Below are 288,358 nucleotides of genomic sequence, written 5' to 3'. Positions count from 1 at the left end.
TGCCACACAGCCTTCATCACTGTGAAATCCAACACGTGGTATTCACACCTACATACCCATTCCTTGCAGTTATTTGCACTAGCGGGTACATGTTCCATGTAGCATTCTCCTTTTTGTAATGTAGTGGTATATATCACAACTTCTGCCACTTCGTCGTCTTGGAACTGTACTCTATAACTAAGGGGTAAGTTAGTGGTAAGACAGGGGACACTGTTCGAAACCCCCCCCCCCCCCCCCCCCCGAGTGTTGAATGCATATTGAAAGATCATGTTATCTGTGTGCTGTAATATTTCTATTGAGATGGCTTGGTGGCAGTTCAGGTGTACATATCCAATTCAAAGCCCACTGTATTATCCACTAAATGTTCCATGGCCTAGCTTCATGAGCAACCCCAAAGAGGTTCACCCACTGTGCTGGTAAGAAAAGACACGGCTGGTTACTGCCCCTTGCTTCAAGAAGAAACACGGGGGGGGCCTCTTCTTTAGCCACCGACTAATGTGACTATGCCCACACAACTCTCCAAGTTGAAAAACTATCGGACTTTGTGGAAACTTATAAAAACATATGACCAAGTAAATGTTGCATCCCTAGAGGACCGGTTCTTGAGTGTGGCACCGACATGATTTAATTTCTTATATAGCACTTCACTGACAGAGGCCTCAGTGACCACAATAAAAACAAGGGATAAACAGATATAAAAAGGACTAGGTTTTGGGTCAGATCCAGAATAGAGGGTTAGTACTTGGAATTAAAAAGGTGAGCTTTTACTGCCTTCTTAAAATTGTTGAGGCATGGACTATTATACAGTTTGAAATTGAATTCCAGAGAGTGGGTGCACATGCACAAAAGCTGGTAGAGTCTTCTGTTCGGGTGCCTTATCTATACGCTTTATCCAGGTACTACGATGCTTTCCCAGATATGCATTTTTGAGTAAGAGAAAGGATTTTGTGAGTTATTCGCTGGCAGACAAGGAGCCAGTGCAGAGACCTTCTAGCCTCTGTTATGCAGGCGCTTCTGTTTATTCTCCATACAGCCCTCACATCTCCGTTCTGAGCCACCTGAAGGATATTAACATAGTTCTTTGTAGTGCCGAAGGGTAAACTGTTGCAATAGTCAATATGTTTAATGACCAGAGCAGAGGCCACTGAAGACAGATGAGTAGTGGTTAGGTAGAGTTTGATTTGCTTCAGAAGTTTGCTTGCATAGGCACAAGAGGCCTTCACCCTCAAGGCGTGTTTGTCATATCGAGCCCAGAATCAAGAACGACTCCAAGTGTTTTCACCTGGAAGCTGACTTGAATGTAACAGTAGGCCACTCTCAAATGGCTGTATTTTACATCCATCCATTTTTTGGAGCCGTTTGTCTGAATCTACGAGCATCAGCTTGTTTTGTCATTATTAAAAGGCAAGAGAATTTAACGATCATCCAGTTTTGGATGAGGTTGTATTCTCAGATATTAGTGGTATCAAGATCGGAGTCTCCTGTAAGTTCAAAGACGACCTGAATATCGTCTGCATAATTAGTGCATTTAATACGGACTCCATTCAGTCGGTCAAAAAGTGGGTGTGTATAAACATAGAAACATGTAGGTGAAAGGCATGTGCCTTGTGGAACGCTGCATGCTAGTATCTCCAGTTGGTCCTGGAAACTTCCAATGGCGCCCCTAGCTGATCTTGGGCTCAAGAAAGAAGCCATCCAAACAATTTGAGTCTTCCCAGCCTCTCAAGCAACAGCGAGTGACCAGCTAAATCAAAAGCTGCTGAGAGGTCTAACAGCATGAGCAAGGAGGCTCTACCCTTTTCAACAAATGCAACCAAGTTGTCTCTCCGGTTCAACATCGCAGTCTCAGTGCCATGCATTGCATGAAAACCAGACTGATGTACACCCAGTGGGTTGTTGTCATTGCTATGTTTTTGTATTTGAAGGTAGACATCCCTATATCAATAGCATTTGGCGGTAATTCCCCAAAACCTCTGGGTCAAAAGTAGCTTTGAGTATTGGTGTAATAAACACATCCTTTAGGCATTGAGGAACCACGGTAGTGGAAAAGAGGAATTGATGTCAGTAATTAAGGCGGCAAGGCACTGTATAGACTCTTTATGATGGTAGCCGGGCAGGTATATCAAGCACAGGCTGTGGGTTTTAGCCCAGTGACAAGGTTTATAAGTTCATTGATAAGTTCATCTTTGGTACCAGATGTCGCTTTGTTGTCCCATGTGTGGACTTGTAACCCCTCCCCGCCCACCACCCTCCCTCATCTCTTTCAGAGTCGTAAAAAGCTCTGGCCTTAGATATTCTAGAATTATAGCTACCCTTTTTTTGCAGAAAGGATAGCTTGTTTATAGTCTGCTCTGCAGCTGCAGTTTTATATTTGACAAGGATGCTGGGACAGGGATTTTTCCTCCATAGCCTTTCTTGCAACCTCTTGATTGTTCTGCAGTTTATAAAATCTGGCAAAAAACAGGTTTTGCTAAGGACTTGAGTTTTTATGATTTTTAATCAGCAAAAGGAAACAATTTATTGGTAACTGTTGTGGTGATATCCATAAAATTGTCGATGAGGAAGTGTGTCATTAGTTGGTAGGGTATTGGAAGACATTGGGATGGCACATTCAGCAAAGGCTTCAGGGGTAACCCTGGGGGTAAGGTTTTGTACTCTAATTTTGTGTCTAGGATTTTTGTTAGCCTTTTTGTATGGAGCTGGCAGTAAAAAGATCACTACTTTATAACCTTTTGATCTCTTAATGGAGAAGGAATAATTTGAGAATCGGAGTCTGAGGAGTCTGAAGGTTACGAGTTAGTATCCAGTCCAAGGTGTGTCCTGCTCTATGTTTGGGTTCACTAACAATTTGGTTGAACCAATTAGCCTGGAGGGCCGTGCAACGTAATGCTGCGTTATGGTCTTCGTTGTTGTGCTCTCAAAGATTAAAGTCTCCTAACATGATGGCCGGGGTATTAGATTTGGAGAAGTCTGCAATGAAAGCTAGAAATCGTTTTTTTCAAACATAGGTAGGGGTGGAGGGTGGCCAATATAAAATCTGTATACTAATAAAAATATATTTCGGTCGGTATGTAGTTTAATCAATACATATTCACAGCTGCCGCGGGCATTAAGAGCGAGAGTATTGATGTTATGGTATTCTTTCACAATTGCAACCCCACCTCCCCTAACTTCAACCCAATCAGTGCGAGCAATTTTATAACCAGGTGGGTTGGCTAGCAGGGCTGCAAGGTTGGTGGTACCAGAAACATGGACCCCATTTGCGCATGCATGCAGAACAGATCTGGAACAAGACTACTCTGTGGCCAGTGCTAGTTAATAGTCTATACCTGTAAAGCAGTTGGACCCAGTTGACATCCATAACTTCCCGGCTTTCACTGCTGTATATGCAGGGAGTCTGCGCCTAGTTCCATCATGATGGGTCAGAGACGGCTAGACCCTTTCCAGTTGTCAGGAAGTTACTGTGCCCACCCTCCTGGGTCTGCAATCCCTTCCTCGCTCCAAGATGCAACTTTTGTTAGGTCAATCCCCTCTACTATATTTGGTAAGCTACTGTACCATGCAGCTCCTACATTACTTATTTGCCTCCCATATGCAGCATCATCACCTACTATACCTGGCGGCCCTCTTTGAACCACCACTGTGTGTGTGCTACACCTTTTCCACCAACTCAACCCACCCTCACTTTCTGGGCAGGCCTTGTTTGTAGTGAGCTGAGTGGTATGGACCAGTTACTTGCGTTTAGTAGTTTATCCTCCTTTTTAACGATACTTCAAGCTATTGGCTGCTATAATTTCATAAATCTCTTATTGGTCTGTCATTGAGCTTCTGCAAAAATTCCCTTCTTCATTTCTTTGGACATAGGTTTGTGAATGATAGCAAATACCACATTTAGAAAGAATTTTGTGAACACTAGCCCGTGCCGCTTCTAGATAGAATTGTGCATGTTCGCAAGTACCACATTTAGATTGAATTGTGAACATTAGCCTGCGCCGGACCCAAACAGAATTGTGAATGATAGCAAGTGCCACACTTAAATAGAAAAGTGAGTTTTAGCCTGCGTCACATCTAGACAGGATTATGAACAGCAGCCAATGCCACATCTAGATAGAATAGCGAATACTAGCCATTGCCACATATAGACTGCATTAGGAACATTACCAATGCCACATTTGAATGTTAGCATGTCCCACATCTAGATGGAATCTTAGACATTAGCATGCATTGCATCTAGATAGGATCGTGAATACCAGCATGGGCCACACTTAGATGACATTGTGCATGATAACTTGAGCCACACTTAGTTGGAATTGTGAACATTAGCCAGAGCCACATCTAGATCGGATTGATGGTGACATATACCACACCCGGACTGAGCTGTGAATGTTAGCATGTCCCACACTGTTAGAAACGGAATGTTAGCTATGCCAATTAACCAATCCACTAACAACTTCACCCCTCTGCATACACCTTTATAAATGTAACCAAACACAACCACAAGCCTATAAACAATCCGCACAAACTTCACTACACTGCAACAACAAAACAAACCACACAGACTTGCACAACAGTACACAACTGCTACCGACCGGAAAACACCCCAAGTCCAGCCAACTGTATTAACCGGGGTGAGACTGCCAACAGCACATCACTGCTCTCTTGCACTTTTCCAGCTTATTCCCACTAACCCCCCCGTCACTTTTTTTTTTCACTTGAGAGACAGCGGTGGGTGAGGGATAGGATTTTGAAGGCAAAATGGTTAAATCAGTGATTTTCCGGTTAATGTGATGATCCAATTGGACAGTAAGCTGGACTACATTTTCCCTACCATGTAATAGGAGGGGCCATGATCGTGCCGAAATCATGATAGGCACTTTTTTTTTACTTTAAAGAGATGGTTTGTCTTCTCACTCGGCCTACTGAAGGCGATATTAATGACCATTCCTTTTTTACAGAGCTCCATATTGTAAGATGCCACATATTCAAGGGAGGAAAATGAATTAAAGTGCACTTTAGAAGTAGTATTGTGTGCTTCCTTCATGTTATTTTACTATGGCAATATCATCCGAGGAAATACTGCGCAAGGGTATAACGCTATGAACAGTTGCAATATAGGTGATCGATTTAGGTGCTGCGGTTTAGAAAGGCAAAAGAGACTACAGATTTTTAGAGCGAGTTTAGCCTTCGCTGGATGCACATCTGCTTCATTGGTGCCTAGTGTTAAGTTGGCAGATCTAGCTTTGTGTAGGTTAGTAATCCTCATGGTAATCAGGTGGTCCCTTTGTTGAAAAGAGCTCATCTGGGGTGAAGCAATATTGTGAGAAGGCTTGGCTTCCTCCAGATGCGGAGCTCTGCCACACCATCAATTGTCTTGTGTGTGTTCGCTTACTTTAATGGCACTTAGTGTTAAGATTCTGAAACAGCCACAGTGACTTTGTGCAAGTATGTTCGAATACAGGTGGTGGGTTTATTGTTGAACTCGGTAGCTGTGATGACTTCCGTTACTTCCAAGATGTGCAAGGTTACAGGACTGGGTTCCTTTTTGTCTAGAGTTTTTTTTCCCCTTTAAGTCCTTCTTTGCGTGTTCCGTTTCAGACAAATAGTGATGTTATATGCCCAAGCCATAAGTGTATAGTTTACAAGACTGAGAACAGAGTTATAAAACCTTGTCTACCATTTTGTTTCTTGGGCTTGTTAGTAGTTGACCGTATAGGCCGCTTTTTTTGTTGTTTTTTTACTTTTCTTGCCTGGTTTAAATTTAGCAGCCAGAGTATTACACGTTTGGAGGCAAGGCATTGGTCAAACCCCGAGCTTCAAAGCATACGTCAATAGTCGTGTTAGCCCCAAAAGTGGTTGCCCGAGTCTGGCTGGGAATCAGCTACTTCAATAGTGGTAGTATTTATGTTACATGTCACATTGAGCGATTGACACTACACAGGCCGCTTGTCAACAAGTGTCTAAAAGTGTAGTTTGAGCCGTATCCGTGCATTGGAGTTCTTTTCAATTGTTAACCAAGGTAGTCAGTCAATAAGCAATCGAGGTATTGCATTTGCAGAGTGGACGAGAGGCTTGGCTTGCTCAGGTAAGAACATGTGCGTTGAGTTAAGCATTTTAAAAAGGGGAGTCAGATTGTGTACGGTAGAACGTCCACTTTTAATTTGAGGAGGGAGCCCTAGTACTTTTTGGGCTCTTCTGGGCTTTGGATTATTTTGCCTCCCCACCAGCCTCAACTTATGCCTCTGTTTTTGTTTGATCCGCCTTAAGAAATCTTATGACCCCTAAAACAGCAGCCCTCCCCCCCAAAGCTATGCAAAAGCATCCCCAAGAGGTTACCATCCTTTGTTAGTCGTGCGGCTTTGGTTGGCGACTTTCCCCTGTGAAATATAGTTTCACATGGTGGAATCCATTTTACCTCGTTGGTCCTTTTTTAACCTACTCCATTGCACAAAATGAATGTTGATTGTTTGCCTTGAAGACCAGAGGGGCCACATGAAAATATCTTGTGAGAGTCATGTTTGACACAATCTCATCTCCGTGTATGGGAAAGGTGGCCATATTTGGCCATTGGGGTGCCTGTAACCCAGGACTGGGCGCTTTATTCAGTCGGAAACCACTTCTGACTTGCATAAGTAGATGTCGTCTGCGACAGTGTGGACTCACTTCAATTGTGTTATTGCACTTCTAGAATACATGGTTTGTTTGGTGGGATGGTCTGCCATTGGCCGACAACCCATCCGTTTGAACAATGCTGGTGTGTTATTGAGTGTTCACTTACTGCCTCCTGTAGTGGATGAAAGCAGACCCCTCCTCCTACCCCACAGCAACTCACCTACTGCTGAAATTCTTTACCTGCTTGAGAAAGGACCTAAGCTGTGCAACAGCATCCTTTGTTGCATCACCAAATCAGAGGATGGAGCTCTGCCTTTAAAGAATACCAGAAAGAACAAACTGCAGCACTCCTTCCCCCATATCTGGATCACAACTCGTGTTTGAAGGCATACTCTTTGTCTCTTTGTCACAGAACATCAGGCAGGCACTCTGGTTCCATCTTCCTCATCGGGGAAGCGGCAGGACACTGTGCTGCTCCTTGCAACAGCTAGCCCTTTTTCAGTGCCACTTAAGCTTTTCTTTAATAAATGTTTCTCTGAGGTCTTCTCAAGCCAACCTCAAAATCATGTGTAAAATGCAGTGCCCATGCCTTTTCGTTTCTCTGGCTTGGGCCGTCAATCTAGGAACCACCAAATGTCCAAGAATCGTCCTTCCAAAGTGTCTTGGGGCCCTCCTGCACCAGTGTTTCATCACTGGAACCTAAAGTGGTCGCCAACTAATGTCCTCAGTGACCGCCTGTGGAAACCACCAACATCCTGTTGCAAAACTGCTTTTTCAGACCCACACTATTACTCTGCCAACTCTCTGGCATTGCTGGCAAGTCCTTTCTTCATTGGTTTCGTTTGGAACCCCAGAAAGTGCTGCTATGGATACTTTTGCAGAAGGTAACTCTCTGGCTAAAGACTGTCCCAAATCTGCACAAGTGGTTCCCTTGGACTCTATTTACTGGTCTAGGTTAAGAAAATTGTGTTGCTTACCAGTTAGTAGATTGTCCTTTCTATGAAAGACTCTTACTGAACTCAATCTCTTCTTGAAGCGATTTTACTTACTTGATGCCGTGAGGCAAATCTTGCCTTTTCTTATATAAAGAGGTTATGTTTTTCGAAAATTCTTCACTCATTCCAGTGTTTACAAAAAGTGTAGACTGTACCCGAGAACCACCCCACTCTTCCAGGGAGTTAGGCCTATGCTCCTATGTTACAAGACCACTTAGAGGGCCTGGTGAGCTGGGGGAAATCATGGGTACCCCCTACGTCAGGAACATATACCTAAAGACCCTGAGCACAGGTATTAAGGAAAATTCTTATAGGAAAGCATTTTAACAACAAAACAAACCACACATAGCCTCCCACCACAGCACATGACAGCTACTATGCTCCGTGAATGTTGTAAACCGAACTGAAGCTGCCAACAGCACATCACAGCTCTCGTTGCCCTTTTCCCCTCTCAGTCCTAACTTACACTGCCTTACATGCTTGCTTTACAGATCCAGCAGAGCGCCAAGGGACCATGCAGGTGGTGACAGTGTACGGTAGAAGAACTTTTAACATAACAGTGTGAAACATCTGCAAAACAGTGCATTTTAAATGCTTTAGTGTGCCGGCTGTTCTAGGGCTGCAGCTGGGTAAACTACCGATATATGAAGGACTCCGACATCCTGTCCAGTAATTGGAATACTTGGTCAGTCCATTCATAACATCGCTCTTAAATATACTGGGAAGGATATACTGTGTGGTATGTACACTTGCACTGGAAAGGTATATCTCACATGGTTAGTAAGCGTATAAAACACACTTTTTAAAGTACCGGCTAAACAAAATGGAACTGCTGACACAGATTTTGTGGTTTTAAAAGCATTTTATGAAGACATGTGGTTCTTTGGTATCATACTCAGGTTAAAAGGTCGTACTGTAACCAGCACGAGAAGATGGGGTGAGACTGCTGGTATCAAATTCTGTGACCAGTCCACTCCCCAATCGATATCACTTTATGGGTACTGGCTGAAAACCCAATGAACCGTAATTAAGCTGAACGACACCTACAGTGATGTTGGGACAGCTTCTCCACAGCTACCTTTTTTTCAGCTCACTAGATCACTCTTAAATACTCAATATCACCATAATATCTGCAGATAAAAAGCACAGGGGTGTAGGCAGCTTAAAGACTAGACCAAAATGCAAGGCATAAAATAAGCAGTGTCGCATAGCAATTTGCTATGAAATTCTGTAGGTTGGCACTTGTGTGGCAAAGTTAGATATTTAAGTTATCCTGTTCAATGAAAGCACTGCTCAGCCTGAATTTCTCTGTGGCTCTCACAGCTCTCGTTACCCTCTTCTCCGTTCTCTGCAAGTTCAAAGGGGCTAATGGAGACAGAGTGCAATAGTAATCATCTCCTTCACTCATGTGCCAAATGCCTGTGTGGGAGTGCTAGGCAAGATTTATTTTCTTTTTCAAATAATTGAAAACCAGAAGTAATATGGTTGATAGCTTGCTACATCCTCTTAGGCAAAGACCAGCATGTGTAACTTTATTAAAAACAGTCATGCAATTCCATTTCTAACCATTTAAGTTGTTGCATAATGCAGAACTACTGTATTGCTTCTGTAAAACACCTCATTGTCTCCATGGTGTACAGTAAAGTTTTGGTTAGTGTCTCTAAATCTCATAGTGTCAACTAGATTATTGTTTTTGTTGGAGAAGATGCATCACATTGATGAATGAACACTTTTGAAAATGTGCATGATCACACAGTCAACTGCTTTTAATGGCAAATCTAGTTCTGTGACTGGTTGCACTTACTGTGCATCTGGTGCACAATGCATGAGCGGTTTTATACCAGTTACCCTGAAAGTGAGATGTCAGAAAACTACATTATTCCACCTAGACTGACCAGTTCTCTGCCTGCTATGTTAGCTACTCTGCTTAGCCTTACATTCCTTTCCTCTCACATAATTATTACACAAGGCTAACTAGATGTTTATGCAAATGAATGATCAATAATTCCTTCCAGACTGTAAATTGTCACATCTACAGCAATACCACAAACTGTATTTAGCCTCCAGAGGTCACTTTACACTAATCATGACTTGACCAAGGACTACACACATGGTGCCAGGAAATCCATAACGGGTTTATAGCTCAGACTGCAGTTCATAACAATTAGCAATATTCAGGTATTATCTCAAGGGTGTAACACCCATGCAAATGTCACTCAGGACTCTGCTCGCACACCTAATAACATCCCCTTATTTAAATGTTCTCACTGCACAGAGGATCAAGTTTCTAAAGTAATCCGTGATCTGAAACCCACGTCATGCCTCGGCAATTGCTGTCCAGCAGATGTCTTTAAGGGCTCTCACTTGAGCTTCTGGTTCCCTGGATGACAAAGCTCATCAATTTCTCTTTCGACAAAGGTTCGCTCCCATCCTCCCTTACGGAGGCACGGATCACACCTCTACTAAAAAAAAGAACAATGCAAATCCAAGACTTACTTTTAACTATCAACCAATAACAAATGTTCCATTTATCCTTAAGATCATGGACAAATTGGCATATTTGCAGCTGCAGAAACACATGGAATATCACCACATTTTGGGGTCCCGTCAGTCGGGTTTCAGAGCTCAGCGTGGGATGGAAACCACTATGCTGGACCTTAAATCCACCTTGGCTGACTTATCGGATAGGAGTCATCCCGCCATGCTAATGCTCCTAGATCTCTCAGCGGCCTTTGACCTAGTGGATCGCTCTCTCCTGGTAACGAGGCTCATGGAGCTAGCACACTGCTCCGACCAGGCATCACATTGGATCTCCTCGTTCCTTGGCCTTCTGACTGTTTGGGTAGCAGTCTGCTAAGCAAGCTCCTCTCAAACGTGCAGCGTTGCCCAGTACTCATGCACATTACCCACCCCGTTTAATGTCTACATCATGCCCCTGTCCGACGTAGTCGACGACCTGGGTGTTCAGTACACGTATTATGCCGACAACACCCAGGTCGTCCTTAAGTTGAGCAGGAAGTATGAACAGGATCTAGCTGCCATAAATAAAATCTACAATCCAGTGCAAGCTTGGATGGCAGGCAATTTGCTTGCCTTGAACTGCAACAAAACTGAGCCCCGGATAGTAGCATCCAGAGTCTGTCTTCAGAAACTGAATCCGGCCTATGCACATTTTTGTATTCCCGGCCACATCATCAATGTGTCCAAAAAAGTGAAGACACCAGGGGTCATTCTTGATGCTGAACTGACCATGAGACCACACGTCTTACATCTGATCTTCCTGTGGCCTCATCACCAAATTACTGAACTACTTCCGCCCATTTCTCTCAGTCAAGAACTGCGCGTTTCTAGCTGCGGGGTTAATAAACTCTATTTGACTTGACTATTTTAAAAATTAACAGCCTGCTGGCTGGAACCGCACTCTAAAATGAGAAATTGCTACAGGTTGCACAGAATGGCGCAATTCGTGCCATTTATGGCATGTCCAAATCGCCCATGTATCTGATACTCGGAGGACACTACACTGGCTACCAGTACAACACAGGATCACTCAAAAGATTCTCACGCGGTCACTCAAATGAGAGCCTAATGCCGACCCAACATACTTAAAGGATCGTGTGAAGGCCCACACACCAGGGAGACAACTGCAGTCCTCGCCTACCCCCACCCTTGCACAGCCCAGATACAAGCTGGCATGCTTTGTGTGGGGCGGGACATCGTTTGATATCCAGGCTCCCTTACACTGGAACGTGCTTCCCGGGCTTATACGCCTGGCCAACAATCTTTCGCTGTTCAAAAAGCAAATCAAAACCTACCTGTTCGATCTTAACCCAGGTTAAGTACGGCTCTGCTCCCCCCCTACACTCCCTGGATATTTAACTCCCCCCCACCCCTACCTGTGTTTGTCTCTTTCGGTGCGCTCTGAGGCCCATGGCCATGTGGCGCATTATAAATATTAAAATAAACATTAGCAGCTGTGGGAGAGAGTTGGCCAAACTGTGTTCAGGTTTTTTATCATATCTATTGGTGTCCATTCATGCAGCTAACCACTGACATTTAAAGACACTCAGCCAGAGCCCACAAAGCCGACTCGCCCACTCGCATAGTCAAGTAGATTGTATGAAGGGCAAGTACCACTTGGCGGGGATGTTTCAAACTTTTATATAACATTTACTTTTTTGCAGTAAATGTCAAATAAGTTTCACTGATCATAGGTGGTAGCAGTGTGCCAAACAAAGTGGGTTTGTGGTGACATGCACGATTTTACAGAAAGTGCATTTAAATTGTGTCACACGTGGCTATAAGTCGAGTGCATATATTTTAGATTGAGTAGGTAAACTTAATTATTTAACCTGCAGGTCTATTGGAATATTAAAGAATGTGCAAGGCCTGAGCAGTGACCAAAAAAATTGCTGTATTGAAGCTCATTGTTTGGATGCAAACGACTTCGGATGACATTAAAAATATTAGTACAGCATTGCTAATCAAATGGATGTTTACGCTAATCAAGACATTTAATTAGCAAACATTGCTAGTCAATTTTTGAAAACTAAGGTATGCCTTGATATGTCACTGCTGTCCTCACATAGACGTGTGCGATAGGAAATTAATATTGTTTCCTATTGTCAAAACTCTGCTGCTGACCCAAAACATTTCAAAGTATTATGCAATCCCAGGATTCTCAAGCCATTAGATCACTGAGGCAGGTTCTAGTTTCTTTTTAAAGGTGGCTAACAGAAAGTGTGGATTTGGGACACAGGAAACAGTAGGATGGCCATTGCTAATTTCTCTGAAAGTGCAAGAAAGCGAAATAGCTTCTTCTGCTCTCTCCCTCATTGACTAGGCGTATACACCGGAGGAGCATGAGGAACTTGCATTGCTATGGAGGCCTTTTGCCCCACCACCCTCAATATGTCACATATTGGCCTCGGATAACATGCAAATGAAAAGCATACACCACTACTTTAAGTGTAGTGACATGTTAATGATGTACAATTAGGATAAACCACTAGTTGATAAGTGAGATATTTTAAAACACACTCCCCCCGCCCCCAGCCCGACAACTAATCCTTTCAATCCTCATTCCTACCAGCTTCCAGCCGTCACTCAAACTACTGTTTTCTCGAGCACTTGCATGCATGTTCTACTCTAATTAAATTATACATACAGGAGTCAGACACACCTAGACTCGCACACCAGTATTTCAGAACATACATACACACAACTAAAATGCACACAGGACCGTCCCACAACACAATCAGAGGATTGAGAATGGTGGTGGGGATTGGGATAAAATTAAAGATACATATTTTAAGAACAAATTGGAAGGATTTAAAAGGTGTATTAGGTGGTCAAAGAGCAAACATTCTTCTGGAATGCCAACGCAAAGGTAAATGGTTAGGTTCATTCCAAAACAGCTCTGCAGCAGTCAGTTGTAACAAAGTTCAAAAACAAGAAGCTACACCAACGAAGGGACATTATGCAGAAGGCAACAATTAGGAGACACTGCTTTGATAAAGTAAATAGGGTACACCATCTACTGGCAACGTGGTGGTGTCATGTCAAGACAGTATCAGTGCATTTGGGAAAGCTGTAGGAGGGGCCTGATGCTGTGCTCCATTCTGGGTGTCTGACAGGTTCCACAAGTAGCCATTTTATTAAATAATAAGGGTGTGATAAACGCCTTGCTTTCCCGATCCCAACAAGGATTTCACTACCTATTAAACTAAGACTAAAGGAAAACACTAATAAAAAGGTAGCTGCCCTTCACACTATACATACAACAAAATCATAGTGGTTTCATATGGCCATTCAAGCTCAGCAAAATAACAGTCATTAAAACAAATGTAACCATGCATCCTTAAAACCAGGGTAGGATCCCCTTCCCCGCGATGAATGCAGTATTTTCCAAATCAAAGTTCCAAATCAAGAAAGTTATTTTCAATAGTCAAGTTCTGTTGCAAGGGTAACGCAGAGTTCCTTCCACCCCATGAGTCTTTCACTTTGTTTGTCTTATTGCTAATCCTGATTTATCAATCTTCAAAATGATTGCGTAAAGTTTCCACAAAACCTCCAAAAGACTTTGTCTACACACGTTGCGAGTATACAATACAACCTCTCCTCTGAAGAATAACCACTTCCTTTTGGTTTATCAAGAAGAAATGTGGATTTGTCAGGATGGTTTTACAACAGTTCATCAAAACACATTAGTGGACTTGCCACTTTCTTTTCACAACAACATTCCACCACAATACAGTACTTCAATGTCTTCTTCCTGGTCCACTAACCGGCCAGGACTAACCTCCAATAGTCCCTTTCCTGGTGTACTCGCCTGCCAGGATAAAACTCCTACCACTAGTTTAAGTACTGTGCGGGGAGGCTTGCTTCCACCTTTAGAACAGTCTTTGACTTTCAACATTGAGATTCCCAACTTCCTCCATTAAGGTACAATACACATTGATATGGTTTGTTTCACCGATTTGGTTGCCACATGCAATGCAGGTTATGTTCCTCTCCCCCGTGATTTCTCCAAGGAGGGCTTCTCTCCCGTCACCTTTGGGTTCCTACTATCACACCGGTTTACTTTCTGGTAATGTCTCTTGTTCACATTTCTCAAGCTGTTCCCCCTTTTATTCATAAATGCCCTTCTTTGGCTTACGCAATGCTGGTTATCTTGTTCAAATATTGGCTCCGCTTTACTTTGGTAATGATGGTTGTAACCTTGTTCAAATACTGCCCTCTTTAGTTTGGCAAGGAAGGGTACAATCTTCCCCCTCCCGCTTTAGCCCAATAGGAGTATCATGGCAAAAATGCTTTATTTCATTAGTTCAGAATTCAAAACGGTTGCAGAGCACCCCAGTGTCACCCAATGAAGACCAACTCAGTGGTCGTTCCCCACACACCCGTTCAACCGGCTGCTGCTGTCCTCTCTTCTTTCGCCAGGCCCTCAAAGCTGCCAGCTCCGGTCACACTCCTGCAACCCACACCTTTCAGAAAAGGAGCCTCTCTGACTCTGCATATACTCCAAGCAGGACGCCAGACTAGGAGAACCACTTACTCCTATGGAAAGGCCAGTAACAGCATCACTTTCTGCTGCGCATCCTCTGCACTTCGAAGCCTTCACTTCAACGAATCTCTCGGCACTACGTTCCGCTACAAACACAGCGGCAGCCCCAGCGTCTTCTCCTTTTGGTTTCTGCAGCTCTAACTGCTGCGTGTTACTACTACTTCTACTGACCTGCACGTGAAGGGGCTTTAAAGATTTAAAAGTCCTGCCTAGGTGTGGGTCATTAGAAGCACTAGACTGCACACTACAGTTCTGCCCCTCAGAGCAGAACTGTCCCAGTACCCAGAGCATTATGGGATTTGAAGTCCCTAATGTTCTTGTTACTTTTGCCATCTAATTCACACCGTTTAAATGATTTATAAATCACAAAAGTACCCACTCTCCGGGTTCTGTGGATGGACATGACAACACCCTCATCAATTGTTGAAAATTAATTATCCTGTATATCGCCGTTACGATCTGCCTAATGTGCCTTGCAATCTGAGGTTAACTGCACTGGGCATGTGCGTGTGTGGTTGGCTGACATACCCCAGAGCAGACTTTGGAGAGAGGCAAGAGTTGGTGTGCTGCTGCACACTCAGACCTACTGTACTCTCTCCCCATCTGTTCTCACCCTTTCACGGTGCAAATGTTCGAGAAACCGTGCATTTTAGGGTTGAGGACTGGTCCTTCTACGACAATATTGATGTTTCACCGATTTCAGGCAACCGTCTCATGTGTGAAGGTCCTGAAAACCGGGGAAAAGGGTGGTGCCCACATTTTATGTAGCCAGTCATGCCCGGAGGGTCCGAACAGGTAGCTATGCAAACATTGGTGCAGATTGGTGAAACAGTGTGGAATTGTAGAAGGAACAACGCTTTGCCACAAACCCAGACATACACACATTTTCACGTTTATAAATATAATTATATACTTATGGGGAGTTTTTATTTTTAAAGGAGTCAACGGTTGGTTCTTGACTTTATAGTTCAAACCCTAGGGGGAATCATAACTATTAGAAGTCGTAGGGGGGGCGTGGCTTGATGGCCACGTAGAGGGACGTGCTCTGGAGGAGCTCTCCTGATCCGACATCGATCCTTGGGAAAAACGCATGCTTTTAGGGAAATAAAGCTTGCCGGCAACACACCTGCAGATGCATGAATGGATGGTGTCTGCACCGAGCGCAAAACAGGAACGAAACACAGCGGGACGAGGAAGCTACGACGATCGAAATACTAGCAGGGAACCTGAGACCTGGAGGCCAGCAAGATGACCGACGCAGAACAAAGGGCCATAAAGTAGCCGCGAGGTCGCCGCTGCCACACCAGCTGGTGAAGCTGAGACTGCAGCCGCGGTGACGGTGGATCCCTGGAGCAACCTGGCCGGTCTGCGACCCTAGGCACCCAGCTGGAGGGGGCCTGGGAGAAGTTTCGCTGCCGCGAGAGAAGCAAAGGCGGGGGGAGACGAGCCCGCCCGGACATCGGACCTCTGAGGATGCCCGGCCCGTGAGCTGGATTTGGGTCCCGACTGGAGCAGAACGGAGGGACGCGCACGGAAACCCGGGACATCCAGGACACAGGGTGAGAGACCATACCTGCATCTCTCACCCCACTGTGGGGTGCCGAGGCAGAGTGCCCCCGCCACGGCGATCGTTGCAGAGGGGCAGCGGGTGCAGCCAACCGGCCGTATCCCGGGCCTCTTAGCGGAGAGGAGGCAGGAGAGGGGCTAGAGGACAGGGGCCGAACTCTGACGATCGTGAGGGGGCCCACAGGTGTGGGACCTGGTGAACGCCTGAGCGGATTGGGCTGTGACCTTGGATCGGGGCGGGGGAGTCCCCGGAATGGGGCGCTCCCTACGAGGCCTGAACAGGGGGTCCCGGGAATGAGGCGCACCTGGAGGCACCGCCGCCACTAAAGCTGAGACGGCGGGACAGTGGGCGCAGCGCGCCCAGAACTTTTTGGTGGATTTCGGGCAGGTTGGTGGGGCGAGGGCACCTCAGAGGTGGGGCCCAAGGTGGGTGAGCTGGCCGACGGAAACCCCTAATTGCCGGTAACTGAGGTCGGCACCAGGGGGGGGATCCATGAGTGCGGGCCCCAGGGGTCAACTGGGCAGGCTGGGCCAAGACCCAGGTGCTGAGGAAGGAGGCTGGAACCGGAGTAATCCCTGGACACTCCGGGACCCGACAGCAACCAGAAGACCCCCCCCCCCGTTCCCTTGCCGGGGGCAGTAGACTGATTGTGTCCCCTCTCTAGGTTTCAGGCAATCAGGGCGAGAAAACCAGAAGGCCAAACCCAGATCGGAGAGGAGATGCACCGGAGTAGGAACACTTGATAGGTGCCAAGGCCCACACCGATTCCACACGCACCCAATTCAAATGGGTGCACGTGTACGGGGGAGGACACAGCCCACTCTGGGTGCGAGCGGAGTAACAAGCGCACGTCTGGATCGCTGGACTTGTGACCACGAGGTCATTGGGGTGGTGAGAGGCACGAAAGGCTTCCGCCCCGTTGACACAGTAGGATGTCCTCCAAAGTGGTCAGACCCAGGATCAAGCAGCCCACGATGGAGGCCTATGCCAAGTCGCCCCCAGGAGCGGAAGGGGGCAAAAGTAAGGAGACCCCCACGGCGGCAGCGGAAACACCGGGCACGATCCAGGAGGTGCTGGCTGCGATCGCCGATTTAAAGATGGCCTGGGAGACGAAGTTGGGCCTTGCCATGAAAGAACTGCAGGTGGGTTTGGACCTCAAGATCGGAGCGGTCCAAGATGAAGTGAACCTGCTCCGGCATGACGTGCGGACAATCGCGGAACGCACCGGGGCCCTGGAGAAGGAGATGGCCCTGACTACGGAGGCGTGCGCCGCGCATGCAAAGGAGCTACATGCCCTAGTGCAACGTGTGGGAAATCTGGAAGATAGAGCTGAGCAAGCAGAGGGGCGCGCTAGGCGCAATAACATCCGCATAGTGGATCTACCGGAAGGAATTGGTGGGCCAAACCGCACAGAATACGTGGAAACCTTGCTTTTGCAGGAGATAACGGGAGGGGTGTTGACCCAGGGGTTCGCGGTGGAGAGGGCGCACAGGGCCCCGACAAGGAGACCGGCCCCAGGAGCCCCCCCGCGACTGATGATCGCAAAGATCCTGAATTACTGGGATCGGGAGAAGATCCTTGAATTTTTTCGCAAGGGAGGAACGATTGAGAGAGGATCAGCAAGGATCACGGCATACCCAGACTATAGGCTGCTTGTACAGCGTAGTAGGATGAACTTTGGGTCGGTGAAAAGAAGACCGAAAGAAGCTGGCCATCGTTATAAGTTGCTCTATCCGGCCAAGCTGAAAATGTTCTATCAGAACAGATCCCTTTTCTCTGAGACACCGTCCGAGGCGATGGATTGGCTGGACATGCAGGGCCGACCTCAGGAATCGGATGCCCAGACGGAAGCCACGGAAGCTAAGGAGCATGCTGTTGCAGCACCCGGGTGACAGACATTGGGACTTGAATATAGAGTTGTATAATGCTCCTGGGAAGCGAGTCATGGTGTCAGCCGGCTGGACCTGTTCGATGCACTTCCCCTGAAATAAATACTTGGGAGCTCCTGGGAGGCACCCCCTGATCCCAATAGCTGTATATTTAGTTAGGCCCCTGTTAGATCGGTGACGCCCCGCGGGGTCCTAGTCCTCGTATACGAGACAGGACCAGATGCGGGTGGGCCTGAGATCCAGGGATGGAGCTGGGCATTTGTTGGGGAAGGGTAGGGTGGGGGGAGGGGTTGGGTTGTGTGCTGTGGTGTGAAGTTGAGAAACAGGGAGGGGGGGCATTGTTGGGAAGGGGAAAGGAGAGAGCCGGTGAGAGGATCGTTAAAGGGAGCATTAAGGGGAGGGGAGGTTGGGAACAGACCGAATAGATGGCATCGGGTAATCTCCGTATAATGACCGGGAATGTACGGGGCCTCAATAGTTATCTGAAACGGAATAAAGTAACGCTGCATTTAAAAAGGATGCGCGTTGACATAGCCCTGCTACAGGAGACTCATCTTACCAGGGAGAAGTTGGAGATGGTCAAGAAGAAATGGAGGGGTAATGTGGTGGGAGCTACGTACTCAGCGTACGCTAGAGGGGTTATCACCTGGGTGGCGCCGCATGTGCCGTCTCAGGTGCTTAGCTCAACGGTAGACCCGGAAGGCAGAATGGTGACGTTAACAGGGCTCCTGGAAAACAGGGAAGTGCACATCTTAAATCTGTACGCCCCCAACCACGATACTGCAGCTTATTTTAGGTCCCTTTATGGTAAACTTGGCCCCCTGGCTGGGGGTGCGATGGTGTGGGGTGGAGACTTCAATTGCACCCTGAATCCCAGAATGGACAGGTCCGTTGATAGGACCGGGAAAATGTCACCGGCGGCCAAAGCGCTTGGGACATTGTTGGGAGACCTTGGCCTGGAAAATGTGTGGAGAAGACTCCACCCCACGGATAAGCAGTACTCGCACTACGCAGCGCCACATAACTTGTACACGAGGCTAGATTATGTGTTTGTGGCAGCTGAGATAGCGGGAGAAATGGTGGGAGCGGAATACAAAGCCCGGGTATTATCTGACCATTCACCTCTGGTGGTGGAATGGCGACAGCAACCCCCTCAGGCCTCGGATCCCAACATGGAGACTTAGGACACAGGCACTGCAGGATGAGGGGTTCCGGGAGGATTTGAGGGATGCCATCGAGGAATACTTTGATATAAACAAGGGCAGTGTGCGCTCTGTGGGGACGCTGTGGGAGGCCTTTAAGGTGGTGGTGCGACGAGTAGCCATTTCCAAATCTAAAGGGCTCCAAGGGGGTATCGAAAGGGAACTTCAGGACACTGAAAGGGAGCTGGAGAGCCTCGCACGACGCGAGGACGCCGCCCATGATGATAGTTAAGAGACCTTCAGTTAGCCTGTAGCGCACTCTGGGATCAACTGTGTAGATTAAACTACAAGAAATATACAGAGCGGTTACACGCTGGGGGCGACAAGCCAGGCAGATTGCTGGCCTGGCTGTACAAGAGTGAGACCCCCCCCCCCGGTCAGTGATCAATGAGATTAGCGGTGAGGGAGGTCGCATCTGCAATACCCAGGAAGGGGTGAACGAGGAGTTCCTCAAGTTTTACAAACACTTGTATGAGGACACCGGGGAGGATATGTGCCAAGATATACTGAACACACTAGAGGATATTGAGCTGCCCACCCTGGATGACCTAGAACGTGAGGAGTTGGACGCCCCTGTCACCTCGGACGAGTTGGAGGTGGTGATCCGGAACCTCCCCACGTGTAAAGCGCCTGGGTCGGATGGGCTGCCCAGTGAGTTTTACAAGACATATAAGCAGGAGCTGCTTCAGCCACTACTTGCCAGGTTTAATGAGGCCTATGAGCAGGGAGAACTTCCATTGTCCCTTCGCGAGGCTGTGATTAACCCACTACTGAAACCAGGTAAACCGGCCGCGGAGTGCGGGTCCTATAGACCTTTGTCCATGCTAAACCAGGACAGCAAAATATTCACGGCAGTGCTGGCTAATAGGTTGAAGAAGGTGATCGGTAAGCTGATACACCCAGATCAGAAGGGCTATGTCCCAGGTAGAAACATTATTGATAACCATAGGAGGCTGCACCACATTATTGACCAAACTGAGGAAGACACGGGCGAGCTGGCTATCGAGTCGCTAGACGATGTCAAAGCCTTTGATTCGGTGCGATGGCCTTGGCTTAAAGCGGCCCTAAGGGGATACGGTATGGGACCTGGGTATATCAGGTGGGTCCAGTTGTTGTATAGCACCTCGATGGCGAGAGTCAAAACAGGAGCCACAGTCTAAGATGTCTGGCAACTCAGCAGGGGGACCAGGCAGGGATGCCCCTGGTCACCCATGTTATACATACTTGCACTACAGCCGTTGGCGATATGCCTGCGGCAACAGTACGGGGAGGTGGGTATTAGCACAGTGAGCGGTAGACACCTGATATCACTGTATGCAGATGATATGCTCCTTTATTTGCGTTATCCGGAGGAGAACCTGCAGTATGTACTGGAGGTGCTGGACCGCTACGCCACTCTCTCAGGCATATCAGTGAACCATAGAAAGTCTAGTCTGTTCCCCCTGGGCATATATAAGTATGTCCCATTGGAAAGGCTGCCTATCCTGCCAATACCATGGCAGACCGAGACATTTAGGTATTTGGGAGTAAGCATCTACCACAAGATTGAGGCGGAGCACAAACATAATACAGAGAGAGCCGTAGAAGGGGTCAGGAACAGCATGGTATTTTGGTCTAGATTGCCCCTGTCCATGATGGGGAGGGCGGCCTTGCTTAAAATGGTGGTCCTGCTCAGACTCTTGCATTTCTTTGTGAATGTCCCGTTTTTGATTCCCAGGAGCCTATTTGTGCGACTCCACAGCATGTGCAGGGGCTTCGTGTGGGGTAACTCCAGAAACAGGGTGGCTTTGTGGAAACTTCAGAACCCGTGCGATAAGGGGGGCATAGGCTTGCCAAACTTTGAACTTTATTATCTGGCGGGGCAGCTGCTGTATGTGGCCAGGTGGCTGTCAGATGAAGATTCGGCGGAATCTAGGCTGTTGCGGGAAGACTCGGCCCCATACTTCCTGAGGGAAGTGGTGTGGTTACAAAAGGATAAACTGATGGGAAGGGTGCGGCTATTGAGGCTGGGATGGGAGGTCTGGCACAGAACATGGAAAATGATGGGTGAGTCGGAGCCGCTCTCCCAGCAGGCCCCACTGGTGGCGTTGTGTGGTAACGACTCAATTATTTGAGTCAGTCCGTAGATATTGGGAATCAGTGGGCCTGGCCACCCTTGGGGACATATGGCAAGGAGGGGAGGCATTGGACTTCCAGAGGCTGCAAGACGAGACAGGGGTGCACAGGGGCCAATACATAACCTACGCTAGGCTTGTGAAACGGGTAAGAGAGAGATGGCCTGAGACGCATTGGCAGATGACCCTGATGCCTGATGCCTCCCTGGAAACCGAAATATCGAGGATATACGAGCTCCTGAGAGCAAAGGCTGGGAAGGAGTTGCTCCAATTGAGACAGGATTGGGAGGAGGAGGTGGGTGGACCCATGACGAATGGGCAGTGGGAGAGAGTCCAGAGGTACCATAAAAAAGTGTCCCGAAACGCGAGACTCCAACTCCAGCTGTATGTTACTCACAGGGCTTATCTGACTCCCCAGAAGATTGCAAGGTTTGGAGGCTCGGTTACGCAGAAATGCCCCAGGTGTGGGGAGGTGGAAGTGGGGCTACTACAAATGTTTTGGGCCTGCCCGGAAGTGTGCAGATTTTGGGAGGAGGTTAAAATGAAACTGGCTGGTGGGGGAGTGGTGTTGGACGTAGGATCAGCTTGGTCATGTATGCTTGGGATCTTTCCCAGACCCCGGGACTTAAGGCACACACGCAAGATGAAGGATTTGGCTTATGTTCTGGCCAAGCGCAGGATTGCTATGAGCTGGAAGGCGGCCCACAGGCCCAGGGTGGAGCTATGGTGGGTGGACCTCTTGAGGTGGGCGGAGGCAGAATCCGTAGTATGGTTTGAAGCGGTCACTAGAGGGGGTGAGGAGGAAATGGGGCCCCTGCTGGCCTGGCGGCAACTGGTGGCCTCTATGGCTAATCCACACCAGGGTCATAATGAATCTGAGGACTCGGACAATGAGCGCATAAGCACTGTTCCACCCGATAGTGCTCCAGCAGACGACACAGAGGAGCCGGCTCTAGTTTGGAGGGGGGAGGGGGGAGTTGGGGAATTATGTTATGTAATATGATGGTTTGATGATGCTTCTACATGCAGAAACAGTTGTATTGTGCGGTGTTTTGTTTGTTTTTTTCAAAAATAAAATTAAAAAATGTTTTAAAAAAAACTATTAGAAGTCGTAATATTTATTCTCTGACCCTTGTATATATCATTCTCCTGTTGCGCATAAGTGTTTTCACTACTAACAATTTGGGTAACTTTGGCAAGAGAAGCCTTACTTTGACAACAAGCCATTAGGTATTCCGGTATACGGAAATCTCACCCTCCAAAGAAGATGAATACTGCGTCTCTCCTAACAGAGCCATCCCATTCCCTTGGTGGCCTTCTCCCCCCAGGTGATCTACCCGGCTAATACCACCCCTAGTGTTAGCATCAGGTAGCGGCTGCCTTCCCCCTGGGAGACTTTAGAGAGGGATTCTGTGAGGACTCTGCAGGATTCATCACAATAGTTTCTATTTCGTACACAATGCAAATTGGTTTAATGATAGCATGAGGGGAATATCTGTAACACATTAGGAAAGATTTGTCTTTTGACAACTTTTCTCCCATAGTTCTATGGACCCCAAAACATTTTGCTTTTGGACCTGTCCTGACTTTTCTTTTTTACAGGGAAGTAAAGTGTTCAGCTTCGCTCCCCTGGCTATTTGCTCAATTTGCTATGGGGAAACTGATCAGTCCTTCAGTACTGGGAAACTAGGTTTCCCTTTAGTCTTCTCCCTTTACTTTTTGTCTAAAAGCTGCTGTATCTGAAGGATAGGATCATCATTTTATTTACCAGTAACTTTGTTGATTATCTCACTAACACAAAAATGCATACAACAGACACTTTTCCTAAGAAGAAGCTTTGTGACTTTTGGACATAAAGCCCCACTCATCAGAGGGATTGAACTTTTAAAGTTAAGGTATATTTCTTGTGACAGAGTTCCATTCTACTGCATCCCTACTTGCCTTCTTTTTGTTCAATAAGTTATTGAATGCATTTCTAAGAACTCAAAGGTGACTGTATATGCGTTTTATAATTGGGTGCTGTGCAATATGATCACACGCTAGCTTCATTTCCTAGTGTGTGTTTTGGACCAAGAATAAATGTATTTTTTTACCCATCTGTCTAAATTGAATCATTGTCTGCTTCACTGCGAGGGCTCGTTGCGGACCCCTGGCCCCACTCTCCTGAGAACAGCCTTGACTGCTCTTTTTGCTTAAATTGACTGGGCTTTGGCTAACCTCTTAAGAGTTACCTCTTTCACTACGTTAAGTAAAGCAGCAAAGAGAAAAGGTGATAACTCCTGATTTTGAGAATATGATCATATCAAAATTCGATTTGAACATTAACCATAAAATATACAAAACCCCATTAACATTAATCTCAGGGCCCATATTAACTCATCCATGAACACACCAAATTCCTATTGAAATATAACCCCACAAATCCACCTCCACTCAAATAAAATCAGCAAAGTTTACCCCTAACCCCATAAGCAAAGTGAGACAAGCCCTACAATATATAAATGCACTACAACAATTTTGTCACAAAGTTATTGGAAAGTTATATTGGACGCTGGTTAAGGTGTTTAAATTGGGGCTACGACCTGACGATTTGTGTTGTAACATGGATAGAGGTACATTATTGCATTTACTATGGGATTGCCCGAGAGTGCGAGAGTTTTGGACGGCAGTAATTGACCGGATTGATTTGATTTTTGGTGTGGTTTTGCGGAGGTCGGCAGTAAATATTATTTTACTTTCCCGTAAAGACAGAGGTGGTAGAGCTAAGAGGCATTCTTGCTCGATTGACAGGGCCATAATGGTGGCGATTAAGTTAATACTTAGGGTTTGGAAAACGAGGAAGAAACCTAAGGTTGATGATTGGCTGACGGAATTGCATATTTTGGCACAATATGAGAAAGTTTCATTTCGTAATAACGATAGAGAAGATTATATGAAGTTATGGGGTCCGTTTATGGCTCTTTATGATTGACGTGCAGAATGGGTTGGTACAGTTGATGGGGCTCCTTCCCCCCCTTTTTTATTTATTTTTTCCTTTCTTCCCATTTGTGGTGTCCTTTGTGTTGTTTTTGTGTTGTCTTTTCTGTATTAATGTTATTTGTTGATTGTGTTTCACTTGGATTGGTCTTTTATGGTCTGAACTGTTTATGATGCTTTTGTTATACTGTATATTTTACTTTTTGTTGAATGTGGAACATTGTTACTTTTACTAATGTTATTTATGTTCTGTGAAAATTAATAAAGTGTTTGTAAAAAAAAAAAAATAGAAAATTCGATTTGAGATTACACCAAAACTGACAGAGCTTACAAACACCGGGACAGGAGTCAGTTATTGATTTGTAAAACTGTGCAACTGAGACAACTTAAGATTCATAACTGAATATTGAAATAAAAGAGCAATAATAAAGATATGAATGAAAAATTGGCATATAGTACAAATGGATGGGGACATTGAAAAAAATAACAAAGATGAGAAGAAGAAAAAATACATTGGAAAGCACCAACCACTCAATTATTCACCAGCTTTATTCCTGTTCAGACTTTGAATAAGAACCGGGTTGCATGTTGAAGGTTCTTGTAAACGTTGAACATGTTCAACAGTTTTAATATTTGTACAACTATTGAAGGACTGACATCTATCATCAAAGATAAACTACAGAACCACATATGTGGGTTATGGAATAAAATGTGTTTGTATTAAAGTTGATTTACATTGATAGCAGCATTAGATAATGCAGGACTCCTATGAAGGGAACACGTTGGAATGATTGCAGCCAAGATTAAAAATTACCATCGACATCCCACTGGAACAAAGAGGGCCTTAATGAAGATATAAGATTTATAGGACTACTTCCCATTAAATCCAACGACAGGGGTAGAAATAGAGAACTTATATTGTGCCAAGAGGAAGCTAAGCTTATATGCATGCTAAGAACAACATTCACAGGTTTAAACATTGAGTATGAGATTAATGGTTTTCATGAAGATGAATTTGCTTTAGGACCCCAGAAACTGTTTCTTGACAAGAATTGCTAGAGTTGATGTAACCCTCTATGCAATTGAGTGGGATATTTCATAAAAAACAGTGTGCTGTCTCCTGCTTATTACAACATAACAATGATATAGATACATATATAATGAGAAGGCAAGCCATATATTACAAAATATCTCAAATATATTGAACACCACCACCTAGTTACTATATATTAATATGCATACACATTAGTCTACACCATCTCAAATATATTGAACACCACCACCTAGTTACTAAATATTAATATGCATAGACATTAGTCTACACAAATATAAAGGACTTTTTTGTACTAAGAAACCTTAATCTGTACTGTATAACAATTCACAATATAGGGGAGAAAGATTATGTATACACCTAAATTGTACCTCACATTGATATTTTATTAAAATAACTTTTCGCATTAAACAATGCTAGATATCATGTGTTGAGAACCAAGTAATGCATGCTACCACCAAGTACGATACGCCCATATTTCACCTACTTTGGCTCAGCTTCATTGGCTCCCAGTAGACAGGATTACATTCAAGGCTTTGTGTTTGGCCTTTCATAAACCAAGTGCTTTTTTTCTTAATGCGAAAATCATCCCTCATCTCCCTACCACAAATCTTGGCTCTGCGAATCTTGGCCACTTAGTTGTGCAACGGTTCAAAAGTCAGTTGCAACAGAGCATTTTCAGTTACCGCCCCCTCTGCTCTGGAATACTCTTCCTCCAGCATTGAGACTGATGGAAGATCATAGTTCCAGAAACATCTCAAAACCTTCCTGTTAGGTAAGACTCGCACAGAACTGGTAAATCTTCCTGACCTGGGTAAACCCCAGAACTTTTTGCTTTACTGGTGGGATATGTTTCCTTAATACAGAAAGTGGGAACATTTTTCCACACTCACATAATCTTTAACTCTTTTATGGGTGTCATTTTTTTAACTCTCCATAGAGTATTTTAAAGTTATCCTCTTTAACAACTTACTGGCAATAAGTGCCTGTTGTTGCTGAGTTGCCCTATGGGCTGCCCTTTTAACTTTCTTTTGCTAATCTTTATTTTGCTAATCTTGAGAGAACTACAGTTCCCATGGGTAGAAAGGATCTTTGGATCCCCTTTACATTTTTAATTCTGTGAAGCCAGCACATCTCACCTTATGTGGAGTGCTGGGGAGATACAATGTATCCCTTTTCACATTAAAACTTTAACAATTCTGTTACAGTGACAAGCTTACCTTCAATGGCTGGTGGCAATGATACCTTGTATTGATTTGGTGCACCTATACCGCAGGCTGTGTTCACAGCTGCAGCAAAGGCACCTAAGGGTGCTCATTTTACCAAAATGGCCCATCTTTTTTTTTGCCATTTTAGTGTTTCAGGTCGTTTCTTGTTCCTTCCCCCAACATCCACGGCGGGAAAGTCCTTTGTGCGATTTTTATCTTCGGCGGGAGTCTCCTGGACTCCCTGTCCAGGCTCCAGTCTGCCTGAGTGCAGGAAGCGAGGGAGGAGTCCAGAACTCCAGAGCCCTTTGTCTTACGCCTTGCCTGAATGGGGACAAATCCCAGTGGGGGGCTGGCTGTCCTGATTGGACAACCGGACCACCCCTTCTTGTAAAATGCGAGGAGAGAAGGCAGAGGTTGTGCTGTAGTTCCTGATAAATACTGCGAACCTGGAAGCTGAAAAAAGTCAACCACTGGAACCGAAACCGTAGAGGATGAAGGAAAAGCAGCTAAAAAGATTTCCAGCGACCGGAGAGCCTGCTGTGTAACCAGAGCCTGCTGTAGCCCTTCCTTCCAATCGACCTGGGGACTCCGAAAACGACAACCCAGAGCCTGGTGAGACCCAATAGACTCAAGAAGATCTGCATTTTGAGCCATCCCATGTGTTGCTGCGACCTTGCGTTGTTGCAATAACCCAATACCCTGGGACATCGAGCCACTGTGCGGTGCACAGTCTTCCGAATTCCGAATTGTGGATCTCCAGACACAAATCGAGTCCGAAAAGGCCCCTCAGAGTGCTGAACCTTTGTAACAATGAGAATTTAACTGTGATTTTCTGTCTTCACCTGGGCTCCTTAAAAAGGCACCAAATCCGCAGAACTGCATTCAGCCGTGAGGGAAACCTTGACCCTTCAACATCAATCCTTGCTGCAACGTTCCTTCTGAGGGCTTGTTTTCAGTCACCACGACAGGGAATCCATTGACCGGGTATTTGGCTGCAGACCCTGAAGTCCTCCTGCTGCAAAATCATCTTCAATGCTGAGATACTGCGTTGGCTTTGGTATGTACTTAACTTAAGCCCATTAGGATTTCTGTGTAGCTGTGGGTTGTTTTCTGTGATGTGAAGGCCTTTCATCCAGTGCACCCAGTGCCACTGCTAGAATCCTGCTAGGGTGGCTTCTGCGAAGCCCCTGGACCCTCTTCTAACCCTAGAAGTAAAGTACTCAACTGATTGCCCAGTTTTCATAAATAACTGACTTTTGCTACTAAAGACCCTATCCATTTTGCTACTAAAGAACCTATCCTGGCACTGCCTGTTGTTCACTAGTCCTAGTGACCCCCCTTTCCGCCACTGAGAACACGCATGCTCCAAGAATAAGGGAAAGACATTCAAGGGATTGGGACTTTTGCCTAGAAAAGAAAATAAGTGTTTAAAAGTTACTTGTAAAGAGTTGGTTGGTAACTGTAATTCTAAGAGTGAACAGTTACAAAAGTTCATACTTATCTTGAATGCGTGATGCACTATTCTTAAAAGGTGAACATCTTTTCTTTCCTTAGACACTGTTTTGCCATTCTAATAGAAAGCAGGTGTGTAGGTATTTTACTCTCCTGTGATTATGTTGTGCCTCTTCCCAAAAGTAAAGTGTTGGTTTCACCAGATTAATCCGGCAGGGTAATTGTATGAGTGTCCTCCAACTGTTGGTATCACCAGATTAGTCCTTTGACGATAATTGTACGAGTGTCCTTCAAGTGGGTCTTGCTTCCCCTGACTTGCTGTTAGCCTGTCCGGAATAAGTCTGTATTGGGTTGTTGCCTACCTAGAATAACAGTCATTCAGTAAAGTGTAAAATTGGGTTTTACTTTCCTCTCCATTGTGAGGTTAAAAAAGTAAGTGGGTTTACTTACCTTGTGTTATCTGTGTGCCATCCAAAAAGAAGTTACATGAGTTACTGCTCATCTATATCCGTGTTCCACTGATCTCAAAAGGACCTGTAATTGAATATTACATCCTTTACTCACCTAGTATAACTGTGTTATCACAAAAGAAGTTATAGGTTTTTACTGCACCTGACATAAGTGTTCCACTAGTCACAAAAAGTATACTGTCCAGTTTACTGATTAAGTGATTTGTACTAAGAGTCAGTGTATAACCGATAGGCTCTACTGCCCTTGTATTACTGAATGTAATTGTAAAAGTAACCATTGGTTTTTACTCCCCAACAATAGTTGTGACCTATACTGAATGTGTATGACTTTCCTAGAACTACTGTTAAGTATTTCTACTTGGGTCTGTGTGCCTTCAAGTATAGTGTTGTGTTTTTATATTGGGATTTCATATAATGTGCTAGTACTTACTTATCCCCTATATTTATCTATGCCTATGTCATTTATGTTTACATACATAGTGTTTCTTTGGAACATTTGTATTACAATTTCATGTGTACTGATTCTACAGCCTTCTCTCCCTCCTAAGATAAGCCTAGCTGCTCTGTCTACGCTACCATGAACACAGGTGGTACAGCAGTGGAGTCTTGTACTGACTCAGTTGAATGGTTTTACTAAGCCCTTAGTTAGACTTAAGAAAAAGTGTCCCAGCACTTCCTCTTCCTGGGGAGCTTGCACCCCCAAGTGCCTTTTTTCAGGATGTTTCCCCGGAAACGTCAGGATAACTTAGGGTGGCAGAGCACTCTACATTACCATTAAGATTATATAAACGTGGCTGCATGAATAAAAGGACACCATTTTTTTAGTTCAATTTTAACAAGTCATACTTTACAACAAAATATTTCTCTTGTACAGTTCAATTTGTATCATGACCTACGTAAAAAACTGGCAACCAAGCAACGAAAACGTTCATATTGAATTGATCCACGTAATAGCATGCAACTACACAGCCAATGCAATCGTCTCAAATTTTGGAACAGTGCGACATCCGACATGTACACATTGACCTTATAGTTGAATATATAAATATACAATTTTTGAAAAGGAGTGTTGGAGCCCCCTATTGATATAGCACAGCGAGCAAGGGGTCCCCGTCTGGATTACCCTTAGTTACTTAGGGTGAGTAGAGGGGCTCCCGCAGCATACATTTGTAAAACTTGGCGATTCACCCTAAGCAACCAAGGGTAATCCAGATGTGGACTACTTCCTCCCTGTGACCTAGAGGCTCACTTTCACTTCACTGAGGAGGCCACTTGACTTCAGCTCACTGAGGAAGCCCAACAAGGCCAAAATATGGGTTTCGAGTTGCTGATGCTACCCTTATTCAGAGGCGAATTGCCTAGCATTTCGGTGCAGGGCTGCCCTTTTGGGTGGGACAAAGACTGATATGCAAACTCTTACTTCTCTGAGAAGTGAGCTAAAACGTGGTTGTAGACTCTCTTGAGTGGAAAAAATTCCATATAACAAGGTATTTGACCCATGTTCGTTCTCAGCAGAGGGGCTCCCACACTTCCTTTCAATTATATAAATATACCAAATTGCTACTGCACACATTTGGTACGCAGACTTTAAAGATGAATCAGCAAGAATGTTTAGAGTTAAAACGGGTTCAACTTATATTTTATCATCACCTTCAATCTTCACAAATCTATCAAAATTGGTAGATCATAATACTTTGAGCTATTATTCAAATAAAGGATATGCATGCTCTACGGGAAACCGGAGATGAGATCACAGAAAGTAACAAGACATTTTTAAGGAAGCACTCGTCTACATACTCGAGAAAAAACGCACAGGTTGCCTCGGATAGCAACACAGGAATCATCACAAGGACCATCGGCATACATTTCATATGCTGATTATCTGTCTGGCAGATGCCAAGCAAAAGCTGAGCTGTCACATGAAAATGCAGGCTTTTATCCACTCATGTGCAAGACAACAAGTCACACAGATGCGCAGCAGAGGTACATAGATTAGCATACACGGGAGCGAGAGGTGAACAGAATTCTCCTACTCGGCGATCCTATCGCACAAGAAAAGTTTCCAACCAAATTAAGACCACTTTTTTTTTAAATAAACGTGATGATAGAACTTTGTAAAGAATAAACACATCCTTACTGCACGATAACATGATTACTTTATTACACTGCACGAAAACATTACCCTGTGACCTTCCTCTTGACAGGTAGGAAGGACGTTCCTGCCGTGAACTGCAGCAGGTCAGTGAGAGATGGTAGTCCCCATTATCTTGTAGTTTTCATTAGTCAAGAACCACCATCGACTTGCAGTGTAGTGAGAGATGCGCCCCTCGCCTCGTCAGTTTCCATGTTAGATGAGGGACAGATGACCCCCACCGCCCCCTGGTCAGTGCAATGTACGTGATGCCACCCATCGCTCTGCATGGTTGGTGAACTAGAAATGCCCCCATCTCCTTGCCGCGTATGTTGGCGTGAGATGCCCGCTCTTCTTGAACCGTGGGAAAGCGCAATCCGCTCCTCTGCAGTTTATGAAGCTGCTCCCTCTTGCCGGGGTTCATGACAGCGTTCTCACCACAGGCCTCCAAACTTACCTATAACCACTGCGTTCTCCAGCCCGCGGAGCTGTCCCAGGAGCTGCGGTCGGGCCAGATAAATGGGAAGCTGCCGGCGTTGCACCTCCAAGGGTACAGCGGGAGGCTTTCGCGGGGTGCCGGCCTGCATTGCAGGTCTGTGGGGTTGGCTGAGCGGAGAGCCCGCCTTGAACCTCTTGGGCGGAGGAAAACCCGGCTCCTGCGGCATGGTCCCAACTGGCAATGCGCTTTCACCGCTAGGCACAGGGAGTCACACGAGGCTGTGGCTCAGCCGAACCAGCCGAGCCACGCCTCCCACACACAGAGGTAAACATGACAGCCTGCTACATCTCGTGACATGCGGCCGGCTAGTCGCTGGGCGATGACGTCATTGTGCGCGTCGTAATAATTGGCGATGGGAAATCCGGTCCACTAAAGAACGTATTGACCGGTTGTTTTAAACTACTAACTATGAACTTGTATGCTACTCGTTTTTCTAAATAATGCCTTTAATTTTCAAATATAAAAACAATTTGTAATGTCTTCACTAAAATATACTTTTCTCTGTGTACAGATTCGGATAATTTTCTTTGCATCCCAGCTGGGAAATGTACCGTTGAAAAATCGTTCGTGGACCTCCTCTCACTCGTGCGCCGCTCTCTCACTCATGCATACCAATGATAGAGAGTCGGAGCACGGAGCTGGGAGCTGGGGTACAACACTTCTTTATTGATCCGACCCCGGCTTCTTACTGCCCCTTGGGTGGTAACCCCGCCCCTCAACATACGCAGGTCTCAGCCCGCAGACCAAACATAAACAGAGGACTGTTGTCCTTGGATTGAGGAAGTGAGGACATCACATCCTCCCGTCACTAAACCTTAAGTCCAAGCTCAGTTCATTTCCTCGATGAGGCGGTGAGGCTTTTTCTTCGTCCTTGTTGGTCGTCCTTCTCTTCTTGTCGAAAAGTCTGTCCCCGTCCTAGCATTCACCTCTCCGTCGGAGTCTTCTCTGTCTCCTTCATATGGAGCATCCCATGGAGTGGGCTCGTCACTCATGTGAGTGTCACCTAAGGCTGGGGCTCTCGACACCTTTCTGAAGTGGGATGAGTTTCTTGTTATGGTCTTGCGATCTCCTTCCGCGGTGATGAGTGATCCTTTCTTGCGGATGATGAGGAGAGGCTCCTCGCTGAATGGGGCTACGTTTTTCCGAGGCTAAGGCTGGCGGACTATCACCATGTCTCCTGGCACCAAGTCATTTGTCTTGGCGTGCCGTTTTGTGTCCGCGGCCCTTTTCATGGTTTCCTTCATGCGTGCATCCTTCTCCCTCATTTCTGCGTCCCTTGCATAGTGATCTTTCTCAATGGCCGCATGAGGTATTCGTGTTCTTATTGTTCTCCCGAACATCACTTCTGAAGGTGCTTTTCCCGTGGTGCTGTGTGGCGTATTCATGTAGTCTCGCATGAGTTGGTATAGTAGTTTCTCGACAGGCTCTCCCGTGATGCGAGCAATTTACGTGGTGCGTTTGATGTTGCTCATGAACCGCTCAACGGTCCCATTGGCTTGTGGCCATAGAGGTGTTACTTTTCTGTGTCTGAAACCCATGTATTCGGCGAATCTTTGGAAGTCCTGTCCTGTGAATGGAGGTCCGTTGTCAGATTTAACTACCTTGGGTACTCCGTACGTTGCGAACATCCGATCTAGGACTGGTATGGTGTGGTGTGGTGTGCAGATGTAGATGGGACTATCTGTAGATCGGGGTATCTCGAGTATTCATCTACGGCTACCAGAATGTATTCTCCTCCTTCCATGGGCCCAAAGTGATCAATGGCTATCTCTTCCCATGCCCCTTCAGGTAGTGCGGTCATGCTTAGAGGTTCTGGGGAGGTGTGTGGCTTCACAAGTGCACAGGTGGGGCAGTCTTGTAGTAGTTCTTCTACTGCGGTATCTAGCTGTGGGAACCATAGCTTCTGCCTCAGCATCCTTTTAGTGGACACAATGCCTCGGTGTCCTTCATGAGCGAGCTCGAGTACCTTCTGGCGCAGACTGCGCGGTATCGCTAGCTTTGTTCCTTTTAGCAGCATCCCTTCATCTGATTTTGCCAGTTCTTCTTTTACAGCTAGGAAACAGGTGAGATCCCGCTTGACGTCTTCGTTCATGGTTTCACGAATTTGCTTGGCATGCTTCCATCGCCCTGTCTCTAGGCATCGGAGGATAGTTTGTATCCCTTGATCAGTGTTTGATTCACTAATGATGTGATCCATGTCCAGTCCTTCTGGTGTGTTGCTGTGAATAACATATCTTATGTTCTGGTCAGCTATAGATGGTTCTGGTCCACACGTGTCCTTCGGGTGCCTCGAGAGGAAGTCGGCGGGGTTCTGCTCTTTTCCGGGTCTATGAATGATGGAGAACTGATAGTCTTGTAGTCGGAGAGCCCATCGAGCTATGCGTGGTGGCATTTTTGCTTGAGAGTTGCCATAAATGAAGGTGAGGGCTTGGTGGTCCGTTACAACTACGAAAGGTTTTCCGTATAGGAACAAATGGAAATGTTCACAGGCCCATACAAGGGCCAGACCTTCTTTCTCCGCCTGGGAGTAGGCTTGCTCTGTCTTGGAGAGGCTTCGACTGGCATAGGATATGATGTATTTTTTGTTTTCTTCTCTGTCGTCGAGTTGTGTCAGGATGGCACCTAGGCCTACGGGGCTGGCGTCGACAACGAGTTCTGTCGTTCTCTTGGGGTCGAAGTATGCCATATTCCGGGCATCAGATATGCGATCTTTGATCGCTTGGAATGCTTCTTGGCACTGGGGGGACCATGTGAAGTCTGTGTTGAGTTTGGTGAGTGCTCGGAGGGGTTCACCGATGGATGCGAAATCTCGTATGTATCTGGTGCAGTAACTCGCAAGGCCTAAAAAAGACCTGATGTCTGAAGTGGTGGTGGGTGGTGAGGCTTCTCGGAGTGCGCTCACTTTCTCTGGGTCGGGTGTCATTCCCTTCTCAGAGAATATGTGTCCAAAGAAACTGAGTGTTTTCTTGCGAAATTCACATTTGTCTTTATTTAGTGTGAGTCGTGCCTCTTCCAGGGCCATGCACACTCTCATCAGTGTATCGTCATGTTGCTCTTGAGTTTGACCGAACACCAGGATGTCGTCGCTGTAGTTTAGGCAGTTGGGTATATGTTTGATGATATTGTGAATTTCTGCTTGAAAGATTTCAGCAGCGGACGACACACCGAAACTTAGCCGCTTGTAGCGGAAGAGTCCTAGGTGGGTGGCGAAAGTGGTTATATATCGGGAGCTTTTGCAGAGTTCCAGCTGATGGTACCCTTTGTTAAGGTCCAGTTTAGAAAATACGGTTGCCCTGTTTAGCAGATGTACCATGTCCGTTATCCTAGGGGCTTGATGGCGTTCCCTTAGTATGGCCTCATTTGGCCTTCTCATGTCCACACATATTCGGATGTCTTGGGAGTCCTTTTTGGGTACGGGTACAATTGGGGAGACCCATGGTGTGGTCCTTCTGCCGGCTCAATGATCTCTGCATCCAGTAATTTTGTTAGTTCCTCTTCCACTTGTTTTTGAATGTTTATGGGTATTCCTCGATAGTGTTGGGCTATGGGTGGGACCTTGGCGTCAATGCGTAGTTCTATTTGCCTGTCCTTCAGCTTCCCGAGGCCTTTGAATAGGGATGGCAACACTTGTTCTATGCTTGCTGTGGGGTCTAGGTGTTTGTGTACCATGAGGCGGTACAGTATGTGTATTAGTCCCATTTCAATTGCTGCTTGATAACTCAGTATACACCCACTCTCCGTCGCTGCCTCTAGAACGTGCATGGGTATCTTCTTTTCATGTTCTTTATATCGGCACGAAGCCATGAAGAAACCTTTACATGCAAGCGGGGTCTTTGATCCATATGGGAAAATGAGTGTTCGAGCTGGTTGCAGGCGGGGGGCGTTTGGTATGCTCTCGTATACTTTCTCACTGATCACGTTTACGGTTGCCCCTGTGTCAATTAGAAATTCTGCTGCCGTTTGATTCACTTGTATTCTGAGGATTGGGCTATGCTCTTTTGCTGTGCTGTTTCCTAGAGCATATAGGTATCCCTTCCTTCTTGGTACTTCCGGGTGTTTTCCCGATTTGGATGTTTTCTCATCCGACGAGACACTGGACACGCTGTCAGATTGTGACTGTTCGATGAGGCACCGTACGTATCTTCGTGGTCTTCTTCTCGTCCTGGGAAGTGGAGTCCTGTTCTCCCTCCATTCTCTCTTGTCATGCCTTTTTTTCGCCTGGTCGTCATGATGTTTGTGGCGCCCTTGTTCGTGGGTCTGGTGTGATCCTCGAAGATAGCGGTAGGATGTCATTTGATTTTGTTCTGGTTCTGGCATGGGCTTGTGGCTCCTTCCAGCCCCTCTCATCTTGCTGCGGAAGATCAGACATACGGCTTTGTGGTGGTCTTCACCACCGCACGCTGAGCAGTTTTGTCCTATTGCAGGGCACATTCCTTCATGGGGGTATTCATGTCCGCACCGGTAGCAGAACGGATCACTGTTTCTTGTAGTCCCTTCCAGTTTGTTGAGGCTTTCATGTTTCCCATGTGTTATCTTTATGTCGTCCAGACCTTCCACTTGTGCGGCCAGGGCCGCATCCGAGCGGGCCAGTCGAAGGATTTCTTTAAGGCTGCGCGGTTGTTGCAGGAGTCGTTTGCGGAAGTCAGCACTTTCACATCCCACTATGATTTGTGACCTGAGGGCCTCCTCATTTGAGTAATTATTGAAATCACAGTGTTTCATTTTTGCACGTAGTCTCATGACGAATGCGTCTATGGTTTCACCCTTTTGTTGTTTTGTGGTGTGGAATATGTGCCGTTCATCATCCACATTGGTGTGAGGTGTGAAGTATTCCGTGAGCGTTGTTTTCAGTTTGACGTACGTGTCTATGTTGTTCTCGGGAATTTCGTCCAGAATGTCTCGGACATTTGGTCCTACAGCATGATTTAGAAGATTGAGTTTTTGTTCATCTTCCAGTGCGCCTGCCGCCTTTAAACATACCTCAAAGTCCCTCAGCCACCTCTTCCACCTTGATCCAAGGGTGCCAGTGTCAGTGAGGTCGAAATTTGCTGGTAACTGTGTTAGGAGGCTGTCTGTCTTTTTTTTTTTGGCCTGTGTTGCTTGGTGTCACTGGGATGGTTAATGAGTCTTCCTCTGAGTTACTCATGAAAATGTTTCTGTGGCTACTTGGGCTGAGCCGGGTGTAATTGTCACTCTGCAGCAAGGGCGCTGAACATTAATTCTTGGAATTGATGAGATAGTGCGGTACTTGGAAGTATTAGAACATGGAATTCTCAGTGGACATTCTTGGCGCGGTGGCGCCTGGTTGTCAGCAGGGGGCGCTGTAATTACTGTTCTTAGCGCAGTGGCACTTGGTTGCCGCTAGGGGGCGCTGCAAAATGGGGCCTTTGCTGCCGATGTCTGTAGGTGCGTGGTGTGGTTTGATTTTAATTTACCTATATTTTTTTTTTCTATTTCCCGTGGCAGAGGGGAAGCGGGTTCGCTCTTACCCCTTTGTGTAGGATTGTTGGAGCGGGAGGTTCTTCTTTGCCTCCTCCGCGTTGCCGTTGGCGGGAGGCCACTCCTCCACCGCCCGGTGATGATTTCGCGGGGAGCCGGCACCTGCTCCACCCGCGCGGGGAGACGTTGCTCCACCCGCCGATGTCTTCTTGTGCTGGGCCGGGCCTTCAAAGGCGTTGCCGTTGGCGGGAGGATGTGTCCTCCACCGCCCGGGAAGAGTGTTTATGCGGGGAGCTGAACGGCTGTTCCTGCTCCACCCGCTCGAAACACTTGCGCCGGAGGTTGGGGAAATGGGGAGCCGTCGCGCTCCACCCACTGCTATGGGCCCGCGTGGAATCGAGGTCCGGGCTCCCAGTGGTGACAGGGGACGCACCACGAGCAGCGGACCGACGATTTCGGGCACGGCGGGAACTTTCTTTCCCTCGTCGCCAGTGTGATGTGGTCGTTCGTGGACCTCCTCTCACTCGTGCGCGTACGCCGCTCTCTCACTCATGCATACCAATGATAGAGAGTCGGAGCACGGAGCTGGGAGCTGGGGTACAACACGTCTTTATTGATCCGACCCCGGCTTCTTACTGCCCCTTGGGCGGTAACCCCGCCCCTCAACATACACGGGTCTCAGCCCGCAGACCAAACATAAACAGAGGACTGTCGTCCTTGGATTGAGGAAGTGAGGACATCACAAACGGCTTAATAATGTAATCTCAATAAGTTAATAGCCTTATAGGCTTTGTATATACAGATATTAAAAACATTACAAAGACAACATGATTCTTAAAATATTTCTATAGAATGTTGGGAGCTTACAAATCGGTGTTACTGTGCATATTCTATGTATCCTCAATGCTCCTCAATGCATCTTATCGTTTAAACAGCAATTACTATGTCGATTATTGGCAGTGTGTAAACCTATTTCACCATTAAAAAGACTCCATAATATATCCTAAAAATTACATAGTCAAATTTCAATATTCAAAAACATAAAACACAGAAATTCTATCTATGATGCGTAGATAAAATGATACCATAAAATAAATCAGATTGCAATTATTCATAAAATGTGGCCATATATTGGAAAGAATATTAATATCTATCTTGTTATCATACGACTTTAGATATTTTAAATCGCAGTTCCAAAAGGTTCTCGCATTAAACCATCAAATGCTCCAGAGCTTCCAGTACGTCATTTGCGCATAAGCGGCACATACGCATCGGTTTAGGTAAGCCCAACCGAACACCTTTTGTTTCTAATGCTTCACTATTATTGAACTTCATTAGCAAATAGTAGCAGAGCATTTTAGGGCTGGGGTATGCACAGATATATTTAAGTTTCAAAACACGCTCGGATCGATATTGGAAAAAGACACCACTATGGAATTTTGTTGATAGTTCAATGATATTGCTTTCATAACCTAGTGCAGTCACGCTCTTCTTTAGCCAGCCTTTAAAATATTGTTCCCCACAGTATACTTGATTAGCTGATACCAATCACTCCATGCCTGGTACACTGATTGAATTTTACCCAAAATACCTATTTCTTTACTTTTCTCAATTTGGGCAAATGCCTCCATATACTTAACAACAATGGTGTTGTTTGTTAAATTGCTGAGATTAAGATAGCACATTACCAATCTTCTTGTAAACTCAAACTCAATAACGTGGACATCAAATTCCAAATATAAGTACTCCACAGAAGTGCATTTAGGAAGCCTCAGAAGCTTATGCAAATTCATTGCTTCAAATTTCTTCAGTTGTTTAGTGTATTTATGGCCTCAGACCTCAATAGCATACATAAGCATTGCGCATATTTTAGAGGTATATAACATCAATGCAGTGCTAACCGAGTAGCCATTATTTTTACCAACAGAGGAGCTGATCTCACATACAGTAGCACTGCATTTCCTGCCAATGGTGGACCATTGATTCACCCAACTCAATTTATCATCATCATTTGTCACGCCTAAGTAATTATATTGATGTACTTGTTGCAACCTCTCACTATTCATGCACCAGATCTTATTACATGATTTAGGTTTTTTTTTTAAAGGAAAGGTCATGACTTTGCTTTTTCCAATGTTAATCGTGAGACCATTTTCTTTGGAGTACTCTGCGAGTGCAGTCCGCATCTTTTGGAGGCCGACCAGGGTATAATCCAACAACACCAAGTCATCAGCGTAAGATAACCAGCCACAAAGATACTTCCAACTTTAATGGGATTCGCTATTATTAAGGAAAAGGCTTGTTGCATGACAGCTAATTATAAATTAAAGAGGGTTGCCGCCACCATGCATCCCCGTTTTACACCACAACAGGTAAGAATCAAACCTGATAAAGTTCCCTTTGTGTCTAGTCTGATACATACATAAGTTTCAGAGCACAATAACATTAACATTTTTAAGAGACCCAATGGAATTTTCTACTCACCCTTTTCCATAGCCGATTTCTCTGGACTGAGTCGAACGCCACTGTGAAATCAATGAAAGCGCAGTGGACGCTCGACTCTCTCCGTTTCCAAGCATATTCAATCCCCGATGTCAGTAGAATCAGATTATGCACAGTCCTTGCCTTTTTTCTAAAGCCAATTTTATTCGGGGGCAAGATGGAGTTGGCACTTATCCATTCATTAAGTTCTAATAGCAGGAGTCTTGTGAAAATGTTTTTGATGGGACATCTAACATGGCCAACATTCTAAAATGTTGGGGTCATCCCAAGCACCTTTTTTATATACAGTTAGGATGTGTCTGACTTTCCAAGTATTAGGAATACAACCTATCACTCCTATTTCACAGAATAGTATATACAGGGCATTTGCCGATAGGGCAGGAGCTAATTTTAGGAGACTATTGCACACCCCATCCGGGCCTGCTGCTCTAGAGTTGTTTAGGTGTGTAATTATGTCAATAATGTCAATAATGTCGGACACAGTTGCCTTACAATGCCAACTTTGAGATGGAAGTAAGAAGATATGACTAGGTTTTTCTTTACGACCTAGTGTGGCATCTATATGGGTTGTCCAAACTTGTTTAGTGATACAGTTAATACTTAGTTCCCTTTTTTTCAAACTGTGAATCACTTGCCAAATACCTGTATAGTTTCTCGACTGGGCTAACAGAGCTATTCTTTTGCAGCACTCCACTTTGCAATTGAAATGGTGATCGCGAAGCCAGTATCTGTAGGATTTTTATGGTTTTAACCCTTTCAGTGACAACTTTCCAGGCAAAGCCACTTGGGCCACACATGGTTGCTTCAGCCATCTCCTTCCGCATAGCCTTTTTGACTCTACTAATACATTTATCATTACCTTTATTATTAGTTCTCACCATGTTAGTTCTTTCTAAAGGAGGATCGATAAATTCTATTTTCTTGTATGGATAAGCTGATCGTTTCCATCATGGTACTAAAATGAACAATAATATCAGTGGAATACTGCCGCTTTCTGGGCTATTCCCGAATATATACTGTGGTAATAATTGTGTTGCCAGAAGGTTAGCTTCATTTAGGTTCGTTTGGTGCCACATGATACGGTTTCCACCTTCATTAACAAATATGTGGCCATTCATATCAGTTTTAGCAGGCAGGTTTCTATTTACAGGAAGTGTCAAGGAGACACATAAAGGGAAGTGATTACTTTCTTCCTGACTAACAATGCCCATATCAAGAATATATTCAAGACCTCTACTATTAGCAATTACATAATCAATAGTGGAGGCAGAACGGCCATCAACCCGAGTGTATGCCCGTAATGCATCACTCTTAGTACATCCGTTCAATATAGATTGTGTTTAGTCAACGCCTTTCCCCATTCTTGCCCTTGTTTGTAAAAATCCTGCTTAATGGTGGGAGTAGACTTATGTTTAATATACCCTCCCTTTCGTTCCTACCAATTCTAGCATTTAAGTCAACCACAATCCATACAGGGTATTTATGCTCGTATTGCTTAAGTATATGTCAACCACCTTCACATTTCTTTTAGTTGCTGCCATATTCGGGGATCACACACATTTATTAGTAGTATTACAACCTGCTGATTAGATAACATGGCAGCTAATACATTTGGGGTGGAGTCATCAAGTTTAGTCACTACCTCAGGAGATCTTACAGTAATCATCAATCCACCCTTTGGCCTACCTTTCAGACCCTGTTCTGCTACAGACTGTATGGTACTACGGCCATCAAATTGAATGTTATCAGTGCATCAAGTCTCCTGAAGAGCTAGAATCGATAGGTGTTCAAGTACAGTTACAAGGCCTTCGGGTTCGACTATATGAGCGTGCCCCCTAGTGTTCCATGAATATAACAGGGTTACATCATCAATGTTCTGTCATGAAATGGGCCTGAAGGCGAGGGGAAGCCATTGCCACTAACCACTATCTTCCAAGTCTCATACTTCTAATAGCTTTTCACAACAACCATTATCAAGGGGTGTTCGAACCGGGATTGTGGCTGTATTAGTTTTATTATTAGTTCTATTATCATTCTTTCTTATTTGTTGGCGAGCAGTTACTACCACAGGGTTCACACCGGGATGGCTAATAGGTGTGTAATTATTGGGTGGTTCCAGGTAACTTTGTTTTATGGTTGGCATCATTACCACTCTACACATATAGCCCATTCTTAATAGCTCCACTTCATATGTCATTATGAATCCCAAGATTGACTCTGAAAAAACCCAGATATTAATGGTATACTCATTAGCCACTTCAGTTTGAACTACACTCTTTATGTTGTGAGATGTGATGGTACGTAGGGGCACTACAGAGTGCAAGATTCTTAGTACTGCTGCTCTATTAAGTGGCTTCTGAATGTCTTCTTTGTGTACTTGGGGAATTTGTAAGGCTTTTATTTGACCGCTTTCATCGCTACCTGTGGTCGTTTTAACAATACTGGCAGATATCACTATGGGTTTACTGTGAGGTGCAGTCCATGTGTTGGGTAGGGTACTTTGAATTTTCATATGATTAATTTCTTTGACTCTTACTTCCCTATTAGGGACTTTTTCTAATATTGAGCTCTGAGGTTCTACCATAACCACACTACAATCAACTTGCTGTAAATCCACTTCTTCACTTATTGCGATATTTTCATTTCTTGCTGCCTGAAAGATACCATCTTGAGAGGATGGCCCCTTCTTGCTTCCAATAGAAGTAATAGTGGGCTTTGGAATTCTTTTGTATCTGTGTAGTTTGACCTTATTATACATAAAGGCCTGTTTTAAGGATGATTGGTTTGGTTTGATGTATACCTTACCTCTGTTGTTCTTACTTAAATCGAATTGTGCGGTATTACTACACATCGGTGCAGAGGATTCAGTAGAATCAATATTAGTCCCTGTGTATAATAAGAATGACGGGTGCCCTTTTGATCTACTTGGTGATGTGTTCACTGCTCGATTACACACACTCTTCTGTATCGGATTCAAGTTTTTGTGCAGTAGTAGTGTCTGGATATTCATTTTTTGTTCAATGCTTTCGCACTTTGCAATCAATGTTTTGATTAAATATTCAAATGCCTTAAACATATCGTCTGAGGTCATACTTTGATCATTATCAAATTCACATGAGCAGTTATGTTCTTCGCTTGGGTCATTAGAGGTTTTAGTCGTAATAGTTTTTACCTTTGTGTTATTACCTGAGAAACCAAATACTGGGGTACTAAATATGGGTTCAGGGCGTCTTACACTATGCTCTACTTGACCAATTGCTGCCTCATTTAATATAATCTGATTAGCAGAATGACTAGGCTGCACAGACATTTCCTTCTCATCAGTTATGCTTAGTAATTTGTCAGTCTGCATTTCCATAATATTCCCCAAATACTCAACATCATGTTCTTCCAACACACCACTAGACATATCAAGACCGTTCACAATATGGTGATCATCACTCTCAATTGCGTTGTGGACTATTGCTGGTACAATATGTGTACAGCCCACTACTGAAAGATTAGGATTATGTTCCATTGATACATGGAGAGTTTGCCGGCTACTATCCTTATTATTCAGCATTACACCCTCATTACATGGTAAAATGCTCTCGGTCATAACAACGGGTTTACTCGTGAGGTATTTTTCTCCCTCGAGATTCATATGACTCCTTGGACTCCCAACATTGGTACTTGGTAGGGCCAAACATTAAGTCATCTAAAAGCTTTGCGCTAACACAGCCCAACTGTGACGTTAAATCAATCACTAGTTCCCTTGTTGGCTTAATTGCAGCTTGTCCATCAGGGGCAGGTTTTTTTGGAAAATATTCAGTAAGAGGCTTACACACTACACCTACCGTTATAGCGTTGGTAATTATTTTAGGTAGGCACACACACCTTCCGCGCAATAGTTTATGTTCATTTGTGTCGTTTGTTTCATCATGTTTCTCTCTCCCTATTTGACACTTCATTTTTTTCCCTTTATATTCAAGATGGTTTGTTTGTTGTTAGATTGCAATGATGTTGTATAATAGTGTTACAGTAATAAATGTATTGCTCCAATTATCCGGCTCACCAGTATACTCGTCTTTGTTCCTTTTTTTAACACAACACCATAACACGGGTTGTGCCTACAGTTTCACAGTTTTCCTTAGGTGGTTCCTATTTGCGGCTAAACACCCCACAATTCTCACAAATACCCCACAAAACCCACAACACCCACAACTCACAAAGAGTACACCACACCGCTTCGTCTATAACCCTCTGTAGAGACATCGCGAGAGCCCGTGCTCTCGCGAGATCTCACGGCAGGCGCGCATTACGGGACGAGAGGAGGACGCGATAAGTAGCGTCCTGCTTAGCCCTTCTGCTACGGGCCCGCTCCTTACAGATCTAGGACAGAGACTCCGTCATACATTCTCCCAGCCACCTTAGGCCCGTTGGCCCTTAGCATTAAGGCACACACGTTGTGTGCACGCTGCATAAAGCTTGTGAGTTAATAAATACAACGTCACAAGATCAGAGGCTCCTGTCTTCATTGAAAGCATTATACTACATAAATTGGCGATGAGGATCACCACCAGGACCCACAGAGGAACATGCAAGGAGCAACGCCACCGCCACCATTTCTCCAAACTCCAGGTAGGCCTGCCATTCCATGGCCACAATGGCAGCCCCTATTCACGACATATGTGGAGGCCCTAGGTGGGGCGGGGTTTTCAGCGGCAAGGCGCAGGGCCATGCTACTAAATGCCCTGGGAGTGGAAGGACAGAGAATATTCGAGAGTCTCACCCCGATACCGGTGGCTGACGACAATGACGATGTTTTCAAGGAGGCTGTCACGAGAATCATAAAAAGGTTTGCCAGTAAAGAGAACACAGTGCTCCACCGAATACGCTTTTACACACGAAGGCAAGAAATATCTGAACCAGTTGACGATTACGTCACCAAGCTGAGGGAATTAGCGGCGCTGTGCAATTTTGGCAACAACGCAGAGAGTCTCATATGTGACATGTTGGTCGTCCACACTAACAGCCGGAAAGTCCAAGATAAGTTTATTGTCGAAAAGGAACTGCAGTTGGAGAAAGCGATTGAGATCGCCAGGGCAGTCGAGGAAACGGCGGGAAGACGTAAGGCGCTTACTGGGGCCCAGAGTTCTGCAGAAATACAAGCAGTGGGTTTCCATGCAAGAAAAGAGAGGCTGGCTGCTGACACGAAAGAAGGGAGAGGGAACAGAAAAGAACCCCTAAAGTGTCACAGGTGCACCAGCACGAAACACCTGGCGTTTGACAGGGAGTGCCCGGCCAGAGACAAGGAGTGCTCCATTTGCAAACGCATTGGCCATTTCTCCATTGTGTGTCGGTGGAGGAACAAGAAAGTCTCCAGCCTCAATGCAGATCGCAATACGGAGAAAGAGTCATCCTCAGAAGATGAAGGTAGACCCACTGTCATCATGGTTAACAGCACAAGAGTGAGGAGAGAGAAGCCTCATTGCGTGATCAAGATTGATGGCATGGAAACTAAGGTCATGGCAGATTCAGGGTCCGATCTAACGATCATTCCCCTTCGCACGTATAAGGACATGGTGGGGAAGGAAAAGGTGCAATTGCTAATAACGAAGCACAAACCCACGGTGTTTGGAGGGGCGTCAGTCGAACTGCTAGGATATATCAAAGCCAAAGTTGAATTCAAAGGAAGGGAAACCACGACCAGGGTCTATTTCAGTCACGAAGGCCCAGCAGTGCTAGGGTGGGACGACCAAGACAAGCTGAAAATCAGACTGGATCCCAGCACCGAAGAACAAGTCCTGTCGGTCAGGGTGACGGGAGGACCTGTTGTCAAAAGCGACTACCCAACACTTTTCTCCGAGGAGCCGGGGCACATCAAGGGTTTTCTGCACAAAATACTCAAAAGGAATGCGGTCCCTGTAAAGCACCGAGTGAGGCCAGTACCAGCCACGGCAAGGGACATCCTTAGAAGTCAGTTGGAAAAGATGAAAATGGAGGGCGTCAGAAGAAATCGAAGCATCTGAATGGCTGAGCCCTGTCGTGCTCATAAAGAAACCCCAATCACAGGAACTCAGGGTATGCATAGACCTACGCAGCTTAAACTTGGAAGTCATCACAGATAACTACCCCCTTCCAAGCATAAATGAACTCATTCTGTTAATGAAAGAAGCCAGGATATTTTCAAAACTGGACATGAGGAATGCATATCACCAAATACAGCTACATGACGAATCGAAACCCCTCACGGCATTCATCACTCCATTTGGCACATACCAATTCACCAAAATGCCATTCGGGTTGTCATCAGCAGCGTCGGCGTTCCAACGCATGATGGATGTCTTGCTGAAGAAAGTTAAAACGTGGCGTACTTCCAAGATGACATCCTCGTGTATGCGGAGGATGAACAAACGCACGACGCCACGTTAAGAATTGTCCTAAACAAGCTACAAGAAGCAGGGGTGCGGTTACGCTATGAGAAATGCCTGTTCAGAGTGAAAGAAGTTGAATACTTAGGATATAAGATTTCAGAAAAAGGGATCAGTCCCAAACAGAATCTCATGCAAGCAATCATTAAAGCACCGGAACCAATCAGCAAAGAGAAAGTAAGGTCATTTCTGGGTCTGGCTGAGTACTATGCGAAGTTCATACCGAAGTTTTCCGAAACCACGGCACCCCTTCGCGATGTACTCAAAAAGGGCTCGGAATTTGTATGGCAAGAACCCCAAAAGACAGCGATGGTGAAGATAAAACAGCATATCATAGATGCACCATGCCTTCAACCGTTTAATCCGGCGTGGGTAACAGTCGTCACCACCGACGCCAGTGCTTATGGACTGGGAGCAGTGCTAACACAAAAGAAAGGCGACACTGAACACGTTGTGGCCTTTGCATCGAAGGCATTATCGGAGGCGGAACAGAACTATTCCACCATTGAAAAAGAAATGTTGGCCTGCGCATGGGCGGTGGAACATTTCAGGACCTATGTATGGGGCACCAAATTCAAGTTGGTGACTGATCATAAGCCCCTTATCCATATGCTTAGCCCGGGAGGCACAAAAGTATCCACGCCCAGATTGGCACGCATTGCAGCAAAGCTGCAAGAGTACACGTTTGAGATCCAGCATATCTCAGGCTGGAAAAATTCACAAGCCGACTGCATGTCGAGACTGCCGGAGGGTAAGGATAAAGCCACCACGTTCCTCCATGGAGAATGCATAGTTGCATCCATTATGGAATTGAGAGCGCCAGATTACCTGGAACTCAGTGAGAGACACTGGGAAGCGGAAGATGGGAGAGACCCCACCATGGCCATGATCCGCAAATGGACCAAGGAAGGCTGGCCAAGTGAAAAGGCGTTACCCGAGGGCATGAGACCCTACTGGAAGGTGTCGGACGAACTATCAGAAACGGAGGGGATAATCATGAAGTCAGACCAGATTATTCCTCCCACAGGAATGAGAAGAATCATCCTAGGTAGAGCCCACGCGGGCCACTTGGGAAACACCATGACCCGTCGCAGAGTGAGAGAAGCCTACTGGTGGCCATCCATGGACCAAGAAATTCGATCCATGATAGAACGTTGCCATGAATGCCTCAACAGCGACAAGAGACTCAAGGTCCGCCAAGCACCCCTAATACCCACAGAAATTCCAGAAGCTGTGTGGTCAAAGGTCGGCATTGACTTCATAGGGCCTTTGGAAGCAATGGCACCCGAACACCGGTACGGTATAGTACTGGTCGATTACCTATCCAAGTGGGTGGAGGCCACGTTCGTCCCGAACATAACCACGGCAACCGTTATAGAAGTACTTACAGAAATTTTTCAGAGGGAAGGCCTCCCCAAGGAGGTAGTCACAGACAACGGGGTGCAACTAGTCTCAAAAGACATGGAGGAATTCTTAAAAAGGAATCACATATAACAAAAGAAAGCGGCCCTGTATCACCCCCAAGCAAATGGGCTTGTTGAGAGGGCCAACAGGTTCATAAAAGGCACCATCCAATTGGCAACAGCTTCGGGCATGGACCCGCTCAAAACCACCAAGGAGGCCATAGCAGCCCACAGACTCACACCAAATGGGATCACCCAAATATCCCCGTTCAAAATGTTGAGAGGGAGGAGTGCGGCATCCACGCTGATCCCACCATGGTTGTCGAAAATACGAGAAGATGAAGCGGTGGACATGGCAGAAGTAGTCTGGAGAATCGAAAGCGATAAGGCACGCATGAAATCATGGAGTGATCGGAGAAGAAGAACCAAGCAGACGTCAGACATCGGAAAGGGAGACTTGGTTAAAATCCAGTTACCGAAGAAAGATCAAAGCACAGGGTCTCGGTTTAGCCGACCCATCAAAGTGATTCACAAAGGAGCAAACCACATCCGCACGGAAGATGGGCGAGCGTGGAATCTTGAAAGAGTGGCACTATACCAGAAGAATCGAGGAAGAGCGAAGACCCCGGAGAGATCACAAACGGAAACCGAAAGAGACTATGGAGCAGGCGAAGAAGGAGAACCAGAAAGAGACGACAGAGAGAGGGTTGAAACCGAGGTTGAACCGGAAGCACTGGGTGCAGATCCCGATCAGGAGCAACAAGAGAATCGCACCCAAACTGATGATCGTCCCAGAAGGGAACACAGAAGACCGGTGAGATATAATGACTATGTTTTACAATGAGTTCGGTGTGCGTTGAAAAAGGGAGATGTGTAGAGACATCGCGAGAGCCCGTGCTCTCGCGAGATCTCACGGCAGGCAAGCTCCGCCCCCGCGCGCTTCCCGCGCATTACGGGACGAGAGGAGGACGCGATAAGGAGCGTCCTGCTTAGCCCTCCTGCTACGGGGCCCGCTCCTTACAGATCTAGGACAGAGACTCCGTCATACATTCTCCCAGCCACCTTAGGCCCGTTGGCCCTCAGCATTAAGGCACACACGTTTGTGCACGCTGCATAAAGCTTGTGAGTTAATAAATAAAATGTCACAAGATCAGAGGCTCCTGTCTTCATTGAAAGCATGATACTACACCCTCCCTGAAACAGGAAGTCCTCAAACATTCAAACAATCGAAGAATCGAGGACCGACATTAAGTGGCGCCAAAGTAAAACACTCGATACTCGATCCAAATACAAGGTACAGATATAGAGTGTAAAGAATATTTTTAGGCACCACCGTCTCTATCCAAACACTATGCGATAGCGAAAACAATAGCGAGAGCAAGGCAAACCAAAAGCACATGCAAGTGCTAAAAGAAAGACGAGGAAACACGACTCGTGAGGACCGAGCCACTTCGCCCTGGACTCTGAATACTAACAGAATAGTTAAAAGGCTAGTTTGCCAAGATTCCTTGGTGAAAGAAAGCAGACGGCACATGTCCACGCCCCCCATTACCTACGTTGCCGAAGTCGCCAAACAGCGACTTGACAAGCGGCTTCACACAAAGCGCGCATGCAAGTTGAATATATACACTAGTGCTTCCTGGGTAGCAAGGGGTGTGTCCACACTTTCTGGGGGGAATAAAGAAAATAGATATAAATATACACTAGTGACCGTAGTCAATAGTCAAGGTACAAATCAGTCCACTTTGCTGCACGTCGTACCTCGCAGCGAGGGGTGTGTCCAAACATGTACTTTCCACGGGAATAGCCGGACCTGCCAGCAAACAGCGACTTGACAAGCAGCTTCACACAAAGCGTACGCACTACTTCCCTGCTTACGTAGAGTATCTTTAGATAAGTGAGCAACTAGGATTATTAAGGATGGAATAAGAACATTTATTGAAAAAGCCACACGTCACAGGCTAACTAACCTACTAGCAGTGGCAGATTTAAGGCAAAGGGCCCCGTGGGGAGCACCTGGTGTGGGCCCTAGGTGGGCGGGTGATGGAGGCGGAGCTTTGGGTGGGCGGAGTTAAGTGTGGTCACAAGAGCAGGACTATGAGAAAGAGGGGCGAGGGAGACAGGGGCAAGGGAGAAGTGAGATGAAGGGATGAGAACGAAGGAGAAAGAAATATAAGTAAAGACAGGGAGGCTGGGAGAGGTAGTAAGAAATATTATATAAAGTGAGTAAAGAGAAAGAAAGATGGAACATAGGATGGAAGAGGAAGTCGTGGGGCAAGGGCGATGGGGTTAGAGAAGAACACACAGGTGAGAGAATGGTAGAGAAACAGATGAAAAACGAGATAGGGCGGGCGATGGAGGGGAAGGGAGAAGAAGGCGGGCAGGACAAGAAAGATAGAGAAACACACTCAGTTAGAGAGCCACAGAGGTAATGAGGTGGACCCCTGAGGGCAGCTTGTGTGCTGCAGTGGAGCCGTGCAGCTGCTATACGCAGTGCTGCGGTCCATGAATTCCCCTCTGAGCTGAGCCCTGAGTCTGACTCACCTGTCCAAGGACGGTCCCTCTCCTGGGGCTTCCTTTGGGGCAGCCCCCAACTTCAGGGCGCACATCAGTGCAGGCGGCACTGTACGGGGCCGCAGCCTGTGTTCACTCCATCCAGCCAAAGGCAGGCATTTCCCTTCACTGGTGGTGGTCGTGATGGGGAAGTGGGATGGAGTGAGGCTTTCTCATTCATGATTGTCCCCAGCTCAGGGTGCTTTTCAGAAGAAAAGCCCACCAAGAAATTCAGTCCCCTTCACGGCTTCGGACTGTAGTATAGCGCCTAGGGAAGGAAACCGCGGCGCTAGCGAATAAGACAAGAAACTTGGCCCATACTTGGTGCCCTGCCTCCAACACAGCCAACATGTAACTCATACCTGGTGGCCTGCCTCCCCATTCCCAAAATAACAAGCGCACACCCTAAACAGTTCTGCTCTTCTTTCACAATTTTAGGCTAAACTTTTGACACTGTGAAAGAAGGGCAGAACAAACGCACACACGACTCAACTCGAACTGGAGTGACATCACAACAGAAATGGCCTTTTGCTGTGTGGAAGGGGTGGGGCCTGGGAGAGGGGCCCTGTCGCCATTTGTCCGCCTGGCGACCGTTAGATCCGCCTCTGCCTACTAGCAAACACCTAAAGTTCAGAGCCACATGAGCTAGTTGACTAACAGAAAGTGCGTTGCATACATGGCTTTATCAGCACAAGACTTAATCATAAACATGTGCATTGCTCTCAGCAACACTCCAGCATACATGCAAACATTATGCATTCCATTCGGGCGACAGAAGTCCAGACCTGTTTTAACTTTGCATTGTAGGACCTGCAGTCCTGGATTTATAATGGAGAACTATAGGACTACAAGTCCCAGAACACACAGTTAAAACCAGGACTAGCCTATTCCGAATGAAATAGTTTTGGCATCTATGCTTCCAACAATCATTTTTTAGCCAAGCCATTACAGAAGAGGAAATAACATATGCTGCCTGAGGTTGCCTGTAGAGCCCAGGGGACCTACAAGTACCAAGGCAGGTCGATATATGCGCTGATCACGGGACCTCTGACCCCGAAATCGCCATCTTTGAAGGGTCTTTCCATCCTCAGAAAGGGCTTCAACTGGACAGAGGAACACGAAGCTCAGCACAGCCTCCTCCAGAGGTCAGGATACCTGCAAGAACCAAAAAGAGTCGAGCTACAGGCTGATCATGTGATCTTGGACAAGCTTTATCGATAAAATTACTTAGGGGCAGCAAATCCAGGGCAGAAGCAGTGGTCAAAGCCACCCATTATCTCCTAGAACTCCAATCAGCAAACAATCATAAACAACCTATTCAACATTCTCAAATCCCCCTCCAACCAACATCCACTGCAGGATACAACACACTCACAGACTACTTCAACTGCAAAGTACACATCAGGCAAGCCCTTTCTCTACCCTTTCCCAAACACTCCATAACATGGGACACCATTGCTATCGAAACAAAACCTGTACACTTCCTGGATGGTGTTTGCCCACTTCAAGCCACATCAAATTGTATCACCACTCTCGTTCCCCACTGGCTCAACATCAACTCTTGCCTCTCACATGGTACCTCCCCCTCTACACTCAAAACTGGACAAATCTGACCACTTCTAAAAAGAACCATCTCTGAACCCCAGCCTATTCTCCGTAAAAATGACTGCCCCATTACTATCCTGCCATAACTCACCAGAATCATCGAATGCTTCGTCACTAGCCAACTGCAAAACCACATCACCACAAACAACCTACTCAACCCCGTCCAATCTGGCTTTCAGCATGGACAGAGCACTGAGACTGCAGCACTTCACATGCTCGATTAACTTTACATCACAGGCAAAGGGCTCTTGGCATTACACTTACTCCTCGACCTCTCTGCAGCCATCAACAACATTGACTACACCATTCTACTCAACATCCTATCTCATAGGATGAAACTCTCAGGCACAGTCCTATACTGGTTCACCTCCTTCCTCATTGACATGACCTTTGTTTCCATGCCCACTTTTCAATATGACCCCATCCCGGTCAAGTAAAGTCACGCAAGGATCCTCCCAGTCTCCACCTCTTCAACCTACATGTTGAATCCCTTGGACAGACCCTTAGCAAATATCGTTTTCCATCAATACGCAGACAACACTTCCAAATCTCATCCCCCTCACAACTCTACATCTCTCCACTATGACAACCTGGAGGGTCACCCACTTCCTCAAGCTCAACCATTCCAAAATTGAATACCCCCTCATCTACCTTCCCAGACACATACCCAAACTCACCCCGTGATCAAAGAACCTGCCACGGACAACCAACACATATCCCTCTCCACACCTTTAAAAACCGATAAACCCCCACTTTTTTCACACAGCTGCTATCAACAAAACATGCAACCAACAACTACACCGCCTACGTAAGATCATACACACCCTTCCTCCTGAAGACTTCTGCACCACAGTCCAAGCACTAGTTCTCTTCAAGCTGGACTACAGCAATGCTCTTCTCACTGTGCAAGCCATACAAAACACAGCAGCCAGACTTATCCTCAACCTACCCAATTATTCACACATCACCCCTGCTCTCGCTCATCTCCACTGGCTCCGCTTACCACAAATTATTATTATGGTATTTATTGACCGCAGATCTAGCTTCGAGAAGCAACAGAGCGTTTTACAGAGGTATACACCAATACAGATGCATAACAGAGTGCTTTTCAGAGGTAACAGCAGAACAGATATACAGCGGGGGTTTGGGGTGTAGGATACAAAGGGGCACAGAGGAGGGGTACAGCTTGCCTCCAAAGGACTCTGCATTCATCACAAAACCTCATCTTATCTTCAAGACAAACTCAACCCAATCACTCGCACATACACCAGACAAGCAAGCCAGCCAGCATATCCTATACACTCCACTCTGCAAACTAACATGCACAGAAAAATAAGCATTTAGCCATTGGGCACCCAGGGCATGAAACGCCCTACCTCTTCACATCAGCACTGCACTCTCCATTACCACTTTCAAAAAGAGCCTAAAAACATACCTGTTTCTGGACACATAACCACTCCCCTTCACCCCCCCCCCCCCACAACCCCGCCGCTACCACTTGGCTATCCTAATCTTTCCATTCTATCCTGAAATAATTGTGGAACTTTGTTGCACCTCCCACCTTTTCAACCTTTGAACCATGTAAGGCACTCCGAGACCCTATGGGTAGGGCCAGTGCTGAACAAACATTCTAATGAATACATATGCAAATCAAGCTTGGTGCTACCCCAAAAGGGGCTGTGCAACCTGAACTCCTAGGCCACATCTCTTCTGCACAAGCAACCCCAAACATTGTTCATGCTAACTGGATATCATCAGTGAGGTGTAGCTGGGGTCTCTAGGCCCAGTAGACTTGGAACCCAGGTCCAGGGATACAGGTCCCGCTCAGGGTGCCTGTAAGCAAAACTGAAGGGCGATGGCTGGAAGGTTCATAACCAAGGGCATTGCTCTGGGCACGCTCCCAACCATAGTTTTATAGATTGCCAAGCCATTATAGAGGGGGGAAAGACCACATGCAAACCATGCTTAGTCTCACCCTAATGGGGGCAATCCAGGCTTTGCTCTGGTTAACCCTCCAGACCATTGGTTTTCAGCTTGCCAAGCCAATACAGAAAGGGAAAGACCATATACAAATCAGGCTTGGGGCCAGCCCCAAAATGGGCAGTCTAGCACAAATTGCTTGGTCACATCCTTTCTGAGCAAGACCACAAGCAACCACAGACATTATTTGTGCTAGTTGGCCATAGTCAGTGAGGTGTAGCTTGGGTCTCTAGACACAGCAGGCTCAGAATTCACATATGGGCATACCCAACCCACTCATGGTGATTAGAACCAAAACTGAAAGATGAAGGCTGAAAGGTTTGGCATATTCATAACACATGCATTGCTCTGGGCAACCCTCAAGACCATCATTTTTCAGCATGCCAAGGTATTACAGACAGTAAAGACTATATTCAAATGAGTCTTTGTCCAGGCGTAAAAAGGGGCAGTCCACCCCAAACTGATACATCACATTGCTTCTGCACAAGACAACAAGCAATACGTTTCAGACTCATTGGCCATGGTCGGCGAGGTGTAGCTGGGGTCTCTAAGACCAGCAGGATCGCGATTCACATGCGGGCATGTCCTTTCACTCACTGTGATTATAAGCAAATTGCAAGGTGATGGCTGGGAGGTTTGAACTATATCTTAACCCCTGCATTGCTACTGACAACCCTACAGCCATGTTCTTCATTCTGCCAATCATTCACAGAAGTGAAAAGGACCCTATGCAAATCAGGCGTGGTCCTATCCTAAAAGGGGCAGTCCAACCCAAACCGCTAGGTCATTTCCCTTCTGTACAATACTACAAGCAGCCAGAGTCCAGTTTCAAGCTCATTCTGCTGCTATGTGGTGCAGCTGACATCCCTGTGCTGGAGGGGCATGGTTACCAAACATTATAATGGAGGGGGGTTAAAAAAAAATAAAGAAAAAGAAAAGAAAAAAAGAAAATCGTTCCTGCAATACGAGCACAGAAAAGGAAATTTCAGATGGCAATCCATTCATGTCATAGAGCCAACTAGTAGCAATCTCCAAATCCCCACTTCAAGGCAATGTTGGCTTGAAAATTTGATGAAATGCATAAATGTGTGCTCCATAAGAGCCAATTGCCATTGTTTTATGGGGCAGTTAATGTTCCAATTAAAGATATTTCACCTACACACAAATAATCCCCAAAGAGGCGGAAGACACATGGGGTTGCGTCCCCGAGAGAGCTTTGTAGGTCTTGGTCAGATGAAGCTAGATATAAAATAACACTGGACTCATATGGAGCAAAAAGGCAACCTTTTCAGCTAGTTTTCATATGCGTAGTCCCTTGCTGTGGGACTCTGGAGGTGAACCTCCATGCACGGCTAATAAGTGGTTCTGAGACCTGTGGCTTGTTAGCTCAAATGGTGAATTCTAGGGGCTTTCCTTGCATTTTTTTTTTTTTTTTAAATGGACCAGAATATGGAGGGTTTTTGGAAAAAATGCTCCAATCGATTGGAAGGATAACTATACAGCTCAGATTTCCCCAATGAGTGTGAAATTGGTATATACGGGTTGCAGCTTTGCAAGAGGTCCGTCAGGCTAGGTATAAGATGGCACTGCTCTATAAGACGATGACAATTTCCTCAAATGGCGCAAATATGCACATTTTAGGCTGATTTGCATACTCCCGATGCCTTGCTTTGAACTGGAAATGAACTGCCAGGGATGCCAGTTAGGTGGCCTTTGTGGCTTTGGTAACTGAAATGGCTCATTTTACTCTTGTATTGCGAGAAGGGCTTTTTTGCATTTCTCAAACCCACCAGAATATTGATGGCGTTTGGTAAACATGCCCCAATACTCCACAATCACAAAATGTTAACTACACCACACTGTTCATCTCCAGAGATGGCAAAACAGGTTTCTGGTGGTTTATCCTTGAGAACGGCCAGTCAGTTTTGGGCAGATAAACCAATGTATACAGGAGTACTGCCCAAAAAGAAAATGACATCTATTCCATATGGAGCAAAACGGAAGTATTCAGCTCATTTGCATTCCCATTGCTCTGAACTGGAGCGGATCTTCCAGCGATGGCTATTATGTGGGACATGTTACCCGAAATGTCCCATTCCATTTTCACATTACAGGTGAAAGTGTCTCTTCTTGCGTATTTTAAACCCACCATCATATTGATGGTGTTTGGTAAGTGTTTCCACTTAGAAAGACATGCGATGATACCCTCTGGGACATTGTGTGCTTATTCTCAAATTGGCTGCTCCTAGAGCCTATCCATAAAGATGCCCATGCCGAGTGGTATAGTGTTAGACCTCACGAGCAGCAGAATTTACAGTTTACCACTGCGTTATTCGATGCAACTGAGTTCCCATTCACAGCGGTCGTTGAAAGTGTTTAAGGACACAGGTTATATTTAGCATTTTTCGAAAAAGCAGTAGACACTTTTAGCACAACTGATCAGACCGTAAGTATAGCTGCCAATAGGGTAACCAGCAGTCACAGACTTTGCAGGTCTGCTGTGTTTTAAGGGACTGGTCCTGCAGCAAGTGCGTGGCTGAGCAGTGTCCTCGTCTCGCATGAGTTTGAAAATAGGCGATTTCAGTGCAAGAACATGGACAGGACACATGTTTGCTTGTCCTGGCAAGCTTTCGGTTTCTCAGTAGCCTGTCTGCATGCTGCCTCTAACGCCACCTCAACTTCACTCGAGCAAGTCCCACACTGGTGAGCTTTGTTGCAAACAATGAATACTATTGTGTGGGGGTGAAATGTGGAGAATCCTGGGGAACGCTCAGACTTGTGTTAAATGACAGAAGGCGGGAGGGAGGCAAGGGAAAATCAAATTCTAGGTTTTGGCCATCTGACTTGTTTATGTTATAGGCTCACAATAGTGGGCTGATGGACTGTTTGAAACCATGTTACATATACAAGGTTATGGTTTCCAAGTGTTTAATCAAGCCAAAGCTGGTCTATACCACAAACATGACACGGGTTACATTCCAATTATTTGTTCCATACTTGCAAAGAAATTAGCCAACGACTCAGCGCAGAAGCCTGCAACAATTCTACCAAAAAGACTTTATGCCTGGAAGTAAAGGTTGAATAAAGCATCCCAGAGACAAAGTAAAATGTGATATTCAAGGAGGCGGCGGGGGGTGGGGGCGGCACAGGGAACAGTCTTGAGGAAAACGGAAATAACTTCTTTTTGCCCACTCTAGACAAGAACATTTTGAACGCCTGAAATTTCTGTAACATGAGACAATGTGTGCCCCTCCTCTTCCCCATTAATTCATGATGAAATTAGGACCAACATGAGAGTGCATGTGTTCACATGCACATTTCCTGTATACTGAACTGTATGTGCAGATACCTGACCATAGTTCACGCTGAGAGCTCAAAAACCAGGGGTTAAAGAATATGTATATCTTAATACCACAAAATGCATTATGGCTACCCAATATGGTTAAAGTGATGGGCATATCTTCAGTACTGTTGACCATGAGTTTTTGCAGAGCCCAGCCGACCATCAAATCTTGCTGTCTAGACTAGATCAGGTGGGAATCTTAAACTTGGAAAAGGGTTGGATTTAATACTGCTTAAAGAACAGAGCAAAAGCAGTAGTAACCCGAGTATGATTTCAATCCAGCTTCACTAATACAACTTGTGGAGTCCCTCAGGGTTTGGCACTTTCACTCCTATCGTTTCATATTTACATCCACTGATGAAATTATTCCAACCAACAATTTTGATGAGGGGGAAGAATAGCAGGCTCTACAAAAGGCTCACAAACCACATATCACAAAATGATCGACAACCTGCTTGTGGAACTGGTTTTGTAAAACACTTGTAAAATTGGCCATCATCACAGGCTCTTATGTACCTGAATTGCAATTATAATATGCAACCCAGGAGAATAAACTGTATATGGGCACGAGAAAAAAAATGCAACCTAGCCAACAGGCCTAAACCCCCAATCCCCAAAAAAACAGAGCAGAATAAGAGTGTTTTCAATGCTCTTCTAAATGGGAGGTATTGATCAATAATACACGGACAGCAGCACATCATTGCAGAGATGAAGGGCAGCTGCAGAAAAATAGTAGTCTACTCTGAATTTGATAGGTTTGGATACTTTTCACAAATGCAGATATGCTGAACCAGGGGCACGAGTTAAGAAAACTCTAGATTCCATGTGTTTAGACAGCCGCCCATGTACACATTTGAAGACAAGACACATCTTAAAAGGCACTCTAAATCTCACCAGAAGCCAATGCAAAGATTCACTAAAAGATGTAATAGGATCATGTTTTGCAGAGCCAAAAATCATTTTCCCAGCAGCATTTTGAACACATTGCAAACGTTGAAAAGACGTCAGAATTGCCAAAATACTAAGCGTTTGCATAGTCCAGGTTTTGAATGAATAAGTGCTCTTAGCATCATAGTATGATCCTCTTTGGGAACGAAGGAAGAATACGTCTGAGCAGCCGAAAATTATAAAAAACACAAACTCGATATGGGCCGACAGTTTGTCTAAAGAGGACCGGGACCATTTTAGTGAGTTCTCAAACACTCCTACTGTGAAAGTCGTGCAAGATGACAAAAATCTCATGCTCTACTGTATCGAAAGTCACCAAAAGGTCCAACATCAACAATAAGGTGGATTGTCCGTCATTGTTAAGTAGAATGTCTTCCCCTGCCGACAAAATTATGGTCTCTGTTCCATGTTTCGACAATAGGCCATACTGACTTAAGTCATGCATTGCATCTTCATGTACATGGTTTTGTAGTTGTTAAGTCACAATCTGCTCTAAAATGTTCGCGGTTCATGAAAAACAAGCCACAGTTAGTTTCCAGTGCTCAAGGCTCAACATTCGGTTTCTTCAAAACAGGAGCACAACCGATTCCTTCAGGGGTTCAGGCATTACTCCTTCACATAACGATAGGTTGATGAACAGAGCCAAGGGTTAACTAGCAAATCTGAATATTGTTGGACTACCAAAGATGGCAATGCGCCCTGCGAACGACATGTGGGGGTGCAGGGCAGAATGTCATTGCGATGGACGAGCTTAAAAAGAAACCGAAGATGCAACGTAAGGCAGAAGTTGCGGAAGTCCCAACTGAGCTCGTGTGTGAAATATCTGGGTTACTTTAGAGTGAAAAAAGAATATTAAAACATGTGTCCACAACTGGTTTTCAAAAAGGGTCTGAAAGGCTTGGAATAATTCCCCAGGTTTATTTTCAGTTTGCCTAATCACATTTTTAATAAATGTCCCTTTTGCTTCAAAAATTGCTTTTTTTTTTAAGTTTTAGGAAATTTCTTTGCCTGAATTAGCATTACCTGCGGCTTTGTTTTTTGCAAGCGTTTTTTTCTAATTTATGAAAATGAGATTTCGTTTGCCTCACGATGCAACGAAACAGGGAACGACTTTTCTTCTCTTGACAGGAAGGTACCATATTGCAGAGACAAGGATACACGTGTTGTGATGATTCATAAGAGGCAGAGGAAGGGAGCTCCTTACCAATTTGTGTGCCTAAAGAGAGCCTCCTACTGAAAACTTAGCTGGGCTCTCAACATACGGGCATTCAGCCTTTGTGGATGAGAAAGTAACAGTAATTACACTATTTGCTCTTTCATCATCAAAGTCCCACCCGCCCCCACTTCACATTGACCAGACCTCAATCCTCAACCTGTGTGGTGGAAACATCCATACTGTTGTGCCATGACGCCCCGTCTGAGCTGCAAGGAATGCAGTTAAATATTCTGAACATGTCCCACGGGGAGGGTGGTGGCATTTTTTCGTGCACATTGTAGTGGGGTTGAGCAATGCCACGGTACAGATTGTGGTTAACCATAAAAGCTTTGATGGTGTGGATTTCAGGGTTGGCAATAGGAACTATCCTTCTACAAATGTTTATCGAAACAGTGTCAGGACAGGAGTAACATAAAGGGAGGCATCGCTCTAGATTCAATTGCGTCACCTACCTTATAAGACCTTGCCACTCCCGGGACTCCTTAGTCTATAAAACAATATCCAAAAGATGAGGCCTCAGCAACACAAAGCAAGTGATGGTTGGCAGGTTTAGAATGAATCTTAACCCCTAGCATAGCTCTGTGCAACACCATCATTCTTCACCTGCCAAGCCATTACAGAAAGGGGAAAGAGCATAGACAAATAAGGCTTGGCCACTCCCCAAAAGCGGGTGGGGCAGTCCAGCCAGAACTGCTTGGTCACATCCCTTCTGCAGACGACCACAAGCGACATGTTTAGGCATCAACATTAAGGTGCATCTTGGGTCTCTAGGCCCAGCAGGTACAGGATCCACATCTGGGCATACCTGTCCCACCTGGGGTGACATCAGGAAAACAAAGTTGATGGCTGCTAGGCCAGTGTGAATTCCTGTGCACTGCGCAGCTCCCCTGCTTATTATTTATCTCTCTCTCCACCTACCACCATGGCACTCTCCATCCCTCCTATCTTTTTTTTATATTATTTATTTATTTACAAATTTACATCAACAACATGAAAGTATCTCAAACTATCTCCTATCTAACTGCTGTTCTATCACTTATTCTCCCTTTCTCACGAAATCTGGAAGAAGAAAGCTGAAATAAACCTCTCCTGCACTCTTAATCCAGGCATACCCATCACTGACACATCAATGCTACTTCCAGACATCGTCTTCACGGTCTACTCTCCTGATGCAGGACCCAACGCCACCCCATTCTGGTCTCCACTCTCTCCTTTTGCCTCCTCACCCATTAATGGTGCCACCAAGTGGGAAGTACTCCTTGCATACTGCTTATCCTCTAGGTATATAATTAATGTCCATCACAATGGCACTATCATGGCCCGATGTTCTCAACCTACCCTTCTACTCGACCGGCGCCTGCCTTCTCCCAAACTTCCTCCCCTTCTACTGCCCCCCCTGCTACCTCACCCCTCACTTCACCACCAATGAAGGGAGTATCACGCCCCTGTACATTTCCTCGGAAAATCTTCAAAAGGTGGTAACCAGCTTCACTTAGCTACTCTGAATGCTCACTCTGCGGTCACACATCTGACATCTGCCTGCTTCTTGAAGACTTTCACCTGGACATCCTCGCTCTTACCAAGACGTGGTTCAATGCCAGCACTGTCACTGCTCTTGATACTCTCCTTCCTAAGGGCTACAAAATCCTCTCCAAACCCAGACCCAACAGGCCTGTGGGTGGTGTGGCCCGGATCTTCCTTGAGTGGGTCCCTGCTTCCATCAATCATACTGCTCTTTTGAAGGCCTTGTCTGTAGGCCTGGAGTCTCACCTACTCTCTCCCTCACCCTCCACAGATCCCCTGACCCCATCTCACTCTTCCTCTCCAAATGGGCTGACCTTGCCTCATCCCCTTCAACCTTCTTCTTCCAAACTCCTCCTCCTTGGCGACTTCAACATCCACCTCAACTCTCTTTAATCATCCACCTCTCAGTTCCCGGTCCTTTGCCACTCCCTCTCACATTATTCTTCCTTCCGGCCACACTCACTCTGCCAGCCACACACTCTATGCCCTTATCTCTGGGACATCCCCATTACGAATCTGGTCTCCACCCCCCTCTCCCGGTCTGACCACTCTCCTTTCCTCCCACCTGAAGCACCTGGCCCTCTATCCGAGCCACCCTCTGCATTGCCAGCCTCCTTTGCTGTCATTCGACCGATTAAGCAAGTGTCAGTTGCTGCTTTTGCCTCCACCTTCACCCCCCTTTCTACTCCAGATCCTGACTCTCCCGTTAACTCTTTCCTTGCTAACCTGCACCTTGCCATCTCCAACACCCTTGATATCCTTGCCCCTGCCATGAGGATCCACCTAAAACGCGCCACAACAGCTGGTCTGACTCCGATCTAGGATCTTTGAAACACAGAAAGTGCAAGGGCCTACCCCAACAATCTGGCCCGCCGCCTGCTATAAAGGCAACATTGCTTCTCTATTTCTAATTGCTCCAAGAAGCGGGCCCACATCAAGGCCTGCATCTCTGGAGCCACTAACACAGCCGAATTTTGCAAAGTCTGCAAGAAACTTGCTAATCCACTTACAGTTTCCACCTCTCTCCTTCCTTCCCAGGCACTCTAAGCTGTCTTGGCCTCTCACTTCTCATCCAAAACTCAGGACATCCTGTCCTCACTCTCCCCCACCTCATCTCCCACTCCCCTGCCTCCCTTGGCCCACCTCCCTAACTCTCTTCCCTCCTGCCCATAGCACCAGACAAGGTCTCTGAAGTGGTCCGCTCTATGAAGGCCTCCTCCAAACAGGTGCTCCCCTGCTCCTCCAGAACCATCAAGGACAACATTTCCTTTCTAGCCCCAGCTCTTTTTGACTTCTGTAACAATTACTTTGCTACTACTGGCTCTTTTCCTCTATCCCTCAAGCACTCCCTTGTGCACCCTCTCCTAAAACAAGCCATCTGATGACCACTCCTGCCTGGCTAACTATCACCCTATCTCCACTACCCCTTCCTGGGTAAACTCTTGGAAAAGTTGGTACTCCCCTAACTGACCCTCCACACTGATCTTGTGGGTTGCCTGCATGACCATCAGCCTGGATTCTTAGCATCCAGAGGCACGGTAACTGCTCTTCTGAACACCTGTGAAAACTGCTTGCAAGTCTTTACTCCACCTCTCCTGCTGTTCTCATTCTTTTAGATCTCTTCTCTGCCTTGACATGGTCAATGATTCCATTCTCATAAAACTGCTCTGTGCCACCCTCAGCATAACTGACCAAGCACTGGATTGGCTGACCTCCTTCCTCACTAATCGCCCTTCCCAAATGCAACTGGGCCCTTTTTCCTCCACCACCACCCTCTCTACTTGTGGCATCCCCCAGGGTTCTATGCCATCGCCATGGCTCTTCAGTATCCATCTTGCCCCTATTGCTCACCGAATCACCTTCCCTCCTGATTTCCAGTGTTATGCCGATGACACACAGCTTTCCTTCAAACTTCCCTCTACTTTCCCACTCTTCCTCCTTCCTCATCCCGACTGTCTCCGCCATTCAGGCATGGTGTGCAGTGAATGATCTCCATCTCTTTGCCAGTAAAACGGATATCTTTCTCATCTGGACGCCCATTCCCTCTTTTCATCCTACCCTCTGGCCACCCTCTTTGGGCCCTCTGCCTCCACCTTCTTGTGAGGCCAAACACCTCGGGGTCATCTTCGACTCCTCTCTCTCCTTCACCCCTCACATCATGGACCTTACCAAGAAGTCCAACTCTCAGCTCCAACTCCTCAGCGGCATTCTTCCTTTTCTTACCTTCCCCCATGAGCTCAATGTCTCCAAAGCTCTGGTCCTCTCCAGGCTGGACCACTGCCACAGCCTCTCTCAATCTCCCCCTTTCCCCCCTTCGCCCCGTCCAGCTAATCCAGAACAGGGCTGCAAGACGCATCATTGGCTTCAAGCCCAGGGACCGTATCTCTCCAGCTCTAGAATCTCTCCACTGGTTCCAAGGCTCAAATTCAAGCCCCACTGCATCCTCCACATAGTCTTCAACTTCGTGCCCTAAAAATATTCCCCTGCTAGAGCCCTACATTACTGTAGTTCAACTCTATCAAACACTTCTCCAAGCAGAGAGTGGGGGGCAGGTTTCTCCTCAGCTGTTGCCTCCCTTTGAACAACCTCCCTGCCCCTCAGACTTGAGCCAGACCTCCTTAAGTTCCTGAAACTGGTCAAATTTCTGCTCTACCCTTTTCCCTTCCCTGCTAATCACCCCACTGCTGCTGTGACTGTTGGCTGATACTTATGACTCTTACAGTATCCCTGGCCCTTCCTCCCAGTCATTACCAGCACTGGCCCTCATCAACACTGCCCTGCGGGCCAGTCTTGGTGGTGCCACACCCCACCTTGAGAGTCACCAGTACCAGCATTTAGCCTGAGGTTCTCTTCCACAGCTCCCCTTAGCTCTTCCCTCCTGGGCCCTCCTCCAACACTTGCCCACTGCTGTGTCCCCCGTCCCAACCCCTGCACTTCTCCTCAATGCACTTGCATGGCCGAATGCCACAAGGTCTTGTAGGACCACAACTGTATATTACTGTTTGCAATGTTTTTTATTTCCCCTGTTCCCTTCAGATTTAGCCTTTTGGCGCCCTGAAACACAATTCTGTTGTATAAAGCACCTTAAAAATACTAAATAAAATACATTTGAAAAATGCTGGGTCTTCCCACATGCACTGTATGGTGTGAGGCTTTCAATGCACTGCAACGTGTCTGGCACATCACTTCTTCACCCTGGACACTGCATCCTTTATCTGCAGTCACGCAGATGCTCTTGAGGTATATTTACGCTGCAGTAGACCTGCTTTTTCCCTGTCATGTAGTGCTGTCCTGCAGTCTGCTTCTCCCCCGCCCCCAATTCCCAGTCTTCCCTTGCCTGCCTCTCCCTTTCCGCTTCCTAGCTTTGTGTCGTCTCCTTGAATCTCTCTTGCCTTTATGTGTTGTCCAGTCATCCAGCCTGCTTAGTTGTATTGGGCTTACATCCAGCTGCCTTTTGACCATTGATGGTATACCGCTACATAACTGACCCAGCATCATGTAAAGCTGGGGAAAGTTGTTGCGTGGTACAGTGAGTGGGTGCCAAGATATCTTCCCACAATCAGTCGTGCAGTGTTTTGGCACCAGCTTCGTGTGTCAAATTACAGCTATCCTGGAGTTTTGTTGCGGGGTGTCCCACTCTGAACACAGGAGAGGGTGGTCAGCTGAGGAACCATGTCAACCATCAGGTATGCCTCGCAGGCAAAGACCGATTAAGACGCCCACATTTTGATTCAGACATGGAGGCCATTGAATAATTGGGAGAAGAAATGCAATCATTACTATTTGAAGTGGCAAGCCTGAAACAAGAGAATGCTGCTTTATGGGATATGGTTAACAAAGACAATGAATGCCTCCTCAACAGAGGGCACAATGGCTCATCCCCGTCAGTCAAGTTTGATGAGGATCTGCATAAACTGACTGAATTTTTTAATCACTGTAAAATTCAGTTCTTATTTCGTCCCGCACATTTTGCACATGATAAAGCTAGGCTTGGTTTTATTTTGAGAAACTTAACCAGAAGTGCCCTAGCTTGGGCAGCACCTTTTGTATCCACCCAGTCAACTTTCTCACAACGTTGTTTGGCACCAGAATTCATGGACGTGGCAGGGGGGTTGGATCCAAACTCTACGGGCTTCCAGAATGTTCAGGGGCGAGAGTCAGTGGAGAAGGAACGGACCTCAGAGTTCCCCAGTGAATAAAACACTGACAGGGACTCCGGACCTGCTCTCTGCACCACAGGACAGCTCCCTGGACAAACGTGATGCAGGAACAGCAACAGATGTTCCCCTGTGCCGGGGAACTGATCTGCTGCAAAAATAGTAGTTACAGTTCAGCACGAGCAAGGCAGCAGAATAAACGCCATGGGATCAACAGCTAGAGCAGACTGGAGGCAGGCCAGCAGGGAGATGGAAGACAGCCAATGCAAACACTGGGAGCGGGAAGGAAAGCCATGGTAAGAGGTAGGCCAAGGGGAAATAGGTAGGCAGGTAAAAGTGGAGCCAAGGCAAGCAGGAGGTAGGAAAGAGAAGACTACAAAGGACCAGGACCAAGGTAGAGAGGTACAGAGCCGCAAGGAAGGCTACCAGAGGTCAAAGACCAGGGCAAGGCAACCGGAAAAACAGCATATTACGATGCGTCAGTCACCGAGTGGGCATGGTTTAAATCCCCAGTGAGCCATTAAATTGAGGCCGGGGTCTGTGGGGTTGCTATGGCAACAAGACATTTGCCACAGCGCGCATGTGTGGTGCCCGACCCCGGCATCTGCGTAGTATGGGCAAATGGCTGTGCCCATGGCTTGCCAGGCAGAGATCTGTTTGCTGTGCCACTCCCCCTGCCGCTGTCTGATTATATATGGCCCACTGCCAGTGACTCCAATGGTAGTCCCTCCATCCCGGTGATTACTGGGCACTTCGGTGAGTGTTTTCCAGTCATCCATCCCACAGCCTGCTTAGCGGTCCTCTGCCTTGGGTTTACATTAAGCTGCCTTTTGGCCATTGATGGTCTATTGCTACACAATTTTGCCCTCAGTGCTGTGCACGGTGCCAGCATCATGTAAAGCCAGGGAAGTTGTTGCAGGGTGCACAGATCGTGTCCCAAGCCATCTTCATATGGTCAGTCGTGGAGGTTGTTCTGGGGCCGGCTGTGTGCATCATACTACAGCTATCCTGGAGTATCATTGGGGGGCATCCCATTCCAAACACGAGAGTCCGTTGAGGAACCGTGACAACCATCATCAGGTAAGCGGAGCAGGCGAGCCATTATTTGACAGATTAAACTGCCCTTATTTTGATTCAGATATGGAGGCCATTGAATAACTGAGGGATGACATTTGAACACTAAGATTAGAGTGGCAAGCCTGAAACAAGAAAATGCTGCACTACGGGACATGGTTAATAAAGTCCATGCCTCAAACTGAGAGAACAATGGCACATACCCAGTCAGTTACGTGTGATGGGGATCCGCAGAAGCTGGCTGAATTTCTTCACTGTAAAATTCCACCATTAACTAGGCTTGGTTTTTATTTTGAACAATTTGTCAAGAAGTGCGCTAGTTTGGGCAGCACCTTTCGTATTCCCCCACAGCCTACTCCACCACTGCTAGGCAGACCTTGTATGCAGTACCCTCTGGGACCACTACACACAATTCCGACTACAGGTATAGGCAACCCAACCTTTGGTTTAAGCTTATACTACATAGTTTTGGTAGTGTGTTGAGCAGCCAGGCTTATCTCAAGAGGGGAAATGTGAGCTGTAGTGTAGTTACACAAAGATTCACAGTTACAGGTATCCAAATAAACCCTTATATTTAAGGTTTCTTGCATAAACAATTAATTTGTGAGTTATAAAGCCTTCTTTAGAAGGGAGCAATAGAATAGTAACACAGAAATACACTTCAATGCTGTACATGCTTATTTTCTGAATCAGTAAAGACGCTTTTGGGATGGCCCACAGACACAACCTACAACCACAGAAGAACAAGGGTGCCGGGGACATTAATATCTTATTGTTGGCATTCAGAATACTCTTAAAATTTGGTAAGGTAAAAGACAAAGGTTACTAGAACAAGAGACCACAAATATTCTTAAGCAGGCAAGAACTTTTAGATTTTACTAGAAGAGTCATTCAGTTCAATAGGCTAAGCCAAAGTCAATGGGCAAAAGTCTTGTATAGGATGAAGCACTTCTGGTAAGTAAATGGAAAAGTCTTTGCACAAGTTCTTAGCAGTCTTTGATGAAAAGAAGAATCAAATGTAGGGCCACAAGGTGATTAGACTTGTGAGTTGTAGATTTTACAAGCACTCTGCAGTAAGAGATACGTTCTCTCTGACTTTTTACAGTACATTTAAAGATGAAGAAAAGATGCAGCAGATGACTTCTGTGCCTGTGCCGCTCTGCAGATCTCACTTGTCCTGGGCCTCAGACGTGGGGACACTAGGGAGGACGTCGGGGGACTCCTGCAATGCACTGGGACGGTCAAAACTTGCAACCTGCAAACTTCACTTTCAGTGGCTGTTCAGTGTTTCAGCTCCTCGCGTCTACCGCAAACACTGCGGTTCCTGGCAGTAGAGATGGACTTTCCTTGCTTCTGGGGTACCGCACTCTGTTGAGGGGGCTCAGACTCGGTCAGTCCTGTTTCTTGGGAGTCCAGAGGATTTTCCAAAAGCTCTTGGCCAGCTTAAAAGAAACACTCCCAATCTGGTGTTCCTCTCCCTGGCTATATGGTTTCCAGCAGCAACTCTGTGGAAATTCAACCAGCTCCGAGATGGATGTCCAGGTGGCTTACTTTGGAGTTGATTGGTCCCACCAACTCAAGGGGAGAAGTCGTCCTTGCAGAGGCTTCTCCGTCAATGCAAACTTGGCGTTTCAGCACTGCAGCAGGACTTCAACGGGCAAACCAACGGTCCAGGAGTTGCAGCAGGTGTCCTCTTCAAGTTCTTCTTCGGTTCCTTCGTCCAGTGGTCGACTCTGCCTTCCAAGCCAAAGGACTCGCCTTTTATTCATTTCGCTCCCATTCTTTCCAGCCTAGCAGTCAATCACCCAGCAGGGTGGCTGTCCTTGCCATACAGCCAGCCAGCCAATCATCACAGAGTGCATTTGGGTCTCGTAGGAGACTAAGCACAGGGAGTTTTGGGCACCTCCCTCACTTCCTGCCTACCCCAGACACTCTGGAGCCAGAGGCGGGTTTCACTCCTGAATCCCACCAAAGGCAAAATGAACAAAGAGACCTAATATGGTTTGGCGCACAGAGAAAATCTCAAGAAGGACCTTTCCACAAAGAAATGGCGAGAAAATAGGTCCGGGCGCCATTTTGACAAAGAGGACTCCCGTGTATGCTTTACTGTAGCTGTGAATGCAGCCCGCAGTAAAGTTACACTACGGTAGTTCAAACGAAACCACTGCCACCAGCCATTCAATGAGAAAAGGGTAACAAAAAATGTTACATGGGAAACTAGACAAAGGGGATACTAGGTAAGCCCTCCATCACTCTATTGTAAGATAGGGTGTGCTGGGTCTAGAAAGTTACAATGGAAAATAAAGTCAGTTTCACTTTACTGCTCTCGGAAACAGTAGTTTATCCAAGAGAAGGTATTCTAACCTTTGGGAAATCTGAAAGACTTCCCTGTGCCACTGCACTGAAGGTGCTGTGTGTCACAATGTAAAAGATGATCCCTATGGAGTTTGTCAGACTCCACAACCAAAAGAAACAGAGTTCAAAATCATAACAAAATACATGAGTGGGGAAAAGGGTCACACTCTCTCCAGGTTAAAAAAATAAAATCCTCAAAATCCGGCAAAGTTGCTGGGGGTCACTAAGGTGGAGGGAATTAGCACATTTCTGAGAATTCTCCTGAACAATCACCATCTTGGTGCACAGCACTGCTTAAGTTTGTATTTTGTCACCCTCATATCAAACCTTCTCTGCGGGTGTAACCTGACCTGCATTTACTCTTCATAGGAGAAATGATTTGATAAGGATCTAGCACTAAAGCCTATTCTAGCAAGCATTGGGAAAACCAATAAGTCTGTCTTAGCAAATCTAGAGTGTGAGGATCGTTTTTGTAACGCTCTGAACAGCATAATAAAGCTCTCCGTCTACATGCTCAAATCCAGACCTATTGGCTTGGCCACAGCTGGTCTCGGAGGCGTTACAATAGAAGGGGGGTGACACTGCTTTTCTTTTTCCCCATAGTATTAACACTTGTTACACAGCCACTCACCTACCTGAAAATATCAGTATCAGCCGGGGTACATCTAACCTTTGAGGGCGGGGGAAAATATATGCAGCTCTGAAGGAAAAGGAACAGAAGTGCAATAAGACTTGTATCATGCCCAGCGCACTAAAGAGACGAGGTGAAGGGAAGCATCAGAAAGTGGAGCGATGGGCTTCCACATAAGGTGAAGATGTACTACTCCCTGCTGGCAAGCAGACGGCTCATGGTGTTGGAGCTTTTCTGAGGCTACAGAAGGGTTTATGCTTAGTGGGGGGAAAAAATGGTGAGAAAAAAAAAATCACAGGGTGTTCACTCCCTCCTATATACCAGTCATCCACAGGCATGATTACATGGAGGTGGATGCCTGCTTCCGCGAGTACCTGCCATTTGTTTTATCTGCACTTGGTCAACGTCATCAGCAGCTTCCAGCGTTTACCAGCATATCTAAACTGAAGAGAGCAAGGGAATACAATGTGACCAATTTGCTTTCTTGATAACGATTCACACAAAGTCCCTCGGTTCTCTCAACCAACCAGCAGTTAACCAGTCCATACGCCCAGCTTCACTTCCTCAACCTCAAGCAGTGCTGCACGTGCAAACATAGCCCCCCCCGACCCCCCGCAAGAGGACCGGGACATGGGATTAACAAATGGGATCAGAAAAATAGAAGCTGGGTGGTGCAGATGGACAAAAAACATGGAACAACTCTGACATCAGGGGAAAATATGACCCGTGCAGGGAAGTGCCAACGCACAAATGTACTAAGGAAACAACATGCTTTCAAAATCGTTTTGTCTTACTATACTTGATGGGAGATGGATGCCACGCAAGCACCAAATGTGAAACGTCCAATGAGAAATGAAGAAACCTAGAGTTGGGGAGGGAGAGGGACAAATGGCTTTGTGAGTGGACTAGGGTGCGGGAGGGGAGAAGATCTGCAGCGCTTCCTGGGGTATCCCCAGATAACGGATGTGGGGAGCTGGGGTGGGTGGTCGTGTGAAGACTGGGGGCAAAGAATGTGTCCCCGAAGAGTGATTGGTTGGGGGGATGGGAGGTGGGCAAATCCATTTCGCAAACCCAGTTGTGTAAAAAATAAAAACAAAAAAGGGCACAGGATTTCCAAGTTCAGGATGGCAGTAATTTATAAAAGGAGCAAGTCTTACTTCTCAAAGTAAGTAAAGTAGAAGACCCATGGTCCTCCATAAAACATTGCATTTATGAAAATGTGGTGATCAGTGCTACTTGAATGCAAGGTTGGATCAAGCATAGGTTCCGTGAAACCTGTGACTAAAAACCACCATGACTAGTAGAATAAGGAAAGTACAGTTGGCTGTTTTTGTTGACTTGTCCGGGAAACAGGTTGACCAGTTTTCACTGGCGTAGCCAGCACTAAACTGGAACCACCCCATTAATAGTCTATTGTTTCCAGTGCCAAACAGCTTTCCTTCCTCACCTGCAATCTGCTCCCAATACATTGAACTGTTTCCTCTGGTTGCTTGGACTCTCTCTTAACAGAGGAGGTAATGGAGTGATGGTCAAGGATCTGAAAGACATGTGTAGCCTGGATTGTGAGCAAGAGAGGACATGAATGTTCTGGGAGAAACACAGTTTACTTACTGTGGCGGGTCGGAAGAAGGAGTCCTCACGTTGGACATTTTAACTTTTTTATTTAAATAAGAAATGCCTCTCGCCCCATTGCTATGGGAATGTTCCCTCCCTAACCAAACTAAGGGTCGGTCGTCGAAAGTCCAAAGAAAAAAGTCCTCAGTCCAAAATCTAGCTCCAACTGACTCTACCGCGAGATCCAACACAGGATTGCCACAATATATATCTTCTGCACCTTCCCTTTAGCAGTCTGTCTTTCAGCTTTTCTTCAGGGTTTTCAATTGCAACAAATCTGACCCCCGTCCCATTTACTGAAAACAAGTTTCTTGAAACTGTTGATCCTGGTTCCCATCGTCTATTTCATGAGTTTCTGTAGTTTGTGTTGTATATTCATAGGTCGGCTATCCCAGAGTCTGCGAGACCCATTAATGTTCTTATTGCCATCTTTTTTCATCTAGTCTTGGATATTCCTTCCTCTTATTATTAGTCATTTAGACTCTCAAACTTGAAACTCTTCCTGTTGGGGTTTGGTATACCCTTAACGATGGTGTGGCACCAACAGTCCTGGGGCACCTCTACTTGAGTCCCCTTTCTCTTACTGTGATTTCAGAGCTCATTTGTTGCACTTAACTGAAAACTGCTCTTAAAGTCTTATTAACGGCTTCCATGTTTTCTCCACACTTATACTTGGTAACTTTCTCGTGGTTTCCCCAAACACAGAGTTGTGCTTTCCCCAATCTCTTACTGTCCTCTGTACAGTTCCTTTCAATTAATATATTTGGTCCCCTGTCCACCCCGGTACCTTCACTTCTGGTGGGTGGATTTTGGGGGGCTTGGCATCGGTACAGGTCGACTTCCTCCACCCCTGGTTCCTACTTCTGTTTCCCACCGCAGACTCTCTCAGCATCTCGCTGTGCTCGGAATATGGCTGCCAAAAGAAGTTTTCGGTTCACCCGCTTTCAGCATTGGGGATCAGGTCCCAGGGCCACCACGGTTTTTCCCTAGCCACGCTACAGCGTAGGACGGTCTTCCATATTTCATCCTGGCAGTGGTTTCCCCTAGGGGTGTACCGAATACTAGATTTAAGTATTTGGCCGAATACGGAGCCGAATAGTTGCCTTTTTAGATAATAAAGTTATGTAGACAGGCAAAACACTTTGTAAATTAACAACATAATTTAAAATCTGTAGAACCATTCTTTATTGCATCTCTCTTCTTTGTGGAAGAAGTTTGTGTAAGTCATGAAAAAAATAAATGATCAGAAATCTGTTCAATAACAGCACGTTTTGTATTTTTGTGCATTCATAGGTGTGAAAATATTATGGAAATATAAGCAAACAAAGGCACGAGTATCTGCATTCTGTATTATTTTATGCTTGGTGGTCTGTGACAGAGATGTGCAGAGATTGAGAGAAGGAGTGAGCATTCACTATTTCAGCTGACCTACAGTATCTGTGCCATCACACACTCTCCCCTCTAAACCTAGGCATTTACATTTGAATCGGCGCATGCTGCCAGAGGAGATTGTACGGTCAGCAGGAGTCAGGGCGGGGCCTCCTTGGAAATCCGCAGAAAAACAAAAAGTTGTTCGTTATGCTCTTTTCTTCCCTACGTTCCAGCCATGCTTAGATGAGCCTTGCCAGCCACCCAAGTCCTAGAACGGCAACATGCACACACGCATCTCCTACACTAAACCCCCTAGAACCTTGCAACCACATCGACTACTGTCACCAAGGGCGTTCAAGAGAGGAAAAAGCACATTGAGGCCACACAAGTGGGGAAAGAGCGCTATATAAATATACAATACAAAACATGCATCCTCCCCTCCTCTCCCCGTCGCCTTCATCTATCTCGGAGAAAAGCTCTGCTCCCCACTGTTGAAGGGGAGGCATAATGAACCACCGCCTGCCACCTCTACAATTTTGATGTGCATGTGTCTGGCAATGGGATGGGTCTAAGGCCTTTCACGGCCTCTTAGAGAAGCACATAGACAAGATCTGGCCTGCCAAGAAATAGCTTAGAATATATATCTCTAGCATGCTTTCCTTTCCTGCGCGTTTCGGGCCCTAAATTGCGCTCCTGATCACTCAGGGAAGATCGGTCACTCACGTGTTTGTGGGAATGAAAAAACCTTCATGATTTCATTTAACATGCTGGTGAATAGTGGAGATGCCCTTTGCATAACTAAAGATGAGGAAACTGTATGAAGACTGGAGCTGCATTAACTTTGGTTCAGCTGTTGGAAAAATGTGCCAGCAGGCGACTGTCCGTCACATTGCATGGTCCCAGCTGGCCAGCAGCACCTTAAACAGTGCCAAGTTAGCATTGCGCATTCCAGTGCACGGACAATAACCGCACTGGGCCCGCGGGGGTGAAGTTTCTTTGGTAGTCTGGCCCGGTCTGCTGAGTGCTGCTCCTCTGTGTGCAAGCAGGAGGGAGGCTGAATGCGGCAGACTACAGTGACACCGGGTGGCTGCGCGCGCACGCACACATACCCGGGGAGCCACAGCCCATGCATAAGTGATACGGGGGACTGTGTGCAGACAGTGAGAAGGAAGTGCTGAACCCCCCCCCCTCTCAGCCCTCCTTTACCCAATCTCCCTCCCCCAAGTGACAAGCACCGCACAGACAGCGCCTTAACTACTGTGCACTAGAGGTGTGGGGTGTAACTTCGGCTCAGAGTAAGAATACCAGTACATTTTCGGCCAAAGCCGTATAGCTTGTTCAGCTAAAATTCGGCCGAATACTTAGTCGAAGCCGAAGTACAGTACACCCATAGTTTCCCCACGGTCCACTGCGCTGGGTCTCTGGCATCGGTCTCTAGCATGCGCTCCATCGCGGGCTGCTGCGGCTCCACACAACTCCACCCCTCAAGCTGTCACTGCGTCAGAGGATATACCCTGGGTACGGCCCTCACTATTCATGATCGGTTCGTCCCTGTTGCATATAATCTCACGTTCAAAGGGGGTGTTCCATTTTCTTTCAACTGTTGTATTTGATCCAGCATTACCTGAAGCCAAGCAGGAGGAAGACATTACTTGTGATTGAAGGCAATCCCATATAGGCATATAGTCTTGCATAGGGAGTTCCTTGTGGGAACGAGTCCTTGTTCCCCTAGAGGGGAGTCACGCCCAGTGAAGTCCCACTTGCCAAGACCACTAGGGAGGGTATTGCATAAGGCAGCTTCACCTCCTTTGCGTCCAAGGGGGTTGCTTCCCCCCTGGGTAGAATCAATTCATCACATTACCCAATTGCTGAAAATCAACAATGATTATATAAAACCGCTGAAATCGTGCCACATGCTCCATTTGTAGAAGATCTCTCCTGTTCTTTTTACAGTGAGCATGTACGCCACTAGATCATTGGCTTTCTCACCTAAGCTCCTCCTTTTCAGTCACAGCCAAGATTTGAACTTAAATCTCCAATGCTGCATTTACTGGCACAGTTAATTTGAAGGTTCCCTGGTTCTTGGAGTAGGTTGTACAGCACAAACTGCGTTGTTCATATCAAAAGCCTGAACACGTCGGCACTTGAAATATTACAAGGCCACTATCCATAGTTAGATTGAGACCCAAATGAAGGCATGTTTTTTAAAACATCAACTTCATACTTGTTCTATTCCATTTGTTATTTAGCATAAACGCATGAATCAAATATTTACTGCGGCTAATTTTTGAACCTACACGAAAAATGCACAAAATAAATTGAGAAAAGTATGCCTTGGCACAAAGACATCATTCACATGTGAAACAACTGCAATCAACAGAAAAGGAAAAACTACATATTGTAGGAAGATGAAAGAATGACTAAAGAATGTTACACACCCAACATGTTTATTTGGACAAGGAAAAAGGCATATGGGGCAGCCCAATGTGTTGTGAGAAGGTGTTTTTTTTTAATCCTATTGAATTTACAAGGTAAACCGCCCCGAACAAGATTCCCTCCCTCCCCCGTCCCCGCTTGAGGCACATCTGCTCAGCTTCAGGCCCATAACGTCCATGCACCAGTCACCAGAGATCATTGCAGATCCAACAATTTTAAGCGTTGCGGGCACATTACCCGATAGTCATCTTTAAGAAAAGCCAGAATTTCTCCCCAGTCGTTTGGAAAGTTATGGACATCGTTATTCATGGCGTATGTCGCCCATTCGAGTGCAATGATTTCCCATATCTTTTGCAACCAGTCCTGCATCCTGGGTATCTCTGCGCTTTTCCATCCCTGCGCTATTAACGTCATAGCTACCAGTGTTAGGCTCACCCTCGCTTTCTCTCGAGCTCTGGGTTCCCCCCCCTGCGGAGCCCTCCCTCATCCCCAACAGAATTTGCTCCAGTGGTCGAGCCTCCCCAGGACCGAAGGCCTGCACTTGTGCCCTCTGAACCTCTTGCCACAAGGGCCCAATTTTCGGGAACACTCACCAGATGTGTTCTGCCGTGCCCATCATCCTACAGCCCCTCCGTGCATATCCTGTGCAGTCGGGCTGGTGTGTAATGCCAGCCTAATAGGATCTTGGTACCATGCTTCTTGCAGTTGGGATGCTCTGGCCAATTTGGGAATCTTTCTCCCCAGCCTTTCTCACTCCTCTCTTCCTATCTCTCTCACCAATATTTCCTCCCATCTCCTCATATAGGGCCACTGCTGCCTGTCGGTTGCGTTGTCCAATATCTTGTATAGGTTTGAGATTAATCCCTTAGACCAGTCGTTTGAAAGGAAGAATTTTTCAAATTGCGTTATATCCCTATTTGCCGCTTCCTTGTTCCCGGGGTTCAGTACCCAATGTCTTATTTGCACGTATCCGAGTCTTTCCCCCTCCTTCACCCCGAATTCCCTTTTACAATCCACAAAGGATAATATTCCCCCTCCCCCCCTGAACATGTCTCCCAGCCTCCTACATCCCCCGTTCTGCCAATGTGTAAATGCCCCCTTCTCCATCCCTGGTGTAAAGTCCACATTATTGAAGATGGACGTGAAGGGGGACAGAAATGTCGTTATCCCCTTGGTTCTCACTAACTTGTCCCAGTTATCAGCTACTAGTTTGGTTACAGAGCTTTTATATAGATGCGTTGGCCCGCTATATTTCGGTAACCACAGGACTTCCAACAGGTTGTGACGAGTGACCGCCCTATCCATTTTATCCCACTGCTGTTGTAAATCTCCCCCCGTCTCACCTGGGATCGCTTCTTGCTCTGTTCCGCGCGAGGATTCCTCTTGTGGACGGATCGGGTCTTGTAGAGGCTCGCTCGAGTCTCGTCCGGCTGCAGAGCGCGTTCAGAGTTCCGGGAAGGTCGCAGTTCCAGGATGTCCAGGAAAAAGGTAGCGGTCGCTAGGGATGAGGATTCCAGGAGCAGAATTAGAGGGAAGGGGTGAAAGGAAGGAAGAAGGAACCAGGAAACTAGGTATAGTGGATTCGCCGAACAGCACACACGTCAAGTCACTACCTAATGATAGCGTTGAGACGCGCGGGGGCGTGGCCAATTTATAGACCGTGCCGTGTGCGACATGAAGGCTGGTGCGAGGCAAGTCACCTGGCACGGCCATGTTGGGAGTAACAAGGAATACAAGCCCCGTCGCGATAAGGACCAGGAAGTCCAGAAGGGGCAAGTTCTATGGGTCATGACAGCATGCCTCCTCCGAAGACCTGTTCCACCAGATGGAATCTTCTAAGCAATCGAGGGGCATTTAAGTTAGAAACTGGTTCCCAGGTTCTCTCGCTAGGAGGATATCCTTTCCATTCAACCAGGTATTGACGTCGACCCCGTTTATACCTGGAATGGCATATTCTGGACACTTCATATTCCAGCTGATCGTCCACAATAACAGGACTGGGTCTGCAGGCTTTTCGGGTGGATTGGATGTAGGGTTTCAATAGGGAAGTGTGAAAGACTGGGTGTATTCTCTTCCAGGAGTCAGGTAGCTTGAGTCAGAATGAGACAGGATTGATGATTTCCTTTATGGAAAATGGTCCATAGTACAGAGGGGCTAATTTGTTTGGCAGTAGATGTCGTGGTAATAGTTTCGAGGACAACCAGACTTGATCACCAACAGAATAAGAAGGCGCTGGTCTTCTTTTGGAGTCCGCAGAACGCTTAGTGCGTGTCTGGGCCTCTTCCAATTGTTCCTTGGCTTCCTTGTGTATGTTGATGAGTCTGAATCCATGAGTCGAGAGTAGGTACTGGAGTGGGATGTGGAAGAACAGATGGTAAAACGGACGGGTGGAAAGCTTGACTGCAATAGAAAGGGCCGAACTGGAGTGCTGAGTGACCGGAATTGTTGTAGGCAAACTCGGCCAGGGGTATGAGGGGAGACCTGTCATCCTGAACCTTGGTGGCAAAACAGCGAAGATATTGCTCCAGAGTCTGATTTACACGTTCCGTGGCTCCGTTGGTTTGTGGGTGATAACCTGATGAGAGCGCGTTGGATCCCTAGAATACGACACAGATGTTTCCAGAATTGTGAGACGTATTGAGGTCCTCGGTCCGATATGATCTTGGAAGGAAGTCCATGAAGACGGAAAATGTGTTCCAGGAAGATTCCAGCAAGTTCTGAGGAGGATGGTAGTTTATACAAAGGTGTAAAATGAGCCATATGAGTGAACAAGTCTATGGTTACCATGATGGTCGTGTATCCTCGGGAAGGTGGTAATTCCACAATGAAGTCTGTAGCAATAAAATTCCCATGGTCTTGTTGGCAGCGATGGTTGCAGTAGAAGACCCGCCGGTCTCTTGTTATGTTTGTTTTGACCGCAGATAGCACAAGCCTTGATGTACTGTTGTACATCGGTCTTCATTCCAGGCCACCAAAACTGTCTTTGTACAAGACGGAGGGTGTTAGTTATACCACGATGACAGGAGTGAAGGGTATCATGGCAGAGGTTTATTATCCTTTGTTGTAATTTCTGCGTAGGAATGACCAGTGCATTGTCCTTGAATAAATATCCTTCCTTAACTCTTAGATTCCATGGATTCTTCCTTGAAATATCCTTCCAGAGGTCAGAGGACTGGGTTTGCACTCGGATTTCTTCCATGAGGTTGACTGCTTGAGCTACAAAGATAGTGTGGGGAAACATCTTAGGCTAGGCCTCGTCTTCAGTGGCTACGTAGTCTGGACGTCCAGATAAGGCGTCAGCAATCATGTTTTGTGATCCGGGAACATGAGTGATTTGGCATTGCTACTGGCCAAAGAAGTAGGCCCAACGCGCCCGACTGTTCCTGCACTCCAACGACTGTAGAATTTGGAGATTACGATGGTCTGTGCGGACCTGAACTGGATATCTAGCACCCAGAACTAGGTGTCGCCATTCAGTGAGGGCTTGGCGGGGCCAACAGTTCCTTCTCCAGGACGGAATAGTGTGTCTCACTGGGAGTCAGGGTTCGTGAAAGGTAAGCAAAGGGGTGTTCCAGTTTATCCTCAAGTTCCTGTTTCAAGACCGCTCCTATGGCGTAGTTAGAGGCATCCGTTTCCACTAGGAATGGGCGATTTATGTCGGGTTGGGCCAGGATGGGGGCTTGCGTGAACTCCTTCAATCGTTGGAATGCTCTATCTTGCGGTGTAGACCAGATAAAGGGGGTGTCTTTCTTCAAGAGAGCAACGATCGGCTGAATGATCTCGGAAAAGGTAGAAATAAACTTCCGGTAGAAGTTGGCGAGCCCCAGGAAGGATTGAACTTGTTTCACAGATGTGGGAGCGGGCCAAGCCAGTACCTTTGAAGGGTCCATACAAATTCCTTCTGGGCTAAGGATGAATCCTAGGTAGTGAACAGAACTAACTTGAAACAAAGCATTTTTCGGGTTTGGCTAAAAGTTTGTGTTCACGAAGTCGTTGTAATACTGCCTTTACAAGTTCTTCATGCTTTAGAGGATCCTTGGAAAAAAATCAATAAGTCATCCAGATAGACAATGACGAAGAGGAACAACATGTCAGAAAAAACCCCATCCATAAAACGCTGAAAGACCGCGGGAGCATTAGATAGCCAAAGGGAATGACTAGATATTCATAGTGACCAAAGGGTGTTCTAAAGGCTATTTTCCATTCGTCTCCTTCCCGGACACGGATTAAGTGGTAGGCACCCCGGAGGTCCAACTTCGTGAATATTACAGCGCCTCTCGCAGCTTCCAGGATATCCGAGATCAGGGGCAGTGGGTACCGATCTTTGAGGGTGCATTGATTTAAGCCTCGATAGTCGAGGCAAGGTCTGAGTTCCTTGGTATGCTTCTTGGGAACGAAGAACAACGAAGCACCCACTGGAGATTGAGGGTCTTATGGTGCCGTTTTCAAGATTGGTGTCTAGGTATTCCCGAAGGGCCTTTTTCTCAGGTTCGGAAAGAATGAACATTTTGCCGAAGGGAATTACTGCTGAGGGATCTGCATCTATGGCACAGTCTTTGGGCCTGTGAGGGGGTAAGGCTTGGACTATGGCAGTAGAAAATACATCAGCATATCCCCGATAGGCCTCTGGAACTTGTATGATATTGGAAACCATGAGTGGTACTTTTTGGTCTGTTGATGGTTCTTTAGGAGGTGTCGAGGAAGGATCCAGGGATAGACAGTGGGACATACAGAACTCTGAGCCCAGGAATAATGATCCTGCTGTCCAATTGATATACGGATTGTGCTTTTGTAACCAGGGCATACCCAAAACCATGGGGTAATGGGCTGACTTAATGATGTCGAATGTAATCCGCTCTTGATGATGGTTTATGGAAAGTTGGATCTCTTTATTCTGCAGGCTTATGGTTCCTGAAGAGAGGGGTCTTCCGTCAATTGCTTCCACCGGCTGCATGGTGTTTCGTGTCTCGTACGGAATATGACTAACAACCCAGTCTTGATCAATGGAAATTCCCATAGCTCCGCAGTCCACCAAGGCCAGAATGGGATAGGTCTTGTTCTTGGAGGGCGACAGGAAGGCCTGTATCATCACCAAATTGTTTTGTCCAGGAGAGTTCAAGGATGGAATTGATGTGGAGCAAACATCTCTCTCCCGACACATCGCTCCATCTAGGATCGGGAGCTGGCGTTTCCCGAACACCTTGGAGGGGCTAGAGGGCATTCTCCAACGAGGTGTTTATCCGAGGCATGCACAGGCCTTTGTGGATCCTTCTCATCCTTTCTTGTGGGGAAATAGGCCCACGCAAGGATCCTATTTGCATGGGTTCCGGATCTATGTCAGGGGTTGGGGCAGGATCGGTTTTTACAGAAGTCTCAAGGGAATTCTTTTGAAAGGGCATCTTGGTCTTTCTTCTTTCAGCCTTTCTTTCCTGGATTCGGAAGTCTATTTGCATGGCTAGATCCATAAGAGCCTGGAATGAGCTAGGACGAGCCACCCTGGCTAATTCGTCCTTAATATCCGCTTCCTTGGCCAGTTGTTTGAATCTAGTAACGTACGTTAGCATATCCGGAGATCCCTGTCGAAAATCAAGTAACCGTTCCTGAGCACTAAAAACCTGTTCTGGGCGGTTGAACATAGTCTTGAGTGCCTGAATGAATCCATCATAATCATCCAGGAGGGCATCTCCTGAGTTGACTAAAGGAGTGGCCCAGGTCAACGCGTTCCCTGTGAGGTGCGAGATTATGAAGCCCACCTTCGCCCTGGAAGTTGAAAATAGGGCTTATAAGTAAAACGCACCAAGCAGGAATCCACGTAAGGATTTTGCCGAGCCATCATATTTGTCTACCACTCCACCCAGTAACACACGGTCCTTGTTAGCGGGGTCGCGAGACAAAACAAGCTGCTTTAACGCAGCATTCTCAGCTTTTAAGTTCTGTACTTCAGTTGTGAGTTCTTGCATGCCACGCATAAGGTCCTGGACTGCTTTCTCCATAGCAGTATCGGTCGTTTGGCGTCTCAAACTGTCGTAAATCTCCCCCCGTCTCACCTGGGATCCCTTCTTGCTCTGTTCCGCAGGAGGATTCCTCTTGTGGACGGTTCGGGTCTTGTATAGGCTCGCTCGAGTCTCGTCCGGCTGCAGAGCGCGTTCAGAGTTCCAGGAAGGTCGCAGTTCCAGGATGTCCAGGAAAAAAGTAGCGGTCGCTAGGGATGAGGATTCCGGGAGCAGAATTAGAGGGAAGGGGTGGAAGGAAGAAGGAACCAGGAAACTAGGAATAGTGGATTTGCCGAACAGCACACACACGTCAAGTCACTACCTAATGATAGCGTTGAGACGTGCAGGGCCGCGGGGGCATGTCCAATTTATAGAACGTGCCGTGTGCGACGTGAAGGCTGGTGCGAGGCAAGTCACTTGGCACAGCCATGTTGGGAGTAACAAGGAATACAAGCCCCGCCGCAATAAGGACCAGGAAGTCCAGAAGGGGCAAGTTCTATGGGTCATGACAACTGCTTGTTTTGCCCTCTTTCCCCCCCTTCCTGGAGCCATTCTCCAATTACCTTCAATTGCGCAGCTTCATAATACTGTTGAAAGTTTCGGTTACGCCAGTCCCCCCTCCCGTTTGGGTGCCACCATTAGGTTCCTACTAACCCTCGCTCTTTTTCCCTCCCATATGATTTTGTTAGTCAGGGTTTTTAACTCCCTGAAGAAGCTTGCTGGCACCTCTTGGGATATCGCTTGGAATAGGTACAATAACTGTGGGAGTGTGACCATTTTCACTGTGGCTAGTCGACCCAGCCACGAGACCCGGAGGTTCCTCCACCTGTGGAAGTCCCACTTAATGTCCTTCTACAGTGGGGGATAGTTGGCCACGTACCAACCCACGAGGTTCGCCGTGATTCTCACCCCCAGGTATCTAATTCCCCCTGGGCTTCACACAAAGTGGGTGCTTGCCCTCATAGTGTCCCGTTCCTCTGCCTTCAGAGTTAAGCTTAATATTTCAGATTTACCGATATTCATCCTCAGGCCAGATACCTCCCCAAATTCCTCCAGCAGGGTTCTACTTGCCCGGATAGATTCAATTGGTGTCGACAAGGTGAGCAGCATGTCATCTGCAAACGCTGCTTATTTTTGCTGTCTCCCCCCCAAACGGGATGCCCCGTATCCCTTCGGTCTCCCTTATTGCTTGTAGGAGGGGCTCTAGGTAAAGTGCGTATGACATCGGGGAGAGTGGGCAACCCTGTTTTGTCCCTCTGCTCAGCCTAAAGGGCCTTGATAGTGTGCCATTCGCCGCCACTCTCGCCGATGGTGTCTGATAGTTTGCCCGCACCATTGTCAGGTACTCTCCTTCAATACCCATCTGTTGCATCCCCGAAGTAGGAAGGACCACTCCACGCAGTCAAATGCCTTTTCTGCGTCCAATGCCAATAAGACCGCGGGAGTGTCTGTTTTTTGTACCTTTTCCACCAGGGGCGCCACCCTCCGAATATTATCCGCCGTCTGCCTGCCCCGAATAAAACCCATCTGATCCGGATGGACCGAATCCGGGAGGTATGTTTCCAGCCCGTTTGCCAGGAGCTTTGTGTATATCTTGGCATTGACATTTATCAATGCAATGGGCCGGTAGGATGTCCTCAACTCTGGGTCCGTATTGAGCTTAAGGATAAGGGTTAGCTTAGCTTCCTCCATGGATGGAGCTATCCTGCCTGTTGACCTGAATGTATTGAAGAGGGATGCCATATGTGGGATAAGGGTGTTTGCGAATGTTATGTAAAAGGTGGCGCTGTAGCCATCTGGGCCCAGGGCCTTGTTTGGCGGTAGGTTCCCTATTACTCTTCTTACTTCATCTTCTGAGATCTCCCGATTAAGAGCCTCTTGCGCCTCCCTCCCAATCTTTTGCAGCTTCACCCCTTCCAGAAAGTCGGCCTGTGTACCGGGCAGGGGATTTTGGGATGCGTAGAGGGATTCATAGAATTCTGCCAGCGTTTCCTGAATGTCCCCGGACCGCGTGACCCGCTCCCCTGTTGTCGTTTTTAGGCTGTGATTGCATTCTTCGAGGTTGCACCCCACAATAGACGTGCCAGAAGCGCGTCTGCCTTGTTGGCTTTGGTGTAATACGTTTTGCAGACGGAGAGTAGTGCTCCCTCAGCCTTTTTAGTTCAGAGGACTTCGAATTGCGCTATCGCCCTCCTGTATTCCCTCATGAAGCGTCTAGACTGGGTTGCCCCAGCCTTTTGTCTAGCCGCCTCTACCTCAGCCTTGGGTTGTTCGACACCCTCATTTGTTTCAGCCTCTGTGCTGATGCTGCTATTAACTCCCCCCCCCCCCCAAAGAGCGTGGCTTTAAAGGCGTCCCACCTGGTTTCCTCCCTCGTGTCCCCTTTCTTGTTATCTGTGAAGAAGTTTTGAATTTTCCCTTTCATTTCCTCTCTAATTACTGGATCTCCAAGTAGGGACTTTGGGTATTTCCAACCCCACACACACACACACACACACCTCTGTCCTTGCGCCCCAGCTCCATGTGAATGGCTACTGTCTTGTGGTCTGCTATCCCTATAGGGCCCGTTAGTACATCGCAAATCTGGCCCACAAGGCCTGCTGATACCCAAATGTAATCAATCCTTGACTGAGACCTGTGTACTCCCGACAGAAAAGTATAGCCCTCCTCATCCCCCTTCAGCTCCCGCCAGGCATCCCTTAGGCCTGCCCTCCCAATCCTGTCTCTTAGATCCGCAGACATCACCGCTCCCCCACCTCTGCCAGGACCCCCAGACCTATCCTGCTCCCTGTCCCAGGTTATGTTAAGGTCCCCCATCAGGACGATATGGCCCCATGCTTTCTCTTCCAGTATTGTCAGAACTTGCCTCAGAAACTGCTCCTACCCAGTGTTCGGTGCGTACACCACTGCTATGGTGTATGAATGTCCAGGTATGTTCCCTTAGTTAGCAGATATCTACCCTCCTTATCCCTTAATGTCTCTGTGACTCTATAGTCAAACAGGTTTTTAATGGCCAGGGCCACCCCTCCGGTTTTGTTCTGCCCGGAGGCTTGTCAAATTAGGTCAAATCCCCTCAGTCTCAACAGCCCTTGGTCCTTATGCAAGAAGAACAAGTTACTTCTTACCTTGTAACGTTCTTTCGACGGGATGTTCCTCCGACGTATTCCTCATCTTAGATATATCCTTCCAGCTCTGCTGGCCTCGGAAAATTTTTTCTCTAGAGGGCGCTGCGCGTCGACGTCCCTCGAGTCGATGACCCTCGACAGCCGCCGTATCGACGCTCGACGTCATCCTGCCTATAAAGGCCGCGCGCAGCGTCCGTTGCTCAGTTCCGTTTTGTAGCCCACAGTATTACTGTTTGGACTAGACTAATCACCCCTGAAGGAGCGTAAGCTGCAACAACAAGGGAAGTAAAACTGCGGGGATGGATGGGAGGGTCGATGAGGAATACGTCGGAGGAACATCCCGTCGAAAGAACGTTACAAGGTAAGAAGTAACTTGTTCTTCGAAGGGATTGTGTCCTCCGACGTATTCCTCATCTTAGATAGGCTCCCATAGCAGTATTCTATATTCGGAGGAGGGAGTACTGACTTCACGCTGTCTTCTATTGGTGAATAGAATGCAGTACAGCCCTTCCAAACCTAGTCTCTTGACTAGAGGAGGAATCCAGATTGTAAAAACGTGTAAAGGTATGGACAGACGACCATGTAGCGGCCGCACATAAGTCTTTAATCGGCACGCCTCTTTTGAGGGCCGATGAAGCTGCAATACCTCTGGTCGAATGAGCCCTAAGGTTTTGAGGGGGCTCTTTCCCTGCCAGTTTATAACATTCCAGAATGGCTAGAATGATCCATCTGGAAATGGTCTGCTTAGTTATTGGTAACCCCAGCTTGTGACCTGCGTAGCCTACAAACAGCTGGTCTGCCTGTCTTATCCTGGCTAGTCTACTAATGTAAAAACTTAAAACCCTCCTAGGGTCTAGTCTGTGTAACCTCTCTTCCTCTTTCCCCGGGTGAGGAGGAGGATAGAAAGATGGTAGGATAATCTTCTGAGAGATATGGAATTCAGAGACTACTTTTGGGAGGAAATTAGGCTTCACTTGCAGGACAACTTTGTCTTTGTGAAAGATTGTATGAGGGGGTTTACAAGAAAGAGCTTGTAATTCGCTCACCCTTCTAGCAGATGTAAGTGCTATTAATAAAACAGTCTTAAGGGTAAGGAATCTTAACGAACAAGAATGGAGAGGTTCGAAAGGTGTCCCCATCAGGAAAGTTAATACTAAGTTTAAATCCCATAGGGGAACTTGGAATGGTCTTGGGGGATAAACATTGGTTAACCCCTTTAGAAACTGTATTACCAAGGGTAATTTGAAATAGGATGGTTCCTCCGCAGTACGCTTAAAGATAGATAGCGCTGCGAGATAGCCCTTAATGGTGCCAACTTGAAGGCCTGAATTTGCCAAATATAGTAGGAAGGACAAAACCATTGGTGTACCACATGAAAATGGGTCGATATTCTGTTCTCTACACCAGCTGCAAAATCTGTTCCAACGGCAGCGGTATAAAGACTTTGTTGCTGGCCTCCTTGCCGAAAGCAACACCTCCATAACATCATCAGGGAGGTCCCAATCCTTGTACCTCAGCCGTTCAGAAGCCAAGCGTGAAGGTTGAGGGTTTTGATGTCTGGATGGAGAACCTGACCTCCCTTCTGTGAGAGTAGGTTCTCTCTGAGAGGAAGTCGAAATGGAGGGCAGATGGACAAGTCTAGAAGGTCCGGGTACCACGTTCTCCTGGCCCAATCCGGGGCAATTAGGATCATGGTTCGCCGGAATCTTCTCAACCTCCTGATCATTTGAGGAATGACAGGGACCGGTGGGAACGCGTACAGAAGCGGAAACTCCCAGTCCACTATGAACGCGTCTCCCAGAGCGCCTCTCGGAGGAAATTCCCTTGAGCAGAACAGGTCGCATTTCCTGTTTAGGCTGGTGGCGAACAGATCTACCTGAGGGGTTCCCCAAAGGGCGAAGATCTCTTGAAGGACTTCCTGAGCTAGCTCCCACTCGTGAGAGACTGTGTTCTGCCTGCTCAGAGCGTCCGCTGTCAAGTTCTTCTCTCCGGCTAGGTGAACTGCCGATAGAGAGATTCCTTCTTGGATTGCCCAAAACCAGAGCTGCATCGCCTCTCTGCACAGGGGTAGTGATCCTACGCCTCCTCTTTTGTTGAGGTAATGCATGGCCACCGTGTTGTCCGTCATTATCAGGACGTTCTTCCCTTGTACAACTGGCAGGAAAGCCTTCAACGCAAGTTTGATGGCTCTCAGCTCTAGCAGGTTGATGTGTAGTCTGGACTCCGATGGAGACCAACGACCGCTGATGGTCAAGTCGTTGGCGTGGGCTCCCCACCCCGTGAGTGAGGCATCCGTGACTACCGTTATCTCCGGCCAGGGTTGCCAAAACTGTTCTCCTTTCAGAATGTTCTCCTGACAGGCCCACCACTGAAGGTCTCGAGCCACCCTGCCGGGAACCTGAAGAAGATCTGTCATTCTCCCTGAGAATTGTGACCACTGAGTCCTCAGTGCCCACTGGAGGGATCTCATTCTCAGGCGAGCCTCTGGCACAAGGAAAATGCAGGATGCCATGAGGCCTAGCAACCTCAAAAAGTCGAAAGCTGGGAGACGTTGGGCAAGTTGGAACTTGGTAACCATCTGTAGAATATCTTGAGCCCTCACCTCTGGTGGCGAGGCTTTTCCCAGGGAAGTATCCAGGATCGCTCCTATGAACTGGAGTCTCTGCGATGGTATCATTTGAGACTTCTTTAAATTGAGGGAGAAGCCCAGCTTGTGAAGGGAGTAGCATACGTGATTTAGCTGGATCTGAGCTTGCTCCGGAGAAACAGCCCTGATCAGCCAATCGTCCAGGTAGGGGTAGACGTGAATCCCTTCCCTCCTTAGACTTGCCGCCACTACCGACATTAACTTGGTGAAGACCCTCGGGGCGGAGGTCAGCCCAAAAGGCAGTACTCGAAATTGATATTGAGAGTTGCCAATTGCGAACCTCAGGTATTTCCTGTTGGATAGGCACATGGAAATAAGCGTCCTGAAGGTCCAGAGATACCAACCAGTCCTGAAACTGAAGGGCCTGGAGGATCTGGGAAAGAGTGACCATCTTGAATTTGTCTTTCCTGAGGAATTTGTTCAATTCTCGCAAGTCCAAGATGGGTCTCAGTCCTCCGTCTTTCTTTGGAACGAGAAAGTAAGGGGAGTACCAGCCCTAGTTCCTCTCCGCTACAGGTACCGGTTCTATGGCACCTTTCTTTAGCAGGTCTATAATTTCCTGCAAGAGGAGCGGATCTGGAGCTTTCTGAGAGCTGATCCCCGGTGGATGACTCTGAGGTATACGTAGGAAAGGTAGGCAGTAACCTTGGGCAACTGTTTCCAATGCCCAAGCATCTGACGTGATAGCCTGCCATTCCGCCAGATGTTGAGTCAACCTGCCTCCTACAGGTGTCCTGTGAGGGAAGTCCTCAGAGTGGTTTTGGGGCGGCTGATGCAGATGCCGATGGTAAAGAGGCACCTGCTGTTGCTGCGGCTTTAGGATATCTACCCCGTCCACCTCGGGTAGTTCTTCTTTGACCCCTTTGAGCCGGTCGTCCTCTACCTCTTCCGAATGAGGAGTAGAAGCGAAAGGACTTGCCCCTCGCAGAGGTTCCTGTGGGACGAAAAGGAGTCTGACGGATTGCAGCTCCTAGGGATTTTGCTGCTGCTTTTGAAGTTTGCAGTTTCTCTAAACTGTCATCCGCCTTTTTCCCGAACAAAGAAGAGCAATCAAATGGCATGTTCAAGAGCCTGGCTTGCACATCTGGGGCAAAACTCGACTTTCTCAACCAAGCGAACCGCCTGGTTGATGTACTTGCCGCCATTGCTCTGCTGATACTGTCAGCCGAATCAATGCCCGTCTGGAGGGATTCGCACATAGCGTCTTTACCGTCCTGTATAATATTCAGGAACGCATCCCTTTCTTCTCCCTCCGGGATGCAGTCAGCCGCTGTAGAAGCACACTCCCAAAGTGTATGGCTGAACCTAGCAAGGGTGCAAGTAGCATTAACAGACTTTAACGCCATGCTACATGCTGAAAAGACTTTTAGCCATAGCATCATATTTTTTATCGTCCCTGTCCTGTGGGACAGTAGGATAAGCCGTCTTGACGTCGGTAGAGGATGCTGCTTGTACCACCAGACTTTCTGGGGATGGATGTTTAGACAAGAACTCTGGGTCTGTGGAAGATACCCTGTACTTTGCAGACAGTTTTTTATTTACTGCTGGTATTACATCTGGGGTTTCCCAGTTTGTCATGATCTTTCTCTGAAGAGCTTTATGAAAGGGCACCACTGGATCCTCTTGTGGGCCTTTGTCAAGAATATCCGTGAGGTCATCTTGCTGGAAAGATTGTGAAGGTGTAGACCACCCCATGAACTCTGTAATTCTGGCCATTAAGGCTCTGTAGGGGGTTTCAGCATGCTCCCCCGGGTCTGGTTTAGCAAAATCCACCTCAGGGGAAGTGTCTAAACCACTTGCCTCATGTAAAGAATCATGAAGATCCTTTAATCTGCGCTCTTCAGAGGAAAATTCCTCTCTAACTGGGGTTACAGGTCCCTGTAACTCATCTTGTTCTGACAAATCACCCTCTTCTAAAATTGAGGATATAGTTCTCAATTGTTCTGAATTAATAAAGGGAGTAAATCCCATTTCCAAGGCAGAGGGTGCTGAACTTGTCATTATTGGCCTCGAAAACGTCGATGTCGTCGACGCCGACGTCGAAGGCTTCGAGCGTGGCGTCGAAAACAGAGGTGGAGGCCTCGAGGACCTCGACAGAATTGGAATTTTACTCGACAATATCGACGCCGTCGAGGGCCTGGGAATCGTCACTGGATGTGTGGTCATCGTGACTTTTCTCGGCGTCGACGCCGGTGTCGAGGCCGGCGTCGAGTCGACAGACCTGTGTGTCGAAGGTCCCTTCGACAACGGCGTCGAAGACCTCGACGGAACCTTCGTCGACGGCACCTTCGAGGAAGGTTTGGAGGTCATAGTCCTACTCGAGGGTTCGAGACGCGCTCGAGAGGTTTCTTTCGCCGGGTACTGCGACTCGCGGCGTTTTTGACCTTTGGGTCTTTCGACCAGAGCATCGCTCTCGGCAGTCTTCGAGGGGGTCGAGGCCGCTTTCTCGAAGACGCTCATCATGTTTTTTCTGAATTCCTCCCATTCAGCCCGGGAACTAAGTTTCGTGGGGCAAGGGATTCTTTTTGGCGAAACAGAGGAAGAGGAAGACGGAGAAGGGGATCTTCGACGTTTCCTCTTCGAGTGTTTCGATCTCGAGGAGTGATGAGACCCACTCCGAGATCTGGAGCGTGAATGGTGACGAGGAGACGAATGTCTCGACTTCGTCGAAGAAGAAGAAGCTTTAAAAGTCTTACCTTTCTCCAGCTTCCCCCTACGCTCCTTCAGGGCCTTAGCTGTCATGGACATACAGTCCTCGCACTCCGAACAATGGTGTTCGGCTCCCAAGCACCACAGACAATTTCTGTGAGGATCGGTCAACAACATCTTTTTCCCACAATCTCGACATTTTTTGAAGCCGGATCGAGGGGTTGTCGGTTCCGACGAGGAAGCCATCGAGTACGATTCGAATAACTTGAAGTAAATATTACTAAGAACTGAGCAACGGTATTCCGAGGCACCGAGTAGCGCGGAAAAACGGAACTGAGCAACGGACGCTGCGCGCGGCCTTTATAGGCAGGATGACGTCGAGCGTCGATACGGCGGCTGTCGAGGGTCATCGACTCGAGGGACGTCGACGCGCAGCGCCCTCTGGAGAAAAAAATTTCCGAGGCCAGCAGAGCTGGAAGGATATATCTAAGATGAGGAATACGTCGGAGGACACAATCCCTTCGAAGTGCGTTTCCTGCAACCCCAGAATATCCGGCCCTTCCTTCCTCGTGAACTGTTCCAATTTCTTCCTTTTAAGGGGGGAATTAAGCCCCCCAACATTGTGTTAGCCACTTGAGTGACAGTAGCTCCAACCTTGTTCCACACCTGTTGGTGACCGCCCCCTCCTTCTGAGCTTCCTGATGTGCCCCTCCGCACTCACCAATTCCCCCAAATCTCACCCCCCCTGGAGGCTTCCCTCCCTTTCTCCCCTACCACCTCAGGAATCCTCGCCCTTCCTGATCCCAGATGGTCCCCCCCCCCCTCCTCCTGCTCCATTGTCCCCTTTAGAGGCCCACCACCCCTGTCTCACCTGTGGATTTAGGACTCTGCTTGTGTCCCTCGTCTCCTTTTCCCCCATTCTTCTCATTTGGATGTGGCCTACTCCCCTTCTGGCTCCTCCTTTTCTCCCCCACTGTTGACCACTCCCACTGTCTCAATCTGGGTCTGTAATCGCTTCTTTAGGAACTGCTCCATGCGGGATTTTCCTCAAGTTCAATTTGCAGTATATCAGCTCCTTCCTGTGCCGTTGCGATGCGTTTTTGAATTCCTTCCCATTCGAACGCTAGGCCGAATGGGAATGTCCAGTTATATCTAATGCCTTTCCCGTTGAGAACCTTCAGGATGGGGCCCATTTACACATGATCGGTTCCCGTTTCCTTGCCGTCCGGAGGACAGCTTCCTTCTGAGCGTATCTAGTGAAAGCAGCCAGCACATCACTTGGTCTTGCTGCTGCGCCTTTGGGCAATCTTCCTACCCTCTGTATATGGTCCAAATCAATCTTATCTGAGATCTCTTCTTCCAGAATCTCTGCAAAGATGGCCTGTATCTCCTCTTCAGTTCCTGACCTTTTACAGTTTCCAGCAGCATTTTCACCCTAATGTTGATCCTGCAGGATCGGTTTTCCAAATCTTCCATTTGGGCTTCCAGATTCAGAGTGGCCACATTTAATCTCTCAATGGCCTCATTGTTAGCTGTTTCCTTGTCCACGTCTTGAAGGCCCTTCTCCAGGAGGTCAGTCTCTCCCCCCCAACTGTCGCATATCCTGCCTAATCTCCCCCCCAGGGCCTCGTTCAAGTCTGCCCGCATGAGCTGGAATTAGTCCTGGAATGTTTTGGCTAAATTGGCCTGCAATATGTGCACTTCCCCCAGGAAATACTGTTTCGACATGGCGGCCGCTCCCTTCGTGGCTTCCAGGGTAGTGCGGTCCATTGCCCCTTCCCTAATGTCCTGTGTGGGCCACAGGGAGTGGAGGGTGCCCAGTATGTCACTCGAGTTTTGGGGTGCTCTTCCGCCTTTGATTTCGTGGTCATGACTCTCTCCCGTCCTCAATGGGCCCCTGCCCAAGCCCCCCCCGTCCTCAATGGGCCCCTGCCCAGGCCCCCCCCCCCATGAGCCCTGCGTACTGATTACTCCGCTCCTTTCCGTATGGGTCTCGGGCCCTTCTCTCACTCCTCCTGCTTCTCGGGAGTTCTCCCCCAGGACCCACCTCCGTCTGTCTCTTGCTGCCTGGTACTCCTCTCTCAGACTCGCAGCTTGCTCAGGCGGGTCCCCCTGGCTGGCCCCCTGAACCCCTGCGGATGCCTGATCCAGTCTTACCTCCGCTCCTTGCCCCCACCCGATGGCAGCTATCAGCTGGGTTAATGTTTTATGCAGGCGAGTCCCTCTGGCCTCAGGCCCCAGTTGTTTATGCCTTTGTTGCACTCCTCTGGGGAATCCACTCCTCTGGGGAATCCCCTCCTCTGGGGAATCCCCTCCTCCCTCCCCGTTGACCCTGATGCCTTCCCGCTAGTTATGCTTGCAGGGAGACAGTTTCCCGAGGCCCACTCAAGTTTTTCTCCTCCCAGCTGTGTCTCTGTGTGCAGGCGACTTCCCGCCCCCGGTGGAGTTCAAGGGCTCCCGCACTCACCGTCTTCTCCCGTTGCTTCTCACTGGGCTCCGGCTGGGTTACCGCTAGTACCCCCCCCCTTAGGGTCCGGTCCCCCCTGTGCCACTTCTCCTTCCTTCTGGGTCTGGGCTTCCGGTTGCCTCTGGTGGGTAGCGGCCCTCTGCACAACCCGCCAAACTGTGCAGCCGTTCCCACTGATCCTCACAGGCTGCCCGCCCGATTTCCTCCATGCGGCTCCTGTTCCCTTGGCCTCCCAGTCCTTTCTCCCCCTGCCACGTGGTATGCAGCTGCTGCGCCCCTCATCACGGCCTCAGGAGTCGGCCCGCGGTGGTCTGCAGAGCTGTTCCTGGACAGGTGGGTGCTTCGTCATCTGTTGCCAGTACCGTCTCTCTCTCCAGCTCCACTTTTCCGCCTCGGCTGCTCGCAACCTGCTGGTGCTCCGAGGTCTCTCCCATTGTTCACTCCAGGGTGCTGGCAAGGCGGTGGGGCCCAGCGCAGCGTCTGCCGATGTTTCCGCACTTGCCCAGGCTTCCTCCTCCCTCAGCCCGGGCCCGCCGCTGGATGTCTCCCTGCCCCTCAAGCTGCAGCCCCGGCACGGGTCCTCTGCTGGTGGGTGGGGGGGGCGCGGGCTTGCCTCTCGCCTCCGATGGAGCTCGGGCCACCGGATCACGTCCCCTTCAGTAGATGCTCTCACGCGGCGTTCCCAGAGCTTGTTGCTGTTCGGGGTCCTCCACCTCTGCTCCGCATTCGGGGCCGCCGCGGTCCGCTGATGCGCCTTTCAGCTTCCTCTGCCACGTTCTCTCTCTGCACCCTGCGGATCTTTCCTCCTGCAGTACCCCACGTCGTGGGGTCTTTTGTGATTCTTGCTGGCCTGTTGGCGGGGTGGTGCGCTCCGTCGGCACGTCTACTCTGTGCCGGCAGCCATCTTGGAATCTGAGAAGGTGTGTTCTTAATTTGAATTGGTTATTTATAAACGCACAATACCCAGAGGTTTCTAAGCATGGACCCAGGGAACCAACCTGCGTTGCTCCGCGTCGTCTTGCTTCCAAGACTAGCGCGTTGCCCCTGAGCTATCCCTCGGAGACGATTGGCAGGGCTTTAAAGAAGATTGTATTTTGAAAAGAAAATAGTAGCGTTAACACTGTTCAGATCGTAAGAACACACTATCTCGGGATTACTTTGAATAACCTAATGTTCAAACAGAGGAAAAAGGCTACTTGTAAGCAATTATTCCTTAGAGCATTCTTGGGTCGCCACCCTTTTTCCAACGGTCACGTCTGAAGTGAGAGATCAGTTACTGAGGCTGACAATACATAAGACATGGGTACCTTAGGACCTGTATAGCTCAACTGCTAGGCGTAAGTCTCTCGTAGTAAGAAACACAAGAAAGGGACTGGTGATCTCCAACAAAGCTTTTCTTAAATAAAAACACTCATGCGCCTTTCAAAGTTAATTAGAATGCCATGAACCTCACAGCTTGGGCATCAGAGCATTTCCACAAAGGCAACTCCACTGGTGCAGCCAGTTAACATATGGATTGAAAAACTACTAATGAAACAATTTTCTATTCAACAAACGTAAAATCAAATCTGCTTAGAGCATAAAATACAAAATACAGTGCCACATGCCAAGTCTTTGGAAAATGACCATCAAACATGCAGAGATTAACCCAGAACGATCGTTTTGCCTTTACATTTGCCATTGAAGGAACAGTTAATGATAAAAAAAATTAAAAGTGTTTTAATACCCACCTGCTACTGCACACCGGTACTTGGTACATCCAACATAACCACCCTTTCCTAGCTGGTTACAGACATCCCCCCTCTCCATTATTAGCTTGACTCAAATGGAAGGGATAGGATCCCACGAGAAAAAATAAATAAGGAATACTTCTCTTGTACGTATTTTCCAGTGGAAGCCAATGTCCAAATCCAAAACACCATCAGTAGAGACTTCACTTGTTTAAGACAAAATCTTCACTTTCAGGTAGCCCTACTGCCAAATTATCCTGCAAAACCAGCTTTAGTACTGTAGCGAGAGCACAGCATTCAGATGATCAGGTTTTCACCGAATTCTTTCTAGTAGAACATTTTTTTCACATTGCACGGTTTGTAGGGACCACCATGAAAAAAAACCGTCCCACTAAAAAATAAATTCTTCCACACAGAGATGGAAAAATTGTTTTTATTTGCGTTTCTTTTATAAAGAAATCCATACGTACATTGTGTTCTGCATCAAAGAACTTAAACACACACACAGGGCACCTGAAAACAGTCTGTAAAGAAGCACTGTGTTCACGTTTACAGGACTTGAAAGTAAATCAAGTTTGTTTCATCCAGTTTTTGGCTCCAGGAGAATAAGCTCACAGAAGAGGCACTGCCGGCCTGCTGGAAATGTCTTCTTGGATAATCAAGTGAACTGTTCATAAAGTGCTTCCTGGAATGACAAATGTAAAGCTGCCAACATTCCTTCACTTCCGCAATGAAGAGAACGTGACTCCTACAAGGTAAAGTCCATTAAGTCCCTTCCAGCTCGTGTCTTTCTGTTGGCACTGGTACTATCCTCCAAGCTGCTGACCCTCACCCCAGGCAAAGCCCCCGGGACGCTCTTCAGGCAATGGATCGTAATTATGATCTTCTTCCTGAACATCAAAAATTGCTTTCCTGCAAAAATGAAATGACAGAATAAGTACACGTCCTTTCCAAGTGGACAGCTGTTAAGATTTAAAATTGCACAGTTCTATAAACAAAGATGTGCGTTTATGACCCCTTTGGAAACCCAGTGGTTAAAGTCAAACTCAAGAAATGTTCTCTCTCACTTGAGCATTTTGCACCTGCCAAATCATCTTGACGAGGCATAAGACACAGGTCAAATCAAATTAAAATGATCACCTTAATTCTAATAATTCACACACACCACAAAAAGTGTCTTCCAACTGTACAGGTGCTCAATTGACAAGCTCTAATATGGGCAATGGCTGGGAACTGCAAATTTAATAGAGAAATGTGTTTTTTGCAAAAATGCGACCGTTACTTGAGGTTACTCCTGTTTTTTGCAAATTTTAAACACAATTGGAACTATAGATTACATTTTACTGGCACATGGTCAGAATAGTGTAGCTTTTACAATTCCATCAGGCTGTTGTACACAACACTAATGTGTGAAATACAGATCACCACTAGGCCCAACATCATTCAGAATCTCAAAGCCATTAGGTACCAACTGCTGTAGGAGGGTATGACATGCATTACTCACCGTAATAGCATTTCCGATTATTGTACCTGCTTAGATTCACATGCTGTGCATATAGTTTGACATCCAGTGGTAACCTTAGAGTACTGCATCTCGTCTTTCGAGAATCGAAAGGAGACGTCGACATGGGCGTGCCTGTAACACTATTCTTAACGTGACGTGTAGTGTAGTGTAGCCTAAATCCCTCCAATTGTATTTTTTCTCCCATGAGGGAGCCTAATGACTCTCGTGAGCGAGTACATGAAAGAGAGAAAGTAGTAAGACATCTATGTTCCATCCACCAGAGCGGGGAGGAAGGGTGGGCGCATGTGAATCCAAGCAGACACAATCATCAGAAATGCTGTTACGGCAAGTAATGCATGATTTCTGATGCTTGTTAATCTGCTTAGAATCAAATGCTGTGCATAGACTAGTGAGCAGTACCCAGAGTTGGAGGTGGGTTGTGAGAAAAAAAACAGTAGTGAAAAGATGTCTTAGTACTGCTTGTCCCACCTGAGAATCAGACCTAGAATGAGTGTCTAGGTAATAGTGTTTTGTAAAGGTGTGTCCAGAACTCCAGGTTGCCGCTTTGCAAATGGACTTTAGGGAACCATTTGCACTGAAAGCCCCAGTACCTCGAGAAGAATGTGCTCTAGGCTTGAAGGGCAGTTCTCTCTTAGCAAGAGTGTAACCGAGTGTCATGCAATTGACAATCACCTTGAGATGGATTAAGAAAAAGGATCCCCTTCTCTACCAGCTGCCACAAACAAAAAACTGGTTTGTCCATCTCAGTGGTCTAGTCCTTTCCAGGTAAAACATGACTGCCCTGTGCACATCTAATGTGTGTAGGCTTCTTTCGGCCACGTTAGTGGGGTTCTTGAATAAAGTAGGTAGTTCTATTGATTGGTTCACATGGAACTTGGAAATAAATTTAGGGGCAAATCTAGGGTGAGTGCGCAGAACCACCCTTTCTCTGAACTGGAATGACAGGGTGTAGAACTGAAAGGGCCTGTAGTTCACCAACTCTCCTTGTAGAAGCGATAGCCTTCATAGTGGCTATCTTATAGGTAAGATACTTGAGACTTGCCTTATGCATAGGCTCAAAAAGAGACCCCATAAGTCTAGTCAATACCACATTTAGAAAACCCAAAACTGGGGGTTGTTGCACCAACTTGCCAGTACGCTGCGACCATAAATGTGGGGTTTCCTTCTGGAAGGGTGTCACAGTCTGAGGAGGGACAGAGGTCAAGACCCCACCTCTGAACATAAATCAAAACACAAAAACACCCTCCTCCAAATGACCACTGCGCCACACTTAAGCGTATGGGATTCAGGAAACTGTTTATTTGTACAAACAGTTTTAGGTTATATCGCAATACCACATTTAGGTGCCATCCAAAAGCTGTGTTAGAAATGAGGGGATGAATCATTTTAACCCCTCCCATGACAGCCTTAATAACTGGTATTTTCCACCACAACACCTTCTGTTGTGACGTAGCGTAGGCTGACAGAGCAGATAAATGAACCCTTGGGGAATTGAAAATCAGGCCAGAGTCTAGTAGGCAAGTCAGGTACAATACAATGCGAGTAGGAGAGTAGTCAATGGGATTGACGCTCTTGGATTTGCACCAGATAAAGCGCTTCCATTTAATGGAGTAGCAATATCGGGTGTTAGGTTTTCTCGCCTCCCTAAGTATGTCCATGCATCTCTGAGGGAGTTGTAGGTGCCCAAACTATGACCACAGGAGCCGGGCCACTAAGTTCAGGGTTTGCTGGCATGAGTGGAGTCTCCCCCTTGTCTAGAGATCACATGTTGTACGGGCAAGGCAGCATTGGCGGAGATAGGGACAGCTCCATCAGATTAGAGGACCAGGGTTGGCAGGCCCACACAGGGGCCACCGATATCTTGGTGACCGTTTCCTGGTGCATCTTGTGCACAATCTTGTTGACTAGGGGAGTTGGGGCTTAGGGAAGGGTAAACAAATTTCCCTGAGCATGCTATCAAGAGACCATTGCCCTTGGATCGGTTCTGGGGGTACCTGGAGGTGTAATCTTGGCATTGAGCATTCTCCAGAGTTGCGAACAAATCGATCTCTGGGAAACCCCATTGTGCAAAAACATTGGCGACCATGTCTTCTTGTAGTCGCCATTCGTACTCTACAGGCAGTGGGAAGTCTTTGCTGAGCACGTCCGCCAGAAGATTGAGTTCCCCTGGAACGTGTTGGGACAACAGGAGTAGCCTGTATATGACAGCCCATTTCCAAATGTTCTGGGACAGCTTGGAGAGGGTGTGCCCCCTGGTTTGTTCAAGTAGTACATGGCCGTGGTGCTGTCTGTGAGAATCAGGACTGTCTTCCCCTGTAACTGTGTCTGAAAGGCTTTCAGTGCTTTGAATACGGCTAACGCCTCCACAGATTTATGTGGTTGGATGCTACTTCTGGGGACCACATACCATGTGCCGTCTTCTGAAGCAGGTGAGCCCCCCAACCCATGAGAGATGTGTCCGTCGTGAGAGTGGCTTCCACTGCAGGGGTGGTGAAGGCCTTTCCGTTCAAGAGGTTTTCCCTCGACCACCACTGCAGAGAGAGAGAGAACAAGGGCTGGCGAGATAACTACCAGATCTTCCCATTGTCTTGCCTGACACCACCGGTTGTTGAGCCACTCTTGCATGGGACGCAGACGCGCGCGGGGAACCAAGTAAATGCAGGATGCCATCATTCCTAACAGTCGCGTGGCTTTGCATACCGTCACCTCTCGACTGGCTACATACTGAGGGTTCTGAAACAGCATGTTTTAAACCCTTTTGCTGGAGGGGACGACGAGGCCGTCTTCAGTCCGAATTATAGCCCCTAGAAACTGTTTGACTTAACTGGGGAGTAGGCTGGATTTCTTCTAGTTGATGGAGAATCCCAAGCTGAATAAGAGGTCTATCGTCTTTTGAGTGTTTAACAGGCATGTTGCATAGGAATCCCCTGTTATGAGCCAGTCGTCGAGTTAAGGGTAAACCGGAACGGATTAAATGCGCAGGTGCGCTGCCAGTGCCAATACCTTCGTAAAACACCCCTGGCACTGAGGCTATGCCGAAGGGGAGTACTTTGAACTGATAGTGCTTGTCCTCTATCATGAACCTATTTTCTGTGCGCCGGCAACATTGAAATATGAAAGTATGCATCTTGCATATCCAATGGTGCCATGTAATCCCCCTGTTTCAGCAGAGGGATTACCTTCTGTAACGTGACCATACAAAACCTTTGAGGTTTGACAAATTTGTTTGCAGGGCGCAAGTTTAGCACAGGGCGCATGGTGAGATCCTTTTTGGGTACAAGGAAGTATGCTGAATAAATACCCTTGTTTACCTGTAGAAGAGGGACAACTTCTATGGCGCCCTTTTCCTGCAGGATCTCGACCTCTAAAAGCAGCAGGATGCGCAGGTGTTCCGGCATCAGGCGTCTTGATTTTGGCGGTCTGAATTGTGGTGGTCGGCAAAATTCTATGCAGTATCCGTGGGCAACGGTGTTGAGCACCCACTGGTCAGTTATCCCCTCCCATGCATGAAGGAATGATTTTACAAGTCCCCCGACCGGGGCAGCATGGGAGGGGACCCAGATCCGAGGGTCATTTCTGACCTGAGGCTGGTGAGCCTCTAGGGCTGGAATTCCAGTCCCTACCATTTCCTCAGCATTGTCCTCTAGGTGGATACGTGGTGGCAGTGTTAGATCCTTTTCCTGAAGACCAGTTGTTTCCAGAACCATACTGGTTTCGAGGGAGCGAGATTGCCCACGAAAGGAACGACAAGCCGCTCCCTCTCTGTTGTGAAGGCCTTTGGGTAATCTGGTTTAAGGTCGAGAGTCTCATGTTCCTTTTTGGCTGTCTCAAGTGCTTCGTCCACAGCCTTGCTGAACAAATTGGTCTCCTCAACCGGCTTATTTATGAAGGCTCCTCAGGCTTCAGGCTTTAACCTGTAGTTCCTCAACCAGGCATGCCGTTTTAATAGGGTGCCCTGGGCCAAGGTCCTTCCCGCTGTTTCAGCAGCGTTCTAAGCATACTTCAGAATGTTGCGATTCACTTGCTTGCCTTCCGATACAATCGCGAGCAGTCTAGCCCGCATTGGTTCAGGAACCTCTTTAAGGCCGTCTTGCAGCAGGTTCCACTTTACATCTGAGTAGTTAGCCAACAGAGTGGTGGTGTTGGCTATTTGGGTGGAGAATGCAGCAGCAGTCGTAACCCTTTTCCCAATGCATACAACATTTACCCTTCTTTATCAGGCGGTGCCTCACCTGTAGACAGGGGGACATCCGCCCTATTTCTCATTGTAACTACCAGGGAGTCCGGAGTGGCGTGCCCTTTAATGTAAAAGTTGGTCAGTAGAAGAAGGGCAAATCAACTTCCCTACCCTGGGATTAACCGCCCTGATCTGAGCTGGTGTTAACAATGAAGACACCAGACGTCTCGAGAGAGTTCAGTAACGGAATGGCCCGACTGGCAGGAAGCTTTTCCTTCAGTATGTCTTCTACAAAATCAGAATCCGGCATAGCCTCCTGTGTGGCGATTTGGAAATGTTCAGTCGCCTTCTTAAAGATGGCGTTAAACGCCATCTGATCATCCACAGGTGAGGCCTGACGGACTGGTGTGGTAGGATGGGAATCCATACACAGAGCGTCAGGGTCCGGGGTAGGAGTAGGGGACACCCAAGGTTGATCATCAACCGGATGGCGGCCTTCCCAATTTCCCATTGGATCAGTAGGGTCCCCAAAGGGATAATCATCCTGTACGTAGGGATATATAGGGACCTCATCAGTGAGGTCATAAACATTCTCTTCATGAGGACCCTCAAAAGGTCCTCTGAAACTTGGCCATAGGCGTATAAGGAAGATCCTCCCAAGGCCTCTTGGGAGCAAAGCTCAGAGAATTCCTCAAACTTCCCCGTTCATGCACACCTCAAACTTCTCCCTAGTCCATGAAGATGAACCCAGGGGAGGAAAAGGTTCTCCTTGACAATTTTATTCTTCAGAACGTCGAGATTTATCTCCTAAAGTCTTGGATAAAGAGACAGGGCTCTCAGGAGAACTCTTTGAGGCTCCGGGCGTTGTGACGTGTCTAGATGCGTCTTTAGGGCGCTCCTTCTGTTTCAACTTTACTTTCGACTGTTCCTTTTGTTTAACCGCCAAAGCGATCCTCGCGATACTATTGCTGATCCTCTGGGTTACAGAGAGGTGCGAGTGTTGAGCAGCTGGCTGCGCAGTGGATTTCGGCGCCACTGGGGCCTTAAGCAGCGTTGGCGCTTTCTTCTGAAGCGTCTCGACGGCCGTGTGTGTTTTGGTGCCATCAGCCTTACTCTTAGACTGTCGCGGCTTTGGAGCGCTTCGACTGGACCGCTGTAGCAGAACCGTGTGTGTGTGTGGGAATCGGGTGCGTCCATGTCACGGGATGTATTGTCCCCATAGCAGGACTCACGTCGTGCCTATTGGGCCAGGGATGGACGCTGCAGATTGAGAACTCTCCGCCGTAAGGTCAATGGCTTCTGAAGTGGAGCCTTAGTCGTCGCTAATCCCTTCGTCACACTCGGCAGCTGTGGCGGCGGGGGAATTACTCGGCCTGCGAAATACCGCAGGCCACCCACCGCTTCAAACGGCACTCCTTAATAGTCTTGGGACGCAGGAGTTTACAGGCAGTACAGGATGCCTCCTTGTGGTCGAGGGGAAGACAACTATTGCCCAGACGGTGTTGGTCTTTCCAGATATTTTGCCTTACAGGAAGGACAAAACCTAAATTGAGTCCTGTTCATAGTGCAGGATTGAGATAGGAAAAGGAAAGGTATTCTTGGAAAGAATAGGACCACCCAGACCCCACTCGCCCTACTGTGCAGGCCGGCCACAAGACCCGGCCACGTGTTCAGCAGCGGCGACCAGATCAACAGCCGTCGTAATTCCACATCAGCAGTGGCACAGGAATAAACCGTCGAAAAGAGTGACAATGAGAATAAATGACCAGAGGTAGATAATAAAAAAACAATAACGCAATGTTTTATGAAGAGCTCTGCATTAAGGCGACCAGATAGCTGGGTGGAAAAAAACATCTGAGGGACCTCAACGGGTGAGGGATTTTGGGTACACTACACGTCACGTATAGTGTTACAGGCACACCCGTGTCTACATCCCCTTTCGATTCTCAAAAGACAAGATACAATACTCCATGGTTACCACTGGATGTCGCACTATATGCACAGCATGTGATTCTAAGCAGATTAACAAGCATCATAAAAATCAAATGTATAAAACTACAATTCATTGAAAAAAACTTAGTTAAGCAGCGCAGATTTAACGCAACGAAAACACTTACATTTCAGTGCATTTCCGTTGAAAAGCCTGTGAGCACATACATATTATAAGTGATAGGAGTAACAAGGACATACAAAATGGCATTATGGGGACATCAACGTGAACGCTCCAAATTAAGCTGGTCATGACTTCCCACATCCACTGAATGTCAAGTGTTTTGTTGCGTTACATCTGCTGAACCATTTTATATTTACACAGGGCCACTAGCCATGGCCTTTGGTCGTGTCCAATGTACTGAATCCCCACCCGCCCCAATATATCTTTCTTTTGGACCCACTAGGTGGCCACGTGATTTGGCTGTGGCCAATACACACGTCTTTTGGATCCACTAGTCAGAACCTATGGCCCTGGCCAGTGAACAAAGCCTTCAGCTGTGCCCACTGTATCTTTGAAAACACTACCTTTCTTTCCCGCTCACTAGCCATGGCCTTCACCCTTTATCATCGGCCCCTTTACATGTTGCTCCAATCGCCTTCTTGTTCCCACTATCCATGGCCTTGGCCCATGCTCAGAGCCAACTGCCTTACGCCGTGGCCACTATACATATTGCTCCAATAGTTATCCTAAACGGGCCCACTGGCCATGGCGGCACAAGTCTTCGGCCGTGGCCACAACACAGTTTCTTTTGGGCACACTAGCCATGGCCAGTGGCCACAGGCCTTTTGCCGTAGCCCCTTATGTTGCCAACTAGGTGCCTTGTCCACTGTACATGTTCACCAAATATGTATATCCATCTTTCTTTCTGAACCACTAGGTGGCCACAGCCAACTATACATCTCTTTTGGGCTCACTAGCCAGGGCCCATCTGTTAAAAACGTACCCTTCTTTCCCGGCTCACTAGCCATCACCTTCGCCTAGGACCATTGCCCCCGGCCCCTTTACATGTTGCCCCAATAGCTTTATTCCGGTCCCACTAGCCATGGCCTTCGGCCATGCCAGGTGCCCAAGGCCTTCTGCCGTGGCCACTCTAAATATTACTCAAATAGGTTTCCTAAACGGGTCCACTAGCCATTACATACAGCACCATTCAGTAAAGTAACCCAGTAGCCATAGCCTTGGGCTACACCCACCACACTGTAGCTGTAAAATCCCCCCTTTTTTTGCCTGAACGCTTTAAAAAAACTTCCCCATAGCCATGGTTTTTAATGTACTACAGATAACCACAGGTATCCATAAACACATACAGATAACCGCGGTTATCTGTATGTGTTTATGGATACCTGTGGTTATCTGTAGTACATTAAAAACCATGGCTATGGGGAAGTTTTTTTAAAGTTAAAGTTTTTTTTGACGGATAATCAAAAGCATGCAAAAATCTAAAACCTTTCCATGCCCTCCCAGACACTCACCAAGTGCCCCCGCCTCGTGCCATGCCCTCCCCTAGCCCTCTCCTATTCGCCCAAACACTAGTCCTTTCTTCTGAGGCACTTTCATTCCTGCTGGATAACCCCAGCTATGCTAAAACAGTCGAGCTCTGAACTTGGGCCCACCCCCAAACTCCCCAATATCATATGGTGTCCTCATTCCCCCCCCTCTAGTTTGATGCCATGTTGTCCTTTTTCATCCTCCAAATGGCATGTTTTCCACTTTTCGTTTTCAGCTAACCCAGGTTATTAAGTGTTACTCACCGGAGTGACCAACGTACTCCTAGTCCTTCGTCCCCTTTCCCCCCCATACTGCATGGACGGGAACGGAAACCTTTTTTCACCAGAAAAACACAGGCCCACATTCCATTGGATCTGCAGCGCGTCCCCTTGGAGCCCTGGCCCCGTCCACACTAGGAGGCGAACCACTGGCACGTCCTGTTAGTGACAGAGAGCAAGCGGTCTATGTTGTGGTGACCCCACCTGCTGAAGATTTCTGCAAGTAGCTTTTTGTAGTGTCCACTTATAGTTGTCTGAGCGCTGCCGTCCGAGGTGGTCGGCCTCCAGATCCGACTCTCCCGGTAGGTGTACTGCCGAAATCCAGACCTCCTGCGCAAAGGCCCATTCCCAGATGGCTATTGCCAGCTTGCACAGGGGCTGCAATCTGGTGCCCCCCCGCTTGTTGAGGTAATAAATGCAGTTAGAGTTGTCAGTCTGAATGCACACCACTCTGCCCTTGATGCGAAGGAATGCCCCGAGTGCAAGCCAAATAATCATAATTTCCAACCAGTTGTTATGGTTCTGCTGGTCCTCCCTGGACCATAGACCATTTACAGCATGTCCGCTCAGGGTGGCCTCCCCCTCACCCCTGGAGGGAGGAGTCCATCGTAATGGTGTGGTCCGCCAGAGGCAGTCTGAAGGGTTTGCCCTACCAGAGGTTGGACTCCTTTCTCCACCACTCCAGATCTTCATGCAGGTGAGCAGGTATGGAGGCCGCAGCTGCCTTTTCTCCCAAGTCCTGGTCCCCAGGATGCTGAAAGCTGCAGCCTCCTCATCCATAGCCTGGTGTAGCGATCCGCCAGGAGATAGGCCATCATCACACCCAATAGGTTCTGGTACCACCATGCTGTGGTTACCTCCCTGCTGAGGAAGTAACCCACTGAGGCCTTGATAGTCGCCACGTTTTCCCTCGTGAGGAACACCATTTGCCTCTGCCTGTCCCACTGCAGACCCAAGAATACCAGTGTTTGCATCGGTTGTAGGTGCTGAAAGTTGAGTGAGAACCCAAGCTCCACACAGCGTCTCAATTAAAGCTGGAGTCACCATTTTGAAATTCTGTTTGAAAGGCAGTTATTGGTTTAAGGAGGAAAGGTTTCAGACCACTCGCATGCCCAGCCTGGTTCTTTTGCTGAAAAGCAAAGAGTCGGGACTAAAAGCCCAACCCCTGCTGGGGGATTGGGACCTGCTCTACCACCTTGCTCGCCATCAGGGAGCGAGTATCTGCTAGGAGTGACGGTGTCCCGATTTGGAGAGGGGGGTAGGGGGGGGGGAAAGACGAGAGCGAGGATGGAGAGGTAGCTGGAAGCCCTGTGAGAGAACAGATCACCCAAGAGTCTGCAAACCGTGCCCTCCAAGCCCGACTGGATCTGGAACGCCCCTCATTGCTTCTTCCGAAGCTGGGGCCTGGGAGGGGGACTGAAAGAAGAGGAAGATTTCTGGGTCTTCCGTGTGTGCTGGCTGGGGGACCGGTCAGTCTGCCTAGACCATCGGTCTTGGAAGCCCCCGGAACTCACCAAAGATCCTGCCCATGTCCAACCGAGACTGGCATTGTACAAAGTATTTTGTTGCTGGTTAGGTAAGAATATCCAACGATTTGGCTGTCTGGGAGCTGCTTTTGTTTTTGTCCAGCTCCTCATCTGTGATGAACCATTCGCCTCCCTCGAAGGGGACATCTATGATTCTATATGGACGTCGGGGTTGCCCCAGGTTGCCTTCAGCCAGGCCATCCTCCTGTCTATGGCCACACAGGCTGCTCTACTTGCAGTATCAATATGGGCGACGGTAGCCTCCATAAATGTCTTGCGCCACCAACATGGCCTCTACAAGTCCTGCCTTGAAGGATGCTCGTTTGTGGTAAGGGCGGTCCGGGAGTAAGTCGGCAATCTCCCTCCACAGACTTTGGTTTGCTGCAGCTAATATGGCATCAGTGTTGGCCTGTCTGAGGCGCAGACCCGCGCTGGAACAAACATTTGTGGCGTAGGCCTCTTGGACCTTCTCTTTGCCTAGGAGCGTAGAGGTGGAGATTTGCTGATGGCAGAGTGGATATTGAACCTGCTTCACAAGGCGCTAGATTGGTTGGTAGTTTCCCTTAGATTACAGGATTCTACGATGTGGAAAAAGATTCAAAAGCTTGATGTTTTGGATGTAGGAAATCGTGATAAGTAAAAATGCTCAATGTTGTAGTATATACTGGTGATTTTTAATTGCAGTTTAGCCGACACGTGTTTCGACCCTACAAGGGTCTGTTTCAAGGCTAATGCAGACATCCAGAGAATCCAATGTGAAACATGTAGTTGACCCCGTGTGGTTCAATATGGTTTAAGACCAGATAGTGTCATGTATTTATTCACCTGTTCACACTGTGTGTAGTGCCACGTAAGATAAGTGACAAGGCATTGTGATTCAACGTGGTGTCAATTGGCCATAATTAGTTACAAGGTTTAAAATAAAACATGCAAAATGGTTTACAGTCCGAGCATTGTGGTGTTATATGGTACATGGAACAGGTGAACCGTGTAGTGGTATTGTATAGATCACATATCCACGTTTGTATGAAGATTCACATTGAGCATTTGGGATGTACCATGTCGTTGTGGTATGCAGGCCCCCTAGAGGGGCAGGCCTCTGGCCAGATAGTCGAGGTTTCCCACCTTTGGGATTCGTCAGAATGGCAGGGCTTGGTCTGGCCACCATCTTGTCCCTGTGTGCCGCCAGTTTGTACGCACCTTCTGCACGTGGATCCTTGCCCGTTTGCTGGAAGGCATAGGCAGTGTCCCTCCTTGCACCCAAGGTGTGCGCCTGGAAGGCTGTTGGCCCTCGGCCATGGTGCCGGTAGTGCTGTCTGCGCTGCATTTAGGCGCCCCCTCAGGCATAGACCCGGCAATAGGGCAGAGCCCCTCATGACGTGTCCCAGTGTGCGAGCCGCTTGGCTCCTTGTCGGTGGGACTGGGAGGATCCGTGGACCCCTCTGCCGAAAGGGCAGTAGCTGCTGCAGCCCTGGTACCCTTGTTGCCGGTGACAGTGCCGGACTGACCCCTCAAGTCAGCAGGCTTCCCTGGGAAGGAGTCGCCCATTTGGGGTACTTTGTTTAACAGTATGCTTGCCTTCTTGGTCTTCCTCGGCACATATTCCTTAAGGTGCTCCGGCGGCAACCGGGAGAACAGCTCCATCTACCATGCCAAGCAGTACTTCAGGGAACAGGGAGAGAGTGCGGCGCATGCCGAGTAGTCTTCCCATCCGTGGTCTTCTCCTAGATACCGGCGGCAGAGGGTCTGCGGGTCCAAAGTGGGGAGCGAAAAGTCGCACAACGGGTACCTACTGAAGTCCGCCGCGGACGATATGCACCAGGGACAGGCTGGGGCAATGGAGGACGGTGTATCCCTGGAAGTACTTGTATCTAGAAAAAGAGTGAATAGACACTAAAAGATTTAGGGAAATTACAGGCCCATGCAGGCTTAACCACGAATGCTGGTGAAACTGGTTTGTTCCCGTCGACACAGAATAGATGACAGGTGTGGCCATCCTCGCAACAAAGCTGAAAGGATTTGGCACATGCTGCAATTTCTCCCCACCCCAACAAAGGTCCCAAATATTTAAGAAAAGGTTCCCCCAGAGCCGACATGGGGTCCAGACTTTTCATCAGGTACCAGAGTGATACCTCTATGGGAACTGGGAGGCTCAACTAAGTCCCCCACACAGCCAGCACCACCCCCAATCAACTCTAGGTCACGGAACACTACACCACGGTCAATGCTAACTTCCACTGGGGACAACAAGGGCAATAATTTGGCTCCCATTAACAACTAAACAGAAATCTTCAGCCGACTAAAGTATGACATGAATGGCATGACAGCCTGAAATTCAACAAGCTGGTCTCCTTAATACAGTAGGACCACTGTGCTGGAATAGGCCAGATAGATTTACAAATAATCAATAAGCAACTACGATTATGCGAGTACTGGAGGCAGGTACATTTTTTTTTTCCCTCCTAAAAATAATCAAACATACTTACAAAAACCCTGGCGTTTTAAGAATCCTTCCTCCACCGGGCTGAAAGGGAAACACATCTTCCAAGAAATAATAGATGTGACCAACTGCAATTCCTGATAAAGAAAAAAAAATATTTCAGGCAATCTGTATTTCCAAACGATCCTTACTTTGAGCATCACGACACTTGCTTTGTCCATTTAGACGTGTAACTAGCAAGTGCTTCAATAATAACGTTTCAAATACATTCTTTTTTTTTTTAAAAAAGGTCAGCTACAACATATCCATCAACAGCATTGAAAAAGTACTTAAATCAATTTGGTCAGATCTACAATCAGCATTTGTCTCTTAAGCAACATAAGTAATAACACAAATTGTTAAGAGCCGACTGCCATTTAACCACACCAAACGTATCCAGTTCCTCCCCTGCAATGGTGGATCAGAAGATCGCAGTCTCATTCATATGCCTACAAGGACCTTATAACTTAAGACAGATTCATGTTTAGCACCCAGGGGAGAGCATCTAGCCAATTAGGAGGCCGGAAATCTGGGCAGAATTGAACAGTAACCTCACACGTTCTCTTGGCAACCAGAGTGCCTCCTCAGGGTGGCCGCTACATTTCTCCCTGATTTGGCTGCTGCCAGAATCCCCCAAACCCCACTGGTGTACCTCTTGTTAGGCAAGAATTGATGTAGTAACACTGTGTGAGACTACACAAAACACGTGTCTACTTGGTATTAGGTAACCCACCTTTTGTTATAGGGCTGTACTACACTAGTTGGTAGTGTGACTGAGCAGCCAGGCCTATCTCAAGAGGGGTAAATGTGAGCTGTAAAGCTGTAGCAATGAAATTTGCCAATAAAAGTAGCCAAGTAACACTTTCTCTAGGTTTCAGTTATAAAATGTTAAATAAGCGTTATTTAAAAAGGGCAAGATATGCAACAATCAAATATACTTTAAGATACTTTTCCAGCATCAGTATAAGTTTAGTGAATACTCTTTAGAGATGCTTTTTACACACTTCCTACACCGGATGTGACTTCATTCACAAGGACAGTAATGGCATTTATATATCACTAGTACACTTCGCAGATTGAGGTTGCAGAAAGGGAAGGTTGAAAGAAAGAAAAAGGTTAAACGGGTTCTCAGGGCATGAAAGTATACTTAAATCTTACAATGAAGTCTAGACAAAAGCTTTCCCAGCAATAACAGTATAAAAACAAGTTATCACCTCCGAGGGACAGAAAATATCAAAGTCAATGGATTAGAAGAGTCTGCAGGGAGCCAGGACAGCCAAAGTCAATTGGAGCACACTCTATGGTCCCGAGGCACTTCATAGTTAATAAAAGCCTTGCACAAAGTTAGAGTTTCGTAGAAATAACTTGTAGCGTCAAAAGCTGTTACACTTGTGGAAAGTAGAGTTGAAATCAACCCTAACAAAAGTAGCCAATGCAAGTCTCAACTGAAAAGAGCAAAGCTAAAGACAATGAGTTAAGTACCCCCAAGTCTGAACATAACCTCTGGTTTGAAGAGTGGTCCAGCTGGATTCTGTTCTGTTACAGTGATTCGGATCCTGGGTTCCTGAGCCTCAGTCGTGGGGACAAAAGGGAGGACGTCTGGAGGAGTCTTGGAGGTAGTCAGCACCTACATGCTCTTTTCGGATGAGCTGGACTTTGCTGTTTCAGCGTGCGGTAAACAGCACCAACGCAGATCTTGGCTACCGGTTGGGCTTCCTTCACTCCGAGTCCTACACTCTAGTGAGGGGACTCTAGCTCTGGTTGTCCCGCTTCTCAAGGGTTCTTAGGAGACTCCTGGAGCTTCCGGTCAGATTGTAGACGTTGCACTCAAACTACAGATTTCTCGAACCCTGGCACTCGGTTCATGCAGCAGCAAAGAAGTACAGCCAGTCGGGGAATATGGTCCAGTGGAGTTAGTCTCAGGGTTAGTTGGTCCCACTAACCCAAGGGAAAAAGTCGTCCCTTCCGGAGCTTCTCTTGTTGATCAGAAAATCAGCACAGCAGCAGGGCTTCAACAGGCAATTCAAAAGTCTAGGAGGATGCAGCAAGCTTCGTTCACGGTTTCTTAGTCGGTGTTCTTCCTAGTGGTCGACTCGGCCTCTAGTCCCAAAACCCTCACCTTTTAAGGAGGTTTCTCCCATTTATGCACAGCCTAGGCTGTGGTGGCTGTCCTAAAAGGAAAACCAGCCAAGGACTGGTTGCATTCAGGCACTCCTACAAAGGACAGGGGAGTTTCAGGAACCTCCCTCACTTCTTGCCCTTCCAGACACACTGGAGCCAGAGGCAGGTTTCAGGACTGAAGCCTGCCAAAGGAAAAACGAACAAAGGGCTAAAACCTGGCTTGGCGCGCAGAGTAAAACCCAAGAATGACCTCACAAACAGAAAATGGCGAATAAAGAAGACTGGGACATTTTTACAAAAGGGTCACCCACGAGTGCTATACTGCAGATGAGGATTCAGCCTGTGGCAGAAAAGCACAATGGTAAGAAAGTTAAACCACTGCCACCAGCCATTTAAAGTAGTGAGGGTAACATACTTTTTTTTTTAACACAAGTATGTAAAATATGGGGCTACTGGGTAACCCCCCCTGCCCCCCACCCGCCCAGCTCTCGGTGTGTGCTGAACCCACCCCCTCACAAGAGAAAAGGTAAAGTCAATTTCACTTTACTATTCTTGGGAACAGTAGTTCACACAAGAAAAAGGTATTTAAACCTTATGAGAAAGCTGAAGGATTTCTCTGCGACACTGCACTAAAGGTGCTGTGTGTCACCATACAAGTTTGAGACTGCCAAAACATTGGAAACACATGACCCAAATCAGGTCAAAACACGTGTGAAAAAAGGTTTTACTCACTCCAGGGTTAAAATTAAAATATCCTAAAGTCCAGCAAAGGAGCTGGGGGGCCTGTAAGGTTGAAGGGAATTAGCACAGAAATAGGGAATTCTCCCTAACACCCCTTGAATGCAACCTCTCCATTCACCTTTTCTCCATGGCTTATGGCACCTGCTCCATCTTCATGGCTGCCATGGAAAAAGGAAAGGGACCAAGTCTGTGGTGGCCATCTTGGTGTGCATTTTTTAAAGGGAATTGGTTGTGTGCGAAACTTGCGCCTGTAAATTACAAAAACGCAACACTCGGCTGGAGGAAGCCCCGGGCTGCTAACAGCGATAAGCACGGTTATGCTGATGGCGGGTCTTTACCAGTCCTGTTCGCCACACACTGCAGCGTTTCATCACTAATTAGCAGGTGCCAACAAAGTTAGTTTTTCAATTTACATCTACAGCAATTTTGAAAGGATATTTGTGCACGCAAATTTCACACTCCGTATGATCAAACAACAACGCTCATTCTGCACTCCAGAATGCATGCCACAACAGGGGCACACTGGACACAAAATATCTGCTTTCGCAATTAAATAAATATGGTCTACAGTTGTTTACCAAAGTTGTCTTTTCATTACATACAGTTCAAGTACTACCTCCGGGTGTATTAACAATAATTATGCAGTGTAAAGCATACCAGCCAGAAATATTCACCAAAAATACCAACTGCATATCGCACAAAGACATCAAACTGGCCCATGCTAGGCTTTGTGGTTAGCCCTTTGAGCATTGCGCTATAGGCCAATAGCCTGCATGCCAATCATCTAAAAGCTGCATTCATAACCGCAAAGCCATTAGTATCCCCTCTTCTCTAGTTGGACCTAAATTAGGAGAATATACTAGGTGGACAAGATTGCTTTAGACCCCAGTCCGCTTTGCATTTCCAAAACAGAAATGCTCATGCTACATATTTCCAACGTCACTATGGCCTGAGAGCTGAAGGTTTTTCTGACTTCACCCAGGCTCCTGCTCTCCAATCACTTTGATGGGAGCCAAAGCACACGAAAGTGTCAGAGGCATCACAGTCCCATTGACAACACGTTGTTCACCTTTGTGAAGAAGAGGGGGAGGTGGGAACCTGGTTAGAGTCTGCTGGTGGCACGATTGGATGCACAATCTGTACATCACATTACTCTACCAAGATTTGTAAATGCGTGCCATGGTGCTGTTTGCACCAACTACTAAAAATTACTTTTGGTCATATCCTGGGCTCATTTTAATTCTGGAATTTTTCCTCGACTCCGCACTAATGTAGCTTGAAGACAATTCCATGCATATAGCCCCTTTTCTGTGCAGAAACGCTTTTTTCTTTCATGGAAATCTTTATTGGCATTTTCCCCTCTTTCCCAAACCATGGTCCAGTGGTTATTTCCCACAACCCCCTGTTAGAGCCTTATGAAACCCTTGCAATAAGCTTCGCCCAAGTCCCTTCATAGCATATCTCTCCTCCTCATCGGAAAGTTCCTTGTCACCAACCAATAATTCCACACATTTTATAACAGTCCCAGATGTCTCATCTTCCTCAGGCACCACGACCCTTGATTCTTTCTGTAAAAACCTCATTACTAAGTCCCAGTCCGCCAAAAAACCCTGATGATCCCCTTGTAGCGAGTAAAATACCCATTCTAATGCCGCAAAATGCCACACCTTTCCTAACCATTCGTGCTTGTAGGTGGTTCCCTTGTTTTCCACTTCTGAGCCACTACCAGTGCTCCTGCCAAAATTATAATAGCATCTACATGGCGTTGGGCTTTCGAGGTCAGCTCATTCAATGACTTGTTTACCCTTCCGCCTGATCCCGAGGATCTCCTCTATAGCTTCCAGTATCATTTCCAAAACGGCAGAGTTTGCAGACATTCCAATCAGATGTGACTCCATGTCCCCTGCGCATTCCCTCCAACACATCTTGGGGACGGTATGGAGAAACCCATGGAGTTTCCTCGTATAAGATGCCATTGATACATCACCTTCATCCATATCTCCTGTAATTGAATCGATATTCACCCATAGCTGTTTACACCCTTCCTCATCTATTGATTGGCCAACTGATTCCTCCCATTTCTTCATACAGAGCCTGTGTCCTGGTTCCTCACACACCTATATGACAATGCATTACTTACCGTAAAAGCATTTCTGATGGTTGTATCTGCTTAGATTCACATGCTGTGCATAGGTCCGACATCCAGTGGTCACTGCGGAGTATTGCATTTTGTTTTTCGTAGTCGAAAAGGGGACGTCGACAAGGCGTGTCTGTAACACTATCCCTATAGTGACGTGCGTTGTACCCACACAATCCCTCACGCGTCGAGGTCCCTCTGTTTGTATTTTTCTGCCCTGAGGGAGCCTTATAGACGTGAGTGAGTACAGAAAAGAGAGATATAAAAGGAAGTCTATGTTCCTTCCATCCGAGCGGGGAGGAAGGGTGGGCGCATGTGAATCTAAGCAGATACAACCATCAGAAATGCTTTTACGGTAAGTAATGCATTGTCTTCTGATGTTTGTTAATCTGCTTAGAATCACATGCTGTGCATAGACTAGCGAGCAGTACCCGGAGTTGGCGGTGGGTTATGAGAAGGAACAGTAGAGAAAAGAGGTCTTAATACTGCCTGTCCCACCTGGGAGTCAGATCTAGAGTGTGCATCTAGACAGTAGTGTTTTGTAAAGGTGTGCACAGAACTCCAGGTAGCCGCTTTGCAGATGGACTCAAGGGGAACATTTGCAATGAATGCTATGGAAGCCCCAGTGCCTCGAGTGGAATGTGCTCTTGGCTTGAAGGGTAGTTCTCTCTTAGCAAGAGTGTAACAGAGAGTGATGCATTGAACAATCCATCTAGATATAGTGGATTTTGAGACCGCATCTCCTTCTCTTCCTGCTGCCGCCGAGACAAAGAACTGATTAGTCTTTCTCAGTGGTCTGGTTCTTTCCATGTAGAACATGACAGCTCTGCGTACATCTAGTGTATGCAGACTTTTTTCTCCCGAGCTGGAAGGGTTTTGAAAGAACGTTGGTAGTTCTATAGTTTGGTTTACATGAAATTTCGAGATGAATTTAGGTGCAAACCTTGGGTGTGTGCGTAGAACCACCTTATCTTTGTGAACTGTTACGAAGAGGTCTAGTACAGAAAGAGTCTGTAGTTCACTTACTCTCCTAATGGAGGTGATAGCTATTAGGAAAGCAGTCTTAAGGGTGATATCTTTAAGAGTTGCCTTGTGCATGGGTTCGAAGGGAGGGCCCATGAGTCTGGAAAGTACCACATTTAAGTCCCATCCGGGAGCTGGGTTAGCTATCGGAGGATGTATCCTCTTTACCCCCTCCATGAAGGCTTTGATAACTGGTATCTTCCACCACGACACTAAGTTGGGAAGTGGTGTATGCAGAAAGTGCCGCTAGGTGGACTTTAATGGAATTGAACACTAAACCTGAATCCAGTAAATGGGTCAAGTATAGAATAATGTCAGTAGGAGAGCAGTCAACTGGGTTGATGCTAGTACCTCTACACCAGATAACGAATCTTTTCCATTTGCTAGAATAGCAGTGTCGAGTATTAGGTTTTCTGGCTTCCCTGAGGATGTCCATACATCTCTGTGGGAGTTGTAAATGTCCAAATTCTATGATCTCAGGAGCCAGGCTGCTAAGTTCATGGTCTGAGGGCATGGATGCAGTGTCCTGCCCTTGTCTTGTGACAGCATGTTGTACGGGCAGGGAAGTTTCATTGGGGGAGATAGGGACATCTCCATCAAGTGAGCGAACCATGGCTGCCGGGCCCACATTGGGGCCACTAGTATCATGGTAACCTGCTCCTGGTGCATCTTGTGCACCACTTTGTTGAGAAGGGGAGTCGGGGGAAAGGCGTAAACAAATTTCCCTGACCATTGAATCGACAGACCGTTCCCCTTGGACTGGTTCTGGGGGTACCTGGAGGCGTAACTTTGGCATTGTGAGTTCTCCAGGGTTGCGAACAGGTCTATTTCCGGGAATCCCCATTGCGTGAAGACGTCTAAGACGATGTCTTCGTGCAATTGCCATTCGTACTCTTCGGGCAGGGGGAAGTCTCTGCTGAGTTTGTCTGCTAGCAGATTGAGTTCCCCTGGTACATGTTGTGATAGTAGGAACATGTTGTGTTTGAGAGCCCACTTCCATATATTCTGGGACAGTTTGGACAGTCCTGGAGAGTGAGTGCCCCCTTGCTTGTTGAGGTAGTACATGGCTGTGGTGCTGTCTGTGAGGACCATCACTGTCTTTCCTTGTAAGTGTTCCTGAAAGGCTTTCAGTGCTTTGAACACCGCTAGTAGTTCCAGCAGGTTTATATGCTTGGATGCTAAACTCGGAGTCCACACTCCGTGTGCCGTCTGATGGGATAGGTGAGCCCCCCATCCTGTAAGGGATGCGTCTGTGGTTAGAGTGGCTTCCACTGCGGGTGTGGCAAAAGTTTTCCCTAATAACAGGTTTTCTTTTGTCCACCACCGTAGCGAGAGAACCAAGGCCTGCGAGACCACCACTAGATCGTCCCATTGTCCGCTGGCCTGACACCACTGGCTGTAGAGCCACTCTTGCATTGGGCGCATGCGCAGGCGCGCGTGAGGTACCAAATAAATACATGACGCCATCATCCCTAGCAAGCGCATTGCTTTGCGTACCGTCACCTCTCGGCCTGCTACATAATGGGGAATTTGAAACAGCATGTTTTGGACCCTCTCGTTGGAGGGGAATACGAGGCTGTCCTTTGTTCGAATTAGAGCCCCTAGGAATTGTTTGGTTTGGCTGGGGTCTAAGCTGGACTTCTTTTCGTTGATGGAGAAGCCCAGTTGGGACAAAAGGTCTACGGTCTTTTGGGTATTGGAGAAGCATGTTTCGTAAGAATCCCCTGTTATGAGCCAGTCGTCGAGGTAAGGGTATACCGGGATGGATAATCTGCGCAGGTGGGCCGCTGCCACTGCCAGTACTTTCGTGAATACCCTTGGTGCAGATGCTATTCCGAAGGGTAGTACTCTGAACTGGTAGTGTTTGTCCTCTATTTTGAACCTGAGGTATTTTCTGTGCGATGTCAACATTAAAATATGAAAGTATGCATCTTTCATGTCCAGTGTTGTCATGTAATCCCCTTGTGATAACAGTGGGATTACCTCCTGTAAGGTCACCATACGAAACTTTTGGGGTTTGACAAATATGTTCGCTGGGAGTAGATCTAATACAGGGCGCATGGTTAAGTCCTTTTTGGGTACAAGGAAGTACACTGAATAAATACCTTCTGTTACCTGTGATAGGGGGACGGGCTCTATAGCTTCTTTCTTCAGTAGTTCTTCCACCTCTTGAAGAAGAATGGAGAGGTGTTGCGGTGTCATGCGCCGGTTCCGTGGGGGTTTGTACTTCGGGGAACCGTTGAACTCGATGCAGTATCTGTGGGCTATGGTGGATAATACCCAACGGTCTGACGTGATTCCCTCCCATGCTGAAAGGAACGATGTTAGCCGGCCCCCGACCGGTGATGCATGGGAGGGGACCCGAATTTTCGGGTCATTTGCTGGTATTGGGCGTGGAACCTCTGGGGCTGGAGCCACGACCTCTTCCTTTGCCACGGCGTTGGCCTCTTTGACTGAACTGGGTGTTACCCTGGTTAGTGGGCCAGTTGGAGCCAGAGTAATATTGTTGTTGGTTCTGCTGCTGTCTTTGGCCACGAAAGGAGCGTTTATTACCATAGCCTCGCCTGTTAGGGGGCCTAGAAATTTGATCAAGAGTCTTGATGGTATCAAACTCTTTTTTAGCATGTTCTAGGGCCTCATCTACTGCTTTCCCAAACAGATGCGTCTGTTCAATGGGTTTATTTATGAGGGAGGCTTGGGTTTCGGGCTTAAAACCTGAATTGCGTAGCCAAACGTGGCGCTTGAGAAGTATTCCCTGCACTAGGGAGCGGCCAGCCGTCTCAGCGGCATCTAGGGAGTTCTTAACGATGCCCTGGTTTACCAGTGTGCCCTCTGATATTATAGCTAGCAGGCGAGAACGCAGAGGTTCAGGTGCTTCCTCTGCTTCGCTGCGCAGCTTGTTCCACTGTGCATCTGCGTAGCTAGCTAAAAGTGAGTTGTTATTAGCAATTCTAGTAGAGAAGGCGGCGGAGGTCGTGATTCTCTTCCCCAGTGCGTAGAGTTTTTTGCCTTCTTTGTCTGGAGGTGCTTCACTAGTGGATAGTGGCACCCCTGCTCTTTTTCTTGTGTTGGTAACCACAAGGGAGTCCGGAATAGAGTGTCCTCCGATGTATAAAGGGTCAGAGGATGAAGGGCTGAAGAGCTTTTCTATTCTAGGGTTGACCCCTCTTACTAAAGCTGGGTTAGTAAGGGAAGGAGAAATTCTTCTTTTAATAGAAGCCAGGAGTGGAATAGATTGGCTAACAGGGGCTTTTTCTTTGATGACTTTTTCTACAAAGTCAATGTCTGGAAGAGTTTCCCCTGTATCAATCTCAAAATGCGCTGCTGCCTTGCGCAATAGTGCATTGAGGGAAGGTTGGTCATCTATGGGAGAGGAGTTCCCATGTGAATCCTTGAGAGGAGAAGGGAGAAAGGCATCAGGGTCTGAATGTACTGATGGGGATTGCCAAGGCTGCACTGACGGTGAATGCCAGGGCTGCAAGGTAGCTGTATCCTCTTCAAACCCTGTAGCAGTGGTGTAAGGATCTTCTTCGAACCCCTCTTCCTCAAGTTCTACCTCTTCTTCTCCACCCAAACACTCCTCATCTTCTTGGAGGTATTGCTCCTCCTCAGTGAGGTCAACCAGCCTAGGAATCTTGACTCTAGGGTCATCCTGTGGCCATTCTCTTTGTCTTTTGTGAGTGGGTGGGTCTTGGTTTCCTAGAAACCTTTCCATTTTCTCCATGCAAGAATGGAGTCTTTCAAGGGTCTCATGGGGTACCCCTGAATAGTCTAGAGGGGGGAAATTAGTGTTTTCGCCTTCGCATCGTTTCGAACGCTCCCACAACGTCGACGAGAGGTTCCCGTCTCCTTCTGAAAAGCCTTCAGGTAGTTCGGAAGCGTCCTTTGGAGAAAGGGGCAGTTCCTGGCTACTTTTGTGTTTTTTCGACGCGGTATTCGACGTTTGTTTCGTCGTCCGCGTACGTTTGTCTTCGGCGACAATTCTCGCTAGGCTCTCGGCCACGATTTTGTCCGTCGAGGCCTCTGGTGTCGACGTTGTGTGCGTTGCGCGTTGTACCTCGACGGTCGCTCTATGGAGCGTTGCGTCGGATGTTTTTGGGGTAGCGCCCGTGTTAGATGGAAGCCCAATCGCTGGTCGCGGCTGCGTTTGCGGGTGGGGCTTGTGACCTTTACGGTCTGCGGTAGACGCCGGAGTGCCCTGCGTCCCCTTAGGCGCTGATGGATCCTTCGTTCTCGACGAAGAAGAGCCGTGGGTAGTGTGTTTAGCCTTATGGGGTTTGTGTGCGTCCTTGTCGCCGGGGTGTTCATCCCCATAAGCAGGGCGTGAGCCGAGCCCGTCGGGGCCGGGGACGGACGACGAGGAGCGGGAGCGCTCCTTCTGGGGGTTCATGACTTCCGTAACGGACGTCGAGTTATCGTACTCCTCGTCACTTTCAGTAACAGCGGCAGCGGGTGAGGAAACTGACTTCGACATCGCGTAGTCCGCCCACCTCTTAACCCTACGTTCTTTAAGAGTCCTGGGTTTTAAGAGCTTGCAGGCTGCGCAGCTGTTCTCTATGTGATCGAGGGGTAAGCAACGATTACAGAGCTTGTGCTTATCTTTCCAAGTATATTTGCCCCTGCAGCGTGAACTTAAATGGTGTCCTCTCCATAGCTGAGGCAATAATAGCTGGCGATAACAACCCCAAGGGAAAGAAAAGGGAGAAAGAAAGACATTCTCAAAGAGAAGAGACAAAGTTCTAACCCCCACTCTCCCTACTGTAAGTTGGCCGTCGAGGCCAGGCCACGTGTTCGGCAGCGCCGAAGGATCTCCTCCGCTCTTCCTCTCCGTCGAAAATCAGTTCGGCGGAGAAACAGCTTCACAGCTAACGTCGAGGGGGAGGGATCGTTATCAGTATATTAAGTTATGACAAAAGGACCGAGGTCCGTGGTAAGTATAGCAATGTCTCTCTAGGAGCTCCGCGAAAGGCGACCAGAAACTGGGCGGAAAAAAACAATCTGAGGGACCTCGACGCGTGAGGGATTGTGGGTACAACGCACGTCACTATAGGGATAGTGTTACAGACACGCCTTGTTGACGTCCCCTTTTCGACTACGAAAAACAAAATGCAATACTCCGCAGTGACCACTGGATGTCGGACCTATGCACAGCATGTGATTCTAAGCAGATTAACAAACATCAGAAATATATATATCCAATGTTTCATTTGAGTGTACCAAAAATTTCTCCCCATCAAATTCAAAATCTAATTTACATTGATTAAAGGATTTAATCTTGCCTCCCATGAACATGTCTCGTATCTTGAGGCATGCCCCCTTCTCACCTGCCCCCCGATCTGCCGAATCCCGAACCCCCCCCCACCCGGGGGAAAATTGAGGATTGTGGAAGGTTGGAGTAAATGGTCAGAAACGGTTTTTGAATGAAGTTGGAGGCAAGAGCTTTACTCACAAAGCTTATGAAAACAATCTTTCTTTTAAAGCCATGCCCAAACTAAACTGTGCTTGCCTTCACACAAGTGCAACAGTCATTAAATTCCTCTTAACACTGGGCACTCATATCCCTATTTAATTATTCACTACATATTAGATTGGTCATCTAGGAGGAAATGACAGAATAAGTGCAACAGATTAGCTTTTGAAAAAACGAATTAAATTGAAAGTAATATAAACATAGAAAGGTCAATCACAAATACCGATATTACCTTTTAGGTAATCACTAGTGTAGCCAGTCATTCACTTATTAAGTGCATCGCACACCGACACATTGCAATTGCACGTTACTGGCATATGTAAAACAACTCAAGTAAATCTCAGGACACAAACTGGTATATACATTAGTTATCTCACCCAAAAGGTCCACAATAACAGAGTTGCCTAATAACAATGAAAAGCCCATGAGCACCCAAGGAAGGAAGGGGGCTTGGAAGTTGAGAAGACCAAAGAAGTTCATGCGGACATAAGGATTCCTTCGGCTCCACACATACACAAGCATTATTGTGAATGCTTGGCCCAAGAAAACCAAACTCACAAACAAACCAAATATCTGATAGAAATAGTTAAGGAAAGTTTACATATAACTCAATAAAAATAGTCAACAGATGTAATCTATAATAGTAGGACGGCAGCAATAATATAATTAAAAAAAGAGCTTTCTCCACAGAAGCCTCACTGGTCATACTGGAGCAACAAGTGTACCTATCTATGCATTTTTCTATTCGCATCCGTCAACTCGTTCAACGCAACCACACTCGAGATTACATAGAATATTATGTCAAGACCGGAGGCTCACATTATGCTTCTCTTTCTTTTATTATTTTATGAACAGAAAGCTCAGCAGCAAGTGTTTAAGCACTTTACTGAGAGCACAAGTATGCGTGAAAGGCAAAAGGTGCATGAAAAAACAAACTTAGAAAACACGAGTCTATAACTGCCTGAGAACCAAGAAAACTCAATTTCCCATGAGACTCCAATAAAAGGTCACCAATATGTGACCTCAATCCAACAATGACTATACACCTGTCCATACAAACAGTCCTGGATATGATGCAAGTACATTCATGCCTTATTGTCACATGATATGTTTTCATATCTTTGTTATTTTATTCATCTATTTGAATATATTTACATATTTATAATTGTTTTACATAATTGTTAAGCTACATCTTTCGTGTAGCTTTTGATTTTATCTTGTTGGTATTTTCCACAGCACACGCATAGCGCGAGTTTCTTCGTTTTTCTTTTGAGTGATCTCCGATGTCTGCTGCTTGCTAACGTCAAGAGACCTCTGTTGACACAGCAGCCCTTGTGCTCGTGAGCGGCCCGGTTCCTTGATTCATTACCTTTACTCGTGTCCGTATTCCGGACGTTCGCGCTCGCCTCCCTGGCCCGTTTTTCCTTTTCTCTGAGGCTCTGGGAGGCTGCGTAGAGATTTTGTGTCCACGGTTGCCCCTTGCGACCACCGGAGGGAGCTCTGGCTTCTTAAGTCCTTTCCTCTGCAGTGAGCACTCGCGCCCACGCTTCATTTCCGTTGCCTTTACAGCGTATTTTGAGCGCGAGCGCTGGCTGCAACCATCAGAGCATCGGTTTCACGGTAATAATTTAAAAAAATTAAAATAAAAAAAAAAACGAAACAGAAAGGAAGCCTGAGAGGATAACCTCCACACAAGGAGGATTCACCATTTCAAAGGAAAGAAAAGCATCAGTGTTTCACACACCTTTTCCTTTACCTATAAACTAAGTTAACTGAGAGAAGGCTGTCAGTTGCCCACATGACACTTCTATTAAAAAAAATTTAAAAAAAGGTGCAATCAGAATTTGAACATTATGCCAGCTCATTCAGACAAGACAGGGTTGGTCTGATAATTAGGAGGCAGAATATCAGATTGATGAGGCGGCAATGGCAGAAAGTCTCAACAAAAAGTGCTGGGATCTTCAGTTGAGACTACCATTAAGAAGGCAGTGTCGGAGATGCTCCTGCCTATCCAGCAGCGCCTAGACAGTATGGAGGAGCATCTGCAGGAGACCTCCCCACCTGGGAGAAAGAAGACACATAAAAGGAAGCACCTTTCAAGTGGGGGATGTATTCCGGCTCGTAGGAGCAAAGTCTCCATGACCACCCCGAGCCAGCCAGTACCTGCCATCGCTGCCGTCTCAGACGCCTTCTCCAGGCTGAAAAAAGCCTTTATGAACAGGAAGGATACCCCTTCCCTTGACGGATGCCTCTTACCCCGAGGAAGACAACAGGGGTACTAGACCCTCAAGCCCAGAGGGATACAGACTGGGCACCGACGACGAAGCTAGAGGGGTCTATGATATTGATCAACCCCCTTCATCCTCCGAGGAGGACACCCAAACCACAGGGTCACGACCCTCGACCTCGGGGATTGCGGCAGTGCCCATCCCCAATAAGGTAACAGAAGAACAGTCTCCTTCCAGGGCAATGTGTACTCTGGAAGATCTTGTGCACCCCAATAATAAGAGCCAGACTGAGAGCAGAATGTTCAGTCCCGAAATTCCAGGGAAAGTAGCCCTCACTCCGGAGTTAGACTCCAAAATGATTACATTTCTGGGAATTAATGTTAAGGACCCAAGGAAGGGCATTCACCGCGCCTGGAAGTCCTGCCAGGACAGGGTCCTGGACGTCACCGGTCCTCTAGCGAAGATCATGGACCTGGCCGAAGCAGCCATTGATTCCAGTGACCCCATCGACCCGACAATACTTTCAGGTTGGGCTCAAAGAGCACTCCGTTTACTGGGTAATACCAGTTGCGCCATCTCGGCGGAGCGCTGTAAAGGCATCTTATTTAAAATTGATGCTAAGCTTGACGAGCTAGCAGATACCGAATCAGGAGCAGCAGCCCAGGGTCTGCTTTTTGGAGACCCATTCATGAAAGAAATGTCAAAGTTTGTCGGCATCTTTACAGCTTTGGACAAGGCTCAGGCCTCCATCAGAAGGATTTTTACTACAAAAGGTTTTCTCCAGGGCCGGACGAGGTAGAGGTTGCTCCTCCAGCCACTTCACATTTGATCGAAGACCTCAACATGCCAGGGACCAACACAATTCTTGGCAGGATCGCTTAGACACTTTCTTCCCCTCAAGAGGGCAGGGAAGAGGTTGTGGATGGAGAAGAGCCCTCAACAACTTCATTGTCTACCATTGTTTCAAGACAGAAGGAATACACATGCTCAGGGACATCTAGAGCCTGAACGACTGGCTCGTGCGCCTGGACTTGAAGGACGCTTACCTCGCAGTTCCCATACGCCAGGCCCACGTAAGCCATCCCACGTTTTCCTGGAAAAACCAAGACTGGGAGTGCACGGGTTTACCTTTCGGGCTCTCCTCAGCGCCTTGCGCCTTGACCAAACTCCTATGGCCCGTAGTAACTCGTTTGAGAGAACTAGTTGTCAGACTGATAGTCTACCTAGACGACATCATCTTCATGGCACAGTCTCAAGCCCTGGTACAACAACAAGCCAAGCTGGCCATCGACCTGCTACACAGTCTTAGTTTCCTCATAAATTGGGAGAAATCAATACGAATTCCATCCCAGAATCTATAATTTCTTGGGTTCCTAGTAGATACCCAGAATTTGCAACTTCATCTCCCCGTGGCCAAGATACATGCAACCCGGAGGGAGATTCGCAGACTCCTGCAGAGGGACCTCTTTATCTCTTTGAGAATTAGCAAGAGTAACAGGCCTCCTATCTTCTTCCATTCAGGCAATTATTCCCGTTCCCTTCATTACAGATAGTTGCAGAGGCTCAGCACCTGAGACAGAGCCTCTCCTACTCAGCGTCTGGCACTCTCACCCTCCGCGAGGACGGAGCTCAACTGGTGGCTCACTCCCATGGAAGCCTGGAACAGCAGAGCCATTTTTGGATCCACCCCAGATATAGAATCAGACGCCAGTCGCTCCGGTTGAGGAGAAAGATGTGGCTCTGTCGCCACGGGAGGGACTTGGTCGCCTCAGGAGCTGGAGATGCATATAAACTGCCTGGAGCTCCTTGCAGGCTCTTTCGCTGTGCGCTCTTTTGCCAGAGGCAGAGCGAGTTGTTGTATTTTGCTAAAAATGGACAACATTCCCGCAATAAGATACATCAATCATCTGGGTGAGACCAAATCGAGGCCTCTAGCAGAGTTAGCCAAGGACTTTTGGCATTTCTGTTTGGAGCATCGAATTTCACTCACAGTGGAATATCTCACAAACGTAGTAGCGGATTGGTACTCCCAAGACTCTACAGATTTCAGCGACTGGAGGCTCAACAGACGTCTTTCTCCGCCTCCAGCGAATATGGGGCCCCATGTCCATAGATCTCTTTGCATCCTGACTCAACACCCAGCTACCTGTGTTTTACAGCAGGAGGCCGGATTCGACAGCAGCTGCGACCGATGCATTTCTGCAGCAGTGGACACAGGGGATTCATTATGCCTTTCCCCCAATTTACCATGATAGCGAGGAACCTGGTGAAGGCCCATCAGGAGCATATGGACCTGGTCCTCATAGCCCCACTCTGGACCTCTCAGACCTGGTATCTAGTTCTTCTGGAACTTTCTTCGGATTCTCCAATCCTGCTACCCCAATTTCCAGATCTCCTTCTGGATCCGTCAGGACAGCGTCACCCCCTTCTCAGCGGATCACTGAATCTAGCAGCCTGGAGGATTTCAGGTCGAGGTGGAGAATCCCCGGCATGTTAAACATGGCGGTCAGCCTCATCGAGGAAAGCTGGGCCCTCCTACCCTTAAGAGGTAATCCAACTCTTGGAGCGCCTGGAGCAACTGGCGCCGAAGGAACGGTTCACATCCAGTTTCAGCACCTATAGAGGAAATCCTGAATTTCCTGGCATCTTTGGTTGAAAGAGGTCTCACCTACAGGACAGTTAATGCCTACAGCTCAGCCATTTCTGCCGGTCATGACCTCATTCAGGGGCTCCCAGCAGGACAGCCTCACCTCGTTTGTAGATTGCTTAAGGGCATCAGACTTACAATCCCGCCTCTGTCCTGATATAAAAAGCTTTGGGTGTTAACAAGGTGCTGAATCTTTTTCTGTAAAGCCCCACTGCTCTGTCTGGCAAACTTACTACCCTGCTCTGCTTATTCCTGCAGGAGGGTCTCTGACGTCAGAGCTCTCGCTATAGCGGGCAGGACCTTTTCTCCTGATGGCGTTGTATTACATTTACACAGGAGGACGAAATTTAACACTAGGGTGATTTCGTACCCCGCTTTCAAGGACCAGCCCAAGCTTTGGTTAGTTAGAGGCTTAAAGGTTTACGAGGAGCAGACCGCCCCGCTTAGGACTTCGCCTAATGGGCAATTACTGATAGCCATGCGTAGACCACACAAGGCAGTTTCCGCTCCAACCTTAGCACGCTGGACTCTAACTCAAGCAGGAATAGATACTCTCCATTTCGGGCCCACTCTGTGAGAGGACCCATGGCTTCCAAAGCTTTTCAGGTCGAAGTCTGCCTAGAAGATATTATGAGAATGGCGGACTGGGCAGGTGAATCAATATTTAAGCAATTCTACCTTAAACCAGTACAACAACCAGCATCCATTGTGGTAAGTAAGCTTTCAACAAGCATAATGTGAGCCTCCGGTCTTGACATAGAATAAAGATTTTCCATAGTAACTTACTAGAAAGTCTATATTCTATTAAAGACGCAGAGGCGAGCATTATCTCGCCCAGCGAGAGAAATAGCAGCACTAGTCACCCTTGAGGGCAATAATTGAGCGCATTGCTTGGGGGGGGGGGGGTTATTGCCATTTGCTGACTATGTGTATGTCAAAATAACACTAATTTCTCTTCCAACCACTCGTAAGGGGAACTAGGGTTCTCTTATGCATAAACTAACTCTAGTTATTTGTCTCTTCCCTGACAGCGGCTACAGACAAGTCCTCCTGATCTCCGGATCGGCTCTATGTTTTCTTCCGCCACAAGACTACTTCAGTTGCAGTTTCATTCTACTGTTTCTTCTTGAACAGCCAAGTTCGCAGCCTTGAAAGAGGACGTTACATCATATGCAGGACTGTCTGTATGGACAGCTGTATACTCATTGGTGGACTGAGGTCACATGTTGGTGACCTTTTGCTGACCTTGTATTGAGTCTCATGGGAAATTGAGTTTTCTTGGTTCCGAGACAGTTATAGACTCATGTTTTCTAAGTTTGAGTTTTTTCATGCACCTTTTGCCTGTCACGCATACTTGTGATCTCAGTAAGGTGCATAAACACTTGCTGCCGAGCTTTCTGTTTATAAAATAATAAAAAGAGAGAGAAGCATAATGCTCGCCTCTGTGTCTTTAATAGAATTAAGACTTTCTAGTAAGTTATTATGGAAAATCTTTATTTTCATCTTCTTACAGTGCGGCAGGTCAGCATTTCGGTCAATACCAGCAGAAGGGTCAAAGGGATATGTCATTTCTGCATTGTTCCATCATAAGGTTATGTGGTTAAGTTGGAAAATACAGTATACACATTAAAGTTTACCAATGTGAAGAAAGGACAAGGTGTTATTTGGCTCCCAAGTATAGCAACGCACGTCAAGTAGTCATTCTGCAACTTTTCTCACAAAAGGTAATAGTTTGCATTTAAGTCTTAGACAGCACCTTCAGGTCAACCAAATGCCAAAAAACAAGGTCAAAGCTAAGCAAACGCTGTAGCCACTCATCTGCAGTGTCCGGTCTATGGCTGCATACTAGAATAGATATGTCGAAATAATGGGTTTCAACACCCCTATCCTTTCCCGTCCCCACTCTACATGCCGGCCTCCTTGATACCAGCGAAGGAGCTAGGAGTCCTTTTGGCAACATCTTTTTCACAAGACTTGACTATACAGAAAAAACTGCTCGTGCATCAGGTTTTCATTAGCTTTTCCCACTCCGTAGAATTCATTCTGCAAAGCGAGCATGGTAAATACTAGTCATGCCAGCTCTATTGTGAAGGCAATGGCTCAAGTGTCCAGCGTTTCCATGACTCGACCAGTTAAGACCCACAACCACCCTGCAGAGCTATAAAAGCTAAACATCATAACATAAGGTGTATGTATGTATGGCTACTTAATGCTGGTTCTAGGTATTCATTTGCAGAGCAATATACACAAACATTTTTTAAAAGGCTTGGGGTATGCAGCATCTATTTTAGTTAAAAGGGTCCAGTTGGAATTGTTTTTGTAACCTTGATGCTGCAGTACAGCACATTCATAGTCTGGACCTTCACACAAAAATATTAAGGAAATGAAAAGTTTTCCATACACGCAATGGAAAAATCTTTTCGCTCACGTCAAAAGCCCAAACCGCTGGACGGATTTTCACCAAATTTGTTGCAGGAGCAGCGACTTGGTCCGGAACGCTTGCTTTTGCAAATTTGGTTTAAATCTGTCCAGTAGTTTTTTAAAAACAAAAACAGCCCAAAAGTAGGTCCCACAACATTTGTGATATCTGGGTTCGGTCTGCAGAGGGGCATCCGATTGGCCTAGAGGGCAACGTGATGTCCGTGGACATCAGACGCACCCATTGATTGGATTGTGAAAAGCGTGAAGTGCGTCAGATTTTTGGAAATGCCCGCCATGTTGGATTCGCAGACAGCCACTGTTGTCAGTGAACACTGCAGTAAAAACAGATTTAAAAAACACAACATTGCACTTGTCAAACAATCTGGGGTGATGAGGATAGGATATGGCCGTAAGAAGCAAAAAAATAAAAGTATATTTCATTCCCGAAGTCCGCAAATAGTCCGGATGTCCGGGTACAGCCCTGCGATGTTTGCAAACACTTCGGATGTTCATGGATATCTATGCCTATTTCTGCATTACAGGTTTGCTGAAAAGCAGTTTTTGGATGGCTTATATCTTTGGCGCCACTCAATGGAACTGCATGAAAAGTGTGGAGCTGTTTTGTCGAGAGGGGACAAAATTAGAGGGGGGATCCCAAAATATTGTAAAAGGCTTATTAATGTGGTGGCATTTGACGAATCTACACAAAGGTTTGCCTAAAGATTTTAAATCTAGATATAAAAGTGTTTGTCAAGTTTGGTGTGATTTTGTCAAGAGGGGGCTAAATTAGGGGTGTGGGGGGGTCTAACCATTTTTAGATGCCTTTTAACTCCCCCCCCCGATTTTTTTTTAACCTTTATTTTAGTTTACAGTAATAACATTGAAAAAAAAATCAATAATACAATCACAGCAATATATACAATTGAGAACCTCAGCATATATACATTAACTCCCCACCCCCTGCCCCCTGATTCACATCATATTCTTTTGAGTTGTACAGTATCAGAAATGTACCCCATATCTTCTCAAATACGACCATCTTCTTATCCTTCCAATAAATCACTCTTTCCATTTCTGCCAAACTATGCATTTCAATAGTCACCGGTTCAACAGACTTCAATCCTCTTAGTATTCGTTTTTTCCCACCATTGCACTTCTAAAAATGTTTTTTTTTTTAACATATAGTTAGATCTTCCAACAAGTCATCACATGGCTTATAACTTTGTTGCCGTTTGACAAATGTTGACAAACGTTTTCAGAAAGATTATAGACCCAAAAGTCTGAATGGATGTTGTCAAGCGGGGGCTAAGTTATATGACTATTGCATGTACATACATTTTGAAAAAATAAAAAACATGGTTGGATTTCCAGCAAACTCGTGTAAGGAGCATTGGCAAGAACCATAAAGCATGGTTTTGCGAACGTGCCAGCGTTTTATTTTTTGACAAATGTCAAAATGTAGGTACAAAAAAAAATGACATACCTTTGGTGAACGAGGTATAGCCCGTGGCCATGGGCAGTGGCCAGATTGTCTGGATTATGGCATAAAGTCATGACCCGGACAATCTGGCTACGACCACCAGGGCCAACAAATGTGGTTAAAGTGGCCATGTTCACCCGGGACCGGCTATGTGATAAAGTTATTCGAAAGTGGGATAGGTTTGAAAGGGCAAGATAATATGGCCATTGGGTTCTCCCTTCACCTTCTGCAGGCTGCCATGGAAAGGGAAGAGGGGCTCCGTACGAAGCCGCGCCTTCCCTTTCCATGGTGACCATCTTCAGTGTAGGAAGACAATTTGTATTTTTTAGCACCCCGGGTTGGCTGGAATGGGGTATAACGGAGCCCTCGTTATCCACCCTCGCTTCGGCCGATAACTTGGGCTGCCGGGCTGTTTTACCCAGTTTCAGTGCCTGAAACGGGGGGATGAACGCCTATACATTAGCATAACACAAAATGCTAATGGAAAACCTGGGAAAACGTATTGAGTCTATGTACTTTACTGAGAAATGTAAAGTGGATGGAGTCTATAAGATTTTATTTTTTTAGTTCCATTTAACTGTGAAAGGTGGTTCTTAAAAGGAACCTTTCTTTTGGTGCTTTTTGTGATGTCATCTTTCATGTCCTGGGTGTTAGTCAGTACACAGTGGTGGCGCGAGTTAGGGTTGCTTAGCTTACCATAAACAGCAAATTTCTGAGATTTTTCAGTTTTACTTGTAACCATAACATCCCTTTAACAAAGTTTTTTCCATTGAATTTCATAGGTTATTAGTGCAATTAAACCATAGCGTCCCTTTGACAAAAATAATTTCAGCGATTATATATTTTATATACTCTAGATCACCCAGGGACGTACAAATCTCAAACTGCTGCAATATACATCCCTTGCTAATCATGTTTATGTGCCTGAAGTCTACAATTTACATTTTAAATTTGCTGATTATGATCATAACACACAGGGCTCCTGATATACTGGTGAGATGTGGATAACTAATGTTTCGTTGAGGGGCACACGGGAATAAAAAAAAGTTACTAAATGTAGGAATTCAGCATCTTTTTACCATAAATGTGCTGCTACAGTAAGCAGCAAAAAGGATGGCAATGCTTAACCTGAAGTGCATACAATATCAATGCCCTCATCCTCTTCCCCCGCAGGATTAATATTGCATATAAAATGCGGTTCGTAGTCTCTGGAGTCTGCTATAACCTATTTAAGACACATAAGAAGCAGGCATCACCCGAATAACCCATCTACAGTGCAAGTTGGAAGGTCTTGAATTAAAACCTCAACAGGTGGCAGAGTATGGCTGTCTGGTAACAGGCCAATATTTGTACCCACCTTTTGGCTACAGCAACAACAAAAAAAAAAGAAAACAGTTAATGCAACAAAGAAAAACATGTAGTTTGCCCTTTCAAACCCTTCGCTCTTTTGGAGAAAGGATACGGTCATTAAAAGTCCACCAAAAAGGAACATAAATACAAAGTCTGCCGTCCGACTTCGGAAAGAGCCCTCTTCCAGCATTCGACAGTAGCGATATCTGAAGGAAGAGTAGTTCAGGAACAATGCAGAAGTAACAAAAACAAATAGAATGATAAAGAAGTGTTGCACCACAAGTTTAATAACAGTTAATCAACTGAATTCATTGACTTGGGAGGGATAAAGGGCTGACTTAGTCCGAAAGCGATTTTTACCACAACTTCAAGTTGCAGACATCTCTTAAGTAAGCGCTTAACGCACAGAGCTAGCTAACGCTGAGATGTAAAGCTAGATAGCGTTTTGTGCAAGTTATAGCAATAAAAAAGGTACTGGAGTCATGGGCCAGTTCCTCAGGCGAGCCCTTTTAATTAAGTTACATCTGTCAATAAGTAAATAGTATGTGTAGAACCCACCAGTGCCCACCACCCAGGTAACTGACCCCAATGGTCCATGTAGGAACACCAGGTCCAGGGAACATTCCACACACCCACAATCTACACAGGACCTCAAACAGTCTTGCAGCAAACTCACAGGTTCACACATACAGACAGTGAAACAAACCATATACCCATGCAGCAGGCATTCCACCTTCCATGAACCCTGCTGACAATCCACATTAAACCACCAGGGGCACGCTGAAGTAAGGACAACTGCCACGTGGCTTGCTGAGGGAGCAACATTTACTTATCCCACTCCCACGTGACAGACACAACAACGCATGCCTGAGCCATGCACCTAAAGAGAAAAAGCAAGTAGAGCCAAAAAGCCCCAGAAATCCACTAGGTACTGTAGAACCACAGTAACAACCAGCCCTATCCTCCACATCAAACCAGATGTGTACTGGCATCAGAACCACAACCATGCACACTTGTGCATCTCCAGGTCCAACAGTCTCAGAATGCTGCTAATGTTATTTGGATTTGTGCTGTGCACCACTGCCATTTTCATGGTCATCAGGCGCGCCTGGATCTGTAGATCGAAGAAGGTTGAGGGCAGGGGGGGGGGGGGTGAAATGGTAAGGGGGTTAACAGGAGAAGACAAGGAGTTGAGCCAAACTGTGGGGGGGGGGGCAGGGGGAGTAGAGCAAGGAGCAGCTGGCCTCACTGCAGGCATGTTCATTAGGTGGTGGAGTTTTCCCCTATAGGTCCGTTTCCCTATGGGAGACCCAAAGTTAGCGGGGACATTTCTGTATTGCAGTCAGTTTTAAGTGTAAAGTTTTGACAAGGTTGTAATGGGCCGAAATAGTTTAACCATATTTTTGTGACGGCGAGTTAATGAGGGTGTGTTGAGTAAGGTGTTTGAAGAGCGAGATTGCACGTTGAATTGAAACCCTCACCTTTTTTGGTTGCAAGTAAAAATTGTGCATTTTTTTGAACCACTAAAAAAGATAGATGGTGGGTTGGAGTTAGGCATATAGTAAGGAGTGTGGGGTAGGTGAGGGGCAGGTGTAAGGTCGGCATTTGTACTTTGAAGAAAAAAACGAAAATCACAAAAATCAATGTTTCCATCATGGAACCTGGGCAGGTCTGTGTAATATTGCATCTTCAGAGTAGGTTTAATAGTATGTTCCTTCTTCACGGAAAGAACTGCATTTTCTGATGGTGGTGTGTGTGGTTCAGGATGACGACTGTGATAGTGGAGGTTAGCATGGTTTAATCGTCGTTACGTAGTTCAGTAGGTTTGTTGTGTTTCAAGAGAGGCGTTCTGTTGCTCTTGCTAGTTATGTGGAGTAGTATGTTAAGAAGGTGCTGTAATGTGCAGTAGTGCCCTCGTTTGTGGTTGTAGGTTTTCCTATATTGGGTTGTGGGTATATCTAGATCTTGCTGTGTTGAATAGCCAGAATGCTGAGAAAATCCCCAGCATTTTACCGTCCGAGAATGCTGGGATATCCAGATCGGTTTATTATTATTATTTTATTATTTTTTTTTTTTTAAACTGACCCATATCACGTAACGTTCACATAGAAGTATTAGCAATAGGACGTTTACAAGATGAATTTGGGGACAAGATGTATGATTTGGTGCAACGTGGAAGTCTTGAAGCAAGTGGTTATGTTTGGTAATTAATACTTAGGAGTACATAACATGATTCTAGCTATGGGGAAGTAAGTAGGAGTTGGTTAAGACTAATTTGAGATTCTGAATTGATAAATCAGCACGTTAACTATCTTGGATCGTCTTGTACTTATTTTCTTAAACTTATCAGGCAGATTCGGCCCTATTTAATGGACCACAACTGTGCCATCTTGGCCTGTGCTATTATTGGATCTGAGATTGATTACTGTAATGTCCTTCTTGATTGTATCTCACATTCCAACCTGGCTAAGCTTCAAGTTTTTCAGAATGATGCCATGAGAGCTGTTTTTGGTCTCGCGCAATGAAGTTGCACGCTTAATGCAGCGCTAGACATAAATCGGGCCAGAATCATGCAAGCACTTCTGAATAAGAGCAAGTATCTTGCAAGAGATGCATGTGCGGCCAATGAAGCGAGCGCCTAGCCAGTGTAACATGATCGCAGCGTGACACCAAAAACCACTCTCATGGCATCATTCTGAATAACTTGAAGCTTAGCCAGGTTGGAATGTGAGATACAATCAAGAAGACCATTACAGTAATCAATCTCAGATCCAATAATAGCACAGGCCAAGATGGCACAGTTGTGGTCCGATAAATAGGGCCGAATCTGCCTGATCGGTTTAAGAAAATAAGTACAAGACGATCCAAGATAGTGAATGTGCTGATTGGTCATCAATTCAGAATCTCAAATTAGTCTTAACCAACTCCTACTTACTTCCCCATTGCTAAAATCAAGTTATGTACTCCCAAGTATTAATTACCAAACATAACCACTTGCCTCAAGACTTCCACGTTGCACCAAATCATACATCTTGTCCCCAAATTCATCTAATTTCACTACTCCACAGCGCAAAAACCCTATAGTACTACTCGTAAACGTCCTGTTGCTAATACTTCTCAAACACGTAAGAGGAAGTAGAAATAGCTATGCCTATAATCATTAAAACAGTTGCAATCCATGAGCTTGTAAACGGATATTGGATGTCCCTCTGTGGAGCAACCATTGCAATAATACAGCTCCGGAACTTAATAAAAGACCACAAGTCTTTCCGAAATCGGATGAACTCACAGGATTAAAAGAATATTCCTGTTTCTTCCATGATGATACCTCAACACTAGAGTCTACACGAGTGGGTGGGTGAACCAGTGGTTGGGGGTAAAGGAACGATATTCCCTCTGCCCACTTTTCCCTCCACACCCCCCATTCTCAGTTACTCACCCCAATCAAACTCCCTACCATGTTCCTTCCTACCACTCCACCCCCAAACCCACAACACTGTTTCACAACAGTTGAAGCTAGACTGAAGAAAACACGGTGAAAGAATGTGCATTTAAATGGCCAACACCAGTGGGTCATTGTCCCCCTCAGCGTGCAGATTTATGCAGCCTTACCTTCCAATAAGCCACCTCTTAAGGGACATGCCCCAGGACTACAGCCACTGACAGACCTCTCCATGTTGCATCTACAGCAATTTGCAGATCGCTACCGAGCTGGGCTTTTTGACTGCTTGGGAATGGGCTTTATGTCCCAAGCAGCCTATTGAAATAAATAAAGCCAATCCAGCACCTGTGCAACAAGATGCGACACTGGATTGATACTGGCATGGCCTAGGTTCAAATCCCTAACAGAGGAAAAGTTAATAAATAAAAACAAAGTAGGCTTACCTACAGTCCTGGAACAGTACTCCAGGTCACCAAGTAAGGAACAATGACGGATTTTCGTTAAAAGTAAGTGAATGTCGTACCATTTAGTTCCCTCACACTTTGACCTATTGGGGTTGGGTGGGGACAGCAAAGCAATCATAAAAGAGTCACACAAGGTGCAGGCTTCCAAACATTAACATCGTGGGCAATCACTCAGAACTAAGCAGCCTTCCCTTGACTTAGTTGCACAAAGGTAGTTTTCCTTCTCTTACACCCACCATCCAGTAAGTCACGGTGTTCTGCTCGAATCAACTGTTTTTTCGAGTTCACAGTTTCCAGCAAACTTCATCTTTCGCTTTTCATCATGTCAGGGACGGCCCATTGCATACAATGCTCCTGCTCCCAAGAGGTTTGACGGCTATGTAGGGAGCTTTTCAAAAGTATAGTGATCTCCCTCGGCCTCCCTCAAGCTATTTCTTGTTACCAATGTTAGGGTGTGGGGTTACTACCTATGCCCGGACATCATCTTGCTGATGATCGGTACTAGTACGATAAGAATGCTGGAGCTGGCTCCTCCACAATACTGCTATGCCAGGAAACGCCCAACTGACATGGACCGTTCGTGCCCCATCCTCCCCTCCCACTGCCCTGCTTGGCAGAACCATCAGGTACTGGTCCTCCATATGCCATTTACCACACTTTGCCTGTCCCCTGCTGGCCACTTTTTGCACATCATAACAACATGGAGCCGCCAGTGGCTTCCCTCGGAGCATGCAGGTTGCTCGTCCCAGTTCTCTGGTGCTCAGTGCCCCTTGGTAACAGACTTCTGCCAATGGGCTGTATAAGCACACCACGTTGGCCTCCCAAGGACCAATTTCCCTAACACACTGTGTGCCAGTCTTTAATCATTTACTCCACTTGGGTAGTCGTAGTGTAACACTACCATGCTCTTCCCCCTTCTCTGGGTGGATCCTACGCAACCTCAGCTTCGGTCCATCTAACCTGCCACAAAATCTGGTTAAGCAGGTTACCTGCTTCTTGAAGGTCCCCCCTGGGTCGTGAGGCATCTGGGGGCTGTGGGTCCTTTACTGCCGGCTCCCCCACAACAGCATTTTTGGGTCAGTCTCTTGGCGCCTCTATGGACATCCTCTTCAACAATTTGTAGTAATGAAGTACTGCAGCCACCGCTGAATTACTCAGGTTAGTCCTTTATTAAAGATACATCTTCCAAGTAGATGAGATGTGTAGTACCCACCCACTCACCTAGCAACTGTCCCCAATGGTACTTGGTGAAATACAAGCGGGGGGGGATATTTCATCCCCCTCATCCCCCACCAATCCTAGACGACCTCGCACAGGACAGCATCTTTGCAGGCATTCACATACATAGACCTATAAGAGGTAACCAGAGCCCAAGTAGCACATACCATTTTGAGCCATTTGCATTGCAGTTTAATACAGTTCATAACTTCTAGGGTTTAGCGCAGAAACAGAACATGGGTCTTAATTGCCAGCAGAACGCCCCTTTAGGGTTGGCAGCATTGGGTAGGTAAGATGAAGGCACGAGAGACTAAAATAGTGATACATCAGTTGAAGACAAGGGGAGACAAAGCAACAATTATTTTTCACAGTTTACAGAGAACAGGTCAAAGTAAAACCATTACCATTATACCTCATCAAATAAGAGACACACGAGTCACACATAAGAAATCAAGTCACAATTCTGAGGTTTAAAAAATTGGCAGTTAGATATGCATATGAAACTTTATAGCATGCACAACACAGTTGCAAAGGATACAGGAATATCATATTAAAAAAAAAGTTGAATCCAATGGGACCAAAGAATAAAAAGTTTGTGATTAACCGCCATACCTGCAATAGAGGGAAGAACAAATATTAAGAGACATACATACACAAGATAATATTGTGTGCCACTGGAGCACCAAGTATGCTACTGAACATGAATTGGCATGTAAGGAAAATAAAGAATAAAAACAAACCATGAACAATACAGTTCTGTCATTTAATCTGAAATTAGGTTGATAGTTTATGGATACAACTGCAAACATTCAGTGAAAAAAAATGGTTTTTCGTTTCCTCGCCCTGGGCCATTTGATCCAGGTTGGACCCTCGTCTTTTCTTAGACTGGAGTTCTGCCCAGCGTTCAACTGCTGAGTTGCTTGCTATGGCAATGACTAAATTTAACAAGGATGGGTTGACAGCCCATACCACCACCCTGGGCAATGCCATTGATAAATTATATAGTTGAACAAAAGACAGGACGAAGAAACTTGCTTACAACCACAGTGTGGAGCAGCTACACAAAAGGGGCACGCCGACTTCAGCCACAGAATGTGCTTGTACAGAAAAGACTGGCGCCCACAAGCTTAGAGAACACACTTATGAAAACGACAGCCATCCTGCTGGCACAAGGGCCAGAACTGGTGGAAGAGGAGAGATGGACGTTACATACATTTTGGCCAGAGACCCCAGCGGCACCCAAGCTTCATTAAGAGTTTGTAATTTTACGGTATGGAATGCAAATCTCAAAAGAATGCTTGGTCTAGGAACCAACATTCTTACCCATGGAATCTTTAGTAGTCAAACACTTTACTGTATTTCATAACACAGATGGCATGATCTGGTAGACTTAAAGAGGATCATAGCCAAAAATGGATTGACACGTAATGAATGCTTCCCTTCCCACCCCTGGTGGCGATCCTGGATTAATGAGCAGCATACAACCATCAAACATAATAATAGGTCCTATCCTGCCCCGACAGAATGAAAACTTGAATTCGTTAGTTGGATCAAAGACAAAGTCAGTCTGTTGGTATCCCTGCTGCAACCCGTTAAATTGCAGGTATTTTATGAAACAAGCCCAAACCACGCACTCAATAGAATTCTTAAAATGAACAGAAATGCTTTTAAATTGTAACAGATTGCAAATTAGTTATGAACACGGGCAGTTATAGCAGCCTTCCACGAGGTCCTATTGTAGAGGGTTTTTACTTATGTGAGGCGTTTCTGCCCTTAATTCTTTACGAAGGAGTAAACAGCAATCTGTAGCTAAACCTGAGTTGGGACACTTGCACCTTACCGCACACATGTGCAAAATGAAGCCCAGGGGTATAATCGGTCAACAAACCTACACCGACCTTCTGCAGGTCTCTAGTATTGGCAGGGTACTCTGCGTGGGATTTGGCCCTGCCCTGTGGTCGGTCAGCCCTGTTGACTGACATTTGTATCCAATAACCTGGATAAATAAAAAGACAGCCTTATTTCATTGGCAATGCATGAACAGACTTTATATATAAATGTATAATATATATTAGACCCACATAAACAATGGCAACAATACAGTGCTGGAGGGTGTTGGGCACTTACGTTACAGAAATAAAATAAATGATTGATTAAATAACATCAGTTCATTAAAATTTGATATGGGGTGGTTGGGAGCTTGAATTTCAGACAATAATTAAATAGCATCAATTCATTAACATCTGATGATATCAGGCATAAATAAACGATTAACCTCGGTGCATGAACCCCAACTTCACTGTGTACCAAATTGCTACACAACTTCCCAGCCTTAGGGTAGGCAACTTAGATGATTTAGGGAGAAACCCATTACACTAATCGCCTAGGGTAGCTCCAGCCTACCACGAGTACAAACATAACGCACACCTATACTTTTGACAAGGGAAACTAGAAAGGAGACAAAGCCACTATCTCACTTTTAGATAGCTACATAGAAGGGATGGGCACTCGTGTTGCCTTACTTTGGTACAAAATAACTGCTCTCCGGATGAATAAACATGCCACAGCCAATCTGTCCTTGGCTGTAATGAGATACCTCCTTTTCCCCCCCTTCTCACCCTTACATGTACTGCTGTGCTAAATAGTCTTCTCCTGTATCCCTCAGATAATGGGCGTAACGCTCACTAGCGAGAGAACCGCACAGTGAAAGGAGAAAAAGAATACATGGCTGAGTCTTTCAATTGTGAACTGGGTCTAAAACTGCTCTTTCCGTGTGACAAATCTTTCAGATTCTCCTCATCTAAAATCCCCCTGGATTTCTACGTTCTAAGGAGCGAGGGAAACTCGACGGCACTGACAGCCCAACACTCGGACACCCTTTCTCCGATTGATCACTGGACCTGTGCTTGGTTCAAGTGGAAATCCCTCCTAAAATGAACTCCAACTTCACACCCCGATATATAAACAGAATGGTGAGGAAGTGTAGCCATACATGCGCCCACCTCTGCCGTGGCCATTAAAACCATACACCTGCACATGGTACCAATAACCTTGCACCAAGAAAAAAAATTAACTATAGTCGCAGTGAGCACTAAACAGAGGTTATCGCTGGCCTCGCCTCATACAGCGTGTTGGTCTGCCTCCCACTCTCGCTTCTGGTGCGGCCCATCAGTCACCAGAGTTCCCGGGAAGGGAACTTAGCTGGGGCATAGGCCTGGCAGACCCTTCACGCCGACCGGACCTCGCCCAGGTCTGCAGCTCTCTCTGCATCCTCTCTACCGGGAGAGATAATGTATCGATTGGGCTGGCACATTCAGCACATCCTGGGCAGAGATTATGGGGGGGGGGAACAGGACCAGCCAGACCGGCCTGCTTCAATATGGGCTAGAGCTACCACAGGTTCACTCACCCTGCATTAACCACTCTCTCCTCTTTGCGTCTCACACCAATTCCCGGGCTTTTCTCAGTCTCTGGCTTAAACCAACCTCGCACACAAGGGAGGGGCGCAGCTTTATAACTTAAACTTTCTTCTCGGGAATGAGATGAATCCCCCTACTGGCGGGCTAGACCACCACCCTGCATTATTGGCTGTTCTAAAAAATGGAAAGACGAAGGAGACCGAACATTTTTTAAAAATAATCTATATGTATATGTTTTATTAACAAATCCCAATCCACCAGAGGATAATCCAGATTGACCTGGCAAACTCCGAATTACATGTGCATGCAATTACCAACAATTTATTTACACATCATATGTTATACAACATTCTTGCACAGAGGTTGTCATTTTTATTTTCTTCCAACATCCGAATTAAATAAATAGCCTTTGACAGACCCAACTTTAGCAGCAGGGTTACACTAGAAAAGTGCGGTCTCAGGGTCAAATCAACGGAGGGACTCATTCAGTATGGGAGAAGAAAGCCACTGTTCAAATCTCCAAACAGAACGTCAAGTGAAGGCAATAAAACCTCTGGGGCCATGTAGTCACTGGCAAAACTCATGTAAAGTTAGAGGCAGTGCCACCTTGGCTAGGCTTTTAGAATGGGTACATGGATATTGCAGCCACTACCTCCTATTCAGTGATAAAGTATTAAGTCTAGCTAGTCATAATCTTTGCTCGTCTGTAATCATTGGCACATGGGTTTATATATGAGTCTTGAGCGCTTAGATTTTTATGTTCAGAAGTAGATACACTCACCTGCTTGCTCTCTCCGAATGAATTTCCACCCTCGATTGCCTGTTCTTGTGTCAATGTGGATATGCAAATCTTGGCCTTAGTACGGTGGGCTAGTAAGGCGTCCACTCTGCTGCTCTTCAATTAAAATGCCCTTTTTAACATGCCTCAGTCTCTTCAGTTGCTCCCGTATAGGAGATTAATTTGCAGTGTACACTCTGTGATCCAGACTGCATGTGTTATTTTTCCCGTTTGTGTTATTCCCTTCAAATAATCTCCCTGTGTTCGTCTGTACCAAGTTTAAATTGGTTGCAATGGCTCTACATGTCCCCCTAATGCGGTTTTAAGGTATCCCAGTGCGTGTTGTGCGATGCATCTACTGGTGAAAAGGTTTTAGATTTTCACAGAGAAATGTGCGAATACCACCCAATTGAGAGCACACAATTGGGAAGAGAACAGGCGTTCCTATTAGGTTGTTTCTGTCCACGTTCTTCTTAGTGGCAACATTCTGTATATAAAAAAAAAATATATATGCACTTAAACAAATGTGGCGGCCATTCACCCCCCTTTTTTAAAGTGTCAACCTGGGCAAGAGCCCATCTAGTTCAGTGCTTGTGAAATTGGAGTGCCAAAATAAAATTGACCATGTTCACCCAACAAAGTAGGATTGTGGTTTTACATATCATAAGCCAACACCAGCATACACATCGAAACAAATTAGTGTGGGGCAAAAGTGGGTGTCATCCAGAAGCTATATAAAACATTTATTTTACACAAAAAAAAACCACTAAACACCCACATGGGAGCAATCAATCATATTGGGAGTGATCTGCTAAGGTTCTGAAGAGGAGGACGTGTCCCCTTTTGGAAAGGGCTGACAATACTTTTTGAGAGCCAACACAGTACATTAACTGGACTAAATAAAGATAGTGTGCTTTAAAAATGGTAGGGTCCTGCCGATATGTTTTAAGTGTGTTCTAGGCAGGGATGCAGGATCAGGAACTGTTTTGGGATTATTTTAAGGACGCAGAATCGTGCAGTGCTGGAGTGCAATCGGCAGTCCTCCCACCCCAATTTCAGAGCCTCTATACCCACCCATGTTTGAACCTTCAAGTTTCTTCCCTTTGGTATTTCATCCACAGTTTCCTCAATTGGCACGTTTCACAGTGATGTTTCACTCCTTAAAGCTTCAAAAACTGAGGTGATCTGGGCGCAGCACTACTTGGGACTCGAGCACAGGTTCTTCCTGCGAATGTGCCTTACTTATAAGTCTTCCTAGCCCATGCAACACTTCTGTTTTCAGAGTATTCACCGCTTGATGAAGTAAGTTCCTTGAGGCATTCTATTGGCTATTCCTTAAGACAATGAAACCAGAAAAGCCCCATCGGTGGTCGAACTGAAAAGAAAAAGGCTCAATTTTTTTCAATGACTCTCGCTGCGATATGGCTCAGCTGAGCCTTCCCCCTTGGCCCTGAAAAATGTCCTGAAGGTTTGGCCTGAACACAGGATTCAGGTTTCCTCTAGTCACTTTTTTAGTGAGTGTAATCATAAAGTAGTTCTCTCGGAATGCTGTCCAGTAGAACAGTGTGCAGCAACGCATCATCGAAAAACCATTTAACAGATTATTTTCTCAGCATCCGACACCAAGGTCCCTGCATGGACCTCAAGACTGTCCCCGACTGGGTGACCATGAAAGCAAGCCAAAGTGTGTGTGCCCCCCACCCCCTGCCCACTCTCAAAGAAGTAGTCCCTTGCACCAGGGGAGAAGCTGCAACAGGCCGACAGGGAGCATCAGGAACCGGGCGAGACTAATTCTCAGGCCACACTAGTTAAGAGCTCTCATCAGCACCTCCACCCCAGAATAGTATGTCTATCAGTGGCCCAAAATGTTGCCAAGGGGAGGCAAGTCATCTACAAAAGCAATAGGGATCAGTGCAAAAATGGTACAATGGCAAAAGCAAGGCCACAGAAGTTTCTTCCAGCCCTGCCTCACCCCTCTATGTGCATTTCAACACTCAACATCCATGCCATCTACAGACAGCATCGGTAGACCTCTGTCCCCACCCACATCAAGAGATCCATTCATCAGTGACGGAAACCTACAAATACTGAGAATTAATAATGTCGTCTATACCCAATAAGGTGCCATAGTAAAATCCCACCCCATTACTCAGATTAATGGAAGCGGGGGTGGCCCCTGCAACCATTACATGTTAGCGGGGGCAATGAAAAAGTAAATCATAAAAAGCACCCAGCAGTGCTCGTGTGTGCCGCTGAAAAGGTAGGGGGGCGCGGGACACAGTGATGTATGTGATCATTTGCGCCACGCCATAATGGAATTCGGGTTTTTGAAAGTCGACATGGGTGGCGCAGCGATCACATAGATCCTCAGTGGGTTCGCTCCTCTTCAGTGCAACATTTCCAGGGATCCTCCCTCAGAGCTGCCTGGCCATGTGTGTGTTTTTCCATGTCACCCGCTCCCCGTAGAGGTGCATTTGCTGAAACCCCCCTACTCCCACCGAAAGGTCAGGTTCAGTGGCACAAATCAGAGGCGCACCAGCTCTTCAAAAATCCTCAGAGAATCACTTGAGCCGCCAACACACAATGCTTGGGTGTTCCAAAAGGAAAAGGGAGGCTTATGCAGCCCAAATACTGGGAGTGATGGGAGAGATACTGAGAAGCAGCAAGGCCCGGCTACAGCATTGTGGATGAGCATCCAAGCAGTCAACCACCATGACACTCGCTCACGTTCGCTTTTAAGACAAAGAGGGAAGATTCATTACTGGGACTCATGATCAAGCAACCCCTAGAGTGGGAGTTCTGGATGAAGAGGATTCCAAAAGGTTGCAGACCTTTTATGAAAATGGACATATTATAGATTACCCAATACATTTCTCATCTTTCTGCCTACCTTCTATGGAAACTGAATTTTAACCGAACCCCATAATTTGATAGTAATTCCAGGCATGCAAGTGTTTCTCACTGATGGAACCAATTTTTATAGCAAGTTATATGTTCTTTATCTTCATTAAACGGGATGCCAAAATAGTTAGAGGCCTCCAGATAAGAGCCTTACCAGGCCTTTCTATGCATTTAAATATTGTAAACATGAGCACCTTTTGTTTTTCTGAGAGTTTCATTTACGCACTAGTTGAGAGCATAGGACAGTGTAAATGTCAGGTCACTTGACAGAAACTAGAACACATTGATCCTTATCAGTCTGGATGAAATTGCATGCCATAGAGAAGAGGTCATAAAACAAGACATTTGCACTCTGATCTGTGTGCCTTTAGACGTTCGGAACAGCACTGTGATAATGAAAGGTTTCTTTTGTTCAACTTCTGCTACGTTTTGCGAGAGGAGCATTATGCATGCAAATTTGGTTTCCTGGTATGTTATGGTTCTATCAGTTAAGATGGAAAATATTGTTACCATTGGAAAGTATCCTTTGCAACCATAACACTGTTTTGAGTGAATGCATAGTTGCATTACAAAAGTAGTTTTTTTAAGTTCCTGTGTTCATCAAGGTGCATATATATATATATATATATATATATATATATATATATATGGTGTCCATCCAGATTAATGTGTAAGAGAAGGTTTTCTACAAATGTAATTTATTGTTTGAAGCCAGTCATCTTTGCTACACAACTTTGTTTTATTGCTAATGTGTTCTATTCATTTTCAAGTTTAGTCATATTTGGTTGCCTGTCACATACACTTGGTGTATTTTCAATAAGACTCCAATTATAAAAAAGGGTGTAAAATACAGGAAGCATGGATCAGTATGAAATGTCTAAACATCCACTAGCCTAACTTGGAGCCAATGTGGCAAATAGTACTATAATTGGATAGCGGCAGCAAGGCCTGTGTTCATACTTGGATTGTCATGACACCGTTCACAGCATCTTTCAATCTTCAAGACTACAATTCCAACATGTAAATGGCTTAATTTGGAACTGAAATAAAAACTAAAGCAAGACATGACCCCATAGAGGTAATCCAGATAGGGATGCAACTTCATATAGCGGTGCATACAGAATTCCTTCAACTTTTAGGAACTGTAATTGTTATTGCCTCAGTCAATTAAGTATCGACTTCTGCAGTACACAAGCCTAACTGTCCAGCAAACATCGGACCATGAGATTCTGTGCATGCAAAGGAAGTTCAGAGCGTTAGTGCACACTTGTGCCATTGGTGAGAGGGTGCTACTTCACTCTGTGCTTTAGCCGTTAATTGCGAGATACCTGCTTTTCAGTCACCATGTGGACTACTGAAACATGCGTCGGCGGGATGTGGCATACTTTTCACTCTCTTCCTTGAAATTTACTCTCAAAAGTTTAAAAATAAGGAGTACAATACACCCACCTCAAAATCGTATCTGGAAAACTGGATCCGTGTAAAGCGGCAATTACCTCTGGAAAGCTTTGCAGTTTCTCTGTTTTTCACAACATTTGTGTTGCTAGATTTTGAGTTTAGTCTTAGTACCACGACTGCTTTGTATTAAGCAAATTAGATATTTCTTCTTATTGTGAAGCCTCCAAAAAATACAATTTACAAAGTAGAACCCACAATATGTTTGACCTAGGAGTGTGTTCGTGGACAATTAGCTTAACAACAACAACAAAAAAAAGGATCACTTTTTTGGATTAGGCCCCGAGGTAGCACACATCAGTTAAGCATCAAGTCTCTTTTGTTGCGATAAGGCGATCAATGTTTAACACATGTAGGCCATACATCTCCATTTGCTTAGGTTAGCATTATTTGATGGAATCCTGGGACTAGGTTTATCCATGCAATTTAGTTCCTAGGTGTACTGTATATTGATTCACAGAAAGTAGAAGAGATTTGGGATGATAGTGTATTAGAAACCCAGGAATTTTTAACGCAGTTGTAATAAAAATATATGCTTATGTAATAAAGCACATGACCCAAATAAAATAGTCGTTTTTGAATTTATATTTGCCTAAATGTTACTATAATGTACCAGCACCAGATAAAGATTTTGAGGTAGGAGTATTTTATTCCCCATTTTTTTTTAACATTCAAACTTTATTAGGCACCTTGCATTATACATAAATCAACTGTACTTTTGTCTTACCCCTATACAATTATTAGGATTCACTTTCACAACTTTAACTCCAGTCATGTTTTATGGCGAGTCTTGGCAGACCATACACTAAAAACCGCCCCTGCCTTGTAATAAAATAGAAAAACTAAAATCAAGCATAATAACATACAAACATAAAATGTGGTGCAAAAAATACTCGGAAAACATACATGTCCCCCCATATTACTTCACGATTTGGCGACTTCTGGCGTGAACAGTCCATGATTTGGATCACTTTGGAGGCCTATATCAGTGAAAATGACAACATTTCGTCGGGTTTATGATAGATATTGGGGATATCATGCGCACTCACATATGGGATTAATGGGAACCACAGAGCCAAGCATTGCGGCATCCGCCCCTGCAGTGCCCCATCGATTTTGCTCATGGCTGGCACATACCAGACCCACACCCACCATTCCCTAATGTCCAGTTCTCCCCGACTCTTCCAATGCTTTGCTAGGACCAGTCTCGCTGCCATCAAAAAGTGGGTGACCAGACATGATCCTCTGCCCCCAGTTTGTAACGGCCTTGGGAATCCTCATTACCCAGTAATAACACCAGGTGGTCTAGTTAAAGTTCAAATCTGCAGGTTTCTTTAATTTGGCCAACTACTTTTCCTCAGCACCCCCAGATCTGTGAGCACCCCCACCACATGTGGCTAGAGTTTGGGGCCGTCCAGCAGCACCAGCACTGAGGGGAGAGCTGTGGATTCATTTTATGCAGCCGTTCTGGGGTCAGGTACCACCTACGCAGCATTTTAAATACCATTTTCCTTCAGTTGTACTGCCTGAGAAGCCTTTTTCCGCCCATGTCCAGATATTCTACCATGTTGACTCATCCATGGGCCTACCCACATCTTCCTCCCACTTAGACATGTACCCATGTGGGGCTTTAAATCTCCTGGAGTTTAGCACCCTATGTAGGGATGACAGTTTTGTTGCCAGGGGTGGGGGTTGTTGTGTTGCCTATAAATCCTAATGCTGCAGCTGAATATATCAAAATGTATCTGCATCATTAACCTGAAGGGTCTGCTTACATTGGCCAAATGTCAGAGGGAGGTTATCCTGAAACAATTGCCCCAACCTGTATAGCCCGCCCTCCAACCATCGCAGGAGTTGCCCTCTGCCCTGACCCGGGGAGAACCAGGGTCAGACTGGGACAAGAAATAGGCCCAGTCACCCAAATAAAAAGTGTCTCACCCCTCACCTCACGACCCTTGACCTCGGATATCACCGGAAGTTATGTCATTTGACCCCACCCCAAAGTGACATCCCGGGAAAGCGATGAAACACGACCTTCCCCCCCCCCCCTTGACAAAACAGGAAGTGGCATCAAATAGCATTGTCACCAAGTACACTATATTACTGTGAATCCAAGCAGACATCCAAGGCCAAATGATAATATGTTATTGTATAGCACATATGCATACAATATCCGCCAACCTGTGTTGGTACTCATTTATCGACCTAAGACGCAAAGGCGTTTTGAAGAAAAACAAAAAAAATAATAAATGGCCCAGGCATTGCCAGACACCAGCCCCCCACCTCCCAGGGACGATTTCCCCATCGTAGGAGAGGGAAAAGTGGTTGTAGCATACCGCTGAGCAGCCTTGTCCCATTGTAGTGATCATGTCTGGGCGCCCACACCTACCCATTCTCCTAGCTCTTGGGGGGCAGGGGCGGGGGGGGTTGGAACCAGCATCACTGATGTATGGGGGAGCCCAGGGCCTCTTGTTCGATGGCACCCCAATGCTTGGTGTTATTCTCCACGGCTCGACTCTAGGACGGGCACGATTTGAGCAGCGAAAAAGGTAGCTCTCTATGTCAGGTACCGCTAAACCACCCACTACCCTTGCTGTCATAAGCGTGTGCCTAGCAACTCTGGGAAACCTTTTGGACCTTATAAATCAAAAAATGTGTCTGCAATTCTCACTTCTGCCCTGGGGATTCAAATTGCTAACACTTGGAATGTATATAGCAATCTCAGCAGTAGAGTAATCTTGACCGCGGTTATTCTACCTATCCATGAGATTTCGGACACACCCCACCTTGCCAGATCCTGTTTGGCCCCCGTGAACAGCTGTGGAATATTCGCTGCACATAAGTAGGAGTATCTCGCTGCAAGATGGACGCCCAAGTATTTCAGAGAATGAGATGCACACGAGAATGGAAAGCTAGATTCCAGGTGCTCCATCGTCCACTGCGATTCCGTTATATTGATGATCGGAGAGTAATTCATTTTAAACCCAGAGACCTCCCGTAATCTGTCCAGTAATGAAATGATATGGGGCAAGGATGTTAAGGAGTCCCGCATGTAGGAAAGGAGATCATCAGCGCATAACACCAGTTTATGAGGATAGCCCGCCACCTCCACCATTGGGATATCCATCGAAGAGCGCAAACATGCCAAGTGCTCCATTGCTAGGGCAAAGAGGAGAGGGGACAATGGACACCCCTGCCAGGTCCCCCTTCTCCAATTCACTGGGCTTGACAGGACCCCCATTTACATTGATCCAGGTTGAGGGGAGAACAAAATTAGCCAACACCAGTTTACTAAACCGCCACCCCCCCCCTTGGAGTATCCTGGACAAGTATCCCCAGTCAACTCGATCAAATGCTTTTTCAGCGTCAATTGAGAGACGAGCCAACCATTGTCATGCTTTGCCTCGCCCAGGTCGTGAAATCCACTGTTCGACAAATGTTATCTAAAGTCAGCGGCCAAGGACAAAACCTGCCTGGTCTGTCGCCACTATTTCCAGGAGTACCACTGCTAAGCGTGTGGATATTTTTGAGAATAGGCGTCATCATTTAAGACTGGTATAGGCCTGTATGAGGAGCATAGCGTGGGATCTTTCCCAGGTTTGGTGAGCAACGTTAATACCGATTCCCCGATTGATGGCATGATAGACCCACTCACCATAAAGGAATTAAACACTTCTGCCATATGAGGCACAAGAACAGCAGACTTTTTTTATAAAACAGGGCTGTAAAGTCAACAGGTCCCACGTTAATAGGTCAATTTTGACCGATTCCTCATTCTGAAGTTGGCCCCGAGCGTCTGTCAACTCCCCCATTGATGTGCTGTTCCTCTGGGCCTTGAGTTTATAGGCTAATACTCTGGGCGCCTTATTTGAGGTGCTATAATAAAATAATTGTCGTGAGCAGCTTATGGGAGATGTCATCGCTCATAAGCGTTGAACTCCACCCTTGCCACCTGTAATTGTCCATACATCTTCCTCGCTCCACGCACCTTATATTGGGTTTCCTCGTCCTTAACTAACCCTTCTGCTTGAACCCGCTGTCCCACAAGGACCCTTTTCTGGGCTGAGGCTAGACTGATCAATTCCCCCCTCAACATCGGTTTTAGCACATCCCACACTCCAGATAGTGATACCTACCTCCCCTGTATGGTTAGATACCACCGCCAGCTCGAAGGTGGCAGAAGATATTCCCAGGAGAAGTGTCTAGACACCCCAAAAAATAGATTTCACCATATATCCACCAGCCCCAAGTCCCCTATGGCTTTTTTGCAAGAAACCGCTTTAGCTGCCTCAGACAGGGACGTTGGGCCAGTTCCGTTGAACATCCCCTCCAAGACTACATTAAAGTCCCTCCCACCCCTGGGGATGCTCGGGAATAGGTCAGTGTAGACCTGATCCTGGTGTTGGCTAGGGTTCCATAAATCAAAACCAAGGTGAAAACCCTGCCCACTAATCGTATTGGGTGGCCAATATATCTTACCCCGTTCAAAGTGAAAAGAACCAGCTATAAGGATTGCGACAGCCCCTTTTTTTTCTGGCCGGAGGACGCAAAATATTGGTGGGGGAGCCACCAGGATCTCAATCGCTGTCAGTCTCGCTGTAAAAAGCTGGGTCTCCTGGATTAGAACTATATCCGCTTTCTGGTCTACCATCTTAGACAACACGCTCTTCCTTTTCCTCTGCAAATTCAGCCCCATAACATTTAGGGACACAATCTTCACATTAGCCATTTCCACACCCCTCCCCACTTAGAACCTGTGGTAAATGACCAGCAGCCTTTCATTGCCCCAGTCTCCCACATTAGCAAGCAATTCCCCAGATTGTCTCATCCCAGCCTCTTCACAGATTATCCCATTTGGTGACCCATCCGGTTCACCATATAGACTACTGTTGAGCTGTACCATAACAAAAATATCAACCAAAAAAAAAAAAAACAACAATTCAACCCCTCATCAACCCTGTGTGGGGTAGTAAACATCAGGCCCATTGCCTGAGATAGGGCATGTTCTCCTAGTGTGCTTATACTTGCATAAGTACTCTTTACCTACGGCTGATAACAGCCTATAGACTGCGTTGTCCAGCTCTTTACACTTGAGCGTCAGGTTCTTTTCCCAGTGGGTAAGAAGGTTCGTTCTTTGGGTCGGGGCCTCCAAGTTCAGGCTCCTCTCTTTCGTCTGTCCATCAAGGGCCTACGACGTTGCTTCCTTCTGCTTTTTCTCAATTTGGACCTTGTGGACACTGAGGGGACCCCCGGAGCTGTCTCCGGCAAGTGCAAATCCGCTTAAGTGTCTCCACTGCTGCTCGGAGGAAAATGAATTGATGTGGTGTACCATCCAGCTGAAACATGATGCGAAAGGGTTACTCCCCCTCACCTCCTATAGCAAATCACCTTTTCTCCTAGCCAGTTAGTCAGAGGTCTCACGAGCCTGCACACCTTTGGATTGTTCCTTGAGAGAGATCCTGCAACAGTTGGGATGCCCCTTGTTCTCCAGACACCGTTGGACGCTGGTTTTCTGGAAGATTAGCTCTTTGGTCTTGGAGAAAGAAAAATAAAAAAAAAATTGACTCATCAGGACACCCAGGACGATGTTGACGTGTTTGGAATTTGGAGTATACCCTATGCGTGCGGTCCAACATAAAAAATAAATAAAAAAATAAAACAAAATAAAATCACTTTCTGCATCTCCCAATATTTCCTGAAACAGCCCCTTTATCTAGCCTTCCAGTTCCTGATCCCGAACTTCCCCCAGCACCCCTATGACCTGTATGTAGTTCCTTCAGGAACAATTTTCTGCGTCTTTGTCTCTCCTCTGCGGCTTGCCTATAAACCTCAAGCACTGCCGCTCTCTGTTCCAGCTGGTCCTGTGCATTCGCCGGGTTGCAGAAGGACGTCTCCAGCTCTCCCAGTTTGGTTTCATTCTGTAGTACATTGCTGGACAAATCTTGGAAGGAGTTTTTCAGTTCCTGCATTGTTGAAGAACACCATTTCCTTCTGTATGGACTGAAACAGGCGCAAAATGTCTCCTCTCATAGCGGCCTGCACATCATCTTCCACTGTCAGGGGCTGTTCGATGTCAATTTAGTCTGCTGGAGGATCTCCTTAATGGACGTGACTGGCTTGTCCCTAGGCTTTCCGGACTTCATCCTGCTCACGAATGAGTGAAGGCAAAGGGGCGCCGGCAGAGTTGTATGCAGAGAAAACAGCTTCCTTTGGCCACTTCAGGATTGGGCCAACCCCACTAATGAATGTGGGCACCCCAGTGTTTTCTGCCTTTGAAGCTTCCTCTGCCCTATTGGGGTACTATCTTCACACCAGCTTACTAGATGTGATAAACTCCCATCCGGAGGGCCCCCAGTGGACCACCTTGTGAGGAACGCTGCTCAGTGTTTGGGTATGCTTGGATCCCAAAACCCCTCCTCAGCTACAGGACTGTGCCTTTATTCCTCACTTTTAAACTTTGAGGGTAAATGTGATTTCAAGAGAGTAAAAATGACTTCTCCTTTGCAAGCGAGTAAAATGTATGTGACATCCAGCTGACGTGTGCAAAAACCGTATGGAAATCCTTACCATGCAGCAGCATTCTGCACGGTGACAGAATACACCTTTCATTATTTCGCCAAGGTCTGGCCATTTGATCTCTCCTGCATATATTTAAATGTTGAAAAAACAAAAATCTAATCAATTACATAGTAAAGCAAACCTGAATTTGAGTGTGTTTTGGTCTTTTGATGTTTAATGAAAGTCCTCATTTCCTGGAGCCATTACTACTTACTACAATGCCAATGTTATGATACAACAGTACAGAGAGGCAAGGAATCCATGCTAAATTCTATACCTAATCTCATGGTCAAACAGTTAATTATATAGCACTTTGGCAAAGAGCTCTTTTTTATTAGCATTTGGTTTTGCAGTTGAAAACCTTAAAAATATCACCAAAATACAAAAACACCATGAAACAAAACACATAAAAATGAAGCTATCCACATAGGAAGCAAGATAAATCACGGATAAAAAAAAAAAAAAAAATTCAATTCCTTAAAACACAACCTGTTCAATTTCAGAATGGCCTTCACTAGATTTATCTCAGATGACAGTTAAAGCAGTGTCCTTGCTACACAGCGCAGGCCATCTGAAGCTGTTTTTTCCTCTATCATCGCAAACACTTCTTTCAGAAAAGCAAGAAGGGCAAGTATTAGAGAAGTGCTGTCCCCTTGCAGTAAAGCTGACCACCATTCCTCTAGTGAGCTTGTCATAAATTGCAAGAAAAACATCCCCACCATCTACCTCTGTTGCTTTAAGTAGGGACATAACAGTCAGATGGAACAAAGGATCCCTTTGCCCTTCACAAAGCCTGCAATCATAATTTCTCCGTTTCTTTTTCTTGCTTCCAAAAGCTCTTTAGTAGGCATCAGATTCCTGCAGAATCACAGAAAACCTGCTCTCCTCCGATTACATGGGATTTCTTTCAGATATCGCTGGGGGTTACCTCTTCTTGCTCTGTGTTCAAGATCCTTACCTCCATAAAGCGTTAAACTTCTGAACTTTTACCTTGCATAAATCCAATCTTGGTCCAAAAGTTTTTTAATTGTGTCAGGATCTTTCACTAATGTTTCTTCCGATGTACTCAGTTCGGCAAGGATGTTTAGACAAAAGTTTTTCCAAGATCAAAACGCAGTACATATGACATATTATCACAGTTATCACCAAACCGAAGTTGGTACTTCTTTTTCAACATCGAAAGGATGAAAGGCTGTGTTGGGCTTGAGGGGATTCAATCCTGCAACCTACAGATCACGCACAGATTGCAGCAATGACCGCTCAAACGGCCGGCTGAGATATCTTATTGGCTAACATCCTTCAGAGGTCAGTAAACAGAGTATTGACTGAGGTATAATAATCACACTACCGAGATGTTGGACGAAACATGCATGAAGTGCTACATAAAGTTGTTATCACAGGGACAGGTTTTGCAGAGTGTATTTCAGTTACAAACGTAACTTTTAATTGGTTTTTTTTTTAACAGCACTTGCACTCCCTGGAGAGTCAGGTTTTGGCTGTTTTAGTAGTATTGAAGATTTGAGAGGCTATAACACCTATGATTGTCATTACACCAATCACTCACCCTTCAGAAAAGACTCTGCTGCCACTGACGACCATTTATAGTAATGTACCCCATTGACTGAAAGGTTTAATGGATGTAAACTAGACCCTGCATATCATTTTACACACTGTTTTTATAAAAAGTGTACATTAAATAAGTGTAAAAATGATCTGCCTCTGCACGATAATGCACACAGCAGAGGCACTCTGATAAATGCAATTGTCCAATACTGGTTTGCTTTCACTGGAAAAATAAAAATCAATCATTTGTGACAAAAGATTGATTCTCAATTGCAAATTGGATAGCTTTTTACAATTCTAAAATGTTAGGAAAATAAATACGCACAGTGCTTCCATTTGCTCCATGAGCACCTACACACAACACAGCAGAAGCCGATTAGAAAGAAACCATTCCATTTTTTTTTAAAGGCTTCAGAGAAATACATTCCGTTTCAGAGGCTTTCCTCTGCTCTAAACATGTGCAGAAATGTAGACAGGAAAATAAAAAATCTGTGTATTTACAAGATTTTCATGCATAAAAAGGCCTTGTACACACCTTATCTGGAGGCCTGACCAGCACAATGAGCTACACCAACTAATCAGTGTGTGAAATGTGTGATTGCTCAATTAGAAATATGGAGATGAATTGCAGTCCAGGTACCACATATTAATAGCCTCAACTATGTGTGCGCAAGACAGCAAACAATGCACTTTAGGCACAAAAACGCTTACAAAACAGCTTTTACTTACACAGCAGAGGACCAGTGTCCTTAACAATGAGTGAGAGAATGTGGATATAAGACCCGATGATGCAGGGGAGGAATAAACATGAACCAGGGAAAAGGACAGGAGAACAGGACTGCGAAGATTTAGGAAGAAGGGGTGAGGGATAAGTGCGTGAGGTAGTTAGAGGTTGGGGGAAGAGGAGAACAGGGAGAAGTGGTGGTGTAGAATGCTATGCAAGTAGTTCTTCAGAAAGGAGGAGTTAGGAGGTTGGATTTAAATAAGCAATATAAGCCAGGGCATAAGTCAGATGCCCAAGCGAGGCAATGGCTTTAACGTTAGCCATGGGCCATTAAGGGACCTGTAATGTTTGCTGCACCACCCCACGCATATGTGAGGGTTATAATAAGTAGCAGAGTACTTTTAGTGTTTTTCTCAAGTTGAGAAGCAGTGTGTTTACAGTTTAAGCAAGAACAAACTACAAATCAAGATGGCCACTATGGATTGGGGAAAAGGGAACTACATGTAGTCCCAACTCTCTTTCCATGGTGCCCATTGCCATGACAGAGACGTGCTGGGAACACTAGTGTTCCCGGCAGCGATGAGGCACAAGGCAGCGCCAGGAGAGGCAGGGGGGGAGCGTGGGGTAGAAATAAGGGATGGGGACACAGGAGCACACGTACCCGATTCTCAGCAAGGGAAGAAGGCGCCCTCCAATTCAAAGGAGGCTCGGAGCAGGGGTTTAACAGCGTGGTAAAGCCCCTGTTCCAAGCATCCCAATTGGCTGGGAAGTCACCCGCCTCCCCCTTCCCCAGGGCATTAAATACAGATACAGTGGGAGTATTCCAGAGTGAGGGAGCTTGGAGAGGAAAAGAGCGGAAACAAGAGGGAGTGTGTCGTAATGTGCACGGGCTCGTGCAGGGACACTCGTGGAATGTTATGATTGTTCGGAGGAGAACATTCCACGGTGGCCGTTGGCTGGAGGTGGCTGGGCAGCAGGCTTGTGGGGTCTCGTAAATAAATACATTATAACATACTTACCTGTGTACGGTGGATTTACATCAGTGGCGACGAGGATTTTACGTGACCCCGTTCCACGTGTGTATCGGCCGGCTGTTAGGTGCTGCTGCCTGCCCGTCCTGGCGTTGCAGCTGACGACGCGGATTAAGGCCGGAATTCGTTGGAGCCGCCTGCCGCCTACCCCTGTGTCGTTAGGGGCGGAAGTGGCCACAGGTGGGCTCCGTTGGTGGGCGTGTGGTTCCCAGTGGCGATTGGCGGCCAGGAGCTCACCAGGGGCATCGCAAGCCGATTCGGGAGACGGCTACGGGCCCTCCTGTGTCCCAAAGGGGAAGAAGCCGGGGCAGCAGGGCGACATCGTTGCGCTGGCAAGTCGCCAACAAGTATCGCTGTTGGGGATCCGGTTGGTGTCTCGGAGGAGGAGCACTCGTCTAGCGGTACGTTGTACGGAGGTCTGTATCCCTGTGTTGTGTTCGGCGTAAGAGACTGTACGTCGGCTGACAGCTCCGCCCCCGGCAGCGCATGTGCATCGCGCAGATCACTGCTGCCTGCTTGAGGGAGGAAGGAAGGAGGGGCTGCGGTGGCGCTGCGCGGCGTATATTAAGTATCAGCTGACTGCTGCTGTTCAGTTCGCAGGAGGCAGGACCCTCATACAAACGCTGCACACGGGTACCTGGAGCTTGAGTTCTTCTACGTGCCACCAGACAGGATATTGGTGGTAAGGTCGGGCATATTACTGCTGTGGAGCACTGACAAGTGAAGTGCATACGGTTTGGGCTGTGATCTGGAAGTGGAGTTGAAATCTCTTGATTGGTTGTGACTCACCCGGTGCCTATTGACGGTTGTACTGCAATTACGTGGGGGTGCACGTGCACAAGGTGCCACTGAGGGATCATCTCAAGGGAACAAGAAGTCTGGAGGTTCTCTCAAGGGTGGGGGAAAGGTTCTTGTTGGGGGTTTAAGGAACAAGGATTTCCGCCAGCAATGTTACATACGGCTGCAAGGCCTCCGCCAGCTTTTCTGCCAAATCCTGGAGAGCCTGTTGCTCCTTGGGAGCAGTGGGTGGATGCCTTCAAAGTATATTTGAGGGCTGCTGGCGGGGCAAAGTTCAACGACGATGAAAAGGAGGCTGCATTGCTGAATTGCATTGGGACTGAGGGCTTGAGAGTTTTTCGGCACCTGCCAGGGGAGAACGTAATGGTTCAAGGGGGAGGTGAGGGAGAAATGGTTTATTAGTGCATATGAGACAGCTTTGAAGAAGTTACAAATGCGTTTTGGTAAAAGAGTTAACGTGGTTTTAGAGCGGTATAAGTTTTTCTCTAGGGCGCAAGGCTCTACGGAAAGCATAGATACTTATGTTACGGCACTACGTGCACTCATGGCTACATGTGGGTTTCCTGGCAATGGTGAGGAACATATAAGGGATCAGGTTATGATGAAGACATCTAATCAGAAAATAAGAGAAAGGTTATGGATAGAGAGTGATCCTTCACTTGAGAAGGTGTTGGAGATTGCAAGAGCAATTGAAGCTTCTAAGACCAGTGTACAAATTCTTACTGAGAGGGATATGAATAGGGAGATGGTGCATGCAGTAGCAAAGAACAAGAAAGGTTTGGATAGGGCTGGGGTGCAAGGGACTAGAGCACCTAAGAGTAAGGAGGGGTGCAAGAATTGTGGCTGGTCAAGTCACACGGCTGAGTCTAAATCTTGTCCTGCCTGCAATGTTGAATGCAGGAAGTGTAAGCGTTTGGGCCATTTTGCACGTATGTGTAAGGGGCAGTTGGTTGCTAGTGTGGCATTAGAAGACTCTACCATGTTATTAGAAGGGACATCAGGAGGGGGATCTAATCAAAGCGTCATATTACACGTGGAGGGAAGTGGGCGGAAGGGTCCATGGGTGTCGGTGTTGGTGGATCAGCACCCTGTGGATATGCTGGTGGATTTGGGGTCACCTTATACACTGGTGGCCCCGGATGTGTATCAAGAAGTGTTGGGTAAAGATATTTCTACTTTATTGGCTGCAGATATCAAACCATGTGCATATGGGCAGAGTCCCATCGACCTACTGGGCTACAATTGGTCGAAATTTTCTTTCAAAGGGAGGCAAACCTTGGGTAAGTTGTATGTGGCTTCAAAGGGCACAAATGTGTTGGGTTGGGATGAGCAGGCTGCACTTAAAATACAGATTCACCCGGGTGAGAAGGAACCGGTTCTCAGTGTCACGGAGGGAGCAGGACAGAATGATAGAATGGTTACTTCTACGGTGCTTATGAGTGAATTTCCTGAGGTATTTTCAGACACTCTGGGTAGGCTCAGAGGTTTTACACATCGCATTGTTTTGAAGAAGGGTGCGGTTCCCAAAGTACAAAAAGTGAGGGGAGTGCCAGTAGCGGCGAGGGAGGCATTCAAGGAGGAATTGGCCAAATTGCAGTCAGCAGGGATAATTGAGCCCATTGAGTCCTCAGAGTGGTTGTTTCCCGTGGTTTTGGTTAAAAAGGGGGATGGGAGCATCAGACTGTGTGTAGATCTCCGGGAGCTGAATTCAAGCATATGGGTGGATCGGCACCCATTGCCGAATATTAATGAGTTGTTGTTGACATTAGGAGATGCCAAGTATTTTTCAACTTTTGATCTGTCAACAGCGTACCATCAAATTGACCTGCATATTGACTCTCGACCACTTACTTCGTTTGTGACTCCGTTTGGGGCATACAGATTCTGTCGCATGCCATTTGGCCTTGCTTCGGCTTTGGCAGTCTTCCAGAGGTTGATGCAACAGATGTTTGGTGGGGTGGTGGGAGTCAGTTATTTTCAAGATGACATTCTAATCTGGGGCAGTAGCAGGGAGGAACATGATGCCAGGGTAAGGAGGGTCATGCAGATTCTTAAGGACAAAGGTCTGACTGTAAAGTTAATCAAGTGTCAGGTAGGTGTGGAGGAGGTCCCAAAAGGGAGTTGGTACAGGTGTTGAGGGATACACCAGCTCTGGTCAATAAGGATCAGCTAAGGGCTTTTTTGGGCCTTGCGGAGTACTATGTTAAGTTTATACCCAATTATGCGGAAAAAACAGTGGCCATGAGAGCGCTCATGAGGAAGTGTGTAAGATTTGCATGGTCTCAGGAGTGTGCAGTGGAATTTGGGTTGGTTAAGAGGGATGTAGAAAATGCTCCTTGCCTGAAATCGTTTGACCCGAAAAATAAAACGGCCCTCACTGTGGATGCAAGTGAAGTGGGTTTGGGGGCAGTGCTGGAGCAGTGGATAAGTGGTGAATGGATGCCAGTGGCTTTTGCCTCGAGGACTTTGAGAGATGTTGAAACTAGATACTCGGTAATTGAGAGAGAGAGACTTTGGCAGTGTTATGGGCTTCAAAACACTTTAGGACATTTTTGTGGGGCATTCCTTATATTGTCAGAACGGATCATAAACCGTTGGTGCAAGTGTTCTCTACCAAGGGAGTTATGGCAGTATCCCCGAGGATTGCGAAATGGTCAGTACAACTACAGGATTACAATTTTTCATTGCAGTATTTTCCGGGGAAGTTGAATGTTGTGGCAGACTGCCTGTCCCGTTTGCCTATGGTGGAAGAGGGCAATCACAGTTTTAAGGAAAGATGAAGACTGGCAGGAATGTCAGGTTGCTTATGTGACGTCTGCGGTGGAAAAATCGTTGTGGGATCAGGAGTCTGAGGCCGATCTTGAGTTAAAGTGGATTAAGGACGGTCTAGTGAAAGGGTGGCACACGGTTAAGGACAGGCCTGAAGGGAAAGGTTATGCCCAAGTTTTACATGAATTAGCCGAGGGTCCATGGGGTGTGTCTAGGGGAAGTAGGTTGATACCCCCTGTGAGTTTGAGAGGGAGAATAGTCACGTTAGCACATGTTGGTCATTTGGGTCGATCTTTGACTAAGAGGAGACTCAGGGAGGAGTACTGGTGGCCGGCTATGGACAAGGATGTCGAACAGGTGGTGAAAGACTGTCAGGCATGCTCCGTTAGCGATAAAAGCAAGGTACTCCATACACAACCTATACATCCTGTAGAGGTTCCAGAACAAGTGTGGTCGAAATTGGCTTTAGATATCATGGGTCCGTTTGAGTGTTTAGAGCCTGAGTGCAGATATATGTTGGTGGACTATACATCCAGGTGGATTGAGGTGGCGGCGTGTTCTTGCGTCACAACTGATTCTGTCATGGATTTCTTGAGGAAAATTTTTGATCGTGAGGGATTACCTGCAACCTTAGTCACAGATAATGGGGTGCAGTTCACTTCCAGAGCGATGAGAGAGTTTTTGGAACAACATGCTATTTCCCATTTTAGAACAGCTTTGTACAATCCTTCTGCAAATGGATTAGTGGAGAGGGCCAATGGTACTATTAAGTCAGCTATAGAGTTAGCTTTGGCTAATGGTTTGGATTGGCAGGAAGTGGTGACAATATCTGGCTGCATATCGCAGAACCCCAGCCACAATTACGGGTAGATCTCCATTTGAGCTTATGAGGGGCAGGAAAGCAGGTACTATGTTGAGAACCCTGGCTATGGGTGGTGGTGGGCCATGTGATATGGATTTACAAGCTATTCATCGCAGTATTTTGGCGCGACAGGAGGCCATGGGGTCTTCACAAAAGTTTAGAAAGGAGTTGAATGTTGAGCTTGGGGATGAGGTGTACATACGAAATCCCAGGATGGTTCATAAAGGTTACAGCAAGTTTTTGCCCTCAAGGAGAGTTGTTAAGGTTGGAAAAGGCCATGTGAGATTGGAGGATGGTTCTGTTTGGAGCAAGAAACGGGTGGTGGTGGATGGTTGCAAACGTGGGGAGAGGGCAGGTGTGGAGTCTGATTGGGAGTGTCACGGGACTGGGCTGGATTATGATCCTGTGAGTTCACAAGGGATCAGCCTTGAACAGGAAGAGGGTGTTCCACTTCCACGTCCTGTGGGTGCCGAAAGGAATGTGGAGGGTCAAAATGCTTCTGATCAACAACCTGATGTAGGACAAGAAGGGGGTCGTCTTGCCAGGAGGTGTGGCCCCCCTATAAGGTTTAGAGATTATATTTGTTAAACATGAAATTTACATGTTATGGTGCAATGCATCTTTGTGGTCAATATTTCTTTATCCATGAATGCAATTGGTATTAATGATGAGTTATATATATAGTTATGTTCATGTTTCCATTGTTCAAAATGTTTGCGATGTATGTGTCACAGGTTGTTAACAATTGTGTTATGCAAGGGAAGAGGATATGTCGTAATGTGCACGGGCTCGTGCAGGGACACTCGTGGAATGTTAGGATTGTTCGGAGGAGAACATTCCACGGTGGCCATTGGCTGGAGGTGGCTGGGCAGCAGGCTTGTGGGGTCTCGTAAATAAATACATTATAACATACTTACCTGTGTACTGTGGATTTACATCAGAGTGCAAGGAGCAGGTTAGCTGAAGATTACCATACGGAGCGAAGGGGAGAGTACGGAGAGAGATGGGCCATTGAGTAGACTGGCCCAGTAGTCCGATCAAGAGTACTACCAGTGGAGTTTAGATGCTTAGCAGTGTTGAAGGGAAGGTGGTATTTTTCTATATTCAAGAGGAGTCTGGCAGCAGTGGCAGATTTGAAGATAAAGACTGAAGTTGTGAGATGGGTTGAATATGGCACCAAGGTTGGAAATAAGGGAGACGAGTGTGGTGGTGGGTGGGGCCGTTTCAGGATTTGCAGTGTCTGGCCACGAGATATGAAGCAAACCAGGAAAGGGCCTCGTCAGCCTAGGAGAGATACTGTTAAGATTATTAGTGGGGAATTGTGGGGGCTTCGTTAAGCCATCAAATACTAGATTGTGTGCAGATACCAAAGCCTAGAAGTATTGCTTAACTTTGCAATTGTTTACTTTTTTTTCCTCGGTAGAACAAAAAACGATACATTCTTCTTGGGTACTTTCTGCAATTCCCTTTACTAGTTATTCATATCTCAGTTATCAAAGTCTACAGTTGGGGATAAAATAGGTTTGCATTGGAAAAGCTTCCCTCCTTGTGGCCGTCCAACAAGGCAGGAGTGCTTGGGTTGAAACCCATATCAGACGAGGAAGCACCTCCCTACAGTTCTCTTAAGACGAGAGAGGTTTACCATCAAGTGCTGCCCAGGAAACATCACAGAGCTTTTCACATGCCCACCATAGCACTGGCTTTAGGCACCTGGGTAGGTAATTTGCAACACATGAGCACAATCTTTGTATACCAGCTCCAGAAGCTTAAATCAGGAACAGTTTTGGAAGTAGGGTGGGAGGCAGAGATCAATTACTGGTGCCCATGCGGAAGCGGCAGAGCCAGACGCAAGTCAGCATGTAAGTGCAAAGTGCCATACAAGGGAAGAAAAAAAAAAAAAAAAAAAAAAAATTTTAAAAAAAGGGGGCAAGAGGGGAGCAGCATAATCTCCAGGCAAGAGAGAAAGAGGACCTTGCATTACAGCCAGATACCATGATCACCGTTCCTGCTAGATTCTGGCACATTGTGCTCCTACAGCAAAGTTTCACATTTTGTTTTTGCCAGTAACAAGAGATAGCCAATTGCTGACAAGGAAATGCTTAAGACTCACCCGACTGAGCCACAAACAAATCAATGCTTATATGTTTCCAAAATGGTCCCATCAAGTCCTGCATCACAAAACCGTAATGTTCGAACGTCCAGTTATGAATTGAATTATGTTTTAAACTGAGTTTATTCGGTTTCAGCAACAATACACAAGAAAAACTAAAGAGCAAAGGCCACAGCATCAGCACCAAGGTCTTTTTTCGTCACCTAACACCAGAAGAATAAAGAGGTTGTGGCAAAGAATTTTTTCAATTTCAGTCTTCTGCTTAATTTGTATACATCAAGATTGGTTTGAAAATCAAAATGGTTTGCTGGACTGAAGGCTAAGGCTTTTTTTAAAGCTGAAAATAGTTCTGGTGAGCATGGTTTGTCCGATAGATTTAATACTAGATTCTCTTTGGACTAATGTTTTGTGATCTTGTTTGGACGCCTTTTTGTTTGCATCTTCTGTTGATACTTCCTCATCCTCTTCTGCCCCTTTTGAACGGCCACCATTTGTGGTAGAGTTTGTGGAGGATCGAAAGGGGGCTTTGCTTTTCCATTGCCTGTGTTTTTTGTATTCCCGTAAAAAAAGAATTATGATGTAGATGACTCGGTTGGAGTTTCAATTCTTGATTCCGTCAGTTCGGCTTCTCCTTCACTTATAGATTCTCACAAAACATTTGTCCAAAGAGAATCTAGTATTAAATCTATCGGACAAACAATGCACACCAGAACCATTTTCAGCTTTAAACAAAGGCTTAACCTTCAGTCCAGCAAACCATTTTGATTTTCAAACCAATCTTCATCTATACAAATTCAGCAGAAGACTCAAATTGAAAAAAACTTTGCTGCAACTACTTTCATCACACCTATGCAAACAGAGATCCCATGAGCATTATCGATATCACATTCTATGGTTACAGTCAATCTTCTTTTCAGGAAGATGGAAATGTTCATACAATAGATACATTTGCAACAGATCTGGATCTCAAAACAGGAATGATCAGAAACGATGAAATTAAAACGAAAATTTACATTTTATCCAGTTCTGCCTATAGACAACACAACCGATATCTTTGAAAAGGCTGTCCTACATGATTTACGAAAAATGTATTTGGCGAAACAAACAAAAAAAATGAAAAATAGGCACCACCTTAGACTTTTGGAAAGAAAAGCAATCACAGGATTAAGCAAGGATGACAGGGTAACAGTCAAACAAGCAGACAATAAAGTGCATATTGGAGCGCAAGAATCAGAGTACTTGTGATTCGTTTTTACAGTTTATAGCATTGGGCAGTCTCAATGCTGGTAAGTACACATTTATGCAGCTCCATCAAAATATTAGCTGATCTAAAAGCAAGGAAACTCGCCATCTATTACACCAGAAGAATAAATGCTACACAACTTGGCAGTAGCTGGATTATGAAGGTTGCAGTTCATTGCTAGGTAGCAGTCAAAGAGTTACACAAAGTTCATTGAAACACAACAAAGTCCCCTCATTCTTTTCCAGCTTGCTCCAGAGTCGGAAAGACTCTTTCCATCAATATGAGTTTTACGAATGTTATTTCAAGGCACGCAACAAAAGAAACTGCGTCGTGAGGGCACCCGATGGTTGTCCTTGCTCGACACAGTCATGCAGGCTTATTGTTGTTTGCGATGTGACAAGAGATTTTAAGAGCTATAATGCGGCAAACAGTTTAACAAGAAGCCATTACAGAAATATATAGCAGTTTGAAAAAGTGTGGTTTATTCTCGGATTCAATTTGTAGTCCTGAACGGTAGGTTTGCTAGCAACAGTGTTGAGAAGGTGGGGCTTTGCTTTGAGTCAGAATGCACTGAAACACAGTTTACACTTATCTGGAGGAACTGTCACAACAAACTTAAACATTGCTGCATCAAAGTGAGTGCCAGTAATTACATTTTAAATAAAACCTGTTCATATGACCCAAATAAATGCGACTTAGTTGAAAGGGGTGGGCCAAACATGCAGAATTTCTCTTCTCTCTACTGGAAAAAGAAAACTGCATGCAAACTAACGTCTGCATAGGACCATTGTAAAGCTAGTAATGCGGAATAAAGTATCCACTTTCCTCACCAAACATCACTATTTCGCACACTCTTATTTATTACTTAAATATATGCTGAAACAGCACTCAAATCATGTTCTAGTAGTCCTGTCCCTTTTGCAGTGGGTGCTATATAAATGGTACATGATTTATTGTTAATTTAAGTCACAGCAGCACCCTCAGTATACTGGTTTATTATTAAAAAAAAATTATTTTTTATTTTTTTACAAATAATGTAAGAAATAATAACACGCCATGGAACAGGGCTTTAAAATGTCCCTATGAAAGGGGTGACAAATTTGGTTCGAAAGATAATACTGCACATGTTAAAGAGAAAGGCACTCACTCTAACTAACAAGTTCCTGTTTTTATAACCACAGCAACATTTTGTGCATGTTCATCTTCCGATGAAGCTCATTTGAGGGGTCAATTTGTGCCGCATTTTACAGTGGAATCAATTACAATTCGGATAGACAAGAGTTGAGCCAGCCGCTGCAGAATATTTAGATGGAAAAGAGAAAGAAACCGAGGAGAGTGGTAAAGAGGTATGGCTTCACTCTATCCTTCCTTTTAAAGTATTTTATGTTCTTTCCTTAAGTACCACTTTAACCTTCAATCCATTCCACCCATCGATCTAATGTACCCATTATACCCACTATGTATCCTTCCCCATCTATTTTCATCCATCCCTTCTTCTTTGCCCTCTAATCTTCTGCGCTTATTTTCCACCCAACTTCTTTATATATCCATGCATGCATCTTTGGGACGAGAAGACATGTATTCCACTTCTGGCATGCCCCCTACGGTAAAGTTGTCTTATGATGGGCACATCCATTTATCTACACGTGCATTGATTGGGACACATTCGGAAAGGCTCGCTTGCTTTGAGAAAGGTGGTAAAACATGTGGCACATTAACAAGTGTCCTTTTTAAATTTCGTTTTAGTGCATTTTTTTTTTTTAAAATGAAGCTGCCAGTGTGCAACTTGACAGCATAGTACAAAAAAGTATCCTCGTTCAACGACAATTCACCAAGACACTGCACTCGGGCCTTTTAAAGCGTGCTCAGTGCAAGTAAATCAACTCCAATAACTACAAAAACAGACACGGCCTTTGACTTTTCTCACCTTCAAACACTCGCCCTGACTGCTGGAAAAATTGCTCGCACTTCACACTGGCCGAAAGGGATTTGCACTAGGTCCCCGACCAGTGTGCCTTTGCTAAAAGCATAAAACGAGCACAACAATTTAAAATGCAATTCTTTGTAAACTGAAAAATATATTGCACTCACTTGATAGTGGCGGAATATTAATTCAGGGTTGAAGTAGAGCTGAAAAGGGGTGATTAAATCCAATTGCTGTAAAGAAAGGAAAAAAAAACATGGTGCATTAGTTTCGTTATGCATTTTTTGCTCCTTTTGATGGTGTGCTAGTTCCCCCTAAAGTTCTGTCCACCTGCCTATACACATTGCAAAGTATAATGCTAGCGAGAATCACGACACATGATACGAGATCAAGTAAAAGCCTCAAGTACCCCAGACACTTAGCAATTAAGCCATCAGATTGATCTTTACCATTCGTATTACATCAGCACTCCCTTTCAATTGGGCACATGTGTGTGGATTTGTAGCTAGACACGTTGAGAAAAAAAAACAAGAGCGTAAAAGCAAACCCATCCCGCATTGGCATGATTAATCTGCTCTGAGTTGTCACAAATCCTCAGTAAAGGGGTTTGTAACATTACTTGCCTCTCAGGTTTTCTAAAATTGCTGCGTGTACAAAAAGGTATCTAGACCAGCTTTGAGGATATGCTAGGCCAAAGTTACCCCTTCACAGATCAGTCTGCTGCCTAACTTAACAGACATGACTTTGAAGCAAAAGGTGCAACAGAATATCTTCTAGTTATAACCCTTAAACCTAAAAAGTCAAACTTTTTAATTGTAAATGTATAAAGCGTGTACGTATACATGGGTGAAGTGCTTCATGGCAGGAAGGCAACAAGGGAATACATAGATCATTCGGAAACGTTAAGGCCTAAGAATGACTAACAAAAAAAAAAACAGACTAGGCCTGGTGGCATTACTACTAGTGCATGACAAGAAGGAAGGTGAAAATGGGTGTGGGGAGGGAAGAGAGAAGACCATACAATGCTTCACTACCATACTAGCATAACAACGTTTCATATATTGCAAGTGCATAACAAAGAGTGACGTGAGAAGGAGACGAACACAGAAACAACAAAAAACTACTAGGCCTGGCAAACTAGGCCTAGTGCATTCTAGGTAAGACAATTACAGACAAGAAGTACAAGGGAAGGGAACACATGCGCCCAGTCCATCAGGACGCTGGGTTAAGTGCAGAGGCAGAGATATAGATATAGATATAGATATAGATATGATATAGATATAGATATAGATATAGATATAGATCTCTCTCTCTCTCTCTCTCTCTCTCTCTCCCCCTCCCTCCCTCCCTCCCTCCCTCCCTCCCTCCTCCCTCCTCCCTCCTCCCTCCTCCCTCCTCCCTCCTCCCCCCCCCGCCAGGTGACCAGTCAGCAAAACAGACCAGAGTTAGCAAAGAGAAGGAAGAGGGAAGTAGTTGAGAATATGGACGAGGTTAGCAAGAGGAAGGTCTTGAGGAGTTTCCGGAACTTAAGGGGAATCAGGCTCAAGACGGAGAGAGGCAGGGAGGTTGTAGATCTACCCCCAAAACTCTGTTGGGGGGGGGGGGGGAGCTCATACACAGGAGTTGGAAGAGGATGAGCAGAGGACTCTAGAAGGAGACTGTTTAGGGAGAGAGTTGTAGATAGGGCGGGTCCAGGCCCCAGAAAGCCTTGTGGACTATGCAGAGGGTCTTGAACTTGATCCTTGCAGCCACGGGGAGCCAGTGAAAGGATTTCAGCACCAGAGAGGTGTAACAGAATGAAATGTATAACTGTACTGATTTTGGACATAGTAATGGAGGTGGTTCGTACAAACAATGCACTGTCTGCACAAACTGCTATTATTTAGCAGCACTGTACTTTATTTTAAAAATGCTTCTTACTTCACATCAGATGTTATTTGCAAAGGCACTGACGTCATCAAAGATGCAATAAGTGAGCTCTAGTTTCCAGTGATGTCATCAATTAGGTTGCAATTAATAATTTGGCATTGATGTCATAAGCTTTACAACAGATGGTTTAAAATGAAGATGACGTAGTAGTAGTGCGTCATTTGTATAGCTCCTTTCACCATTGGTATGGTCCCAGCGCACTGTAGGTTGAACACCATCCGGGGACCAGAGTATGGGTACTGGGAAGAACTTGGAGGAAGGTCTAGTAAGCATGGGTGCATATTGGCAAGTGCTTAAGACATGACACGGTTCGAAATTCAGATTGGATAAGTAGGAGCTAAATGCAGCTCCTGGGTATCCAAAATTATCCAAGGACCAGGAGCTACCAGTGGGGAATTATGAGCTAGTAGATAGCGTCCTGTAACTCCAAAATACATATAAGAGGCATACCTATAATTGTGTCCATTATTTATGACCCTTATGCTTTAAATGACATATAGAAGTGTCCTGTTTATAGATTGTACAGTACATAGATGTGTTTGGAATTAGTTGATCTGGGGAGCCAAAGGTAGCACCTGGTAACTGTTGGTGTCAGCCAACCAGGCAACAAGCAGGAGCTAAATAGCTCCCAGCTCCCCTCCATTTCGAACCCTGTATGAGGTGTGGCCAAGTCCCTGCTAGCCACCCATGTGGATGGGTGGTTGTGATGGTTTCTAATGTGCATTTCGCCTTCCGACCCATTTCCAACATGCCCGCCACTTCTGCACTAGGAAATCGTCCACTCCCCAGTCTAGTCGAGACTGATTCCAAGATGGCCACCGCAGCGGTTACCATCGCTAGCGTACAATGCAGGCTAGTTGTTAATTCCCAGGAAGCCTCTCAACCTTCCACCATCACTTCCTGTTCACTCTCTTATAATCCAGCAACAACAGAAGGAAGATGCGTTGCTACTCTCTCAGGAGCCGTCACACGCTTCGTAAGTTTACCTCACTAGGATTACGAAGACATTTCCTCTCAACCATTTTGTCTACTTTACTCACCTTCTTGTTCTCCATTCCTCCCTTTTATTTCAGAAGGCATTACGGAACTTTTCATTTCCGGGATCGATTCTACTTCTAAGCACGCTTAGACCCGGAATCTCCTCCATACCTCCCTCCATGGAGTCTCTAGGTACTAATCTATTTTTCATCTTACTTCTTCAATCACTCCCGGCCATCGGACTTCTGTTTCTAACTCCTCACCCTTCCTTTATAGCAATACCTTGTTGGGAACCTCCAGATTTTCCTCATCCACTCAGGCTGGCTCAAAAGGACGTGGAAGTGAAAGGGTAGGCTTTCTCCTAGTTCATCCTACTCTTATAGAACTAGATACATCCACCCTAAATCTTACAGGTCTTTTCTTTCCCTCATCATAGTGCCCCCTTACTTTTGCAACACGACAGAGATTCCTTACCTCTCCTCTCTCTTCATGTTTAGCACATGGTAAGCTCTTAGAACCCTCTATAGGAACTTCTCCTTTCCTTACTTTCAGGAATAACTGTGTTCATTTAACCCACTATATTTAGCTCAGTTTCAAAGGCCTCTCGTCTTAAACAGCCAGAAGAATACCCAGACCAGCTCTCACCGGGTGTCCGCTGAAAGACAACGCCCACCAGCAGCTGTTCCAGGGTTTTATCCCCCATGAGGGTTTCCCTCAGAGTTTCACGAAGGACAAGCTCTTGCAGGTCCTTTGAGGAGTTCTCAGGGGGATTTCTCCTATTCTTCGAAGATCCACCAGGGTTTCTTCATACATCTGTTCACCATATATATGCCCAGGTAGGTGGTTTTTTGTTTCTTCCCAGTGTATTTCGGAACAATTTTGTTGTCTTTACAAAACAGTTAACAGTGGTGAAGTGGTTTAGAGGGTGTGATCGAGGTCGTGTTCATCTACCCTGTCACATTTTCTTGTCGTGAACAGTTGCTACATTCTTATGGCAGAGGTGTTGTGCGTAGTGTCTTAAAGTATTGTATGAAGGCCGATGCATGCAGGTCTGCAGCCGTGCCTTCAGCTAGTTTCCCTATTCACAGAGGGTTAAAGGTTAAATGAAGGGTCTACATTCGAACCAGTGGCCCAGTATTAGTACGATGGCTAAACTCTAAATAAACTAGCTATAATGTAGGGCTTAACATTCTTTATGCTCCTGCAATCATTGTAAAGATTACCATAAACGTTCTTCTAGATTCAATATATTCTGCGAGATGACAAGCTTAGCTAACATTCATCATTTTGCTTAGGTTCAGTATTCATGATAGACAGTACAATTAGCTTAGATGCCATGGAGGACTATTGTGCGTTCACCTAGTTCATGGTAATGGTTCCATTCTGAGTTCCCTCTGAAGTAATATAGTGGCTGCATTTCCGCAAGAATCTGGGATGAAACGATGGCTACTTTACATGGGTAACTAGAATCAATACATTGGCTGTGTTCTTCACTCACCAAGATTCAAGCCAGGCTACATTCGGCCAAGACCTGGGGCTAAGCAATGGCTATTTTGTACAGGTACCTAGAAGCACTTGATGTAATTCTTCATCCATCTGGCTATATTCTGCAATAATGTAGTGATGGTACCCTGGTTGCGCTATGACAATCAAGTTACATGCGCTGCGTTCTTTAAAGTTAAGTCGTCGTGCCGTATGCAACCACTGACAATGCGAGTTAGGGCGCTGCATCACGTCTTACCTGGCCATTGCTGTCGATTGGTTTAATGCCTGGATGGATTCTCCCACGGGAGAAAGGGTGAGCTGTGGATGAGAGTTGTTCCGATAACCTCAACCTCCCCCATCCCCTGCTGGTCGCCCGGGCAGGAGCGTCCTGGTTGACTCATCGAGTAAGAGTGCTCTCTGGTCACCAGAGTCGATTCAGGGAAAGTCAGGTTGCAGGAGGCAAAAGCTACGTTTTAGGGCCTTCCTTAAGGCGAGGTGGTTCCAGATTGTGGGTGCTTGAACAGAGAAAGATGATCCTCCTAGTCTGGTGAAATTGAACCAGGAGGTCCAAGGATTTTGTTGTGTTGGTAGAGAGAGTTTGTTTTGGAGGAAGTCAGGTCATTTCTTGTGGAAAGCACAGTGGGTGAAAGTAGCCCTTTGGCTGATTGGGAGCCAGTGGAGCACCCAGAGCGCAGAGGATATGTGTTGTCCTGGGAAGGGGGCCAGGAGGAGCCTTGCTGTAGGCAGGGTTGATTAAAGAGGGGTCTCGGCTAGGCAAGGCTGGCTGGGGGGGGGGGGGGGGGGGCGGAAGAGGAGAGGGAGAAGCGGGGGTTATTGATCAGACCCTCCAGGATTTTGCGGCATGAAATGGCAAAGTTTACGGCACAAACCTTTATTTATACAGAACAATTTTTGACTGGAGGGTGCAAGATTGGTACATTGTACGAAAGAGGCCGGGGCAAGGCTACAAGAGAGCCAGGGTGTCATTAGTATCTTTTTTTAAATCAATTTAATAGGAAGAGTCCTAGATGTCTCTGGCGGGACAGAACAGTGTTTGTTGTTTAATATTAACGTTATTAATCATTAACAGTTGTAATGCTGAAAATATTCCCCTTCTATGTTCCCCAATCCCCCCAAACAACTCTCACACAACACACATCTCACCAATTGCACATCAAAACTTGTATTTTCAAACCACACGTTCAGTCATAGACATACCAACATGCTCCGTCACACTCCCAAGTCACAATTTGCGCTCTCCGGTCCCTGCCAAACTCCAAATCCTACTCCCAACTCGCACTCCCCAATCACTCCCGCAGTATACAGTCCTTCATTGCTGCGTGCTACTTCTGCATCTTGCATCCTTTCTCCCAATATGTAGTTTACTGCCTCTTTCAGGCCAATCCCGCTCTGCTTTTGGCCCGCTACTACTCCCGAGCACCAAGGAAGTGCTCATTAGCCTGGGGAAGAGTATCGACGTAGGACCTGGGATCCGTGACCACCACTTAAAGCATCTTTCCTGCAAGGGTGAGCTTCTCCGCTTACCAATGGACTGAAAGTACTTTAAAATAATGTAAATACTTACCCACGTACTTATTAAAAGTTAAAATCCACAATTTTTCTGCTGTAGATAAGCCCCGCCCACCGGCTCCCAGAATTCCATAAGACAGGGTCGCGCGCGCACCAAGGAAGTGCCCGTTAGCCGGGGGCTGGGAGAAAGCCACTGTGTCCTTTATTTATGTAAACGTGCGCAAAATCGTGAAGGAGAAGGAGGCTGCAGCCGCTTGGTGGCTGGCGGCAAGTAATCGACTCACTCCTGGCTCTATGATACCTATTGCTAGTAGAAATGTCATTCCGTGATTGACACACGAAGTGCTAAAGTATTTAGCAGTAATATTTTCAAACAGGATTGAGCAGTAGAAAGAGTGGTTATACTACTGGCTCGCATTAATCTAGTAAACTGCACGCATAGAGTCAGGCTAAATGGACAAAGTGCGAAAGCCGAAGAAACACTATAGGGATGCATGGACAAGTAATTGGAAAACACGTGGATCTTGAGAGCCGAAACGAACTGTTAGATCCTAGGATAAATTAATTGATGTGGGTCGCTTTGCCGCATATTTGGGGCGGGTAATTTGAAGCTAGCACATATTTATTGCCTTGCAACTCTTTGCTGAGAATTTAATGTGGTGGAGAAAGCAATAAGGAGCGTTGGAATCTTGTGCAAACAAATAACAGCCGTTTACGGCTTTTTGTCACGCTCTGCCAATTAAAAGGCATAACATCTAGACAAAGTGAAGTCGTACCGGACTGTGTCGATTGTGGTCAGAGCAAGTTGGTTAGGTTGTGAATATGAAAGAGAGCTGCCGGGTTGAATAGATAATGTAATAACGTACTGGCGTTTGGAAAGAACGAAAGCAGAAGTAGAGGAGAACATAGGCTGTTACTGAGAGATCAACGTATAGAAAGAAGAACAAAAGCAGCTGCATAGCAGCAACTGAGGAGGGCATAAACCAAAAATACGAGTGTATTTGAATGTTGTGGGGAAAGGGGGTGGGGGGGTTAGAGAAGGGCGAAAAAAAAAGAAAAAAAAAAAGGGATTTTTGTTTGTTTCCTTTTCCTCCTATATTTCTTTTCCTTTGAATGCATTGAATCTAAGATACCTATGTTACCGAACTGACCAGGGAATGAAAAGGCTGCGTACACTAAGGTTGAATGAATAAATGAGTTGGGCCTGTGGAAAATCATTCCTTAGTAAATTGTGAAAAGGAGTACCTTTGTGAATGGTGAAAGCAAAAGGGGTACAGAAGGTTGGTAAGAGTGAAAAACGTTTCACCATAGGCAGAACAATAGAAGCCTCAAGAATAAGCATGAGGAAAAAGATGATCTGCTCAAGGAAGGAAACTGTTTTAGGCCCCATAGTCTTTACCACAAAAAGAAGTACAATTGCAAAGGCTTTAGCAATGCCTTTACCACCCTCACCGGGGCAAAAGAAAAACAATAACTGAAACAGAGCCCAAAGACTGCGTACTCCCACATAGTACTGATAACAGTACAGTACTGATAACGAAATGGTGAAACTGATAGAAAATTTGGAAGGGGGGGTGGTAGTGTAGAAGTGGAATCGGCCAATCACAACTTTTGTTTGAAGGGGAAGGCGATGTTACATCTGAAACAGGGAAAGAACAGCAAGGAGAAGGGTCATTGAACGAAGATGAACAAGACTACTCGATGTCTGACACTCCACTTAGATTCTCAAAAGGAATAACAACTAGCAACGAGGGGTAAAGGGACAGAAGAAGGGCAAGGAGAGATGGAAGAGAAGGGGGGGTCAAAAAAAAAAGGAACTATTGCAAGTATGGAAAGAGTTTATTCTACACACATTATTTGAAATTAAATGGATGCAAAAGGCAATGACTCAAACAGCTTGTTTAACAACAATCTCAGACAGGATAATGAGGCTGGAAGCTGTACGGAAAAATGGGGAGGAACCAATATTGGGTGAAAAGAAGGAGAATGAGTAGTGGAGACCAAGGTGAACGTCAAAATGAGCAAGGAAGGGGAAAAGAAAAAATAATTGGTAAAAGAGGAAAAGCAGAAGGTGGTAACAGGGCTGAAAGATCAAGAAAAGGCAGACCTAGGGGAGGTGTTACATACGATAGAAAATCAAGAAGAAACCGTAAAGACAAAATGGTGAAGAGGAAGAGTTACGGGTTGTAATCTCCAAAAATGCAAGAAAATGGGAGAAAAAAAAAACAAAAGGTTCTAAAAGCCGAAGAATTGAAGATGGGCAAGTCATCATCTCTAAAATTCCTGAGGCATATAGGTAAGGGATTAACTGCAGAGCAGGTAATAACAGAAAACAGGGAGGAGGGAGAGAAAATGGGATACGAATGGAGGTACCAAGTGTTAAAAGGGGGATCAACAGGAGTATAGGAACTCAGAACAGCCGAAAGGATGATCTATAACAGAAAAGAAAATAGTGATGACAAAATAAGGAAGACCACTTTTTGAAATATTTCAACAAACAGTACATATCCCACAGAAACAACAATTTGAGCAAATCACCCCTCAGAGAATAAGTGTATGTCTCTGGTATAATCCAAAAGAGTAAAGTAGAAGAAAACTCAAAAGAAGGGTAATGAGAAAATATCAGAAAATCAGGACGAATGCCAACTGAACAAAAAGGAAAATCAATAATTGAAACGCTTAGCAGAAGTCTTGGAAGACTCCATTGTGCAATTAAGAGCGCTACATCAACCTCTTTAGACCCATTGGAACATTAAAGATCTTAAGCTGGAATTCATGGGGTAACAAACACTTGTTAAGCAACAGTAATATTTGCACAGAACTAAAAACATTTGATCTGTTATCGGTCCACAGAAAATCTTATGGGACGGGTTCCAGTCTAGCTGTATTCTTGACACACAAGGTAAAACGGGTAGACCTAAGGGAGCGTTAACAACGCTAGTCAAGGCAGGAAAGGGACTGCAGAAACGTGAAGAGTGGAACTCATACAGGGAAATCCTTAGAATGGGGTGGCAAATAAAGAGGGATGAAAAGAAGGTACTGTTGCTGATAAAGGTCTATAGATCCTTTGAGGCACATTTGCGAGAAATTATAGAACAAGATCAAAAATCATATGAATGTTTCGAGGAAGTTGCAATTATATTAGTTGGGGACCTAAATGCAAGTTGTAATTGGAAAGAATGGAAAGTATGGATGGTTTTACATGAAACTATGCAAGTGGAAGGAGGTATGTGGATAAAATGGGCAGCTAGTTGGGGACTGAAACGTCTTGAGAATGAAAGGTCAACAAGGTCAGCTAGAGGCTCCAAGTCAGAAATTGACTGTCTTTATGTCTGCTAGAAACTTTGAAAGTATGAAAAGATTTCAAGTAAGAGAGACAAGTGTCAGTGACCATGCTATGTTATTGGTGGACCTAGAGTGGCAGAATAACTGCAATAGGGAGGAAATAAACTTGCAGAATTTATGTATTAATAACAGAGGTAACCGGGAAAGGTGGACGAAAAGAAAAATTAAAAAAGTGGAACTTTAATACGTGTATGTTAAATGAATTCAACGACAGCACATTAGAAGAGAAGGTGCTGAGATATTCAGTAAAGGGGTTCCCGGAATACCTGAAAACTATGGTTGGGGCTGCGGAGGCTAATAAGAAAAAAATCAGTCTACCCGAAACATGAAGCACAAACATAACTATAGCATTGAAATAAGAAGGAAAAAGAATGAATTAAGAAGGGACATGAGGAACACCACAAAGAGTATAGACATATTCATGAATAAATATGAAACAATAAGGAAATTAAAGCAAAAGTACCAAAATTGGTTAAAGCATGAGAAGTTTATAATAACCCATGAGGATGGGGAAAAGATGCTAGAGAGTTTACAGGGAAAATACCCCAGGGCCTTCTGGGATTTAATTAACAAAAAAAGAGGACAATAATTGGAGCAGTTTGACAAATCCAATAGCTGAGAAGGTCTGGCTAAAATACATTGAACAAATGTTTACTACAAAGAAGGGTGAGACTCATACACAGGAAGTAGAGAAATGGGATTTAGAGGTAACCACGCAACAAACAGAGGAAAAGATTATGATGGCAAATCCATCTAGGGCCCCTGGACCCAACAAATTAACTAATGTTCCTAAGCAAGCCCCTCAGTTATGGGCCAAATATTGTATGTCCAATTTCGAGATATAATTGTAACGCAATCAATTCTGGAAACTTGGAAGCGTTCATTTATGGTACCTATTTTTAAACGGGTTCACGAGATGAACCTGCAATTAAAGAACAATCTGTATAATGGACGCAGACTCAAAAATCTTTGCCTCTATGGTGCTATAATCAAAGAGCGGGCGGAAGAGAATAATATTTTAGATTATAGACAAATAGGGTTCCGAAAATACATAGGTACAGATTGTGGGGGTCTACTGATGTATCTGTAGAACAAGGCATGGAAATCCAGGGATGCCCCAATTTATGTGGCTTCCATGGATCTTAATAAGGCCTTCGATTGTGTGAATAGAAACATTTTTTGGCAACAGCTGGACAGAAACGGAATACCAAAGGGTCTGCTGAGTCTGATCTTTCTTCACAATGAATCCAGAATCCAAGTAAGATTAAATTCAGAAGGCCACCCATCAAGAGAGTGCAAAACAGAGCAGGGAATTAGACAAGGCTGTATACTGGGCCCCACCCTATATAATCTGTACGTAGCAGGAGTGGGCAAAGCCCTGGATGAAAATGCTTTTGTACCACCTAATATTGGAAATCTAAAAATAAGCTGGCCAGGATATGATGACTTTCTTCTTATTGAAACCACTCCAGTTGGACTCCAAACTACATTTGGAAAGTACATGTTAGGAATTGAGTTTAAAATTAACTCATCTAAACAGTGACAATCAAGGTAACTAAAGGTGAAACAAAGAACAGAAAGAGGAAGTTTGTTTGGAATTGAGAAAACCATGAATTGGATTCCTGGGCTATCTTGTAGTGGCAAAGCATAGTAAGATCTTCCTGTTATTACTTAATTTCAAAAGTCAAAGGAATGATAAATCAAATAAAGAGGGTGGATAATAAATATGGAAAATTCTCTTTGGATATATGCAGAGAAATTAAAGTACTCCAACTGTTATGTACGGGTTAGAATTTTGGCCATCAGATATGGAATCTGTATATAGAGCGGTTGAAAGTAAAATTTGGAGAGCCATTCTCTACTTTTTACCTAAATGTATACCATTGGAGGTAATCGGGTATGAATTGGGACTCCAATTGATTGGGTACAGATACAGACCCCAGTGCAAGGGGTGGCCCGGAGGCAGTGCGGGAGGGTGGCAGGGTGAGCAGGTACCTGGGCCCGGTGGACAGAGGGTGGCCAGGTGCACGGTGCCAAGAGAGATCAGCAGGGGAGAGGGGGAGCAAAGGCAGAAGAAAAGAGGACGGTCTGGAGGTGCTTCCGGAACCAGAGATGGTTCTGCACACGTTTTAGAGTGGCAGGGAGGCTGTTCCAGAGAGAGGCCCCAGCCGAAGACAGATCTACCCCCAGCTCGTTTCTTTGAAAAACGACTGACCCTGAGTGAGTGTGAGGCAGAGGAGCGAAGAGTTCGAGGGGTTTGGGGGTATTTGCAGAGGGATAGCAGAAGGTATTTCGGACGCAGGCCCCAGAAAGCCTTGTGGACAATGCAGAGGGTTTTGAACATAATCCTTACATCCACTGGGAGCCAATGGAGAGATTTCAGAGCTGGAGAGATACGATCCCAGGGCTTGAGGCCAAGGACAAGTCTTGCAGTCCTGTTCTGGATTAGTTGCAGAGGGCGGAGAGTAGAGGCAGGTAGATTTAGAAAGAGGCTGTTACAATAGTCCAAGCTAGAGAGAACCAGAGCTTGGGATACCATGAGCTTCTGGGGGAAGGAGAGGAAAGGCAGAGTACCTCTGAGGAGGTGCAGTCGGAAATTTGACTTTTTAGAGACCTCAGAAGTGGACGGAGAAGGAAAGGGTGGAGTCAAAGATGACCCCGAGGTTCTTAGCCTCGCAGGTGGGGGTAGGAGGAGGGCCACGGGAGGCCGGCCAGAGAGTGAGAGGAAAGGATGGTGACGGTGTGCCGATGAAGAGGATCTCCGTCTTGCTGGCATTCAGACAAAGATCATTGGCGGCACACCAATCTTGAAAGGCAGTTAGGTAATCAGAGATGGGAGAGGAGAGCCTAAAAATGAGTTGAGCGTAGCACTGGAAATTTGAGCAGAAAGTGGCAATGCAGTGGGCGAGAGTTGCCAGGTATTGGTTGAAAAGCCAGGGCGAGAGGTTAGACCCATGGGGAACACCACAGGTAGAGAGGAAGATAGATGAAAGGAAGGACCCAAGTTGGACCTGGGAGGGTCCAATCATTGGTAAGCCTGATACAGTGGAAAAAACTGTCTGAGTAAATGTGATTTTTCTACAGAAGGAACTTTGTACCAACAGTTGAGATTGAATGACAGAGGGGTTTATTAAAACTTTAAGGCTTGAATGCGAAATAATTCTGGAAGAAATAAGTATTTCAATGGAAGTGATGTAAACAAACCCAAATCTAGTTAAGAAAAAACTTAAGGTAGCGGGTTGGGGAAAAAAAAAAAAACTTGTCTGCTAATCTGTAATTCAAGACTGTATGCGCATATATTAACAGGAGGAAAAATGGTTGGAAAACTAGAACCATACTTTCCAAAACAACATGAAAATTAGAGGGATAGAAAATGGCTCATGTAGATTCTGCAATGATAAGGAAGAGCTAGAAACATAACGTCATTTAATGGTTGAATGTCCGGATCTGTCAATACAAAGATAAAGGTATTTTGGAGAATGTATCCACAATGTCTGGCTATTGAGAGATCTCTTATGGGTAAAAATGTTATATGTCCATGAGTCTACGAGTTTTAGCTTTTGTAAAAAAATGTATGTAGATTAGATTAAATGGTAAAACGATGTGACAAATTAATGAATTTTATGAAATGAATACTGTTGTAAAAGTATAAGCTGACAAAGTTTGTTTTTTATCAAAAAGAAAGAATGTAAAAAAAAAAAAGTTGGTTTTGTAAAAGTTTTAATAAACGAAATAACAAATAAAGGAAGAAAAAAACGAATCCCAAATCGCCCGAGCTCCTTCCACTTTGTCACTCTGGTCCCGCTCTGATTTCTGGCCCACCGCCCCACTGCATCTGCTCTCTTGCCCACCGCTTCCCCCTCTGACCCACTGCTTTGCCTACCACTCCACAGCTCACCCATCACTCACCATCTCTTACATATTGTGACCATTTTTTAATTCTGGAAAATTGTAGATTTTGGCCCAGATCCTCAAACGATGGGGCATCTAAAAATAGATGAGGGTGTGCTGTTTTTAGATCACCCATTTTTGGAAATGAGCAGGCCACCTTATTCTCAAAAGGTGACCTATGCTTTTCCACAGGGGTGAGCTGTAGCGCAAATGATGCGCTGGCCAGCCGCCTTGAATACGTTTGTGTTGGAAGCGCTCTTACGACAATAGTCTACAGGCGCCAAGTATTTCACTGTGACTGGCCATTAAGGGTCCTGCCACTGTAAAATGCAACCAACCCAAAAAAAAAAAAACAGAAGAATTTAAAATCTATTGCATGAGTCAGTAAAGACCCTGTCGTGCAGTGGCACCCCCCCGTGCACCTATTCAAAGTGGGCGCATAGGGTTGCCTACAATCTCTACACATTTAAAAGCACATCTGGTTTGTCACTTTGGGATGCACTTTTAAAATGTGCAGAAAAACCCCCCGAATTGCACAAAGGGGTGAAAAAGGACATCTGAACGGGCGCATATAATAAGCATCCATTCAGAACACCTTTGTGGATTGGACTTCTCTTTTGCGCAAGTGATGAGATGTGCTTGCGCATTTAATTTCTGGAGTCCAAAAATAACAAATAAATGAAAGAGCTGAGAAACAGGCCCGCCCTACCCATCCCCCCCCCCCCCCCCCCCCCGAGTATTTTTTTTATTTTTATTTGTTTTTTGTTTTGCCATTTTTGTGGGCGTTTTTGGGAGAAAAAAAAAATCATCATTTTGGCACTTAGCAGGATAGCAAAATCGCTATAAGCTGGAAGGTCTGACTGATGGGGGGGGGGGCTTGAAGGGAAGGCTGGGGCAGGAGGGAAGTTTCTTGTGCGCCAAAGAGCAGCTCTGGCCTTGGAGCTGTGTCTCAGTAATAGATTCTCGGAAGCATTGGCCAGATTGTGGAAGGCCCTGCCATCTGGATTAAAACAGATCATGTATCTGGAATTTAGATGGCCCCTGAAAACGTCTATTCTAGAGCAGAATTAGTGGGACTGAATTGTGGTTTCCTAACGTCAAGATGCCTTGTGGAGGAAGTGCGCTCTATGAATCCTTATTATATAACATAAATGCACCACAGTTGCAGTACTAAATGCACCTAGATTCAAAACATAAGCAATACCTACAATGTGCTTTGATTCAAAACTGTAAGCAGTTCTAGCAGTGAGCCTGGGCTCAAAATCTAAGCAATAGCTGTAGGCTAATCTCAGTTATTATATAAGCAGTGTGTTGGCAATATAAGGCAGAAGAATGGCAGGCTTAAGAATACAGTGATCAACACAGTATTAGGAGTGGGTGATGAAGAGGTGGCAGGGTTTAACTGGAGTACAGTAACGGCTGTGCTCCCCACCCATACCACATTACCTGGTGTCGCTGTGGGATGATCTGTCGGGCAACAGGGTTTGGGAGATGCCCGGGCAGTGTCCAATAAGAGAGCTTCCGGTCACGTGTGCTGCTCACACGGACCAATCAAAGCCAAGGAAGACCGTCGGATCACTGCAAACACTAAAAACAAATACAATTGTAGGCGCACACACAAAGCGCAGTCAACAAACAAGACCAATGGGGTCAACAGAGAGGTTTAAAGTGGTTCTACCTGAGACATGCAGACTTAACAGTGACATAGAACAAGCTAGTCTGTAGACAAGTCTTTCCAAGCATCTCAGCAAGCAGATATCATAAATATTGGTACCATTGGACCCCCCCTAAACCCTCCCCCCAACCTTCCCCCTGAATTCCTGATCGATTTGGCCAGTGTTGGAAAGATTTTAACACTTTTCCCACCATAGACCTCTATAGGACCCCAGGCTTTTTCCTTGTTTTTAACACTGTCCTGAGTTTTTAGGAGGCCAGTAAAACCTAATGCTTTACTTCCCTCGCAGGGTTTGCTCATTCTTATGTGGGAACCGACTAGTCCCAAACACTCAGCACTGAGAGACTAGATCTTTATGAATTCTTGTATTTTTACAATTGCACATCACTTTACAGATCAGTGCAATCATGATAGTTTGTATCCCTACTTTTTATAATGGATTTTTGGTTACTTGGACAGTGTGCCCAAGACAAGCTAGTGGTAGCTGTGATATTACCATAGATATTTTACTTGTGCACATTTGTATTTATCGCAAATTGTTACTAGCCAAGAGGTCTATGCCTCGAGTCTGCTGCTTTGTTGGCCATATTCTTGTTGGCATTCTTCCTGCCTTCTCAGGCAGTAAATGCCTTGTATGGAAAACCCTTTTCTGGTGAAAGCTGTGGCTTTCGTGGGCCGAAGGGGCTGTGTGTAATGCTGGGCGTAGTCCCAAATCACACCCTCTGGTGCCTGAAAGTGTGTCTCTAGGCAGATGTGATAACCAGTGGTTGCCATGATTGGATAACCCTACCTGTTGCGCGGGCTTGGTCCCAGCCCAAATCTTGGATAAGGGGACAGGGACTCCTACAACTGTTCATCAGATCACCGTTGGAGCCAAGACTGCTGCAAAGATAAGCTGCCAGAGGACAACCCCTGCAGCCAACCAGCATCAAATCCAGTCTTTTGCCCTGTTAAATCAACCAGTCTCAACCCATGCTGGAGTAGCTGTGCCTTTGGAAGTGTCCCCCGACCAATAATGGACTGACCAGCTCTCTCCTGGGCTACCTTGCTGCCGCAATCTTTGTTCAGAATAGAGACTTAGAACTTGCAGACCTCCAGCTGATGCTAAAAGTCGCCAACATTTCCAGCAGTCTGACTTCAAACTGTGCTGGAGCTGCCTTTGCGTTTGTCGCTGTACGATCTGTCGGCACACTGCTCCAATCCTAGGAGATGTCCAGAGGCCTTTACCTTTCTTCATTTTTGGTATTCTACTGGAACAGTTTGCTGTGCAACAAGACCCCCCAGACCGGGAAAGTTACCTCTGCACCCACGACCCCTGGGCCTTCCTCACCCGAAACAAGCATTCCTCACCCAAAACATCTGTCCCCCAACAGATTCCAGAAGACTTGCAGTGGTATCTGGAAGAAGAGACAGGGAGTCAAGTTAACGTACCAGTTTCTGTCCCCCCCATTCTTCCATTGGGCACAAAGTCCTGACCGGTTATATGCGAGCTTAATGAAGTAAAATTCAGAGTGGTAGGTTTTACTGAGGCATCTCAGTGGTGGAGTGTCTGTAGAAGAGATCCTAGACCCTTTAGCTGCTTTTAAATGTACACCAACACAAAGGGTGCAATTAGACACGAAGAAATTCTAGAGTCTGGATGCAAAGTGCAATACTAAGTACTCAAACTCAAGTAGAGTTACTTGGCCAAGTCAGCATGGCATAACAAATTGAAGCCAAGAGATATGGACAACAAAAGTCATGTTCTAGTTGGAAAAAGATAGTGTCTTTCCACAATCAGTTCAGAGGCACTTACTATGATGCAAAGAATGGACAAACCAGAGTGAAGAAATCAACAAGTGGTGGGAAGCTATGACATTAATGATGTATCTAAACATATTCCCAGAGGTCTAAGAATCCTCACCATCCCCACATATGACGACAGGGATCCACAATTGATAGAAGAGTGGACCAACCACACTAATAGCTGCTCTTTTGGGATGATACAATCACTCATCAAATTTGCTAAAAAACGGATCAAGAAAAATGTATTGGAGAAATAGAACAACTTGAAGAACTATTTAACTCCAAAGATGCAGACGAATGCAAAAGAAACGTATCTGGATGGAATAAAATTTAGAGAGGTTTGAAGGAGAAATCAGATTCTTGAGGGATAAAAAGTATTACCAGCAAGGCAGAATGTACACCTTTACACACAAATAGGATGAACCCATAAAAGAACAACTTTCGAAAAAGAAAACATTGGTCACAAGTACAAATTTAATTGTGGAGTCTTCATCCTCAGAAGTAGAAACCTCAGACCCTTATTTGAGACCCGTCAGATTACATTTTACAGAGGAATTCAAATGGCCCCATCTAGAGAACAGACGACAGGAAACCCAAAAGGTCGACCCCAAAGAGGAGGTACAACAAGAAAACCTGTAGGGGGGAGAGATGGAAGCATACTGAATCGGACAACACATTCTGGGATAGGACATAAGACGAGAGGAAGGGGAGCACAGGCGCAGAATTGAAAGCGCAAGTCTTTAACATCTCAGAAAGAAATATAACGGCTGAAGAACAAGAAGTTCTAGAAAGAGGACTTCCCTTCTGTCCGTCTATAGATTTTGACTACACTGAAACTAGACTTGATCTGTTTAAATTTCTCTGTAAATTTAAAATTAAAAACATTCTTTGCGACTCAACTGCATGATACTCCACGGTTACAAACAGACCCACTGCCAATACCCAACAAGTGTCAACGATCTGGAAGTGATAAGCAATTTGGAAACATTGGCAGATACCCAACAATACACCAATAGAGAATGAATACATTCAAGAATACGATCGTATTACTACAGATCCTATCCCAGAAAGTGGACTGAAAAACAGATCTACCTTCAATCCAGCCATCGTCTCGAGCAATATTGATGTCTTTGAGGAATGTGTTCTAAAAGATCTAAGACCTCTGTCATCCAGACCTTTGACTAATAAATAAAACCTCACTCCATCACAACAACCAGCAATTCAAACTATTAAACAAGACTAAACGATTGTCATCAGACAAGCTGACAATGGAAGGGCGGGGGGCAGGGGTGGCGTAGTTATATGGTCCAAAAATAAATATACGAACGAAGCATACAGACAACCGCAAGACGGAATTTGTTATGAGACGAATGACACTATCTGAATGAGATCAAAATTGACCTGGATGTTTGATTAGATTTTTATAAAAACAAAATCTGCTATAGTTTTGAAGAGGTATTATTTAAGAAAGAAAAAAAAAATACTATGCAACCACACCCATCCTGCATTTCATTCCCAAGATACATAAAGTTATGCTGACAGCACCTGGGAGGCCTATAGTCTCATCAAAAAGTTCAGTACTGGAAACTGTAGCCAAATATTTGGATGCATTTCTACAGCCATTTGTTAAAGACACCACGGATTTATTAGCCAAGATACATGATATGCAATTGGAGACAAACTATTGGCTAGTGTCATTAGAAGTCTCTTTATATACATCTATACAGCATAAATATGATCTATTGGCTTCTCAATTTTTCCTTAACACTAGGTCTGTGAGTTTTAGACAACAGAATGACAAGATATGGTACTATTTGAGTTTTATTTAGAACCTGATGTGTTCATCTTTGACAACAAATTATTCTGACAAAAATATGGAACAGCCATGGGCCACATTAGATAACCTATATATGGAATGCTGGTAACAGACAATGGCCTTGTCAGAACAAAATGACCAATATGTGAATCAGGTAGTATGTTGGTATAGATATATTGACGACCTGTTCCTAGTATGGCATGAGAGTCAAGCCTCTTTGAGAACAAACTCTATAGGAAGCCAGTCTCCTCCAATTCGATTCTCCTTGGTAAAAGCCACCATCCAGAAAAGCAGAAAGCCTGCATACCATATGGAGAAATGAAGCGCAAATGTTCAGTGGACGTAGAGTTTGACAGTGAAGCCAATTAAATGGGTTTACAATTTCTTGAAAGAGGCTACAAGAAAGATAACATAATGAAGGCATATAACCAAACTTTTTAAAGGGAAAGGAAAGAATTGTTGAAAGTTAAACAACCCAAAAATAAAAAAAGTACAGAACCCATCAGATTCATTACCAAGTTTAATAAACAAGCCAATGAGACGAGACATTTTACAAAAACATTGGTCAATCCTTTGTGCAGATACAGACATAGGTGAGACCATTGGTGAGAGGCCTCCGATGACTTTCTGCAAGGCTAAATCTTTAAAAGAATTGATAGCCCCTAGTATGGTGGACTCTAGAAGTGGGTCTGAGAATTGGCTTGATAATGAAAATCAGAAAAGTGGTTTAAATAAGTGTTAATGGCAAAATGTGCAGATAAGAGCTACGATTAATTACGGGCATGATCTAAACAAAACTTGGAAAAATCAAACAATTATTAGTAGTTTATGCAATATTGTGCCTTTGTAATCTCATGTATATAGGGTCGACTATTTGCCAACTCAAACTGAGAATATTACAGCACTATAGAGCCATCCTTAATCAAGATGCAACCTATCCCTTGGCTGTACACTTTACTGAAAAGCATTCTAGTGATGCCACTGGTATTAGGTTTTTTTGCATTAGCTCATATCCTCACGAGAGCGAAAAATGAGGAAATAGAGTCAAGACTGATCATCACATTTAATACTCAAAAGCCTAATGGACATAATACTGGGGAAGAGTTGGCAGTACATCTATTGGAAGATATGAATGTATGCATCGACACCTACCCATGCAGGATATATGCAAAAGTATGGGTATAGTACCTTACATGGATGTGGTAATGTCTAGTACCGATAGATCTAGGTATACCTAGTCTGTGATCAACAGTATTTCTCATGTAGATGCACATTAGCAAATTTGCACATAGTCAGTGTACTGCAATTGGTTTTATAATGATGTTTCAGAACGATCTAGTAGACTAGCAGCGTCATTGGAGTTAGTACCAGCATATAAAAATGGTGGCGTGTATAAACAAATTGTGGCATGGATATATACACACCCTATTATAAAAACAATTACAGTACACTGACTGTGTGCAAATTATAAAATGAACTGCATATAACTGAATGGTTTTTAAATTGTGAAATATATCGCGTGACATGGAAGGGGGAAGAATTAAAATATTCCCTATGCATTTGCACTTTCGCACAAAGACATCTGTATAGTTGGCTTTTTTTTTTTTTACATGTAGTCACTTTAGTAAAGCAACCAATAGCCCACTTGGGCTAGACTGTGAATGTCTATAGGAGCATCCGATAGGCTATACCATTTATACCATAAAATAAGCTACTTTGTGATGATCGAGGCCTTTTAAAAAAAAAAAAAAAAAAGGTATATTATCCCAATGACGACTTTATATTTTCTGGAACGTACAATCCATGTCGCTGAAATTCGATATACAAATTGCTGTTGCTTTACTCTTGGCTTCAATTAGTTGCAGGGACTCGCCTGCTGCCGTGCAGAATGCACTGCATCATATTTCACCATGGATATTTTGGGCAATATTGATGTTGCATAAAGATTAACAACCAAGTTACAATATGAACGTTGGATTAATATTCAATTAAATGTGTTAGCACGAACTGAGCATTTTACTGCCATGATTGACTAGCACAAGCTGGTGGCTGGGTTTAACCCATAAAGGGAATTTTGAATAAGTCACATGACGGAGCAATTGTCCATCATGTGACATTGTCATCAGACAAGCCTTAGGCTGTAAGATCAGCCTGAAGAGGTAACCGAGATAGGATGGAACACGTGGCAGTAGAATAGCGGTTTTGGAGCCCTGCAACTAGTTTACAAGTCCATGCAGACTTTAATTGTTTTAATGGATAACATTTTATTGTAAATAAAAGTTATGTTTTAGCACTTTCAATCTGGGATCCAGTGCTTCTGTTCTTTGGGCTGTGCAGAGTGGTCAGTACCTATATGCAAACCACCTTCCTCTCAAACAGCATTGTTTGTATAATATACATTTTAAAATTGTTGGTATTTACCTCAGTAAAACGTACCACTCAATTATTTTCAGTAAAATGACTGGATACCGTCCAGACTCAACCTCTGGTGGTGGAACCAGAGTATAGTTCAGGATCCTTTCCTATGCATCCCAGAGTGAATTGGATACTTACCTAAATGGACTAAATACTTAAACTTAAAAAAGCACACCAGCCAGCAGCATCATGCCTTTTGGGCACAAGGCCCCGCACCATCTCAGGGTTGGCCTTAAACTGTTCTTGTGTTGGTTTTGCCTACTCGCCTGTATTGCGCTAGTTATCAATTCATATGCAATTATGTTCTCCTAATGTGAATGTGTATATATATTTTGTACGGTTGTGTGACAATACTTACCAGTGATTTTTATATGCTTAAGTGTGTAACTGAAGGCCTAATAAATAAATGTTATATTCATAAGGTTAGTCTAACTTGAACTATTGGTGTTGCTCTGTGTGGACTCCTTGTAGTCCTAGAACAGTCACTTTTCCTGAGACTAAGCCTTGACTGTTCAGCTACCTTACACCTTGATGGGTTTTGGCTAACCTCTCAGTGTCTTCTCCATTTACCATAATTAGGTTGGCCTCCCAAAATCATGCCAGCAGGGCTTATTTTGGAAATCCAGCTCAACAGCCAGCAATGTTCCACATGAAAGATTGCAAAAGCATGAACCAACTACGATTTTAATACGAGACCGAAATAAGTAAAATGATAATGATCCACACTGAACAAGACTATCCAATTAAGTATTTCCATAAATGTATATGAATACAACAGGGGTGGGAAGGCGATGCATGATAGATACACTCTCAACATGCTATTCACTGCATGTGCAGCGTTTCAGAACCAGCAATCCATAAAAAACCCTCACCTGTTCATTTGATCAAAAGGGAACATTTTAACAACCACAAAATGTATGCCATTTTGTTGCGTTAATCCAGAACCATTAGTGGCCCTTAACTAAAATTCTATCTGAAAATCAAGGTATTTGTTCGGCTATATCTCAAGGTTTATGTTAGTTACGGTTATCTTATGGGACATCATGGGTGATGCCATCTGCACTATTACCAGTGGGTTCATAAGTAACAATGTACTTATGAAGAAACGAGTAATGTGTTTTAATACCTAGCTCCTGAACAATATTTCACATTACATCACCAACAAAAGGACGGCAAAAGAGCAGTCTACCTTCCCCTCTTTCTCCCATCTTCTACCCCACTCCTCTCTTGCTTTCTATCCCTTCTCTCCTCGCTTTTCCCTCTTCTCGTAGAGCAAGAATAGCTGCAGACTTCTGAGACTGTCTACCCCCAGGACACTGAAGAAGATATGGAAACAGTCCGTCACAAGCGGAAGACTTATGCAAATCAGTCGCATCACCACTAAAGTACAAGAAGTTGGCTGAACCATCCACTGCAGGCGTGAGCACCAGCAACAGGTATGCTGCACTAGAGCAGGGAGAACCGAGCACAGAATCGGGCGACGCAGAAGACAACCTCCCCCCCCCCCCCCCAGAAGATCCGGATTCCACCACTCTTTGTGAAGAGCCTCAAGATGCACAAGGACCTGGTCAACTTGCTCCAAGATCTGTGCGCCGCATCAACCTTCACGACCAAGCCTCATGTTTACCACGTGAAGATATCACTCACCACAGTGGAAGACAACAGCAGCGTGATGAATGCCTTCCCCAAGCAGTGCCTGCAGTATTACACCTTCCCAATGGAGCCAGTGAGGTCCCAGAGGTTTGTGATCGAGGCCTCCCAGCAAACACCAGCGGTGGATACATATCAGAGGGTGTGGAAAACTGCCTCCTACTGAAGAGAGTCGTACAGCAGACCCCTCCTCCCCCCAACGGCTGACAAGAGCAGGAAGTTCCCTCCATTTGTTCCCACCCAGTCATCAACCAGCGATGGTCGACATGCTGAACTTACAAAGATCACACGGCTATGCAGCTGCACAGTCATCACAGACACACGCACTGAAAGGCAAGTGAGGACTGATCTTGTGTCAACTGCCAGCGCATCAGCCATACATTCACCTTCTGCCTCCAGGAGCCACGCTGTGTGCGATGTGGGGAGAATCACAAATAGCAACACTGCCCCAGAGACCGAAACGAGTCGGGAACCTTTGCCAACTGCAAGGGACCTCACCCAGCCAGCTACCGCGGATGTCCAGCCCTGACCAGAGTCAAACAAGATGAGCAGCAGAGGAGGGCACCACAACCATTGCAAACACCACGGAACCCGGCAACCACTTCCCATTGATAGCAGAAGGAGACTTATGCAGAGGAACCCACCAACCACACCAAGCCACTGCACATCACCAGGACTCAGAACAAACAACTGCCACGCAGAGGAACAACCCACCTCGCCCGCAGGCCAAGGCCCAGCGAAGACACAGGGGGCACCCACCACATCCGGGCTGAGCTACGCTGAAGTTCTAAATCCCCCACCCAACCCGCTGCCCCAGCGCAGGAAGAGGCAACAGGGGCTCCATCAACTGGAAGACCATTATTGTGAAGATCACAGCTTTCGTCACAGAGCTGAACATCGACCCCAACATGACAAGGGTGGCAAGGCTCATCCTGAGCCAATTCCTGGGCAAAGAAACAAACCAACGTGGCATCTAAACCCAGCTATGCATTGGTGATGCGGAATGCCAACGATATCCAGAAGACAGATGAACTTCCTCACCTGATGGAAACAAGAAACATGAGTGCTGCCTTACTGTCAGACACACCTGCAAGGAAATCAGAAGCTGTGCCTGGCAAACCAGAAGTCACCGGAGTGCAAGTCAAGACAGGACCACCCCAATGCTGGAACTCCAGGACTGCCAACCAGAGGGGATGGATGGTTCTGCCATACTCCAGGAAGAATGAATGTGTGGTAGCAGGTCCCACGGAGCCCACGCACTACCCAGGTGCATCAAGTCACAACCCAGATGTGCTAGACATCGTGCTACTGAAGAACCTGCAAACTCAGTGGAGCTGGAAACACTGGCCGAGCTGTCCTCACACCACAACCCAGTAGCAATCACTGCGGGAGATGAGATGGAACCCCCAACAGCGGTACAACTTCGGAAGAGCTGACTGGGGCCGCTACAAGAATAGCTGAACAGCAAGATCACACCCAATACCCCGAGCACCAAGGAAGACATCGACAAGGCTGTGGAAGAGTAGTTCAGCAGGCAGTCGTGAGCAGCGTTCCGAAGCAGGATACAAACCGATGTTCCATCTATGACCTTCCATGAGGCATCCAGCAGTCAATCGCTGACAAGAACCGGGCCCTACGCCAGTGGCAGAAGTTCTTCACACCTGATCTACAGAAGTACAACACCAAGGCTCCTGCGAGAGCAAATCAGACAGCACTGTGGAGAGACATGGGAGGCTGCAACAGCCAAGCAAAGGAGGCGGACAACTCAGTGTGGAGAATAGACTTGTCGCCGGACCGGGAAGAGCCATGTCCACCAATCCAGGTTTGCACCCACAAGGCCAACTCAGAGGTCCTCACAGAGACCCTGGAGGCTTTATTCACCCCGAACAAGGCACGAAGCCTTTTAGACGGAGTGGAGGAAGAAGTTGAGAAGCATCTGGCAGAAGAATGAACCGGGATGGGAGCAGAAGATATCGATGAGTGCAAGCGCTGAGGTGGCAGGATTTGCAGAGAAGCTGGCGAATGGCAAGGCACCATGGAGCGACATAATAACCAACCTGGCAATCAAGAACCTCCTGCCGGCATCAGTGGAGCACCTCACAGATATTCAATGCACGAGACTTCAGCACTCCCAAGATGATGGAAGGAAGCAAGGGTCATCGTATTCCCAAAGGCTGGCAACCCACAGAGTGATCTTGCGAACGACCGGCAAACCACAGAGAGTTCCTGCGAACTATCGTCCCATCAGCCTGCTCTCTGGATTATCGAAGCTCGTGGAGAAGGTCCTCCTCTCCCGCCTCAGCGACTTTGCATCCGAAAGAAAACTACTAACAAAGGAACAGTTTGGATTCTGAACAGAGCATGCCCACAGATTCAACATTAACAAGTCCACTGGAATAGTCTTCTTGGATGTCGCCAAAGCAGTCAACTGAGTCTGTCACAAGGGGGTGCTGCACAAGATGATCGGCCCGGGATGTTCAAACTATCTGGTGAAGACTATTGCAAGTTACCTGGGAGACAGCACCTTCCATGTCGCCATGCGGTCTGAGGCGTCATCATCCCATCCTATCAGAGCAGGGATGCCACAAGGATCGAACCTTGGACCCTTCCTGTTCAACAACTACACCAACAACATCCCAACAGATTGCCACAAGACCGACCTGGCACTGTATGTAGACAGTCATCTTCCAGTCATTCAGAGAAAAGTAAATTGCGAAGAACCTGCAAGCTTCATTCTATACCATCTCGACATGGTAAAGCGATTGGCAGATAAAACACCAGCAAAACAACAGCCACGCTGTTCACCAGAAAGAAGATCAAGGGGCACGCGCACATCAGCCTGAATGGGAAAGACCATAAAATGGGAGAGCAGCAGCGGCGACCTCTGTGTGACCATGCACAGCAAACTCAACTGGACAAGCCATATCGAGAATAATCAGCAGAAGGCAACAGGAAAGATGGCAGCACTGTACCCACTCCTGAAGACCAAGTCTGTGCCCCTCCGGACAAAGATCAACATCTACAAAGCGATCATCATACCTACCCTGAAGTATGCCTCCCCAGCATGGATCACCTGCCATGATCGACATCGGAAAAGCCTTCAGATAGTCCAGAACAAGGCCCTGCAGGTAGCATCTGAAGTTCCACTCTTCACAAGGATAGGAGACCTTCACAGAGAACTGGACATCGAGATGTTGGATGAACATCTAGCAAAGCTGATTAAGAACTACTGCCAAGAACTCACACAGACCAAGAAGAATCGTAACCCACGACTACATACTCGAACCCGAGAAGATGGAGTAATGAGGGTCCAGCATTGGTATCCAATAATCACTGCCGATGGATAATAATCTATCAGCAAGAAGACAGAGCGCCATTTGCAAACTGGTGTGTGTGATTGCATGAACGAGTGCGGGAGGGGCCCGGTCTTTACCGCCCCCATAACAGTGTCCAACTCTCTACAGAAGTTAAGCGATTAAAAAACAAACATAGAAGTATAAAAGGGGACTTTTTTCATCGATTAGTCCAAAAACCACTCTATAGCCAATATGATGTCTTCATCTAGTTTCAACACCTGGGAGATTTTATTGTAGTGAGTCTCAGTGGCTAACTGCCATGAAAAATCGAAGATGGTAGTGTCAAAAGTCTCCGAGTAAGTCAAGGAATCAAAAGTTGGCAGACAGGACCATGCGCAGATTGTGGAGGATTGGCAATAGAACCATTTACATTTCAGAGAGTATGAATCCACACTACTCGAAAGGCACGGTTACAACGAAAGGAAGTTAACAGGGCTAGGGGGAATGCCGTTAGTTACCCAAGAAAAGTGCATGGCTATCAAGCAGTTTTACTGCAGATAGAGCCAACTGCTTCTGATGGGTTGAGTTTTATCGGGGCTTGGGATACCCAACCACGGATCAGACGGTTGATGGCGTCAGCTTGGGAGTTACGCAAGTGTGAAGCATCAATAGCTGGGTCTGCTTCCTTACCGGAGGAGGATTGCTCGACCTAAGCGTTCCCGGTCCATCATGAAGCACAAACGTGCGGGAATATGTGCCCATTATCAAAGACACGAAGCTCTCCTCACCCACTCTCCCCGGAGCTGACTGAAGGACACAGAACCAGCTGCAACATACAGGAGTTACCCCCACATGCCTTCTTACCACGGCCGCTGTAGTGAGCACACATGCAGTGGTATAAGCTCTGGTCACCACAGGAATGTCCAGATACTCCTGCCGAAAAGACTGGTACGCCATCTTGGGCACGTCACCCTTATTTCCGGTTCTTGCATCCTTGAAGTTTCAGTGCCACAGACTCCCACAAATGACAGTAGGAAAAAAGGGCAGGGTCTTACTGAGACCAGCCAATAGCCGCAATCTTTCCTCCGGGTACGTCGCCTAACTGGTGCGTTAGAACAGGACATTGAAATTGTTATTGTCCCGTAACACCTTTTCTAATTGGTCCGCGTTTCAGACAAACCCTTCTTTCATTGGACAGAAATAGCGACGACGACGACGAATACTGATTTGATGTTAGATAGAGGGCTAGGCAACCTGCTTTGTTAATTCAACAGTCGCCGGAAGTAGAAATAATGAAAGTGAAACCTGCCCAGAATCCCTAACAGAGTTGCTAACTTTTAATGGTATTACTTGCATTGTTTGGCATCAAAATTGGAAACATTTCGATCGTATTTGTTAGGTATTTAATGCATGACTTATTGTCCCATTGAACGTAATAAAACGACATATTTATGTTTATCAATATGTGTTCACATTAATGATCCATTGTTGTTGATACACGTTGATATACTTCACACATCAGTATTTTCGGACTTTTGTATTGCAGGATATACAACTGTCTACTTTCTAATATGGCTATCGCCTATTCATTGAATATCCTCATGCCCTTGGCTCTCGCGCCTCCCCGGCCTCTCGTTTAACTGGGAACCGATTGGCGCGGTGAAAGTTATATTTAAGGGAGTTGGGAGAGCAGCTATATTTACAGGTAACGTAAGCAGCAAGAATTATTCATATTTGGAAGTTGGAGGAGGTGTTATGTTCCAGATGAGGGCGTATAGCAAATAAGAACGGCGTTTTGGTGTTTTCAATATTTTAGCTCTGCGGCCATCCTTATAGAAAGACGGACGCTTAGTATTTTAAGGTTGAGAGTCAATGGGTGCCAAATTTAGATTTTCGCTATGGGGTCAGGAGCACATTTTAATTTTCGCTACGGGCAGACATACCCAGTGGAGTAACTTTCAACCTTTTTTGTCACCAAAGCGGGTGACAACACCAGAATTTGTTTTTGGGGGCGGTTTCAGAGCCCATTGAAGTGAATGGGCGTATAGGGGGCTTGGCAAGTGAGACAGCTAGTTGCGAGGGTGACGTTTTTGTTACACATTAATCTCGTATTGTATTTATAAACTGAAACCTACTGTCTCACACAAGGCTAAATAAACACAACATATGATATGATATATTTTATTTATAGAACAAAACAATGATCTTACTAGGCCCAGTGACATTAAGATCGCGCAAGTGTATGGGAAAGGGGAAAGTGCATGGAAGGGGGGAGAAGTGGAAAGTGCGGAACAGAGAAGAGACAGAATAAATAATAAGTGAAATAAATAAATACAGGCAGTGAAAAGCGATAGTGCAGCCAACGAGTGGCAAGTGCTAGTGCATGATTAGTTCGAGTATATCTGATAAGTGCAGAAGAAAAATGGGGGACTGTATGGGTACAGATCCCAGTGCAAGGGGTGGCTCGGAGGCAGTGCAGGAGGGAGGCAGGGTGAGCAGGTACCTAGGACAGAGGGTGGCCAGGAGCATGGTGCTGAGAGATAAAACAGATCAGCAGGGGAGAAGAGGGGCAAAGGCAGAAGTGAAGAGGAAGGTCTTGAGGTGCTTCTGGAACCGGCAATAGTTCTCCTCAAGTTTCAAAGGTGGCTGTGAGGCTGTTCCAAAGGGAGGCCCCAGCCGAAGACCGAGATCTACCCCAGCTTGTTTCTTTAAAAACGACTGACCCTGAGGGAGTTAGAAGTAGAGGAGCAAATGGCTCGGGAGGGGAGCTATGTACGGAGGGATAGTTGAAGATATTTTGGACCTGGGCCCCAGAAACCCCCATAGAAAGTGGAAGCTTATCAGTACTAACTCGGTGGACTTGAGTCTCTGTGGCTATTGCCTACATTTCCCTTTGGCTTTCTTCTGTACCCACAGCCCGCTGCGCTGGCTCATTTAGTGAGACTGTGCCTGTGTGAGGTATGCGCCAAAGTCTCTGGGCTCCAAGGCGGGTTAAACAAAGGCGCTGTCGGGTGTGTGGATGCTTTTGGCGGGTGACACGCCAAAAGCGGGTGAGTTGAGAGCTATGAATGTATGAGGGTGGGGGGCATGATATCTAAATGAAAGGGGCCACTGCCAAATGAGTGGGACAAAATGGTGTGCCACAAAAGTTTGTTTGGGGGGCAAAGACCCCTGTCCCCTAAAATTGCACCCATGGAAATATCCACCCCGAAAAACGCGAGGGAGCCATATCTATCCCCAGGTCCAAACAATACATTTTACAACAGTAGTTGGAAAAAGGGCATAACGTTTTTAGACCGATCTAAAAAAAACATCTTAGCAACCGTTGCCTACCCTGCTGAGCTGCTTTTGGACAGCATTCTGCTTTAGGATTTCCTATTCCTCTCACACCCGCCGCCCAATCAAGGCTGAGGAGGTCTTCCCAATTTGAAGTGAGCAGCAGTTGCTAATTTAATACTCCACTAATCCTGAGCCCAGCAGAAGAGCTGCCAATCCCGATTGATTTACAAGAGCAAATCACTGAGTTCCAATTTTTTTTTTGGTTGCAGAGTATACATGGGGCAAAATGACATTCCTGCCCCTGTTGTTCACGGAAAATGGGGGTAAGTGCCCACTATGCCCCCATCTAGTTGGGCCTGTGGTTCCAGGTAGTGTATGTTTATTGTGGGGAAGAAGGTGGGTGTGTGCCCAGAGTTCTCTAGATGGAGTTTCTGGGATGCTGAGGAGGCGGAAGAGCTCCTTAAAACGATACCGGAGCGGTCAGCTGATGGCGGAATCTGTTGTAGTGCTCATCCTGGAAACAGTCTGCCTATAAATATTGGAGTTTGCATTCAATCTCGGATCAGTATTTTCTTCGGGGTACAGGCTTTGCTGGGTTGGGTTTGTGTTGGGCATATATTATTATGGCTTATGTCAATGGGGAGATGTTCAACCTATGGGGACGCGGTAGAGAATTTCTACTTTATCTTTCTGTATTCCTCCTCATCACTCTTTTGTAGTTTTATGAAGAGATTAAAGGGGTGCACTACCCCTCTCTTATCAAAAACTGTGATACCCTCACGTCTATATTTGTGAAGTGAACATCCAGGAGGACCTCGATCTTCATGCTTTTGCCTTGCTTGTACTTGAAATGCTGACATGGTTGTGGTGTGAGGGTTCTTCATGTTGTGGACTCCCACTGTATTTTACGATGCTGGAAACCTTTTTAAAAAATGCATTAAAAAAATAGATTGTTATTGTAAATTTGTTTTGTACGGTGCTATTTTCAATTTATATACAGCATAATTCACTCTACATCATAGCTCTCACGTTTCCCATGGCCGTGTCTGAGGCCTACCAGTTCTGTTTTTGCGTGAAATTCTGGGACTTGTAGTTTCCCTAAATTTCGAATCGGAAAGAGAAAATTACAAGTCCTACAATCCAAAGGTGGAAAAAATAGTACTGGATGGCCTTCTCACGCATGTCCTTCACAATCAAAGTTGCCTGGTATGGTCTGATCATCCAGGCTCACATATATCTCTATAGAAAAAGGATCAAGAGCACTTATGTAAGACAGGACAACTGTGCAATATCTACAATCACACACCTTAGTATACAAAAATATAAACGTTTATTATTCAACAGTATGCTACATATAAATAAATCACTCAGAATCGCTCCAAAAAGTCAGAAACAGTTCCCAAATCGCCTAGTAGTACTGATGACAAAACACAGGACCAACAATGCAAAGTCACATAATGCATGCAAATCACATTAAGTACGTAGCCCAACTCCGTTGATTAGGACTTAGATCCACAAACATACATTCATATTTCATCACACCTCCACCTACTTAACAGTGTATCTATTTCTTTCAAAACTTCTCATGCATGGCCACGTGGAAATTTGAGACCTGCGTTCTACCTAAACCCTTGCACTTTTTGTTAAATTATACTATTAGATATCAGTAGTAACATATTTGACTTTTCTCTATATGGATAGTCCTGTCTTTGTTAATGTGCAGCATATTATCTGATAGCTAGATTAACCCCACACCCCTCTTTCTCATCCCAGTACTTCGTTATCTAAAGACTTCCTGTCTTTCCACCACCTTTTCCCAGTCCTGTTTCTTGTCTACTAGGCTCTGCCTCCATGCAAATAGCCCCTGTCAAGCATTTCCAGTCATGCTTGGTTTTCTGTCTACCCATACAAACCATTCTTCAGACTGACGATTGCTGGGCTTGCACTCAATTGAATCAAGTTGTCAGATCTCCTGCGGCCCATGCAGGGCTTGGGCCACCTTTTGTAGATCTCATTATGCGTTTCCTCGATAAATAGGTGGGATTGACGGAATCAAAGCGGAACCTATACAGGTGGTTTTGCAGGGCAGTGTAGGGGTGGAAGTATTTTTTTCTAGACTGGTGGGCTGGACTGGAGGAGGCAGTGGCACTATTAGCTTTTCCTTTCATTAAGTCTGGCATTTGGTCATGACGAGGAGTGGAGCATAAAGTAATCGGTGTAAAAGAGGTGTTTAGCAAACCACGGGCTAAGAAATCCCCTCAGCTTAGTGTTAGCTTGAGAGGGGGCTCTATTGACCAGGTTGTGAGTTACGACTACCTGGTGGTGCGTCTGATGGCCAATTGTGCTTGGAGTGATCAGGTGAGGCGGGCAGGTTTACAGCTGACCAGAAGCTGTGCGGCTGTAACCAGACTTATACAGACCCATGGGGCGGGTCCGGTTATTGTCACCATACAGATTTATAACAGTCAGGCAAGGTACGCCACACTACGGGCTGAACTTTGTTTTTTTTTTGTAATCCAGGCATGCTCCAGGTTGTGGAGCAGACATTTCCTGGATCAGTTTTGGGGCTGCCTGTAATATAATGTCCTGGTACTGTGGGGTTTAGGTCTGCAGAACATTAGCTTCATATATCAGATGATGCCAGTGTTTCTTTGGGCCAGACTGTGGACTAATGGTAAACTGGGCCACTATAGAAGAGCTGTTAGGGATTTATTAATCTAGGTGGGAGGCTGAAGCTTACCATGGTTCTAGGCTATAAGAAGGAGCTGACCGTTATGGGGCTGGACGATTACTGGCTACAACGCGACTCAATCCTAGGAAATTTTAAAGCACTATTCAAGAAGGCCTATATGGACAGGTGGGAGAGAGATTCAGGAGCAAACCTTGCATGCTTGTTCAGTTTAGTTCCTTACCTGTCTAGAAAGTAGCCCCTGGCTTTGAATGCTACTTTGGTAGTATGCAGCTCAAGCTAATGAGGGCTCTTTCATGAAGATGCGCATTGGCCTCCTGCCTCTAGCCAGATTAAAGCACAATTGGAACTCGTGTTATCTGGCTGCCTCTCCTTTTTGACCAAATCAAGTAGAAAGCACTGTGCACTTTGTCCTGTTCTGCCCGCCGTATCTTTATGCCAGGAGGACATACTTGATACCACTTTTCAAGCAATGTAATGTTCACAAGGTCAAAACAGCGCTGTGCTTTTGTTTGGCAGGAGATTGCGAAGTGATGTTGCATTGTATAGGGATTTTCCTGCTGCAGGCGTGGAGGAAGAGACTTAAGCATGTAACCGCAGCTGCAAATGATTTATAGCATTAAGTGCTTAATTGCCCACTTCACATTTTATTCATGTTAGTTGTTTATTCTTATGGTATTTTGTGTATTTTATCTGGGATGCCCATTGTATTGCGTGTTATAATGTTATTTATTTATGTATGTGACTTTTATGATCTATTTTGGTCGAAATAAAGTTTGAAATGGAAGTGGTGTTATCACGCGTTTTCAATAGAATGCAGCTCTATAAAACAGACCCTACTAAAGGGGAGAGCCCCAGTGTACAACCCTTTCGAGTTACAGCAAACTTAATCGAAGCCATTAAGGCAAATCTATTAAAGGAATGGGAATACCTGGAGTGCATCTCAATTCCATGTCATGAGTAAACCAAATCTCCTTACTTGGGAGGAGGCTGCTTCATGTACAGTGTTTGTAGTGGACTCGTTTTCCTCTCCGATGGTGTGACCTTGAGTGGCTGCAGGTAGCAGTCAAGGACTGGGTAGATAAGCAGGTTGATTTTGCCCTTGAGTAGAATTACATTAGTGCACATTTGGCCATTAGCAACAATGTGTATGGTTGCTGCACCACGCAGGTTCTCCCTGGTGACTTCCAGGTTCTGATTTGGGCAATTCATTCTTGTGCAGTTGGACAGGTGTGTAAGAGCAGCTGCCCTGTCTATGGGTACATCGATGGTCACCAGAAGACCGTTACATGTCAGAGATTGGACCACTGATTCAGCACAGAAATCAGTAGCTTTGCATCTATTTAAAGGAGCCAAAATTCCGCTTACAGTTCAAGAAAAAAAAAAAGAAGGAAATCCTAATTCACAACAAAGTTCCAAAACAGTTCTTGGTGGCTCCAGTTTGTCAACAAAAAGTTCCAATACTTCAATGATTCAACAAAGAATATAGGAGGCTCTTCCTCCTCCTTGTGCATTTGATCCTCCTTAAATTAAGTCCCACTTCTCAATTCCTCAGTAGCAACAGTAATTGTCTTGGTGAGGGTGATTTGCCACAACTGATACGTTCCAACTAAATATAACTTCTTGAAAACAGTTTTGTCCAACTCTTTATTTAGAAACATAAGTAACATAGATTGTTTGTCGGGACCACTTGGAAGCGCTCCTTCTGCTTCCTTCTGGTTTACTCCCATGCCAAGCCCACTACTTCAAATGTTTGCCATACGGGTATACTGCCCTGCCCGAACAGCGTTTCACAACAAGTGCTCTTGGGGTTAAAGTCAACTGACACAAGATTCGCAACAGCTTCATAGAATTCAGCAGTTTGTAGCTTCAAACATTTAACAACTTTTTAGGGGAACCAAGATTCACATAAGTGCCGTAAATAATGCTCCTCTCCTTCTGAATATCCTCTTCCAGAAGGGTAGTCTTTTTGACGCTCTCATTTACCCACTGCGCAAGTAACCAAGTACTGACGAGCTTATTCTGCTTTTCCCTTGGCTTTGTCAATGTGAGTTCAGACCAGCTTTTAACACACGTTGTATAAAGTATGGGTAACACGTTTCACAACTGATGGACCTTTCTTTAGCCCCCTTCTGCAGTTGGAAATTTCTGCTGGATTGTATTTGCCTTGATTTTAGTTGCTTTTGTCTTAGGCAATACTTGGGGTATAATTTCTCAACAATATCGCCCCCATAAGGTTGCTGGGCTTTCCATGGAATCGCGCGGTTAAAGTTACAGTCATTTGGCTTTGTTATGTACGGCTTTCACTGCTGTTCAATAGTTCGGTATTCAAAATTGGCTGGAAAACTACTTTCACTGTTACGAAAGTGCTGTGTTTGCTTCTTTTCACTATTTCGGAATTCAAAGTTACTTTCAGAGCTGCTTTCACTCATGCACAAGTGCTGCTCTCTCTCTGAATGCCGGCCCTAGACACGTGAGCGGGTGCGGAGCGCTCCAGGGTCACTAGCAGCATGTGAACTGACCGTCTAACAAATGTGCCTCCGGTCTCCTCGACCACTCACAGGACTTCTGCTTTTGTGGCTCCTCGTGACCTGGCAAACCTCTTCTCGTAGTCCGTCTTTGCCCACGCCACCTGCTACAAGAGCTCCTTCTGCTCCCTAGGCCCTCTGGTGCACGCCAGCCCAGGAGACGGGTTTGAGGCTCTTGGGTGCACGCCAGCCACTGGAGACAGCCTCCTGGGAACGAAAGCTTCCCTCGCCCTTGCATCCGACTGCGCAATCTCTGCACTTCAGGAGTTGAGTGACCCAGACCCTCGCAGGACCGGCAGCGGATTTTTGCTGCACCGTGGTCCTGGCGTCGTCTCCCCTTCGGCTTCTGTCTGTGATGTTGGCACAAAACACACTGCTTCTGCTGGTTCCTCTCACTCTGACTTTGCCTCTCTAACATGGCCTGCATGTGAGGGGGCCTTTTAAGCCTCCCAGTCTCACTCAGGTGTGGCTCATTTCAGCTAATGATATGACCCCTCCTGCAACATTGTACCTTTTTGGGCCTTTTCTTTGTACCCGTACTTAGAGAATTATGGGACTTGAAGTCCCTAATGGCAAAGATAGGTTTTCTTCTTCTGTTTTACAATAAGCCATGAGAAGAGTGGGGTTTTGGGGGAAATTGAACAGTTGGGTTTCCTCTGCTCCTCCTGACCTACTTCCCCCCCTCCCCCCCAGCCCCCCGCCCATGTGATTCTCCTGCAGAACACCACCCCCAGGGTCAGGATCAGGAAGAGTCTGCCTTCCCCTGGCCACATAAGAAGGATCCAAGGCCAGGGTTTCGGGGGGAATCATGGCTGTTGTTGATATTTTTTCAAGACCTGATATTGAAACAATCAAGACCTTGTGGCCACGGGACCCTTTCAGGTAAACGTCTTCCCTCTGAAATTTGGAATATACTGCAAAAGGGAGCCATTTGGAGGGTTCCTCCAAATTAGACGTAAAGTGGCTGTTATTCCATTGCATTCATTCTGCAGAGACTTAGAGATGATTCTGTATGTGAACGTAGTTGACATTGTTGTCGAGAATATCAATTTTAAGATGAAACTCCTCAGATGATCGTTCCACTAGCAATTGGCGGCCTACTTTGTTATGAAGGCTGCTTATCTCTACTTCCCCAGCCAACTGGAAGATCAGAGATTCTCATTCTTTGCCCAGCTGGTCGTAAATACTGCCCTCCTGTTTGGTCTTGAATCATCCCTAAGAGTATTTACAAATGTTTTAGCCACACTTGTGGTATGTGTGCACAAGAAGCAGATTGCAGTGTTTCCTTACTTCAACAACTGACTCAACCAGAGGCCAGGCAAGGAATGTGCCATTGTGGGCCATTGTGCACCACCAAATTGCTAACCAACTACAAGTTTGTGATTAACCTAGAGAAGCCTTGCCTCCATCCAGCCAAGGAAGTGATGTTTATGAGCAAATTGTCCTCATTCTGTTCAGTGTCTTTGAGACACAGAGCCGGAAAGTGCAGAACAAAAATGCACACCTTTAATAACTACAAATTCACATCCCCACTGACAAAACCCTAACCCCGACGGAACCATCCCCAGAGAGGGAGACATTCAACCGATAGTGGTTGATGAAAGTGCTCTGATCTGCCCTACACATCTCCTGCAGAGAAACCCCCCTTGCATCTGCCCAGGAAGCAGCTAAACCCCTGTCGGAGCGACCCTGAACGTGCGCAGGCAAAGGCAGACCAGAAGCCACATAGGCATGGACACAACAATACGGATCCATCGGCTAATGGAAACCGGTTAGGCCTTACGACCCGCCCCAGCAGGTCCAAAAGTAATCAATAGACAATCAGACTGCCAGAAAGGGGCAGTCTGAGCCAAATACTCCAGAACTGCCCGCCGCACATCAATGGCATTCCAAGCCACCTCTTCCGGCATTTGTGGATCCTGAAAAAAGAAGGGAGAACCAGATCATGAGAGGTGTGAAACTGGGACAGAAATTTAGGTAGAAACTTCGGATCACACCGCAAAACCACAGAGTCCGGAAGCACCCTAAGGAAAGGGGGGTGACATAATAGAGCCCAATCTCCCCCAGCCTAGGGGCAGATGTGATGGCAATAAGGAAAGCAGTCTTCAGCGTAAGGTGCTTGATGTCAATTTCAGAAATGGGCTCAAAAGGCGGCCCCTGAAGGAACCGCAAGACAAGAGGGAGATCCCACAAGGACGGGAAGAAGAAAGACCCCGGAGCAACTACCCTACCAACACCTCTCCATCCAGGGGTCCATCAGAGTCCCCCAAGAGGAATTTTATGGAAGCCCATTGGGGGCGAAATGTGGAGATCGCTAGCCCCTTGACAAAACCTTCCTGGAGGAACTGGAGAATAGCAGGCAGACCGGAACGCAGGGGGGGATCCCAGACTGCCCACACCTATCCCGGAAGTGGCCCCAGTGCCTGCCATATGCCTTCAGAGTAGAAGGTCTACGAGCATTCATGATAGATTCGGTCACAGGACCCAAAAATCCCTGAGACATCAACCGGGCCCGTGCAATAGCCATACTGCCCATTGAATCTGTCAAACCCCAGACGCCCTGCAGGGGACAAGGCCACTTTGGAATCGGCCAAGGTTCCTCGGATCGAAGTTCCAACAAAGGGGTGAACCAGCTCTGGCGGGGCCAGAATGGAGCAACCAATAACACTGTTGACCCAGTCTCCCTGATGTGCTGAACCCCCCCGGGAGGAGGAGGGAATGCATAACGGAGACCCCAAGGCCACTGCATAGTGAGGACATCAACCCCCCCAAGCACCCTCGGCCTGAAACTGGGAGCAGAAGAGGGGAACCTTTGCAGAGGCCAGAGAGGCAAAGCGATCCAGAACTGGGGTCACGAACTTCACACAGATCTCTGCAAATACCCTGTTTGATAGAACCAGTTCTGCAGAGGAGGGGAAATGGCAGCTGAGAAGATGCGCTCAAACATTTTCCACCCCCTTGATATGTGAGGCCACCAGGGACACCAGATGCGACTCGCTCCAGGAACCAATCTGAGCTGCCAGAGCATTCAAGGATTGGCCGGACCCCCCCCCCCCGGCGATTGACCTATGCCAATGCTGTGGTATTGTCCATCTGAAGTACACCAGAGCCCGGAGAATGGCACACAACTCTCTCCAATTGGACGAGCGATGGCCCTCCTCCGGAGCCCACAACCCCTGGGCCCAGAGGATGCCCACCATTGCCCCCCCAACCCCTTCCGCTGGCGTCTGTAGTAAGAGTGGTCACATGAGGACGGACCAGGGACACCCCCGCCCAGAGATTCGGAACCCCCAACCACCACAGTAAGGAGACCCTCAAAGCCGGAGACACCGGGATCAAAGCCTTGTAAGCTTGAGAGGCCGGAACCAGTGGGAGAGTAGATAAGACACCAGAGGGCGTAAATGAAGAAGAGCCCAAGGAACCAGAAACGTGCAAGATGCCATGTGCCCCTGCAACAGGAGGAATAGGTGAGCCGAGACATACTGCCTCCTGAGAACCCTGCCCAGAACAGCCAGCAAGCGATTGACCCTCTCCTGAGTCAGAAAAAACTCTTCCCCATCCTGGTGAAAATCTGAGCCCCGATGAAAACCAGATCCTGAGAGGGCTCCATTTGAGACTTCTGCCAGTTCACCAGAAACCCCCAGTCCCACAATGCCTGGCAGACCAGCTGGAGATGATTCAGGACTGTCTGCCGGAGGGCCTCCTTGACCAACCAGTCGTCCAGCTAGGGAAAAATCTGAATGCCCCTCAGGTGCAGATGCGCCACCAGGGGAGCCACTAGCTTGGTGAACACCATGGGGGCAGTAAGCAACCCAAAAGGGAGCCCTTGAAACTGAAAATGCCGGGATCCCACTGCAAAATGGAAGAACTTCATGTGGCAGGGCTGGAGAGCCACATGGTAATATGCATCCTGGAGTTCCAGAGATGCCATCCAGTCCCCCCCTGTACAACATCGGGAGAATGTTCTGCAAAGTCTCCATCTTGAAGTGTTCCTTTGCGGACAAAGCAGTTCAGTGCCTTGAGGTCCAAAATGAGGCGAGACTTCCCTGAAGGTTTGAGGAACAGGAAATACCCACGAGTAGAAACCCTGACCCCAAAGCGGGAAGGGAACGGGCATGATAGCCGCCTATAGTAGCAACCCGGAGAGAGCAGTTGCCATTGCCAACCTCTTGGTCAGTGATCTGGGAACAGTCCGAGCTATCAATCCTGTACAGGAGGAGGCAGGAAGTTCATTTGATAACCCCTCCGAACAGTGTCCAGAACCCAGGAATCCGAGCACCGGCCTGCCCAAACCATCAGGACTTTTGTACCAGACCCAGACGTGAAGAGCATGGAGAACCACTGCCACCCCACCCACCCACTCCCCCCCCCTCGTTCTCTGAAAAGAGCAGAAGAGCAGGAGGATGAGCAAGGAAAAGACTGTTCGGTCCCTGCACCCACACCAGAGGAAGACTTCTTGACCGTCGAAGCAGACTTGCGCCGTAACTTGTCAGCACTAAACACTGTATGTACTTTATCCTCCAGCAAATCACCAAAAAGTTTTGACCCATCAAAAGGAAGTTTAAGGGCAGTTGCCTTCTGAGAACCTTACGTTTTCCAATCCTGCAGATGCACATGCCTCCGACCCGACACACCGGCACCCATGGCCATGGCTGAGCCACGCACTCCATCAAACGCCAGATCGGACAAAAATTCAACCTGCTGCTGCATCTCCGTCAGCAGAGGGGCACAGTCAGAACCCCAATCCAGTCTTTTTCAATTTCCTGATGCCACTCGGCACAGATTCCGCATTATAGTAGCTGTAGATATTTACCCTGAGGGCCAGATGTGCACCAGCATGAACCTTCTTTAAGCTGGAATTAACCCTACGGTCCACCGGATCCCGGACAGCTGCCTCCTCGGCTGACATAGAGGAGCGACCCACCAGACTAGCGGGGATATCATCAACTTCAACTGAATCCGAGAGCACCGTCTCACCCCCTTTCAATGGGTAGAATTTGGCCATAAAGCAGGGCATTGCAACTTTCTCCGGGTCACGCCATTGCCGAAGGTTCTTAGCCCGGATATCAGAAACCAAAGGCAACCCCATCATTGGGGTATGCTTATACTGGCGAATAGTGGGGTCAGCCGCCTCCGCTGATACCAAGGGTTCCGAAAAAACCTATGCAGTCCCAAACTTGAGCAAGCATTTCCTCCACCTCTTCCCTGTCCAGCTATTTCCCTTCTGCATCAGCTGATGATGAACAGGAAGCGGCAGAGGAGGACTCGGCACCAGAAGATGAGGATCATGAGAAAGGCCAATGCTGGCCCTTGTGCCTATGTGCATGGCTGCGACTCCCTCCAAAATGATGCCTTAGCAATTTCTTTAAATCTTTTCTGGATAAGGAAAAATGCCTTGATTTCATCTTTTTCCTTCTGTGAAGCTCAGGTGAAGAGGAAGACGAGGAAGGAGACAGGGCAAGATGCCTGAGTTTTGCAGAGTGCTTTCCCATGGTGTGCCTGAACAACAAACAGAACCCCAACTTGCTGAGCAGAAATGTAAAACTGTAGGCCAGGAATAAACCCACCAATGGGGGAGAACAAGCCATTTATCCCCTTGGGAACAGGCCATTAGTTAATCTGGTGAAGAGTTCCCCTTCACCAGAGAAAAAAGAAAAAATCCCCTTCCCTTCCAAAGGCAAAGCCAACCCACCCCCGGAAGGTACATCAAACAGCGTTATGCCACACTGCAACGTAACGCTGCGCTGGCCACACCGGTAGGATAAGAGGCGTGACAGTACATTCATAGCCCCCACCTCCTTACCGTACCCCCTGGGCCCTGTAGGACCCGGGTCGCGATGCCTCCACCCCAGCCTTGGGCCAAGCAAAAAACCCAGGTGAGGCTTCCAGCTCAACCGGGACCCAAGCCCTACAGGGGGCCCGGGAGCATGCCGCACCTGGAAGGAACCGAGGCCCCGCCACACAGCCGCATCAGGGGGCCAGTAACCGTAGCTCCCCAGAGCCCTGCACCGGGAAGTATCCAACCTGCCCGAGGCAGGAAAAATTAAACTGGATGATGTGGGTTAAGGGGAGGAGTTATAGGGAATGAAAGAAATGGAAGAAGGTCCTGTGTCGGAGGCAGGGGCCTCATGAGGTAAGTACTGTGACGAAGAACAGTGGACGTGGAGATAATGCAAGCAATCCCCGATTTAGGAAATGTTTGCAAATCTTAGTAAGAACACTTATCGAGTGGACCTGGGAAAGAAAACCAGAAGACCTTTGAATATATTTCATGTTTTCTCTGTTGCAGCAGTTGCATTATTAATAAATGCCTGTTGACTCTACAAATGGCTGTAGTGCACACTATACATCCCAGTAACATAAATATTCAAGAGTCATATGAATAAAAAGCATATTTCTAGACTGAACAACATGGTATTTGGCACAAAATGTGGCCGGACTCCTCAGAGAGCGAACACTCCAAACTGGCTACAACTGGTAGTCTGTTCCTCTTACCTGAACATTCCTAGGTTGACGTGAAAGAGTACATTTTACACCATGACTTTCAGCAGATGGAAACCGTGCCCATTGCGGATGGGGGAGCCATGAGGCGGAAGAAGCTGCTCTGCCTGCCCGGGACACCTGACAGCCAAGCTGCAGGTGGAAACAAACTGTTATGAGCTTGGTGAGAGCAGGGCCAGGACGTTTGCTCGTCCTGCATAGGGTGCATGTGGGTCCCTCTCAGCCATGCCGCCCATCCTCCTCAAATGGAGACAGTCTTGCAAAATACGGGATGCTTGTCATCCACAGAATTATCCCACTGACTTTAGAGAAAGGGCCAGGTGCACAATGCTGCTAGAACTGGTGGTTCACGCTGCAACCAAATGCATTTTAGGGTTTGTTATGATCCAGAGCAGTTGAGCTGACTCTAGATCACAGTGGTCCTCAAGGGAAGGCCAGGAACAGGTCACTGTGTCCTCTGTAACATTTTGTCCTCTGGCAACCCCATATACATCATGGCAAATTACATAGCAGGGGCCTCAAACTCAGTTGTCCCTTGGAGCTTAAACAATTGGCGGTGCAGAGCAGCGTCACAGGAAGACTTTAAGAGTGGATAAACAGGAGCTAAAAACAGCTCCTGTGTATCCGGCATTAACCAGTGACCAGAAGCTACCAGAGAGGGACAAGGAGCTAGTACATTGTGTTCTGCAAATCTAACGTCCACTTAACATACACATATATAATTTTGCCCATTATTTTGGACCTCTTAAATGTGTCCTAATGTTTATTTATAGATTGTCCCAAACATGCAGAACGAAATTCACATAGGTGTCTGTTCTGCATCAGTTGGTCTGGGGATCCAAAAGTAGCTTGGGTGCCTGTTTGTATCCCGCTAACCAGACTCCTAGCTCCCAACTCCCCTCAGTTTCGATCCTTGCACCTCGAGTAGAAAATCGGAAAACACTCAAATTCTTGTGCCCTGCATAACATACTTCACTCTGTGAGAACCCACCTTTAGTGTTGTGGATAATCAACAGTCAGGCGGAGAGATACACCAGCTGAATGAAGGTCTGTCTACAAAAAGTAATCCTCTGTTTTTCTGATGCCTATGTAGATTTACTACTATAAGGTCCGACTGTCTCTGGTCTAATCTTTCTTTGATCCAATCATCCAGATGTCTGTCAGGAGCTTACAAAACATGTATGTGAAAATAGATTCCCAGCAGTCCTGGAATAACCGCTCCGGCTTGCTAAACACTTGTCGCAACTCCAGGGCTAAATAGTTTGAAGCTATTTTGATCCTGATTGTGTTCTAAAAGCGCTTTGATAGCTTGACATAATCTGTTACCTGAAGCTAGTTTTCAATACCAAGGCTGTCGGTTGCAACACACATATATACTTACGTAGCATTAACTCTGTGTTAAGTGTTAGGAAATCTCAAGAAGAAATTTGAACCACAAGGGCTCATATGCAATGGACAAAGTCATAGCTTCCATCTCTTGTAAAGATACATTTGATGCATGCTATAGCTATGTAGGGAAATCATCCATCAAAAGAATCCCGACAAAGTGCTCACAGTGTACTTTAAACGTATTATAGAGTTTTTCTAACATACCTGTTCATGCAAATCTTATAACATACAAACTAAATGCCACATAGCTATATTGATGTGGTACCTGTTGGCTGTACGTATTCAAAGTCGCTCATGTTAAAAGTCTGTGTCAAGCCAACCAGGCCGTCCAATGCCTGTAACAATCTGATCCCTGGCAACGCCCACTCCTGCAACCCTATCCATAGTCTGTGTTTGTCTGAATGCTGTTTGCAGCATTGCATTACCATTCATCAACTGTTAATAGGTGGGATGTGTAGTAGTACCTTGCCAGACCGGGGTAGTCAAGACCTCCTTGGAGGTTGGAGCTTGTTAAATGTTAAAGGTATTTGTACCGTGCACCGTCACCAACGGAATTGGTCCCCAGGCGCTCTGGCGGATCTGTAAATGATAAGGTGGGATGGGTTAGTAAGGTGAAGAGGGAGTAGGATAGTGAGAGGAGTGGTGCTTTGTTGGCAGCTTCAACTCGGTATACACCAAATGCTGAGCTTTGGTGCGGGTATTGAATCGGTGTCAGGTCGCGTGTGCTGTTGGTCCGGCTTATGTGTTGTTGCAGTGTTGTGAAGTGCGTGCGGCTTGTTGTGCGAGAGATGGTTGTGTGAGTTTTTTGAGTGAGATAAGTATGCAGAGTTTGAGCTTATATTGGTTAGTGGGTTACCTGACCTTTAGCATGCTAACATTCACAGTTCTGTCCAAGTGTGGCACCTGTTGACCCCCACAACTCTATCTGGATGCGGCGCAGGCCAATGTTTAGAATCCTATCTGGGTGTGGGCAAGCCAACATTCACAGTCCCATCCAGATGCGGCGCAAGCTAGCGTCTAGAAATCTGTCCAGATGTGGGCATGCTATCATTCTCAACCCTATCTGGATGCTACGCAGGCTCGTGTTCACAATTCCAAGTGTCGCACACGCCAACATTCAAGTTTCATCTTGGCGTGGGCATGCTATCCTTCAATCAATCCCATCTAGATGCGACGCAGGCCAATGTCCACAGTTCTATGTGCGGCCTGTGCTAGTCTTCAGTTTTCGCATAGGTGCGGGCATGCTAACATTCAAAGTCCTATCTAGATGCGACGCAGGCTAATATTCTCAATTCTATGAGTGTGGGCATGCTAATATTCAAATTCTATCTAAGGGCGGCCATGCTAGCATTCAAAGTCCCCTCTAGATGCGACGCGGGCCAATGTCCATAATTCCATCCAAGTGTGGCCATGCTAGTATTCATAATTCTAAATGTGTCTGCCGGTCTGGATATGGTCCGTCCGGTACGTACAAGTGGGTGAGTCACTTGAGGGCTTTCGTCTGGGTCCAGGTTATGTGATCAGTCTCTGGAGCCTTCCTTTTGTGGCTATTTTCCATGATATCTTATGCTCTGTTGAGAGGTTAGTTCTTTGGTTTGAGTTTATCTCCTATTTGAGAGTGGCCGTGGTTGGAGATATTTTCATCGTTGTTTTAATGTCTGCGCATTCTAGTGCATCTCCGTTGCGGTTACCATGTGAAGAGCCATGATTTGAGGAGTTTCCTGAATGCTAGGTGGTTTATTGTGTTCTGTATATTCTTAGGTAGGTCATTCCAGGTTCTGGGTGTCTGGTGGGAGAAAGAGGATCCTCCAACTTTTTTTCTGTTGTAGGGTTTTGGTTCCAGGCGTATGTCGGTGCATGATCTTAGTGTTCTTGTCGGTTGATGTAGGCGTAGTTTGTCACTTAGGAATTCTGCGCCTTGTTTGCGTATTGCTCTGTGCGTGATGCACATGGACTCGCTGTTTTAGTGGTAGCCAGTGCAGTGTTTTTAGCGCGGGTGTGATGTGTTCTCTTCGTGGGCAGCTTGAGGAGGAGTCTGGCTGCTGCATTTTGTATGCGTTGCAGTTTTTTTAGAAGTCGTTCGGGCATGCCCAGGTATAGGCTATTGGCATAGTCTACTCTGGACATGATCAGAGCGATGATGGTAAGTGTTTTGTTGGCGAACGACAGGAACGGTAGGATCCTTTTTGCTGCTCGCAGGAGGAAGAAGCATTTTTTGATTACCGAGTTTACTTGTGGCTCTAGAGTGAGGTTGTTATCCATCAGGACCCTTAGGTTTTTTACAGTTGCTGATGGTTCTGGTGTGGTGTCGAGCTCTCTGGGCCAGGGGATGTAGTTGATGTCTCCTCCCCTTTTTTGAAACAATCATCTCTGTTTTGCCTGGGTTGATTTTGAGATGGTTGAGGTTCATCCAGTTGAATATGTCACGAATGCAATTCTCTAGTGTGGTGTTTTCTTCTCGGGTATCTTGTATGTTGAAGATTATTTGAGTATCGTCGGCGTAGTTGTAGCATGTGAGGCCGTGTTTTTTGATGAGTTTGATTAATAGGTACATGTAGATGTTGAATAGAAGCGGGGAGAAGGATGAACCTTATGGTACTCCGCACGTGGAGTCTCTGGGTTTGGATTTAAAAGGTTTCATCCATACTGTTTCTGGTCGGTTTGTTAGGAAGGATTTGATCGATAGTAGGGCAGTGTGTGTTATCCATAGTCATTCTAATCTCTTCATGAGGATGGCCTGGTTGACAGTGTTGAAAGCTGCAGACAGATCAAGGAGAATCAGGGCGGTACTGTTGTCAGAGTCTGCGTTTGTTTTTAGGTCGTCCCATATTGAGATGAGAGCTAATTCTGTTCCTCTCATAGGTCTGAAACCAACTTGTGCCTGGTCTAGTAGGCAGTGCTCTTCTATGAATTCTTGGGTTATTTGGTAGACGTACGTTTCTAGCAGTTTGGCTGTGTAGGGTATGTTGGAGATGGGTCTATAGTTGGATAAGTCCTCTACGTTTCCTGTTGTGTCTTTGAGTAGCGGCTTGATGTAGGCTGATTTGAAGGCCTGTGGTACTTTACCTGTTGAGATTGAGAGGTTGAGGAGGTTCCTGTGGTATTCCATGAGGGTTCTTTGTTTGAGAATTGTTTTGTATATGTCCGGGGGGCAGGGGTCTTCAGGAGAGCCTGATTTGTTGCTTTGGTTTACCAGTTTGGCGAAAGCCTCAACTGATATTTCTGGGAAGTATCGTAGCTTGTTTGCGTGTTCCTCGTCGGTGTCGGTGGGGTTTGAGCTGTGATCGCTTGGTCTGTTTTGTATGGCGTGTTGGATGGAGGTTATTTTGTTTTTGAAGTGGTCTCCGAGGTCCTCGCAGAGTTTCATCGATGGAATTGGCGTGTTGTTGCAGCCAGGTGTTTTTTTTATTTCGTTTATGATTTTGAATAGTTCTTTTTGAGCGTTTGGTGCTCTGAAGATTCGGTTGTCGTAATGTTTCCTCTTCGCTTTTTATATTTCCTTTTTATATGAGCGGATCTGTTGTAGGAATTTAAATTTGTTTGCGGTGGTGTTGTTGGTCCTCCATTCAGATTCTAGTTTTCGTTTTCTTCTTTTCATGGCGTTGAGTAGTGGGGTGAACCACTTTGCTGTAGTTTTCTTACATGATTGGGTGAAGGGCTTTTCTTTGGCGATGTCGTCTCTGGTTGTTGCGATCCAGGTATGAAGTAGGGCAACTCTTTTGTCTAGATCTGCTTCTTCCATGGTTGATGCTTGTGGTTTGCTGAGTTCTAGGAGCTCGGTTAGGTTGGAGTTTTTTATGGTTCTCCAATTTCTTTTCATCATGATGGGTTGTTTTTCTTGTTGCTTTTTTGTTGGAGCGGCCGTTGTGATTATGAATGGAATGATGAGGTGGTCGCTCCAAAGTATTTGAATTAGGGGTGCCATGGTGATGAGATCCTTGATGGCGAAGATTGCGTGAAGTGTGTGCCCTGCTGAGTGGGTTGCTCCTTTGACTAGTTGTTGTAAGTTCATGGCTGCTAGTTGGGCGGTTAGGGATTTTTGTGTGGTTGTGGTTTCTTCATCGAACCAGATGTTGAAACCTCCAAGGATGATCAGATGATTGTACTTGATGGCTAGGGTGGTGATTGCTTCTGTGAAAGCGTCTATGAAAGTCGCATTGTAGGTTGGTGGTCTGTATATCAGTATGAATTTCAGATTAGTTTTGGGGTTTACTGAAAGTCGTAGTATTAAGGATTCGCATTTCTCGATGTTTAGAGGATCTTCCATTTTGATGGCCAGTTGTTCCTTGTGGATGATCGCTAGTCCCCCCCCCCCCCCCCCTCTTTTGGATTTTCTGTTTGTTTGGATGCATTTGAGATCTTTAGTCAGGCAGTTGGTGAGGGTAATCTTGTAGTTGTCGTCTAGCCATGTTTTGGTTACAAATAGGATGTCTATGCCTCCTTCTGAAAAGAGGTTGTATATTTCAGTAGAGTGTTTGGACATTGACCTTGCGTTTATTAGGTTACAGTGGATTCTCTGGGTGAGATTTTGTTTTGAGGTTATTTGTTCAAGTTTGTGATTGTCTGTTCGTGGTATTTCCGCATTGATGTCGGTAGGATGAAGAACGGCGACGGCTGCTTCTTCATTGAAGCGGTCCAATAAATTGATAACAGGGCTGATTAGTCTTAGTGTTTCTGCTGTGATGCTGCTCGGATGAAGATCAGCAGTGGTTTCTTCATTGAGTCCGATTGTTGGGTGGGAGGTAGCATTGCTGGTTGTCGGTGCTTCGCCGGATTGTGCGGGATGTAGTGGAAATCGATGTTGCCCCTCTGTTCTTGTGATGTAAGGTGTAATTGGGTCGGAGCCCTCCCACTCTCTTGTTGAGTGCTCACATCGTTTTCCACGTGTTTCATGAAATTCTTTGCTTCAAGGTTTCCGTGTTGGGGTGTTGGTGTACCGTAGTTGTTGCGAGGTAAGGTGTGAGGTATAAGGATTTTTCTCTTGTAGATTTTGTTCCGGTTATGGCTGTGTTGGGCGTGTTTCCTTGCAGTGCGGCTGCTTCTTGTGGGTTCTGTCGGTGTTGTGTGTTCGTGTCTCTTGTTGCACGATCTTGTTCTCTTTCTCGGCGTCCTTTTCTGGGTCGGGCCATTTTCCAGTTTAAGTGCAGGCGTAGTAAGGTAGTTGGTCCTCTATGCTATGTTGTGCAGTCGCAGTGCCCTCGGTTTTTCCTTCTCTGTATACGCTGGGGTGTTCTCATGCTCAGTGTTGCTTTTCTGTCGGTGGGTAAGGTGTGTTTTCTAAGGGTGCACTGTCGGGGGGGTTAGGGTGTTAACGGTCTGCTGGAATGGGACTTAATTGAGTTAGGTTGTGGTGGGTTTCCTGGATTGATAGAGTACTGAACTTAGCGCAGTTAGATTATTTGAGAGACTTGTATAGTGGGAGGGAGTCCTATTAGTGCAATCTAAACCTCACACAATGTAGTTTGGAGACAGAACCCCTGCTAGATTTTTGAGGGACCTGTATAGTGGGAGAGAGGCCTATCAGTGCAAGCTAAAACATCATACAATGCAATTTTGTGACAGATACCCTGCTAAATTTGAGAGGCCTAACCATGCAATCTAAACATCATACAATGCAATTTGGAGATGGAGCCCCTGCTAAATTTGAGAGACCTGTATAGTGGGAGGGAGGCCTATCGGTGCAATCTAAACATCATACAATGCAATTTGGAGACCGAATCCCAGCTGAATTTGAGAGACCTGTATAGTGGGGGAGAAGCCTATCAATGCTATCTAAACATCATACAATGCGATTTGGAGACAGAAACCCTGCTAAGTTTGAGAGATCTGTATAGTGGGGGAGAGGCCCATCAGTGCAATCTAAACATCATACAATGCAGTTTTGCGACAGAGCCCCTGCTAAATTTGAGAGACCTTTATAGTGGGAGAGAGGCGTATCAGTGCAATCTAAACATCATGTAGTGCAGTTTGGAGACAGAACCCCCGCTAAACTTGAGAGACCCGTATAGTGGGACAGAGGCCCACCACTGCAGTCTAAAAACTGCACAATGCAACCTGGAGACAGAACCCCCGCCAAACTTGAGAGACCTGCACAGTGGGAGAAAGGCCCAACAATGCTATCTAAACATCACACAATGCAATTTGGAGGCAGAACCCCAGCCAAATTTGAGAGACCTGTATAGTGGGGAGAGGCCCATCAGTGCAATCTAAACATCCTACAATGCAATTTGGAGACAGAATCCCTGCTAAATTTGAGAGACCTGTATAGTGGGAGAGAGGCCTATCAGTGCAATCTAAACATCATACAATGCATTTTGGAGACAGAACCCCTGCTAAATTTGAGAGACCTGTATAGTGGGAGAGAGGCCTATCAGTGCAATCTAAACATCATACCATGCAATTTGGAGGCAGAACCCAAGCTAAATTTGAGAGACCTGTATAGTGGGGGAGAGGCCTATCAGTGCAATCTAAAACATCATACAATGCAGTTTGGAGACAGAACCCCAGCTAAATTTGAGAGACCTGTATAGTGGGGGGAGGCTTATCAGTGCAATCTAGACATCATACAATGCAATTTGGAGACAGAACCCCAGCTAAATTTGAGAGACCTGTATAATGGGGGAGAAGCCTATCAGTGCAATCTAAAACATCATATAATGCAATCATCTTCTTTACTTTGGGTTTGGTAAGTGGCTCGGAGTCTAGGGTAGAGTAGTTGCTGTATTCCTGACCCAGGCCACTCCTCCCTTACTGGTCCTTGTAGATGATGGTTGACGGCCGGCCACTGCTCCCCCTGCAGACACCGGCTGACACTTCTTGGAGCCGCCTCTGTTGGAGCCGCCCTTGGCCTTAGGGCCTTTAGCCGCAGGGCTGCGCGGGTAGGAGGGCTGCCCTGGGAGAGTCGGTTATGACCTAGATGGGGTACCAATCGGGGAGCGGGGCAGGCTGAAAGGTGGGCTTAGGAGAGGGAAACACGGGAGGGAGGCGGGCTGGGAAGTATATGTATATGGAGGGAAACACCAAGAGCGAGGCGCTGGATGGGAGGCCTCACCTGTGCGCAGCCGGGCGCAAAAGTGGCGCGCAGAGGCGGCTCGCAGCGGGACTAGGTCCCAGCTGGAGTGTGGGTGTCAGGCAGCCAATGAGGGGCTCTGGGTGGGACGGAGGTGGGGAGAAACAAGGAAGGGACTCGGGCACGAGGGAAGAGCGCCGGAGCGCTTTACTATACAAGTATACGGGGAAACACCAAGAGTGAGGGGCTGGATGGGGGTCCTCACCTGTGCGCAGCCGGGAGCAAAAGTGGCGCGAAGAGGTGGCTCGCAGCGGGACTAGGTCCCAGCTGGAGTGTGGTTGTCGGGCAGCCAATGAGGGGCTGTGGGTGGGACGGAGGCGGGGAGAAACAAGGAAGGGTACGGGCACGAGGGAAGAGCCCCAGAGCACTTTACTATACAAGTATATGGGGAAACACCAAGAGCGAGGGGCTGGATGGGGGTCCTCACCTGTGCGCAGCCGGGAGTAAAAGTGGCGCGCAGAGGCGGCTCGCAGCGGGACTAGGTCCCAGCTGGAGGGTGGGTGTCGGGCAGCCAATCAGGGGCTGTGGGTGGGACGGAGGCGGGGAGAAACAAGGAAGGGACTCGGGCACGAGGGTAGAGCGCCGGAGCGCTTTACTATACAAGTATATGGGGAAACACCAAGATGATTCTTGTGATGACTCTGAGCTGGATCAACGCACATACATAGAAATTATTTAGAATCTCAAGGGATGTTTTATTCCATATGATCATTTATGTTGGTTTATATCGTAAAACCTTTCACAATCCATTGTTACATTAAAAAATAGAACAGAAAAAACAAAAACATAGAAATGGTCAATCAGATAAAATATATCCTTAAAGTCATTCCGCACATAAGACAAAATTTGATTGGAATATCTGCATAACTTTAAGATCAACGACCGTTATTCTCACATAAGACTATTCCACAAGCTTTGATCCGCCCCTCCTTGCCAGGATGTATTAGAAGTCTGGACTGCTGGGATCCGTTGGGCGGGCAGATCTTCAGACAGAAGAGCTGCAGGAAGGTGGGAGACAATAGTACAACATATGAATATACCTGCTATAGCAGATTCCCACCTCCTTCTCTGGACCCCAGAATAGACGAGAATGACCTGTATTGGGAAGTCAACCCACTTCAACTGTGAATCTGTACAGTACTGCAACGGCAATACTGTAACCAGCCACCAACATGATGGTAAAAAGGGGCAGATCTTCTGTGTCTTTCGTAGTATCAGAACAATGTCTTCTGGTGGTAGATCTCTCTCTTCTTCTGGGGCAACCCTCTGGAACAGCCTCCCTGAAACCTGAGAACCATCTCTGGTTCTGGAAGCACCTCAAAACCATCCTCATTGCTTCTGCTTTCTCTCCTCCTCTTCCCTGCTGAACTCCTGGCTGAAATTGAAACTGCACTGATCACCTGGCTACCCTCTGATCTCGGGCCCAGCTCCCCTCCCCACCATTTGCACACCTGCACTGCCTCCCTGGCAATGCCCGCGCTTGAGGACTGTATCCCTACAGTTCCCTACCAGCTCTTGACACCTGATGTCTGCACTTACCCTTGCACTTGCCACCAGCTGGCCGCACCTTTTAATTATTGCTTTTATTTATTCTATTTATTTTACAGTCGATCCCATGACCTGCACTCCTCCCTCCCCTCTGCACTTTTCCCCTTCCCCTGCACTTGTGCGATCTCAATGTTACCTGGCCTAGTAAGATCGTTGTCTGTTTTCCCTCTGTTCCCCCTCCCTTGCCTCGTCGCGCCTTGAAACACTTGTGTATAGGCGTGTTATAAATGCCATATCATGTCATGTCACTAGGAAGGGGTTGTTCATCAAGGTAGATTTTACCAGCATTAACATGGAAGTCTATGAACTAGTAAATACTGATTAAACATAGTGGTTGTGGATCCAGAAGCGCTCCGTTGTTGCATCACTCTTGGAGATTAGTGAAAGTGCGATCACGCACCGGTCGGCTCTCTTCCGTAGCTCCAGTACAGCAAACCGGGTCAGGGAAGGGTCGAGGAAAGTAGGGGGTTGGAGTAAACCTGAACGTGGTCGTACGGTCCAAGGACTGCGAGGAGCACAGTGGTCCGTGTTGTACTCTGGATCTATGTCTGCATCAAAGGGATTGAAAGACGCATGTGCGATGACACGCACGTCTTTTATCCTTTCCTTTGAGTTACTTCCTGAAAGTAGTGTTTATAGAAAGAGGACATGATTCGGATTGGCCATTTTTAAGAGGATATTTAATGAGACGGCCATATCTTCTGGTCCATGTCGGTTGCCACAGTATGTCCGGCAACAGTTGTGATTGAACCCCTTTAGCCCTGATGGCAGGAGTGATATTCCTGACACAGACCTAGGTCCCAAGATTTCCAAGGTAGACAGTACATTTAGCTTGAATTTAGGATTATTCCGGATGATTATTAGATAGGCTGCAGTCTCTTAATCAGAATTCTCTTGACCAATTTCCCACACCATCCCCCTCCCTTCTTTTCTAGAGATGGGTCTAGGGAACTTTCAAGGAGCCTGTCGGATAGGCCACATGTGTCAGTTTGATGGGCCATCTGTAGGCCCAGAGGGCGCGGGTAGGTGGAATAATCCCTGTACACAATAATCTCTCAAGGGGTCAAATGTTTTTTTTTGGAGTTGCTTCTGGATGCAGGTTTATTGGAAAAAGATTGTTGGTTTTAGCTTTATCCGACCCTTGTTTCAACAAAGTAGGAGGGCCTTGCAAGTATCAGGCTATCATTTCCAGGGTTTCAAACGGACTAATTTAGAAATGGCAACAAAGCCTTGTGTATAAAGAGTTCTGGGAAAGTTTATTCAATGTCTTAGACCTGGAATAAACCGACTTACCTAAAGGTGCCCCATTGATCTAAGGGGACACTGCTGAAAAGAGGAGTATTGAAAGGACGGCTGCCTCAAGAAAGGCAAAACAAGCCTGTAGAAGCTGAGAGGAGAGGTGGAGTACTGCTATCCTTGGACTCCCTGGAGAAGGATGTCTGACCCGAATAGCACACCTCCTCTCGTCCTTGGTGGAATTGTAAAGCCAAAGGTTTTCCACCAGCAACTCCTATTGAAGAACTGAGGTCCATAGCATGAGGGCAAACGATTTTCAGCTGCCCGAAAAGGACCCTAAATTGGGTGGCTTTGAAGGGTGAACTATCCATTAATGCCAAAGTAGGACCTATTGTGAATTCTGAAACCCAAGGTTCAGGATGGACCTGTCATGAATCATGTAACCCAAGGTCTAGGGAGGGCAGGCGATGAATCTTCTGAGACTTATGGTCTAAGAGAAATGTGATGTGAAAACCGAGCAACACAAGGTCTAGGAGAGGGATCCTGCTGAACCCAGAAGACCTGAGAGCAGGGAGGAGCCTCTGTGAATATTGGATTACCCTGGAGAGGTCTAAGAAGAGACAGCTGTTGAACTGAATAACTGCAAGGGAGCCTTGGAAACAGCGTGAAAGAAGAGGTGCTAAAAGAGCCTTTTTAGGAACAGTTTATTTTGGTCTTGATTTGTACAGGGCTGGACGTTGCTAGTTTAGGATTATTCAACGGTTGTGTTGCAAATCCTTGGGAACACTTTGTGTTGAAGGTTAGGGTAACCTCGAGGCTAAGTGATAGTAAGACTAGGTTTGCATACTTTCTCGTGGCCACATGCTTCGAACATTTATTTTGCAGCATATGTTGTCCCACGAGGACAAATAACTTATAAAGATATGGCCTTACTTTGTCTACTGATATTGGGCGAATCAGTACCTGAGAACCACTTTAATATAAACAAGTGTCAGGATGGGCTAATTAAAGTCACCCTATTCATTTTTGAATTTCCTCTTGTTCCTTTACGCATTTTTCCAACCCAAATACTAATTAACTTTACTCTAAATAAAGATCAGTAGCATCACAATTTAATGGTGATGTGCTATCTTTACATCAAGTTCCCCACCAATTGCCGTGATTGATTTTGGGCTGGTAAGGAATTCCAGACTTTAGCAACCTGTACAGAAAAAGTGGATTCTCTGCCCCGGCCCGACACACCCTTCCAATAACGTTTTTAAAGGGAGGGCTTTTATGGGACAGTCTATTGGAACTTCTTAAGGCTTATAAAGGAAAATGAACTACAATGTTATCTCTGAAAGGTTCTGGACCAAGGCAATTAAGATATATAAAGGACAAGCAAGCCACTTTAAATTGAATTATGTTAATAATCCAATGGATAGATGTCATGCTTCGGAAAAGTGATCCCTTTTGGGTAGACCACAGAGCATGCAGGCAAACCAGCATACCGTGTGTTGTCCTAATTCAAGTGATAATTAACTTGGGTAGCATCAACTAGGGTATGTTGACCGCAGGGGGAGGTGGCGAAGAGGTATTCACTTCTTTTAGAGTTTGAATTGGAAATAGACATTACCCGCTACTGCATTGGTTTGAGCTATAAGAGAGCAGAGTCAAATATAACCCCAAACGTACCTTCGGGCTGGAGGGGAGACAATGCCTAAATAAAGTAGGCATTTGACATGTTTTGAAGAAGTTCCCTTCTTCCCATCCCCCCATAAAATGACCTCTGTTTTTTCGTGTTCAGTTGCAGTTGGTGAATTGTTGTCCATTTCTCAATAGTGCAGAGACAGTTAAGGAGAGGTTGAAAGACTTCATGCAGACCAGACGCTTTTACGTAAACTTGTGTATTGTTAGCACAGAACGGTAGCGTTACATGGAAAGATTGTAATTACAAAAGTAGTGGAATAAAATGTAAAGAGCAGGAGAGAGAGGAGACACCTGAGGAAAACACAAATGACCATAGATGAAGACGAGGTGTAACCAGCAATATGAAATGTGTTATAAAACTAGACAATGGGTGAAGATGTGCTGCATGATTGACAATATTGAAGGCAGCTGTCAAGACTTGATGGTCGTGTAGCCGATGAAACCTCCGTCCCCAAGTACCACTCGAGCAAACAAGAAATTACTGCCCGAGCAGTCCTTGAGGCCACAGGTGGTGATCTTCGTCAGCCGCAACCAGGAATGCCTGAAGATGCCGGAAGGTGCCCCCTATGACCACTGTAAGGCAAACACGAAGTTAGGTCATAAACACAGAACCCCAGACTTGTATATGAATGTGTAATAAGTCTAGAATAAGGCTTACCCTTAGGAGTTGGTCGGGACTTAATAATGGTGTAAAGATGTTTGTCGGAGGCAGCCGGCAAGGGTGACGACCAGATGACAGGTTGGTAAAGCACTTAGTATGAATGAAATCACCACCTTACGTAGAAGCCAGAAAACGTAAGTCAATCAGTTGAAAAGTACGTAATCCAAGAAAATAGTTCATAACAAAAGGGCAATCCAAATAGCAATCCAGGGACGGAAATGTGGTCGAATACATTAGAAAATAGTTCCAAACAACGGTACCGTGAAGGAAGAAGCCAAAATCAGAGTCCAAGATCAATCCGAGGTCAGTGGTAGTAATCTGAATCCGTAGTCCGTAATGCGCCCAACAGGATCAGCTGTGAAGCGCTGAAGGGCAGTCAGCGCGTCCCTTTTGAACGCTGACTAATGATCACATGACTCTCATCATCCGTCACGTGATCGAACGTGCTGAAGGAGGAGCTCTCAGGTGCCGGCAACAGAGACGTTGTAGAATGCCCGTGGCGCGTCTCCATGGCAACTGCCAACGCCGGAATGGAAACCAACACTGGGATGGCAAGAACCGGCGTCGCTGACCTTGTCCCATTCCTTGCCGGCAGGCCTGCAGGGGAGAGTGTGTTTTGGCATGTATTTTGGTGGAGATAGTGGGAGCTGTATTGTGAGATGTGTTCATGGAAAGTAGGGGCGTGACAGCAGCCCATAAAAAATGAACCATTCCACGCTCCTTGTATCCTCTATCAAAAGGAGATTTTCCCAAAAATCTAGAAGGGCTGTTTCCGTGTTCTGGTATGGGCGAACACCAGCTTGAAAAGGGGATATGAGTTGATGCCTGTCCAGATAGGGTTGAATTTGACTTGGCAACTTTCTCCATAAATTGACTAAAAGGGTAGGTTTGTAATGGACTTGTGATTGGCAGGAGCAGAGGGATCAAGGACAAATGTCTTAAGCACAGCAGATAACATCCCAGATATGAGAGGTGATAACTAGTCCTACTGCATAGCTGCAGTTGATTAACAAAGAAACACCTTTCGAGAATCACTTGGGCGTTTTCGTGATCTTGTGCTATAGTGTTTGTTATTACACTTTGAGTTTGCACGTTTCAACTGCATAATCAGAGGATCATACTGTCTGGTGACGGCAAGAAAACTTTAAACATATAACAACAATAAGTCACAGAAGAAAGTACACCACTTAGGCCATTTATCAGTCGTGGTCAGCTTAAACATGATTTTTGCAATTCTATTTCTGTGAAAAAAAGGTAGTGGACATTATCCCTTGTAAGCAGAGGGTAGGGTTAGTCCTACTTCTAACCAGGCCTAAGTGACCACCCCTCCTTTTTAGAGGCAGCCTCGATCTTAAGATCCCCGGTATGTTTTCTTAGCAACCAAAATGTATTTTATAGTCTTTACTCAGCAGACCATAAAAATGTCTTATTTTCAAGTGTTTTGTGTTTGAGTCATCTATGTTCCGCCTCCTTTTAACCTTTTATAGGATTTTTCAGCATATTGTTGAACCATAGTGCCACATGGGTTTGTCTACCTCCTCCGATTGTAGGGGGGACATCATTCACCAGTTTGGAAGATTTCTCATAGCGTTAAAAAACAATTAGAAACAGAAAGGGCTGGGGTCAAAAGAGAAAGTTGAGAACTGCTAATCTTCATTATTCATAGTCCTTCTCTTCCTCGTCCCAGTCCTACCACCCCTCTGATTGCTGCTTGTTTTGTTAAAGTATGTAAGGCCTTCTGACCGTTGTAAGGCCCACTACTAAACCAGCAAAACAGCCAACAGTAGAGTTTAGTTTCTAAGTTTGATTTTGCTGCCACTCCTATAGGGACATGACATGGAAATAATTCCTCTTCAACAAATGGCATGAAAATGTAATTCTAAAATAGGTTCAGTACAGCTGCTTCCAAAACACTCAGCAATAGTACTTTGTTGTGAGTGTCTGCAAGATTATAATTTATATAAACGTGTTGGATGGGGAACATCTATTTCCTCTTTGAAGTAATTGCTTATCATTTTTAAAGCATTTCCTTTTTCTTTACAGGTGTTTTTGCGTTTCAATACCTCTTGAATCAAGATGTCGGTGGATCCGATGTGTTATGAGGCCCAGTTTTTTGGGTTCACACCACAGACCTGTGCTTATCGAGTCTATGTTGCATTGGAAGGCTACCTTTTTGAAGCCATGCTGGTCGTTGAAAAGGTCATACTGAAGAAGCTGGAAGGTTTCCCTAGCTGCAAAATTAGTCAATTCGATGTGCGTCAAAGCACAGAGAAGTATCTTTGCTTCATGAATGACTGTTTCAATCAATTATTTGGTAAATTGGAATACGTACTCTTAAATCTGTTAAGAATTCCCAAAAATGCTTTACTTCCCGGGGACAAGGTTCACGAGCAGTACCCTTACAGCAAAGAGCAGGTGGAACTTCTCCAGAAGGAGACAGAACAGCTTCATCAGAAATGCAAGGATGAAGCGCTGGCCAAGCAGGCCTTACTGGCTGAATTGGAAGAACAGAAGGAGGTCCAGGCAGAACTGGAAAAGATTCTGAAGTGGTTTGATGGACTGGACAACATTTGCAGAGAGAATGGGACGAGTGATTTGAAAGGGAGCTTGACCGTAATGGCCGAGACCTCAAGGAGACTCAAACAAAAACAAGAAGAGGTTGATACAAAAAGTAAGCGACTGAAAAGTAATGACTCGTCATCCAGCCATATCGGCATGCGAACAAGGCAGCAGAGACAAGAATCTAAAAAGTAAACCTTGCTGTTTGAGCTGCAATAAATATGCCAATTTTTCGATTTGAATGCAGTGCTGTAAATTGCCATAGAGGACCTAGTTTGTGCAGAATAGGGTTGTCTGAAAGCACAACTCACCAGCCTGCTTGATTCCGCCAGCTTGATAGTATTCAGCACTACTGTACCCCAAATGGTGTTCTTGGTTTTCACTGGTGTAGTTTTTTTTTAATTAACTTTATCGGGCCAAAATATAGAATACAAACATTTGCATTGTTCACGGTGTTTGCGATATGGGCAAAGAATGCTTTTTTATTATTTAATGTCAAGCAGAGATGTGATGAAAAAACAGCACTTGCATATTTTGAAACAAAGTACACGAAAATAAATCACATTTAAAATGATTTCTGGCTACCATTCTTCAAGGGGGAGACATCCTATCTGGGCCTTAGGACCTTATGTGATGCAGAAAATTTGAAAAACAAAGTTTTAGGCTCTGTGGTTCTTTATTTCCGCAGAACTGGCTTAAAGAATCACTTGACTTCACTACAGAGACATTGATTAGCAGTTTACATATGGTTGTTGTCTGCAGACTTTATTTTATGGTTTGTTAGTTTCAGCAAGAGTTGCTGGCACCTGACTGATCCCACATGCCCATCCCTTCACCTTTACCATTAGTATCTGGGTGATTTGTACATATGTGGATACATTTTAAGCTCAAAATCCTAAAAAAGTTCATCTGTAGGCATTTATCAAATGTGAAGGAGAAAACAAATAATGCTCATTTGTATTGAATTATGATCACAGTACATTGACTTCAGATCAAATAGCGCCTGAAATCGAACAGAGCCCAAGCAAAACTTTTGATGCTGAGCTCTACCTACCACTTAAAAAATGTGTATGTAGGTCTACTCTCCAGGCCGAACTGTTGGGGAGAACTCCCAGGCATGCAGGGTGGTTTGCTAGGAGTTCGCAAACTCAGAACTCATGGACGGCTTACTCTTTCCCCTTCCCCAAAAGGAACGCAAGTCCAGACGGGCAGCAAGTTCAGCTGTGGTTTATTACAGCCAACAAACCAACAGGGATAATACACAGAGGCAAATCCAGGCACACTCAAAGAATACCGTCTCAGAGGTCAGTTTTGTACCATAATTACATCACAACAACGTCACAGTCTGGGCGCCTCTCCAGGAAACCTATCTCCACTCTGGATTTGGTGTTAAGTGGTAGTCCCCCCCCCCATAGTGGTCACTATAGAGGTTATTTTACTTGCTCTTCCCATGTCAGGTGTCGGGCCTGGACCATCCCAGAAAATTGCTACTTTGAAATGTTGTAGTATGTGGTCCTGATGATTGGTCGGTGCCCCCAACTACCCTCCCCCTACGGTCCTTAATCATTATTGGCTGAGCTGCTTGCACCCAGGCCTGGGATTCAAGGTGGTTCTCAGCTCGGAGTGTACCTGTTCAAGGTACTATGGGCAACTATGTGTCTGCATCATAACCGTATGAGAATCACTATCACCATGAGGCCGCTCCTTTCCCACCGTCTGACTTCCGCTCCGGTAGTAACAACTTTGTTGCAAGATCATTTTCTGATCTTTGAGACTGCGGCTCTTCTCAGCCTGCCAGTTTTTGGCTCACTGTCAGCCCTGCCGGACCACGTGTCCAAAGACCGTGTTTGGGAGCTCTGGAGCTCTGAATTAGTCTGCATTTAAGGAGAATGCTCTGGTGTTCCTTCAGTTCAGGGGAAAGAATGTCACTTGCAACATTGCGCAAAAAACTGAAAGGAGCAGGAAAACTCTAGCCTCAGAGAAAAAATATATTTATAATAGTTTATCAAAATTTATTTAAAGTGATACAAAGAATTGAAAACTGGTGAATGAATCACTAATTATTTTGCAATAATCACTTAAACATAGCAAAACAGCAGCAATAATATGCCTAAAATCGGCTAAAACATTGTCACACATACTTGCCATTCATGGTGCAACATTCAAACACAACTCACCATACCGTGACATACATCCGAAATACTGAAAGACAAGAAAACCGTACTAAAAACACATAGGGAAAAGGAATTCATAACTGTTCCCCAAAATGACAAACATTATTATTGTGTTCACAAACAATAGAATCAATTCTCATACAATCTTTTGTCAGGGTGGATCAAATAGAGAAAATGTGCAAAGATAACATCCCTATAACATAACTCTCGACCGGTTTCGACGTGTAGTGGTGATTGACACAACGTCTTCCTCAGGAGGTGGATGTTACCATTCTGTAAAAAAGCACACAAAGACATGGCTGTAAACTAAGACATAAAGGGCCTAAATCATTGCCAACTGTATGCCCAGTAGAATTAAAAAGAAGGAAAGACTACTGAAAGTGGTCTCAATTGTTTAAACCACACCAATTGGGTACCATATACACCACATAATCAGCATATATGGATTCCAATCTAACAGATGTCTATAACAGAGCCAGAGGGTGAGTGACTCCCATAAGAGAACCGTGCAGAGTGGCAACGAACCTCAGAACCATATTGAATCTGAAACAAATAAATATATATATATATATATATATATATATATATATATATATATATATATATATATACATGTGAGTGTAAACTCTGTCAGTATAAGCTACTATGCCTAAGGGCAGTTATTTCACTAACCTGGTAAGAACCAAGCTGCTGTAAAGACCAATGCAGAGTGTTGACGCTAGCCTCTCTGGAGATTTAAGGACTGTATCCTAACCCAAAATGAAACAGAAAACGCTAAATGAAGTGACAAGAAGTCTGGAATCTAAATGAAATGCCTACAGCAATGGGAGGCAAAGATGGAGGCTCACCTGAAAGCCGCCCTCCGGGGCATAGAAAAATCCAGAGCTACATATGTTCGAAATGAAAGAGCAGCAAAACTTTGCCGGAGAGGTCAAAGGCGTCTGTTTATACTGGAAATAAAAAATAAAATAAAAAAAGGGCAAAGAAACTCCATTAGGTTGCTGTTACCAAATGTCAAAGGGTAAATTACATCATCTTCGTATTTGACAAGCTGCATATAATAAATATGTAAAATGAATACTAGGATGCTAGCAGCAGTAACGCCCCAAAAGTTCAAGGAGCATTTGTGAACTCATGCATGACATACAAATGACTCCATTAGAACTGCTTGCTCAATTGCAATAATAAGGTGAGCAAAGGAGCAGATAACAAAGGTAGAAAGAACAATCCTGAATGAAGGTTGTTACAGAAACTGTAACTAAAGAATAAATGACAAAGAGGCTGAAAACGCGCTTACCTTCATGCAACGCCAGCCGTGTCTGACAGCATCCAAGTTAAAAAAAAAAGCGTACTCTTCACCCCGCAGTGTATTTAGAGTTGAAAACGCTGCGCATGCGTGTAGAGATCCTACACGAGAAGGCTGGCTACAGTCCACGAAAAACCAGAGGCAATCTTTTACAGAAAACTTGCGACCTTGGCAGTGGCCCTTTCCACACATGGCAGTTCTGGCTTGCGCGTTGGGTTCGTCTTAGCTTCAGCTTTCTGAGACCATTGTGGCCTACTGTGATTTCCCAAGCCATGGTTTGGTTTCTGCTGTATGTACTTTTCCATAGTATCCATAGGTTAGTAGATTATGGCTCTGTCAGGTCCCTTGAGTGCCCCTACCATTCCATAGGGTTATTTGCATGTAAGCATCTGCAAGCATTTATATTTGGTCTTCTTGATTCTTGTGGCCTTTGCATTTCTGTGAAAAGCTAATGGCAAAATATTAAACGTGCAGACAGTCTGTGCATGTCACTGTCCTCTCACTTCTAGAACTGTACGCATGTGTTTGTGTATTTGGGCGTGTGTCCCGAGTGTGTGGATGGCACATGGGCTTCATGTCTAATGCTGCTATGTCGTGTGGTCTCTTACCAACTTGATGCATGGCTTCTTGGCACTTAAGTCGAGACTGTCAATGGTGTTGTCTTTGGTTCCACTCTATGGGTCTTCGTCCACCTTGGGATTTAATGTTCGCACTGCTCCTGGGTTGTAAGGTTGACTGAGAGGGTATTTTTCATTGTACTTGTCCATGGTAGGTGCAGCGGTGATTGGTGTGAGCTTGTACGATTGGTGGTCATATTGTCTTTGGTTCTTCTTCCGGTTCGTGCATTTTGTAGGTGGGGGGGAACATAGCCGTATTTCGATCATCCCCCTTCAGAAAACTTCCTTCTTACACAAAAGTCTTAATTGTAGACATTGTCTGCTATTGAGAGCTCCTTATGGAAGCCCCAAATGGGAGCAGTGATCATAAGCTCATTCTTCTATGTGTGTCCGCTACGCGTGCAGCATTGGTGGGGACATTTGGAATTCTAAGTTTTAATTCACTAATGTTCTTTATGTGGATCTGTCATTTTTACCAGCTTCAAAGACAGAAGGCACTGCAGAACATATGATGGAGTTTGTATGTGACACAATGCAAGGTAATTACTAGCCCAAATAAGCTGCTCGGACTATCTTTAAGGGAGCTCATCTTGTTCATTGTTCTGTGCCTCACTTTTAAGTGTATAAACCGTCTATAACGTGCTTTGAAAATACATGTGCAAGGACGTGCCACCTTCACTCCAATCTGCCAGCCTAGGTCTTTTCTGAATTCCTCAATCTAAATATTTGATTAGAGTGACTAGACCTTTTCTTTCTCTGTCCCAAATTTTTGAATATTCTCCCATAAAACATTAATCTGAATGTCGTCTTTGATAACCATTACCAAACACATTGGCTCTTTTTTACTTTTCTGACCCTGTTTACTGAATGATGACGTGCGCACATTGATGTACTTGTGTTTGCAGTATTGCAAACTGTGATTAATTGAAATCACAATGATGTCAAATATAGTACCTTTTTTTCAAAATATTTCCTTCCTTTTCAGCTCAGCGTGTACTAAGGTTGGGATAGTTTCTGTTTTGAAAGATGGTATTCATATGGGTACCAAGGCGTGCACACATGCTCCAGCTGCAGTGTGGCCATTTGTTCATTCGGTGCACCTGTACGTTTCCATTGGCACTAATCCTGTAATAATAATGTAAGCTTTTAACATCTTTATTTTGAGTAACTATTCAGGGTTGTCTGACATTTAACATTGTTCAGATCCTCAGTTAAAATACTTTTAACTCCAGCAAAAGTGAGTACAAAAGTATTAGGTATTTCTTATGTGGTAGATACCACTGGGCACTTTCAGCAAACAAGAACCTGTTTAAAATAGCCCTCCATCTATTGTAGCTAATATGAGCTATTTACAAAGTGCTTTGCGTACCACAAAATGATTTGCCTTTTAGTTCCATGAATAATTGCTGTAGGAATTATCCAGCACGATGGTGCCCATTTATATCTGATGTTATGCATGCTTCCCTCGTTGCAGCCTTTTGGACCTTGCACCTGCAGCAGGCCAGATCTCTTTTTCTGATGGTCAACTCTTTGATTACAGTGTGATTGTATGTAAAGCAATTTTTTCTTTCATCCCATTTTCACAAGTTTATTAAGCAAGACAGCCTGTTTGAGATAAGGGCAATCACATCATCAATTTGAAATCTCCGGCTGCAGTTTTAGGGTGTGCTTCAAAAAATAAAAGCTGCCAAACAAGCTCATGGGTGCAGTAGTCTAGCCGTCTATTAACATGAGGACCTTTTCGTTGCCAGTCGAGTGCAGGACCGATCCTTTTTAAATTGGCAAGATGTAACAAAGGGCAGTTTGTTCTTTGACATTGTTAAAAAAGTGAACTCTAAGTCTTCCCCAAATTCCATCTTCAGCACTCCCACGGGAGACTGATAAATCATGTCTCCAGACACAGTATATGAAGTTCTGGAACATCATAGATGTCTGGAATTTGATCACTGCACTTCCTAATTTCTAAAACTGGACTTATCATTTCAAAACCCGTTCTTAATGCAACCTTCCACATGCTATGGATTACACATTTGGGATGCTTTACAATATGGGAATGTGTTTGCACTTCTAGATCTTCAAGCTGCTTATCATTTGTATCCCTAACATCAAATCTTGCAGAGATTCACAATGGGTGGCTGACATTTTCAGTCCAAATGTTTTTTTTTTCGTGTATGAAATTTCCCTTAAGGTGTTCATTAAGGTCCTAGTCCCACTGGTATCTCAGCCGTTAGTGGGTTCATTTGTACCCCTAATGTGATGACTGGCAGATCACTTCCTTTCCATGTTTCTACTGTTGGAGAATGTTCAAAGGATGTGTAACAGTGTTCAATCTTTTTGGAGAAACCAAAATAAGTCAAACCTAACACCAGTGCAAAGGATATTTCTCTGTATTGCAGACATATCCACAAAACATACATTAGCACAGAATAACACATGCCTCTGAAGAATGGCTTAATCATAATACAAGCTCTGCAAGTCACAAAAAATGTGTACACAGTGTTGCACTCTCCCAAGAAGTGATCTCCGAAACTCTTTTAATTCTGACACTAAATTCATGTGCTAATAAGTACAAATATCTCCTTACATATTAAGTGAGAACACCATTTTATATTTCTGTAATGTATTTCCAAACAAATCTTTGTTGTCATAAATAAGTTACATTTCCAGCTGTCACACAATTGTGTTCAACAATGTTCTTCATTGACCAATAGTATTGTGCCTATTACGGGAATATACACTTTAGATCCATGCCAAATATCCTGTATTTGTTATAATTTCAGCATGCCTTGGGTATTAACTCACCCTTCATCAGAAGTAACAGGTGTCAGGCTTTTTTAACTGTAAAAGAAAATCAAAGATTCTAGAACTGGCAAATTGATGATTCGGCTCCTGCCCTGAAAATCTTTGTTGATCTAATATGGCACATTCGGTTGACACCTCCGCCCCCCATCTTCAAGAAGATCCGGACTGGGGGTCTGCAACAATGTAATAGTTTTTGGGGAAGTCTCAGGCGAGACCACATGGCATGGAAGGACCAGTTAGGCCACTCATATAAGTGACCACTATAGGTAATACCACCCAATATAATGGGCTCTTAGGTTTTTGGGGGAGGGTTAGCTGATGTGACACTATTGTGCTATAAAAACCTGTGACAAAGGCTCAGAAGATATGATTGCTGGAGATTTTGTATTCCTGTATGATCCCTGTCTGTTATGGAAAATAAAAGCCAGTTCTAACTTGCCCTTGACTGAGTCCTCCATCATTGCCGGAGGAGGGTTTGTCGTGTATGGGACACTCTGCTGAACTGTGACTGTGTAGCACGAACCTCGCTCCTCTGGCATACTTTAGAAATTGGTAGCAGAGGACGGTTTGCTACATTCATTCGGCACGAAGCCGCCTCTCCCGTCGCAACGCCTGGAGGACTGTCAGGTGACTCACGGGCACAAGAGTCACACAGAGGTGCACCCCATGCAGAGGCCTCCAGGAGCTGCCTTGGTGAAAATCCTGCCCACGGTCTGTGAGAAGCCCAGCAGACTTGAAGGCCGGAGTGGCAGCTTTGGGGAGAGCCGGTGGCCGAGCAGCATCAGCAGCTCACGGAGTGTAAGTATTAACTCAGCCACACAGCAATTGAGGGAGCTGGTAAAAAGATGCTGGGTGAGGAGTGGTGTTGAATATTGTAAAGTGTTGTTTAGTATTGCTGAGTATTGTTGAATAGGTTATTGATGATGTTAGGGAACATTCGATCTATTGACTCAAGGGTACAGATGACAGAAGTTATGTAAGTATTGGATTTCCTGTGGGTTGGGAGTTGTAGCTCGGGTCATGGATGATGGTATCCCCGAGTATAGGGCTCAGTAAATGAAGATAGCTTGAACCGCGGAAGGGGTTCTTCTGGTTAAGTCTTGCTAAAACGTTTTATCTACAAGGCGATACTGTAGGTACAGATTGAGCATGTGAAATATTGGTATCCCCTGTTAGGAGGCAGGACGACGGCCATGGCTATAAGTTAGTTGTATTTGTGAAAATAGCGGTATCATTGGGCATTGGTATTGTGAGTTCTGTTAGTGGTTTATTTCCTTCACTTATGCATTGTAGAGGTGACGTCACCAGTGAGGTCTGTGTATAGGACTATGAGAGCACGAGGAGGTGCAGAAGAAAGGATTGGCGAAGTTGTGTTGTGTTGTGGCAGTGCAAGGAAGGCGCATGCGAGAGAGTACCAAGCGAGCTTGATAAGGCAGAGAATTTTACAGGGTGGTGCACGGAGTACGCCTAAGAAATTGGTTGAGAGACTTGTGATGTTGTGAAGAGAATTGTTATCTGTAAAAATGTGAAGGTGAGCAAAATAAAGTGTATTTAATAAATAGCGGTGGAAGTTGCGAAGCCCCGAATTGGGGTTGAATAAGTATCAAGAATAATGTATTGTGTAAGTAATGTGGGGGGACACCCCTCCAACATATGTGCCAGTGCCTTCCGTGATATGAGGACAACATTTGTAAATATAGCACAGTATGGACACGGGGCACAGAGGGTAACCTGCCTAAGCCGTGGCCAAAAGGTGGGAGCTTCTCCAAATATGTGCAGCAACCATTACGTACACATATACAAGAAGTCTACAAGGGGAAGAAGTTAAGCAAATGAATGGCAATATTTGAATTATGGAATATGTTCCAGGATGACGGGGGGGATGTGGCACAGGATCAATGGATGCTGAACCAACAGAAGACCCCGGGCGAAAAAAGCCCTCGGGCCCCCACTCCTCCTGAAGATGAGAGCGAAGGGGCAACAGCAGAAGCACAAGGATTATATCCAGCAAGGGAATTGAGAGCATCGGCAGGGTACACAAACCCAATATTTGCACATACAGCAGAAGGGAGAGGCAAAGCCAGGCCGGACAAACAGCGGCAGGAACGGAGAGCGCAGGAGGCGAAAAGAGAGAGTGCAGCGAGATCCAAAATTATGTAAAGGGGGGTGACCTGGAAAGACTGGAGAAAATAGTATCAAACGTGTTGGTGGGAGGACAAATATTGCTTAAATTAGATGAGAAGACAGCAGTAGAAACAGGAGGCCCAGCCAACAAAGCAGGGGGCTGTAAGGACACGGGTGAAGCGAGGGAATAGGCAGAGATAATGGAAGAGGTAGACCGACGAGAGAAGGAGGATCGCGAGAGAGTGCGAAGGGAGAGACCAAAGAGCAAGAACGCTAACAAGCGATACGTAGGCAGCAAGAGCTTGAGGAAATGGTGAGGAAAAGGGAGGACGAAGAAAGAGAAAGGCAAGTACAGATAAAGAGGGAGAAGAGTAAGTTGGAAATAGAGCGGCTTGTTAGAGAGCGACGGTGCAAGGAAGAGGAGTTGCGTGCTGTGAGAGAAGTGAGAGTAAAGTTGGGTTTAGCACGTTTTAACGATAACATGGAGCGGGAAGAGCAAGTGGAGCTAGAGCAAAGCAAGAGATATGATAGGGCAGCTATGCTGCCGAGCAAAAGCAATACTTTGTTCTCCATGAGGGGGGACTGCGGATGATTGACATAGAAGAAGGGCAGCGGGAGGCATAGCGTTGAGAAGGTTATGCTTCCAAGACAATATTGATGATGACGGCAGAGACGCTGAGTCGGATGATGACTTCGGAGTAAGTGAGGACGAGGGACTAGGACGGCCTGCCAGAGGGAGCTTAGGGAAGGGTACAGACCGAGATACAATAGGGGGATTAGACAAAGACTAGGGTGGATTACCGGGTGACAAATATGAGGGCACATCGTTCTATGGCTGTATCGCACAGCGCTGATAGCGTCACTACGTATACACAGAGGCTCAGGGACCTTCCAGCGCGCAGGAGGGGAGAATTGGTGAGGGCATTCACCAACGCTAAAGACAAAGACAACGGAAGGCTAGATGGGGAGGTGAGACTGACACAGTTCCCCTTACTGGAGAATGGAGCGGGAGACCTCAATACATACCATGGCAACAGATAGACAAAGACATCTGGAGGTGTAAACTACCCTTGTTGACTGCGGGAGCAGGAAAATGGATATAGGAGATGGAAAGACTAACCGCAGGCCAGACATTGGCGTTGGGGGACATGAAAAGCTTACTCTCAGCGATTCTCGGAGAGGACGCCGATGACGTATGGAAAAGGGCCGATTACCCAGGAGTAACCGCCCAGAACACGGCACACAATGGGTTGCCGTTTAACAACTGCCGAGCAGCTATATGGCATGCTCTAAGGGTGCAGTACCCGGACACCTCAGACATTAGCGCAATCATAGCACGCAAAGTGGAGGAAGACGAGGACCCCTTAGAGTATATCCAGGTGATTCAAGAGAAATGGAGACTTGAAACGCGAGAACTGTGGCACAAGACAGTGGGTTTATTTGATCAAATACTGTGTCAAGGGTTGCCAGATAAAAAGCGCAAAAGCTACTCAAGAAGTTAGTGGGGATGGAAGCAAAACCGTGGTCAGAAATTCAAGTCACCATAGTACACTATTGCAGGCTAATGCAAGAACACGTGAGAAAAAAGCACGAGGAAAGAAAGCTGGAGAAGGCAAAGTTAGTGCAGAAGAAATTGTCAAAATATGCCATGGAAGGGGCAATGTTGACACCCACTGGAAGACCAAGTGCACCACAAGCGCAGTATGTACCGCCGCCCGCAGGGGAAGGTTTCATGGGGCTCGGGATGTGCATCACGGGTTTAGAGGAAGAGGGGAGCCCGCCTACGAACCGTGGGTTCGGGCACCCAACTCAACAAGTCCCAGAAGCTTTCCCAGGCAAATGAGTGAACCATCTCAGTGTTGGGTATGCAGACAGATAGGGCACATACCCAGGGTGTGTAGGAGCAGAGGGGGGATGCAACAGAATGGGGGAATGCAATATCAGCCAACATATCAGGGGGAACAGTCTGAGTACTATGCTCAGGACCAGACACGACGACAAGGACAGACACTGAATGCATAGACGCAGTCCTATGAACCCATGACGCAGACACCACAAATGCAGATGCCAGCGCATCCATACCCACAGATACAGAATAATACGCAACCACTGTATTCAGCATAACAAGGCGATGGGACACAGGCGACCACAGACTCCATGGGAATGACTTCCATTCGAAAACTAGGAGGGACTACCCTGGTGGGGGAGGGCAACCCATTCGCAGGGAATGGAATGTCATTATACCCTCAATAGGACAGCCCACAGACAGACCCAGTGCTCAAGATAAGATTTTGAAGTGGGAGTATTTTACTCCATATTTTTAAACTTTCAGAGTAAATGTGATTTCAAGAGAGTAAAAAGGACTTTTCTACTTTGCAAGAGAGTAAAAGGTATGTGACATCCAGCCAACTTGTGCAAAAGCTGTATGGAAATCATTATCATGCGGCAGCTTTATGCATTATGACAGAAAACACCTTTCATTATTTCTCTTAAGGTCTGGCCATTTGATCTCTCCTGTATATATTTAAATGTTGAAACCACAAAAACCTAGCCAATTGCATAGTAAAGCAAACATGAATTGTATTGTGTGTTTGTGGTTCGATAGCAGAATTGTCTTTTGATGAAAGTCCTCATTCCCTGGCGCTATTACGACCTAATGGTATACCAATGTTATAATATAACCGTGCAGAGAGGCAAGGACTCGATGCTAAATTATATGCCTAATCTCATGGTCAAATGGTTAATTATATAGCGCTTTTGGCAAAGCGCTGTACATAGAACATATTTATCACAATTATCATCAAACCGAAGTTGGTACTCCTTCATCGACCTCGGAAGGATGAAAGGCTGAGTTGGCATTGCCGGGATCGAATCCTGCAACCTACAGATCACGCACAGATCGCAGCATTGAGCGCTTAACCGGTTGAGCTATCTTATAGGCTAACATCCTTCAGAGTCGGTCAACTGAGTGTTGACTGAGTTATAATAATCACAGTGCCTATATGTTGAACGAACCATGTATGAAGCGCTACATAAAGTTAAATACCTAGCTGGATTACCGCAGGGACAGGTTTTGCTGAGTTTCTATTTCAATTACAAATGTAACTCTCATTTGTTTGTTTTTGAACAGTGCTTGCGCTTCCTGGAGAGTCAGGTTTTGGATGTTTTAATTGTAGTCTTGGAGATTTGAGAGGCTAGAACACCTGTTATTGGTGTAATGACAATCACTCGCCCTTGAGCAAAGACTCTGCTGCCACTGCCATTTATAGTAATGTACCCCATTGACAGCAAGGTTGAATGGATGTAAACTAGACCGTGTGTACTCATAATTTTACACACTGTTTTTATAATTGGAGTGTAAATTAAATTCTGCATGTAAAAATGATCTGCCTCCGCATAATTATGCACACAGCACAGGGACTCTGAAAAATACAATTGTGCAATGCTGGTTTGCTTTCACTGGAAAAAAGCATAATTTGTTACAAGAGATTAATTCTCAATTGCAACTTATTTTTCCGTCTTATTAATTTTACAATCCTAAAATGCTAGGAAAATAAATATGCACAGTACTTTTGTTTTCTCCATGAACATCTACACAAACACAGTAGAAACTGAATGGAAAGAAGCCATTCCTTTTATCACAGTGTGCTATTTTCTTCTTAAAGGGTTTAGGGAAATACATTTTTTCATAGGCTTTCCTCCATGGGTTGCAATTACGTCCATGTAGATACAAATCAAAAGAAGCATTCTGGTTTCTGTCAAGTAACCTGACCTTTGCACTGCCCTCTGCTCTAAACGTGTGTGTAAATCTACACAGGAAAATAATAAAGCTGTTGTATTTACAAGATTTTAATGCGTAAAAAAGGCCTGGTGCGAACCTTATTTGGAGGTCTGGACAGACTTGATGTGTTCCATCCTATCGATTACACCCAACCCGCTGAGGAACCACGTATAGGGGTGACGATAGGTGACAAGACTTTCTCCTTTCCTGTAGACACAGGGGCAACTAGCTCCTGCATCCGGGAGGGGAAGTATAGAATGTCAGGCAACGTCATGAATGCGCAGGGATTTTCTGGAGCGACGGAATTGGTTTCTTTTACAGACAATCTTACACTTTCTATAGGGGAGCATGACCTAGCTCTACCCTTATTGTATTCCCGACAGACGCCAGTAAACATAATGTGGAGAGATATCATGAGTAAACTTAATATGACCATTTTGTTCACTGACAAAGGGATAGTGTGTTCAACACCTGAGATCCACCTCTTAAACGTGAGGGAAATCATCAAAGCTTATTGCGGATGCACGGTACAGTGGGGGGGGTGCCAACAGATTAAGAACTATTTCGGTATGGAGCTGAAGTAATAATAGCATGGCTCCTGGGAATACAGGGCAAACTGTGGCACCTTCCAAATTAGTACATTTTCTGACCAGATGTACCACTAGACGAGAAATAGGGAACAGTGGTACCATTAGAATTAGAGGCCGTAATAGTGGGAGAAGACAGAATAACAGTACATGGGACAGACAACACCGGAAGAGCATGGAGGTCTGTGATCGCAGTAGCAGAAGGATACAGGTTAACAACAGTAACAGATGAACAACTGTTCAAAGACAACTGCTCGGATCACAAGGTGGTGTTCAACATTAGCATTACATACTGGGTGAAGATGCACAACAGTACCACAGAAAATGGTGATGATGTTACAGGCACTGCCGCCATTTCCTGAGGAAGACATGTAAAGGTCCCCAATGTCTTATGGACCACAAGTCCCTACGACGTGGGGCTTCTGAAAGGAATAAGAGCAGTAAAGATAAAACAAGCTGGGAGCGATTTTACCGAGGGCCAAACCATATCCCCTGTCGAGGGAGGCAGACGAGGGCATCTATGAGAGAATTGCAGCCCTAGTAAAACAAGGCATCATAATACCATCAGAGTCACTCTGCAACACGGCGGTGCACCCTGTGAAAAAGGCAACAGGGGGGATTGTGGCATTTTATACAGGACTTGCGCCCTTTGAACCATATTGTTGAAGCAGAATTTCCTTCAGTTAGGAATCCAGCGACAATATTGTGTAGCATTCCTTCAGATGCTACCCCTTCATGGTTATAGATCTGACAAATGCCTTTTTCTCTATTCCACTACATCCAGACTCACAAGCCCTAACTTAGTTTTCATACAAAAGTAAAAAGTGAAACACGACTTCCCCAAGGATACTGCGAGGCACCTTCCATATTCAATAGGTTCCTTCAAATGGACTTAGGCAATGTATAGTTAGAAAGTGTTGTTACACAATAAGTAGACAACATCTTGATTTGTAGCAAAACAGAAAGGCAGTATAGGGATGACTCTGTGCACATGTTGACTGTACTAACAAACAAGCGGTACAAGGTAGACAAGGCTAAATTACAATATTTCCAGAAGGAAGTATTGCACATTGAGCAGCTAATATCACAAGATGGGCGAAAAGTGACACCAGAAAGAGCAGAGGCAATACGCAAGACTCCAAAACCAACAACCATAAGACAAATGCAGCAGTTTCTGGAATTATGTAATTACTGCAGAGCATGGGTATTTGACTACAGCATTTACACTAGGCCCTTGTTAAGCGCAGAGAGGGGAGGGCACCTTACAGTGGACAGAAGAAATGACTTGGGCATTTGAGGAGCTGCAGATAGCAATATGCATAGCTCTCGTGTTAGGGTTCCCAGACTAGTGATAACTGCAGTACTGACACAAAAGACTACCATGCGGCACAAACCATTAGCATACTACAGCAGGAAATTAGACGCAGTGATGAAAGAACACTGCACATGTGAGCATTTGCATTAGACAAGTCAGCGAGTATTACCATGGGATGCAGCATCACTCTTTTTGTGGAGCTTGCTCTCTTCGCAATACTGGAACGGCCCAAAAGTACATTGACGGCACAGAGAGCTTCGAAGTATGAGGTGTTAACTGTCAAACTTGGCTCTCAAAATAGTGAGATGCCGACTTGTCAACCCAGTGACATTTGTTGCCAAACCCATAGAGGATGACGACCATGTGCACGACTGCATTGCAAACATACATGACAACATCCCTAAAGTACAGGAGAACACACTTGAGGGGGGAGACGTACTTTATATTGACGGGACGTCCACAATTGACCAGACGTCAGGAGAAAGACATACTGGGACGGCAGTAGTGAGGTTAAAAGAGGATGGGAAAAGCAAGGTGGTAGTAAGCGCACAGTTATCGTCTCATTTTTCAACGCATGCTGCTGAGTTGGTAGCTCTAATATTGACGCTGGAACATAGTAAAAACCAAGAAGTGACAGTTTATTCGGATTCAGTCTTCGTGACATCCACAGTGTATTCTGGGCTGTCACGTTGGATGAGAAGGGGCTTCTGACGTACTGATGGGTCACTGGTGCAGCACACACTCCAATTGGGCAGACTAATAGAGGCGCTTTAGCTCCCATTGCGCATGGCAGTGGTAAAGTGCCACGCCCACACAAGGGGGGAGGATCCCGTCTCTAGGGGCAACAAGGCAGTGGAAGCGGAGGCAAAACATGCTGCTTATTTTGGGGACATTTTAGAAACGTAGAGTTCGTCCCCAGCACGTAACCACATACGAACAATGTTGTTGAAAGAAGGATATAATACACTACCAGTGACACAGATTATGGAATTGCAGGGAGCAGCACTAAATGAAGAGAAGGAATTGGGGGTGAAAAGGGTATGCTCAATATCTCCGTCAGACGCCCTATGGCGACAAAACAACACAGTGAATGTAGTAATGCCATTGCCATTACTGCACACTGCACTAACACAGTTACACCATCCTACCCATATGGGGAAGGATGTACTTGCTGCTCCTATTGGAGAAGACTGGTTCTGTGCTAATTTGGCAGAATATGTAGCAGAATTCATGACTAATTGCAATGTGTGTAAACAATTCACAGCAGGTCACACACTAAGGGTAGTGAGAGGAGCCAAACCTCGCCCAATGGGTCCATTCCAACACCTTCATGTCGACTATGTAGACATTCCCCAAGTATGCCAGGGCTACCGCTACATGATAGAGGTTGTGTGCCCATTTTCCTGATGGATTGAAGCCGGTCCCTATTCACATCCTGGTGCCATTAGAGTAGCAAAATTCCTGGTTTGGGAGATTTTCTGACAATGGAGCGTGTACAAGGTCCTGCGGTCTGACAATGGTCCTCACTTCGCCAATGAGATGTTTCATCATATCACAACCTTTCTAATGATACAAAACAAATTGTCTTGTGCCTATCACCCGCAAGCAAACTGGATGTGTGAGCGCTTTAGCGGGCGGCTCAAAGAAGGCATTGCTAAGATAAAGCAAACGTTGAACAAAAGGTGGCTACTTTTTTAACTGTGGCCTTATTCGCATTGTGCAATAAACTAGGGTCCGGCCACCATCTAACCCCACATGAGGTGGTAACTGGGTGGCGTATGAGACTTCCCCTGGCTCCTCCCACTACGGCATTCTTAGATGTGGAACACATTTCTGATGTATTGGGACAGGAAATGTATTAGTCCACAGCTTCCTTGATGGCTAGTTCCTCTTTTACTGCAGGGACAACGGGGGAGGCCCACAGCAATAGAAGAAAACAACAACCCAGAAGCAAACAAAGAACTTTTAAAAGCTCCACCACTTTATCCAGGGGATACTGTCTTTTTACGAAACTTTACCCGCAAGTGGTACAAACCACGGTTTACGGGACCCCATTTAGTGGAGGAAATAACAGACCGGGCTGTAAAATTGAAGGATAAGGAGGCCTGGAACTACCTTGGCAACATCAAGCCCTGTGAAGCAGTGGCCTCTCCTTGCACCTACAGTGAAAGGGCCAACGTAACACTAGCAGAAGATAACGATCCAGGAACATCTCAGCCAAGCAGAGGCCAACCTATGATTACTCGCTCCAGAGCAAGAGGGATAGGGAAAGGACTTCCTAAACATCTAGAGTAATGGCACACTGTCTGTTTATTATTTTTCTACCCGGACACTGATAGCATTCATTGTGAAAGTTGCAACTGTTATTACTGCATTGTCCGATGCTTCCCCATGACCCTCATCCCGCGACCTTCCAAGGCCAATTTGTCCACTTTGTTAGGAGATCCAACAGTATTCGAAAACGCCATCCTAGTGTATTTTTCTGTGTTTTTCTGGCCTATTTGTCCCAAGCATATCCACAACTGAATAGATGAAATCCTTCAGTGCTTGCAGTACTTAGTGACCCTAGGATACGCACTGTCTGGGAACAATTATTCTTCCTTGCAATGACACAACATCATGTTGCAGTGCTTGAATTAATAAAATACTAACAAACATAACGCATTTTTCGCGCATTGCAGGTGGTCAATAGTAGTAGGCAATGGTTACCATTATTAGCATGCTAATTGTGTCTTGTGTCTTCTTTCCATTTGTTAATTTTGCTGTTATTTTTTGGTGAATGTCCTTTGTTATAGAGAATAAAGCAGTAACCCCCTACTAACACAACCCCAGTTTCGGCAAGTTGATCTACCATGTCAGGTGGAGAGGTAAGCACTGCCAGATCAGCAAGGAGAGGTAGATGCAGTGCCAATATTGATATAGGATGGGTTGATCGTTATGTCACTGACACTGCTCGAGTATCCAATAGCATGTGGTATAAACACATGACTGAAGTAGGCAAATAAACTACTGGGGAGAGCTGCTATATTTGCTCTCTAATACCCTATGCCATAAGTGCCTTTAGAACATTTGTGGCAACTGAAATACCAGCAACAAGAGCACAGTGCCTTATGTACCTGTCGATGTGTACTACTAGAGGACGATTCCAAGAGGAGAACGGCAACCTTGAGGTGGATGTCCAAAACAACATTCCCCTATGAAGAAAGCTATATAAAAATGCTTGACGTGATGGACAAGTATTGGAAAAAAGACCAGGCTATACAATACATAATTGAGGCCCACAAAAAGGAGAGACAAAAACGATAACACTGAAAGATTTATTGTGTCTTAAAAAGGGACTTCAGGAAATAGGAGGAGAACCAGGATAATGGGAACAACAACAGATGCTGGTATACAGCCAAGTATACACAGCTGAAATATGGAAAGAAGGTGTAGTGGGGAGCAAAGCACACACGCTCCTAACAGTTCCAGTGAACACAGTACAGGTAGAAAATGACAAATGCCTAAAAGAATGGGATGCAAGTGCGAAATTACTGACCTGCGTGGAGAATGAAGCTGGACCAATGCCCATAATACCACTGAAGGAAGCAGCATTATGTTTCCAGAACAATGGAGCAGAAAAGGTTGTAGAACACAAAGAATGCCAGTGAACGGTAAAGGCTCCAGGCATGTAAGTAGGGACAGCAGCATTGATGGATGATTATTAGGCCTGAGGATCTAAGGCATAGGAGAAGCTGCCACCCATCTGGGGAGAAGTATGCTCGTTTGGTACATATCAACATGCCAGCACTAGTTCCACAGAAAGACTTCGAAACGGACGACTTCCCTAAAATGGATGATGCCAGAAGAAAGAAAAGGTCAGTAGAATTGCATCATCATCAGAAGCTTCTCTGGACAACATACCATCTGAACACCGGTTGTTCAGCAGGACAGATGGTCTTCACATCAGTGGTTCCAGCAGTGCAGACATACACAAGCGCAAAATGGCTCCAGATTACGAGGTGGGAGCTGAGGCAGACAATAAACTCAACTGTCAACCGCTTCAACGTCATAAAAGAAGAGCTCCGAGCAGTATGTTTGATGGTCCTGCAGAACAGATATGTCCAGAACCTTCTCACAGCGATGGAAGGAGGAGTTTGCGCCAAGATCTGGTCTTCTTGCTGCACATTCGTACCAGCAAATGATGACACAAAAGGAACACTAACTGAAGCAGTTGCCAGATTAACAAAAATGCATGCCAAAATGGAGGAAGAAGCAAAGGGTGCAGGAAAAGAGGAAATCTGGCTGTCATATATATTCTCATGGATACCCATGTGGATGGAGATGGACTAAAAGTATTATTAGCAGCTCTGATGCTAGTATTATTGACACTGTGTATGATAAGGATAGGCATGTGTGTATCTCGCGCTCCTGCCCCCCCATGCTGGCATTTTGGGGCTGCGAGCCCCTCGCTGCATACTAACACCCACGGCAGCTTCCCCTCTGCTTGTCCCGCCCCCTGTGTCCTCCCCCTGGCCCTTATTGGCCATGTGTAGTAGGATGCCATGCAGGGCCTAACCCTGGGAATTTTCGCTTCCTGGGCCGTTTCCATCCTGGCCCAGGTAAGCGTGTGTGTATCTCGTGCTCCTGCCCCCACCATTTTGGGGCTGTGAGCCCCTCGCTGCATACTAACACCGACGGCAGCTTCCCCTCTGCTTTTCCCGCCCCCTTTGACCTCCCCCTGCAATCCTGGCCCCCAACCTCCCTACTCCAGTCCTCCTAGCCTGCCCCGTGAGCCTGATTGGTCGGGTGACTACTCAAAACTCACCGACCCCGGGCAGCCCTCAGCCGCAGGGGCTGCCGGGCAAAGGGCCCCAAGGCAAAGTGCGGCTCCAGCTGAGGCGGCTCCAAGATGTGTCTGCAGGTGTCCGCAGGGGAAGCCGAGGAAGCCAGCAGACACCAACAAAACTGTGAGTGTGGCATGGGTGGGGTGTAGAGCAATCACTCTACTCCAGAAAGCCCCTGTCACTCTACCTTACCTTCCATAGCGTAGACTGCCATAGACTTAAACAATACATACGTAGGAAGACTTGTGACCACTGTAAATGGATTGTAAATGTTGCATTGTGATGCATATGCTAGTGCCACACATGTAGGGAACTGAACTTTAGCTTGCGTCGCATTTAGATAGAAATGTGATTGTCAGCATGCACCACACTTAGAATTCTGAACCCTAGCTTGTGTCGCATCTAGACAGAAATGTGATTGTTAGCATGTGCCTCACTCATGATTCTGAACTTTAGCTTGGTCGCATCTAGATAGAAATGTGATTGTTAGCATGCACCACACTTAGAATTCTGAACCCTAGCTTGTGTCGCATCTAGACAGAAATGTGATTGTTAGCATGTGCCTCACTCAGGATTCTGAACTTTAGCTTGGTCGCATCTAGATAGAAATGTGATTGTCAGCATGCACCACACTTAGAATTCTGAACCCTAGCTTGCGTCGCATCTAGACAGAAATGTGATTGTTAGCATGTGCCTCACTCAGGATTCTGAACTTTAGCTTGGTTGCATCTAGATAGAAATGTGATTGTTAGCATGCACCACACTTAGAATTCTGAACCCTAGCTTGTGTCGCATCTAGACAGAAATGTGATTGTTAGCATGTGCCTCACTCAGGATTCTTAACTTTAGCTTGCGTCGCATCTAGATAAAAATGTGATTGTTAGCATATGCCCCACTCAGAATTCTGAACTTTAGCTTGGTCGCATCTAGATAGAAATGTGATTGTTAGCATGCACCACACTTAGAATTCTAAACCCTAGCTTGCATCGCATCTAGACCGAAATGTGATTGTTAGCATGTGCCTCACTCAGGATTCTTAACTTTAGCTTGCGTCGCATCTAGATAGAAATGTGACTCTTAACATGCACCACACTTAGAATTCTGAACCCTAGCTTGCGTCGCATCTAGATACAAATGGTTAGAATGTGCCACACCTGAATGGAATTCTTAACTTTAGCCTGTATCGCATCTAGATAGAAATGTGAATGTCAGCATGTACCGCACCTAGATGGAATCCCATAATTGCAAGGACAGCAATGCCAACTAACCAACCAACTAACAATTCCATCCCTCTGCATACACCTGTCAAACTCTAACCAAACACAACCACAAGCCTAAAACGCAGCAATCCGCACAAACTTCACAACAATGCAACAACAAAACAAACCACACATAGACTTGCACAACAGCACACGACGACTACGGACCGTAAAACACCCCCAAGCCCAGCCAACGGACCCACCGGGCTGAGGCTGCCAACAGCACATCATTGCTCTCTTGCACTTTTCCAGCTTACTCCCACTAACCCACCCCCTCTCCTCCCCTTTTTTCAGAGCCGCCAGAGCGCCAGGGGACCACTTTGGTGGTGATAGTGCACGGTACAAATGTCCTTTAACATTAACATTAACATAACACAGTGCCGGAAGACGACCGAGCAACAGTAGGAATGAAAATATTAGTAGACAATAATGGTTAGGACAAGATAGTAGAAGCTCGAAATACAATAAGGGCGCAGATAAAGGAGCGTCTACTGTTCATGACTTAAATTATAGTATTGAATTATCCCAATGTCTACAAAGAATATTGGGATAACATGGGTATGGTGCAACCTGTAAGGAGAGTGCTGTTATATGACATGGAGTTTAGATGACCATGCAAACTACTATGGACATCTTGGAGGAGTAACAAAGGCATGGCTGCCGAGAGCTACAGTGAATAGGTTTGGAGATGTGGTCGACAGGTCGACCCAAGCATGAGTAACAGTAGTCTGTGCATTCGGATTAGGTCCCTTGCATTAGCGCGAACACCACCCCCACCTTGGCCAGGTCTGCGAGATCCACAACCACCTCCATTGTTCGCAAAGTTACTGGCCCTCGCGTTTGGGGAAACATGCGCCCTGCAAGGTTATAAGAAGGGAGCGGGCCGCCTCTTGGCAGTACCATCCCACAGAACAGATAGCAAGGCCCTCCTTCCCCCAACGATCCCCACATGAGAAATATGGCTTTGCCATGCTTTCATCCCATGACTCCCACATGCCACAGTACCATCCAAGCCCAGGCCACCAACCATATAACCTTTACACCCCTCGATTGATCACTAAGATCAGAAGGCAGGGCTATCGCGCCTTCAGGAATGGGTCACGTGATTTGTGCAGCGAAGTGCAGGGTGACTTTGCATCCCATATGGAGCAGGCCCTACATCTATAGGCCTCCGCCAATCCATATTGTAGAATCTTACTGTATAGTATAACGTCATTGGTGACGCTTTTAGTACTTATAAAGTACTGCACATGCCTACAGATTTCAGAACGTTCCGTGGCAGCAGAGTTCTTTGCTGATGCAGTCCTATTTGTGTAGAAATAAGTACTTGTTATCCTTGCAAGAGTGTCTTGGGCCTACTTCCCTAGCTGGCTGTATTTTTTCTGGTGTGAGCGTGCAGGGGCGTGCCTTCATTTGGGGACCCCGACGTGATCCCAGCGACCCCCGTACTGACAGAGGTTTCCAGGCCACTTCTCCTGAGGGACCACGCCCACCTGCAGCTTCCAGTCCCAAAACGTGTACATCCCAGAGGTTTGCAGGAGCCATCTTTGCAGAATTTCTGTCTGCTCTTTGAAGTGGGCCCGGCTCTGGAGAGAGTGCAGGCCGGTGTTGGAACCCTGTGACGAAGAAGTTTGGGTGAATACGCTTATGTGAATTTATCCATGCAAAGGATAACAAGTAAGGGAAGGGTATTTGATGAAGAGTGTGGGTTGTGAGCACATGAAGAAGGAGGTTAGTTAAATAGTGTCGGTGTGTTTTTGTGCTTTTTATTATTGAATTTTTGAAACGTATATTACGGAAGAAGAAAACAGAAGTGTAGGGAGCCTGCCTGAGTGAGGGGAGATGGTGGTACCACTTTTATTGTCTAACAGAGAAAAAGGAAATAAATAGGAGCCCCACATAATCAGTGGGCTGGGGAATAATAGTGGTTGTTATTTTAGCTTCTTGTTTTTGCATTTTTTATTGTGTAGAGTGGAGGCCCGAGGAGGGGCGTTGTATATATAAGTGTTTTTTTGGTTGTGTGGAGTGCGAGAGTGGGTGTGTCTGAGGGGGAGGGGAAGTAACAAGAGCTGACACTGAGGGACAAAACAAATACATTGATTTTTTTGGTTGTGATTTTTGCAGCGTGCGATTAGAAGCGTAGCAACGCTGTACAGCCCATATATCACTGCAATGTGCGGGATACACCTTTAGAGTATATGTACAGGGCCCTGCCCTTGTACCAAGAGAAGATTGAAAATTATCATAAACAATGGGTGATAGAAACGCAAGGGGGGGTGCCACATCCTGGCCAGAGCAAGGCACCCAAAATAAGGAAATATTGGAACACATGACTACATTTTTAGCTGCAAAATACAAAGGTAAACCGTTGCAGAACAGAAAGGACATTTTAGATTTATAGAAGATGATTTAGGACATAGAGGACAGTGATGATGGAAGGACACAGGACACCCATGAAGGGGGCAAGCAGGCAGAAGCGGGTGGGACAAAAATAGAATACAAGGGGGTATAACAATTGGCAGCGCTCCCAGCAACAGGGTACAGTAACCCAAGTTATGTGTCCACCCGAGCAACAATCCCACCACCTTCATATACCCCCATTTCAGCAATGACTCCACAGCAAGAGTGTGCAGGACAGAAGGAGTTAGAAGAGGCGCTAGAGTCAGCGTGAGCAGAGCTAGTGGGGTTGAGAACAGCTCATAGTGAGGCAATGGGGACCAGCATAGACGAATGGAGAGCGGGGGACACCTTGTTCAGATTAGACAGCACAGCAATAAATGATGTGCATATAGATGAAAGAAGAGGAACGTGCACGTAGTACAGTGTATGGCACTGTAAGGTCCAACAGAGGCCCAGGTGGCGATCAGGGAGAGGATGGGTGGAGTACAGTAGATGAGTTTGAGGATGATGGTGAAGCGGAAGCGTAACAGGTGCTGCAAATAACACCCCAAGGGGAGAGTTTGTGGGCTGAGAGGGTACGAATGTTTGGTCGGATGGCAGTACCAAGGAAAAAGGTAAGTGCCGGAAGGAAGGAAGAGAAAAAAGTAGGGGTTCAGATGCCATTGATACACAAGGGCGTGAACAGAGCACAGTATGTACCATGGGCGCAGATTGACAAAAACAACCTAATCAAAGTTCTCCCACAGTTAACAGCAGGAGCGGGGAAATGTATATACGTGTTTGAGAAATAGACTGCGGGTGTACCCCTTGCCGTGGGGGACATGAAAAGTTTATTAGTGGTGATGTTAGGGCTGCAGGCTGTGGATGTATACATTAAAGCAGGGTACCCGGTAGTGAAGATGGACGACGATGCGCATGATGGCGCACCATTCAACAACATCATAGCACAGGTGTGGGGCACGCTCCAGCGCACATACCCTGACACCCCAGATTTACAGTTGGTCATGCAAAACATTATGGGCGATGACAAAGAACCCACGCAGTAGATTATTAAGGTTCAGGAGATGTGGAGAGTGGAAACTAAGGACCAGTGGGACCGATCAGTTTCTCTTTTCTACTTTGTTATTAAAAGGGTCTTACCAAAAGAGGTGCAGAAGGTACTATTCAAAATAGTGGGCATTGAAGCGGGGGCTGGAAAAGGGAGGCCCGGAGACAGCCCTGTCCCTGCTCTACTCTTCTATTTCTGATGCGCGTGATGCTCTTGCCCCTGTCATGAGTATCCATTTAAAGTCCAAAGCCAAGTGCAGTTCCTGGTATGACTCCAACCTAGCTACTCTTAAATGTAAGTGTAGGGCGGCTGAGAGGAAATGGAGGGCTTCTTGTTTATCCTCTGACAAACTGGCCTGTCGCCTGCTCCAAAGGCAATACCGACTCTCTGTCCTCACCAAGTAGAGAGTCTACATTCAAGCCCGTGTCTTTGCGGCATCTAACAACTCGGCCAAACTCAGAATCTGCAAGGAGCTGGCCAACCCTGCTGCAGTCTCTACCCCTCTGCTTGCCTCCCAGTCGATTTGCAATGCCCTTGCCTCTCACTTTATCTCAAAATCCCAGGACATCCTGTCCACCCCCCCTCCTCGCCCCTCTTCGTCTGCACATGCTGACCCTCCTTCAGCCACCCCCCCCACCCTCTTTCTCATCCTTTCCTCTTTTTTCCACTGGTGAGGTCACTAGACAAGTCCGATCTATGAAAGGCTCATCAAAGCAGGTTCATCCCTGCTCCTCTAAAACCATGAAGGACCACAATGATGCCCTTGCTCCAGCCCTTGCTGCTTTTTGCAACCTCTCCTTTGCCTCAGCATCCTTCCACTCCCCTCTGAAGCACTCCCTTGTGCATCCTCTTCTCAAGAAACCCACAGCAGATCCTTCTTGTCCGGTTAACTATCGCCCAATTTCCATTACCCCCTTTTTGGGTATACTCCTGGAAAAGCTGGCCATCTCTCAGCTTAACCTTCATTCTGATTCTGTTGGCTCTCTCCATGACCACCAGTCTGGCCTCAGAGCCGCCAGAAGCATGGAAACTGCTCTCCTGAACATCCATGAAAATCTGCTCCCGAACCTTGACTCCAACATTCCCTCTGTCCTCATCCTCCTCGATCTCTCTTCTGCCTTCGACACAGTCAACCATATCGCCCTGCTCAACCATCTCCGTGATAACCTGGGTATCACCGATCAGGCTCTGGCCTAGCTGACCTCTTTCCTCTCTGATCGACCCTCCCAGGTCCAACTTGGTTCCTTCCTGTCATCTATCTCTCTCTCTCTACCTGTGGTGTTCCCAAGGGGTCTAACCTCTTGCCCTGGCTTTTCAACCAATACCTCGCCACTCTCATCCACTGCATTGCCATTTTCTGCTCAAATTTCCAGTGCTGCGCTGACGACACTCAACTCATTTTCAGGCTGCCCTCGGCCATCTTCTCTCCTTCTCTCATCTCTGATTGCCTAACTGCCATTCAAGATTGGTGTGCCGCCAATGATCTTTGTCTAAATGACAACTAGACTGAGATCCTCCTCATCAGCACACCTTCACCATCCTTTCCCCTTACTCTCTGGCCGGCTGCCATTGGCCTTCCTCCTACCCCTACCTGTGAGGCTAAGAACCTTGGGGTCATCTTTGACTCCACCCTTTCCTTCTGCGCCCACATCTCTGACGTCTCTAAAAAGTCAAACTTCCTACTGAACCTCCTCAGAGGTACTCTGCCTTTCCTCTCTTTCCCCCAGAAGCTCATTGTCTCCAAAGCTCTGGTTCTCTCTAGGTTGGACTATTGTAACAGCCTCTTTCTAAATCTACCTGCTTCTACTGTCCGCCCTTTACAACTAATCCAGAACAGAACTGCAAGACTTGTCCTTGGCCTCAAGCCCTGGGATCGTATCTCTCCAGCTCTGAAATCCCTTCATTAGCTCCCAGTAGATGCAAGGATTAAATTCAAAACCCTCTGCATTGTCCACAAGGCTTTCTGGGGCCTGGGTCCAAAATATCTTCAACTGTCCCTCCGTAAATGCCTCCCCTCTCGAGCTGTTCGCTCCTCTACCTCTAACTCCCTCAGGGTCAGTCATTTTTTTGAAGAAACGAGCTGGGGGTAGACCTCTGTCTACGGCTGGGGCCTCCCTTTGGAATGGCCTCCCTGCTACTCTGAAACTTGAGGAGAACCATCTCCGGTTATGGAATCACCTCAAGACCTTCCTCTTTGCTTCTTTCTTCACCCCCTCTTTCCCCTGCTGATTTGTTTCTCTCTCGGCACCGTGCACCTGGCCACCCTCTGTCCTCCGGGCCCAGGTAACTGCTCACCCTGCCACCCTCCTGCACTGCCTCCGGGCCACCCTTTGCACTGGGGTCTGTATCTGTACCCATACAGTCCCCCACCCCCTTTCTTTTCTTTCTGCACTTATCAGACATACCATGTCCGCTGCCTTAAACCCAGAACCTGCCACTTGCTGGCTGCACTACCACTGTTTACTGCCTTTATTATTTATTTATTGTATTTATTTATTATTATTTATCTGTTTCTCCTCTGCTCTGCACTTTACACTTCTCCCCCTTCCATGCACTTTTTCCCTTTCCCTTTCCCATGCACTTGTGCATTCTCAAGGTCACTGGGCCTAGTAAGATCGTTGTTTTGTTCTCCACTGTTCCCCTCCCTTGCCTTGTCGTGCTCTGAAACACTTGTGTACGAGCGCGATATAAATAAAATATCAAATCAAATCCAGAGTATAATACACCACTGCAAATGAATAAGGGAACGAGAAAGGGAAAGTACACAACAGCTGCAAGCAAATGAAGCAAAATTGGCACATAGGAAGCTAGCAAAGATAGCTGTAGAAGGGGCGGTGTCCACTCCAGCACAGACAGAAGGGACGGTCGCATACAGGGATCTGCAGATTTTCGAATAGTGGCGTTTTGGCCTGAAGGACAAGGGCAGTGGGGAGGTGGACAGCAGTACCCAACCCATGACTGGCGGCACAGACTTCACCAGCGCAGGAGGGGTCGATTTAGGGGGGAAAGGAGGCTTTGGAGGTATGCGACCAAGGGGGTAGAGCATGGGGTCCTCAAACTGTTGGAACTGCAGGAAGTGGGGACATTTTTCTAGAGAATGCAGGAGCAGGCCAGGGCCCGGGTATAACACGTACAACACATATCACCCACCACCCCAGAGCACACAGCAGATGCTGACACCAAGAATTACCTCCATATACTATGAAATACACCAAGTGTACACACAGCTCCCGCACCAGTCCGCAGGAGCGTACCCTCAGCAACAGCAACCGCAACTACAGTACACACAGCAGCAGCCCCCACAGCAGCAGTACCCACAATAAGCAATGCCCCAGCAAGGAAATGGAAACATGCACACACACAACAAAGTGCCCAATGGCACTATAGTGCCATACCGAGGAGTGAGCGTGATAGGAAACAACCCTTTCACGTTCCCTGCATCAAACATATACCCAGATTAGGACAGCCCACAGAGAGCGCTTGAATGCTCAGTACTATCTATGACAGTTCACCCTGATGAGAAACTCTGGGTGGGCACAGAGATAGGAAATAAACACTTCATTTTTAGGGTCGACACGGGTGCCACAAAATCATGCATCAGTGAGGGAGACTTCCCGCTATTGGGCCACACTCTTGACATGCAGGACTTCTCTGAGGCTGTCTCCACGGTTCCATACACTAAAGAAGTTGACATCAAAATAGGGGGGGAAGGTGGTGTGGGCCCCCCTACTATATACAGAAAGGTCACCAGTAAACTTGCTGGGCAGGGATCTGCTCAACATGAAAATATAAGTCACAGACAGTGGCATAGTTTGCGCAACGCCAGGGATGTGCGCCATCAGAGCAATGTTACTTATTCATGCAATGGGAGGAGAAGTGGTGGTTCGTGGTATTCTCATAGATCCGGACATGTTTGTGTATGGAATCTCTGTGCTTTTGGAGGCGGTTCCTTAGATTGGCAAAGGATGTTGGCGATTGCCCACAGACCTTATATTTTGGTCCTGTCGTGCCCCCTGAAATGGCGGCAGGCACAATACTGTCCCTTGACTTACAGGGGTTGGTGGTTTCAGCAAAGAGGGCTGTAGTTATAGGGACTGATCAGCACAGGTGCGATTGGTGCAAACTACTTTGCATTGACCCAACAGTACCCCTGAAGGAGGTGACTGGTGCAGAATTGTTCCAAGACAGGCCAGATGACGGCGATATTGTATTAGCAATATGCATTCCCTGTGAAATAATGGTACAGTACCAAAAGGTTCACTGTCCCATGATGGCCCTTATGGCCCCACCCCAGTTCGTTGAGGCAGATTTGGAGCAGGTGCCTGAGCGGCTATTGACGACAAACCCCCAAGACGTAGGGCTCCTACAGGAAGTGACCCCAGTACACATCACACTGAAGCCAGGAGCAGTACTATCCCGAGTGAAACAATACCTGCTTTCTTGGGAGTCAGAGGATGGAATTAAGGACACCATCGGTGCAACACTAAACCATGGGATAAGTGTACCTTCTACCTACCTTGTGAAAAAGGCGACAGGGGGCAATTGAAATGATTAAGGATTTGCGCCCCCTAAATGACATTGTACAGCAATAATTTCCTGTGGTCCCTAACCCTGCCATGATTTTGTGTAGCATCCCTAGAGAGGCAACACATTTTTCAGTGGTGGTCCGCAAGAGCGCCTTCTTTTCCATACCATTGCACCCAGACTCACAGTACCTCACTGTTTTTACTCATGGGGTAATGTGATTCGAACACACAAGATTACCTGAGGGGTACTGTGAGAGCCCCAGTTTTTCAACAGAATACTACACACAGATTTAGGGAACATTCCAAACATGTCCATACAGTACGTGGACAATCTGCTGGTATTCAGCAACACTGAGCAACAATGCAAGCAAGACTCCATTACGCTCTTAGAGCTTGTGGCTGGCAAGGGGCACAAGGTTGACAAAGCAAAACTGCAATACTGTCTATGAGAGGTTTTATACCTATGCAAGTTGATATCAGCACATGGCAAATGAATAATGCCTTACAATGCTGCCTCTGTGCACGCCATTCCCCAGCCCATGACAGTGAAAGAAATGCAGATGTTCCTGCGGTTCTGCAATTACTGCAGGGCATGAATTCTCAATTACACACACGGCCACTCTGACAGGTCCTCAAGGAAGCACAAAAGACTGACAAATAAATTGCATGAACTGAAGAAATGTTACAAAGTTTTGATGAAATGAAAAAAGTGATCTCGACTGCACCCGTGTTGGCGGTCACACACTACACGCAGGAATTTTACTTATTCTGACATTCTAATGGCCAGCTCATGATGGCCCTGCTGACCCAGAAAAGCACAATGGGCCACAAGCCACTGGCCTATTACAGTGGCATGTTAGACTCTGTAATGCAGGGGCAGTTTGCTTGTGAATAGGCTCTTTCAGCTGCAGCATTTGCCATCAAAAAAGTTCCACAATTGTGACTGGCTGTTCAATCACACTCTATGTGGAACATGCCGTCTTTGCCGTTCCAGAACCGTCAAAATCTACTCTGACTGCCCAAAGAGCACCTGCATATGAAATCATTCTGCCCAGCCCAAACATACACATTGGGCCTCATTACGAGTTTGGCGGCAGCCGTGCCAGTAAAACTGGCACGGCTGCCGCCAAACTCGTGAAATTACCGGCACCCGGCAATGGGGACGTACGGGAGCATTCCGACCCCGGCGGACACGGTCAGTCCCCATTGCCGGGTGCCGGTATTCATTACTCCCCATTCCCATTGAGTCCCATAGGGCTTAATGGGAATGGGGAGGTTGGATGCACCGGCACCACTCATGAATGGTGCCGGTGGATCTGACGAGTTGTGCTTGCGGGTGCTGCTCTGCCCGCCAGGTCAGACCTGGCAGGCAGAAAGGCACCCTCAAGCACAACTCGTAGATTTCCAGTCCGGTAGTAACGGCACCAGTAGCTTACCGGCGCCGTTACTCTTGGACCGGCAAACTTATAATGAGGCCCATTATACGCTGCAAAGCAGGGAACCCCATGAGATTCATTACAGAAATGTGTACTGATGAGGATTTGGCCAGACACGACTGTGTAACATGCAAGGGGGAGGAGGATGACATCCTCAAAGCAAAAGACAGACCACTGGAGGTGGAGAGGTCCTCTTCGTTGACGGGTCAGCAATAATTGACCAGGAGATAGGCCTCAGACATACGGGCGCAGCAGCAGTAATATTCATTACAGCTTCTGGCTGGCAAGGGGCACAAGGTTGACAAAGCAAAACTGCAATACTGTCTATGAGAGGTTTTATACCTATGCAAGTTGATATCAGCACATGGCAAATGAATAATGCCTTACAATGCTGCCTCTGTGCGCGCCATTCCCCAGCCCATGACAGTGAAAGAAATGCAGATGTTCCTGGGGTTCTGCAATTACTGCAGGGCATGAATTCTCAATTACACACACGGCCACTCTGACAGGTCCTCAAGGAAGCACAAAAGACTGACAAATAAATTGCATGAACTGAAGAAATGTTACAAAGTTTTGATGAAATGAAAAAAGTGATCTCGACTGCACCCGTGTTGGCGGTCACACACTACACGCAGGAATTTTACTTATTCTGACATTCTAATGGCCAGCTCATGATGGCCCTGCTGACCCAGAAAAGCACAATGGGCCACAAGCCACTGGCCTATTACAGTGGCATGTTAAACTCTGTAATGCAGGGGCAGTTTGCTTGTGAATAGGCTCTTTCAGCTGCAGCATTTGCCATCAAAAAAGTTCCACAATTGTGACTGGCTGTTCAATCACACTCTATGTGGAACATGCCGTCTTTGCCGTTCCACAACCGTCAAAATCTACTCTGGCTGCCCAAAGAGCACCTGCATATGAAATCATTCTGCCCAGCCCAAACATACACATTGGGCCTCATTACGAGTTTGGCGGTAGCCGTGCCAGTAAAACTGGCACGGCTGCCGCCAAACTCGTGAAATTACCGGCACCCGGCAATGGGGACGTACGGGAGCATTCCGACCCCGGCGGACACGGTCAGACCCCATTGCCGGGTGCCGGTATTCATTACTCCCCATTCCCATTGAGTCCCATAGGGCTCAATGGGAATGGGGAGGTTGGATGCACCGGCACCACTCATGAATGGTGCCGGTGCATCTGACGAGTTGTGCTTGCGGGTGCTGCTCTGCCCGCCAGGTCAGACCTGGCAGGCAGAAAGGCACCCTCAAGCACAACTCGTAGATTTCCAGTCCGGTAGTAACGGCACCAGTAGCTTACCGGCGCCGTTACTCTTGGACCGGCAAACTTATAATGAGGCCCATTATACGATGCAAAGCAGGGAACCCCATGAGATTCATTACAGAAATGTGTACTGATGAGGATTTGGCCAGACACGACTGTGTAACATGCGAGGGGGAGGAGGATGACATCCTCAAAGCAAAAGACAGACCACTGGAGGTGGAAAGGTCCTCTTCGTTGACGGGTCAGCAATAATTGACCAGGAGATAGGCCTCAGACATACGGGCGCAACAGTAGTATGCCTAGTTGACTGTGAATACGAGACATTCATTTTGAAAAGATTACCCTTGCATTATTCAGCACAGGCAGCGGAACTCATTGCACTCATTGAAGCACTGCAATAATCACAGGGGTGCCACGTGACCATTTATTCGAACTCTGCATACGTCACTACAACAGTGCATGCCGGTCTTTCACAGTGGAAAAGTAGGGACTTCAGGAGGGCGGATGGATTACCAGTACAGCATGCAGTGTTGTTGGACAAGCTAATTTTCACGCTATCCCGGGCCGTCTGTAGTGGCGATCATTAAAAGCACTGCCCATACTAACAACACTGACGAGGTGTCACTTGGGAATGCTGCCGCAGACACCGCAACCAAATTGGCAGCATATCTCCCAGTATCAACTGTGACGGAGTATGTCGTCACAACACGCACCCCTAACCAGCCATCTGTCTCATATAGTGCCCTGCCAATAGCACAAATAATAGAGTTGCAGGGCCTCAGAGGTGGAGAAACAGCTGTGGGTCAAAAGAGGATGCACGCAGTCCCCTACTGACTTGTTGAGGCAGGAGTGCAAAGGAAAAGCGGCAATGCCACATGAATTGCTGATAAAAGCGTTTGACCAACTACATCAACCCGTCCCACATCTCCAAACAACACATTGCTGCTAACATACAAGAGGACTGGTTCATTACAAACATTCAGGAGCATTTAACAAGCATGATCATTAGGTGTAACGCGTGTCAGAGCTTGAGTACAGGGATGACATTAAGGACACTGAGGGGCACCTTGTCTTGCCTTACTGGACCATTCCGTGAGTTGCATATCGACTATGCGGATATGGGCGAGAGGTGCGACGGTCTTGGTACCTGATCGTTGTCGTCTGCCCCTTCTAACAATGGATGGAGGCTGGTCATTGTGCACATCCGGATGCCAGATGCTCTGGCAAATTTCTAGTGCACGAAGTGTTCCCCCGGTGGGGCGTGTGTCATGTATTAAGGTCACATAATGGCACCACTTTTTAAATTAATTGTTTAAGGAGATTACTGCACTGATTGGCATTAAACACCGGATGTGTACAATTTATCACCTACAGGCCAACAGGGTTGTGGAGAGGATCAACAGACTCCTGAAAAGTAAGCTGTCTATGTTTTGCACCACATTGAAGATACGATGGGTGCTTTGCTTACCATTGGCACTGTTCAGTCTGTGCACGTAGACCAGCAAGGACCACCATTTATCACCCCTCGAGATGGTGACTGGTTGTCACATTCACACACCAATGTCTCCCATTAGGAAGGTGTCAGACGCGTATAGGGCAGCAACAGTCTTAAGAGACAAATTCAAAGACTACTTGACAACACTAACCCGAGCACTCAAATGTATTTCCAGACAGATTGCACCGCTCAGATCTGAAGACGTGCCAGAAGCGACAACTGACTGCATGACTGACTTTTCACCCTCTCAACCGCTGCTGCCAGGAGACCTTGTCTGCGCACGGTCCTTTGTCTGCAGGTGGAGTAGCCCCAGATTTAATGGACCCTTTGAGGTCATCTTTTCAACTCCCCTCGCAGTGAAGGTGAGGGGGCTGCGTTATTGGATCCATCTCTCAGGTGTTCGAAAACCACCTTCGGATGCTGCACCAGCACTTTAAAGACCCTGACAGTTGGCATCTGCCTCATTTTCGTTCTATTTGCTAGCAGTCACCCCCACCCCGACCAAAAATCTGTGTGCATACACAGCTGCTAGAGAAAGGGACGTTTACATAGGGGAAGAGGGCCTCTCTCTCTCAAGATGGGACCAGCGCTCTCAAATCACCCATTATATAATAGAAATAATTGTAGTTATAGCATTTTGCCTAGGTTTTCGTACTCATATATGTGTGCACTGCATTTTATAGCAGGTATATTTGCCATGTCTATGTTTGGTCTAAGGATTCACTGTAACTAACAGACCAAATGTTCACTTAAACAAAACTGAACACCACTCAAACAGAACTGAAAATGTATTGTCCACAAGGTCAAACTTTACACATCAACAGGTCAACAATTCTGAACACAAAAATAACTCACCCCCTCGAACTGGCTTGTTAGAATATATTGCTAGGTCCCTATTGTTTCCCAAACTTGCACCACCTTCCACAAGACAACCCCTATTGATGTAAATAATAATACCGATATTACTAATGGATATATAGCTGCACCTAAATGTACAAAAAGACCAGCATGAAGGGCAAAGTACGAAGCTTATCATGGGCTTGGTCTCTATGCCATACAGGGGTGTAGGAGACACACAAAATCTGGGGGGCGACAGGGGCCACCTTGGGGACTTTTCTACAGACACGACTATCCCACTCCACTCTACCATAGGGGACAGTGCCAACCATTAAAGCCCCTGTAAATATGTGTAATTAGATTTATTTTTAAAAACGAGGGTTGTTGTGCATAGAGGAGGGCATATTCCGTTTATGTGTAGGGGTATTTTCCAATAATTTTGGAGCTTCTGCCTGGCTGGTGGAAGAGTGGAATGGAAGAGATTGGAAGGTGGCAGTGGGGGGCAGTGAAAGAAGGGAGTGGACAAGAGGACAGGAGGAGATTTGTTTACAGATGAGTGAGAGTGGTGGGAAAAGATTATCAGTGTGGAGGAGAATCTGAAAGGAGGAGTAGGCAGGGCCATTGCAGTGATTTTTGCCACCCTAGGCGAACGGCCATTTTGACACCCTCCCACTGCCAACTACATGTGCCCTGACTTTAGCATCCCCTTCCACAAAATTTGTCTTCACCCCTTAACCTGCATGGCCTTCCCACAACAATTACAAACTGCAGTTTTGGATCATATTTTAGATCTTCTTTTGATAAGGTAAATTCAAAATACTCTTGAACGTAACCTAACACTCAGGATAATTAGGAAAAATCTATATCAGGCATAATTAAAAGAATAATGAACTTTGGGCATCGAAACCCCACACAGCCCCCCATTTCCCACCCATCTTTACCAACACAGACACACGTGTCTGCATTAGCCATTTTACTAGGTTTTACTTGGTTAATGTGGGTCACTTTAATGACCTATAGTGGGCCATGAGCAGTTGGTATCCTATCCAAAGCACTATCTTTAGGTGCAGGTAAATTCTTCAACCAGTCTGACTGCTGCCAATGTGCATCAGTTAGCAATGACTATGAAACTTAGACAGCGGTTATGCCTTGCGACCTGGCCACCCGAAGGTAGAGTGGTGAGGTTGCAGAAGCTCCGCTTCCGTTATGTGTCCTAAATGGGGGGTTTAGTGCACTCTGCAACTGGAAGTGTTAACCAAGTTTACTGCCTTGATATTCAAATGTGCCATTTCCCATACACCTTGCCCAAAAAAAAGCTCCTATGATGGTATTATGTTTCTTTGGGAAGTTATGAATTGTTTTGTGAATGTGGCCCACACTGACATGTCCTTAACACACTAAATGGGTACAGCACTGACTGAAACAGTGCAAACTATGTTCACACACAGAAATAAACATCACATGCATCAGAAGTTCAAAGTTCCCTGACATACAGGAAATGTACAATATCTATAGCATCAGAGCATGTGACTCCCACACAGCGACCAGGTAAAGCATGGGTGGCAGCAGTGGTAGCTTCCTTCAGGGACACCCATAACAGTCGCTAGCTAGGCAACAGCATTGCAAAGTTCCCCAAAAGTATGAACATTCTTCACAAATACAGAACATGGGCAGGACCACCAGAGTCCTCCACCACAAATGGAACAGGTATAGCCGAGGCAGGGCCTGTGCAAGCTTTCCTCGTATAGACAGTATGGATGGGCCTGTGCAAGCCTCCCTCAACATCCATCAGATATGGCAACGGCTAGGCCAATAGAAATGTTCCCCACAAATGGGTGCAGCATGTGCAGGGTTACTGAAAGCTTCCCACACAAATAGGTATGTCATGTTTAGGGCCAGTGCGAGCTTCCCTATCAAAGAGGTACAACATGGACAGGTACAGTGTAAGCCCCATCAGTATTCCAGGGCCAGTGCAAATTTCCCTTACACACATCCACAAAAAAGCTTTGGCAAGGCAACAGTCTATAAGGCCCTTTGCACATTTCTCTTATCAAATGTGTGCAAGTTAGCACAGATGCGACCAGTGCAAAATTTCCCTCATACCTTGGTATAGATACATCATGTGCAAGGCCAGTGTCCATGGTTACGGTTGCAGCATGGTGAGGCCATTGCTTATAGATCGGTAAATGCACAGCATGGGCAGAACCAGGGCAAGCTACGCTCACACACAACTGGCACAGCATGTAATGCATGCAATGAATAGAGGGGCAGCTACAAGGAACATACTGTGCAAATATGCCTGATTTCTGCACCCTCTCTAGGCAATATCTAGGCAATATCTCACTCAGGAAGCAGCTGGTGAACTAGTGCCCTTTATTACCACGTTTATTAACGCTATATTCAACACCAGTACAGTTCCTACCAATTTAAAAGAGGACTGGGTCCGCCCCCTCTTAAAAAAAAAAAACAAATCTAGACCCTTTCATCCCCACAAACTACAGGCCAATAATAACGGTCCCGTTCTTACTAAAGATCCTAGATAATGCAGCATACCTCCATATCCAGTCTTACCTGGAACTTAATAACCTGCTAGGACTACGACAATCGGGATTTAGGCCAAGACATGGAACAGAAACGGCACTCACTGACCTAAAAAACCAAATGGATGCGGTGAAGGATAAGGGGGATCTAGCCATCCTCCTACTCTTAGACCTCTCCGCCGCCTTTGATTTGGTGGACCACCAGGTCCTCTGCAATCACTAGTCATCTACTGCTCACTTTTCCAAAGAGGCCACAGCCTGGATCCAGTCTTTCTCAGACAACTGAGAGTCTTTTCCACTACAGACTCAGCAGACCCTGTCCCTGTAACTTGCGGAATGTCCGAGGGCTCATGTGTCTCTCCCTCCATGTATAACGTCTTCACAAAGCCCTTGTTTTATGATCTTGACAATCTGGGTGTCTCCTACATTAACTATGCTGATGATACCCAGATTCTCATTCCAATCACCGGGGACTACAAGACAGACGTAGCTAGGATTAACAAAATGTACCTCGTCATTCAAGCCTGGATGGCTACTCATGGGCTTTGCTTACCGACGAGAAGACAGAGCTTCTGCTCATTGGCTCACCTACCAAACTTAACAAACTGAGTAACTGGTTCAACATTCAACATTGATGGTATAAACATAAATGTATCCAAAGAAGTAAAAACCTTAGGCTTCTACCTAGACTCGGCACTGAACTTGAAAAGACAAGTGAACGCTACCGCATCAGCTACTAGTTAAAACTGCAAACTGATTAACGCATGTAAACCATTCCTCTCCACTGACAGTTGTATTACACTAGCCAGAGGTCTAATTCTGTCTAAGCTTGACTATTGTAATGCACTGTACCTAGGGTCTAGTAAAAAGAACATTAACAAGCTGCAAAAGTTACAAAATAATGCCCTTAGAACTGCAATAAGTTTCCCTAGAATATCAGAACATCTCTAATGCCAGACACTCTACTAAATGGTTAGCTATAAGAGACAGGATTAGTCTCAAAACCCTTAATTTAACATTCAAATGCCTCTCCAACCAGGCTCCAAAATACTTGATGGACAAACTTATCAAGCATACTTCCGAACGTCCTATCCGATCTATCCACAGTAACTCTCTCAAGGTACCCACCTTCAAACTAAAGAAAGCAGGGGGAAGCAGCTTCCGAGTACTGGCCGCTCAGCTGTGGAACACCTTGTCTGTTGCCTTAATATCTGCGCCTTCACTCTACAATTCAGCAAAGAAACGAAAAAATTGCTGTTCTCACTTAACTGCTAGGAAACGTGCCTATCCAGCACGATGCTTTCCTTTTATCACTGACTGCGGCTAAGCTCACTGTAGCCCTACTGTAGCCTGCTTGCCGGCACCACCCTGCCTATAGTACTGCTTAATGTAGCCTTCACAACTGCCTAGACTGTATATATTCTGCTCTTTGTGTATAACTGTACCTATCTTTGCTCTATGTGTAAAATGTGTAAAATTCAGACTATTGTATAAAATGTGTAAAATGCCTATGTAACCTCTGTAAACTCGCAAAATGCCTAAGTAACCATGCAACTGTTAATTCACCCAGATACCCTTGGGTTAGGTGCGCTATATAAGTAAAATAAATAAACAAACAAAATGTCTGTCTTTTTGTGTGTGTGAAAGCGTGAGGTAAAGAAAATGGGGCTGTTGAGATACACATGCACACATCTCCCTTTTGAGGGCAAGTGCACTGAATGTAAAGTGCCATCACCGCCCCCTACATTCACTGTCTCTCCTACTTGTCTAATACACCTGCCTTGCTTTTAAGTGACCCTAATTTAGAGGGTCAGAACTTCTTTTAAGCATCACATTTCCTATATTCAGTGATGACCTTCCAAAATGTACACTTAGTTGGATGCCTTTCACTGTAGTTTACTATAACATTATATGACCCAAATAATATGTCGATAGGCTGAGGAATTTGCATTCACTCTCAAAATGCACATATTCTCAGACAGCATGCTTATCCTGCTTTTATAAACTGCACTAGATAAACCTACATGGCATACATATGCAAGCCCTGACTCACCATAGCAGCTCAGCATTGCTTGGAAAGTTAGTAAAGAATATTGCAAATAAACTGTGCAGGTTTTGTCTGATAACATTCCAAGATATGCTACTTAATGTTTGCAGCTATGGATTTACGCACATACTATGTATGTCAACTTGTCTGTATCGTGTGTGCTCAAATGAGTTCATGCAGTCATTTTAAAGTTGCATGACTAAATATAATTCAGCTTGAGAGCAAACCCTAAAACAAACCAAGAGCTACAACTATCAGAATGTTCGTCGTGATGATAATGTTTAAGAAAAATTGTGCGGAAAGCACAGCGTACTTTGCCCTATTCTGAGGTTGCGAGGAAAAGTCGAATTGTCTCCTTGCTGTAGAACTTGTATGAGACCCCTACTCACATCCAATCTCCCGCCTGCTTCTACTCGGGGTGTCTGGATTGGCTGGCCCATGCTCCGCCTACAGACGTTTCAGGAGGGATCTACCATGATTATGACCTGCCTTGAGTGAGTGACCAGTGGGGTTCTGATGTTGTTTTATCAGGACTTCCTGTTAGGCCTCCATGTTTTTACTTTTGCACCAGCAATGTTGTGTGATGTCTGGAAACAGGAATACGTAGGAAATAAAACTACTTTTAGACCTGTGAGCACTGCGGTTTGCTGCAGTGCATCATGTAGCCACTTTATTTTTGATTGGTTTACTACCTTTTAGTAATTGATTACAGAGGCAAAAAACTGTGTATAGCACCCCTTGCTAGCCAACAGCATAGGCAGCTGCCTAGTTCGCCTAATGCTTGCATCAGCCCTGGGGTTGGGGCATATATATGTATATTATGACCATGATAAAGGTCTCCAGCTCCAATTACTTATCTGTATACTAGCATGCCTGCAGTAACACTTTATAACATGCATTGACAAAGCCAATAGTTTTTGCTGCTGTATAAGCATTTATATAGGCCGAATCTTCGTAACCCTAGGTATGCATGCTAATTACTAGCTATTTTAATCATAGGCCCAGAAAGTACCATCATTTGTCAGGCATTTTACATCATGTTATCTGGTACTCACACTAGGCACCATATATTGATACCCAATAACAGTTAATGCAATCAAAAGCCTGGACACTGACCATATCAAAACCAAGGGTACTTATGCCTTTACCGGGCATTGCCATCAATACACCAGGTTCTTGCACCATTACCATCACCATGCAATGCCCAGGTATTCACTTCATTATCAAAGCTATGCAAAATTAGCATTGGAGTACCAGTTTCCACTATGCCTAATTAGGAGGTATTGTTGGATTCCATTATGTCCAGCTAGCAAAGAAGTGCTTGGATATACTATGCCCAGTTAGCAAAGCAGTGCAAGTTTCCATTATGCCCAACTAGGACAGCAGTGTCAGGCTTAATTATGCCTACTTAGCACAGGAGGGCTATACCAATATGCCAGATGATCACATGCAATAGAAGATGCAAACATGCCCAGCTAGCACAGTAAGACCACATTTCATTTGTTGCAGTTATCACAGTAACGCAAGGCTCTGTTATGAAGCACCCTCACCGTAAATCCAGACTTCAATATAGACAGCTAGGACTGCATTTACATATTCTGTAGGGGCTCTATGTGTGTGATGCAGCAGAATGTATTTGGTGCTCTGTGAGTGTGCAGTGCAGTGCTGTATGTGAAGTACAGTGCTGGCATGCGATGTGCAGCACAGTTCTGAGGGTGGTGTCTGTGCATTGCAGCACCAGGGCAGTATGTATGTGTGTGTGTTTGCATGCAATGCACTGCTGTGGTGGTGTGTATGTGTGCATGCAGTACAGTGCTGTGACAATGTGTAAGCAGTGCTGGAGTGGTGTGTGTGTGTAGTGCTGTGACAGTATGTGTGTGCAGTAATGGAATTAGCTTTGTGTCCAGTACAATGCAGTGCTAATGACAATGTGTGTGGTGCTGAAGGTGAGCTGTGTGTGTACAGTGCAGTGCAAGAGGCGGTGTGCATGTGTGTGTATGCAGTTCAATGATGAGGGGTGTGTGTGCAGTGCTTGATGCAATTTGTGCAGGGAAGTGTTGTAGCTGTGTGCCTGCATGCAGTGCAGGAATGGTCTGAGTGCAGCAACGTGAGTAAAGTGCTAGAAGCGATGTGTGCAGCATGGCATTGAGGTTGTGTGCATGCAGTGTAGGGGTGGTGTTAGTGAAGAAGAGGTCTAGAGACAGTGTGTGCGGAGCAGTGTTGAGGTTGTGTGCATGCATGCATTGCAGGAATGGTGGGAGTGCAGAGCAGTGTTTGGGTTGTGCACATGTCTGCAGTGCTGTGGGGTGGTTTGATTGCAGATCAATGTGGGTGTGCAGTCGGGAGGGGTGTATTTGTATTGCTGAGCAGTGTAGGTGTACAATGCAGTGGGGAGGGATGCTGCCAAACTCGTAATGAGGCCCCATTCCTCTTTATACTAAACTGTGCAGGAAAGAGAAACCATGTAATCTTGTGTTTCTGAGCAGGTGACATTTTGCATGATAAGGTTTTATTGCAAAGGCATTCATTTGATTTAGAAAATTATAAAATTACAGCAACGTTATTTGCATATCAATGCATTTGTACAGGGAATCGTACAGAGTATGATGTAACGTTTTAGGCCTAATGTTCAAATCATTTCACTATCATTGAAAAGATGCTCTGCAGTTTTCTTATTTACCCTCCAACCTCTGACAGGAAGGTGGGCGGGGATGTGACAGCATCCAGCTGTACACCCACTCTCCCTCTTACCCTGCCAGGGTAATGACAATGAGCACTGCAAGTTAAGAAAAGCAGTGTTTTATTTCTATTTTGACCTCTTGGAAAAAGAAATGCACATTTTTTCTAAAAAAAAATTTAAAAAATTCAACGGCTCTGCTTTACAATTGCAAAACATAAACAGCCCTTCTTTCCCTTTTTCTCAGATTGTGGGGGGGATGCATCCTATTGTATCCCCCCTGCTTAACATTCTGGGGGCGATATATCCCCTTTGCCCCCACCATTTCCTACGCCCATGACACCATAGAAGATGTGCGTCATCCAGAGATGTCGAACAGTTGGTATACGGACATGAGCTTGGTGGGGAGAAATAAAGTGAATGGAAGTTGTTATGTGTGTTTATTGATACCGCATGTGTCAGGGGCACCCAAGCTCCTAGTGCCACAGGAAGTGACAATTCTAGAGGCGCAATGCTTAGTACATCTTGCGCTATGTAGGCTCAGGGGCACGTTTCAGGCACACAATGTAAGGCTCAAACTTGTTGATCCAGACCACCTGCAATGCGACAAAAACCCAAAGGGAAGCAAATGCCTGAGGAGACCATACCTGGTGATACAAGGACCGAAATACGCAAATAACAAATGGCAAGAAACAACAGTGAAAAAACAGTGAGCTGCATGGCAGAGGGTCTGATGGGATACGAAGAAGGGGTTTTGGCCTGGGTGGAATTAGTGTGCGCACCATTCTGGACTGAACATATCACAAAGCTAACATGGATTGAAGCAATGGAGAAACCAGTGAAAGTACACAGAGAGGAATTATACAAACTTTGCTTTTATAGTGCCGGAACAGTATCTTTAGGGGCCAATTACCATTGCTACACAATCTTGTTCATTGCTGATCTCAAGAAAGGCACGGCAGTAGTGATGTATTACTACTAGGTGTGCGGCCAACAAGCGTACTTGCACCTCCCAACATCATGGAGGGGCTAGTGTTCGCTGACCACACTGCACTCAGCTCTACTTGTAATCCCAGAAGTACAGTTGCAAGGGGGGGTCAACAGACTCTTTTGCCCCACCTCCTTTCTGACTCCTGAAAAAGAAGTAATGACTCCTTGCCAGCACCAGGGTGCCACACCCTCCGTGGGAAAGAAAAAGCTATAACTCTGCGAAGAAGAAATAGATAGAACTATCTGTCCAAGGACTCATCAAAATGTTCGGGAAAATACTAGATGAATACCGACTCTTCACCAAAGCCGAAGGTGGTACTCCATGCCTTTAAGCTAATGGCGATGCAGAATCGCTATGTCCTCGATATGCTGACTGCCATGGAGGGAGGCGTGTGCAAAAAGATTGGGGACTCATGTTGCACATTTGTGCCTCCCGAAGATGCAGAGAATGATTCTCTGTCTCATATAATTGAAGCTGTGCACAACCTGGAAGTGCTTATGAAGAAAGAAGCTGGAATACAAGATGACGACTGGTTCGATCTGACTTTCTCTTGGGCTCCATCATGGCTGGGAGTGATCGTGATGATGTGGGTTTCCGTCATCGTCTTTATTTTGGTCCTTTTTTCCACGTGACAAATGGACTCTGATGTTATGCCAGGGCAGTGCCCAGTAGCACAATGATGATGGTCTCAATTGGGGGGGCACCCAAAGCACTTTGCGGTTCCACAGAGAATGGTACCCAAACAGAAGACCCAACCAAGCCTCGCATGGTAGAGATCCACCACCCCTTAAACCCTTGTGGCAGTTAACACACCCCTACCCGACCGCGTAAACTGCACAGAGCACTGGGTAGATTTAGAAGGGGATGGGGATTGTATTTACATGAGATGTACCCCAGACAAATATGCCTAATCTGGAGCAAGTTTACAAGCTGTTGCAGAGCATGGGTTCCAAAGGACAGGTCACCACCATACATGGAAGCTGACGGGAAGAATAGGGTGCAGAGGTGGGAGGAAAGCATATACTGGAATTTAGTTGCCAGCAACACTGTGGGGGAGTTAGTTAATTTAGGATTAGTGAAAGGGGGGAATGTTGGGAAAGAAAGAGGGTCTTCCCACTCCCCTCGGCGATACTGAACAAGAACTAGACGCTAATAGAGTGCATCCAGGGAGCAGGGGAGTACACATAAAGGGGATGTGCAAGCACCTTAGTGCATGCAGTATAAGGTATGTGGCAGATGCGGGTGCAAAGGCCATGTTGACAAGCGGCAACCATCTTAGAAGGTAGGCCCAAGCGTGGCAAACTTTATACACTCTGGCGGCAAGCTTAATAGGACTTTGTCCCCGGGCGAGTTCCTGTTTGTTAGCTTGTTTTAGTTAATTTTGGTTGTCAGCTGTGGTATTGCATCATTATCTAGATTGCCATAGATGGAGTTAAACTATTTTTCAATTGTATACATTTCCACTTCTGACATACCATGTAAAATTCTAGGTTTCGAGTGCCAAATAAAAGTTCTTCACACTTGTCAGATTTCTTATTAAGAGTTTGTCTGTTTATTCCATACATGAACTTTTTCTCTTTCACACATGAATTCTTTCTCTCACATAAATTCTTTCTCTCTACACGTGTTTCACCCCTGTTTTTGTCACAGGGGATCATCAGGAGAGATTTATAGCTGTGTTTTGGAAGAAAACAAAATACATTTGTTTTAGATACTCAAAAAGAAAAAAGAGGTAGTAAAAAGGAAAATAATTTTTTACTGAAAATGTTATTTCAATAATATATTCTTTTAGACATCCTTTTTTGTCTTTTATAATTTTTTCATCATGTTAGTATTCTACAGCCTTCATAATTGTTTTCATTTTTCTTGTGTCAGCATTATAACATTACAAGTAGAGGATTCTATAAAGATGGCACTCACCAATAGTGTATTCTTTGGGCCTTTTTTGCCTAATTTCAATCATTCAACTTTGTTTCTATGCACTCTCCTTGGGCACAACTCCAATATTCCTTTAGGTAGTTAACCTTTTAGAACAAGAAAGCACATATTTTTAGTTAGAGGTTAAATCTAGTCAGATTTCCTTTAGATAGCGGTCAAGGTACTTTTAAACCTTGGGGGAATCAAGGGTTCAAAATTCTTACCTTCTGCTGAGTAGAGATCCGGTTGTCTCTCCCTGGCTCCTTGTTTCGGCGTGCTTTTTTGTGTATTGCGTGTCGGACCATTTTGAATGCCGGAACTTCATTTTCTAATATTTCGTTTTATGTGATTTTTTGTTGTCTGAATGGCCGTATTTTATGCCCAATATGTGAGTATATTGGAGGTTTATGAGTTATCACTCAATCTTCAATTTGTATTTTTAGATATTTTGAAGTTTGACTTTGACAACATTTTATGCACAAAAAAGGGTTTTTTTTCGAGCTTTTAAATTTACATTCAAATTTCATCATTTCATTTTTAAAATTTTATAGTTATCTAATTTACTGGGATAATTGCAGGCAACGTATTTTTACTATAAAGAGTTTTGCTTCTTGGGACTTTCTAGAAAAATTAATTACATATAAAGATAAGGGTGTTCTATTTCTAATATTAAAAGAATAGGAGAGATAAAAAAAGATTGATGTAAAATAATAGAGAGAGAATGAAGAGAAAAAAAATGTATACACAATTAATGGAAACATGAAAGTTGTAAAAAGAAAGTTAAGTGAAGAGAAAGTTTAATATTAGTAGGCAACCAAAACATATATTTTTAAAGCCAATTACAAAATTCATTTTCTGAGTTCAGTCCAGTATCACAAGTGTCCATTAAACAGATCCATTTTGATTCCCATTGTCTTAGGATCTGTTCCTTGTCCCCTCCTCTAGGTAGATCTTCAATTTTATCCAGACCATAGATTTTCAATTTGTTCACTTTTAGCTCCTGATGTTCCATCATGCAATGAAGTGATAATGGATATTTCATGTCTTGATTTCTTATGGCACGTAAATGTTCAAACACCCTTGTTTTTAGACTTCTTATTGTACTTCCTATGTATGTTTTTAAGCAGATACATTCGATTGCGTATACCACATATTTAGTATTGCAATTGATAGTGTTTCATCTTTTGTTCTCTTCCATTTGGTAATTTAATTTCTTTCTTTCAATTTACCATTTGTGGGCACAATTTGCAATTACCACGCGTGGCAAACAGTTGTCTGTGTATTAGGATTAGGCCCCTACGTGAGCGCGAACACCACCCCCACCGTCGCCAGGTCTGCGAGATCCACAACCTCCTCCATTGTTTACCAAGTTACAGGCCCTGGTGTTTGGGAGAATGGCTACCTGCAAGGTCATGTGAAGGGAGCCGAGCGCCTCTTGGCAGTACCATCCCACAGAACAGATAGCAAGGCCCTCCTGTCCACAACGATCCCCACATGAGAAATACGGCTTGTCATGCTTTCATCCCATGACCCCCCACATGCCACAGTACCATCCAAGCCCAGACCACTGACCATAAAACCTTTACACCCCTTGATCGAGCACCACACACCGTGGGTAATAATAAACAGCGCTCAGATACCTGAGGGTTCGTAGCGCTATATAAATGCGAAATTATTATTATTATTATTATTATTATTATTATTATTATTATTATTATTATTATAATAAGATCAGAAGGCAAGGCTATCACGCCTTCAGGAATGGGTCACATGATTTGTGCAGCGAAGTGCAGGGTGGCGGCATCAGATTTATAGCTCAAATCTAAGGTGGGGGACCTCGGGAGTTGCTGATCTGTCTTGGAATGAGTGAAGTGTGTGTGAGTTAGTGTGACCTCAGTTCACCCCCGAGCCCATCCCTGTATCTGCCAGGTGCATCATTACAATCATAAGAATAACATTGTGTGTTAGAGTAGCTAATTAATTGTTAGGCTAGCTCACCGCGGATGACGAGCCCAGCAGCGCCCACGTGAACAGAGATGGACAGATAAAGACAGACCAATAGCCTGGCATCCCATATGAGCAGGCCCTACATCTATAGGCCTCCACCAATCCATATTGTAGAATTGTACTGCATAGTATGACATTATTAGAGGTGCCTCTAGTGCTTATAATGTACTGCACATTCTTACGGAACTCAGAACGTTCCGTGGCAGCAGAGTTCTTTGCTGATGCATTCGTATTTGTGTAGAAATAAATACTTGTTATCCTTGCCAGAGTGTTTTGGGCCTTTTTCCCTAGCGGGCTGTATTTTTTGCTGGTGTGAGCGTCCAGGGACGTGCCTTGCCTACCAAGGCTGAAAAGGCGTCCAAGGAGGTTAAAACTTGTGCACCCTCGAGCCCAAGTCAAAATCAACACCTTTAGAGGCCTCGAGTCGGGGTGAGGTCCACTCCTCTTCCCTCAGCGACTCATTCGAGACGTGGGTCGAGTCCATCGAAGGTAAAACCGTCAGCGTCAAAGTCATCGAAGCCTTCGAGGGAGGTTGAAAAGAGGTTTAAACCTTAGCCAAAAAATACCCTGAACTGGGGACTCCCAGCCCTTTAAGTTGAGTAGTAATACTCTTGAGATGGATGGGGATGCAGATTTTAATCAAACATTAATAATTCAGAAGACACAAATAGTTTGGCAAAGGTTTGTCTGTTTTAATGCAAGTTACTAAAACGGGGAATACGACGAACATCAGCAATCGCTCGATACTCAACTCTCAATCATTTCATTAAACAGCTGGGTTCTTAAACCCTAAAATGGTCATAGCTGACGTACTGACCTGCGTCATATCCAACGTCATCCTCCGTGGCAAACTTCTAAAACCTATCGGAAAGCAGGATTGGGTCTAAGTGGGTAACTAAGCATAGGTGTTGTATCTGTATAGAGTAACGAAGAGACATAATTGGATGCTTCACATCAGGTGGGGCAACTAAGCCCTCCCTTCCAAAGGGCCACTATGAACGTCACTAAATGTACGACGTCCCATCGGCTACACAAACTATAGGACCCCCAACTACGTGGTCCTCTACAATTGGTTGGCTACTGACCCCCGTCAATAACGTTCCACCTATGTGAGCAGTACGCAGACTGAACAACCAGGTGCGGGTAAGCTTGTCTTGATACCAGCTTCCCTCATCACCTCAATGTTTCAGTGTCAATTAGTGTTTGAAGTTGGCCTTGAGTCTGTACTCTTCTCTGGGATTTTTTAAGGTGGGTGGGTACTGTCTGGCTTCCGTGCGTATGTGTGATCTCCTCATGCGTCCAACTTTCTTCCATCTCTTGACTGGACACCACGATTTGAGCCTTTCTGTGTATTTGATTCTACTCTCAATAGTCCTCTGACGTCTTTTGTTTTCACTTGACCTTCTTGAACAGGAGCTTCTGTTCTTTTATATTAATTGTATCTTATGTCAGCCAATTCTAGTTCTGATAAGACCATGGCTCTTTGGCTCATCCAACTCCTTAGCTGAAATATATTCTGTTTTAATTCAATTGCTTTTGTAACTGCAACACTGAATTGAGGCCTTCCTCGTTGCTCAAGACTGCTATATACGTAGTGGAACATTCATTCTTTATTCACTTCATAGGTATATATGTATATGTTGGTGCTTGCCGCGATCTATTTACTGTAAGCATTTGGCTAGCTTCATGATTGTTTTGCTGCTTGAGTTTCATTGCATCTGTACACGTTTAAACTAACAACACATCTGCATCATGTTTATGGCATAGGTGTCTTTATCCCAAGATGTCACTTATCCTTAGTACCTCTTCGTTCTTCATAAACCGTCTGCCTCTCTGGTGTGGTTATCTCCTATATGGGGTCGATTTAGTTTCGTATGATGTCACCATTCATCCGGGTCATTCAGTTTCTTTGTTTCATCAGGAATCGCATTCAAATGGCCATCATATTGTCTTCAATGTAGGTATGGTTTCCTTAATCGGTACTTCACATCCCATATTCTCTTAGGTATAGGTATTCTTATGGGTACCGAAAGAGTTGCTGCTCTTCGTCTTACCTTCTGATTTGTATAATATACGTTACATACTTTGGTTCATCCTTCTCACCTAATGTAGGCGGGGTAGGTGGAATAGGGGTACTTGGCTTCTACCACCCTTTTAAGTCTCTCTCTTCGATCTTGAAGAGGTATGGTCTTCAGATCAAGGTACACCACCGTTTGGCCTACGTTATGGGACATCAAATGTTTTAGAGACCTTGGTGTCTGAAGAATCCATAATGGAGAATCCTTATGACAATTTGAAGAGTGCAAGTGGTCTCGACACCTTCCCTGAAGTAGATTTGATTACACCTGATCCAGCAGGACATGCTGATGCATCATACAGACAGGTGATGAAGAGGGTCACGTAATACTTTGCATGGGGGGGACCAACTACTGTGTATCAGCAGGACGTCCTGCCTGATATATTGGACAAGGGTCCATAAAAGGACCCCATCTTGCCTTTCCATTCTGCCTTGCAAAGTAGAGTTGTGGCAAACTGGTAGTCTCCTGACACTAAACCAGCTGTCAATAAATCCCTGACAAAGAAATATAAACTGTCTAGTTTTGACCCTGACTCCCACTCAGTCTGCAAAACCTGTATCAGCTGGGAAGTTGGGGAAGGGCTCCCTAGGCGGTAGTTCTCTCGAGTGGCAGGGGAATTTGAACACCTAGAAGACAATAGGAAACCCCTCCTATGCTTCGGGGGCTCGGGACCAGAGTCGTAAACGAGCAAGTACCGACGAGCAAGCCGGTGAACGGGGACCACCTTGTGGTCACAGGACCAAACAGACGGTCGGAGTGCAAGAATTATATGGACCAGATTGCAGCCAGCAGAAGAAACAAGACACTGCTGTGGAAACTCAGAAGGCTTTTCTTTGAGGGTCCATTCGAGTAGAGACACCAGGGACAGAAAGTGTGACGTCCACACCAAGAGACCAGCAGTATCTCGGACCATCTCAATGGGGTAAAGTAAGCCGCCTACCGAAGCCGACACCATCTGAAACCAGTCAGCGCTTATGGGGAGAGGCGGAAGGCAGGTGGTTAGACCCAATAAAGGCTCTGCAGGAGAATTCAGTCTTCTGCTAGTGCCGCTAACCGGCACGTGTGAAACAAAGCCCCAAAACCAGAGAAAATACCACAGCAAGTAAAGATACGGGTAACAGAGGGATGGGAACAGGCTTGTAAAAAGTGAAGGTGTAATCAACACGGAGAAACGGGTGGAGATGAACTGCTATACCTCATATTGGGCCCAATAAATGGCATTAAAGTAAAAGGAAGGCTTGATAGGCTAGAAACCCCTGTGTATTTGGCAGCTAGGAAAGAAGCATAAACCAGGGCAAAAAGAAACTGACATACTTGGCAGTAGAGCAAACCAAGTGTGTCATCACAGACACCCATAGTTTATACAAGCCGTGGACTGCGAGTCGTTAAAGAAAAACAGACAAACAACACTACGATCCTCAAAAGACAGACAGCCCTTGGCAGGAGAGTATACCAAGGTTGTACGTTAACTAGAAGTCCCACAAAAGGAAATTACAAGGAATAAAGACCATGGATGAGGATTGTCCCGTCCCCATGGCATAATTTGGAACACTTTAAACGTCATTTAGTTATTTAAGTTGTGTGTTAGAGAAAACCCACAGTGCTGCAGACAAGCAGCCAAGAAACTTTATTTTTCCCTTTTAGTAGATTTTGAAGAAATCAGAGTGTGAGGGTCAGATTAGGTGTTTGACAGAGAACAGTAAATATTCAATTTGACATCCTGACGATGAATGTCACATTTAGTTTTTTTTCTTGAGGCAGGGAAACCCTTCAAAGAGTTAGGGCTAGTGAGGCATTTTTCCAAACCCCTTTATGATTTTAAATAAAACGAATTGGCAAACAACACTGTGGCTGTCTTCTTAATCCCTTAATCCGACCCCTCACTGGGCACAGACTTGTATTGGCTGCGACTAAGCAAACTCTCATGCTGGATAATTCTTTGCGTCACTGAATGCTATAACATAGCTGGAAAGGAGGTTCCTGTGGGTTTACGAGCACATTCGACAAGGGGACAGGCCACTTTATCGACAGAGAGGACTGCTGGTACAAGATATTTGTGCGGCAGCCACTTGGTCATCATTTCATACTTTCACAAAATATTACTGTCTGGACTATGCATCGGGACGGAAAGTAGGATTCAGGAACGCTGTGCTTCACAGCATTAATGACAAATATATACATTCTTACTCCCATCTCCAACACATTACTGCTTTGGGAGTGTATCATAAGATGAGGAATACGTGGGAGGAGACAATCCATTCGAAGAAACAATTACTTACCCCTGGTAATGTTCTTGCGACTGGATGTTCCTCCTACATATTCCTCATCGCCCCTCCCATCCTACCCATCAGCAGAATTTCTGTGTATTACACCTTTCTTTCTTAAGTGCCTGGTGTCACAGGTTTCCGCTTTTCTCACCTGTTTTCTCTGTTTTACGGAGTCCTTTGTCGGGGTTTTCTTCTGAGCAGTTCGGGTCTTGTACAAGCCCGCTCAGCCGTCTTCGGATTCCAGGATTCGTTGAGCTTCTTCATCCGGGATCAAAGGAAACTCCAGGAAGCTTGGAAATGGAGGCAGCACACGGAGGGGGTCTGCGCGGAACGCAGAAGAAACAGGATCAAGGAAGGTAGAAGGGAAGGAGAAGGAGGAAGATCCGGGAACCAGGGAGCAACACAGTTCAGGAGAACGAACTACGGAGCACGTCAGGCCATAGCTGTCGGTAGCGTTGAGACGCGCAGAACCGCAGGGGAGTGGCTAATTTATAGAATGTGCTGCATAGGACGTAAATGTCGATAGACCGCGTTCCGTGTATGCGGCCATGTTGGGTGTACTACAGCGAGTAACCCCCGATGTGCCAGGGACCAGGAAGACCAGAAAGGGCGTGATCGACAGATCATGACAGCATGCCCCCTTCTAAAACCCGTTCCACCGGGTTTACCTGGATGTATTCGGTGGAACCTTCTGAGCAATCTGGGGGAGTTCAAATTTGAGACTGGTTCCCAGGTACGTTCGCTGGGTGGATAACCTTTCCATTCCACCAGGTATTGAAGTTTGCCTCGTCTATATCGGGAATCACAAATACGAGAAACTTCATATTCCAGCTGGTCATTGACAAGCACAGGACTAGGTCTAAGAGTAGTCCGGGTAGTTTGGATGAAAGGCTTCAACAGGGATTTGTGAAAAACTGGATGTATCTTCTTCCAGGAGTCCGGGAGTTGTAGTCGATAGGCCACAGGATTGATGATCTCTTTTATAGAGAAGGGTCCATAATACTGGGGAGCCAACTTATTCGGTCTGAGATGTCGGGGTAGAAGTTTCGAGGATAGCCATACTTTATCCCCAATGGAGTATGAAGGCCCTGCTCTTCTCGAATCTGTATAGTGTTTGGTTTGGATTCGCGCTCTTTCGAGATGTTCCTTGGCTTCTCTCTGAACATTTATGAGTGTTTCAATCCAGGAATCGACAGTAGGAACGGGTGTAGGGTGTGGAAGAACAGAAGGTAAGACCGAAGGGTGAAATCTTTGGCTGCAGAAAAAAGGGCTGGTCTTAACGGCCGAATGGTCCGAATTATTGTAAGCGAATTCGGCTACTGGTACTAAAAGTGACCAATCATCCTGGACTTTGGTAGAGAAACAACAAAGATATTGTTCAAGGGTTTGATTTACTCGTTCTGTGACACCGTTGGTTTGGGGATGATATCCCGAGGAGAGAGCTCGTTGAATCCCTAGTATCCTGCAGAGGTGTTTCCAGAACTGAGAGATATACTGGGGTCCTCTGTCCGATATGATCTTGGAAGGAAGTCCATGCAGTCGGAAGATGTGTTCCAGCAAGTTCTGAGGAGGATGGTAATTTATACAGAGGAGTAAAGTGAGCCATATGAGTGAATAGATCAATGGTGACCATGATAGTGGTATAACCTCTAGAAGGCGGCAATTCCACAATGAAGTCTGTCGCAATGATTTCCCAAGGTCTGGTTGGTGGTGTAGGCTGTAATAAGAGACCTGCTGGTTTCTGGTTATCATGTTTGTTCTGATTACAGACGGAGCAAGATTGAATATACAGTTGTACATCAGTCTTCATCTTGGGCCACCAAAATTGTCTTTGTATTAGATGCAGGGTGTTGGAAATACCACGATGACCGGAATGAAGAGTATCATGGCAGAGATTTATTATTCTTTGTTGTAATTTTTGTGTAGGAATGACCAGATTGGTATCTTTGAACAAGTATCCGTCCTTGACTCTCAAGCCCCATTGATTCCTTTCTGAAATTCCTTTCAAAAGTTCCGAAGTCTGAGTTTGCATACGAATCTCTTCCAGGAGGTTGTTTGCTTGAGCTACGAATATGGTATGAGGAAACATCTTGGGATACGTCCGATCTTCCGGAGGTTCATAGTCTGGACGACGAGAAAGTGCATCAGCTATTACATTTTGGGTTCCAGGGACGTGGTAAATCGGAAACTGATATTGGGCAAAAAAGAAGGCCCACCGAGCTTGGCGACTATTCCTACATTCCAGGGCTTGCAACACTTGTAGGTTTCGATGATCCGTGCGGACGTGGACCGGAAATTTGGCTCCTAGAAGTAAATGACGCCATTCTGTGGAGGCTTGACGGATGGCTAGCAGCTCCTTTTCTAGGACGGAGTAATGGGTTTCACTAGGAGTTAATGTCCGAGAAAGGTAGGTGATGGGATGTTCCAAGCTATCCTCGAATTGCTGTTTTAGGACGGCTCCAATGGCGTAATTGGAGGCGTCTGTCTCCACTATGAATGGTCGATTAACATCAGGCTGAGCAAGAATGGGAGCTTGTGTAAATTCAGACTTTAACTGTTGGAAGGCTTTCTCTTGGGCCATGGTCCAAAGGAAGGGAACATGTTTTTTCAATAAGGCAATTATTGGTTGGACAATCTCTGAAAAGGAAGGTATGAATTTCCAATAGAAATTGGCCAAGCCCAGGAAGGATTGTATCTGTTTCACCGAGGCGGGGCTAGGCCAGGATAAAATAGCCTTAACCTTGGATTGATCCATACCGATACCATCGGGAGTAAGGACAAACCCTAGGTAGTGAACAGTAGAAGTATGGAAGATGCATTTCTCGGGCTTCGCCAGGAGTTTATTTTCGCGTAAGCGTTGTAATACTGCTTTAACATGTTCTTCGTGCTTGAGAGGGTCCTTCGAAAATATTAGAATATCGTCCAGATAGACCATCACAAAAAGGAACAGCATGTCCGAGAACACTCGATCCATGAAACGTTGGAACACAGGTGGGGCATTAGCAAGTCCAAAGGGCATGACTAAGTATTCAAAATGCCCCAAGGGTGTTCTAAAGGCTGTTTTCCACTCGTCACCTGCCCTGATCCGAATCAGATGATAGGCGCCCCTGAGATCCAGCTTGGTGAATACAACTGCGCCTCTTACTGCCTCCAGGATGTCTGAGATCAAGGGCAACGGATAGCGGTCCTTGAGAGTACATTGATTTAGACATCGATAATCTAGACACGGTCTGAGTTCTTTAGTGTCTTTCTTAGGAACGAAGAACAGGGAGGCCCCTGATGGAGATTTAGATGGTCGTATGGTGCCATTTGCGAGATTTGTATCCAGGTATTCACGAAGGGCTTTCTTTTCAGGTTCTGATAGGATGAACATCCTTCCAAAGGGAATCACCGCGGAAGGTTCCGTTTCAATAGCACAATCTTCAGGTCTGTGGGGAGGTAAGGCCTGAACAATGGCAGAGGAGAAAACATCGGAATATTCCTGGTAAGCCTCCGGAACCCGGATGATGTTTGAGACTGAGATTGTGTTTTGATGAGTTGTAGGAAGTCCTTTCGATGGCGTAGGATCAAGGTCTGGATGTAAGCAGTGGGACATACAGAACTCAGAACCCAGGAACAAGGATCCCGCTGGCCAATTGATATAGGGGTTGTGTCTTTGAAGCCAGGGCATTCCCAAAACCATGGGGTAATGGGCTGACTTGATGATGTCAAATCTTATCCTTTCTCGATGTTGATTTATAGCAAGCTCGATTTCCTTGGTCTGCAGGGTTATAGGTCCAGAAGAAAGGGGTCTTCCATCAATTGCTTCTACAGGTTGCATGATAGTCCGGGATTCGTAAGGAATATGGTGTTTTAGGACCCATTCATGATCTTTGAATACCCCCATAGCTCCACAGTCGACCAGTGCCAGGATGGGGTATATTTCTTTCTTGGATGTTGTCAAGAAGGCCTGTAAGATTACCAAGGAATTTTGTCCAGGAGAGTTCAAGGATGGAATAGAGGTGGAGCAGACATCTCTCTCCCGAACCTGCGCTCCGTTTAGGATCGGGAGCTGGCGTTTCCCGAGTGCCGTGGGGGGGCAATCGGACATTCTCTTACTAAATGTTTGTCGGATGCACAATACATACATAATCCAGTATGAATCCTTCGCATCCTCTCTTGGGGAGTAATGGGTCCATGGAAGGCCCCTAATTGCATAGGTTCAGACTCATTGCTTGGAGTAGAAATGCCTTCTGAGCTCGAAGGGGTTCCAATGGGGTTTTTCTGGAGTGGTAACTTGGTTTTCTTTTTTTCTGCCTTTCTCTCCTGAATGTGAAAGTCAATCTGTAGAGCGAGATCCATTAGGGCTTGATAGGAATCCGGGCGTGCCACTCTGGCTAGTTCGTCCTTAATCTCTTCATTTAACCCGCTTCGAAATAAAGTAAAACAAGCTTCAGAGGACCAATCCGCTTCCTTAGCCAGCTGTTTGAAGCGTGTGACATATGTGAGCAAATCCTGGGTACCCTGATGAAAGTCGAGTAAACGTTCCTGGGCACTGTAAACTTGTTCCGGGCGTTCGAACATGGTCTTGAGGGCCTCTATAAAGCCGTCGTAATCATCCAGGAGAGCATCACCAGAGTTAACCAATGGGGTGGCCCAGGTCAAGGCATTCCCGGAAAGATGCGAAATAATAAAGCCCACTTTAGCCCTGGGCGTAGAAAAATAATAAGGCTTAAATGTAAAATGGACCAAACAAGAATCTAGGAATCCACGAAGGCTCTTTGCTGAACCGTCGTACTTGTCAACGACACCGCCTAGAATTACACTCTCCTTTGTGGCGGAATCACGGGATAACACCAATTGTTTTAACGCAGCGTTTTCCGCCTTTAAGTTTTGCACTTCGGTCGTCAGCTCTTGCATGCCACGCATAAGAGCCTGGACGGCCGCTTCCATGTCTGTAACGAGATCGGTCAGGTGGCGTCTCAATCTGTCACAGGTTTCCCCTTTTCCCACCTGTTTTCTCTGTTTTACGGAGTCCTTTGTCAGGGTTTTCCTCCGAGCAGTTCGGGTCTTGTACAAGCCCGCTCGGCCGTCTTCGGATTCCAGGATTCATACAGCTTCTTCGTCCGGGATCAAAGGAAACTCCTGGAAGCTTGGAAATTGAGGCAGCACACGGAGGCGGTCTGCGCGGAACGCAGAAGAAACGGGGTCAAGGAAGGTAGAAGGGAAGGAGAAGGAGGAAGGTCCGGGAACCAGGGAGCAACACAGTTCAGGAGAACGAACTACGGACCACGTCAGGCCACAGCTGTCGGTAGCGTTGAGACGTGCGGAACCGCAGGGGAGTGGCTAATTTATAGAACGTGCTGCATAGGACGTAAAGGCCGATAGACTGCGTTCCGTGTATACGCCCATGTTTGGTGTACTACAGCGAGTAACCCCCGATGTGCCAGGGACCAGGAAGACCAGAAAGGGCGTGATCGACAGATCATGACACCTGTTTTTTTGACCTTGTGAAAGCCGATGTGCTGATACTAGAGGGGCACAAAATAGGAACTGAAGTAACGGGCACGGTGTGTGCTATATATACCATCAGTGACGTCATACTCGACAGCAGATGGAGGCTGTTGAGAGTCATTGAGTCGACGATGCACGGCGCCCTCTACTGAGAAAATGTTTTCCTATGCAGCTGACGCTGCTATATGGCTATATGGTTAGCTCGAGTGGCAGGACACTCGAATATACGGAGGACTTCTTTGTCCAGGAGGGATTCATCCCTGTGAACATCAGCTTCTTCATGCATTATGCAGTGACCTATGAGCTAACCATATAGCCTGAATTTGAAAAAGGCAGCTCTGCCGAAACACGTGTCGTCCACAAAGGCTCTAATATCACAAAAATAAAAGGAATGTATAACTCTGATCATAACTACTTGCCTATTCCATTATTTTTCGGCGCACTACGAAGGTATAGCTCAACACAACCAATACATACTGAAACAACTATGATAATCTGAGAAAATTATTAAATGTTGTTCACTTTAGGAAACACTCTGTTGAGGCCTGTGTGGCTGTTAGTATTGATGCAGAAATAGATTTTGACAAGGTAAATTGGGTATACCTGCAAACATTTTCTGCTTAAAGTAAAGTGTGACAAAAACAAGTTAGTAGTCCCGCAACGAAAAGGTATTTTTTGTACATTCAGTAACTCAAAAGATAGGGCAATTTTTTGTTATTGTATCCAATTACAACTGCAACAACGTATAATTGAATTCAATTACAATTTCCATGTAACCCAAAAATTTGGTGATAATCACACTGCTTCCCAATTAGTCAAGAGAACAGCATAAACAAATAAAGAAAAACGATTGCGGTATCAACAATTAAACAGTTGTGCTTGTGCCATCACGTGTTCCCACCTATGTGGCCTTCCTCAGGGCACATAACGTTTCAAATTAATTTATGGACATAATGTGAATGTTCAATCAATAATGGATATCTACTAATGGCAACATTTGTGTCTTCTCTCCTGTTTTCTCCCCCTCTCTTCAACCTTCTTCTTTCCCATTTGTCATTATACAATATGTTTATATATGTTGATCCATGTCAACAACGTTTATATCAACAGTGGTATCTCAAAGAGCATGATTGATAATGCTGCATATTAATTTGGAACGTTGTTGTGTGCCCTGAGGAAAGCCACATAGGTTGAAACACGTGCTGGCACAGGCACAACAGTTTGATTGTTGATACCGCAAACCGTTTTCTTTATTTTTTATGCTGGTTTCTTGACTAATTGGGAAGCAGTGTGATTATCAACAAATGTCTGGGTTACATGGAAATTGTAATTGAATGTAATTATACTTAGTTGCAGTTATTTTGTAATTGTATAGAATAATAAAATATTGCCCTATCTTTTAGGTCACTGACTGTACAAATAGATTTCCGTTGCACAGCGCGTATAAGTCGGACTACTAACTTGTTTTTTTTCTTCAACAAACTGAGGCTGGGGTAACCTCTTAGTCCCACGCCACCCGCAGCTGTCCTTTTCTTTTCAAACAAAACAGAGACCAATTAATAATTCAACCCACTTACACTTTGCGCACTCCCAATCTAGTCACCCCACAGAATATAGTATAAAGTAAAGTGTGGCCTGTAATTTTTGCAGCTTTTTAAAGCTTTGTATAGTGGTGCAAAAGCTGAAGTGTCTGTTAATGGTTGCACATCGGACTCCTTTGTCATTCGAAGAGGAACGTATCGGGGCTGTCCTTTTTGACTTTATTATTTGACTTATTTATTGAACTACTAGCTGTTGTGATTAAAACACACACAGATATAAAGGGCATCTCGTTTGGCAATTGCACCTCAAAGGTACTTTTGTAAGCTGATGACCTATTAGTGTTGTTGTTGGACCTGGAACGTTCTTTTTGAGAGCTGATGTCGACAACCCGTCAGTAAGACATGTAATAAAGGAATGGAGGACGAATAATGATGTTCCTGAAGAGAAGTATTTGCTTAGCGCAGATTCATGTATGTGGAAAGAAATCCTGCTGTACTAATTGATAATCTCACTCTTTCCTGGGTTGCATGCCAAACAGCAATTATTTGGAAACTGGGTGAAGTTTATGATCGTCATAAATGAAATATTGTATTTATATCACGCTCATACACAAGTGTTTCAGAGCGCGACCAAGCAAAGGGAGGGGAACAATGGAGAACAAAAACAACGATCTTACTAGGCCCAGTGACATTCAGAACGTGCAAGTGTATGGGAAAGGGAAAAAGGGGGAAGTGCATGGAAGGGGGGGAGAAGTGGAAAGTGCGGAACAGAGGAGAGAACAGACTAAATAATAATAAGTAATATAAGTAAATAAATAAAGGTGGTAAACAGTGGTAGTGCAGCGAGCAAGTGGCAAGTGCTGGGTTGGTCAGATAGGGTATATCTGATAAGTGCAGAAGTAAAGTGGGTGGGGATCTGTATGGGTAGAGATGTAAGGGGTGGCCCGGAGGCAGTGCGGGAGGGTGGCAGGGTGAGCAGGTATCTAGGCCCGAAGGACAGAGGGGGGTCAGGTGCACGGTGCCAAGAGAGAAAAACAGTATGCTGGACTTTGAATTCTTACGTTTTAAATATAAGTATTGCTTGGCTAAGAACTGTCGTTATCTTGATTTAAGGAGCCATTTTGATGACATATTATCACCCTCAAAGGCTAGTCTGCCTAGTTCACCCATGATTTTACATTTATCCAAAAGTATGCAGTTTTCTGTGTCTGTGTTATTTAAATGTATTACTCCCTCTGAGTTTAACATGGCTTCCCAGCATGGTAAGGCAACTTTGGGTTCAGATCTGGGATATATTCAGTGGAACCAGATATGCGCTTGTCCTAGTAGGTTTAAAATTGATTTGTAGTTGCGGTTCACACAACAGAGGTTAACTCATTATGTGTATTGGTCTCTGGAAAATGTGGACTTGTAAACTGGGTCAGGATAATATTTGTTGGAACTGTAAAAGAGGTGTGGGCACTACCCTACACATGTTTCGATTATGCCAGAAGGTTCAATTGTTCTGGGATGAGGTTTTTCAACAAAGGCATCTTATGTTGGATGTTTCTCTTCCTCGTACATCACTGATTTGTGTGCTAGGCCTGCTCCCTGCTAATATCAATCTGTCTGCAAGTGAGCACATTTGTGCTTATAGAGCTCTTCTGATGGTCAGAAAACACATCTTGAAGTTTTGGAAAAGTGACATTAGGCCTGCTGTTAAAGACTGGCTACATAGTATGTCGATTCTTTCCAGCAGAGAAAAAATGTCCTTTAAAATGAAGCAGGAACGCGATAGATATGGTGATGGTTGGAGTGCTTTTAATGAATTATGTGCTTGGGTTTTATTTTGTCTTTCCATATAAATGTTAAGTTGTAGTTTGTATGTACATGTTGTGTAGGATAAAATGAAATTGAATAAATGTTAATTTGTTCAGGTTCCTACGACATCCTCCTAAATAAACTCAGTGAGGGGGTTCCAGGAACAGTGCTTTAACAGTTGCCAAATAGATGGGAAATTATAGTTTTGCTCCCTATACTTTCACCTTTTTAGACAGATAGTGCAGCAATGCTTCCACAATAGTCAGCTCAAGTTGGCAGGGCTGAGTCAGTTTCTCTGCACCTTTCCAGTTTTTTGTGCTTTCTTAGCCCCATGTGTCCACCTTACCCCACCTTCCCTACTCGCCCTCCCCGCTCCCTGATTGGTCGGTGCTTAAAACACATAACCCAACAATGGCTTTGCGTGGAGAGTTTCTCCGTCAGCACTCGCTCCCGTGCCTTCCTTAGCTCACAGCCTTGCAGTAGCAACACCTTGTGCCTGGTAAGATCCCTGGTCCTCCTTCAGGGCATTTCAAACCCTTTTCTTGCTCCATTTACTACTTTTATTTTTCGTGCTTTCCTAGCACCATGTGTCCACCATTCCCCTCCTTCCCTGCCACCCTCCACGCTCCCTGATTGGTCGGGGCTCTGGGCACATGACTCAACAATGGCTGTGCCTGGAGAGTTTCTCTGCTGGCACTGTGCTCCTGTGCCTTCTTTAGCTCATGAACCTGCAGCAGCAATACCTTGTACCCGTTAAGTTCCCTGGTCCTCCTTCAGGGCATTTCAAACCCTTTTCTTGCTCAATGTTCTTCTTTTATTCATGCTTTTTAAGCCCCCTGTGACCACCTTTCCCCTCCTTCCCTGCCAGCCCACTCTGCTCCCTGATTGGTCGGTGCTCAGGGCGCTTGACGCAGACAACCTACAGTGACAGAAAAGGTAAGTGTGGCGTGGGTGCAGAGCACAGCCATTAGTGTACTCCAGCAAAACCCCACCACTCTTATTACCTACTATCGTATACTTACCTGCATTTAGCCTAATTGTGTAAACTGGCTGTTTCTTGTTGGCACTTAACATATTTGTGCAGGTTAGCCATGTTCTGCATTTGGCCTAACTATACAGGTTAGCCATATGCCCCCTGCAGCGGCCTGAGATGGACATTGTGTAGCATCTGTAATGTGTTGGGTTCTGCTCCATGAGATGGATGGTTGGGGGAAGGAAAAGTGCTGCACTTAACTTAACTGGTCGTTTGGGGATAGGAAATGTATCGCATTTGGATGGTTGGGGGCAGGAAATGTGATGCACTGAGATGGATTTTGGGTATAGGAAATGTGATGCACTTAGATGGATGGTTGGGGGCAGGAAATGTGCTGCACTTAACTGGTTGTTGGGGGTAGGAAATGTGTCACACCTAGATGGATTTTGGGGGTTGGGAATGTGATGCACCTCGATGGATTTTTGCAGGAAGGAAATGTGATGCACTTAGATGGATTTAGTGGTTGGAAATGTGACGCATTTAGATGGATTTTTGGGGTTAAAAAGTGTGATGCAAATAGATGGATTTTGCGGGTAGGAAATGTGATACCCTTAGATGGATCTTTGGGGGTAGGAAATGTTACTCACTGAGAGGAATTTTTAGGGGTAGGAAATGTGACACACCTAGATAGATTTTGGGGGTAGGAATGCTTTAGCACTCGTTAGCCTGTCCATTTACGCTGCTGTTTTACGATGATATCTCCAGCCCTCTGAAGATCTTAGGGAGAACCGGCCAATGCGCCTAAAGTCCTTTGAGGACAGTTTGTTAATTGCAGCAAGAGGATATATTAGGATTGCCACTTCTGTGCTTAAATATCTGTCAGGATAGCTTGCCACTGCTCCGGGGCATTGGCTCTGGACCCGACAGTTTCCTGATATACGTCCACTTATATGCTTACTATGCCTGTAAGGACAGAGATGGGGTTGTACATAGATATGCAGGTAGCCTGGCATTGCAACTAGAAGAAAGTACATGAAGGTTAACACAAGTGTTGCACTTAGAGCATTTACGCCTTATAATGTTTAGCCCATTCATGACGCTCAAAAATATATGTTGATAAGCCTCCATTGCACCCATAACTCCTTAAGTTAGCCATTGTAAAGTACAGCAGTTATATGCAGGTATCCTGATATTGCACTTAGTAGACTCCTTTGGTTAGTGTTTATAGAACTTGGAAGATGTGTAGCAAGACTATAAAGGTAACTTGTGTATTGACGTTACAGAATCCCATTATCCTAATTTCAATTGTAGTCTGTCCGTGCCGCCTAGAAGACGTTTGAGGACAGACAGTCTATTGCACTTGGTAGACTTGAGGGTAGCCCGTACATAGTGCCTAGAAAAGTCGACGAAGGTAGCTTACCGATTCTTCCCCACAGACGATCAGATGACACAGCGAGATCAAAGATAAGGTCCATCTGAGATTAAGGTCTGTATAAAAGCACCACTTTGGTGGACATCTGCCGCAGGCACAGCTTTCCATCCACGCACTTTAGAATTCAGCTATGACTATGACAAATTCGGTCTAATTGGTCACTTAACCGTTCCGCACTGAAAACCATACTTGCCTCAACACCTTTGCCATTAGAATACAGCGACAACCTATGACAAATTTCGGTCTAGCTGGGTACATATCGAGTCTCCTACACTAGCGCTCTATTGTGACCTCCCTCAGCACCCATCCACGTGCCTGAGCTCCTGGCTTGCTTAGCCCTCCTAAGTCCTAATCTTGGCCAAATGCACACACACATCTTAACCCTGTAAGAACTAGAGCGTTCCTACCACAAAGCGCTTTCAGGCCATACAAATGGGGACAGGCGCTACATAAATGACTAATACAATACAATACTACTGCGAAAATGCTAGCGAAATATCCAAAGTAACACTATTCACTCTTTCTTTATTTTATATGTACTCCAATCCTTAGTGTGATGAATGATACCGGAATGAGCCCTCAAAGCTTCCACTAGGAGACAGGCCAAATGAGCTTCTTTTGGTTGGGACAGGATGCCCTCTCGACCTTCCTGACTATGTTCCCCAATCGGATTCTCATCTACATCCTCAACAATTCGCAAGTCTGTTGCCTAATGGGACCTTTCCTGCTCTTTCTGTCATCTCTTCTTTCTATCTCAATCCTGCATCCTCAATGCTTTGCCAAGTAAGTGATCATTCCTCCACCCCTCCTTCTCTCCCCTCAGCCTAAGTATGTGCATCTCTCATATCCCCCTTGTCTTCTCCGCTGGCCTCCTCTCCAGTAGCGCTGTTCTCAACTTCACTTTTTATTTTCTCCTTAGTACACGCTACCACCACTCAGATTATGTTGGCTACAACCTCCTTGTCAACTGAGTAGACTCCTTCCTCTCTCTTCTGAGGACTCCTCCTACTGAACAAACATATTCTCCCTTGATGTCACCTCCAACCTTCTCCTGAATACATGTCTTCTCTCCTGCTTTGATGTAAGCTCCATACTCTTTCCTCCCTCTTCTTCTCCTTTAGCTTTCCCTCCTGCCACCTCACTTGTCTGTTCTTTATTAGCACCTCCTTACTCTTCTCTGCTGCCTCCCTCCACTCTGGCCACCTTTCTCCTGCTCCACCTGAATGTTCTTCTGCTTTCACAGACAACGTTCTCCAAAGCTGCTTCTCCACCTCTAAATGTCAGTGGCTTATATAGTGTTCTGGACTGGCCTTCAGAATTGCCCTGGCTTAACCAAGTTCAGGTTCTTTACTATTATTGTTCTTGGGAGCATATTGTTTAGTTTGGGTTTATTCGTGGTTTCCCTGACCCCCTTCTCAGCTTGGTGTGTCTCTGTGTGCAGCCGTGGTGTGACACTATTAAGGCCAACGGACATTTTGAAATCGTGTCCTGTAGATGCCGGGAGCAGAGTCACTGCCACAGAGCTCAGCGACCCATTGCTAAACACTGCAGTGCACCAGCATATATGAGAGCCAGGAGATTAAACTGTTTGCTGTGCACAGTCACCTGCAAAGGGTTCTGGAATGTGGGTCGTGGTCCTGCCTCCATGAACACCATTCTCTGCTGGCTCTGCTTATTTGATAACCGTTTCATCTTTATGGGCAGGACTTGAAACCCACTTATCCCTCCTAAGTTTCACCTGGCTAGGAGTTATGAATAGCCTGTAAGCACACCTCTGGGAAGATGGGGCCCCTGGGGTTACTACATGGGATAGGTTTGGAGAATGGCAACACTGCACTCTTCCTTGCGTCTTGGATGTTTCATGTATACTTGGAACCTTCATTAAAGGGAGAGGGACACTTCTTTAAAAATATTTTATTTTTGGTATTCTAAAAATTAACAAACAGTACAACATGGAGTCCGGTTCACCCCCACCCCCTGTATTCCGCAAGCAACATCTTTTACAAGCATTACATTTGAATCACAGTCTTCAGCAAGAAAGAAGTTGGTTGACTTTCTCTGCTTTTCTTTTTTTTAACTTCAATTTTCATTAGCATTTTTATAAAGGTTTTAACAGTAACAACTGGCGCAGCCTCGTGACTGGCTCATTAAACCTCCCCTCTCAATCAAAATTCACTAAACGAAAAATCCTGGCCTTGGTAATTTCTGATTAGGTCTTTAGGCGAGAAGTTGCTTTGTGTGCGCTGTTATCTCTTCCGGTGCTTGGGTTTTTACTTAATGGTTTAGCTCTGCAGTCACTTTAGGTTGTTAAGCTTGTGCTAGATTGGGGCTCACTTCTCTATAGGTGTATCCTTCTTCCTGATTCCTTCTTCTGGGTCCCCACCTTTGCCTCCCCCCTTCTCAGTCCCTGTTCCTATTGCGGGGTCTAGCCTTCAATGTACTTCTCATCCCCAAGATTGCTTCACCCCGTCCCAGTTTGTCCTAAAGGTTTCCAGATCATCATTAACCATCGCTGTCAACTTGTCCATAAGGAACATGTGTTTTAGTTTGTTCTGCCATTCCTTTTTACTGGGGATGCTTGTGCTCTTCCATTTTTGTGCTAGGGCTACCCTCCCCGCTCGTAGCATCATTTCCCACATCCTGGGGACTCTGTACACATCAGAGACCTTCTGTGGGAGGCCAAGTAGCATGGTTAGCGGGTCGTGTGGTAGAAGTTCCCCTGTGACCTCTTCCATCCATCCCCACAAGTCTCCCCAGTACTTTTGTATCAACGGGCAGTGCCACCACATGTGTTCCATTGTACCCACCTGGCCACATCCCCTCGGGCATCTTGGCGAGACTCCTACAAACATCTTTGATAACTTTAGCGGGTCTCGGTGCAATCCCTGTTTGACTTTTAGGTTGTGTTCCACGTCAGCTGTGAATACATTTCCATGAAAGGCTATCCTGAATACCCTTTTCCATGCCTTTTCTGTGAGGGCCTCCCCCGCCAGTTCGTCCCAATAATGTCGGAACCCTCTTCTTTCTGTGAGGTTATTAGTGTTCAGTATTTTGTACAATTTAGACACCATACCCGTCCTAGAGCGGTCGTGTCTAATGCTTTCTCGAAAGGAGTTAGCATTCTCGTGAGCTTTTGCTCCCACTTTTGATCACATAAAATGCCCTTCAACCGGAGATCATGCCCAGGCCCAGAACCACAGCCACTTCCTCGTTCAACAGGAACTCACCTACCGTAAACAGTTGGCCCACCCTCTCCATGCCTCTGTCTGATCAGTGCTGTGCTTTTTCTGAATCCCTTGCTCCCCAGCCTGATTACTGGACCCCACAGGGAGACCATCGGGGAGGGCCATGTCGTGAGATGCTCTGTGTGTTTCCCCTCCCTCCAAATTGACCAGAGTACCCCTAGGCTCGGGTGTTTGTAGAAGTTTACCTGGGATGGTCTTTCGTGGTGCCCATAGAAGATCCTGCACCTTGAGGGGGGTGCATGTCCATGTCTTCCAAGTAAGTCCAGTATGTGTTTGTCTTGCATATGCTCAAGAAGTACCCGCAATTGAGCTGCCCGGAAATAGAGACAGAGGTCAGGCAGGCTGAAACCCCCTTTTTCCCTCGGGAGAGTGAGGGTCGCTCTCTTAGTCCGCAGGGTTTTCCCCTGCCATATAAAAGCCTGTATTGCTTTCTGGAGTTCGCTAAAGGTCTGGTCAGGGACTCGCGATGGGAGGGACGTAAAGAGGTAGAGGAATCTCTGCAAGATGTTCATTTTCACCATTGTCATACGACTGTACCAAGATAAGATCATCTTGCCCCTTCTGATTAGGTCTGTCTTGACCTCAGCCATTATAGGGTCGTAGTTGGGCGGTGTTATTTTTGCGAGGTTTCTTGTGAGGTGGATGCCCAAATAGCGGATCAAGGTCTTCTCTACATTAATCCCAGAAACTTTTGTAAGGGGTCAAGTGTTGGGTCTTGCATTCTGACAGGGAGTAATGTGGATTTTGATTTATTAATTTTCAGAGAATTTCCCAAAAGTTTCTATTAACGAGAGAAACGGGGGGAGAGATTGGCATGGGTTCACCAGGTATCCCAGGATGTCGTCTGCGAATAACGATAGCTTGAATTCTACCTCACCCCTCTGTATTCCCCTTATGTCCAGGTGTGTTCTCAAGGCTATGGCGAAGGGCTCCATCGTTAGGGCATATGTTAATGGGGAAAGGGGGCACCCCTGCCTCGTGCCCCTCGAAAAAGTTGAACGGGGCTGAAAGCTCTCCGTTCACCTGAACCCTTGCTGTAGGAGCCCTATACAGGACTGCTATCCACTTTCACATGTGTTCCCCAAAGCCCATCTTTTGGAGGAGTAGCATCATGTATCGCCATTTGACTCTGTCAAATACCTTTTCTGAGTCTATAGAGAGCAGGCACGCGTCGAGGTCTGAGACTTGTGCATGGTGGATCAAGTTTATCGTCTTCCGGATGTTGTCCGAACCTTGTCGCCCCCTTATGAATCCCACCTTGACCAGTTTTAGCATGATTCCCTCCATCCTTTTACCGAGAATTTTTTTGCAAGGATTTTAATATCCGTGTTCAGTAGCGATATCGGTCAGTAGGAGGAGCATTCAGTTGGATCCTTCCCTTCCTTGGGTATGACCACTATAATTGCCCCCATCATGGTTTTGGGTAGAATATCGTCCGCAAGGACTGCATTAAATACCTTGGCTAGGTGGGGAGCCAGGGTAGAATGAAACATTTTGTAAAATCTCATGGAAAATCCATCTTCCCCTGGAGAGGTGCCTCCTTTCATCCCATTGATTGCCCCTATTACCTCCTCTTCCTCTATCGGGGTCTCTAGGTTCTCCGATACCTCCCTCGCTAAGACCGGGAATGGGATAATTTTAAGGAAATCCTCAATCTGTGCGTCCTCACCCTCGAAATCGGACCTGTACAATTTCTCGTAGTACTTTTGAAATGCTGTCCCTATACTCTGGGTATCATAGCTTAATTTCCCGGTTTCTGATTTCGTGGCTGTCCCCATCTTGCTTTTCTGGGCCTCCCTGAGCTTCCACGCCAGGATCTTATCCGCTCAATCACCCTTCTCGTAGTATTTTTGTTTGAGCAACTGGAGACTTCTCTCCGTTTTGTTCAATAGAAGTTTTTTCAGCTGGGACTTATATTGCTTGAGGGCTATCACCTGTTCTGGGGAGATATGACTGTCCGGGGTGCGGTCCGGCTGTAGCTCTGCTATTTTCTCCCACAGGGGTCTTTCTTGTTCCTCCCTTTCCCTTCTCTTCTGTTCCCCCATTTTGAGAAGGATTCCCCATATTGTTGCCTTGAAGGCGTCCAATACGGTATGTGGGCTGACCTCCCCATTATCATTCAGAGCGAAGTACTCCACTATGTTATCTAGGCTCATTCTCGCTATCTCCTTGTCTTTGAGGAGAGTATCGTTACACTTTCACCTCCCCTTTCTTTGTCTACCCCACCCCCCACCATTCTGATTCTCACTAGATGGTGGTCAGACTAGGGGACTGGGTCTACCCTATGGTCTGTTGCATAGGGAAGTAGTGAGTTATCTATCAGAATGTAGTCAATCCTGGAGAAGGACTTATGCGTCTTCGAATAGTACGTGAATGGCGGGTCCCCCGTGTTCTCATTTGGGAGCATATCGTTCAGGCCCAACTCCCGGTTAACCCTGTGAAAGCTTTGTGACGTGAGGTCATCGGGTATCTGGGGTGCATGAGTTTTTAACTTCTTTCTGTCCCTCAAGGGGTCTAGGACCATATTGATATCCCATCCCACTTTTAAGGTACAATGTGTGAAAAGTTGGAGCTTGCCTCTCACTCTTTCCCAGAATTGTGCTTGGGCCTCATTGGATCCATAGATTACTGCCAGAGTCAACGGGGTTCCCTGGAGTGCGCCCTTCACAAACAGGTATCGGCCTTCCGGGTCCTTGAGTGTGGTCTTCGCTGTGAAACCTGTCTCCTTTGCTAATAGTATTGCCACTCCTCTCTTTTTGGATCTATAAGAAGCGTATAGGATCTCCTCTTGTAGGAATAGTCCAAGCTCGCCCTGCGGAACTGCCTACAGATCAGGGATCTCTTAGTGGGGGTATTCAGCCCTCTCACGTTTAGGGAGCCTACCTCCAGCACTGGGAGTCGATCAACCATTTTTACAGGCAGTGTTTCTCTTGAACCTATTCCCAAGGCACCAGTTAGTCCTATTGTCCGTCGCCCTTTGTCCTCTTTAGTGGAACCTTGATTGGCCTTGATCCTTTGCAGACTATTGAGTCCTCCCCTCCTACCACCATTCCCCCCCTCTGGATGGAAATTGTACCCCCCCTTAGAGGGGCATGTCCCCAACTGCCCCAAATCTCACCGACAACTCTATCAATGAAAACTTCCTCTGTCCCCTCTTCCCCAGAGCCCAGCCAGACAGGTCAACCATTCCTGATACTCAGCCAGACCACCAACTTGTTCACCCCTGCTGGCCTGCTAAATAGCCTACTATTTCCCTTGAGCCTGTCTGTCACCCTCCCTCCCATATCATTAAGTTCTCCCCCCTATGGTTCCCCCATACTTGCTGTTCTCTGGGAGAGTTGTCATTGCCTTTCCCCACAGCCCAGACTCCTCCTCCTGGACCTGGCCGACTTCTCTCATCCCTCTGGGCTCCCTCGTCTGTCTGTCACTTGCCGGGGGAGGAGTGTTCAGTTTCTTGATTTTCCTGGAGCCTGGGCTCTTCCTCCTGTCTCTGGGTCTCGCTGTCTCAGACGCTCCTGCTGCTGCGCCCCCCGTTAGTCCTCTCTGGGCTTCCGGGGTCCTCTATGTAGTCTTGAATCGCTCCTCTAATGTCTTCCTCTGTGACCAGGGTTGTTTGTTGCCCCATGTATTTGAACGACAGGGAGAATGGGTACCCCGACCTGTATCTCACCCCCTTTTCCCTCAGGCATTGGGTTAGAGGGCAGCACAGCCTCTGATTAGCCAAAGTATATGCAGAGAGGTCTTGGAAAATTGTGATCTTTGCATTGTTGTATGTGATGTCCAGGGCTTTCCTGTCTCCTCTAACACCTTTTGTTTTTTCCGTATAATATTGGAACCGGACCAAGATGGAGCAGGGGCCTCCCGCTCTGCCCCCGCTCTGTGTGCTCTGTCTATGGTGGGTTCCGTGGTTGATTTGTTCCCAAAAAGGAGGCAGATTACGTCTCTAACCATTCTGCGTATGTCTCTTTCCGTTTCCCCGTCTGCCTCTGGGATGCTGAAAAATCAGAGGTTGTTCCTCCTCTCTCCATTTTCTAAATCGTCCATTTGCCGAGCCCTCTCCTCGTCTCTCTTCTCTAATGCTGCTAATCTCATGTCTATCTGTGTTTCCTGAATGGCGGACGCCAATTGATTAGTCTCGAGCTGGAGCAGCCTGTCCTCCACTTTATTCACCCTCTGGTCCATTTTCTCGAATTTTTGGGCTATATCTGATTGCATGTCTCTTATTTCCTGCAGGACTGAGGCAAAGCCTATTTCCATTGATGAAGCAGTTTCCATCGTCCCTCCAGACTGTTCCATCTTATTTTTCAGTTCCGGGCTACCTCGGACCCTTGTTGCCTGCTAGAATCGATATTCTTGTAGGGCTACCTTGCAGCTCATGTGGCCCCCCCTTGTGATGTGGAGGTGAGATGGTGGCTATCTGTGTAGTTCTGCAGTTTTCCCCTCAGGTTCAGTGCTAGGAGCCTCAAAGGGTGGCCGCTGGTTCCAGAACTCTGTTTACTGGGGGGGCCTCGAGGGTGTGTCTCCGGTTTCCCCCTTCCAAGTTCTATGCGCATGGGGAGTGTTCCGGGGGTTGATGCTCCTGTGCCTGAGGTTGGAAACATCCCTGGTGGGGAGCCTCTGGGCAGGCATACGCCGCAGACCAGGGCCTGAGGGCCTCCACCCTTGGTTGTTGCAAGCTCCGGTAGTTTTTCACTGTGGCTTTTCCTTCCCTCGTGGATCTCCTCTCCTGCTTGGGCGGTAAAATCCTGTCATCCAATCTTCTCTGGGCGAGCACACGCCCTGGGCAAGGGCCCAGGGGCCACCACCCAGGGTGGTCTGAACCTCGGGAGACTTTCTCCACCTATTTGCTTCCACTAGTCCAGTGGGGTCCCCTGCCACCCCTGGCGGCGCCGCCCCAACCGTTGGCCCACTCTGGGTAATTTCTTTTTCTCCAATGGGGGCTGCCCCCCTCTCCCTCATTTCCTCCTAGGGCCCTGTTGCCTGGGGTCTCCCAGTTACCCCCCCTTCTGGTTCAGCCTGCCGGTTGTTCGCTGTCATTTGTCGTTCTCCGCCGACAAATTTTGGGGGGGTTAGTGGGTCTTTTATCGCTGTTTGATCTCGGGGCCTAATGGGTTCAGGGCGTTTCTGCTCCGAGAGCTTTGCACTTGCCCCTCCTACCCTCATTCACAGCGTCCTTGTGGGATGATCCCGAATTGGTTGCCCGGGTGTTTCCGTGGAGGAGGAGCGGGAGCCCTGGACTCAGTGGTCATCAGATCGCTCCTCTAGATTGATGATGGGGGCCTCTCTTCAGGCTGGGTGTCCCTTCCCTCCTTGTGGGTTACACGCTGTGTCCGCTGCGGAGGGGGCTGCCCACTTTGGCTGTGGTTGCCTTACCTCTCCTCCACTGTCTTGATTCTGTGCGCGTTCTTCTTTGGGTCTCCTCCGGGTGCCGCATTTCACCCCCGGGCTTGACACTCTCCACTCTCCTTTCCTCCATCCGGTCTCAAGTCGGGGGGGGGGAGGGCACTGCTCCTCTACGGGCCCCCTTGCCCGATTCCTCCGTCTCCTCTGACGGTGGGTGGCACGGGCCGGGGAGGAGCATTCTTGAGGCGCGGGTCAGCCCACGCCTCAGCTTCTTCACTGGGGCCTCGTGGCCTCGTTCAGCGTGGTGCCTTCCGCCCCCACCCCTCAGACCGGAGGCGGCCGACGGGCAACGGGAAGGTGCTTCCACTCCAGTGATATTCCTCTCAGTGGGGCACCACGTACTAGCTACGGCACGGCCTCCGTCTTTCGTTCCACATCTTTAGGTCACTGCTCACACAGGCTCCCGCCCTCCACCAGCAGGAGTTAGCGGGGGCTCGTTCTCT

At 46.0% G+C, this 288,358-nt stretch overlaps 3 protein-coding genes across 4 annotated transcripts in view; 1 reads left to right on the top strand and 2 right to left on the bottom strand.

The window, feature by feature from the left end:
* Window positions 1-31,527, bottom strand: part of DHX33 (DEAH-box helicase 33) — a 474,726-nt gene extending 443,199 nt beyond the window's left edge. Inside the window, exon 1 of the mRNA XM_069614599.1 lies at window positions 31,188-31,527. Coding sequence (XP_069470700.1) covers window positions 31,188-31,395 — 208 coding nt within the window. The 5' untranslated portion in view covers window positions 31,396-31,527. The remainder of the gene's footprint in view (window positions 1-31,187) is intronic.
* Window positions 31,528-92,823: 61,296 nt separating this feature from the next.
* DERL2 (derlin 2) lies at window positions 92,824-187,672 on the bottom strand. Its single transcript, XM_069614598.1, has 7 exons — window positions 187,407-187,672; window positions 160,915-160,980; window positions 133,151-133,224; window positions 127,601-127,694; window positions 117,740-117,935; window positions 105,878-105,968; window positions 92,824-93,316 (listed from the first exon to the last, which is right to left on the bottom strand). Exons 1-7 carry the CDS (start codon window positions 187,497-187,499, stop codon window positions 93,211-93,213), a joined length of 720 nt encoding a protein of 239 aa, XP_069470699.1. The 5' UTR covers window positions 187,500-187,672; the 3' UTR covers window positions 92,824-93,210.
* Window positions 187,673-187,791: 119 nt separating this feature from the next.
* MIS12 (MIS12 kinetochore complex component) lies at window positions 187,792-218,264 on the top strand. 2 transcript variants are annotated; one of them, XM_069614597.1, is made up of 2 exons: window positions 187,792-187,885; window positions 217,175-218,264. In XM_069614597.1, the coding sequence occupies exon 2, from the start codon at window positions 217,208-217,210 to the stop codon at window positions 217,883-217,885; it is 678 nt and encodes a 225-aa protein (XP_069470698.1). In that variant the 5' UTR covers window positions 187,792-187,885; window positions 217,175-217,207; the 3' UTR covers window positions 217,886-218,264. The 2 variants fall into 2 exon arrangements, with proteins under 2 accessions (XP_069470698.1, XP_069470697.1); XM_069614596.1 differs by lacking the exon at window positions 187,792-187,885 and adding an exon at window positions 188,127-188,247.
* Window positions 218,265-288,358: the final 70,094 nt, after the last annotated feature.

Source organism: Ambystoma mexicanum, chromosome 9 (assembly GCF_040938575.1).
Source record: "Ambystoma mexicanum isolate Mex_15411 chromosome 9, UKY_AmexF1_1, whole genome shotgun sequence".
NCBI lineage: Eukaryota > Metazoa > Chordata > Amphibia > Caudata > Ambystomatidae > Ambystoma > Ambystoma mexicanum.
The sequence above is the reverse complement of the archived record's forward strand: the minus strand, read 5'-3'. Positions and strand labels throughout refer to the sequence as shown.

Bases quoted from the DNA above. Each gene is read 5' to 3' on its own strand.
- DERL2 (XM_069614598.1), bottom strand. From the start codon at position 187,499: ATGGCGTACCAGTCTTTTCGGCAGGAGTATCTGGACATTCCTGTGGTG. The intron at 160,981-187,406 runs GTAAGAAGGCAT...CTTTCTTTACAG, and splicing joins TGCTCACTACAGCGGCCGTG to CAATTGGATTTAATCACCCC. The intron at 93,317-105,877 runs GTAAGTATGTTT...TCATTTTTGCAG, and splicing joins CTTAAAACGCCAGGGTTTTT to GAAAGCAATTTTTGATGTTC.
- MIS12 (XM_069614597.1), top strand. From the start codon at position 217,208: ATGTCGGTGGATCCGATGTGTTATGAGGCCCAGTTTTTTGGGTTCACA.